This window comes from Phodopus roborovskii, unplaced genomic scaffold (assembly GCF_943737965.1).
Source record: "Phodopus roborovskii unplaced genomic scaffold, PHOROB, whole genome shotgun sequence".
Classification (NCBI taxonomy): domain Eukaryota; kingdom Metazoa; phylum Chordata; class Mammalia; order Rodentia; family Cricetidae; genus Phodopus; species Phodopus roborovskii.
In genome coordinates, this window is record NW_026125902.1 from 382214 (window position 1) to 670571 (window position 288358).

The 288358-nt window shown below is 40.8% G+C and overlaps 2 protein-coding genes and 1 pseudogene across 5 annotated transcripts; all 3 read left to right on the forward strand.

Annotated features, from left to right (window-relative positions):
• Positions 1-4519: 4519 nt before the first annotated feature.
• Hdac8 (histone deacetylase 8) lies at positions 4520-214645 on the forward strand. Of its 3 annotated transcripts, none has more exons than XM_051178938.1 (11): positions 4520-4688; positions 5449-5503; positions 9690-9820; positions 10537-10678; positions 73624-73736; positions 77498-77575; positions 78124-78232; positions 102392-102564; positions 105536-105630; positions 191789-191894; positions 214083-214645. In XM_051178938.1, the coding sequence occupies exons 1-11, from the start codon at positions 4682-4684 to the stop codon at positions 214103-214105; spliced, it is 1032 nt and encodes a 343-aa protein (XP_051034895.1). In that variant the 5' UTR covers positions 4520-4681; the 3' UTR covers positions 214106-214645. The 3 variants fall into 3 exon arrangements, with proteins under 3 accessions (XP_051034895.1, XP_051034893.1, XP_051034894.1); XM_051178936.1 differs by lacking the exon at positions 4520-4688 and adding an exon at positions 4696-4955 and having other exon boundaries at positions 5451-5503; XM_051178937.1 differs by lacking the exons at positions 4520-4688; positions 191789-191894; positions 214083-214645 and adding exons at positions 4696-4955; positions 155743-155778 and having other exon boundaries at positions 5451-5503.
• Positions 214646-246055: 31410 nt separating this feature from the next.
• On the forward strand, positions 246056-250936 carry Cited1 (Cbp/p300 interacting transactivator with Glu/Asp rich carboxy-terminal domain 1). Of its 2 annotated transcripts, none has more exons than XM_051178939.1 (3): positions 246056-246223; positions 249637-249761; positions 250319-250936. In XM_051178939.1, exons 2-3 carry the CDS (start codon positions 249702-249704, stop codon positions 250862-250864), a joined length of 606 nt encoding a protein of 201 aa, XP_051034896.1. In that variant the 5' UTR covers positions 246056-246223; positions 249637-249701; the 3' UTR covers positions 250865-250936. The 2 variants fall into 2 exon arrangements, with proteins under 2 accessions (XP_051034896.1, XP_051034897.1); XM_051178940.1 differs by lacking the exon at positions 246056-246223 and adding an exon at positions 246648-246769.
• Positions 250937-286646: 35710 nt separating this feature from the next.
• Positions 286647-287306, forward strand: LOC127217944 (60S ribosomal protein L19-like; annotated as a pseudogene).
• The last annotated feature ends 1052 nt before the right edge of the window (positions 287307-288358 follow it).

The following is a 288358-nucleotide window of genomic DNA, read 5'->3' on the forward strand; positions in this document are numbered from 1 at the left end:
TGTTCATCTTAAGAGAGTTAATATGAAGATAAAAACAGGCTGAAACGTTTTCAAAGCACATAATGCTTTGAAGTTAGAAGAAAGAACAAGAATTTCCTATGTCTGGTGTCACTGCACAAAACCTTATGTATGTTTTTGTGATTGCAGCTGATTCATGACTTTCACATAATATGTTTGGTTATGTAGTATATGCAGAGCTCATTAACTGGGTCAAATTAGAATAACATTTATATACTATACATTTTATACCTCACATATATAAAAATACAGGTTTGTTGCTTTAGACAGCTAATTAAAATATAAGATGGATTTTTTTACTCTATTTCAACTCTCTAAGTGGTGTTTCTAAACTACTGGAAAGAACTGTTCTGAATATCATCAGTGTTTCACATAATATTGTTTAAAACACAGACTGGCCATTTCTATAACAAAAGAGTACTTAATCCAGCAACAACAGTGTCTCTACATCCCCTGCCTACATAGTTTAGTTTTCCTACATTCTGGGAATTTGATGCAACTGGTGTGCCCAAAGTTGTCACCTTTAGCCATGGTTCACAGAAGTGTGTATGTGTGTGTGTGTGTGCATGCACACATGCATTCGAAAGTAGTCAGGTGTGTGTGTGTCATGCCTGATGCATACGCATGAGGAGGCCAGGGTTCAACTCAAGGTATTCCTCCTCAGACACTCTCTCCACTTTTATCTGTTTGGAGTGGAGTCCCTGACTGGATCTGAAACTTACCAGTTAGACTGGGCTGACTGGTCAGTGAGCCTTAAGGATCATTCTGCCTGGGTCCCCAGCACCAAGACAGGTAACAAGCATATTCCAGCACCCTGTCCTGCTTGTTCTATGGGGATCAAACTCAGGTCCTCATGCCTACATGACAAGCAGTTTACTCACCATGCCAGCTCCCTAGCCCCTTAGTCTTTACTTTTTGTCCAACTGCAGATCTTGGTTCACTCAGTAGAGTCCTTATTTATACTTCTTTTCCTAGCATAATTATTAATATCACTTTCTGTCACTCTCATGAGTGTTCGAGGGTCAATGATATGACCACCTTGTATCTAGTAGAAGACTGATTTCTTTTAAGGCTGTGCCTCAAAGCCGAGAATCTGACCTCAAATCACAAGAAGTACTTTACATCAGTGAATTTCATTTAACCGTTAAACTTGGCACACATATTAAAGTGATTGGCATAAAAATCCTTAAAACAAATAGTATGTGAGTGTTTTCCAAATAGATAAACCATCTTCCCTTCACAGTCAACATTGAAGGTAGGTAGTGTTGACACCCTGTCTTACTATTGTTAAGGGAACTGCAGCACTGATAATTGAGGAATATTGCACAAGGCAAATTAGCTAATAAGTCGATGTTCTGGGATTTGAACCCTTCTACTGACTTTAAAGTTGTCATTCATAACAATTGTATTCTTCATGGAAGATAACATTAGGAAAGGATGGGAAGTCAAGGGTCAGTGTGTTGAAGCATAAGTGAAAAGGCTGTGAACTGAGTAAACCATCCAATGGGGAAGTGCTAGCTTAATCTATTTAGTTTTCCTCTTCTGCCTCTGCCAGCAAAGGGGTGCAAGGAATGCCCACAAAAGAAGCTGCCCTTGCATGTTCAGACAGTACCTCTTGAAACAGCAGGAGAAAGCCAGTCAAATAATTGTGTAGGGTCATCACCCAGGAATCTCACAGCGAGGCTTCAACCTCCTGTCTCTTCCCTTGAGTCCTCTGACTCCAAATCCAGTGTCTTGAGTAAGTCTCCTTCCCAGGACAGTGTAGGGAATAAACAATTAGACTTGTAGAATGATTTTTGAAGTGTATTAATCATAAGCATGCATCCATTCACTCTGTGAGACCACTGCAGGAATCATCAATTCTAAAGCATTAAGCAACAACTCACCATAATCCACAGTTGAATCATTTGTTGCTTGTTTACTGTACTAGGATGCTGTTTCCAGGTTAGAAGAGCTTGTGTGCTGGAGTGCTCAGCTGCTGCTTGTCTGACAACATAAAACAAACCATTTCTGTGCCATCTGAGTAGAGCTTAGAATGTAGGGCTTCAGTCAGTCAGTCAATCCCTTCCATTGCCTATTCCCGAAGGCCCAGAACAAGAGTAATTTCCTCCAGACAATACCAGACTATAACAATTTAACCTTTAGTCCACTACAGCCTCAGACTCCTCCCATTCTGTGTGTAAACATGTGTGTTGTCTCTCTTTCCCCCCCAAAAAAAAACAATTATGGACTTGAAGATCCTCACAATGGTACTGGGACAGGTCTTAATGGCATCCAGTTTGTGCAAACACACACTCTCTCCTCTCTTCTTTCTCCCTCTCCTTTCCCAATAGGGATGTGTTTGCATAGTACACATGTGCAGGTATGGAAGCCAGAGGTCAACATCACATGTCTGCCTCACTCACTCTTCTGCTCCTTTTAGAGACAAGCTCTCATGCTCTCAAGGAGATCTGCCTGTGTCTGCCTTCCTAGCATGGAGTGTCAGACTTTTATGTGGATGCTGAGGATCTGAACTCAGGTCATCATGATTGTACAGTAAACCCCTTACTGACTGAGCCATCTCCCAGCCCCAATTTACTTTTTAATTTTTTAAAAAGAAATTCCATCTGATGCTGCATTGAATGGGTTACAGGGCAGTAAGAATGGGAGGACAGGTCTAAGAAGACTCCTCAGTTGGTAAAATGCTTCTCATGCTTGTATTCAACCCTCAGAACCCACATTTTAAAGAATACAGCATGGTGACAAATACAGTTCCAATGCTGGGGATGTGGATGTGGACCCTTGGGGGCTTGCTACCCAACCAGCATAGACTACTCAGCAAGTTCCAGGCCACTGAGACTATGTCTCAAAAAGAAAAGAAAAGACACAACACACAGTCTACTCATTCCAGATAGAGAGCCAACAACAAACCAAACCACTGGAGGAGGAGGAGCAGCAGCTGCTCCTAACTGCGGATCCAGTTCTCCAGCCCCAGTCCTTTGTATTTTTATGTAAGCTGCTCCTTCCAGTCAGCATACCCCCTCATCCTCACCAAGCACACTATTGAATATCCTCTAGGATATTCTCAAATGCTACTAAGAATCCTACTTTGAATACTCATTATTTAAGTACTTAATGCTTATTTTATTTGCCAAGTTAAGCACCTTATATTCATTATTTGGTTCTGTACTGATAGGTTTCTATTACAATAATTGACAAATGAAGCATAACTGGTCCTATTCTAATTGGAGAACACATGCACACACTATAATATTTCAAGAATATTAAGTATTAAGGAGCTAATAAAGGGAATATTGACCGCATGTGTAGCACAAAGTCAACCTGGGAGAATCAAATTCATAGAGTAAAAGTAATATTTCGATTTTTGCTATAGGTAGACCTGATTTTGGATTATTTTTCTACTTCAGTGTGTGACTGAGAATGATTTTTCTCTTCAAAGTACATCTGTAAAGTGGGAATATTATAGCTTCCTTCACGGAACTGTTGAAAGGATTCATTAAGGTAATAACCAAAGTGCCTATTACAAAACAAAAGAAATGTTTAAAGCAGGCTAGAATTTTAAAGAAGTTACATATGTGGACTTGTTTCAGAGACTTCAGTAGGTCAGTTCAGGATGGTGAGAGTGTTGGGAGTGTGGGAACAGACCAGCTAGGTTCAGATCATGCAGGTATCCAGAAACCTAAAACATTCAGTGTTAATAATAACACTAAACCAGGCGTTGGTGGCACACGCCTTTAATCCCAGCACTCAGGAGGCACAGGCAGGCAGATCTCTGTGAGTTTGAGGCCAGCCTGGTCTACAGAGCTTGTTCCAGGACAGCCTCCAAAGCCACAGAGAGACCCTGTCTCAAAAAACCAAAATATTAATAACACTAACATCCTGCACACCAAATCTAAAACATTCTCCCTAACCATTGCTTATCTGCAGGAGCAAATGAAAGGAAATATGGTAGGGAGAGGAGGGAGCTGCATTTTCCAACTACTGGGGAGACATCTCACACTTACCATCACCTGAAAGCTCCAGGAGGAGCTGACTTTTTTTTTTTTTTTTTGGTTAGATTTTACCCTGCGATGTCTGCAATCTCAGCCTGTTTCAGGAAGGTGATTGCAGATTTGTCTGAGTGGATTTTTGGTGAGATTGTTAGCTCTTAACGGACAGTGATGAAAAGTAGTGAACTGAACTGAAGTTGCAGCACGAAATTTGCTGTGTAAGTTTTCCAAACCATTTGGTCCATTAATCTGTAGCCCCTCAAAGCCCATTCTTAGTATAGTCAGCTGATGTAACTGGGTGGTGGTGGGTACTACGTGTACCTCTATTTTAAACATTTAAATGGTGATATTTGCATATTGATAACTTGAAGAGTTGAGGCTCCCTTTTAACGCCAAAACTTGAAATCGTGGCTTTTAGTGTTTAGCTGTGACTTTTACACTACTTCACGCCCTTAAAACTACATCTCCCAGCATGCTCAGGAGCTTGTCTGACCTCATTTTAAATAGCCCCGTAGGGCAACAAGGCTGGTTAGTTTTGGCCGTGCTGCTTGTGCCATGAAAAAACCGATCTCAATTGGCAGCCATTTGGGCTTTTATATCTGTCAAGCCCCCTTTTTAAACTGTGATCATTAAATGAAGGGATCTGGTCTGGGAGGGCCCATCCATTCCCTCAAATGAAAAAGGGACTAGGCAAACTGTCTCCAGCGATCTAAATGAGAGGGAATGTTGACCAGGGAACACCGCTGGGGCCGATCAGAGGAGCAGGAACCTGAGCCCACGCTGAGTCCGAAAACTGTCGGATCGAGACTTTGGCTCGGGGACGGTTGGAAGTGGGAGATGGAGATGGCAGAGGAGCCCGCCAATAGTGGGCATTCGCTACCCCCGGTTTATATTTATAGTCCCGAGTATGTCAGCATTTGCGATTCTCTCACCAAGGTCCCCAAACGGGTAAGAGAGATCTGGATGAAAGACCATCTTTTGGGGGGATGGGGGTTGGAGGGTGTGAAAAGGAGTACATTAGGAAGCCGGGGAAACTGGGCTTAGAGATACCTTTAGCAAAAATTTAACTAGCAGTTTGAGACGCACCAAGCTGAAGTAGAAGGAAGTGGTTCGTTACCTTTGGGGGGAGCGCAGTGGGGCATCCAACGCTGGTTGTGGGTGGGGGAGGGAAGGAATGGTGAAGTGGTGAGTAGAGTTGCTAATAGGAGGGGTTCATTGAAGTCCTCAACCACAAGCCGTTGAGAGAGAGTTGTAAGTAAGGCTGGGTAGCTTCCGTCTTGGCGATTTTGATACTGTTTTGTCTTAAGGTTATCCCAACTGTTAAAGTGAAAAAGGAAGAAGAGATATAGTTAATTCTTCATGTTGGATGTTGTTAATGGGATTTCAGTAAATTGAACCTTGAAGAGACTATTTTGCCTTTTTTCTTTTATGCTGATATTTCAGGCCAGTATGGTCCACTCTCTGATCGAAGCATATGCCCTGCATAAACAAATGAGGTAAGTATGTTGACCTCTTTGAACATAGTCACCCATGAAGCCAGGTATATTCATAGCCTTAAGGGACTGACCAGGGAGTGTTCATTATATGTCTGTAACTCAGGAAAAGCTCTTGAAAACGTGAGAACACTTGGGAAAGGCACACAAGCAGCCAAGATACATTAGAAGGGATTTTGTTGCTAGATAAGCACTTGTCAGATGCTGAGATCTCTCGGATGGGTAGGAGTTAAGCAGGGAAGTGTTCATTTTTTGTTTTATATTTGGTTTGTGTTTTGTTTTATTTGTTTTCGAAAACGGGATTTGATGATGTGGGTTCAACTTGAGACTTTTAGATATGCTACCCCACCATCACCAACAAACTTTAACCCAAGCAATCTGTTGAGACCAAACCAGAACTTAAGACCTAAAAAACAAACAAACCAAAATTAAGCTTTCTGTTGGTTGCCAAATCTGTATTGAATGCCATAAATGCAACTATTTGGACAAGGCACATGACAAATCAGGTTTTTTTTTTTTTATGACTAACCAACTGGGTGAGTGGCTATATCATCTAATGCTTCATCTCCCTCCTAGAAAATAATGTCATAGGTTTTCGGATTTTATCCTTAGTATTAACTCATTTTTAGTGTGTACATTCATTTTTTGTTTGTTTGTTTTTCAAGACAGGGTTTCTTTATGTAACAGCCCTAGCTGTCCTGGAACTTACTCTGTAATCCAGGCTGGCCTCACACTCACAGAGATCCTCCTGCCTCTGCCTCCCAAGTGCCAGAATTAAAGGTGTTCACTGCCACCGCCCTAGAGTGTGTACATTATTTAGGAGTGTTTTGTTGTTGTTTTGAGACAAGTTCTCTGCTGTAGCACTGCCTGCCTAGGAACTGTTAGGTTGACCAGGCTGTCCTTGAACTTACTAAGATCCACTCAGCCCTATCACACCTGGCTAGCAATGTTGTTCTACCATTGCCAACTCATGTTTGTCAAGATAACTACTCACCTTTCCTTAAAGGACTTTAACACTGTTCTGAGCCAGGTGGTGCAGAAACATCACAATTTCAAAGCCAGGCTTTGTTCACTTAGCCAGATTCTGTTTCAAAAATAAAAATTTTAAAGGGGTTTAGGATGTTGTTCAGTGTGTAGAACACTTGTCTACATACATGAGGCCTTGATTCCCACACACAAAATTAACATTTAGAAATATTTTTATTGCAGACAAGATGTTAAAGCAAGACTTGTTAGATTGCTGATAAGGAGAGGCTGTCAGTATTCTTTAGTTTTAGGATTCACGGAAATAAATGGGGAGGTGCTGTAAGAGGGAACATTTAGAGAGGCTGGGGAACATAGGATTGAGATTGTGAAAAAAAATGAGACTGGGTCTCTACATAGTTCAGGCTGTCCTGGAACGCACTCTGTAAGCCAGACTGGCCTCAAACTCAGAGATCTACCTGCTTCTGCCTGCTGGGCTTCTTGATATTTTTATTGTAAACATTTTATTTCAATGCATTTATTTATTTTGATGAGGTGTTGGGTCGGTGAGGGAGTGGTCAAACAAGTGCACATGTTGAGATCAGAAAACAACTTATCAGGAGTTGGTTCTCTCCTTCCACCATGTGGGTTCTGGGATTGAATTCAGGTCATCAAATGTGATACCAAGTCCTTCACCTGCAGAGCCATCTTTCTGGCCCTGAGATTTTTGTTTTAATGGACAACTTTTTCCATCTCTCATGGTACTTGAAGAAAAAGCAAGAATCTTTGATTTTGACTGTATATTTGACTTTTGAAGTTGAACCACAGGATTTTAAACACCTTGGTTTTACTAGTTGTCTAAATATTCTACCTGTATTTATTCACAATAGCCTCACAGCTCTATTTCCATTTGGAAAATACACATGGCTACCTCTCTGTGGCTAGACTAGTGCTCCTTCAGTTTGAGTGGGCATTCATCTTGTTAAGATTGATACTAAGCTGAACAGTGGTGGCACACACCTTTAGTTCCAGCACTTTGGAAGGCAGAGGCAGGTGGATCTCTGTGAGTTCGAGGTCAGCCTGGTCTGCAAAGTGAGTTCCAGGACAGCTAGGGCTATTACACAGAGAAACTCTTGTCAAAAAAACAAACAAACAAAAACAAAAACAGTATGTGTGTGTATTCTTGTTAGAATACAATTTGTTCATTAGGCCTAGAGTAAGAAAGATGTGACCTCTGCTTTCCTAAGAAAGAAACTCCATGCTGCTAGTGTTTTGACTGCCCGTTCAGTGGCAAGAGCTAGAGAACATAACTGCAACAGAATCTAGAAGAGAAAATGGGAACTCAGCAAGTTCGAGGCCAAAAATTTCATGTAACTTGCTTCCTTTATTTTCTCATTCACTCCATTTCTCACTCACTGTAAGGAGCAGATTGGGAGGTTCTAGCCATTTGCTCCTTCTATCCTTCCCCTGGGAGACAGAAGGAAGAGACCACATAATAGAAACTTTATGATTGAGGATACTGGAGAGATGCTGAAGCAGAAAGTAAGAACACTTGCTATGCAAGCACTAGGACCCAAGTTCAAACCCTCAGAATCCACAGAAAAAGCTGGGTTGTGTCACACATACATGTAACCCCAGTGTTTTAGCGGGGTAGCAAGAGTCAGAAAAATTGCTGGGGCTCACTGATCACCCATCTAACTCCAGGTTCAGATTCAGTGAGAGATTTTTTCTCAAGTGAATAGGGGTGAGAGTTATAGAGCTAGGTATAAGACATCCTTTTCTGGCCTCTGTGCATATACAGGCTTGCAAAACTACATGCACATTTGCCCATACAACACTCCCCGCCCCAAATAAATACTTTTTACATTTGACTTCTCTTTTTTTTTTTTTTTTTTTTTTTTTTTTAGACAGGGTTGTATAGAGCCCAGTTTGGTGTGGAACTTGTTGTGTGGGCTAGGCTAGCCTCACACTTACGATCTTCCTGTCTTTATATGCTGTGCTTAAAAACATTTGCTTCCATAGCTAATGTGGTACCTTTGTATGACCTTTTTCTGCAGTGTTGGGGATCAATCACAAGCCTTCCACTAGTTAGGCAGATGTTGTATAACTGCCCTCCATTCCCAGTCCAGTTTCCCTCGTTTTTATTCTAATATTGATGATAATTGTCCAAGAAGTTTTGTATATGTTGTCATTTTCTGTACACATAAGTCCACTAAGTTGACCCATTTTACAAATGAGAAAGCTGAGTTATAGAAGAGGCGACTCACCTGAAGTTAACAGAACCAGGAAGTACTGAGTTAGGAAAGGAATCCAGTTCTCTGGCAGGTGTGTCTGATAACCCAGGTGCCTGTTAAAACAAAGACACACAAGGATGGGGAACAAGACTCAGCACCAAAACTAGCACAAGTGACTACACATCTATCTGAAAGGGTTACCTAGTCCAAGTAGAAACCAATTCAAATGTAAATAGCCTTGCTATTTTGTCATGAGATGTAACTCACAGAGTGAAGTTTATATTTCAGTCTTTTAAATACACAGTTTTATGATTACTTATTTTATGTGTATGAGTGCTTTGCTGGCATGTATGTGTGCATGAGTGCTGGCACCTACGGAGGGCAGATATGGGTGTCAGATCTGGAAATGGAGTTGTAACTGGTTGTAAGTTACCACATAGGGGCTTGGAACTAAACCCCAGTCCTCTGCAAAAGCAGCAACTTCTCTTAACCCCTGAGCCATCTCTCCAGCTTCAGAGTTCTTTTTAATGTTTTAAAAATTATAGATATTTGTTTAGGAAGATATGTGTGCCACAGAGCATACATGGAGGTCAGAGGGCAACTTGCCAGGGCAATTGGTTCTCCCCTCCACAGGGGCTTAATTCAGGTTGACAGGCTTAATGGCAGGTGCCTTTACCTACTGTGCCATCCTGCGGGTCCTGGGTTAATGAGTTCTATGTGGCTAAACCTTGTTCTGTGACCTTGTTATGTGATCATCTATTTGAGTTAAATATAATTTTTCAGTTATGTTCTCCTACCTAAAAACTCAAAGGGAAAACTGTCTTCTTGCCTCTTATTGTGGGGTCAATGTCATAGATGGAGGAAGTGAAGACTGAACAGTACAGTGGAGGGAACCAGAAGCTGGGAGTTGTCTTTTCTGTTCAGAGTGTTGGCTGCTCTTTTCAGCACTATGGGTCTGACTCACTTCTCTATGTTCACCCTGTTATTATTAGGATAGTGAAGCCCAAAGTGGCCTCCATGGAGGAGATGGCCACATTCCACACTGATGCCTACCTACAACATCTCCAGAAGGTCAGCCAAGAAGGTGATGAGGACCATCCAGATTCCATAGAATATGGACTAGGTAAGGTTCTCTCAGGCAACAATGGAAGATCAATAGACCCCCCACCTGTCCATTGGTACTTAATTTGTCTCTGTATGTTTATGTATGTTATAAGTATGTATGCCTGTATGTGGTGGTGTGCATGTGTCTGCTGATACACACGTAGAACCAAAGGTCAACACTGGGTGTCTTCTTTTTTGTTTGTTTGTCTTTTGAGACAGGGCTTCTCTGTGCAGCCCTGGCTGTCCTGGAACTCAGTCTGTACCCCAGGATGGACTCCAACCCAAAGAGATCCTCCTGCCTCTACCTCTGCCTCCTGAGTGCTGGGATTAAAGCTGTGCACCACCATCTTTGTAGGTGACTGCAGTATAGTGTGATGTCAAAGTTTAGGCTAGGCACCGCTGTTCTAGAGGAACTACATGAGTTAATAGAAAGACACTAGATTGGCAATCAAAAGACCTGTTCCAAGACCTGGCTGTCTGTGACTACTGGCCAAATACATCAACTCTCAGGCCTCAGTTGACTGCTGGTGGGATATGAGAAGTTCATCTTGTAGGCTTTATCTTTTTCTAGCTCTAATGTTTTAACAGCCTTCCTTGCCTAACAATGGAGATGTATCTGTCTCCATTGGAGCTGATTTTAGTCTGGAAGCTTCTTAGACCCTGCTGTTGTCACAGCTTAACCTAGTCTCCCTTCCCCAGATGATCTTTAACAGACTTTCCTGGTTCTGCCCCCAGGTTATGACTGCCCAGCCACGGAAGGGATATTTGACTATGCAGCAGCTGTAGGAGGAGCTACAATCACAGCTGCCCAGTGTCTGATTGACGGGAAGTGTAAAATAGCAATTAACTGGTCTGGAGGGTGGCATCACGCAAAGAAGTAAGGAAATGGTCTTTCTGCTTTCTAATTATTTCCTTGGTCAATCTCTCAGTTAGTTAAAAGTGTACACTTGTTATACTGACCCTTCAGGGAAGCATGTATGTGTCTAGCATTTTTATATGGTGTTCTGAAAACATGCGATTAAGATAGATGACCTAATATAGTGGAAAGCACACAATTGAAAGTTAAGAAAGGAAGGAAGGAAGGAAGGAAGGAAGGAAGGAAGGAAGGAAGGAAGGAAGGAAGGCAGGCAGGCAGGCAGGCATCTGGGCTGTATGTCTTGTTTTCCTGCAAACTTGGCTAGAACTCCCTAGGCTCCAGTTTCTTCATCAGTGAAGGGACAGGGAAATGGATGTAATTAGCCAACCTACACATACCTTGGAAGTTCTCTGTCTCTGGGACTTGACTCTAGAAACAGGAACAGAATTGGAGTAGTTAGAAGATAATATAAATTATGATACTAAGGGAATATTGTAGTATATAATATGAGTAGATTGGCAGTAGAGAGAATTTAATCATGGAAGTCTTGGGAGAGGTGCATTTCAGAGCTAATACTTGACAGAAGAAATGGGTTTTTTGAATAAGTAGATAATTGATGAGAATCCACATAGAACAAAATGCTTCAAAATAATGAAGGAGTCTTATACTACCATGTTCAAGGAAAGTACTCTTCTTAGGTGCTGCTTGCTTAGAGGAAAAAAAATAAAAGGCCTTTTTGAATTTTGTGTTTTGTGTGAAACTTCCTACTCTGACAAGAACTACAAGGCCTTGTCCCACATCTGGCATCACGTTTGCTGCGTTAGTAGTACTTTATACTTGCTAGGGAGGGGGGATTTCACAACTGAACTTACCAGTATGCCGTCTGGGTGAAGGAAAGCAGCCATCTTAGTAACTGCCAGTGTATCATTCACAAATCAGCAGCCAACCAAGACCTTGATCTTCAGTAAAAAGGGACCAGTATTTGATTCTTTCAGATTGAAAGACACCGCAATTTTAGTGTGTGCAAATTTACATAATAGTATGGTGTTCTTTTCCAAACAGATTTCTTGCCAAAGAAGTTCTTGTAAAACTGAAGAACTACCATTTACTACCTAGACAGTAGAAAACAGATGTTTAAGTAATGATTTCATACGGTCTTAGACAAAGAGATTTGGTAGCTTTTTTTTTTTTTTTTTTTTTTTTTTTTTTTTTAGTTCAAAATTGAAACAAGATCTTTTCTTGTTAAAGCTGAAGAATCTCAGAAAGGAGCAAGATTCTCTGCACCCAGGACATCTCTGTACTTTAGGCTTAGGGGGTAAAGCCCTGTGTTTTCACCAAGAATGTTTGCTGCGGCAAGTGTGCTGGCATTTCCCATGTTTCTGTTTGCTACAGGAGGCCTGCCTGCTAGGGCTTGGGTCAGTTTACACCTTGCCACTTCTTACCACTGTATTTCTGCCAAAGGCTGTGCATTCTAATGGAGTCAGCCGTGGCTGGCTGGCTACATATAGGTGTGAAGATACTCACATGTCATTGGCTGTTTAAGGTACCTTTCAGCTGATCCTGTCTGTACAGTTTCTGGGCTTTGACACCCTAGAATCCCTCTGAAGTGGGGCTCCTAGACACTACCTATTATTGTTACTGGAAGTTTGGGGGAGCCTAACCTGGGTTATCACGTGTTACTGGGCAAATTAATTAATTTAATTCTTTAATTAAAGAATTTAAGAAGAGACTCAGGCTAGGCATAGTGGCACATGCTTTTAATCCCAGTGCTCAGGAGACATAGGTGGGCAGACCTTGTAGTTATACTCCTGCTAGGGCTGTGTAGTGAGGAGTCTATCTTTTAAAAAAGGTAGACTCAGCAGGAAACTCAATGACAATGGCAATTTTATTGGTCTTTAAAAAGAAAACCCTTAGGGCAAGCCAATCTCCAGTAGCTGCCAGGGAGCATGAAAAAAAAAAGGGAGAGAGAAAAATCATGCCTTTTGTAAGCCACATGGCAGAAATGAGGGGTTGGGAGTCAGGAGTAGGAATAACTTCAGAGAAAAAAAAATGAGAAAGCTGGGAGTAAAAACAGGAAAAGTTACTCTTTTCTAAGTGATTTGGAAAAGCAAGCAGACTTAACTATACCCAAGGGGGTGGGAGGGTAGGGTTTCTGAAAGGAAAAGAAAAAGTACCTCCTCTCATTAAGGGTGTAAATTGTTTCTCCCATTTATTTAGCATGCCTTTAGGTGGGCTTTTGGCTTTGCTTAATTAACTCTTTTGTTCTGGTAGTCTGGACTGTTAAATCTCCAGCCAGAGCCTGGGGATACAATTTAGATCCTGGTTTCTTATCTCCACCACATACCCTAACCCTGACATCATTTAACAGATAGGCTGAAATTGGGGACTGGGTAGACCCTGTTTCCATCATGAAAACTCAGAGGCCCAGTTGTAGCTGTCTACCAGAAGCTCCTGAGTGTCTGGACTGGAGTTCTGCTCACATGCACGTGTAGGCAAGAGCCCTCATTTGAGATGAGATAAGAAACCAGAGCTCCCCTCTAGCATTTGGACATTCCATTCCTGGAACTGCCGCTTTGGGGGTCCCTACCCTAAGCTGCCTGTCAGGATTCCATGTCCTTTTCTCTTTATTACAATCACACTATCTGTTTAAACCTTCCAGATACACACACAGATTCATCTATCCCATTTATTCCTTAAATCAAGCACTGATTAAACACTGTATGGCAAGCACTTCTTTTTTTTTTTTTTAAATCCCCAGTAACTGAAGAAAGAGAAAGACATCTTTGATTCGAAATTATTCAGTTGCTAACAGGGTTCTGTTGGAACTGGCTTCTTAAAAACTTTGGTAGTGTTGAAAGTGGGAAATACGTTGACCCAGTAACAATATTCTTAGAATTCTATTTTGAAGAAATAAGCTGATCCTGTCATCAAAAAATTAATATCTTGGGGATGATACAGTAAATCACTACATTTGAAAGCTAAATAAGAGTGATTTTAGAAAAATCCCACAAAAGAGTAATGCAAAAGGACTAGTGCTACTAAATATTAGGTGTACAGAGCTTGAATACTGAAAACTCTGCCAAAAGATAGTATAGCCATCAAAGAGACCAATTCTGTCTACGTTTAATGGATTGTAAAAGGTGCATTGGGAAAGTCCACACTAGCGGCCTGGTTAGGCTGAACTGCGACTAAACTTCTCTGTCCTATTTTTCATTTTCTCTCATTGCCAACATAGGCAAGCTGGCCAAGTCCAGTGAGTCAGTTGGTACACAAGACCCAGGCCTTTTACCAACAGGTTAAAGCACATAGCAACAGTATCTTGGAGGAAGAGAGGGACTCCAAGGCATTTTTATTACTTGCCATGCATTTTCTCCCTTTAGCCCCTGTCATGTCTCCACCGTCCTCTCAGAAACTCCTTATTCAGTAGCTCAGAATGCAACGTAATCTTCAGTCATCTGGGCTGCTTCAGTCTCATTAAGAATAAGGTTCTGATGTATATATGAAAATGAATAAAATTATTTTTCTCTGGTTAATCAATTTTTATGCTAACTCATACCTCATCCAAGAACCTAGAAGGGGTAGGGGAGGGACGTTATTCCTTTCCCACCCCAGACAGCTGAAGAAACTATCATTGGAGCTGATGTCTCACATCAGTGCCTTAAAATATCAACAGTTACAGCTTTCTGTGTGAAGGACACTTTTACTGATAGTATCCTGGGAGTTTAGTAGCATTTCTTTGATACTTGTTTCTCTTCCATACTTTGCTGTAGGTCAAGTGCCACCTGCTGGCAGTCAACTGTTATGGTCTCTCTCTCTCTCTTTTTTTTTTCCTTTTCTTTTTTTTTTTTTTAAATATTCCCTTCTCTGTATATCACTGGCTGTCCTGGCACTCTGTAGACCAGACATGTTGGCCTCTTGAATTTGGAGATCCACCTGCCTCTACCTCTCAAGTGCTGGGCTTAAAGGTATGCATGCCCCCCCCCAACCTGGCAAAATATATCTTATGTTCATTTTATATTTTCTGGCCTCAAGCTCTCTTTGTAGCCAAGAATGACCGTGAACTACTGATCCTCATGCCTCTTCCTCAGTGCAGGTGTCACAGGGATGTACCAGCATGTCTGGTTTCTGCAATGCAGAGGATCAAACCCAGAGCTTCATGCATGCTATATAAACACTCTACCAACTGAACTCTAAAAACTTCAGTGCTGGGAATTGAACCTAGGACCTCATGCATGCTAAGCAAGTGGTTCCATTCCTGACCTGGCATTTCTTCTTTATATGCCCTAAAGCCTGTATGTACATTTAAGGTGATCAGTCTTGTCTGGACACACCGTTTAGTATTTTATGCATTTGTTTGATGATGTACTTTACTTTTATTTCAAAGAGGCATTTCTACTGGAATCTCCTTACTAGTTAGTACATCTATCTATACTGATATTTTCCTTTACTACTTTCAAATTATAGTCTGTAAAGTATGCCTCCATAATTTTTTAAAAGGTCATTTTTAAGGGTTATTCTTCACTCTTTCTTCCCATTTCCTCACAGTCAGATATGGACATAATTTCTCCGTGATTTGGAGGAGAAAGAAGCTTTAAGAACTTTGAGATTGTGGTCTATTTTGAATAAAGCCTGGACATGGTAGTAATGTAAAGCTAAGACGCAGTATGGAGGTCACAGAAGGAAAACTGAGGATGGAAAGGAAGCCTGGACAGAGAGCTCAGCAGGTAAAGAGCTTGCTGTGCAAGCATGAGAACAGTTCAGATCCACAGTACTCCAGGAAAAGTTGGGCAGCTGTGGTGGCGTCTGGTAATCCCAGTGCTAAAGAGGCAGAGATGCTGGATTGGATTCCCAGAGTAAGCTGGGTAGTTTAGACTGGCCAGAATCAATGAGCCCTGGGTTTGAGAGACCCTGCCTCGATAAATGAAAGTAGAGAGTAATCAGAGCTGTGCAGAATGTGGCTGTTTCCACTTTGTCCTTGTGCTCATGATCAATGCTTAATCATATGTGGAAGAATGAAGAATGTTAAGACAAAATATTCAATTATTACTTAAGACTCCATATGTAGGACAGGAGTTTTAATGAGGATCAATGCCTACTGATAAATGTACTTGTATTACTGGTATGACTCAAAACAGTTCTTTGTTTTTGACATGGGATCCCACCGTATAGCAAAAGCTGCTCTAAAACTTATGATTCCCCTGCCTCAGCCTCCTGAGAGCCAAGATTACAAGTGAATACACCATGACTGGAGCAATAATTTCTTGATCTAATTTGCAGTGGAGAGTGTGATTTAAAAAAATAATACATGGTAAGAATAGAAAGGGCTGTTCGTTGAATCATGTTGTGACATCTTGTAATATTTATAGTCTCATCTCCTGTGATAAACTAAAAGGTTGCATTTGGATTGAAGAGTTAAATGTAAAAGAAGCAAGTTATAAAACTGTGATGGAGATCAAGCTTATCTAGGGCTAGGTTTCTGCGTTTAGGGAATGATAGGAAATATTCCCAAGGGAAAAGATCAAATCTGACAGAAAAAAATAAAACCAATATAACAAAAAGTTTTTAAGTCACTTTAAGAATAAAAGATAAACACAAACTGACAATGTCCATGTGACATAAATATGACAAAGTGTGGTGACTTTATATTATTTAAGGCACACGTGGTATAAAAAGAAATATGGTAAAAACATGAACAGACAATTAATACAAGAGTTTGAGTGCAATTAGAAGATGTGAGAAAATGTTTTTTACTAATCAAAAAATGCAAATTAAAACAAATTGATGCTGGGGATATAGGTCAGTGACAGAGCATGCAAGCACAATTCCATGTCTCCTGTCCCCAGTACTACAGACAAACAGACCTGATGTAGAAAGCCTTTTTAAGCCTGTATTTAAAAGAATGTAAAAAATTGAACATATAGCAGTATGGGAATAAAGGAATGGTGAATTTACTCCATGAAATATTATGTATGCTATGAGTTTTTACTTTGTTTCTATGTATGTATTCTTCTCTAGAGACTGGATTACATCCATCATAATACTGTACCACTGAGCTATATATATCCTAAGCCCTTCTGCTATTATCTTTAATGGTGATTATGAAAATTGTAGGGCATTTCAAAAATAATTATATATATGTATATATACAATATATATATTTTTAAAAGGCAGGATTTAAAATTGTATATATATTTTAATTACCTTATTCCACACATGAGGAAAACAGTGGGAATGAGTTCACTGATCATCTTACAGCAGCATAGTTACTCCTGAGTTTGGTTGGTTTTGAGACATCATCTCACTTTGTGGCCCTGGCTGGCATCAGGCTCACTGTGAAGATAGCTTCAACCTGACCATGATCCTCCTGCTTCTGCTTTTCAAGCACCATAATGACAAGCATGCACAGGCATGCCTAGCTCATGATGTGTGTGTGTGTGTGTGTGTGTGTGTGTTTCTCTAGTTCAAGAAACTTTTGTAGTGAGATGATAACCACAGTTATAGCTGAAATTTACCAAAATAAAAAGAGGCAAAAATACTTAACCAGGAGTTAAACTCTTTATTCTAATTAGTTTAACACTGATATGCTCTTAAATAGATAAAAAGTCATAATCACACAACAAATGGTAAAAAAAAAAAAAAAAAAAAAAAAAACACTTAGCACCACATAGAGAAACTAAAATATGTATGTTTCCTTCCCGCCAAATTTGAGATGACTCTTGATAATCTATTTTAAGGAAATTAACTAATCCAAATATGGTAACTGTGTTGTTGGTGATGATACTTTCTCAATTATTTATACCACTCCCCAAAGTCAATGGGAAGGATATCTAAACATTCAACAATAGCAAAATGGTGTTAGGTAGCATCTTCTCTCTCTGGGATGTTATATAACCATGAAAAATGGTGATTAGGGCTGGATGTGGTGGGGCATGACTTTAATCCCAGTACAGAGTAGGTGGAGCTCTGTGAGTTTGAGGCTAGCCTAGTCTACACAGTGAGTTCCAGGACAGCCAGGAGTACAAATGAGACCCTTTGTGAGAAAAGAAAATAAGCCCTTTGTCAGAAAAGAAAATAAATGGTTAGTAGATGACTGCATAACTAGGAAAAGAATGCCCTTCATATAATGTTGGTTTTATTTTTAAAAGGCAGGTAGTTATAACATACATTCACTTAGATTAGATTTGTGGAAAAATTTTGTACACCTGAAAAAAAACTTAAAATATAACAAAAAGCTAACTTTGTAAATATGATATGGATATATATTTTATATGCATGAGATAAATTTTAAAAGCAATATACAAATTTTTCAGCTACTTTAAAATTTGTGTTAATATACACTTACTCCCATGTGGTTTTCAGTTTCCCCTGTTATCTCTGATGTACCGTCGTTTCTTATGAATGAGAGGCAGCACTAATGTGGTGCGTGTGTGTGCTTGTAACCCTGTACAAGGTGGTAGAGAACGAGAAAAGAGTCAGAGTTTCTCAGTTGGTAGGGATGGAAATTGCCAAGCAAAATAGCAGCAGAAAAGTATGGTGCATCTGTAGAGCCATAAGTACTGAAGTGGTCAGGGTATGAAGACAAGACACCATCACAAAGTTTTTGTGATTCATATTAAAGAGTAGGGCATTTTTCCAGGTTTTGGTGAGGTTTCATTGAATGTTGGTAGTACTTTAATATGCTGAAGATATGATTGCAATCATTCACTTAGCAAACAGTAAGTTCTTGCTATATGTCATATTCTAAGGAAGCAAGCATATAGGAGGTTCTTATTCTTCAAGGGTAGTAAGATTATACAAATGGTCATTTAGTGAATCAATTTTAAAGGGGCACTAAAATATGACATGGCAGTACATACTTGTAATGCCAGAAAGTTTGAGACCAGCCTGAGCTACATAGTGAGACGGTAGCTTTAAAAAGGGGGAGGTGTGTCTGGAAAGATGGCTCAACACTTAAGAGTACTTGCTGTTTTTGCAGAGGACCCAACTTCAGTTCCTAACATCTACATGGTGGCTCAAAACTGTCCGTAATTCCAGTTATAGGGGATATGATGACTTCTTCTGACCTTCACTGGCACCAGGCACATGCATATATACACATGCAGGAAAAAACACACACATACATAAAATAAAAACAAATCTTTTTAGAGTACATACTGAAGCTTAGGATGGTAGGATGAATAATGAGAAACCATTATTATTTTGTCTTGTTTCATAAAATTAATTGAGTGTGGAGTAAAACTATGCACTAGTTCCCCCAACAAACAAACAAACATGTCAAGGATTGGTGTTCTTTGCTTAAAGTCTATTTTTTAAAACAAAATTGAATGGCATTTCAAGGCAATCTGTTGACTCCTGTGAGATTCTTACAGCATGGGTATTAAGAGCTGACTTTGGCCAGTGTATTCAAGAATTTCCCATTTTCTGTAAGCTTCTCCTTAATCAACTTAGTATTCACAACAGCCTGTTCTGTTGTGAGTTTACTACAACATTTACGACTCATGATCCTTATTCCTTTTCTTTTTCAATTGTGAAGTAGCTTACCATACTGGTGTTTTCAATTTTATGTGCTCACTTCCTGATAGCCTGCATTTTACACACAATTTATAGCTTTACTTGGTGATAAATTAGTATTGAATTGCTAGGTGTTGCACTTGATGACCCAGGAGAGTCAAAATGAACAGATGGAAGGGCTGGGTTTTACTGTGTAACTAAGAGTGTTGCTTAAGTCAAGACTGATAGTAAGTGGTCAGTTCTCTAGTATGCACACACATAGCTTTTGCATCCCTAGGAAATCCTGAAGCCTTTCTACTGCTGGGGCTAAGATAATAGCTGCTCAGAAATGAGAACTCCCTGTTCTAGCACTAGCAAAAGACTAGTGCAGTATTTTTAATACTGATGGCAGTAACTCATTAATAGAGTATTATAACTTAGCAGACTGCAACAGTGATATATATTATCATATCTATAATACATGTGTGAGATCTACATATGAGAATTGCAAGAAACCTGTTGTGGGTGGAAGTCTGGTGTACTTGTGAATACTAAGTCATAATGCAACAGTCATGCCACTATAACATGGAATGATTGTGAACTCTGAAGTAAGACCTGGATGTAAATCCAGGCTCTACCTCTTAGTAGGTGTGTGGAACCTTGGGGTTATTTCAGGAAGCATGTGCACAGAAGCATAGAGATGGAAAAGTCGTGGGGACTGCCGAGTCTGTCATTAGGCCTGGAAGCATTGGCTCCTGTAGACAGGTGACCAGAGAAAGGGACACTGGGAGGGTCTTTATATGTCAAACTAAACAGCTTGGACTTTGTCAAGCTTGCTCCATTTTTCAGTGGTTCCTAATTTGTCTTTGTCCTTGAACCCCTCAGAACATCTAATAAAAGCTGTTTCTTTGTCCGTAGAAAATATACACAACACAAAATTGTCCTTATAGTTTAGAAAGTTTCCTAAAACCTGTTCTGAATGCCAGGCTAAGAATCCTCACTTCAGACACTGAAGAGTCATTGAAAGGAATTTAGGCAAGAGTTACATTCTGTCAGACTTGTATCTTAGAAATACTACTCTAACTGTAGTTGGCAGATAAATTCAGGGGAGAGATGCTGTGAGTCAGGAAATCTGTTAGGGCTTGCTTTAATAATCTACCTAAGAGTAGATGAAAGCAATAGCGATAAGTATAGAAGAGGAATTCAGTCAAGAGCCATCTGGTAGTAGAACAGATAGGAATGTGACCAGTTAGACGTAAATGACATAGGAGAGGTGGGTGGCATGGACTTTGGTGTGTAGATGACTCATCTGTTGAGGTACATGAGAATTAATGTGCTTCTATCTTATTGATAGTATCTGTCAGATTGCTGGTAATAGGACACAGCCCTGGGCTTTCCTTATCTTTAGTATGCATACAGAGTATCTTGGGAGCTTGTTAAAATTGTCTGGTTCAAGAGGTCTGGGACTGAACCTAGGAATCTACATTGACAGAAACTCCCAGTGATGCTGCCCACTACCAGTCTGTAGACCATACTAATAACAGCAAGAGACTGGAGCTAAAGGGAAATGTCTTCAGTGAAATGATAGTCTCAGACTTAATAGCATCATAGGTGGTTATTAAAAGTAAGGAAACAGACCAAGTCTCCTGGAAAGAATGCATTGAATTGCAGGAGATAAAACATATTGAGCCTTGTGGAATGGCAGTTATTAAAGGGAATGTGGAAACTGAGGTACACACACACACACACACACACACACACACACACACACACAGAGAGAGAGAGAGAGAGAGAGAGAGAGAGAAAGAGAGAGAGAGAGAGAGAGAGAGAGTGTGTAGAGGGGTAAAAGACTATGGTGGGATTTTGAGAAGGAATGGTAAACTGGGCATGGCAGCACACACCTTTAATCCCAGCATTTGGGGTGGATCTCTGTGAATTTGAGGCCATCTTAGTCCACAGAGGGAGTTTCAGGATTGGGGGGGGGGGGAAATGAGAATATTTGACCCTGTTTTGCATACATTCAATGCATGGTTGGGTGATGGTGTCTCAGAGGAGCAAAAATTCATTACTGAAGAAGGTGAAATAACTTCAATGTTATAGTAATTTATAGTCCCCCAAAGGGACTCAATACATAAACAGTTGTACAGTGTATCTATGATATTAAAATTTCATGGCAGGAGGAGGTGATTAAGAAAAGCTATCTTAAAGGGCTGCTTGAGTCAGGGCCAGGAACAATATGAGAAAATGGTGGAGAAGCAGTACTGTAGAGAAGTAAATATCTGTGAGGTTAGATGAAGCTTCAGAGAGTGAAAAGGGCTAGGCCAGGCACCCAGAGAGGGAGGGGAAGGTATGTCAGAAAGCCACAACAGCATTAACAGAGGCAGAGCAGCATAAAATAAGATGTGAAAGTCAATATAAAATAAAATTTTAAGCAACCAGCACTTAAAAAGCAGGGAGGACCCAGGAACCACTTATAGGTCCATATTTCTGTGGGGGAGGGGCTGTGGCATAAAATGGGCAATGACAGATGAAGTAGAAATATAGGAAAGTGGTCATAAAGGACTTCATGTGATCAGAATCACACAATTGAACAGTATCAATTTTGCCATGGAGAGTCACCCCTGGTGACCCAAACCAGTAATCTCAGCTGTTTGGGAGGCTGGGGCAGGAAGTCTGCAAGTTCTAGACCTACCTGGGCTGTCATCACAAATGAGTTTGGCAGGACTGTGGGGGAGAGGCCTGCCAGGCTCCCTGCTTCTGTGTGAAATGACTCGCTTTTCTATTTTATTTGCTCATGAACCTCTTTGAGTCATTGGATTCTTTTGAAGTCAGTCCACTAGGAAGTCTCTTCATCCCATCCAGGTTTTCTAAAAATGGAACTCAACCTACCCTTGTAAACAATGCTAGTGGGTTATTAGAACCTGCCACAGGACAGTGGCTCAACTTCCTAGATTTGTCTAGATAACATTGGGATGGTCCCTTTAGCTAGTCCTCATCCCTTCACCTCTTTGGTGTGTCTTTCTCTGTTTGGTTCTAAATTTCAGCTCACAATGTCTTGGCTCACCTTGCTCTGACAATGCACTTAATATAAGACCCACATCTTCAACTCAACTACATTTTTCTTTGGCCCTCAATTCTGTCTTCTTCCTCTCACTGCTTGAAATTGCAGCCTTCCACCTGGCCACATAGAGCATCATTGTCCAGCTGATTTGCGCTGATGTTATTTCCACATGCTCCACCTGGAGGCAGTGAATGAAAAGAGATAGAAGGCTCAGCCGTGTGTGGCGTGGCAAGCTATACAGGGGTGTGCAGAGTGGGACTTCTAGCTCATACTTACTATCTAGTTAAGTTCAAACTGCAAGAGTTGGAATCCCAGTAGCCCCATCTTTTTTTTTTTTTTTTTTTACGCATCAGATGGAATGACTCAATGTGACTGTACTACTACAGTTCCAGTTCCCAGAAGAGCTCTGTACGTAGCAGAACTTGTTACCACAGCAGCCAAACATCCTCCTCCACTCACCTGTCCTCAGCTCTAGTCTTACCAACATGTAGATAACTGCATGAGAAAGAGACCTGGATCCCAAAGCAACCATGTAATCTCATCACCAAGGCAGACACCCCATGTCATCTGTGGATGGCTTGTCCTTGTCCCTTGCCACTCAGTTCTTTCCCATGCTGGCACCTGCAGAACTAGCACATTACCAGGGAAATCAATGGGCAGCCTGGACTGTTGTGTTGATATATGTCCAACTGATAAAGGACCAGTTTCTCTATAACAAAACTGTTACCTGGCCACAGAACAATAACCAACTGAGACATGCTTTGTCTCTGTGGCATCTCCCCTATCCTCCAGTGGATGAGGTATGTTCCTGTAGTCCCTATAGAACTGGGACAGACACTATATCATAGTGAATCCAAGGTCCATCAATCCTGAACTCAGCACCTAAGAATGCTCAGCTATCCTGAGCTTCACTAATTCTTAGATCATCAATTACTACTTCTCTGGGCCTCCATGTCCTCATAAATTGCAGGTAGTGATAATACCCACTTCATAGTTATAAAGATTAAATATGATCATCACATTAAAGAACATATCAAAAATCATGTCATATAATAAGTGTTTGATAAAAGTCTTTTATCCCAAAGTCCATTCATGGGATAAACACTGGTTCTACTGCCAGAGGCCCCACAACTGCCCCAACATCCTAATAAACACTCATGTTGAGGGGGCCTGGTTGGGCCCTATGCTGGTTCCCCAGCTGTCAGATTGGGGTCCATGAGCTTGGAGGGATACTCTTTCAGCTTAGATACTCGGGAAGGGCCTAGACCCTGCCCCAAATGATGTGGCAGACTTTGATGAAGGCCTCACCCTCCCTGTGGAGTTTATGGGGGTGGAATGGGGGGTTTTGGGGAGCATGGGAGGGAGAGGGAACTGGGATAGATATGTAAAATAAGACCATTTCTAATTTAGATAAAAAAGAAAAAAGAAAACAAAAAAATTTCTAGCATATGGGTCTATTGCTACTTTTAGGTTATCCAGTATCAGAGAACCTTGGGTAACTGTTATTATCTTTTTACTTTTCTCTAATAAAATACTTAAAATATATTTTTTAAAAAGTCTTTTATCATACTCATACTGTATTCTACTCAGGCATCTCAGATAACCTCTCTGACAAAATCTGTGGTCCAGTAGCTCCAACTGCTTGTGCAACTGAAATCAAGCTTGCTACACTTGCATTTTCCCTTTGTGTTTATACCACTTCTGGCTGAAATTAGAATATTATACTACCTGCATCAGAGTTTTATTTCAGGGTTTGGCTACCAGCAACTCTACCCTCCTATTCCATGCCTACTATTACAAAGAATCTCCTTCTTTCTCTTTTTCCTTACTTCTCTCTCTCTCTCTCTCTCTCTCTCTCTCTCTCTCTTCTCTCTCTCTCTCTCTTTATCTCTCTCTCTCTTGTTTTTTTTTGTTTGTTTTGTTTTGTTTTTGGTTTTTTTGAGACAGGGTTTCTCTGTGGCTTTGGAGCCTGTCCTGGAACTAGCTCTGTAGACCAGGCTGGTCTCAAACTCACAAAAATCCACTTGCCGCTGCCTCCCAAGTGCTGGGATTAAAGGTGTGCGACACCAACACCTGGCAAGAATCTCCTTTTCAGCCAACCTCTCACTCTACGACATTACAACTTATACCTTTGAAGCAAATGAAGATATTACCTACCAGTATACTAAGAGGCATCCTATAACTGACAACAGTGATGATTTAGAAACCTTGGTATTCAAGATTTGCCAGCAAAGGAGCTCTCTGAGCTTCATATCAAGGCATTCTATAAAGCCAAAATTTGGCCATTATCTTGGAGCAGGTTCCATCAGATCCTCTATATCTTCACCTTGGCCTTGAACTGCTTTCCAAAAAGAAAAAGTGTGTGTGTGGGGGTCTTTCTGTTGCTATAATCCTCTCAGTGTAATTACTGTCCAGAAAATCCTTTCCATTGATCTGGAACCTTCTAATCAATTCATAAGTTTATAGCCTTCAATCTAGATCAAGAAAGGGAATGAATAGAAAATCCTTATATGGTACTCCTGCCCTCCCTCCAGCAAATGAGATGTTGAACCCCTCTAAGAGTAGGTGTAATTCCCTTGGCAGTATTTTTATAAATTCACTTAATGTGATGCTAGGCTCTTTAAGCTAGGTGCTAATGCAATGATTACAGTGGCACTTTTTCCAGGCGCAGTTCAAAGAAATGAACATAGTGCCTCTGAATTACATTTTTTGTGTATGTGCCAGAATTTTTGTGAGCTGAGTGTTAACCTTTGTAAAATGACGTTTTCTAAGTGAGTGAAAACATCAGCAGCTCCTCTGCATCTTTATCACCCTAATATCCATCTTCTTAAGATAAAATTATTTAGTTCTCAAGCGTGTGCATGTGCACGTGCACGCGCGCGCGCAGGCACACACACACACACACACACACACACACACACACACACATACACACACACACAGAGAGAGAGAGCACTTCTAGTAACTTAAGGTCTCCATTTACTTCTACTCAAGCTTTGGCTTGAGTTTGAATGATAATGGCCCCCATAGGCTCATATATTTGAATACTTAGCCCTCAGTTAGTAGAACTATTTAGGAAGGACTGAAAAGTGTGGTCTTGTTGGAAGAGATATGTGATTTGGGGACAGGCTTTGAGATTTCAAAAGCCCCATTCCTAGGTTTTTGTCTCATGCCTGTGTATCAGCTGTAAGCTCTCAGCTACTGCTCCAGTGCCATACCTGCTTACTGCCATCCTCTCTGACATGATAGCCATAGACTAACCCTCTAGAACTCTGTGCCCACATTAGTAAGTTGCCTTGGTAATGGTGGCTTACCATGGAAATTGAAAAGTAGCCAAGACAGCCTGTAATCTTGACTAATGCCATCAACTTGCAGGAATAGGGATAATGTCCTGTCCTAGAGGGACCAGGGTAATTTGATCTCTACCCTTGTACCAATTCTTTGGGAAACTGGTCCCAATCAAGGTCTATGGCTCCAGATAATAACCAGAGCTCTTAGTGATCAGGACCCTTGAATGAGGGAGGTGCTTCCTTAAAGGTAAAGAGGAAGCTTGTTATTAGGAGTTCAAATCATTACATTCTGGAGCAGTCAGAGTAGACTTGGAGACTATAAATTATCAGGAGGCAATGGAAATTTTTTCAGCCCAATGTTTTAACTATTCACCTCTAGCAACAGCATAGACAGCAGGCAGGTGTTATAGTACTCAAAGATTCAAGTCTATCATGGTACAACCAAAAAGGTGTATATTCCTAGATGCACTATGCCCAATGGTTCCTCTTCCAACAGGCCCACATGGTCTATTCACACTTTGCATATAATCTGATGAAGTATCAGCAAACTACTTGCACGTTAGTCCTAAAGTGAAGATTCCAAAATCAGAACTTCTAGGACTGTAGCATTAACATATTCATTTCAAACCAGTTTCTCTTCAGGTTCTTTTGTGGCTCAACCCACTTTGAGAACTCTGGGCCCAGAAGATCTTTTATCTGCCTAACACCTGGCCTCACCTCTTCCAGGCCTCTGACCCTTTCAGTTGAGATAAAGCAGACTGAGGTAGCCTCCGGGTCCTTGGAACATTGTTAGAATGAACCTCATTGAAGATTTTTTTTTTCTCCCCAATCTGTAAATTCTTTACTTTTTGCCCAGAACATACTAGGTGCTGATGCCTTCTTCACCTAAGAGGTCTTTCCCTTTGACCAGTGCCAGAGCACTGCTCTGCAGCTACAGCCACATGAGTTAGCAAGTATATTTGACGACTCACTCCAGTATACTCTCATGCCTGCTGCAAGCGTCAACAACCCAGAGTTTGTAAGTTCCTAGACAACTCGTGTGTGTAATTCCCAAGGACACATTCATTTGGTTTTCACCAACAAGGCATAAGCCTTAAAAATAGGGACTCTGAAGTCACACTGTCTAGGTTTAAAACCCAGCCCTGTGACCTTAGACAGTCTTTCCTCACATATAAACGGTGATGAGAATAGTACCTATGCCATGAAATGGCTGTATTATAAGGAATGATATGCATAGCATATAAAGAACAGAAGCACCTGATGCATGCTAAATACCACAAAGTGTGTGCTGTTAAGTTATACATGAATTTTCCTAGCTGGAGTTTTTAGCTGGGTGATGCCACTTAGATCACCTTTTGGCACAGATCCATTCCCCCAAGCTCAAGCTTGAAGGACTCTTGCCTAGAAATCTTTGAGATGAATTTTAGTTATCTACCCACTGCCCTCCTACATCAGAAAAACTCCTTTAACTTTGTACCCTTCCTCCTCCATGGTCATTCCTCTTCTCTCTCACTAGTCCATGGTGGTGTTCAGTTACTTCCAATAACTGAAATCTGAGAGAGAACAGTTCTTTTATTTTCTTATTCATTTGTTTGTTTATTTTAATAGAATATTGAGAGGATAGTTGTACCATTAAAGAGAGCCAGATTTCTAGTAGTTTCACAGTTGGCCTACTGCCTGATTCACTGGCAGAGTTGTTGACCAAGAAATAGTTTGGTGGCCCCCAGGGGACACTGTTCTGATAATCCTATTACAGCTATGCTCACCCCAATCAACTTTAGCACTCTCAAATGTGAAGTCTGGTATTCATTGTATTTAAGGCCCAAGTGCCAGGACTGGGAGGGAATTATACTCTTGCTTGGGCCCCGTCCCTTCCTCCACCCCTAGTTACTGACCCTGGAACAGTTGGACTACTCTGTCCATTCCTACTGATGAAGGCAAAAACATCACAGTGTTCTGCTCAGTGGCCAGCTCAGAGGTCATGAAAGCAGGAACAAGGATAGCAACAACAGATGTGTAAAAGAAAGAGCTGGAGATCAGTCTTCTAGGCATCACCAATGGATTCTGTAATGGCACATGCCTGTCATCACAGTATCTGCAGATAGAGGCAGGGAGAGCACTTGAAGTGTGATACCAGCCTGGGATATGTAGCAAATAAATAAATAACCCTTGGTGGTCATTGGCTGTTGAGGGTTAAAAGAAGGGGAATGTCAATAATATCCAGTTCTTTGTCTAAGTAGATGGGAAATGTTTTCAGCTCAAACTGGAAACAGTGATCAAAAAGCACATAGAAATAGTGGATAAAGCACTTGGAACCAAAACATGAAGACAAAGGTTCAGATCCTCATAATCCATGTAGATGCCAGGTGGTGGGCAGCCTGCCTGTAGTTCTAGAGCTCAGAAGGTAGAGATAGGATCCCCAGAGCAAGTTGGCTAGCCTGAATCAGTGAGCTCTTAGTTCAATTAAGAAACCACACCTCAATGAATACGGTGGAGAACAATGATGTCAACCTTGGATCTCCATACATGTTGTCTACACACATGCTTACACACATACATCCAAATAGAGGGGTATTGTAATGGTTGATGTTTTGACATTATATCATTTTGATGGAAACTAAAATCATGTGGGAGCTGTGCCTCTGGCATGCATTTATGGGGTTATCTTGATTACATTAATTGCTGTAGGAAGACCTATCTTAATTGTGAATGGGATAGATTGTATACATGGAGAACATAAACTAGGAAGCAGCCTGTATTTATTCTTCTGATGGGGTGTAAGATGTCTGGCTGCTTCAAGCTCCTGATGCCTTGGCTTTCTTTCCCATCATGATGAACTGTAAACTGGAATTGTAAACTAAAATAAACCACCTTTCCTTTTTGTTGCTTTTGTCAGAGTATCTTATCACAGCATCAGGAAAAGAAACTAAGACAGAAATTGGTACCAGGAGATGGTTTGTTGGTGGGATAAATCTGACTGCTTGGTTCTTGGACCTTTGGAACTGTTTGTGGCTGGAATGTGGACAAGTTTGGTGCTTAGGGCTTAGAAAGGGCATTAAATGACAGAAGTAGAATGGGAACTTGGAAGACAAGAATGGCAAGAAAAATGTGTACTGTGAAGGCCTGGTTCATGAAGTTTCAGAGGGGAACAAAGACTATCTGTAACCCAGATAGAGTCCATTTTGTGATATTTTGGCCAAGTATCTGGCTTCATTCTGTCTGTGTCCTGAAAGCTGTGGCGAATCTGAATTTAAAGACAATGTGCTAATTAATTTGCTTGACAGGTTGTTGCTGAGAAGGCAGCAGTAGTTATTAAATAGAACTAGATCAGCACTACTGAAGAGAAACATCCTGTACTGTACTGAGACAATAGGAAAGGTATTCCAAGGAGACCCTAAGCTGCAGGAGACCCCTGATCCTCAAACATGACTGCCTACGAAAGTATTTCCACAGAAAAAGGACTTAGGATAGAGAATGGTCATGTAAATTGATTATTGGCTATGGGGTTGACATCCTGAATTCAGTACTCCAAAATAAAACCACCCCATCCTTGAGGTCGTTGAAGCCAAATATGTTGGGATCATTGACTCTTTCTGTTCAGTATTCCTGTTCAGTTCCTTAGATATTTTTTAAAATAGAGCAATTCTGTGTTCAGATGTCTAGAGTCTGTCATGTCCTTCCACCTCCTGCCTGACACACCTCATGCAAGCTACTAACATGTCTTGGTTTATTGCAGCAGCTCACCAGGTAGTGTTCTTGTTCTAGCCTTGTCCCTTTGGTCTGTTCTTCTCAGAACAGCCACAGAGACCCCTTTACAAAATGAGTTAGATCCCATCACTCCTCTGCTTGAGATGCTACATTGGTCTATTCATCCCTACCAAATACTCCTGTGTCCTCTCCCTTGGTAAAGCTATCAATCTCTTCTTTCCATCGGTGTTGTCTAACCACTGGACTCCTTGTATTCACCCTTTGCCCTTACTGTCCCCACTCTCTCCTCACTCAAAGACTGCCACCTCACCCCCTTCAGGTCCTCACATACCACATTCTCTGTGGGGCCTTTCCTATTCATGCCTGTAGCTTCACTGCCTAGAACTGTACCTAGCACATAGCAAATCCCCAGTAAAAATGTTCGGAGGGACGAATGAGCATGAAAGTTGCAACAGATGGCAGAAAGACAAACGTAGGAAATACTGACTTCCAGCCATTGGTATGAGTGTTCCTCATGGTTCTTCCAAACAACTTATTGGTTGTCAAATGTTTAGGAAATAGAAAATAAAGTAATTAAACTGGTAAGATTAATAAATGCCTTATCAAGGTAGGCTCTCAGTATGTGTTGACGGAATCAATGGCAATCTCTTAACAGACTAAATGAAATTATCAGAACAGAGAGAGTGGGGAGGGGAGGAAAGAGAGAGGCTAAAGGTGGGAAGAGGAGAGGAGGGGATAAAGAGAGATCAGTGTAATCCCAAAGTGAGATAAGCAGCCTGAATGTAGTTGAGTTTATCAAACATTAACTGAACTATTACATAAGCATTGCATTTTAATCAAGAAACCACTAGAGGGAGCGCAAGGCTAGGGAAGAATCTTCTCAATGAAATTATCCTACAGTCATTCGCTTTCCTATTTATGATCCAGTCTTCATCTAAACTCTTTCATCAGTTTAGTGTTCTCCTGAACCGATTTCTTTCATGTGTCTGTAATAAATATTTTGATTTTAATGGAGGAATGAGTGTTTAGGATCAACATATTGTCATCTTAATCTGTTTTACTAAGTATCTGTGGTCAGTTTAATGAATTCCCTTGAAAATTCATCCTTCAGAGTTCTTAAACTACTGATAAATACAATATTCGTGGTACTGTGTTCTTAAAGAATAATTAGGCTACAAGAGTAATAGTCATGGATAGGCTAGAAGAGCAATAGTCATACAGTTTGTTTTACTTGTGTAAATGACGGTGTCAGACCACAGGGTAAGTTGGGTACTTGGCCTGAGAACCTTTAAAGCTGGGCTGACCTGGGCACCCCTCCCCCTCCCTGAGGGCTGATGGCTGATGGCTGATAAAGGCCCTGACTCTCTGAGCTTGTTTGATTCCATGGAAATTATTAGCTCTACTCCTGCAATCACACAGAGATTGCAATGCTTGAGAAGCCTGCTGTCTACAATGTTTTAGGGCTAGAGAATTGTTTGGGATGAGCAAAGTTTAACAGCCTGCTTCATTGTCTTCATAATCATTGATCCCATTGAAACTCTCTAAAGGGATTTCGGTTCCTGGATTTGTGACTATCTGAGCGGGATCTCTGAAGAATGTGGAGTCCTTGGCCTGTTGGCATCTCATGGTTGAAGTCTTTTACTGCCTTTAATCTAGGCCCATGAGTTAAGCCCTCACTATTGTGGATTTTCCATTAATAGAATAATTTCAATTGGGCTAAGAAATAGAACCTTTCAATAAATTCTACTTCCTAGAAAAGCTATTGTTTTAAAAATGAATGATTAGCACAGCGTCCCCACGCACACCAAAGTTTCCTCTGCTCTTCATATCACATACAAGCATGCACATTTCGTACAGCCAAGGAACACTACTAATGAATCACTCACTGGTACCTGCACTCCAGGGTCTATTCAGACCAGCTCATTTTTCCTTGTGTCCTGTTTCTTTCAGTCCTGGGAACTGAACCCATCCAGGCTCCTCTTGGCTGTCAACGCTTCTCAGACTTTGTTTTCATGACTGTCACTTTTCAGAAATACTGGTCATAATCTTCAATATGGCATAGTTGTTTTTAGTTTATTTTATCTATTTTCAGTCTGTTTAATGGAATATTTTCATGGAGACTGAGAAATACTCATTTTTTTAATTTGAACTTTCTCCTCCAGCATCTATTTTGATTTTAACTCCGAACAGTTCCTGGGCTGCTCCTTGCAAGAGGAGGGTGAATATTCTTATATTTGTGATTTTTAATAATCTCGTATTCACTCTAGAGAAAGCCTTTCCATTATCCATAGACTACAAGCTCATGCTATTACCTTGTCCCGGCAAAGTTAAACAGAAATTGTAGATACATATTCAAAAATGTGTATCTGTAATTTCTTGTTCTTTTACTTTTTTTCTAATGGCATAATAGTAAGAACCCTCATTTTCTTTCTTTTTTGGCAGGGGAAGAGGGATTCAGATAGGGTTTCTTTGTGTAGCCCTGTCCTGAAACTTCCTCTGTAGAACAGGCTAGACTCGAACTCAGCGATACATACATCTCTGCCTTCTGAATGTTGGTATTAAAGGCATGCACCACCACCACTGGGCTTTTTTATTATTTTATGCGTATGCATATTTTGCCTGTGTGTTTTTGTACACCACATACATGCAGTACCTGCAATGGCCAGAAGAGGGCATCAGATTCCCACACCCTCACAACAGGACTGGAGTTACAAACAATTGCGAGCTGCCATGTAGGTGCTGGGAATTGAACCTGAGTCTTCTGGAAGAGCAGCAAGAGCTCTTAAACTTTGTGCCATGTCTCCCGCTCCCCACAAAGCTGAGTTTTATTGTATTGAAGACAAGTTGAAGCAGGATATTACATTAAGGAAAGCTGTGGCTCTATCCAACATATTCTTCTTTTTAGAGATTATGACAGTTTCATCTAAGTCAGTGCTTCTCAACATGGGGGGGGTCAATGGACCGTTTTACAGGGGTCTCGTATCAGATATCTACATTATAATTCATAACAGTAGGAAAATTACAGTTATGGAGTAGTAGTGAAATAATGTTATGGTTGGGGGTCATCACAATGTGAGGAACTATATTAAAGGGTTACAGCATTGGGAAGGTTGAGAACCACTGATCAAGGCAATATCATGGAGGTTCCTAAATGCTTATTATTAATGTCCTGAGCAGGACTCCTTTTCAGTAAATTTACAAGATGTATTTATATCCATAAAGAAAGTAATGTCAATTAACTTCAAAGACTGTTCGCCCTCAAAAGCAAAGAAATTTTATAATATGCAATAGCAAAATTTAGGAAAACCTTCTAAGAAATTCATGCTAATTATGAGTTTTGACATAAATCATTGGGATTCAACTCCCAAGAAGTAAAATTATTGAGAGCAGTGGTGTAAATTATGGACATTTCTGAATATACAAATAAATAAAGGATCTTTGCCTCTTACTGGACACAACTTGGAATAGGCTCAATATTTAAGACAGGTCACTGAGACTGAATGATTTCTCTGTGGTATGTCCCCAATTGAATTTTTTTTTCTGATTAAAAAATGGTTTTCTTCAAGGCGTTGTTGTAACTAATTAACTCAGGCAGTTACAATATATTGCAAATAAGGCCCAAATCATGATTTTTGTCCTTGTATAAACCCATTAGTTTTCATATGCTTGAATGGTACTACTGGCCACACCATTTCCCTTGGCTAGCCATCTCTCCAAAACCATGTCCTCAGTCTCAAGGAAGGCCAGGCTGGTGGATGCAGATCGATAAATGTAAGACTGTCGTAAAATAGTTGGGGAAAAAAACAAATCAGCTGAAAGCCCTCTTTCTGCAGGTGCTGAGCCAATTGTGTCCTTTCCACTGCATTGCCGCTGTGTTGTTGAGTACCCGGAAATGCAGAACTATGTCCATTGCCTCCTCGGTTTTATATTCTATTAGCTCAGGGAAGATTTTCATTCCATTGAGCACCAGACTGTGGGGTATATTTTTGGAAGCAAGTGTAGGTGTACCAGAGCCAAAAAAGGTTGGGAACAACTGTAGACAAACTGATCTCACTGTTCCTAGAGCTGCCAATTCTAGGCACGGAGCCCTTAAAGTGGACTATAAATGTCGAGTGGGTGGTTAAAAGAAAATCCATTATGTGGGCCTAATTTCTGATTTCCCATAATCAGGTGCATGTGTTTTGTGTACATGCATATTTTGTGTGGTGAGAACCAGGTGTGCATATAACTGATTTATGTAGCTATATTAAAACAGAATTGGGGTCTTACTGAAAGAAAAATATGAAGTATATAATTAGAATAGCTAATATGTTTATTTGTATAAATGCCTTTTAAATATATTCTGCTAACACTCCTGTTGAAGGTAGTAGGTTAGATAGGGAATTTTGTGGTAGAAAAGAAACTGAAGCAAAGAGACCCAGGTTTCTTGGTTCCTATCCCAGTTTCTATCTTACATTTGTAGAACATGTACATTTTTAAGGCTTGCTGGACATAAATGTGAAATAAAGTAACAGGAGTTCTGGTTTTTCATTCGCCTTTGGTAGAGGAAACAATCCGTTGTAAATACTAAAACCTGATCTGTAAAAGCCATTGAGTCAGTTCCCACAAGTGCTATGTGGTTGACAGCCATGTGAACTGGGTTGCAGGGGTAGTGAAGAGAGGTCAGGAAAGAGCCCGTAGAAAATAGCATAGCAAGGTTTGGAATTAGCTATGGAAACAATTGAATATATAATAAATTAACCATTCTTACCTTACAATCATACAGTCACTTATTTTTTCCTTCCATACATCTTGGGTAGGGGCGTGTGAGGCAGGGTCTCACTACGTAGTCTTGGCTGTCCTGGAACTCGCTCTGTAGACCAGGCTGGCCTTACACTCACAGAGGTCCACCTGCCTCTGCCTCCTGAGTGCTGGATTTAGAGGTGTGACACCATACACAAGACATGTACAGGTTTAAACCAGACAAAGTTCCAGCCCTGACAAGGAAAAGTGGACATAAAGTCCCACCAATTGATACCTTCTGGGAAAGAGAAAATTGTTTTCCCCAATGAAGCTTCATTGGACATACCAAGCACACTCCAGGGCAGGCCCAGGAATGTTGGCCAACCCAAAATGGACTCCATGGTTTTTGTGCATATTTTGGTATGGTTTTTTTTCTTACTGGGGTGTTTGTTTTGAATTTCATTTTTGTTTTGATGGCTGTCATGCCTTACCTCAGGGAAAGTATTATGCATAAAACAGGGATCACTCTCAGTTCATAGAACAAAAACAGTGAGGGTAGAGAGCTTATATGGCATAGATATTTCAAGAGACAAGACTAACAATGTGAGATATGAGTAGAGAGCAGAGGAAGAGCTGGGAGGAGTTGGGGGAGGGAACGAATATGATCAAAATATATTGTATGGAAAAATTAATAAAGAATTTTCAAGACATGCACTACTACACCCAGCCCCTTTCTCTAAATCCTCATACCCAGTAGATAGGATAGCAAGCAAGTAAGTTGCAATGGTGATTTTTGACACTGTCTTAAAGATCAAGTACAGGTGTACTTCAACTTGAGAAAACTCTGGAAATAACCTGATGTGCTACTTGCCAAATGATAGATGTAAACATATGGTGGAAAGCATTCATTTTCTAGAGGGACTCTTCATTATGACTGCATTCCCCTACTCGGTGCCTTAAATTAACTTCCCTGGCAAATTCAAGATTTCATAGACAGCATCAGCTATCACAGGATTCTTTAGGAACACATCTATGGCAAAGCATACCTTAGTGTTACTACTTGAAGAATGCAGATATTTAATAACTAGTCTATATACTGTAAGTTAAGATAGGATTTCAGTTAATCTTGCTTTTCCTGTTTTGTATATGAGCTGTGTAAATTTACATGTAGGACAACTCATAAAGGCAGGACACTAAGTGCTATCTAGAGAGGAGAGCAAGGCACTACATATTAGAATTATATGGGCAAAGGACTTTTTTAAAAAAGGAAATAACAGTGAAAAATTGGCCATTGCTAATTTCTGGGAAAGCCATCTTACTTTCCATCTCTGGTACGCCTCACCCCTGACCAATCAGTTGAATTTTCCCCGCTGCTGAGCTCCTGTAACCATCCCTGCTCTCAAACAGAAATTACCTATAATGGCACAGATGGCATCATTTAATGAAGCAACAATAGAAGTACCAATACCACATTCCCAGAAAAGCTGAAGAGGTTTGATCAGCTGCTACTGGAAGTAAACGGAAAAAAATGTACCTTGTTTGAAAATACGAGTGCACCGTATTAAGTACAACCTTGAATCGGGGTAGGGGTGCTCGTCAATGCCACAGCAACAGCTAGGAAAGTGGCTTTATCCTGACCTTCTAACGACATTGGAAATTCACAGAAGGTTCAACAATTGCAGTTCTGGAGAAAAGAAGTACAAAAAGGCATGACAGCGCTTCTAGCTAATTGCACTTAAACACCCCAAATGTATGACGTGAATACATTTCTAAAGGGCATCTTCCACACCAGAAAAAGTGTCAGCTATTTTCTTTGGGACAATCTCCCCCCCCCAAACTGCAGTTCTCCTGAGAATGTGCATTCAAGAATTATAACTTTCCTCCATTTATTTTTATTATAGTTTCAACATTTTGTAATTTTCATATTATATAATTTCCTTTTTTAAAATGTATATTCCTGTATTTTATTCTTTGGCACCATTGTAAATAGGATTTTCTGATTTTGCTTTTGCTACTGTACAGAAATACTATGAACTTTTGGGTTTTAATCTTTTACATTTATTCTTGGGGGGGTTTATGCTACCACATTCATGTGGAAGCTAGAAGACAGCTTGTGGGAGTTGGTCTTCTTCTACTTAGTGGGATCCAGAGATTGAACTCAGGTCATCAGGCCTGTCAACACATGTCTGTACCTGCTAAGCCATCCTTCTGGCCCTGGTTTTCTTTTTCTTGTCTAATTACCCTGGCTAAATCCACCAGGACAGTCTTGAGTAGAAGTGGTAAGTATGGGCATCCTTGGTCTGTTCTATCCTATGAATAAAGTATCCAGTCTTCCAACATTTAAGTACAATGCTAGATGTGAGTTTTGTGGGTTCCTCTTATCTGGCTAAAGATGTATCCTATTACTAATTAGTGTTTGTGGCATGGTTTGGATTGGATTTTGTCAAATGTTTTTTCTGGATCTATTGAAATGATGATTTGGTTGTAATCCTTGATGCTATTGAAATAGTATACTATGTTGATTGGCAGATGTTAAACCGAACACTTTCCTGGATTAAGTCCCACTATAATCATCTCACTATACTTGTTGAGGGTTTTTATGACTATAAGGGACATCAGTCTGTGCTTTTCTTGTGATGTCTTTGTGTTATCAGAATAATAATACTGACCTCATGAAATGAGCTGGGATGTGTTTCCTTTACTTCCTCTACCTTGTGGAAAACATTCTAAATTACTGGTATTATCTTCTCTTTAACTATTTGGTAGAATTCATCAGTCAATCCTAGTATTCCAAAAATTGGCAAGATCTTAAAATTCATGTGGGAATGCAGGGGATGCAGAATACCTAAAACAGTACTGAAAAAGGACAAAATTAAAGGACTACACATTATAGTAGTTAAGAATAGCCTGCTACTGGCATATGATTGGAGGAGAAAGAGTCACATCGACCTTAACTAGGTGTGTTGGCACACTCCTCTAATTCCAGTGCTCAGGAGGCTGAGGCAGGAAGATTAGACTTAAGAAGTGCCTGGGTTACACAGTTCCTAGCTAGCCTAGGCTATATAGCAAATTGCAATCCAGCCTGAGCTACTTACCAAGACCCTATCTCAAAACAATAAAAGACGCCTATACAGGGCTAGGCAAACAGGTCAGATCTAGAGTACTTAAATAACATGCAGAAGACTCTGAGTTCAGTCTCTACCAAAAAAGCAAAAAGTAAAAAAGCAAAAACAAAAAATCCTTACATATCCATAGTCATTTGATATTCATCATGGCACTGAGACCATTGAATGAGGAAAATCAACTTGTCTTGAACATACAGTGCAAGAATAACTAGATATCACATGAAAAAGAATGATATTGAATATTAATTTATACTTTATATTAAAGTTAACTGAAAAGAAATCAAAGATCTCAGACTAAATCCCTAACATAAGACTCTCTGCAGATAATTTAGGAGTAAATCTTCATGACCTTGGGATAGAAAGTTGTTTTTTAGAACACTAAAACAAACAAACAAAAAACACCCTACAACTAGTAAAACAATAAATAAATTTGCCATGCATAGTGGCACAGACTTGTAATTCAAGCTACAATTTAGCAAGACACTGCCTCAGAAATTCTATGGGACCTCTGACAGTGGAACCAGTATTTATCCCTAGTGCACAGATAGACTTTGGGATCCCATTCCCCATGGAGGGTTATTCTCTCAGCCTAGACACACAAGGGAGGGCCTAGGCCCTGCCCCAAATGATGTGAAAGACTTTGATGATCCCCCATAGACGGCCTCACCCTCCTTGAGTAGTGGATGGGGGCAATAGGGGGGAATGGGTGGGAGAGGGAACTGGGAATGATATATAAAATAAGATGTTTCTAATTTAAATAAAAATTTATAAATGAAAAAAATAAAAGATTGAGTTATATATAGCTTGGTGGGAGAGCACTTTTTCCCCAGCATATGCAAGGCCCTAGTTTCAACCTCCATTATCATAAATAAATAACAAACTTTGATGGCCTTGGTACTATGGGCCTGTAGTCCTAGTCCTGGGGATGCTGAGGCAGGAGGATTTCTAGTTCAGGACCTGCCTGTACTACAGGATGATACCCCATTATAAGAGTAGAAGAAAAACTTGTAGTGTACAAATGATATCTTTAAATAAGTAGAAAGATAATCCATATAGTGGGAGAAAGTATTTACAAGTTCTTATATCCAAGAAAATTATATATAATTGATACAACTTAACAATAAAAACAATAGTTGAAACATATACAAATGATTTGAATAGATGTTTCTCCAAAGATGAGATAAAAGTCACCAATAGTGGCATATTTTATGTTTGACAGAGTAAGTCATTAGAGAAATGCAAATCAAATCCACAAGATGTACAACTTCATACCCATTAGGCTAGTTGTGAAAAAAAAAAAAGATAAATACCAACAGGCATTCAAGGTGGACATGGACAAATTGGAACCTTCATGTATGTTTGGTGTGGGTCTAAAATAGTATAGACACTTGGAAAACAGTTTGGTAGTTCTGCAAAAGTTAAATATAGATTTATCAGCAAGGTAGTGGTGGTACTCGCCTTTAATCCCAGCACTCAGGCAGGTGAATCTCTTGAGAGTACGAGGCCAGCCTGGTCTATAAAGTGTGTTTCAGGACAGCCGAGGCTGTTACACAGAGAAACCCTGTCTCAGAAAAAAAATAAAGACTTAAATATAGATTTATCATATGACCCAGAAATTATATTCATAGAGGGATCTGTTCTCCCTCCCCAACTCTCACTATAAAAGCACTAATGATATATGCCCATGCAGTTTATATACCACTGTTCACTGCAATAGTATTTATTGTGGCCAAAATGTGGAAACAACTCAAATGTGTATGAACTAACAAATGCATGAGCATAATGAGCTATATTCACACAACAGAGTATTTGTTTCATAGTCAAGGATTGAGGGGCAAGGGCCATCACTCAGTGGCAGAAAACACTATTTTAAGAAGAAGCTAGTCATAAAGACCACAAATTACGTGTTCTGTTTTTATGAACTTTCCACAAGAGGTACATCTGTCCTGGCACCCAGGGCAGGGTTGGATCCTGCAAGAGACAGAGAGTAATGACTGCCGAGGAACGGAGGGTGTCTCTGTGTGATGGTAAGAATGTTCTCAAATTGGTTGTGTGGATAAGCAGTAAAGCTGTTTTCTAAAAAGAACTGCTCTCATAGTGGACCCACTATGTACTTGACCAGGAACGATAATGACTTATTTCCTGAATAATCAGCATTTGCTTTTTTTCTAGTCAATGGGAGATGAGAATAGGAAAACAGAGAGTTGGCGCTGCAATTTGTCAAATCACTTATTTTACTCCTTTAGATGTATTATATGTATGTGAGAGTTCTGCCTGCGTGTATCTATTTGTACAATGTACATGCCTGGTGCCCTCAGAAGTCTGGAGAGGGCATTGAATCCCTTGGAACTGAAGTTACAGGTGGTCATCGGACACCATGTGGGTGCTAGAATTGAACTGAGGTCCTTTGCACAAGCAACAAGTGCTCCTAACCACAGAATCATCTGTCCAACACCCAATTCGCATTTCTCATAAAACTAATTTTATTTGTTATCATCATCAACCACATTATTATTTGTGTCTCGGAGACAGCATTTCACTGTGGTTCAGGGTGTCCCCCAATCCCCAATGTGCAGTACTTACTCTTCCTGCCTTAGTCTCCTAAGTGTTAGGATGTGTACTATCACACTGGGCTATTCAACTGGGTGTTTTTTTTTTCTTGTTCCTTTTAATTTATTTACAATATAATTACATGCCATGTGGTGGCGCACGCCTTTGGTTCTGGCACTTGGGAGGCAGAGGCAGGCAGATCTCTGTGAGTTTGAGATCAGCCTGTTCTACAAAGTGAGTTCCAGGACAGCCAAGGCTACATACTCAGAGAAACCGTGTCTTGAAAATCCAAACCAAAACTCTGTGTGCATGTGTATACCTATATTTTTTTTTACACCATCCCTTCCAAACTAATGTTGATCACTGTTTTTTTTTTAGTTCTTTAGACAGTATAAGCCTTGTATAATAATTCCATAACTAACATATCCTCTTTGCGTTGTAGATTTTCAATGTGGAGGTTACTTCACATGTATTATAAATTAGGTATATCAGTTACCTTTCACATATAGCGAACAAGTCCAGACACTCCTGGGTTCAGTCTCACAGCCCTTCTCTGCCCTCCCTCCCTCATTCTTTTTTACAACCCCTGAGCTTTGCCGTGCTTTTTTAGAATACCCTCCATACCTGTTCTTCTGGAAAGCTGCTTCCCTTTTGGGGGCACAGTTTAACTGTAACTTTCATGTTGTTCTTGGTATTCTTCTTACTCTGTAGGCAGAACAAGTTGTTTTTGCTTCCTTTTCCCCAGTGCTGAGGTTGAAACCCACATTCCAGGCCACTGAGCTACACCCTAAGCCTCTAACACTGTCTGAATGTATTTTTGTTTATGTGTGTGTGCACACATACATGTTTAGTATATGTTTTTTACTATATCTTTTCTTAAATTTTTTTTTAGTATTCTTTGGCCATTGAAGGTAGAATGTAGAAAGCACATATTCTCTGTTCTATATTAATTAACTATATCAATTATGAGCATGACCCATGGTAATAGCCCACCCAGTCAGTGATTGCCAGAGCTAGACAGACAGACAGACAGACAGACAGACAGATTCAATTAGCTGTTTGTGGTCTGGAAGAGGAAGCACAAGAAAACACTCTTTTCCTCCCCCACCCACCCAGCTGTTTGATTTTTGTTTGATTCTTTGTTTGTCAAGACAGGCTTTCTCTGTGTAACAGTCCTAGCTGTCCTAGAACTCACTCTGTAGATCAGGCTGGCTTTGAACTCAGAGATCTACCTGCCTCTGCCTCCAGAGTGCTGGGATTAAAGGCATGCACAACTACTGCCTGGCTTGGGTGTTTGATTTTTGAGCAAAGATTTCCTGAACTCCTTTGGGAATGTCTACTATCTTGAAATATTCAGAGACATAATGTCACTTCTATTAAGGATTCTAAGAGATTAGGTTGAAGACTCCAATATACGCTGCAATTATAAAAGATTACAAAGCAATATATAGTAAAGGACTACAGTTTAAAGCAGCTTGTAATTGCTGTCAGAATTCTGTGAAGAGACCCTCTATCCTCCTGCGTCACAAGCAGCAGGGTTCCATGAAACTGCACTTCAGCAATTGACAGCCCTGGATGTGCCCCCCACATAGAGTTCCAGTGTGGCAACAGGAGACTAACAGCTTTCAGCACTCGGTGGACAAGCAGTAAATGGCACCGCCACTCCCCTAGGTGGCCTAGTCAGGGAGAAAGTGAACCAAGGGGAAAATGAGCCAGGCTTCTTGGAGCATTTTCAGGGCTTTTAGGCATTTTCCACTCAGTAGGGAATTTCTGTGTCTTTATCTCTTTTATGGAACTTTAAAAAAAAACACATATTTTAAAATGTTTCTTTAATATTAGTTTCCCATTACTGCTCTAACAAATGACCACAGAAACTTATTGTCACCTAATTTTGGAGTCCAGTATCTGAAAAAATACAGGCTGGGCTCCTTTCCTCTTTGAGCTCTAGGGAAGAGTCTGCTCCCTGCCTGTGCTAGGTACCAGAGCTCTTTTCTTTTTCTGAGCCTCTTCCTCCATCACCGATGCTGACAATGTAGCCTTTTTGCTTAGTTCTCTTGCTCTGCCTCCGTTCTTTGTTGAATCCCCCTCTGCCTTTCTCCTTAAGAACACTTTTGATTAAATTTAGGGCCCACCTAGATATACAGAATAATCTCCCCATCTCAAGATCATTAACATAATCACACACACAGAGTTCTTGCCACATATGTAATACTAAAATAGACTCCAGACGAAGATATGGACACCTGGGCTAGGGGGTATAGTGGTAGAGGGAGCACTTACCTACCACATGCTAACCCTATCTCTAGACCATACATAATGCACACATGAAGATAACGACATTTATGTGGGGGCACTATTTAGCCCTCCACAGGTACTTACAGGCATCATGCTAGACCTGTGCTATCCTTTTTTTTTTGTATTCACAGTTTCACTGTCCTGCTACACTGTAAATTCCTGGAACACAAGGCCCATATTGGTTTTCCTTTCTAAGTGCCTTGTATGTGGCCTTGCCTATTGTATATGAGAGATACTACATAAATCGTTGAAGAATAGTATAAGCCAAACCCTGCCAATGGTAGAATTTAAAGTAACGTCAGTGAACATGAGGGAATAGGTTTGGTATCTGAATAGTCAGATTCCCATTAGCAGACAGCCACTGTGCTCCTGCTGTGTGCCATGCATCTTGTTATTCAAGAGAATGTTGTGAAGAAGGAGCAATCAAGTGAGCCTAGGCTGGCTGGAATGGTGGTAGATGGCAAAGCAGTTTCCAGTGCACAGGTACCACTGGGTGGATTGATGGCTGTGCTATTTAGAAGGGACCCCACAGGTCCCTAGTATCACCATGACTACTCCAACCATAACCCTATCTGCTGTTGAAACACCCCCCTTTATGTCACTGCCAAAGTACTCCTCCAAGTTCTTCTTGCTTACCTCATTACCAGGAGCTTGCTCCTCCTCCACCCCTCTCCCACAGCAGCCTATTCGATGCTCAAATCATTTTAAAAGTTAAAAATAAATATCTTCCATTGAACTAAAATGATGCCACTGGTCTCCCTAGTTCTGCCTTCAGCAAAAGTGTTATCCATGTGTTTCTAGAGACCCCCATAAGACTCCTTATTCATTCATTTATTCATTCAGTGAATGCTTCTTGAACTTCCTTTGCATAGTGGGCACTGTGGTAGTGATTTTAAATAGAGTTGAGAAAACTTCCATCATCAAGGACATCCCAGTCTAGAAGAGAGATAGTCATGTACATAATCTAATGTACCAATATTCTAGGAGAAGGAGAGATGTCCAGTGGTAGGCAGCAGTAAAGCTAAGCAGCTCTAACCGAGGCTAAGAGGCCAGGAAGAAAATGCCTCTACTTGGCGTCAGTCACTCATTCACTATTTATTGAGTACCTACAATGTGTTGGGCAATACATTGGTGACTTGGATTTTTCCAGGCATAGGATGCTAGGCAGAGATCAACATTTGTCAAGTCAAAAAGATATACACTTACATTATAATAAAGTGAAGTTGCTGGGTTTGTGTTATGTTCCAGACAGTGATGCTAGGTACTAGACTACGTATAGGACATGCTGATTAGGCTATCTTTCACTTTAAGAAGCTCATGTTTGGCTGGCAAAGACTCATAAAACTAACATGCTATCATAATGTGATGGCTGGTCACCATGGGTAGAAGGTCCCAGGGAAGTACATACATGAAGGCACTCAAATCACAGCTGCAGCTGTGAGTTCTGCACAGATTTGGGGAAATTCTACCAGTGTCATGGTGCTTGGGCTGAGATTTAAGGGGCAAAGAGGCCTTTTTCAGGCAGATGAAAAAAAAAGGGTTTTTTTTGTTTGTTTGTTTTTGGTTTTTTGGTTTTTTTAAATTTATTTTATATAACAAAGTCCATTTAAATGAAAAAAAAACATTTATAGACAATATTTGGGAATTTGGGCATTGCTCAAGAAAGGGTTTTTTTTTTTTAAGGCCAGTAGACATGCAAAGGTAGGAAGATACAAGCAAACAGGACCCGCATCAAGAGTGTAGTATGTCTGGGTCAGTGGCAAGAGATACAGCTGGAAGCCCAGGGGAGAGCTGGATCCTCAAGGACCTTGTGTACTGCATTAAAGTGTTTGCACTCATCCTGAAGGCAGTGGGAAGCCAGAAAAGATCATTAAGTGGGGAAGTGACACAGTCAGATTTTTCTCTGACAAAAATAACTCTGGCAAGAGTGTGGAGGATGAAATCCAGGGGCGGTGAGCCCAGAGGCAGGAGGACTGCTACAGTCAGCCAGGGGGCAGTAATGAGGAAACAGGGAGGAGAGGCTAGAAGGAGTATGGATGCAGCAGACTCAGGAAGACAGACAATACAATCAAACCAGACACTAAGGTTGCTGGTTTGAAAAGTGGTGATAAGAATACAGGAGGGAAACAAAGCATGTTACAAAGGGGACAACGATGGCAGTGTCTGTTACCCATGTTAATCAAACATTTTGTTGCTATGTCAAAAGAAAAAAGTGACTAAACAACTTAAAAGAAAGAGTTATTTTGCCTCACAGTTTCAGAGTATTCAGTTCACAGTCCTCAGCTTTGTTAATCCTGGACTTGTGGTGAGGCAATGGAAATGTGGGAGAGTCTACTCAACTCATAGAAGACCAGAAGTGGAGAGGGGCCCTGGACAAGGTACAACACCAAGGAAATTCCCCTAGTGCTGATTTTACTTCCTCCAGCTAGACCCACCCCCTTAAAAATTTTTAAAACCTCTCCAAATGGCACAGCACATGAGGAACACGCATTCATTGAGCCTTTGGAGGGAAAAACTTCTTATCCAAACCATAATGCACCAGAGAGGAGGTACATTATGACTCAGAGTGCAGAGCAGTTGTGCACGAGAAGGAATGGTATGTGAAAGCAGCGACTATAATCCAGCTGATATTACTGAGTGCTTAGTATGTGTTGTCCACTGGTTGAAGTTTCTGAGGTCCTCAGTTATAAAGATGCAATGGACTGTGTTTGTCCTTCAAGAACAAAGGCTGCAAAGGTAATGCTGGAATGCCATAAGAGATATGTGCAGACTGGGGAAGCAGCCTTGCCAAGGGGTGCAGAGATGGAGGCTTCCCAAACAAGGGCAGCCTCACTAGAATCTTCAAGAAACAGGAGCTCACTATGGACAGAGCAGATAAGGCAGGGCTTTCTACACAAAGGGACAGCAAACACCACATCAGAGAGGAAGGGCAAAAACACAGTGGAGGCCTTTCAGTATTACTTCTTCCCACGGGACTGAAAGTGAAACCTGACAGGTTGTCCCAAAGAGGCCTTTGATGCCATACATATTCTGGTGGTTTGGACTGGTAGATTAATAGATTCTGGTAGTAGATGTGGAGATAGTGCTAGTGAGTTTTAAAGAGTGACATAGGGCTAGGTAGACATATGGGATTGTTTCTCCCTCCTACAACATACATAAGATCTGGGAAAACAGAGATTTAGTTACAGAGCTTAGAACATAGTGAACCTTCAAAAGATATTTGTTGAAAGTGTAAACTAAAGTCAGGGATAATATGACAAGCCAAGGTCAGACTCAAGAAGTTTGTGACAGTAATGCACAAGGCAAATGATGGAACTCTGGTCCGGCACTGGCAGTAGAAGGTACAGAGAAGGTGTTCAAGTCAAGAATATGCCAAGTCTTTGTCTGGGTCAAGGATGATAACTGCAATAAATGTAGTGTTTTCATTTATGAGAGTGACAATCAGCTGTCCTGGATACTTATGGACAGCAGTGGTACAAAGAGAAATAAGACATGCAGCCTGTTTCTAAGAAGGTCTCACCTAATGGGGCAGACAGGCCTACCTATGAAAAGATAAATTTAGAAGTGTGAGAGTATAGAACCAGCAGGCCACATGTAGGAAACAGCTACTTCACATGGAGGTGTGGGGAAAAGCTTTATGGTAGTGACATTTGAGCTGTTGTCGGACATGCAAAGTGGGGCTGGTAGGCAGAAGAGGGTGCGTATGGTATTCTAGGATGCAGACACACACAAAGGAATGTGGGGCTTTGAAACGGCTTGGTGAAAAGTTCAGTGTGGCCCAGCTACAGGAATGAGAAATAGATTGTGTGTCATGTGGATATCTGTGTGGCTGGTAGTAGCTGACTGCAGGTGTCTCTAACCTGATGAAATGTAGACACACAGGCCTCCATTCTCTCCACATTCTGCTCATCATATCTCCTAGACAGTCCTTGACTCTAGCTCCATAGCATCTTCTCCTGCCAGTGTCAGGCAAGGCCTTCAAAAAGGCGGTATTATGAAAAAGTTCAAGGCCTCGTCTGGGCTTACTGGGAAAAAGTAATGATATCTGCCATGGGTGGGGATGTGAGGGCTGATAGCCTGCATGCTGTATTGCAAGGCTAGAACATAGGGTGCAAGATAAAGAATGACAGGAGCTGCTGTCCTCTTTTGAGTGTACTTAGATGAAAAAAGTGGAGCCAGGGATGCAGGTCAGTGATGGAACATTCAGCTGCCATGTGCATGATCCTCACTCTAAGCCAAACAGATCTGGCTGGAAATACTTATTCAATAAATAGAGGATTTAAATAATAAATCAGTGCTACAGATGTAGCTTTTGGAAATAATCTATATACACATCAGAGGTAGACGAATTTCTATAATGCCCCAGCTTTATAGACTTTAAGACAGCTGTATTCTAATAAAATGTGTGCAGACTTGGGCATGGTGACACACACCTTAATTCTCAGCACTTGGGAGGCAGAGGCCGATGGATCTAAGGAATTGTAGGCAAGATTGGTGTATAACAAGCACCAGGCCAGGCAGAGCCACATAGTGAGACCCCATCTCAAAAAAAAATTTTAATGGCATTTGCAGAAATACATGATAGGCTGGATTTGGCCTGTGATCCATGTTTTGCTGACTATGGGAGAGATGGCATGCAGTCATGGGATCTAGAGTTTGAATCTGAGCTCTTACACACTAACTTCATGACCTTGAGTGAGTTGTTCCAATCTTCCTGACACCTTTTCCTTGTGTATAAGGAAGAGGTTCATGATAACACCTCTTTGTGGGGTGACTGTAAGGAACAACTGGCCTGTTTCACATAACCCTGACATAGCGAATGCTCAGACTACTAACGCTGTTATAGGTTTAATTTTGATTAGGATCAGAAGAGTGGACAAGCTCACTAAGGAAAGTGAGTCATACAGCTAAGGGGCAAGCAGGTGACAAAGCTGTGGAAGGCTGAGCATGGCCTACAACACTACAGAGTGTCAGGATGTAGCTAGCAGTGTAGGGGATCTAAGGGGGAAAAACTGACAAAAGGGTAAGAGACTAAGGTCTTCCATATTACAAAGCAGGCCAAGGACACGAAGAAAAGGCAGCTATTCAAAGACCTACACATGGCCTGTAAATACAGAAAGAGGTGCAGTTTCCCCAACAATCAAGCAAAGACAAGAAAATCAAGCCACATGTTTGGCATGCCACAGTGTTATGTCATCAGTGCAGATGGGAATGTAAATTCTTTGGACTTCCCAGAGGACAGTTTAGCAATATGAATTAAAATGAAAAATAAGAGATTTTATTAGATTTCAGTCTTCTGAGAATTAATAAACCTAAAAAATATAGAAAATTATACAAATACGTTTTTAGAGGTATGTAACCACATTGTCTTCAGCACCATGACAGCCAAAGCAATCTAAAGTATTCAACAATAGAATTGTTTACAGCTGATACAACAGAGTACTATATAGCCATTAACATGATGACACCACTCTGAACTTACAGATGGTCTGTCTGGAACATATTGTGCAAAGGTTATAAAATAGCTTCCTAGCAAACATTTTTTGCTTGTTTGTCATCTGGGTGGTGGGATTGCAGATAACTGCATTTCTTGTTAAAAGTGTGAATGGCTGAGTATTTTTTCTCCCGAGCATGTGTTGCTTTACAGAAACAGTAACAAGTACTATGATGACAAAGCAGCTTTCAGAAACATATAAAGCTCCAATTTATAATAGTTGCCAATTTGGGTGTTTTAAATACTCCCAAGGGCTCACAGAAATTCTTTAATATTCAAAGACTGGCCATCAGCCAGTGCTGGCACATCACTGGCATTAACTCTATTTCAAAGAAGAGAAAGAATCCGTATATGTTTGCTAGGGTCAAATGTTAATCAAGTGAAGTGAAGATAAAACTGCTGGATACTGGTGAGTTTAAGAACTGGAGGCCCAGCAGGACATTTGCAGGAGTCCTCAGAATCAAGCAAGTGGAATGCAAGGTATTGTGTAGCGAACAGAAGGGAGAAAATGGGGAGTTGCTTGTGGGCAACCACCCCCAAATCAAGAGTAGTTTAATTTGATTGGGGGGGAAGAAATTTACCAAACAGAAGCTGGTTGGGATAATACATGCCTGAATCTGGGAAAAGAACCTGGGAGACAGAGGTAGATGGACAAGAGTTCAAGGCCATCCACTGCACATGAAACTGTCCCCAAAAATATATAAAACAAGTAAATAAATACCAAATTGATATATGAAAAAAATCTTTTTCTTTTTTAACTCTCAAGTAAGATTTATAGTTCACAGTATATATACACAGAATATTGCTTTTTAATTTACATTTATTTTGTGTGTTTATGTAGTGTGAACATGCAAGTCAGTTCTTTACTTCTACTGTATGGGCTTTGGAATTTAACTCAGGTTATCAGTCTTACTATAAATCCATTTGGATATATCTGACAACTGAGGCTCTAAAGAATGTAATGGCTTTCTGTAGGTGCCACAGAGCATAAGTCACATCTCTGTGTACCTATTGGTCCCCACCCACTAAGCTCCAAGACCCACTAACACACACACACACACACACACACACACACACACACACACACACACACACACACACTAGCCATTCTCCAAGTCAGGTTCCCCTCTCCTATTAGCTTTTGGTTCTTTTCCTGTTTGACTTTATAGTGAAGCTAAGTGTAGACTCACCTCTGATCAGATGAGTAGAGAGGAAAGCCTAACACTGGAATGGAAGTGGTTATGAGTGACAGGGAATGAGGCTTAGTGTGTTGAGGACTGGGAGTGGTCTATTAGGTTTGGTAGTCTGAAGATTTCTAACATATTTTTAGGAGTATACAAAGAACAGACAGAGGTGAGAATGAATGATGTGGAAGCAAAAGGAGGTTGACAGAAAACAGGAGAAGAAAGAGGAGAAGAAGAACCTAAAAACAAATGAGGCACATTCAGAGCACTATTCAAAGTGTGACAAATTTGACCAATGAGAGCCCCATCAAACCAGATCTTAGGTTTTTGACACCACCTGTTGCTTTTGTGTTTGTTTTTGCATCTTTGCCTCAAGTAAGTAAGGTTGCCAGTGGATGCTAAAACCATTGTTCAAAATGTTCTTCAGGAACAGGAGATTCACACAGTCTCAAATTACTACCCCACAGATTCCATAATAATTACAGAGGGGAAATGCACATTTACAAGGAGAAAAGCTATCACTAGCTATACAAGCGATTCAACCCAGTGTTGTCAGTAGCACACCATCTGACATAATGCCTCCTGGTATGATGTAACAGGAAGCACACAACAGCACCACCTATAAAATATACTTTCCCATTTTTTCCCTGAATCTAAGTATGAAGAAACAAGTAAAGAAAGTGCAAGTTTGAGACATATAACATGCAGTTGGCATGCACTACACAAAGCTACTGTCATGAAAGGTAAAAGAAGGTTGAGGAAAGGTTCTGGATTTTTGTGTAGAGTTTTGTCTGTGCATATATATATATATATATATATATATATATATATATATATATATATATATATATATATCAGGTGTGTACCTGATGCCCTTGGATGTTAGAAGAGACCATCAGATCCATTGGAACTGGAGTTACAGATGGTAGTAATATGCTATGTGGGTGCTGGGAACTAAACCAAGGTCCTCTGCAAAGGCAACTGTTACTCTTAGCTGCTGAGCTGTCTCTGTAACCCAGAGGTTTTAGACTTTAGAAACAGTGAGTTCTAATTAAATACAGCTGTCAACTTGAATCAATTCCAAATTGTGCAGAAAATCATAGACCACTAATAAAGAAAATACCTTAGAATAACTGAAAGAGTTTAGATCCTAAAAATATAGTATTATCTAATTAATATTTATTTTCTTAGGTGTGGTAATCTTTTTTCCAAGGAGGTATATGATAAGGTGTACTGTATTTGTGGATTTCAAATAATTCTGTAAAACCAGGGAGCATGTCTAGGACTTAGTAGCAATTAGTGAATATAAGAAAATGTACATGGTTGCTTGTGGTTCTTTTCTCTTACCTCTTTTCTAGATTTGGTCATTTAAAACATAAAACTATTTTTTAAATAGTTCTTGTAAAAGTCCAGGGAAATGTGTAGTAAGAGCTTACAAATGGTACTGAGAGAAATATGAAAAAGATGGAATTAGACCTTTACCTCAAATCACATTAAAAAATGAGCAAAACTAAACACAAGAACTAAGCCTATAAAACTTTGTATTTTTTGAGACACATTTTCTCTATATTGCTTTGGAGTCTGTTGTGGACCTTGCTATGTAGACCAGGTTGGCCTTGAACTCACAGAGATCCACCAGCCTCTGCCTCCCTAGTGCTAAGATTAAAGGTTTATGCTAAACTTTAAAACTTTTAGAAGCATAGGAAACAACCACTGAGACATTAGTTAGGCAGATCTCTAAGACCTAACAACAAAAGCATGATCTATAAAAACTGATAAATTGAACTTCATCAGAATTAAAATCTTGTACTTCAAAATGCACCATTCTGGGGATAAAAAGATAAGCCATGGATTATGAGAAAATATCTACCAACTGTATAACCAGTAAAGCTCTCATGCCTAGAATGATCAGAACTCAGTTACCAAAAGACAACCTAATTTAAAAATGAGAGAAATATTTGAGCAGGGATTATAGCAAAGAAAATACATGATTGGTTAATAAAATGCATGAGAAGATCTTCCATGTCATTAACATTTAGGAAAATACAGATCAAATCCAACATGGTATACCACTTCCTATTCACTAAAATGGCTGTAATAAAAAGATATAACATAGAAGTTGGTGAGGATGCTAGGCAACATTTAGTATCATTCGTTGCTGGTAGGAATATAGAATGGTATAGACATTTTGGAAAATAGTTTGTTTTCTTTTCCTTTTTTTCCTCTGTTACTTCCCTATTAGGATTTTTTCCATTTATTTATTTATTTTTATCTTTTGATTTCATTTTACATTCCAATCACAGTTCTCCCTCCCACCTCTCCTCCACTCACCCTCATTAGTAAGGGCTAACATGAGGAGTCAACACTGTGCTGCATAATAGGGCAGGGCCAGGCCCCTCTCCCATGCATTAGGACTGAGCATGGCATCCCACCATAGGGAATGGGCTCCAACAAGCTAGCTCATGTACCAGGTGGTTCTACTGCCAGGGGCCCCTCAGATAGTCCAAGCTTCACAATTGTCTCCCACATATGGAGGGCCTACTTCAGTCCCCTGGAATCTCACAATTGTAGGCTTAGAGTTTATGAGTTTCCACAAGCTTGGTTCAGCTGTCTCTATAGATTTCTGCATCATGATCTTGACCTCCCTTGCTCATATGTTCCCTCCTCCCTCTCTTCAACTGGATTCCTGGAACTTGGACTGGTTCTTGGTTGTAGGTCTCTAATTCTGGTTCCATTTGGTTGAGGGCTCATGTTTGTTTTTGTGAGTCTGGGTTACCTTACTCAGGATGTTTTTTCTAGTTACATCCATTTGCATGAGAATTTCATGAGGTCATCCATTTTTACAGCTGAGTAGTACTCCATTGTACTTATCCCTTCTTTGGTTGAAGGGCATCTAGGTTGTTTCCAAGTTCTGGCTATTATGAATAATGCTGCTATGAACATTGTTGAGCAAATGTCCTCCTGGAAGGTACCAAGAGTGGTACCACTGGGACTTGCTCTTGGATAGGTAGGATCAACCTAATAAAAATGGGAATCCTACCTAAAGTAATCTACAGATTCAATGTAACCCCCATCAAAATCCCAACATAATTCTTCACAGACCTCGAAAGAACAATACTCAACTTCATATGGGAAAAACAAAATACCCGAATAGCTAAAACAATCCTGTATAATAAAGGAACTTCCAGAGGCATCACCATCCCTAACTTCAAACTCTACTATAGAGCTATAGTAATTTTTAAAAAAGTTATAGGCATAAAAACAGGCAGGTGGATCAATGCAGTCGAATCATAGATTCTGATACTAATCCACACACCTATGAACACCTGATTTTTGACAATGAAGACAAAATAGTACATTTGAAAAAGGAAAGCATCTTTAACATATGGTGCTGGCATTACTGGATGTTAACATGCAGAAGACTTCACACAGATCCACATCTATCACTATGCACAGAACTCAGATTCAAGTGGATTAAGGGCCTTAACATGAATCCAGCTACATCGAACCTGATAGAAGAAGTGGGAAGGAGCCTGGAACACATTGGCACAGGAGACTGCTTCCTAAATATAACACCAATAGCACAGACACCAAAAGCATCAATAAATGGGACCTCCTGAAACTGAAAAGCCTCTGTAAGGCAAAGGATACTGTCAATAAGACAAAATGATAGCCTACAGAACAGGAAAAGATCTTCACCAACCCCACATCTGACAGAGGGCTGATCTCCAAAATGTATAAAGAACTCAAGAAACAAGACATCAAAATACAAAATAACCCAATTGAAAAATGGGATTCACCAGTTGCAGAAAGGCAAGAGTAATAGATAAGCAAAGGAGTCATGACCAGGATGGAGAAACACAGAAACAGCTGATCTGAACAAGGGGGAGCTCATCGCCCCCAGGCTGATAGCTGAGAAACCAGCATAGGACTGACCCAGACCCGCTGAACCAGCATAGGACCTACCCAGACCCCCTGAACATGGGTCTCAGTTAGGAGGACTGGGCAGTCTATGGGGCCTCTGGTAGTGGATCAGTATTTATCCCTAGTATACGAATGGACTTTGGGAGCCCATTCCTCATAGAGGGATACTCTCCCAGCCTGGACACGGGATGGGCCTAGGCCCTGTTCCAAATGATATGACAGACTGTGAAGATCCCCCATGGAAGGCCTCGCCTTCCCTGGGTAGCAGAAAGAGAATTGGGATAGGTGTTTGGTTGGGGATAGGGGAGGAAGAGAGGGAGAGGGAACTGGGATTGACATGTAAAACAAGCTTGATTCTAATTTAAATAGAAAAATGGGATTCAGAGCTAAACAGAGAATTCTCACCCGAAGTATCTCAAATGGCTAAAAGACATTTAAGGAAGTGCTCAACATCCTTAATCATCAGGGAAATGCAAATCATAATGACTCTGAGATACCATCTTACCACTGTCAGAATGGCTAATATCAAAAATACTGAGGATAGCTTATTTTGGACAGGATGTGGAGTCACTGCTGCTGGGGGTACAAACTTATACAGCCATTTTGGCAATCAGTATGGTGGTTTCTAAGAAAGTTTTGTTTTCTAAGAGGGTACTATAAATGTATCATCTGTTCCAGCTTTCCTCTACTAGGAAATTCTCTCCATAGAAATAAAAATGTACATGTTCACAAAGGTTTGCATACAAATATTCATAGCAGTTCTCTTCATTACAATCAGTAAGTTGAAGAAGTCATGTCTATTAACTAGCTAGCACGTAAACAAGGGGTAGTTTGTACAATGCAGTGACTCTTAAATGATGATGAAACCCTGATATAGGCACAGGAATAAAGTGTCAACATCATTGAGATGAGCAGACACACTCTTGGGTGTTTACAAATGTGTTGACAACATGCATCTGTACAAAACCTACCTCAAAATAGTAGAGCAGATGTAATTATAATCACCTAAATCCAGGAGCTGTAGAGGTGGTCAAGAGCACTAGCACTTGCAGAAGACCTGGGTTTCATTTCCAGCACTAGCATGGCAGTTTACGACCATCTGCCACTTCAGTTTCAGGAAACCTCACAACATCGTATGGCCTCTTTGGGTACCAGATACATACATGGTGTTCATACAGACATGCAGACAAAATATTCATACACAGAAAATAAAAATAAATGAATCTTACCCAGGCTTGGTGGCACACACCCGTAATCCTAGCAGTTACGAGGTAGAGGCAATCCAATCACTGTGAGTTGAAGGCCCATCAGTAGCTGAGTAGGTAAACATACTGTATTTATTATGTCTATCCAATAGGAAATTATTCAGCAATTTAAAATGAACTGTTAAACCATGAAAAAACACAGCAAAATCTTAAATACACACGGTTAAGTAAATGAACAGTACCTGAAAAGGCTATATTTGGTATGATTCCCACTCTCTGACATTCTAGGAAAGGCAAAACTATAAAGACTGTTAAAAAGATTAGTGGTTGCCAAGGACTCAGAGGAGAAGGTGGGAGAGGAGAGAAGGGGTGAGCAGATGGCACACAAAGGCTTTTTAGAGCAGTGCAACTATTCTATATGACTCTGTGTCAGTAAACATATGGCATCGTATATTTGTGAAAAATTAAAGAATGTGTGATAATAGGCGTGAACCCTAATGTAAACTATGGACTTTAGTTAGTAATAGTGTCAATATTGCATAAATGCACCATGTTAATGAAAGATGTCAGTAATACTATAGTCTCACAGTGAAGGGAGGCATATATGGAAATTCTGTTCTATCTGATTGGGGTTTGGGGTTTTGTTTATTTGCTTTCTCCTATTTTGTAAGTCTAAAACTATTCTATAAAATACTCATAATTAAAAAAAAATATGTGCCAGGCAGTGGTGGTGCATGTCTTTAATCCCAGCACTCAGGAGGCAGAGACAGGTGGATCTCTGAGTTCGAGGTCAGCCTGGTCTACAGAGTGAGTTCTAGATCAGCTAGGGCTACACAGAGAAACCCTGTCTCAAAAAAATTATTCTAAGTAAAAGAACCCGATTAGGAAAGATCAGACAATCTATAATTGTATTTATAGAATATGTACAGAAAACCAAATCTGTAGAAAAAGAAAGTAGATTGGGGATTTCCCAAGTCTGGGAATAAGAACAAGGATTAGTTGTTAATAGGCATGAGGGATCTTACTAGAGAGATGAAATGTTCTAAATCTAGTTTATAATAATGATTGCATAGCTTAGTAAATTTATCTAAAATCATTATGCACTTCATATTACTGAATATTATGGTCCTCAATAGTATTTCTCCAGTTCAGCATGAATTCTATCACAATTTCAGCTCCCTTTTTTTTTTTTTTTTTTTTTTTTTTTGACAAGCCCTCATGTTGCCCAGTCTAGCCTTGAACTCACTGTATAAATAATCCTCTGGCCTCTGAGTGCTGGATGTATGGGGATTTGTCAGCATACATGACCAGCTGGCTTTTTGAACAAATTGACAAACTGATTTTAAAATTCATATTAAGTGTCAGATACCTACAACAGTAAGGGACTCTTGGAAAACAACATGTTTGAAATCTTGATACTGCCCTACAAAACAGAAATACAATTCTAGTGGCTAGAATTTAGAATTAAGAGTCCAGAAATAAGTTGCCTAACATGTGTGAGGCCCTAGATTCAATCCCCAGTACTGGAGAAAAAGAGAATCCAGAAATGTACCTTTATAATAATTAATTTTCTACAATAAATGATAACATTTTGATTAAAAGACCAAAAAAAAAAAAAAACCTACAAAACCCCATACAATTGGTCCAAGCCAAGTACAGTTCATGGTAAACATTAGCAATTCCAGCACTTGGGATGCAAGCAAGAGGATTACTAATTCAAGGACAGTCTCCAAAAAATAAAAATAAAATAAAAGGCAAGGATTTGAATAAACCTTTTTTTTTTTTTCAAGGAAAAGACATGAACAGCCAATAAACACTCGAAAAGATATTCAACATCATTAGTCATTAAAGAAATGCAAATTAAAACGACAGTGAGATCCCTTTTCACACACACTGGGATGTTAGATTCAAAGAGTTACAAGTGTAAGTGAGGATGTAGAGAAACTGGAACAACCGTGAACTGCTGGTGGGACTGTAAAATGGTACAGTCACTTCAGAAAGTGCTTGAGAATTCCTCAAAAGCAAATGTGTAAGTGCAGATGCACACCATCATCCGCTTAACATTTATAAAACCAAAAAGTAGGCCGGTGTGGCTGGAGTAAGTGTCAGGGACAATGGTACTAGGGGCTAGATAAATTGCTAGGAGTCATAGCATGCAAGGGTCATGGCCATGCTTTGAATTTTATTCTAGATGGAAGTTTGAGCAGGGGGCCTTGGATCTTGGTAAGCTTATAATAGGCACTGTACAGAATGAGAAAGGCAATTTGAGAGAAGTCACAGCATCTTTGAAGGCATACCCAGATGGCAGCCCTAACTGTTTGATGGTGTGCCTACGGTTAAGTATGTGTTTTCTTTCCAGTGTCACTTGGTCATTTTAGCTTTGGAACTGGGGAAAATGGGCAGCTGCATTTTAAGATTGTGGTTTGAGAACACTGACTAGGGTTGCTTACCGTGCCAAGTACTCATAAGTATACAGGTGGGCTTTCGCACTGAAAACCGGAGGCACTCCTGTGGAAAGGAAGTGATCCTTCCTGCCTTTTGCCATCTCTTCCTGTGAGCAATTAGAAGTACTTAATTGAGTGAAAAGGACCGTCAGTCAGGAGACTCAGTGTGAGCTCTCAGTAACTGTGACAGCAGGGTAAACTGTCAAAGCTGGCAACTGCAGGGAACCTGGACAAACCCTCCTTCTGGCAGTTTCTTTTGCTTTATATCCTCAGGAAAACTCCTCATCCTTTCTCAGCAACAGTTCTTCCCAAATTCTCTGCCCCCTAGTTCTTCCTGGCTTTTTTTCAGTCCATTCTGCCCTATACTGAAAACTTACACAATAACCCTGTGTAAGATCAGCTTCCTTCAGAGCCCACCCTTCCTCTGCCCAAAGCCCTCCAGGACCTTTCCATCTCCCTGGGAAGTCCAAACTCCTTGTCTGCGAGTCCCATTGATTCGATCCTGTACACACACCTCTTGCACCACTCTGCTCACCCCCCTTTCCTGAGCCACACTGGCTGCCTTCAACTGCCTCCGCAGACCAGGAAGGTTACAGGGCCTCGGAGCTCCTGCAGCCCCAGTTCCTCCTGACTGAGAGCCTTTTCCATCTCAAAGTGGCTAGTTTCTTTCACTTTTCATGTCTTGGTTCTGGTGCCCTCTTCAGAGGCTTTCCCTGACCAAGCTGCCTAAACCGTAATTCACCCCATTCTTTTGTCATGTTTCTGCATTATTTTCTAATCAATGTCCTATTATATTGTTATTTTTATAACCTGTTTACCATCTGTTCCACAGATCTCCTATATATGATGAGATCCTTGAGAAGAGGGTATTAATGTGTCTTGTTCATCATTATTCTCAGTACATGGCAGAGTGTACTCAATACAGCCGAGGAAGGAAGCAAGGGGAGCATTTCTTTTATTCCCCAGGCCCTACTGTGAACTAAGCCCAGTTTGCCCACAAAATTACTCGTCAATTTTGTATATATACAATGCAATATGAGTAAGCCATAAAAAGAGGGAAATTCTGCTATTTGCAACAAACATGGGTGGATTTACAACATTAGCCAGTCACAGAAAGACAAAAGACAAATATCACATGATCTAGCTTAAATCTAAGAATCTGGGCTAGTGAAACTCACTGATAGTGTGCTTGCCTAGTACCCATAAAGTTCTGAACTCAGTCCCCATCACCACCAAAAAACTCCATATAGAATCTAAGTCAAGCTGGCAGAAACTGAGAGTAGAATGTGGTTGCCAAGGGCTTAGGCAGGGAGGTGCTGGATAAGAGACAAGTTTGTGTAAGTTGAGTAAGTTCTGAGATCTAATGCATAGCACATTGACTATAATTAATAATTTATTGAATATCTAACTTTCTTAGAGTACATCTTAATTGTTCTCATCACACAAAGTGATAATTACTTCAAGTGATGGGCATGTTAATTAAATTAATTGTGATGATTATGTCACAATGTGTAAGATTTTTCAAGCCATCAAATTGTATATGATTAAGAAAATATTCCCCAACCCTTCTACAGGTGGAATAAGATCCTGAGTTTTCAGACTGGTCATAATGAAGGAGGACTGTCTTATTTCAGAGTCAAAAATAGCTTCAAGTCACCTGTTCTACCCTGTCCCATGAATCAAATCCTTTCCCACCGTACCTTGAAGCACCCCCAAAGCAGTTGTAGAAAGTAAGGGATGGCTGAATAAATAGGGCTCTGGACCCCCAAACGTCCCCTGACTTCTCACCTGTCTTACTTTAACTACAGCACTGCTGATGTTGTTGTCTTTCTGTTTTGTGTGCATATGTGTTCATTGTGTGTACACAAATGTACTATGTGTATGGAGGCCAGAAGCCTCTGCTCTCTGAGACCTTATTGTTTGTGGGGTCTCTAGCTAAACCTGGAGCTCGTTGACTGGGATTATAGTCACAGACTGTGTTGTACTAGCTATTTACGTGGACACGTAACGGATACAAACTTAAGTCCTCCTGTTTACACAGCATAGTGCTTTAGTAACTGAGCCATGAGCCTTATTCCTGGCAGCTAGTTGGTTTTGTTTTCTGTGATGGAATTCCATATAAATTTTCTTTTGAAATGTTTCTGTTTATTTACTGTTTTTTAAGATTTGTTTTTTAATTTTAATTATATGTATACATGTGTATGTCAGTGTGTGGGTACATGCACTAGTGCAGGTGCCCCCTGAAGCCAGAGATGGCAGATCTCTGGAGTTGGAATACAGACGGTTGAATCACCCAACATTTATGCTAGGAATTGGAGCCATCTCTCCATCCTTGGGGGATACACTATTGATTGATTGATTGATTGATTGATTGATTGATTGATTGATATGAGGCAGCAACTTGCTCTGTGGTTTAGGCTAGCCTTGAACTTGCCCTATAGCTGTGGTTGACCTGGAGCAAAGGTTCCTCCTGCTTCAGCTTCCTTAGTGCTGGAAGAATAGGTATGTACCACCACACCTGACTTTGTGCTACTTTTTTGTATCTTCATCATCAACACAGGAGGATGATGTGACTAATAGCAGTAGCCTGTCATACCGAGGCCTGTCACTGCAGACACTAATGTACCAGGAAGTGGTACTTTCTGAGTTGAAAGCCTGTCCATGGGTTTCAAGTAGTAGTGCTAAGTTGAAACAGTCCATGATTTTGTAGATCTCGCTTGATACCATACAATAAGCTGTTATGTTCAGGTGTCTAGAAGTTCATGCTGTGCTGTGGGACAAGGAAGCCCTTTCAAAATGACTTTCCAACAAAGCACCCGCCTGCCTGAGTTGTTTCACATTTATGAATTGCCTTTTGGGTATCAGCCTTAAGTTTCACCAGAGTGACATCTACTTGTTTTACAGGTAACTTTAAGTCACTTTAATTTTAAGTGCGTCTACCAAATAACACAGGTATAACTAACTTATTTTTAGTCATATTTGATTAAACACATTCTATTCTTTCATATTTTTTTATTTTAAGGGCTTATGACATTACTCTGCAGACCCAAGGCCAGCTTCTACAAAATCTATGCTTTGTCTCTGTTTGTTATAGGGAGTGAACATTTGGGCAGTGAATCAAAGCCCCTTAAAATTTCCTGATTTGGGTACTGACTAGTTCATTTATTAATGATCTGTCCCAGCATTGTCCTGGTTGATCACATTTATAAAGCTGGAGGCTTTTTCCCCCTCCTTTATTCAAAGAAGACAAATACTTTTTATTTCTAAAAATTTTCATTTTGATACATTCTTTGAAAATAAGAACCATTTGTTTTAGAATCTACCAAGTGCCCAAGTACTGTTCTAGGTGATGATACAGTCCTTCGAAACAATATATGGTCCAGTGGGGGAGATGGGTGCCGGAAGTAGTTGTCATGATCAGTTTTGAGAAGTACTGTGATAGATGGTCTATTAAATTACATAGACCATGTACACAGAATGGGGGAAGTCAAGTTCTTCTACTTGGGAAAAAATGTGGAACTTCTGGAATGTCATCCAAGCCAGGTTTTAAAGGATGAGAAGGGGGTTGTCAGAGAATATAGAAGTTGTTCTTCAGGGCCAAGACTATGTGTGTACAGAAAAACAGAGAAAATTTTGGTGTGGTTAAAGTTTGGAATAGTGAGATCACAAACCTTCTTGAAAAGTAAACCTAAGCAAAATTATGAAAGGCTTTGTACTATAGGACCCACCATGGGGCTTTTAAGCAGGGAAGTCACATTGTCAGACTCATGCTTAAGAAGTTTTAACAGGCAGTTGTATAATGTGTGAGCAGAGAGCAGAGAGGAAAGAGGGCTGCTTGAGGCTTTGCAACCTTAGGCCAATTCTTTACATACCCAGGGGCATAAATCATCTTGTTTTTCAATTGTAGAAGAGGAATAGCTGTTTCCTCCCTTACTTCAGTTGGAGCTAATGAGAATACATGAGACCACAAGTCCATAGGGACTCTTAGAAGGGAGTTCCCAGTTAGGGCTGGATGCTGGGAGGGTGAGAAAGCATAGTCTATTCCATATAGCTGAGCACTTATTAAATACACACACACACACACACACACACACACACACACACACACACACACACACACACATACATAGTTTTTCAGCTCAATTCAACTCAATTATAAACACTTTAAGGTCAAGGTCCAGGACATTGTGTGTTGTTTACAAGCCCAGAACATGGAATAAGTCCTAAGCACCTATCTGTAGGTTGATTGCACAACCTGCCCCCTCTAAGGCCAACTGCCTGAGACTGACACCATGACAGAGCTATCATACTGCTGGGGACTAGTGGTCCATTCTCTAGGAGTAGCCAAAAAAAAAAAAAAATCCAAGCCTTGTTCCATCAGGTCTTTGAGTGCCAGGCAAAGCCCTTGCCTTTTTGTCTTTAGCATGATGCCTCTCTTTAAATATGAGGCTACTCAAGAAAATTCCTTAACTGTTAAATTGAACTACTTGCCATTTTTCCTAGGAAATCACTATCTGTATATGAAAGATGGTGAGTAGAATTTAGGTACAATGTTATGAATATTCTTCTGGAATATAGTTCTTATTTTCAGAAAACTTACAGAAAGAGTATTCATAAGCTTTAGGTTGGGCTTAGAAAATACATATTCAGTGGTGGTGTGTTTACCTAGGATATGTGAAGACCCAACTCAATATCACAAAAAAGAAAGTTACAGCATTCAAAGCATTTTTGGATTTGAGATTTTTAGGATTAGGGATTTTTAAAATATCCCCAAATCTGAAAATCTTTTAAATCTGAACCACTTCTGGTCCAGGCATTTTGGATAAGGGATGTTCAACCTGTGTTCCATCTAGCTAGTATTATACTCAATGTAGCTATAACAAGAACCTACATTTTTTTTTAAATCCGAGTTTTGAACAACTTTGGTGATCCATGGCCAAACTCTGAGGAAGAGAATAGTCCTTGGAGCAAAAGGATATTTGAGGAGCATCCATATGTTTTTCTTGTGTGTCAGAAATTACCCTAGATTTGCATCAACCAAAGCCAGAAAGTCTGAAAGTCTTCACTGTATTTTTAAAGCAAGCGCTTTCTTTCTCCCCCGACTCGGCAGAGGTTGCGATCAGTTCAGGGAACACAATGGCATTTCCTCCTATCCACACCTAATATAAACTCCAGTCAATTTAATTGGGTCTCTTACGTAGGTTGGGGATGCAAGCACATAAAGTCTTTGGCTCTTGAGACACCCATCTTGTGTGCCAGGACCAGGTGCAGAAACACAAACACATATGCATTTCGCCGGGGACAGCTGCTTTGCCGGCGCTTTTGGGTTTTCTCTAACTAGAGAGGTTAACAGGCACAATTTCCATCACTTCCACTAAAACTGTTGTTTAATTCCTCCATCCTGTGTTCATAGCCAAGCCACTGAGTTTTTGAGTTCAGTAAATGAGTTTAAAATAAAAACTGATGGTTAGTGAGATGGCTTAGTGAGTTACGGCACGTGCTATGAAGCCTGACTACCTGAGTTCAATCCCTGGGACCCACATGGGAGAAAGCTTACTTCCAAAAGTTGTTCCGTGACCTCCACACATAAGCCTCTCCCCCAAGCAAATAAGTAAATGTAATACAATGTAAAAGCCATTAAAAGAATGAGGTAAAATTAAAATTGAGAGCTGGAGAGAGGGCTTCAGTTAGTACTCACTTCACATTTGTGCTTTAGTAAGCACAGGAGAGAGGATCAGAAGTAATCTCGCTACTTCTCTCACTGAGAGTTAGTTGTATGGGCTTTTAGCCTCCTGGACTCCATTGGAGCATTAGAGGCAGCCACTGTTGACTGAACCTGAATAAACTTGAGGTACATACTAGGAAATTGCTTTGGAACCTGTGGGGGTTCTACTTTGCTTCTTTTTCTTAAAAAAAAAAAAAAAAAAAAAAAAAAAGCCAAATACATAAAAGAAAAATTCACCAGCTAAGTAAAGACTTTGGATCTGCTAGTCTACATTTTATGAATAAAAACATGTTTTAGAGCAGGAAAATTCTATTTACCATCTGAGGAAAATGTCCAAAAGAAGCTTAGAGCCAGAAAAATAAGACCTTCTGTGTCCAATGAAAACAACTAGTGAATTTAGTTCATGATGACCCGTCTACTTAATTCATTCCCCAGCCCAATTAATTTTAGGACAGTTTTCAAGGACCCACTCACCACTGTGACTCTTCTGTTTATGAGCTCTCTAAGCTCCTGGGTAGGAACTAGAACTCTTCATACCTTTTCACCCATTTGGATTGGGTTGTATAATTATTCCAAGGGAAATATGGTCCAATTCTAAAATGGAACTTCTGGTACTTCTCACTATAATGGATTCAGAGTCAGTTTTCTTGATATATTTAAGGCAAATATCACCCCCTTTCTACTCACCCAAGCCTTCATCTGTTTTCAGTAGTGACTGCCTATCATACCAAATGGTACAGAAGGGGAAAACTGCAGAGAATTATGTTGCTGTCACATTGATTTTATTTTGTGTGTCACATTTTCGGTACTTTTCTCATACATTTAATGAATTTGTTTGTATCCACAATTAGGACATTCTTGACCTAATCATTTGTCACACATATTCCTGTATAAATTTTAAATGTGAAGATTCTAGATTGGTTTCTCAATTTAGTTTATAGAGGAAAAAAAAATCACATGGAAGTTTATGCAAATCTGGCCCTGGATCATTTACCTGCCTTTGGGAAGAATTTCAACAACTCGTTAATCTCAAATCCAAGTAACCTTATTGAAGGCTAAAGTGATTAAACCTTGGTGAGAGGAATAGGACAAACATTGAGGTGTAAGTTGCTGCTAAAAAATCAGTAGTTGCCCATTTCAATAGTCTAAAATCTCTACATCCAAACATGCAGAAAATGGCCAAGGGCACAGAGACAAACACACACACACACACACACACACACACACACACACAGAGAGAGAGAGAGAGAGAGAGAGAGAGAGAGAGAGAGAGAGAGAGAGAGAGAAGTTAGCCAAGTATTCATGGGAAAGACAAGCCAAGTCTTGGAAAATCTTAAGAAGTAGATGAACATTAACAAGACTGAAATGGTTGAAACGGGAGCAGACATGAAGCAAAACTGTAAGAATCACAAGGAAGGAAATGAGCAAGAGCCGAGATAGAATGATACCAAAACTATTTATCATGATGACTATACATGTAGGCTAAAGATCCAGACAACCGAAATGCAAGTTCAAGCATTTCCGCATTGCCTCTTCACCTAGCTCCTGGCAGCCACCATTCTACTCTGCTGCTAAGACTTTGGCCATATGCTTTTCCTGATATAAATGGTATCATATAGTAGTTTCCTTGGATGTCTGGTTTATTTTACTAAGTATAATGCTCTACAAGTCCATCCATGTTGTTGCAAATGCTAGGATTTCCTTTATTAAAGCCTGAATAACAGTCTGTTCTTATATGTCTACTGAATTGTCTTTAAACATTTATCCATTGATAGACATTTAGAAATGTAGTATCCCACAAAACACTAGAGTTAACAACAACATACTGTATACTTGGACAGTTTGCTATGAAGGAGATCTTAAGTGTTCTTATCATAGATAATAATAAAGACAAAGGTAAGAGATTTTAGAGACTTATGTCATGAATTCTAATTATTTTTGAAATGTATGCTTATATCCAAACTCAACAGATGTATGTAATGAAACATATGTAGGAAAGCTCTTTATATGTCAATCACATCTTTGTACAGTGCTTTCACACAGTTCCAGTTTGAGCTCAGCCACTTCCTAGCTGTGTGGCCTTGGACAAGTTACTTAATTTCTCTGTGTTTTGTCTTCTTCATTTGTGAAATAGAAATAATAATAGTGCCTACCTCACATGACTGTTGTGAGAACTGGTTGAGTCAACCCCACTGAAAGCATTTAGTACAGTTCCTGGCACAGGCTAACACTCAATAAATGTTGGCTGCTATTTTTGTTGTATACCAACAGAGCCAAACTGTATTTTCAGATGATTCCAAAATAGATATAATGAAAGCAAAGAATGTTAAGCTGTATGCTAACACTAAAAGAGAAAACAGACATATGACTAAGTCTTTTTAAAAGGCCCAAATGAGAAAACATAATTAGAAGTCTATAATGCTAACTTTTCTCCATTTTCCCATTTATTAGATTATTAAATGCATAAAAGTTTGCTAACATAGTATTCACAATTATAGACTGCATGCAAGGCAATTTTGGCAATTTTAATTAAATTACAAATGAAATCTTTTGCTTCAGGGATTACTCATCTAATAATAGTCTTTCATATATATTTATACGTATTCAAAAATGGCATATTTGAGTCTCTGTTGTAGAATACTTGTAAAAGGGAACATTGTTGGCATGTGCCTTTGCCAGAGAGAGATAGCACCTGATGTTTTACCTAAAAGTCTTCATTTCATGACCCAAGTGTCCCTGACATTGTTTATTTTATTTTTGAGACATAGTATCCCTGGTTGTGCTAGAATTCACTCTGTAGAGAAGGCTGGCCTTGAACTCAGAGATCTACCTGCCTCTGCCTCCTGAGTGCTAGGATTAAAAGTATGAGGCACTGTACCTGGGTGTATCTGACCTTTAATGAACATAAAAACCAGTAAATGCAATTGATTGAGCATTATGCTTTTTTGTTAAACATTGACTTTGTGAGTCACAGCTCATCAAGGCATTTAAGAAGGTAGGTGTAGCTTTGTATTTTTGAATGTATGTGTGTTTTTTTTTTTTTTTTTTTAAGCGACTGCCTGATCCCAAAGCGGCATGCTCATTCCCCCAAAGTGTTCAGAAATGTATATGTTGAATCGGGTCTCTCTCCTGAACATATGTGTTGGGGATGACATGACACCAAAAATATGCAGTGGACAACTAAGGGAATTATTCAGCTATTGCTATGGGGAGGACATTCATAAATGAGAACCATCTCAAAGGACAGGAAAGAGGCAGACAAACAAGTGTCTATACTAAGTGTCTATACTATAAGAAGGATAGAGATGGATTTTATCTTAGAAAAATGGGCCAAGGGAGGAGGGTGAACCCCATGGTTAATTTTTTTTTCTTTTGGAAAAGAAAAGGTGAGAGAGATTTCTTAGCCATCTCAGCTTTCTAGAGTAAACAGGGCTCAATAAACTTCAATTCCATCATTCCTCCCCTTTGTTTAATTCAATATCACTTATTCCTAAGTACTTTAGGCAATCATAATCCTCCTGAGTGGACCAAACCAAACATGTATGAAAAAGTTTCTCCAGTACTGTTGTTCCTGTAAACTAAGTGAGCTGTTACTCGGTAATACTAAAGGCCCTTTTAGCATCCAGTAATTGAGGCATCTTTAGACACAGATGATTAAGTGACCAAATGAACTAGTTATAGTGAAAACCTATAATCCCAGGACTTTTGGTGGTGGTGCTAAGAGGGAGTTTGCTTTTGTTTTGTTTTTTGTTTGTTTGTTTTTGGTTTTAAGACCAGACCTTTTACTATGTAGTCTTGGCTGGCTTCCAACTCATTATGTAGACAAGTCTGGCCTTGAACTCATAGGGATACACCCACCTCTATCTCTATCTCCTAAATTCTGGAATTAAAAAATTAAAAGTGTACACCACCATGGTTTGCTATAATCCCAGGATTTCAGAGGCAAAGGCAAGAAGATCACAAATTCAAATTGAAGCTGGAGTCAAGCATAGTGGTGAACACCTTTATCCCCACACTCCTCAAGCAGAGATAGCTGGATCTTTGAGAGTTCGAGACCAGCCTGATCAATGCAGTGAGTTCCAGGACAGTTAGGGCTACACAGTGAGACTGTCTCAAAAATCCAAATTATTAGTATTATTATTATTATTGCTAATAATAATAATAATAATAAATCTAAGGGGTATATAATGATACCACATGTCAAACAAATAAGCCAGATGTGGTTTAAACTTGTAACCCTACCCACTTGGAGACAAACATATTAAAAGAAAAAAGAGATAAACTTGCATTGATCAAACTTAAGATCATTTAAAGTGTGTGTGTGTGCGCGTGCACATGTGTGTGCACGTGCATGCGCACACATGCATAATGTGTGTGAGTATGTGTGCCATAGTACACATGTAAAGGGGCTATAGGACAGCATTGTGGAGTCAGATCTCTTCTTCCATATTTACATAGGTTCTGTGGATCAAAACTGGCTTATATGAGAAATGTCTTTATACACTGAGCCATGTCACTGGCCTCAAATTAAAAACTTTTATGTATCAAAGGACATTAAGGAGAATGAATAGACAACCTACATGATGGGGAAATATTTGCCAGTCATTTATCTGATAAGGACCTACTATGCAGAAAATATGAGTAATCCTTACTACTCAACAGCAAAAAGACAAATTTCAGACTAGACTGAGGACTTGAATGTGCATCTTTCAAACACACACACACACACGCATACACACGTGCACGCACGCACACACACACACATGCACATACACACATGCACACACACATGCATGTACATGTACGCACACACACCTACAAGCATGCACTCATGTACATGTACACACACACACACACACAGGGCCACCAATATCTGTAAAGATGTCTGGTATCAGTCATCAGGGAAACACAAATCAAATTCACAATGAGATACCACCATGAATATAATAATATGGCTAGGATATAACAAACCCTGGAAACTACCAAGTGGTAAGCAAGGTGCAGTGGCTCATGCTTGTAATTCCCAGCACTTAGGAGGAAGAGGTGGAAAGACCATCACAAATTCAAGGCCAGCCTATTCTATATAGTGAGTTGCAGGCCCTATCTCAAAAACAAAGATATTCCTAACCGAACTCCTGATCATCCCTCATCAGAGCCTTGGGGGGGGGTATATTATTAATAGTTATGCCCTTCAGGCTTGAGTTAGGAGTATTACTAACGCACCTGCTTTTCCACTAGTTTTTAAATTTTTAACTTAGTTTACTGTTCTCTAGTGTGGCTTCAAACTTGTTCAATCAGAACTAGTGGTGTTTCTCAGACCTAATGTGTTTGTCTCACATATGTGAGGCTGTAGGTTCTGTCCATGGGGCTGCAAAAAGACTAACAAAGAAGAAAAGGAAGAGAGGGAAGGAGGGAGGGAACAAAGGAGGGAGGGAGGGAAAACTAAACCAGGGCTCGGGCTATAGCTAGCTCAGTGGTATAACATCTGCCTAGCATGCACACGGCCCGAAAGTCCAATCCTCAGGGCCACATAATAAAAGAAAGTAAACTATCTGACAGAAGCTTGTACACAAAAGCACCCAGCACCCGTGAGGCTGTCAGAGCTCTCAGAGGGTATTTTGTTGAGATGGAAGCCTCCAGCTTATAGCTGGTGGTAGGTATTTTCAGGGAAGCATTGAAAGAAAACATATAAAGCAATCCGTAGATGACAAAAGACTTACAATAGCTGTGGTTACCTTATTACTGCTCATTTTCAAAAGGGAAAAGCTGATGAGAGTTCATTACAAGAATAATAATGCAGCTGACAAGGAGATGTAGTTGTTTCTGTGCCATGCAAAACAAGATAAAAGCCAATCCAAAAATTGTCAACAAAATATCTGTAAACAGAATGATTAACTCTTTTCAACGGAGACAGGGTGTTGTGTCTAATTTATAAAAATGTATGAACATTATCTTTATAGAGAAATGACTCAGAAATAACATATAAAAATCTGGGTCTAGTGTAAAATGAATGTACCAAGCATTTAGTTAGATTATACCCAGAATCTATTAGGGAAAGCAAATAAAGAGATTCAGTAATTTAGACTACATTTTAAACTTTGTATTAGGTAAATGATATGAATCTCAGTTGAAAACTAGTGACTAGGAAGATCCAAGATTCAAACTATAGAAGCACAGTTAAGATCAAGTTAACATTGAACAAAAAAACTCCTGAAATTTTGAGTGAAAACATTGTGCATTAGGGCCCTGTGCTGGCTAGTGTTAGTCACCTAGACACAACCTAGAAGGAGCTACAGTTGAAAAAAATGCCCCTACCAGATTAGCTTGTGGAGGGCCCAGCCAAGTCCATTGTAAGTAGTGCCACCCCTGGGCAGGTGGTCCTGGGTTCTATAAGAAAACAGGCCGTGCAAGCCAGTAAACAGCACTCCCCCATGACCTCCTGTCTCCAGGTTCCTGCCCTGACTTCCCTGATGATGGACTACAAGCTGTAAGATGTAATAAACCCTTTCCTCCCCAAGTTGTTTTTGGTTATGATGTTTTATCACAGCAATAGAAACCCTAACTAAAACAACCCCATCCATGATTTCACATTGGTCAGTTTTAGTTCCTCATGATGACCCATGATCAGTCCAGGACATTAATACATTTGGAGAGGGATTGGAGAGATGGCTCAGGGGTTAAGAGCACTATGTGCTCTTCCAGAGGATCCAGGTTCAATTCCATTACCCCAATGCCCTTATCTGGCCTCCATATGCAGTGGGTGATAGGCCATGCAAGAAAAGTACCTGTATAGGTAAAATAAGTGCATTTTTATCAATGTCCCATTTTGATATTATTATTAATTTTTTTATTGTGCCTCATTTGTAATTTGGATTTTATCATTGCAATGTATCACACACATGCGGTGTGTGTACGAATGCATACATACATACATATATACATACATAAAAACATTATATATGAAGTGTGTTTTACTTTCCAGGGTTTCAGGGACCCACTAGGATTGTTGGCATGTAGTCCTCACAGATGGGTAAGGCTTATGATCCTCTCCTTGTCTAACATTTGACAAAGCAGCAAGATGAACTCTGACAAATAGAAACATATCATGGCTAGGGGAGACATGGATGATCTCATACAGCATACAATTTCTGAAATATTTATATTGCTAACATTTTGACATTTTAACCTAAGAGAGGCAAATCACCACTTCTGACTTGATGGCTCTCTACCTGTGTGATGCTGCAATAATAACACCACACAAAGCTAACAGTCTTGGTGCCTCTCTTTTTATGAGGTCAGACAAAAATCCTTTGTGGTTTTTTCCTATTGGCCCTCTGAGACTTGATTAAGATAGGATGAAGGGTTGTTAAAAATAATGTTTGGCTGTCTGTTCTACCCAAGTAACAGTGAAACATTTTCCATATAAGTATAGAAGCAAAGTAGTGGTAAAACCTAAAGCCCTTAGTTGTTTCATAAGTGAGAAGACTTTGCTCTCTTAATAGAGAAATATGGGAACATAATCCAAGAAGAGGGTTTGGTTACCATATATGAGGTCAGTGGGAGGGGAAGGTAGGAGACCATGGAAGATAATTGTGAGAAGACACAGAATCTTTGTTATCTAAGATTTTCCAGAAGGTAAGGCAAGCCATTCCCAGCTTGCTGTTAAGAACAGATTAAGAATCCAAAATTCTTTGTCTTTTAAACACAGAAATAACAATGTTAGTTTTTTTTATCAGTACGCTTGAAATTAAAGATCTTGTCAGAAATTTTATAAACCACACGCTAAAATAGAGCCAGCTTTGATCTAAACAAATAAAACTCTCTTTTGTGAACCCTCCATAACTTTCTGTGTCCTTTATAATGCATGCATTATCATCTATAGTACAACATCTCTCTATGGTGGCAAAAAGAACACATCATTTAACTTACTTAAATATAGCTTTCTGTAACTTATAAAAATAAAAGCAGATCTAGGGAGATGGCTCCGTGGATGAAATGCTTACTGCCTAAGCATAAGGACCAGAGTTTGGATCACCAGCCCACATAAAAGCCAGGTAGGCTTGGTGGGAGGTGGTAACAGAAGAGCCCTAGGGCAACCTGGCTAGCCAGACTTGCTGTATCTATGAGCTCCAAACTATGCAAGAGGCCCTTCTTTAGTAAAAAGAGAGAGACTGAGACACCCAGCATCAACCTTTGACCTCCACATGCACATGATTACACATAAACACATGAATGTACCATAAACTCAAATGCACATGCACAAATAAGAAGCCAATGCATATAAGCCCAAGGTTCTAAGCTAATGCTTCAACATTTCCTTAGAAATAATTAAATTAGGCATCAGCCAGAGTTTTCAGTTACCTTAAGACCTTACAAATTATCTTAAGCTGATAGAATACAAAACACAATTACTGTTGAAATAAAGTTTTCCATAATAATGGCTCAATTTGGTTAAACAAATGCACATTTTGCGTACTATTACACATTTGGTAAAAGTAATGTTAGCTTGTTCAGTCAATAAACCTGTAAAATGTTTAGGAAGAACATATCTAAGTAAACTAAAAATACTCCGGTATATTATACCTATACCTGATAAATAAGATATAGCTGATTTTAGTAAGTAAATTATTAAATTATCCTTAATTATTAAAGATTTACATAAATTATGTGATCTTGAATTCTTAAAATAGTTGTCTCTCTTTTTTAAGATAGCATCCCACTGTATCCCCTCGCCCTTCAGCCCTCACTACCTGTAGCAGATGAGGGAGCTGACCCTCCTGTGAGAGTGGGATAGTTGCCCATGCCCCCCTCATCTGCCATGTGGTGGGGCAAGAGAAAGATGTCTCCACCCTCATCCCTGCACCTCAGCTGGGAAGCACAGTAGAGCTGACACTGTTGACAGGGTACAGGTGAACCAGCCTGAGAATGTGAGCCTGGGAGATCTGGCCCCACCTCTTACCTGTCATAAGGTGACAAGGGAGAGCCCCACCCCCACCCCTGCCCTGCCTTTCACCAGCTACAGCACTCAGGAGAGTGGCCCTGGTGGTGTAGATGTTAGTGAGCCAGCCCAGAGGGCATAAAAGCAGAGCCTGTCCCTGTCCCTTGCTCATTGCCACATAGGATGAACTACCTGGAACAGTGCTGGAGAGATCACCCTGGTGATGAGGATGAGAGAAACCTGGCAGGCTGACCAGCCCTGCAATGGTTCAGGCCCAGAACCAGAGTTATGAGTTGGCCCACCCCAACATCCACCCAATCTATGATATGCAAGGGAACATGAAGGGGCTGGTCCTGCAGACCCAAAGCTGCAAGACCTCCACAACACCAGGCAAAAATAGGATCTCCAAGAAGAGCCTCAGTGAGGATCCAGTAACTATGGTGTGGCAGAAACCAGAGGTCTCAAAGCAGACCAATGACCCTTTGCAATGAACATTTGCAAGTAAAGATGTATGGACTAAAAGGTATACTGTGTGACACACTACAGCTTCCATGATGGGATTTTTCTTTTTTCCCCTTTTCTCTTAAGTTTTATTTTATTTTGTCTTGGGGAGGGGGAGATTGTAAGGGCAGAAGGCAGATACAAAAGGATGGGGAGATGAATGGGATCAAGATGCATGATGTGAAAGCCACAGAGAATAAATAAAAAAGAAGTTAAAACAAGATAGTCTAACTATGTAGTCCTGGGTAGCCTGGAACTTGCTGTGTAGACCAGGCTGGCCTTGAATTCACAAAGATCTGCCTGCTGGAGATATTGCACCACCACACCTGGCCCTAGGATAGGCTTTTAAAGATCACTTTTTAGCACCTTGGAAGTTTTGAAAGTTCAGTTTCCTCATTTTGTGGGAATTTTAGCAATCTTATCTAAATATGTATTTATTTCTATAAGCCAATGAGAATAAAAATGAGCAGCACCCTTCACCCCATGGCCTCTGCATCAGCTCCTGCCTCCAGGTTCCTGTCTTGTTTGAGTTTCTGTCCTGACTTCCTTCAATGATGGACTATGATGAGGAAGTGTAAACCAAATAACTCCTCCAAACAATACAAAACAAAGGTCCCTTAATCTAAGAGCTTGCTTGTTTGTTGTTGTTTTAATAATGGGAATCCAAGTCAGAGCTTTGTATATGCTAGTCATTGCTCTACCTCTAAGTTTTATCTCCAGGCCTTGGTTGTATGAGACAAGTTTTTGCTATGTAACCCATGCTGGCCATGCCTACTGACTGCTGGGATTATATGTGTATACCACCATACCCTGTTTTATGAGATTTTGATGATCTGATTGGCAAGGTAGGAAAAATTTACACATTCCCACAGAAAACAAAGAACTTCAGAATTGTCAGTATTAAGGGCCTCACCATTCATGCCCATTGTCTCTTTTCTCCTTTTGCCTAGCACTTACTATTCTAGCTCAAAAGTGTTTGTTGTTCATTAACTCTTTTTATGTATTAAGACAGAAGATTTATAAGATGTAAACTTTCAGAACTAGAAAATAACAAGAACACTGAGACCTACACGTTTAATTGAATTCGTGGTTGAACTCATCCTTTCCTTGGTTTCTTTGCTGTTGTATACATAAGGGCAATCTATTTAGCTAGGAAAATTGCTGTGTTCCCTCAGTGAAGCACAAGCAGTATCCAGTGATTTTTTTTTTTTTACTTGCTTGCTGCTCATCATTGTACCTATCTTCATCAATTCAGCATGTGAACCATAACAGAACATGGTGGAATCTAGAATGCGGAATCTCACTGGAAAGAGATTTCATGAAGTTTTTTACATTAGGTAGATAGATACTAGAAAGGTTTCTCACAGTAGCAATGGTAACATTTCAAATGTTCATGCCTAGAATTCTGTTTCAAATAAAATATCATGGGAGACAGAATGTTGGTGGACATTTGAAGTCTCTATGGAAGCAAAAGAAATTGTGGCACTTGGAATGATGCTTTAAAATAAGTTCTAATACAACCTTGATAGTGTTCTTTTATATCTAATCAGCAAGGCTCAATAAAAGACTAATAAAGAGCAAGTGGATGTTGATAAGAGGATAAAGTGACAGCACAAATACAAAAAATTACAGGGTTCCAGTAAAGTCAGTGATAATGATTTTTGTGAAGCAAAATACCTTTAGCAAAGGTATCTTCACTACTCATTATAAAATTACATTCATGGAAAGGCGACCACATTAATGTGCTGAAATAGTTATGCATTTGTTTTTTCTACACTCGGTTTTCATGAGTAACTAGAGCCAAGGCATATTAAAATAAAAAATAATAACCAGCTTGTGGGGTATATCATACAGTCTGTACAAAGAACTCAATCTCCATCTTTTGTAAAAATTGTCTTTAAGGCTCCACCTAGGTCTCAGCTTCCTTAGTGTGCTACAAGTGAAAAATCAGTATTTATCGTTATGACCTCAGGGGACTACAAGGTCGTTTTTGTTTTTTTGTTTTTATGATCCCCTAATTGTCAGAGAAATGTCTTTATTCAATATAGTTATAATAATCTAATGCTTTTGAAATCACTGGGATTGTGAGTAGGAAAACATTACCATCATTCTGAATATTTACTTTATTGAAATATTTCATTTTCTGATCATTCTAAGCAATTTACTATATAATCCTTATAGGTGAATTTTTGTTTTTCTTAAAAGAAGGGGGACTTTGTGGGACTAGATCTCAAAGGTTAGATGGTTGGCTGGAAAGAATCCCTTGGACTGGTTTTCAGTTGTTGGCTGTAGCAACTTGTTTTCTTGCAGAGATGAAGCATCTGGTTTTTGTTATCTCAATGATGCTGTCCTGGGAATATTAAGATTGCGACGGAAATTTGAGCGTATTCTCTATGTGGATTTGGATCTGCACCATGGAGATGGTAAGCCCTTCAGTTTCAAAAGATACTTCCCTACTAGGACAGTAGGTTTTGATCACTAAAGCTACTTTTAGGCAAATAATAAAAGGAGAAATGCTTCATGCAATTGAAATTTTCCTAATTGTCATTTCTGGAGTAGGTGGTGCATAGATTCCTCTGACTAAGGCAGTTCCTTTCTGCTTCCTAAGCCGGACAGGCTCCTGTCATTTCCTCTCGCCTGTCTCCTGAAGCTAAACTTTATAATAGAGGATGGAAGAATGGGGAAATCTTGCTCGTGTTTACTCCAATGTCCAGGAACCACTTTGGGACCTTTGAATGGGTTCTAGGGGAACTCGTGGGTTAGAGGTAATGGTCTTCTCTCTTCTCACCAGTTTCACTCAAGGTAAAATGGCTATATGGAGGACAACATTTTGGAATTTCTACCAATAGGCTACTAGTTCATGGAGTGATTTTTTTTTGTGTGTGTGTGTGTGTGTGTTACCAACATATATAATCTTGGGATAGGAGTACATTGCTAGAAAAGGGTTAAAACCAACATCATACACATTGAGAACCATGCTCTTTGAATTTCTCACTACTTGCCAGGGTGAAACACAACCTTGATTTAAAATGTTGGTAGCCTCTTCATTGCCCATTACAAGGGTCAACATGTCACAATGGCTTATTTTTATATGACCAGTGATCTAAGAATGGATTTTCATTTTTAGGTTTGGTTTTTTTTTTTTTTTTTTTTGAGACAGGGTTTCATTATGTAGTTCTAGAACCCACTCTGTAGACCAGGCTGGCCTTGAACTCAGAGATCTGCCTGCCTTTGAGTATTGGGATTAAAGGCATGTGCCACCACCACCTCCCTGGTGCATTTTTACTTTTAACAAGGTTGTACAATACATATCCATATTTGGATGTGTATATAAATGTACGCAGGGGCCATAAGTAGTTTAGGGTACCTAGGATGTTTACTGTCTAACTCCATGTACTTCAATAACTCCTAGCCTAGAGAAATGGTTCCCATAGATGACTGTGCGTCTAGGTGACCTGGGGGAGTTTAAGTGCAGATTACTATGCCACAGGTGTCAGATTCTCAGACTAAGTAGTCAGTCTCCACTGTAAAAACACTTTAGTTTTGAAACCACATTCTTATGGAAAAGTAGATCCACCCCTCTCCTCTCCCTCCCTCCCTCCCTCTCTTATTTTATTTTTTGAGACAAGGTTTTCCTGTGTAGTCCTGGCTGTCCTGGAACTTGCTATGTGGACCAGGCTAGGTTCAAACTCACAGAGATCTGACTGCCTCAGCCTCCCCAGTGGTGGGATTAAAGGTGTGAGCCACCACCACCAGACTTGAAAAAGTAGAATTTCTTTAGTTCACCTTTTAAGATCTCAAATAAGCCTGACTTCGTCTTTCTAACCATCTCTCACTATTTTTTTTTTAACTTGATGAGCATGTCTCACTGTTCTGGACATGTTTCTCTAATGCTACCTCCTTGACTTTGCTTCCCTTTTCCCTAGTTTAACCACCTTCTTCCTCACTGCAGCCCTACATTCTACCTATTCATTCAGGTTCCATCATTGGTGGCTTATCCTGACCACTCCAGGCTAAGAGCACTCTTGTGTGGCTGAATCCCTGAATGTTTATATTACCAATCACTGTTTTTGTTGTATTGTTTTGTACTATTCATTTAAAGATATTTCTGTATGTTTTCTACCCCCCAGACACTGTTAAGTTCTCCCAGAGCAGAGATCAATTGCTTACTCCTTTCTGTCAGTACTGTACATCTGTAGCAACTTAGTAAACTACTTGTTTTATGATTTAACAAATGCTTATGGAATTCAGAGTATTAGTACCAGAGTTCAACAGTAGAACTAACTCTGCCGAACCATGTAAGAAAGAATTAAGACTGTCACCTGAAAACATTCTTTCCATTTGCAGTGTTATTTCTACACCATTTAGAGTTTCCTGTTTCAGCCAACTTTTATGGTGTGTTTCATTTCACTTTATTTCCCCTCTTCAGCATCTCCCTTCCAGTAACCTTTGCCCTACCCCTTACACATTTGCTTTATTTTAAATCTCCCATGATTCTATCACTAGCATCCTGTGGTGGCTTCACTAGCCACTCCTACCCACCCTCACCTTTCCTTCCCGAACCTCTCTCTCATACTAACTCCACATCTCCTGCCTCAATATGTTCTTTTTAAAGTATGATTTAAAAAAAAAAAAAACCTATGCCTGATAGCATTTACTGTGAGACAAGATGCAAATGACCACTGAACAAAAGAAATGATGCTCAGTGTCCTAATACTAAGAGAAATGCAACTTAGAGCCATTCTTTTGCTTAAGAGTTAAAAGAAATAACTGCTAGCATTAGTCATCACAGGAGAAAGCAGGCATTTGCATACAGGATTGGTAGAAATGTAAATTGCTACATTTCTGTGTGGATAAATCATTAGCATTTTCATAAAGTGCCCTTGTTTAGTACTTCTACCTCTGTTGAAATGGTGTTTTCATTTATTTTATTTTGTTTACTTAATGCTTTCTGCCTGCAGTCTTTAACTGGTTTTAACTACCTCCCTAGGGCAAAACACAAGGCTTGGGAAATTCAAACATACCTGTTATATACAAATAGAGTTCATATTTTTTTAAGGTCTCTGTTGGCCTCTAATAAAGACTCAAATACATTTAAGTCAACACAGAGACAATATCTTTGTTTGTAATATAAAAGAGCACAGGGCCTGGATTTGCTAATAGTCCTTCCATTTCAGAGTGTCTGAGTATGATTGAGATTCTGGGAGGAAAGGGGCAGCATTGGGCAGCATGGCCAACCCATAAGTAGTGGCTTTTGAGGGTTACTTTGAATCTAAGCTTTTATCTCCCAGGCATCCTCATTTTCTGTTTAAGAGGAAAGGAGACATCTGTCTACAAAAGCTCCCCCCTCCATCTTCCTCCAGGCTTTAAAATGGTTTTAAAGCGGCTATTAACAACTGAAGGTGCCCCCTACTCTGGGCACACACCAAACCAGTTTGAAGTGGGCGAACAGCAAGCTCCTTTAAAGTTTTATTACTATCCTGGTTTTCAAGCATTTAATTGTATATTTCTATCACTCCTTTAAGCAGTTTCAAAATACAAACATTTGTTTTAGTAAATAAATAAACAGAATGCAACATCTTCCTATACAGGAGCTGTTAGGGACAGGGCCATGACTATTTTTTCAATAGAAATATGTAAGTTCCTTAGTGCTTATGGGACTTTGGGTTACCCACTTTTATAACCAAATCTGTATTATAAAGAGGCACCTCATCATTAAGTTTTAACTAAATAAAATCTAATCACCAACTTACTGATAACGTTTTAAAGGATTACCATACTATAGTTCTTTGAAAAAAAAAATCCCAATAATTTATCTAGAAACATACAGACCATGAACCTGCCTGGCTGGGTCCACTTTTCTATACTCAGTACTGTGGACAGAGCCTCAGTTCTGGGTTCTTGATCTTTCATACCATTTAGAATAGAAATTAGGGTGAACTTGGATGTCCTGTTGTTTGGAAAGGAGAAGCTCACTTACAGTTTGCCTTGGATTGGGGCTATGTTCTACCTCATCTGTAATTACTGAAATCAGAAACCAGCAGTTCGGGTTCTTTTATTTTTCCACTCATTATCTATTACAGCTGCCTTCTCACACCTTCCGGTAGCTACTTGTTAGACTTTCAGGTGTTGAAAACAGGAGTTGCATATCTGCAGTGATCCTTCTGACTTTTCTCTCTGGTAGGTGTACAAGATGCCTTCAGTTTTACATCCAAAGTAATGACTGTGTCCCTGCACAAATTCTCCCCAGGATTTTTCCCAGGCAAGTCAACTGCATGCTCCCCATTACATTACATGTCTAATACTACAATTATTTTACATGTTTCTTATATCTTATTTTTATGTATTTCTTACTGTTAACACCTTATTTGTGCCATTCTATGCAAAATTTTAACTCATACCACCTTAAGTGACAATGACAAAGGGAATGACAATGAATAGTTTAAATAAATTCCAGGTAATTTTTATGGCCTGTCAACAGACAGACCCTATTGTTTTATCACACACCACATGTAATTCTGATAACTACAAATGACATGTGATATTAGCTCTTATTATTTTATTTCATCCAGGAAGATATAAATTAATATTTCTCAGTTTCCTTATTGTTTTCGTGCCTCCCACAACATTGTTGAAATTAGTATTTCTCTGGATTATTTTCATAGTTTCATCTCCTCAGGAACATCCAAGAATTTAGAATTGTTGTCTTAATTGCCCATTTTCCTATTCTAAATTGCTTTTGGACAGTCCTTTGTGTTTTCTAGTGCTTGTATTCCTGATGACTGATCATACTGTTCTTGTCTTTTACAGGAACAGGTGACATGTCTGATGTTGGCCTGGGGAAGGGACGGTACTACAGTGTCAATGTGCCCATTCAGGATGGCATACAGGATGAGAAGTATTATCACATCTGTGAAAGGTATGGCAGTAACACTGAGCTAGCTTCAGGTATATTGGATCTTTGAAAGGTCTCACAATTCTTGTTTTCAAGGAACAATTGGAAAATGAAACCATTGTATTTTCACATACCTTTTACTTTTTCTTTTTTCTTTCTTTTTTGTTTTATTTAGAGACAGTGTGTCTATGTAGTCCTGGTGTCCTAGAACCCTCTATATAGACCATACTGGCCTTGAACTCACAGAGATCTGTCTGCCGCTGACTCCAAAGAGCTGGGACTAAAGGACGGTGCCACCATGCCTGGCTCACATAGCTTTTAGATACTACTTACTATGCTTCTTTAATCTGATAACCATCCCCTGTTGGAGAGCACTAAACAGTTGGACCAGAGACAAGAGGTTTGACCTAACCTGCTACACAGTATGATAAATACCATCCCAGAATACAAGCTTCTAGGCTGTCCTGGGGAATGCCTTCACTGGTATTTTCTTGCATGTATGTTGTTTCATTAGCCTGATAGGGTTTGTTTCAGTTTTTTCTCATAGAGATGTGCTTTTCTCTACTGGCATGAATATTAGAGTTGATGTTAATTATTTACCATTCATTATTGTGTTCTACCTATGCACACTACCAAAACTGTAGTCAGGAAGCTGAGAAAGAGCAAGGGAGGATTAGAGGGGAGAAAATGTTTCTGTGCTGGAGATAGAATCCAGGGCCTTGTATATACTAAGCTACATTCCTCCCCAGCCCAAATTTCTTTTTAACCTATAGTTAAGAATAAAATTACCAGCATACACACATATAGGCAGACAGTTTGGTTTGTAGACCATTGATTGGGGTTGAGAGTCCTACAGAATGGAGAGAGGTTAAACTCATATTCATAAAAATTAAGGTTGGTGAGGTACGCTTTTATTGCTGATGGTTGCAATGGCCAAGGTAAATCTGATTAGAAGTCCACTAGTTAAGCCCACTGAAAGTGAGCAGTTCAGGTGGAAACACTTTTAGTCCCTACCCCCACCCAGCTCACATTTCTCCCAATTGCTGGTGGAAATCAGGGACTTCCCAGAGGAGCCTGCTTGCACTGGCCACCATCACTGGCAGTTGTGTAAACAGAGTAGAACTATGAGGAATAAAAACTTCAAAGGTGCCTCTTAGCTCAAGAAACCTAGTAAAGCAAGCCATCCTGCAGTCATTCAGCCTCTTCACAATCTTCAGTGTATCCCACGGATAACTCTGTTTTGTCAGGCTGGAAAAAATTGTTGAGCCTGTCACTGATGATTTAATTGGCCTTCTTTGTTCCCCTTAGGCTTTGTTCTGTCCTTGAGATGTGCAGATCAGAACTGCTTATGTAACATTACCAATGAAGATGTCCTGTGGTTCTCTGTAAAACGAAAATTATTTTGTTTGTCTTTTAATCTCCTTCTTGATAGTGCCCAACATTTTGTTGGCCTTTTTTTCCCCTCATTGCTGGACACTAAGTTATTCTCTTCAGGGGACTGTCCACCAGGTTTCTTAGAGCGCTTTCCTGGGTCTTAATTGAAAGATCATAATTTACCAGCCTACAAGTACACTTTGGAATATCTGGCCCTCTCTAGTGGATCACCTTACATGTGCCCCTATTGAATCATCTGCCAATCATAAAACCTCCTGAGATTTTCCTTTATATCCCCCAGCAGCTTGGCATTTCACTGCCTTGGAAAAAAACTGAATATTATGTGCAGATCTGAGGATTTCCCAGCATCTACTTCCCTGAAGGAAGGCTACAGTTTATCCTTCAGTCATTAAAAATGTCTCTTTTCTTCTCTATATTTTCTTTTCTTATGTGCACCAGTTCCTTATAAATGATTTTTCAAAAAGTTAATGCCGTGGCAATTCATGTTTAATATAAGCTTGGTATTAAACATAATTAGAAGCATTTTAAAAGTAAATATAGCCCCAAGGTTACATATGATTTCCTTTCTCAGAATCCATTCTGCCATAGGCATCTTGGTACACTGAAGGCTTTGAGTGTGGCAGGCTAGCATTCAATAAAGAGTCTTCTAGCTTGTCGACTAAAGAACTTGACACTCATCCGTTTATAGAGCTGAGGATTGCCTGGTGAGCCTCATGAGTAACATAGATATTGATCACCCAGAATAGCAGGCTCCAGGTTTTCATATGAACCATAGTGATTATTTCTTTTGCCTTTCTTCAGAAGTCAAGTCTGTTAAGGGCACCATGTCAAGGCACCTTACACTCCAGGGGTACCAGGAAGATTTCCTGTGCTAAATATTGCCCCTCCATTGTTGACCTGACATTCCTATAACAGGAAAGATACTTCATTGTATAATAATAATAATAATAATAATAATAATAATAGCCCCTAAATGAGATGTTGGCACAATCTCCTCCCCAAACCCACTTAGGAATAGATGTTTCATTTGATTGATGGACAGCAGACTTGGTAATAGCTTGAGTGTTGGCCCTCTAGCTGTCAGGTGGTCAGATAGTAGAGTACAAGGGGGAAAACAGTACAGAGAAGACAAAACAATTTTTGACGTCTATAGCTTTGCATAGTTTTATAAGTCCTAGTAAACATGCCTCTCAGTCCCAGCAATTATCCTCTGAGTACTTCTGCTTAGCATGCTGGGAACTAGAGTGCCTTACTATTGCCAGTGTGACAGCTGACCCATTACCTACCTCAAAAGAAACTTCAAAGGGGAATGGCTGATCTTTTGGGAAAGTCATGCCACCTGTCCACTTAGGCCTTTGGACCTGTTTTGTTCCATAAGCCTACTGATTCTCTGGCTCAGCACTCACTATGGAGATGGAAGCTCCTTAGCAGCTAACATGGATAATGTTGGATTCTGAGTTGTCTCTCAATTGCTAGTTTGTTCCTGGGCTGCTTTTTCTCTGTGGGATTCACTGCAACTCATTTCATTCTTTCCCCATCTCTCTTTTCTTTCCTCTTTTCTCATTCCTTTCTCTCTTCTCTCTCCCCTCTCTCTCTTTCTCTCCCTCTCTTCCCTTTTAAAAAGGTTGCCTTTTCCTTGCTTGTGACTTTTCATTCTTTGCCAACTAGTCAGGCAGGGACTTAATAGTTTCATCAAAAAACTGAACCTCCCACATTTAAAATTTCTTCTTATATAGATTGGATATGGAAATATTACATGAATATTTTCTAATACCATCAAAAGATCTGGAGTTTTTTGTTTTGGGGGTAATTTTTTGGAAATGACAATTTCATATTAGATACCCCTGGGTCATTTGATGTTAGTGGCAGAGGTTGATGATTTTCATAAGCTTCCTGTATGTTTTAAGGGAGTTAGTAGAGTTGGCATTGTAAGTAAAGCCCTTTATCGACCAACATAAAGGAATAGTAGTAGCATTAATATTGTCAGTATGACTGTTCTGTCAAATAGAAGCTTATGGCACCAGTATAGAGATTTTATGAACCAAGATAATAATAATACCACTCAAGTTATTATGCCTAACTCAGAAAACCCTCCATAGCATACTCACAATGTTTGGAGAAAAGAAATATTAAGCATTGTCACCTGAAAGTGCACATAGAGCCGGGGGTGTGGCTTTGTAGTAGGACACTTACCAAGCATATGTGTAACCCTAGTGTGTGTGTGTGTGTGTGTGTGTGTGTGTGTGTGTGTGTGTCCATACATCTATACATAAACAAGGAGGTACTGCTCTCCTCATATTTAACCTGCTTGCTCTTTGACTGTATGTGCATATGGTATAAGATTGTCTTAATAATGTTTTACTTATTGCCTAAAATTCTACATATGTTAATGACTTTGGGAGCAGTCACAGTCAAGAAGTATTCAAGACAAGGACAAAACTAACTGCTTCTTTGCTGTTGGTTCAAGGGAGGTTTTGATAAATAGTAATAGCAGGATAAACCAACTTGCCTACTCTGAACTGCCATGCCATATGCTGACATATGCATGAATAAATTCAGGCATGCTAGTATTTCTTAGTTTGTATCCTATCATTTTACATCTCTAACAACTAGTGATTTCTATTTACTAGATATCTACTTGTATAATAGGTTAACTGTATATAAGGTGCTTATGATGTCTGTGGGTACCTGTATTGAAGTTGACAGTAAAATATTTTGAAAAAGAAAGAAGTCACAGTTTTAGGACTATAGATAAAGGTCAGTTGACTGGCTGTGCTTACCCACCTGCATCCATGAAGCCTTGTATTTCATCCCCAGCAATGCATAAAGTAGGCATGGTGGCACAAGTCTGTGATCCTAGCACTTGAGAGGTAGGCATGGGAGGATAAGGAATTCAAGTTATCTTTCACTACATTGGGAGTTCAAGGCATCCTGAACTACATGAAACCCTGTCTGAAAGGGAAAAAAAAAGTTGATTTATTAAGAATATTCAACTGTGGGGCTGGAGAGATGGCTCAGAGAGAGGTTAAGAGTCTGTTCTTCCAGAGGTCCTAAGTTCGATTCCCAGCAACAACATGGTGGTTTACAACCATCTGTAATGAGATCCGGTGCTTTCCTCTGGCATGCAAGTGTGCATGCAGACAGAAACACTATATATAAAATAAATAAATAAATCTTTAAAAAAAAGAATATTCAACTCTCAGCTTTGAGATAATGAAGATACTGCATAAATAAATTATACAAAGGAGACATTGTTGAACAAATTCTCCAGCAAGAGGACTTAGGAAATATTCTGTTAAACTGGAGCTCTCACTCAGTAGCACTCTATATACATATATGAGGATTTTGCTAAGAAATATCAACCTATCTTAAGAAACATTCTTATTCTAGTGAACTATGGTTTTATGCTATTCATTAAAATAAAAATCTACCTATAGTTGGTCTTTGGGCTATTATTCACCTATGTCCTGTGGCTTATATTATGTAGCTCAAAACTGAATTAACCCCTTGGTCTCAATCAAAGACAAATGATCTACAGAAAGATTCAACCACTTAAAGACTAAATGAATTTTTAAACTCTTACTCTCTTTTAAAGATTTATTTTTATTTCTTAATTATTCATATGCATGTGTGTGGACATGTTCATATGACTGTGGGTGCCCATGGAGGCCCAAAGATGTTGAATTGCCTGGAGCTGGAGTTACAGGTAGTTAGGATATGTTTGACATGGGTGCCGTCTTTCCAACTTACCCCAATTTAATGTTTTTGCCTCTTTCTATTTATAAAGAACACCAGATTTTTCTACTTGAATTTAAACTGGTTTGCAATGTTGGGGAATCAGATTATTCTTTAAAGTTTATCACCTGCTTTTCAAGAACATTTGTGGTCCTATTACTAGGCTGGACAGAATAGCTAAGCTAGAGAGTACTTGTTCTTTATGACAACAGCAGGGTCGTTAAAAGAATATAGTATTTATTTAATTGGTATGTAATTCTAAGTTTTTATTCCTGGGTGGAATGTTTTTGCATATCTATACTCAGCATCACTTACATCTAACAAAGAATGGGAAACACACACACACACAATTGATTCTTAATATAGTGTCTTTACAGTATGTGTTTATAGCATTAAAAACTGTCCTCTGACTTGAACATCACCTCAAAACTAGAAGGTCTTGGTATTTTTAAGTGCAGCATTAGTTCCTGTGAGTCTGGGACCAAAATTTACCTCTCCAAAGCCTCTGTGACCTTCTTTCAAAAAAACTGAGCAGTTCCTCATTTTATATTATTTGTGAAACATTAGTTAACATGGAAGAGAAGGATGGAAGTGAGGAGAGAAGCTACCTCTATATGCAGGTGCTGTGCTAAACATCTGACATGTATTTCTATTCTGGGTATGTGCACATGTTTAAATATGAAGAAAGTATTTTATTCATTCCTTCTATAAAAATGTTTCATCTACTGTATAACAGACACTACACTAGGCACTGGGACAGAAACCTTGCAATGTGTAGTTTGGTTTCTAGATGCCTACTTATAAGAGTATCTCTAAAAGTATGCATTATGTCATTTGATCTTTGTGACATTCTATACTCTATAAAAGCAGGTATGATTATTCTCATTTCATAAGAAGAAAACTAGATAATGTATTGAGTTCTCCAAGGTCAGTAAGTGATGAAACTAGACTTTGAACCTAGTCTTTCCCTAGCCATTGACTATGTTGTCTCTAAAGTATCTCATGGAAGTGTGAAATTTAATTGTTACAAGCATTGAAAAGATACCATCCCTAAGATTTCTTGGAAAACTTTATTGTAGGAGATTGCAGAAAACATTTAAAAAATAAACCAGTTGGCTTTATGCAAATGAATCACATGATGCCTTCAATGCACAATCTATTGTGTGTATGAACGTGCAGCTGAGATTTTTGCCAGAAAAGAATCTTCAAGATTTCATTTGTGATATTATGGAGAGAAAACAAGAATAAATGTTCCCAAATTTACATCTTAGATATGGAATTCTTGATTAAAATTTGAACATGGAGACTCTGTGAGTTCTCCTTTCCCTTCATTTTCTGACTTCCTACTGTAGATGGTGAATGGAGTCATCTGTCATTTTATAGCGCTCTTTCTAGGGAAGGACATTCTTTTCATGCCTTTTTAAGACTAGTATTGTGAAAAATTGTTTATTTCTTTGCAGTTTGTATGACAAAACTTCTGGCACCTCATGCTCCTGGCAGGAGGCCATATGCATATAGGGTAGAGATTCTGGATCTACACTCCAAGCTAGTCGATCAGTAAGCTACTGAATAAAATGAGAGAATCAAAAGATATCTCTAAGGGAGATTTAACAGAAGCGTTTCCTTTTGATGTTGACTTTTAATGTTAATATTTAAAGAAGTGATGTTTTAACGATGATGGGTTTTTCTAGAAATTACCTTCCGCTTGGTTTTGGATCTGGCACTTGGCCCTCTGTATCACTGAAATTTAGAAACAGGTAGATCCTCAGTGAAAGCAAGCCCAGCAATTATAATTTACCCCTTTGGGCTTCATGATACGGCAACAACAGTACATCACACACATATTCACACATGAATATTTTAAACAGTACGGATTTTTAAAATTCTCTTTAGTTTGATGAAAAGGGATGAACTCTCTGGAATTTGTATTTGAGTACAAATAATTACATAGACTTACTTCCATCTTCATCTCCATTTTCATTACAATTGGAGAACTGGCAGAAACTCATCATACCATTATCCTATCTCTCTCGTCATTTGGGTCACAGCTACACTGCCTGGATAATCACTAGTCACTCTGGTCCTGTGATAAAGGTAACAAAAGCTGCCAATTCTTTCTGTAAGCTGTGCATCTGGAACTTGGCCCTCTGTAAGTAAGGTATTTTTATTACATGCTTTTGTTCGATTTGATAAACTTCTATCCTGCCTCTCTGTAATGTAGCAGATGTAAAATTGCCTATTGTTTCTGGAAAATAGATGAGTCAGACACTAATTAAATTCGCTGATAATGTTAGCCACAGGTGGAAATGAGGCCAAAGTGGGCTGTTCATTTATTCTTTCTGGTTTGATTTGTCTTTTAAGATATTAAATTCAAAAGGCTTTAAGAGTCTCACAATGTAGGATAATTTGGAGGGAGGGATACTGTGCTTCATTATCTGAGTTGTCCTGAGCCAATGAGCTAACCATGCATGTCTGGAAGATTTGTCTGAGGCTGTAGTGAGAACTGGTATTTTCCTTCACCTTGTCCTTAGGGCCTGAAATGTGTGTGATGAGAGGAGCAATGAAATTTCACTTCCTTCTCCTCTCATCTGAACTTCACCAAGTAGCCTACCTCACTGTATGAAGCAAAGAAGTCTTCATAGGTGCTTTTTTCCATCTAAGTCAAGGGGGACGTGCTTCTGGGATTCTGTGGAGGGTCATGGTGCTACTCTGGTGTGCGTTTTCCCTGTTCTTTTCTTAGTGACGACTGATCCCTGCCCCTGGAGAAAGTGATGCGATTCTTTGGCAACAGTTTAATAGGTTCAGATGCTAGAACATATTCTGAAGTTACCCAGAGGCAGGAAGACCTTGTCCTAAATGGAATCTTGATAATCATACCCTTTAACGCAGGGCTTCTCTGAAAAGGATCCCAAACATGACTATATCTGTGCTCAATGGAATGTTCTAACGTCAAAATTCACACTGCTTTTATTCCACTCCTCTCTCCGCCATGTGCCTCCTACTTCCATTGTAATTCTACCCTCCCCTTAGTCTTTAGCTGCTGCCCTGCCCCTTCAGTCCTGCCTTGGAAAACTTTTTAGGCTGTATATCAGTGATATAGCTTGAATGACTACAACTAATACTTCCCTACACCTAGCAGCTACTTCCATGCATTAACTGGCTTATGTTGACCTGGACCATACAGAGGTTCAGTTAAAGCTAGATTGCACTACCTGATGAAGAAGCCTCGTGCTGAGTTTAGGTGAACCTTCATCTGCGTGCCCTGTTGCCTATTATACTATCAGGAAAGAGCCATATCCATATCCACTGATACTTAACAAAAAGCCCTATCAACTAACCAGCTAAGTTAGTAAGTGATTGGGGGTGGGGGGTTAGGGGCGTAGCAGAGAAAAGGGGCAGTGTTTGCCTGGAGATGCTGTGAGAGTAGTTCTGTGGGAGCTTGGGGTGACGGAGTTTGTGAGTACCAGCTCCACACAGGAAAATCCTGAGGAGAGGGGGAAATGGGGAGGGAATGGGGGCATCTTAAATGTATGAAGGGTAAAGTAGAAAAAATATCTATCCTATTTAAATATAGGCAAGCCTCACTAACTCAGCCTAATTAGAGGAAAGCCAGTCTGAATCATGGAATATTTTAAATGCATTTTTATTACTTTCAAGCATTGGACATGCTAGTAATTCAAAATAGACTAACAGCATAGAACAGCACCTCAGGGAAGGGGCTTTAAGAATCATTTGTAATTAGCATATCAATTATTTGTATGTAAGTGGATGTGCACAAAGTGCATAAAAAGTTTATTCTCCTAAGTAGGACAAACATTCCCCAGTGCAATCCTGTTTACACTATTAATTTGCTTAGCCAGCCCTTTTTGTGCCAAGATAGATGTATGTAAGAAATGCTTATTTCCTCAGGGAAGAATGAATCGCTTCCCTGTGTTTAGTCCAGTAACTAAGAAGCTGAGCGCCACTTGATTGGTTTGGGATTTCCAGGATATGGAGTTTTGAATTTGCATACAGACCAGAGAGATTTCATATGGAGAAGATCTGGCAGCCATTGCCAGAGACCCAGTTTCCCCATCTGGATTTCATTGAAGTGATCTGGATTTCATCAAGCAACAGGACACTGATCCTAAATGATCCACCAGACACTCTAACATAGACATGTTTAAAATACATCCTGCCCGAGAAAAATAACTGCCAAAATATGATAAGTTGGAGTTACTCTATGTGCAGTACTTAAAAGTAATAAAAATGCATTTCTTTTTAAGTCCTGCAAAAACCATGCAATATCAAGTTAATGATGAAAATCAATCCCCAAACTTTTTCTTGCACACCTCATTGTGTGACAGCATTGCACAGATTTCTAATCATCTGGGAGAAGATATTATATTGTGACGAGCTGTACCAGGTGCTAACTATATGGCAGGATTTCAGCTTTGAATCTTAGTGAGGCCCTCCCGAGTAAAGAAGGGGTAAGGGAAGGGCTAGGGGCATGTTTATTGTTAACAAGTCATTATTGTCCACGTAAGTTTGAAATGCTGTGCAGTTGCATTGAAAAAGAGGTTTTATAGGGCAGAAAGAAATATGATTAGGAAATGAGAAGCAGAGATATCTGCCTATATTTTACCCTACACAAATTAAACTATGCTCTGGGTAAATGGTGAATTCTTCAAGGCTTAGCTAGAGAGTAGAAACAAGTGTGGAGACCATAAGCATGAGCAGTAGATATACACACCGATATTGCAACTACAGTTTGGAATGGTTCCAGTTCTCCCTTTCCCCCAAGGGCATCACTATCCAGGGTCTGCAAAGGCCAAATAGCTCTTTGGCTTCCAATCTGATTTTTTGCCTAAGAAATCAGAGAAGTTGGTTTCAATTTTAATAATATATTCTTCCAACCTCTACGTAACAGAAAGGCACTTGTGTTTCTGCCCCCTCTTAAAGTGAATTTTGTGTTTGGTGAAAGCTAATAGATTGGCAGCACTGGAAAATGAATTACTGTATTCCCAGAACAGGTCTAGCCAGGCAGTGACACTATGAAATTTCTCTCTGCCTTTGGGGACCATTAGAGTACTACTCAGGAAGTCACTGCTACGGTGTGCTGTGCTGAACTCGACAGTATCCTAGTGGGCTTTAAGAATTAACATAGCACTTGAAGGGCCTGACTTAAGGCCATTCATTTATTCATTCAGCATTCTGCAGTGCTTACTATGTGCCTGGTGCTGGGAGAAGGCATTCACAAATGTTATATCATTTAATCTCTACAATAACCAGTGAGAGGGAGAATATTATTCTTGTTTTATAGAGAAGGAAAATAAGGTTCAAAAAGTGAAGCGATCTGTACTGGACGCCATGCACACAGTGGACCCAGGCTGTTCTCCCTGAACTACAAGCTGTGGAGATTACAAAGAGGGACTGAGGAGACATGCTCAAACAATATGATGCAAAGCCGAATGTAATTTGTACTGTGAGCACTCCTGGTGGTTTCAGAGCAGTGAAATGACCTATCCCAGATCACATAAAGGGCTATTAACACAGTGAGCCTTAGGATTCATATCCTTTTAGCCTTCTAGACCTGCCTCTCTGCCCAGCCCACCACCTGCCCAGATAATGTATACCCTGCTTGCTGGTGGGTCTAGCCTTTCAGAATGAAAAAAGCCTTAGAGCCATGAGATTTAGTGACGATACCATTGGATAGAAATTGGAATTTGTACACTAATTCTAGATCTGACGATTCACTCCAGGCCACTGGTAGGTCCTTTAATTCTGTATGACTCACTTTTTCTTGTGTGAATGAGAGTGGTTTACTTCCAAGAGGTACAGCAAGAGATAAGTAATACTACACTAAAAATAGTGCACAGCCCTTTCTGTTGCCAAGGTGAAATATATTTTATGAGTAGAAGGCCAGCTAGAAAGAGCTACCAATTAGAATCTATGTTTTTTTATGTAATGGTTCAGAAATGAGAGAAAAGATACCCATTTAAAGTGCTACAAAGCTACATCATGAAAATTAAAAGAACAAAAGTTATATGAGGTTATTTGTGGTGGGTGGGCTTAGGGGGTTTCAGATTTGGTTTCTCTTTTACAGGTTTGGGTTTTTTAGATGTCTGAGGGACCAGTACAGCTTGTCTGGTGCTCAACGCAGAGAAAAAAAAGCATAGGAAATTGAATGCCTTCTGGATGTGTCCAAGAAGCACCCATGGCCCCCAATGAAATGACACATCATCGTCACTGCAGGGAGCCCCACACTAATTCCTTCCTCCCACAACTATTTGTAATAGATCTGAAGTCACTGAGGCATTTGCCATATGCTGAGTCCCCTGACAGCTTGAGTCTTTGCAGAATGAGTCAGCAGTACCTGAGCTGAGACAGGATTAAAAGAATGGGGAAAACAAATATACATATGGAAAGTTGACTGGCCTGCCTTTGGGGAGTGATTCTTTCAGTCCTTCCCACAGCCCTCTTCTGAATCCCATTAAATGCAGTGAGTTAGTGTTTATATCTTAAAGAGGAGCTTGGTTGTTGGCAAGAACTTTTCCCAGGCTGACTGAGGAAGCTTAAAGCATTAGTAATACTCTCCCTCTGTGGCCACCTAAGCTTTGTCAATTCTTAAGTTTCTCATTTTTTTCCACTTCTAGTGAGGGAGTCTCTAGATCAGAGGTCCTCAACCTTCCTAATTCTTCAACCCTTTAATACAGTTCGTCATGTTGTGATGACCCTCAACCATGAAATTCTTTTCATTGCTACTTCATAACTGCAATTTTGCTACTTATAAGTCATAATGTAAATATCTGATATGTAACCCCTAGGAAAAGGTCCTTTGTTGTGATATGCAGGTTGAGAACTGCTGCTCTAGAGGGTGTTGATTGTACTTGATAGAAAGCATGACAGATGCTTGCCTGGCCAAGCTGAGATACAGGCTAAAAAGTCAGGAGATGGGACCTGCTCACAGCCTGTCTCTATCACAGGCCTGCCGAGGCAGACAGCTTAGGGCCACCGTGTTGTGTCAGCAGCCATGATCATGACTGTAACAGTCAGTCTGGCATCCCACTGCCTGGAAATGAGAATTTAAATTCGTAATTCCTTAACATACCAATAATAAATACATGCTGTCCACCCACTCCCCCACAACACCACCAACACCGCTCATCTCATGTCCCCACTCCACTGCTGGAGGGAAAATGGCACCAGTGAATATGTCACGTGTGCTGAGCAGAAACTGGGTGAATGTCTCAAAGCTCTGGGGGCTTTTCTTTTACCTCCAAGTTTCATGCCTGCCATCAACCCTAGCTTTTTTTCCTCCTCAGGCTCCAACACCCTCCCCCAGATTAAGGCCTGCGGAAGTTTCTGTGCCTGCTTCTCCTCCTCATTTGCATAGCCCCCTCTGAAAAACCAGACTGAAGACTGGGGGATCAGGTTTCTCATCAAGAAAACTGCATTTCAAATGAATGTCTTGTGTGTTTATAAGGAAGTTACTAATGTAGCGTAATGAGATGCCTGTCTCCCCCTCCTTTCTAGGGAAGAGATTTTATACTTTCATAAGAACCTAAAATTAATGATTTACAGTGTAGGAAGTAGCACTGTTACAGCCGTTAGAAAAGGTTTCCCAAAAGCTATCTGGGGTGGCATTTCATTCACTTATTCATTTAATGACTATTTATTGAATGCCTACTATGTCTAAAGTATTGATTCCACGTTCAAGGAAGTTAGGGGAAATTTTAAAATGTTAGATAGAGATTGATTTTCGTATTCACACACATTTGAATAAAATAAAACATGGAAAGTTGCAAGAACCATAAATTTTAGGATGCTGTGGGCATTCAGATGAAATAAATCCTTCAGAAAAGGGCTTAATTAAGGAGGTAACATTTGATCTGGGTTCTAAAGGGTCCCTAATTACTCTGTCTTTACAAAGTGTGCAAATGTGTATGCATATTTATAAAATCTAGGTCAAGTTTGAATATACAGAAATTGTAAGGAAAGACGTTCTGTAGAGAGGGAGCCGTAAGATCAGAGTTGGAAGAAGCCGTGTTGTGTATGGAGAATAGCAGTGGTTTAGTTTGGCTGGACTGTAAAGTGACTGAGAGACAGAAGTTACAAAGACCAGAAAAGAGGGTGGGAACTGCAACATGGAGGAGCTGGAATTCATAGCTATACAAATTTGTGTCGTATTTTGGTAATCATTAAGCAAACTAGTAAAGGTATTAAAATGAGGAAATAATAAAATCAGAGTTTACTTGAGAAAATTAGTACTCAATAAGAATATTGTGATGTGGCATTCCTGTTATGTGAAACCAAGTGGGTGACATAGCTGGCCCATGACCTACTATACTACATAGTTCAGGAAGTCATGGAAGTAGGTAGATTGTAATAATTCAGAGGCTCCTCTTGACAGATGTATGATATTGCATGGACTCCTAAACTTCACTGTGCTGTAGTTGCCCCATCTAGAAAATAAGATTCATGATATGCCTGCCTTATAATTGTTATGAGGGTTAACTGTGCTAATACATATCAAGTGCATAGCACCGTACTCTGCTCTCAGTAAAGTCTTCAAAAAATGTTAACTGCTAGTATTGCCTCCATTCATGAAGAGATGGAATTTGGGATATCCTTTAAAGGATAACTATGCCTATAATGTAGACACGAAGAAAGGTGACTTTTAGCCACAAGGCAGCATGTGACAAAAGGCGTACTTGTATGAAGACGCAAAATGAATGAGGTAATCAGTTTGCCTGTGGGAATGACATATCATAGGCCAAGGGGTTATTGAGTAATAGGATTTTAAAAGGAAGCCATAGGTAGATCAGGAGGGACTTTGAATCATAACCTAAAGTGGAGGGACATTGAAGGATTTGGGGAGAGGGCAAGTGACTTGATCAAAAATTTTCCTAAGGAAAATTAACTATTTGGTAGTTTGTGTGAAGGATTGGACAGGAAAGAGACAGGGGTTATAAGGCTATATTCAAGTGTGCAACGAGAGAGATACTAATGATGAATAATAGGAGAGGAACGGGGTGGGGGATTTCACAGAGGCTTCATAATTTTTGCATGAGAGGCTGAAGGTGTGGCCATCATTAATAGATACAGAAAATGCAAGAAATAAGATGACAGGTTCAACGTGGTGCAAATGGAGCTGTAAATCACAGCTCCTCTGTACAAGCTGACAGACTGGTTCCAAAATTTATATGCAAATCCAACTGGGAATAGGCGAGACAATCTTGAAAAGAAAGGACAAAGTTGGGAAAATCATAGTTTCTAATCTTCAAATGTAACTATGAAGTTACAATAATCAAGAAATGTGATGGTGGCTTATGGGAAGTTGTATAGATGAATGGAACTGAGTTCAGAGATGAGAAGTCACTCTCCATATTTATAGTTATATGATTTTATGTAGTGGGTCAAGATCACTGAGTGGGATACCTGGATAACAACATGATGAAGTTGTATATATAAAACAGTTGACTTAAATCCAATATAAATGTAAATTCTAAATATTACAAAGCTGTTACACTAAAACATAGATTATGACCTTGGATTAAGGGATAGTTTCTTAGATATGACACCAAAAACAGAAGCAATGACAGCAAAAATGGGTAAAATAGACTGTTAAAAGTTGAAACTTTTTTTTTCATTTTTGAGATTATAATATAATGACAACAATACTCCTTTCCCTTTCCTCCCCTTGCTCTGTTTCAAATTCATGGCCTCTTTTTTCACTAATTGTTATAACATGCATGTATGTCCAAGTATATACATATATATTCCTAAATATAACCCGTTCGGTCTGTATAATTTACTTGTATGTATGCTTTCAGGTCAAATTTGTACTTCAAGTGACACTATCAAAAAAGTGCAAAGGTAACCCACAGAATGGGAGTGAATACTTGGAGTCATGGACTGGTGCCTGGGATATAATGAGAATTATTACAAAACATTGGTAAAAAGTCAACTCAGTGTAATAATTTTTTGATTTTTTGAGACAGGATTTCTCTCTGTAGCTTCGTAAACCAGGCTGGCCTCAAACTCAAAGAGATCAGCCTGTCTCTACTTCCTGAGTGCTAGGATTAAAGTTGTGCCCCACCACCGCCAGCCTCTCAACTCAGTTTAAATATGGGCAAAGGAAAGGAATGGAATGCTTTAAAGATGTCCACATGGCTAATAAACACATAAATACATACTCAACTTCATTAGTCATCAAGGAATTGATGACAAATGAAGGCCACAGTGAAAGGCAGGTCTGTAGCTCCGTGGCAGAGCTTAGGCAGGAGGCCCGAGGCCTGTGCAGTTGATAAAATGACATAGTATATCTTATGCACTAAGGTTGTATTTATGTATTTAAGAATATATATATATATGTATATATATATATATATATGAATGTAACAACAATTAGTGAAAAAAGAAGCCATGAATTTGAAAGAGAGCAAGGAGAGCTTGGAGACAGAAAAGAGAAGAGGAAAATGATGTAATTATATTGTAATCTCAATAAATAGTAAAAAAATTAAAAGAAAAATGTAAGTTTTGACAGATAATTTACAGCAAATATGATAAAACAAAGCGTAAAAACAATGTACATGAAAAAATGAATATTTTTAAGTATTCGCTTTTTCTTAAAAATTTTAATTCTTGAAAAACATAATAGCTATTTTATTTTAAAATAAACCAAGATAGAAAATAAGTGTTGACAAAAGGACTTTGGGGGCGCAGGCCCCATGGAGGGATGTTTCCTTGACCTGGAGACAGGAGAGAGGGCCTGGTCCCTGCTCCAAATGGCTTGACAGATTTGGATGACCCCACCTGGAGGGCATCGCCCTACATGTAGATTGGGGAGGTATGGGAGGGGAGGGTGGGAGGGGGTATGAGAAGGTGGGATGGAGAGGGAGCTGGGATCGATATGTAAAATAAAAATAATAATAAAATGAAAATTTTACATATTTTGAGCACAGTATGTTAATTCAAATAATACATAAGAATTGAATTAAAGTGATTGTCATTTGAAAAGAAAAGAAAAGAAGTGTTGATGTCAGAGAAACTAGGATACAAGGAGGACCCTCAAGAAGGGGAAAGGAACAAGATCTCCTGAGCATATTGGGAGTGGGGAGGAGCACTGAGTGGAGAGGGAGCTAGGAGAAAGAGAAGGGGAGGAGAGAATAACATGTGGGGCTAGAGAGATTGAATCGGGAACTAATAGAGTAGAGCAAGAGAGAGAGAGAAAACATAATAGAGGGAGCCATTATAGGTTTGAAGAGAAAACCGACTCTAGAGAAATGTCCAACGACCAACAAAGGTGACCCCCAACTAACAGAGCAACAGAGGAGAGGCTACCTTAAATGCCCTTCCCTGATAATGAGATTATTACTAACCTATATACAATCATAGAGCCCTCGTCTAGTAGCTGCTAGAAACAGAAGCAGACACTCACAGCTAAAACACTGAGCTGAACTGGAATCCAGTTGCAGAGAGGGAGGGGTGATAAGAAAAGGGGTCAAGACCAGGCTACAGAAACCCACAGAGACAGCTGACCTGAACAAGGAAGGGGCAGCTAATGGACCCCCCAGACTGATAGCTGGGAAACCAGCATTGGACCAACTCAGACCCCCTGAACATGGGTCTCAGTTAGAAGGCCTGGGCAGTCTGAGGGACCTCTGACAGTGGAACCAGGATGTATTCCTTGTGCACGAAAGGACTTTGGGAGCACGTTCCCCATGGAGGGATACTTCTATAGCCTAGAGGCAGGAGGGAGGGCCTAGTCCTTACTCCAAATGACTTGACAGATTTTGATGATCTCTCCTGGAAGGCATCACCTGTGGAGTGGGGGGGATGGGAGGGGGCCAGGGGGCATGGGAGGGAAGGAGGGAGAGGGAACTGGGATCAATATGTAAAATATGAAAAAATACTATATATGTGCATAAAGAAAATAAGTGTTGACAAGAATATAAAGATATTTGAACACTCAAACACTGCTAGTGGAAATGTATAATGATTGCAGCCACTATGGAAAAAAAGCTTGGCATTTCTCAAATGCTTAAACATAGAGTTATCACATGACCAACACACACATGCACACATACACACACACACACATATCCAGGAGAATTAAAAATGTGTCTACACAAAAACCTATGCATGAATGCCCACAGTTGCATTATTCATATTAATCAAATAGTAGAAATTATCCACATAGCTATGAATTTATGGATAGAGAAGCACACAATGAAATGTTTGTACATAAAAAGGAATGAAGAACCAGGTGTGATGTTGCATTCCTGTAATCTCAACCCTTGGGAAGTAGAGGCAGGATCAGGAGGTGTTCAGGGCCATCCTTGGCTACATAGTGAGTTTTAGTCCAGCCTGAACTACCTAAGACTCTATGTCAATAATCCCCACTAAAGAGAATAATATACTAGTTCATGTGATAACACTATGCTAAGTGAAAGAATCTGGACACAAGAGAGCACATATTTTATGATTCTACTTATATAAGGACAAAATTAGATAAATGTATAAAAATAGAAAGTAGAGCAATGCTTTCCAGGGTTTGTAGTTGGGAGAATGGTAGAATGAGTAGCGACTATTTGTGGTCACAAGGTTTCATCTGGGCACAATGAAAAAGTCCTAAAATGCTTTGTAGTTATGGCTACACGATTCTGTGGCTACAATTAAAAAACAAAACAAAATTGTACACTTTAAATGGAGGAATTATATGATATGAAAATATCAATTGTTTTAAATATGTGTTTGTGTGTGTGTGTGTGTCTGTGTGTATACACTTGTGCTAAAAGTCATCCTTTAGTATCTCATGAGCTCTTGTGTTTTTGAGACAAGGTCTTCGTGAACCTGTAGAGCAAATGAGGCTAGGCTAGCTGGTGAGCAAGTTGCACTGATCCTACTGTTTCTTGCTCCCCAGCACTAGATTACAAGTACTTGCCACCACACCTGGCCTTTTCATGAGTTCTGGGGAATCTTTCACCCTCAACCAACTAAACTATTTCCTTAGCCCCTGTTTTACGTATACTTTCAAAATATCTATTACTGGAGTAGTACGCACTGGAGCAACTGGACATCTTTGAGTAGAACCAGCTGCCAGATGCTTCTAAGAACTTTCAAAGGCTAACAGAGAAAAGGCTTCTGGTTAGGTGACTCAGTCAGCTCTCTCCCTGAGAACAGAAAGTAGACAGCAAGAGATATAGGGTTCTGTGCAGACAAGGAGGAAGAAATACAGGCTGTTTGTTACTCAAAGGAAGTAAATCCTTTGAGGTGCAGGAATAGAAGAAGAGAGAAAGAGCTCATGGTTGCTACATAGTCCTTAAAGCAACAGGGAAGAGAATCCAGAGAAGGTAGCCTCACGGAGAAGGAATCAATTGGAAGACATTTTCAGGTAGAGACAAGTACAGGAATGAACTCACTACACAGAGCCTCAACCACTTACCTTAAGCATGAGAGAGAAAAGAGTTGAGCTTGAAAGATTCACCTCAAACTTTTTATCAGCAGTTACGTTATCCATGGGGAGGAAATGGAGTTGAGGGGGATCTCTCATTTAATAACTTTTGTGTTTGGTATTTGTGGATGGGTAGTTTTCCTTTCAGACAGGGCCTTCCTGTATGGCTCTGTCCAGGTGCTCCCTGTGTGACCTGACCTCTCACACTTGTGTAGCTCATCCTGCCTCTGCTTCCCAAGTGCTAGGATTACAAGTATGCACTACCACACCCATCTTATTTTGAATTTTTGTTAATATATCAAGAATGTACTTTCATCTTAGTTTTTCTTTTAAGGCAGGCTCTTACCATGCAGCCCACTATCCTGCTCAGAGTTTTATTAGAATAGACACTGTAAGAAATGCAATTGTTTATCAGTTGGAAATACAATAAAGGATTGCCCAAAGTTACAGTAGCTAAGTGGTCTTTAGTAATCTATAAATGTTGATGAAATTTGATGATCTGGAGTTGTAAACATACATTGTAGTGAAAAAAAATTCTTTTGAATTCTCAGCTTATTATAATAGAAAAGGACAGAAAATGTGGATAGCGTGGTTTATTCAAAGACAAGGCAAAAATGACCATTTGTGAGGAAATTAATAATGCTTGTCAGAGTTTCTGAAATCATTAACCGTATTCTCTTTAAGAAAACGGGTGGGCTGGTGGCTTGAAAACAGGAAGTGATCAGACAATCAGAGTTTTAACAACAATAAAGGGCAAACACAAGCCAGACAGTGTGGCACACCTTTAATCCCGGCATTGGGGAAGAAGAGGCAGGCAGGTCTCTATGAGTTCAAGGCCAGCCTGGTCTACAGAGAAAATTCCAGGACAGCCAAGGCTGTTACACAGAGAAACCCTATCTGAAAAAAAGAAGCACACACACACACACACACACACACACACACACACACACACACACACACACACGGAGGGAGTGGAGAGGCGTGGAAAGCGCAATAAGGACATGGGAAGACAGGAAACTGTACCGGAGAAAATAGTTCAGAGTTTAGTGTCTTAGATGTAAAATGGTTCCAAGTATTGCTTTGCTTATCAAACCACCAAAAGTGGCCATGCTTAGGAAAACTAAAGTAGGGTACAGACAGACACTGCTGTTGTTGAAATCAGAAAGAAAGATAATGTCAGAGAATTAGGACAGTCCTTGGAGAAAAAGTGAGGTCATTTTTGTTTTGTTTTGTTTGATTCTGTAAACTCATTGTCAACTTTGTACCTACCTGGCATATAGTAGGCATTCAATTTCTATTCGTTTGTTGGACGGATGGACATATGGATGGATGGGTGGGTGGATGGATGGACAAACAAACAAAGCACAGAACAGTATTTTGGACTTCTCTGTTTTCTATGCCTACTGAGCCATCAACACCATCAGGTCTTTGCCTCTGGCTTCTTTTTTCCCCTCTTTGGTTTTGTTGAGACAGGGTCTCACTATGTATTTGCAGCTAATCTGCTAATTCACTACTAACCCAGGCTGCCTGAAATCCTCTTACTTCAATCTCCTGTGTACTAGGGTTATAAATATATGTTATCACCACTAGTTTAAGAAATAATAGGTACTTAACTCTGGGTTTAAGTGAGTGAACAAATACTGAACCACAGAGAATAATTACAAGGGAAGAGAAAGGTTAAAAATTGAATTTTAATATTTGTTTAATATAAGCAAATGATGCTGACTTCAAAGTGGAAATATGAAGCCAGGTTTACTGGCACAGGTCTATAATTTCAACACTCAGAAAGCTAAAGCAGGGTGTTTTCATGAGTTCTAGACTAGCCTGAGCTACATAATGAGACCATTATCTCAAAAACCAAAAAACAATGAGAGAAGGGTATATGAACTAGGAAATGGTAATTTCACTACATACCACCCATTCATAGCCCCCTACCCCTAACAATCTGCCTACCCTTCTCACATTTTTCCTTAAGTTTTTCCAGACTTACCTGGCCTTGCTTCATTCCCCTATTGTCCTAGAGAGCTTCTATGTCCCTTGTGTCATTTCCTTTGCTGCTCGGCTTTGTGATTTTGTTCTTACACACATCTACAGTCAGAGCTCTTAAGTATAATTTTTAGCAAGATCAGTACTTATAGATGTCCAGGTGCGCCAATTTGACTGTCAAATCAAATGAAAACCTGAGTAGTTTTCCATGCCCACTATCCAGCTTTCTGTAGACTGAGGTATATTCAGTGTACAAAATGCCTTACCTTTTTCAAAGCTTCTGATTACTGTTTTCTCTACCCATCCAGAGCCCGTTTCATCAGAACTCCCTGAAGACTCATTTTCCCTACAGCTCTAATGAAGACAACTGTTCCAGAAACACATCCCTTCCTTTCCTTCCTCTCTCCTAATTACCAGTCATGAACATTATAGGTATCTTCTTTTCTTGGGTATCGCTCCATGTTACTCTATTAATTCTGTCATGGAATTTCCTCTCAAGTCCCTGTCTTTCTTATGTCAGCAGCCTGTAGATGGTTGTAAAATCAGCCTTCAGGTTATTCAACACTTGCGTTCACTTATCCCCAATACACACAGTATACACATTGTGCATGTACTTGCACACACACTGTTTTAGACGTTTCACAAATTTTATATAAAAAGCCATATTCATTTATTTCTGTCGTTATATACCTCCACTTGCAGTTTCTAGCCTGCATGTTACCTGTACTCTCTTCTCTGAACCTCCTCTCCTCTTAGTACTCTCCATAACCATCCTTGCCAGTTCCCCTAACTTTATTCCACAAGCCTTCAACTTCTTTTTCTGCTGTGCTTTTTGTTTTAACATTTCTGGTGATCAAATTCAGGTCTTAACACCTGCTACTTTCTATGCTTTAAAAAGGCTTTAAAATTTTTAATTGAATTTATTTTATGGGGGGGGGACACATTGCCATTGCTGCTTGTGAAGGTCAGAGGACAACTTCCAGGAGTTGGTTCTCTCCTACTATGTGGATACTGGAGAATGAACTTGGGTCATCAGGCTTGGCTGCAAATGTCTACCCACTGGGTTACCCCACTGGCTTTAACACACTTTTATTTCACAATAAGCACACATTCACAGGAGATTACAAGGGAAGTCCTGTGCACTCTACCAAGTGTAACAACTTGCACAATTACAGTACATCACCAAAACTGAAGAGATTAATTTGGTATAGTTTATTGACTTCATTCATGTTCCACCAATTTTGCATACATTCATGTATGTGTATGTATATGAAATTTTATCATATCTGAAGCCTCACATGACAACTATATTCAAAACACAGACCTATACCATCACATGGTTGTTTCATACTACCCCTGTCCTATCATAGCCATCTAGAACTACTGACAATGACTAATCTCTTCCCTCTGTAGTTATGACTTTACAATGTTATATGAATGGAATCACACACACAGTATGTATATTTTTGAGATTGACCTTATGTACTCAGCATACTGTCCTTGTAATCTTTCCAAATTCTTTGCATATAATAACGGTTTGTTTCTTCATGTTGATGAATAGTATTCCACTGCTGTGGATGCTGGTTTGTTTACCCATTTACCTATTAAAGTATGTTTGGATTTTTTTCCAGTTAAAGCTATTTTGTGTAAAGATGCTACACACAGTCATGTACAAGTTCCTACATGAAAATAAGCCTTAACTTTCTGGAATAAATTGCCCAAGAGTGCAATTGCTAGCTCATATGGCAAGTCTATTTTTAGTTTTGACAGGAACTGCTAAATTATTTTCCAGAGTGGCTATACCATTTTACATTCCCACTAACAAGATATGTGTGATCTAGTCTCCACATCTTCACCAGGAATTATTATCACTGTTTCCTCCTAGCCATCTTGAGAGTTGGCTCGTATATGGTGCTTCTCATCTTTCAGGACCTAAAGAGCCATTATAGCCTCAGTAGAGTCTTTCCTAACCTCACCTGGAGAAGTCTCTCCCTTGTGCCATCTCTGATACTTCATTTATCATTGCATTTTAATTATTTACTGTCAGGGTCCGTGTAGTCCCCTCTATTCTGAGCTACATGATAATACAATCCGTGCCAGATTCATCTTGATTCCTGGAGTATCTGGTCCAGTTCCATTCTGGGCACATAGTGGGTGCTCAGTAAGTGTATGATCAGTGAAAGGAAGAATGGGTGGAAAGAATGGTAGCCCCCCAACTAGAAACCTTCTTAAAATAGACATGACGCCTTCCTCTGTATCTCCCAGCAGCAGTTAATAGGGAGTGCTGTTTGTGTAGGTGCTCAATAAATGTCGCCTAAACTGTTCAGGTGGCTTATCTTCCCTCTGCACCCATGAGATAAGCACATGAAAGAGAGAATAGACCTATGAATCCTTGCATTAGGGATCATATGTCATAAATTTTGTAATATTCTTATAATCTTTACAATCACTCAGCTTTCGTCTGTGTGTTGAAAAATCAAAACAATATAGTCCTTTAAGCCAAAGAATGCCTCTGTGACCATCATTTCATACCATGGTTACATATGAATTGGGGAGGGCAGTGTTTTGCGTTCCTGAATTCCTTTTGTCATCTCAGAAGGATCTGGGATTTTTCTGTTTTTCTGCACTGGTGTAATTTGACATGTTGATTATGAAAGGGTCATTAACTTCAACATTTTTGATCACTTTTTGACTCTGTATTTTCTCAACTCTGAAGTCTGTTAATTTGCACTTGTTTATATGTCTCTGTAAGACTTACTCTGGCTCTTGAGGACTGGGATATGTTTTGTCTGGAAAGTAGATTGTAAGCCCCTTGAGAGCAAGGACCTTATAATTCCTAGGAATGCATTCTGGACATTGTCAGTGTTCAATTAATGATAATATTTGAAGCCTGAGTAAGGTTACCTGTCACATGGACATTTCCCTTTTCATCTATAAGGCTCTATGCCCTCTGCAAATAGCAGGCTGATTTGATAGCATTGATTCTACCCAAAATTACACTATTGGCCATTGCAACTTGTTCTTTTAGATACTTTCAATTGTAATTCTTGATCAGTTGATACTGTTCTCCTTATAATACCATGGTTGCATATGCACTGGGGAGGACTGTATTTCAGAACCCTCAAGTCCTTTGCATAATGAAAAGTAAGCTGATACCATTTAGGCTTTTCAAGGCTTATGCTCCTTGCCCCCACTGATAATTAGGTGATAAACTCAAGGTGTGATTGCTATCTAAAATTATCAGAAGGAAACCTTCATAACTATTCAGTGTATATGCTTTATTGGGGTTCTAAAATGGAATAAATGTGTATACTATGCTTCATGGTTATGAAAGTTACTACATAGATATGAAGTGTTCAGTGAAGTCAAGGTTCTGAAATAAAAAGGGTGAATTTGTTCGTTGGTAATGGTGGAAGTAGGGGAATTGTTATTGTAAGTCAGGTTTATTGAAGTATAATACACATACAGCCAGGTTTACCCTTTAAGCTGGACAATGTGATGTGATGGACAGGTTACATTTCAATTACTAGATAATTCAGCTATCCCTCCAACACACTTTACCTCACTGCAAAGCCCTAACTAAAACTCATCTTTTTCTGATAATTTATTTGTGTTCTTCCTCTTTCCAGTGTACTAAAGGAAGTGTACCAGGCCTTCAATCCTAAAGCAGTGGTTTTACAGCTGGGTGCAGATACCATGGCTGGGGATCCAATGTGTTCCTTTAACATGACACCGGTGGGGATCGGCAAGTGTCTGAAGTATGTCCTTCAGTGGCAATTGGCCACTCTGATTTTAGGAGGAGGTGAGTACAAAGTAAAGTCACCAAGAGAACTTGTCAATCTTTCTCCACATTTTCTTGGTAGAGGAGATACGCTGATTTTCTTGGATTGGGTAGTACTAAGCTGCCTATGGCCCAGAAGCCCAAGTCTATAAACTAAATCACCTGTAGAGTTCAGCATAGACTCTGGCTCATTCCCAGTCACCTTGACATGGACTTTAACACCTAGGTACTCTATAGTTTGTTTTAAATCTGAAATAAAGGTTAAAAGTAGAACACTTGCCTAGCATACACAAGACTCTGTGTTCAAACCTGAGCGAAAAACAAGAAGTGGGGCGTCAGTGGCTCACACTTTAGTCCAAGCACTCAGGAAGCAGAGGCAGGCAGATATCTGTGAGTTCGAGGCCAGCCTGGTCTACAGAGTGAGTGCCAGGATAGCCAGGGCTATCTTGAAAAAGCAAAAACCAAACCAAAACAACAACAACAAAACACAAAACAAAAAGGAAGAAGAAATTATCTCAGATTATAATAGAGGATGTCAGCCCCCAAAGACTGAGGCCTTTTCTGTCAGAGTAGTCATTAATTTTCTTCTCACAATAATGTTTTGGAAACACACCAATGAAATTTTATCTCTACTCATATATGAATAGTAAATATATAAATTAATTAAATATCTAAGATGAATTCAAGAACTACTTGTTCCCCCTAAAGCATGATTTTGTTATAATGAAGCAAACTTGAGACATCTATAGTCTCTTGAGCATTCTTGCTTCCCTCATAGCGGTACTTACATTATTCAACTAACAATGCTATGTCTGTTTGATAGAAGCATTTATGTGTCTGGAACCTTGCCCAACCTCAGTCTCCTTTATAGGTGACTTAGGATCTTCTGTCTCTTTACCACCTACAATCTTTATTTCATTGGATCAGTATATTGGTGTATTAAAGTATGGTCAAGTGGAATGAGATTGAAATGCACATATATGTCACAAGGCATGGCAGCACATGTTTATAATCCTAGTATTTGGGAAATAGAATCAAGAAGCTTGGGAGTTAATGGTTATCATGAGCTACACAAGACCTTGTCTCAAAAATGTACAAATGGACTAAGGTTCAGTTCCAAACCCTCACATGGCAGCTCAACCCTTTGTAACTCCCTCTTCTGGCCTCTGTGGGCACCCAGCATGTACATGGTATACATTCATACATGGTGGCAAAATACTCATACACATAAAATATTTGTAAAGAAATTAAATGCATATATGTTGAACAAGCTAATAGTTTTATCACCCTCTAGTTAAATCCAAGTTCAGGTAAATTCTTGGAAGGCCTTATGTAAACAAGTGTGCTTGCAGCTCAAATACACCAACCTAGTCCTTTGGCATCTTCAAACCCCAGAGGGATCAAAATTAAAACTGATTACAAGAGACACTCTCTTATAAAAAGCTGGCAAGAAATTTATTAAGTTCATCTCCAGATAAAAGATAAAATTGATAAGCACTGCATGTCATATTGCTTTCCTTAACAACACTAAGGATGGTAATTATGGTACAGGTCCAGCTGGGGTGGGGGGAAGACCTTTCTACAATAGACATCTGTGAGAATTTAACATTTGTCTGAGACTACAGCCTTCTCTTGAAGAGTTTATTAGCATTAGCTCAAGTCCTTTCGCCTTTTTAACCTAAAGTATGGCCCTTGAATATGTAAGTATAAATATTTTATGAAGTATATGCGTTCCTGAAAATGCCTGTGCATAAGTGAAATTTTGCAAATCAAGTAATATGATGTATATACTAGAGATAGCATACTCCTTAAATAAAAACTATAGTGATTCTTTTTTGAATTAATAACTATGCCAAATAAGTCTGTCCTACAGACTAATTTTTCATGCCAGGAATGTTTAAAGAGAATACTCAACTGTATAGCTGAAATTCTCTGCTCTCATTAACACATAGACAATTAGTAGAGACAGCTACATTCCCAAGCTTTTTCAGATCAGTCCCACTAAGGCCTGAAAGACACACTCCAGAAACCCCAGCCTCCCTGACCTTTCAAATAGTAAGAAAGCTTAAGAAAAAGGTAATGGCAGGTCCCAGTTTATATATGTTTGCCCAGTGTAATAAGGAATAGTGTCTCCTATTGTTCTTCAAAGTATATCATTTTGGATGCTAATGTATATGGTCACCCTACCTAAATAGAGCTGGTTTTATTTCCTTTGGTCTGCTGTGAGGTTAGGAAATCATTCCATTTTACCCTTATACTCTTGGAATTTAGCTAAAGGCCAATGTTCTAATGCTTGCATGGCAAAGCACATCCATTCAGCACAAAAATATGCTGATTATTAACCAGTGTAATATGGCTGCTGGGTGACTGTGACAGGACCTGATGTGATGGGTCAGTGTGTCAATCATCAGTCCTTTCCTCATCTCACTTTCTTTGATCTCTGCCACCAGGCTTGCATTTTGTGGTGGAAAGGAATGCTGATATTAAAAGAAGGAAGTCTGTTTCTGTCAGCACTTTCCTTTTCTTTTTCCTGGATGCCTTTAGGGCTAGATATGCCAATAGCTTTAAAATACAAATCACAGCCAGCAGTCACTTTATAGAATTGTTACAAAATTCATCTGAGAAACCATCACATCAGGTAGGTCACCTCCAGACATCTGGGTTCCAGGGTTCCCCGACTCACTAATGTCTCTTGGTGGAACTGAGGTACTTTGTTTGCTTGGGTGCATATTTGCTAAGGAGATGAGAGCCTCTTTAATCGATATTGCCCTTGAAATTCCAAGTCCCACTCTGCATGATCTGACTGGTCCCCCAAAAGTCTACCCACTAAGTGATTTACAAATACCATCAAGTAATGTTTAAGTAAGATTCTGCAAGTTGGATTTGTCTTTGTAGACCTTTTATTAAAACCATTTTCTCTCCTTCCTTATTCCTTTCCCTCTCCTGTTTTGTGACTATTCTTTCCTAACTTCACAATTCTTGACGGAGACAGGAGGCTATAACCTTGCCAACACGGCTCGTTGCTGGACATACTTGACCGGGGTCATCCTAGGGAAAACACTATCCTCTGAGATCCCAGATCATGAGGTAAGTAAGGCTCTGACAAGTCCTCTCTTCTTTAAGGGGAAGAGCTGAGTCATTCTACCTAATCAAAATCACGTCCTCACCACTCAATACCGTTTTGTTGAGAGACACTTCAATAACAATAACACACTGTTTTGGCAGAATAGTGGACTCTTGTTCCAAAATAGTCAAGACCTTCTGCTTTTTTTTTTTTTATAAAAGCTCTCAAAGGCCAACCAACTTTAATTTCTCAATTAATTACAGAGACTGTGGGAAGGGGTCACCTGTTCACACAAAGAACTCTTTGGAATATGTACATTATTTTCAGCCCCTAGCCTCAAAAGGGAAGGGGTTCAATTTTAAATACATACGCTAGGTTTTGGTCTGTTTTCACGGGTGCCATAGGGGAGATGTGACACATATCCTTTGGTTGTCATCCTGTTCTCAGTTGTCTTCTACTAACATAAAGTTCAGGAACCATAATCACTAAGAAATTCAGGTCTGGTGGATTTCCAGCAATTAGAGGTACAGATATTGGGGCTGGACCATCCAAACTGGGAAACCTGTCGTCTGAACCGTTGCCATTTTTTCTGATATGAGATAGTCTTTACAAAGAGATGTCTGTTTTAGTTTTCCCAAAACAAGTACTAAAAGCTGTCTGGGACTTGTGAATGTTACGATAATCACTAATTCAAAGGTGTACCCCATTTTTCCCCACCTACTTCTACCCCTGGCAGGGAGCATATTATCACTGATGAGGCTAGAGCCACAAACCTTAGACCATGTAACTTAAAATAACAAAGGAGTCTGTGAAGCCCTCTTTCTTCAGCTATTTCCAAAAGATGAGGGATAGTGCTTTACTTGTAATGTTGTGATTTCTGCCAAACGTATTGCTGTATACTTGAGAGCATTATGCTTTATGAAGTCACTATTATTTTTTTTTTTAAATTAGAAGTAACTTAAACTAATTTGCTTCCATTTTTCCTCTAACCATAGGTGAGGTATAATATGTAACTCAGAGAAACCACTCAATATGTCTAGAATACAAATAGAAGGCAAGCTGTAATTTGAGACAATTTGCTAGTGTCAGGGTTAATGGAAGTCTCTTTTCTTGACTTGACTTACCTTTATTCAGTATTTGGAAGCTTAATGAAATATAAAGGTAAGTGCTGTGAACAAATGTAATTGCTGTTATTGCTGTGGGAATATCTCAGATTGCATTGTAATTTAGAGAACTGGGAACTCTAAAAACTGATCAAGTTATGTCAGAAAGCAGCCATAAGCTGTAGAAGTCTGAATTGAGAGTGAGTGTTGTGTTCCTCAGAAACAAAAGCAAATCCAATGATTCATCTGTATTAAAAGAGTGATAAAATTTCAATAAACACGAATATTGCCTTTGGTACCTGGAGAAGCTATGTGCAGGAACAGATGTAGGTTTAGCCTTATGGATTGAGATGCTGTGTTTTTATATAGATTCATTCTACAAGATTAAATGAGATGTAAAATGTGTCAAGTGCCTGAGACACAATTCATGGCACCTAATAGACATTTCAGAAATGCAACTTCTTACTTTCCCTTTTCATGTTCCATACTTCCTATACCCAGACGTTTATGACTCTGTCATTCATGAATTTGTCTAAACCCTTTGTGAATCCCGTCTGTCATATTCTTCTGGTATAAGAGATATGAGTCATCCAAAAAGGAACAAAGAAGAAAATTGAAATGACAGTATTCAAGTACAATGAGATATCATTTTAATGAAAATTGCCAAAAATAAACCACACAGTATGAAGTTTGTTGTCACAATACACAATTGTGCACAAATATCCTTGTGCTCTTCTGCAATCAAATCAACAAATGGTAGATAAAAAGATTTTCTGTGTATCCAGTATTTGGTGGGAACTGTAGTACTTTGGGTGTCTTAAAGGATGCAAAGGTCAGGAAGACCTTTTCCCTATCTCACGTGGCTGAAGAGGGAGAGTGTGCCTGGGGAGCTGTGCTGGTACACAGATAATGATAGTGAAGAGGAGAGCAGGGGCTCTAAGGCTAGACAGGCATGCTCACGCAGACCAGCAATCTCAGCATTCTGGCCACTAAAGCAGGAGGACTGTGAGTTTGAAGCCAGCTTGGGCTACACAAGCTGGGCCACTAAAGAGACCTCATCTCAGTTTTAAAACATCAAAAAGATGGGGGCTGGAGAGATGGCTCAGTGGTCTCAATGACTGAAGACCCAGGTTTGAAGGCACTCATGTGGTAGCTTAAAAACTGTCTATAACTCCAGTTTCGGGGGATCTGACACATTTTTCTGGCCTCCACGGACACCAGCCATATCACTGGTGCATAGACACACATGCAAGCAAAACACCTTACACATAATTTGTTCAGAGTAACCAGAAGATGGTAGACACAATTTGTTCAGAGTAACCAGAAGATGGTAGACACAGTGACTATGGAGATGTACACCAACTATGAAGGGAGTACAAAGGAGAGCACAAAATACCCTGCCCTCTGAGAGCCAAAAAGGGACTTGAGAGACACAGTCAGCACAGTCACAAGGACAAGCTATTGCAACAGTTAGCTATGGCTCGGCTGACCTTCTCACTATCTCTGCTCTCATTCTTGGACTTTGTTCTTCCATCTCCTATGATAATACTCCTCCTCCTCCCAGTGCCCTTTCCCCACTTCTGTGCTGTCTTCCTAGGTCCAGCTGCAATCCCCGTGACTGTAAAAAAAAAAAACCCCTTTAGCCTTATTCATTTAACAACCATTCATGGGACCCCCTACTACTGGCCAGGACGTTTTCAGATCTGAATTCAGATACACAAACAAGGTAACCCCGGTGTCCTCAAAAAAATACTGCCCTCTAATTGAGGCAACAAAACAGTGTGTTCAAATCCAGGACAGGCAGGGAGCAAAAGGGACAGAGCGTTGAACTGAGAGTGCTGGTGCACAGCTGTAGTCTAGCATTCAGCAGGCTGAGGCAGGAGGATCACAAAGTTCAAGGATAGCATGTTCCAGCACCAACCAGTGAAACACTGAACCTTTGAACTGGATATTCAAAATTGATTGAGTTTGCTAAGTGAGGAAGAGGAAGGTCTGTACGGTACAGAAAGGGAACAGAAATGGTAAAAGAACAGTAAGAAATGTACTATGTAACATGGACTATATGAGAGAATAAGAACACTTGGGGCTTTAGTGGTAACTGTGACCGGATATGAAGAGCCTTAAACTCTTCACAGGTGAACTTGGCTTTTATAAAACTAACATGGGGCTGGAGAGATGGTTCAGTGGTTTTGAAAAGCAACATAAAGCCAGCAATCAGGGAGTTGACATCAGCCTAGAAATTGGGAAGCCATGTTGGACAGGCAAGTATGAAGTCAAGAGACATTACATCTGGGAAAGGTTAAGAGAAATGGAGCATGTGTGGGCCCTGAAACTCTACCATGGGAAGCCCAAATATGACATGAACCCATAAAAAGGCCAGTACATGGATAAGTAGCACTATTACACGGAAAGGTGGCCAGTACATGGATAAGTAGCACTCTTACACGGAAAGGTAGTCTATAATCTAGCTTTGCTATTTAGATCCCATGATCTATGTTTGAGTAAAGCAGTTTCATGGACAGATTGAACATTTATAATCCAAAAATCTGAAATCAGAAGTAACTTTTTGAGCACCAACTTATAATTATCAGTTTTACTAAGAAAAAAATACTTTACCAGACTGCTTTTGATAAAATGGTTAGGAAACTATACATGTAGCCACTAAAGTAAATGAAATTGATGTATATAAAATTGATGTTACTAATGTAAAGGTCTTTTGTTATAGTCCACTGAATTTATATGTATTTTTATGTCTTAATAGCTATTCTAATCTGTGAACCCATTTACTTATATAGTCTCAAATTTCAAATTTTAATTTAAACTCTACAACAGGCCTTACACAAATTTTGTTAAATTTATTCTTAAGTTATTTCATAGTACTGATTTTTTTTGTGCATGGAATATCCTAAATGATTTCTAAGTGTTTGTTGCCAAAATGTAGATCTTAAGTAGAATATTGATCTTGAATAATATAAGCATGTATCTTGCTTTTTCTGTAATTGCTTAGCATGTTCCTTGTATGTGAGCATTCCATATATGAATTTAGAATTTTAAGTTGCCTTAGACAGTCTTTATGCCTTTTCTTTCTTTTTTTCTTGTCTTACTGCACTGGTTGTAACTGTGGGTTAAGAGCACCAATACAGTGTTGAGTGAGAAAACTGTGAACATCCTTACCTTTGCTTGTTCCTATTCAACAAGAGAAAGTACTTAAAATTTCCCTGTAAAGTGTGATGTTAACCATAACATATTTTCCCAAGTACATTTATTAAGAAAAGAATGTTCTCTTTTATTTCTAATTAAAGATGTCTTCTCATAAATGAATATGGGATTTTGTTAAATACTTCTTCATCTACTAAAATAGTCTAGCATCCATTATTGCATTAGAATAGTGGCTTACACTGAATTTTTTTCATGTAAAATAACTGCATTCCTGGGATAAGACCTACGTGGTAGTGATGTATTATCTTGTTTATTTAGTTTGCTGAAACTTGGTCAAGAGTTATTGTGTCTTGATGAGGAACGTTGACCTGTTGTTTCTTGCAATGTATTTATCTGGTTTTGATATCAGAACAATAGTTATCTTATAAACATTACTTGGAAAAAATGTCACCTCCTCTTTTGCTTTCCGAAAGAATTTGTGTAGGATGGATATGATGGTTTCTAAATTGTTTAATAGAATTCACTGGTTTTGAAACTCTTTGAGCCTAGACTTTTCTTTATGGGAAAGTTTTGATTTGTAATGTTTTGTGGCTGTTAAGTTTGATGATTGGACTGGAGAGATGGCTCAGCAATAAAAGGCTAGGCTCACAACCAAAAATATAAGATTGAGGATCATTTATTGATTCCACATTACTAGTTTGTCTTTCAAGAAATGTTTTCCTTTACTCATTATTATTGTCTTAAATGTCTACAGATCTATAGGGATGCCCCTTCTCTCATGTGAGGTATTGATAACCTCTATTTATTATTATTGTTATTTTAACTCATGGTCTATCAAGTTTCCTGAAGTGTAGTTTTTTTTTCTTTTTCTTTTATGTATGTGTACATGTTTGTGTGTGTGGCTATGAGAGTGGATGCACATGAATGTTTACATATACATGTGTGAAAGTGAGAGTTTGAATTGTCTTTCTAATTCACTTCCCACCATATTGGTTTTTGTTTTTTTGTTTTTGTTTGTTTGTTTGTTTGTTTTTTGAGACAGGGTCTCTCTCTCAACCTGGAACTAACAGAGATCTTATTGTCTCTGCCTCCCCAACACTGACATGTCATATAATGGCTTTTACATGGGTACTGGAAATCAAACATAGGTCTTCATGCTTGCCTGACAAGCAAGTTACCAATTGAATCATTCACCAGCTCCTGCTTTTGTGTGTGTGAGAAACAAGGCTGCACAGAGCCTAAATAACCTGCTATGTAGCTGAGGATGACCCTTCCTGAGTGGTGAAATTACAAGTGTGTGTCAAGATGTCAAGCTTGTAGTGCTTTTTGCTTTTTCAGAGAACTTCATAGACTTGATTTTTCTTTTCAATTTCCTTATTTATGTTATTCTTCTCTCTTGTCCCTTTTTGTGTTGTTTTTAGTTCTTTTTAGTTTCATATCATAGAAACATAGCTCATTGGGCCAGATAAGATGGTGCATGCCTTTAATCCCAGGGCAAATGGATTTCTGTGAGTTTAAGGTCAGCTTGGTCAACACAGCAAGTTTCAGGTTAGGCTAGATAGTGAGAACCTATCTCAAAACAAAACTTAGCTCATTGATTGTTTTTATGCTTTTGTCTAATATGAGCATTTTGAGCTATAGATTTCTATGTAAGCACCAATTTAGATGCTTCTTGCAGATTTTGGTAATTTTTAAAATATTCATATGATGCAAAATATTTTCTCCTTTAACATATGACTTAGTTTAAAATATAGAGGCTTTATCTTTAATTGATTTTTAAATAATTAAGCTTTTCTTATGGTTATTTTTGAGATTATAATTACATCATTTCCCCCTTCCACTTTTTACCCCCAAATTCTCCCATATACCCCTTTCTTTTCTTTTCAATTCATTAACCTCTATTTTTCATTAATTCTTATTACATATATATATATATATATATATATATATATGCATATATTCCCCAATATAACCTGTTCAGTCTGTATAATGTCACTTGTATGTATATTTTCAGGGCTGACCATTTGGTAGTCTTCTCTGGGGAAGACTATCTCTCCTGCTCTCAGCTTTCCTTAGTTACCTGTAATTCTTTGTGTAGGTTTGAGGCTTTGTGGGCTTTCCACCATCCACATTAGCATGTCTGCTGGTGTCATCTTGTTCAGCTCACACTTTGCTAGTCATGTTAGTGAGACTTTATGGGTACAGCTTCTGACATTCCTACTAGTCACATTCTCACAGCAAATCCTTCATCCTCTGGCTCTTACAATCTGGAGTTTCAGTGGTTGTGAACCACCATGTGGGTGCTAGTATCTGAACCCAGGTCCTCTACAAAAACAAGTGCTGTTAGTCACTGAGCCATTTCTCTAGCCCCTATATCTTATTTTTATTTAATTTTGTTGTTACCGGAGAACAAATTCAGCATATTTTCAATTCTTTTGTGTTTACTGAAAATTTTATGGGTCATATATGATTTATCTTAGAAAATGTTTACTATATAATCTGTAAAGAATATGTGGTCTGCTGTTGTTGAATGACATTTCTGGCATTATCAACTAAGTTACATTGACTGAGAATGTGGCTTACATCTTCTATATCACTACTGAATTTTTATTGTTTGTTCTGTCAATTGCTGAGAGACCTGAAATCTCCAAAATAATTTAACTATTTTTAAGTTCTATTAACTTGGACTTCATATACTTTTGAAAGCTTGCTATTAGATGCATAAGCACTGAGGGTTGTTATGTCTTCTTGGTGAATTAACTCCTTTGTTATTATGAGATCACCCTCTTTATCAATCTGGTTATCTTCATTATTTTGAATTCCACTTCATCCAATTTACATATTGCTACACATTTCTTTATTATTGCTTGCATGATAAATCTTTTTCTCTCCTTTTACTTTTAACATATCAACACCTTCATATATGTAGTAGATTTATATTAACAGCATATAGTGATGCTATCATAATCCAGTATGATAATTTCTGCCTATTAGTTGCTATATTTGAATCAGTTTATATATTTAGCTTTATATCTACCTGTTTGTTTTCTGTTTGTCTCATCTGCTTTTTGTCCCTCCCTCTTCCCCTCCCTCCCTTCCTTTCTTTCTTCTTTTTAATAGGGTCTCTACATGTAGCCTTGGCTGTCCAGGGACTCACTGTAGACCAAGCTTGCCTCAACCTCACAGACAGACTCCTTTCTCTGTCTCCTTTGATCCTCATGCCTTTTAATTAAAGGCATACACCAACACACCTGGCTCTGTCCCTTTCTTTTGAATCAAATGATTTTAGAGTTTTAGTTTGTTTTGTGGTGCTAGAGTTGGAACCTAGGACCTTGTGCATGCTAATATTAATTCAAAAGAAAGAGACAAAGAATGGATGAAACAAGTAGAAAACAAGTAGGAAGATAGATATAAAACTAAACATATTTTTACGATTTTGTTTTTATCCCATTACTTGCCTACTAACTATAATTAGGTTTGACTTTTTTATAGTTGATTTGGCTTTTACACCATAATTTTATTATATTTTGTTGAGAGAGAGAGTACGTGTGTGTGTGTATTTATGTGGATGTGCACATGTCAGGATGCATGCACTTGTGGAAGCCAGGAGACAAGTTAGGAAAAGTCTATTCTCCTCCTTCTGCTGTGTGAATCCCAGGGATTGAACTGAAGTCATCAGATTTGGTGGCAAGCACCTTTACTGTTTGAGCCATCTTACCGGCCCAAGCATGAACTTTGAATTTAGAGTTTATTTTCAAATACTGTTACTTAACTTAACATACAGCAATGTTCTTCAATTTCTCCTTTTCCTTTCTAGTATTATAGTCAGATACTTCTTTTTAACATTGTAAACTCTTTAATGCATTGTTACCTGTTTTGCTTTAAATGGTCAGTTATTTTTTTATTTTAAAATATTTGCTAATTTACTTAAAATAAGAATAATAAATTCAATTTGTCCTACTGCAAATAACATGTTATGATGAAAAGGAACTATCTTCCAAGACTTAAAGAAATCCCATGAGAGGGGCTGGAGAGATGGCTCAGTGGTTAAGAGCACTTGATGCTCTTGCAAAGGATCTGGGTTTAATTCCCAGCACCCACATGGCAACTCACACTCATCTGAAACTCCAGTTTCAGGGGATATGTCCTGTCCTGGTGTCTGTGGGTTCCATGTATATGTGTGATGTACAGATATACATGCAGGGAAACAGTAATACACATAAATTAAAAAATAAATCTTAAGAAATCCCATGAGAAGAAATGCTATTGTTATAGACTTCCACCCGTTTCTTTACTATCTGACTTAGTAGGTAACAGTTAATTCCCCATAGGTGCTTCTCCTTTTAATCTACATTAACATTGTTCTAGTTAAAGTATATGTCAAAACTGCAGCTTTGCAGATGAAAAGGAAGGAAAGCTTAACTGGAAAAGTAAGGAATGCTTTAATAATCTTTTCTGATAATTATGTGAATTCTTTGAATGCACCAAAAGTCTACAGATGGTAGTTTCTTTAAAGTTAAATGCAGTATGGAACCTGAAGGCATCTCAATACATTTTTACATACTATTGGGTTAAATCTGTATTTTGAATGGATATTTGACCCCTCTTATATATAGTATTTGAAAAAATATCAGTTCACTGAGTTAAAAAAAACATTCAAAATGTTCACACATTTTATGCAGCTTAAAAAACATTGATATCATCACCAAATTCACTGGGGGAAGCTTAAGTTTTGAATGCTGTCAAGCTCACAGTGGCAGAATCAAGTTCTCAGAAATCATAGTTTCACTAAAAACCATGTTATCATTGGCAACAAACACATCAGTTGTGTACCAGAAAATTATAGGCTCACTTTATTTTTCAGAAAACATTTGCCAGATACCCAAATATTTAATCATAATATTGAATCATAATAATCCATCAGTTGTTCTTTTGGGCAAAAATAGTATTCTATGAAGACTTAACCGCAGATGATCTTCATTAAGACAACCATTGCACTACAGACTATACCAAAAGCACCTTATCATACTGCCTATTTTGTCACATAGAATACCAAATCCCACAAGACTTAATAAAATTAACAATTTTAGTTCTTCAACAAAGACATTCTCAAGTAAAGTTAGATTTTTTTTTTAGTATGAGTTTATGAGGATAAAGAATACAGTTCCCAGTGGTATGCTTGCTGCTACTGCCTTAATCTGTACATGGTGCCAACAGTTTTCCTCAGCACTGCTTTTGAACTGCCAAGCGAGTATAAACAACATTGTTCCAACATAAACCATGAGCTTCAAACAAGTTATTGAGCACTTTGAATATTGTAGCACCACTTCTATTTGTTTCCAATCATTCACATAAAAGAAATTCTTCTGCTAGGATTATTTAGTACTGATAGCATGTGATATAAGCAAAACAGCAGATCAAGCCACATTGACATGGGTCTGTGGGTAAGAATACAGTTCAGAAAATGGGTTGCTATCTAAATGTCGATGTTCTCAGTTAAATGTTTCAATCAACAAGCTACTGAGCCATTGAGAAAAGACAGTGTCTTGAGTATTTTCACTAACTTTTCATCCAGTAGGCAGTGAGCAATGTCAACTGTTCAAGGCTTTATTGGCTTCTGAGCTTGGGGCCTGAAGTTCTCCGATCAATAAATGACTTATTTATAAGATGCTTCAGTGGCCTTTTCAGTTCTAGTTCAAAAGGTGGTAACAATGTTTAGTGTTTGTTTATTTAATTCGTTATTGGTTTGTTTTGTTTTGTTTTGTTTTCTAATAAGTCAGGGTTGCACTACATAGACCTCACTGGTCTGGAACTTGCTGTGTAGACCAGGATGGCCTCAAATCTTTAACAGTCTCTCTTGTCTTTGTCACTTGAGCTACCATGCCTGGCAAGTTTTAGCTTTAATGAGCTTATGATATCCATGCTTAAAATACTCAACTCCTTACCAGGAATGGTAGCTCACACCTAGAATTCAAGCACTCAAGAGTCTGAGGCAGGAGGATTATTTCAAGTTCAGGTTCAGCCTGGGCTATACAACCAGTTCTAGGCTATCCTAGGCCAACAGCTTAGACTCTGTTTCAAATATATATGTATACACACACACACACACACACACACACACACATTCCTTTTACTTTATGAATGGTCTGAAAATGCTATAACTTAAATGATGAATTATAGATATTCAAAAAATGTTTCACATGAAATTGTATGGTAAATAAGTAACAAAAATAACTATCATCATATTTCCATTTCTTATTTATAATGTTGCCCAGTTTCTTTGAAGTAAATCCCTTCTTTCCGTGAGTCAGACCCCTCACTGATGCTTCAGCCTAATCATTTCCGGCTTCTATAAAAAGAGATGTTGCAGCATTGGTTTGAAAAAGCAATGCTTTTCATCTCCCTTTGTTCAGCCAACAACAGCACAGTAGGGTGACTTCAGTTCACAACAATTTATTATATATTTCTAAAGAACTAGAAAAGAGGAATTGGAGTGCTCTCACTACAAAGAAATGATGAATGTTGAAGGAGATGAAAATGCTAATTACCCTTATTTTATCATTACACATTGCGTACATGTATTATATACACTGCAGTGCTTATAAGTACATACTACTATTATCTGTCAATTAAAATTTTAAATTAACATTTTTAAAATACAATATGTAAATAGTAATCAAGGGATATATTAATATCTGTCCCTTTAAAAAACAACTTTTTAAGAACCATATAATCTAGCAATTACATCTCTGGGCATTGTTCCCAGAGAAATTAAAACTTACATCCACAAAAACTATAAATAAATAACCCAAATTGGAAGCAACCCAAATGTCTTGCAATATATACGTGGTTAAATAGATTATGATCCATCTATGCTGTGGAATACTATTTAGCAATAAAAACCAGTGAACTATTGATGTATGGAATAATTTGGATGGACCTAAAGGGTCCATCACAAATAGTCACTCTGACCTGAAATTGTACTACAGCATCATAGTAACAAGTACAGCATGACATTAAAACACACAAAACCAATAATATAGATAAACAGGCCCATAAATAAACTCACACAACTACAGCCACATAATCTTTGGCCAACTGTCAAAAAACACGTTTTTTTTTTTTTTTTTAATGACAGTCTACTTAGTAAGTAGTATTTGCTAAATTTTATATAACCACATATAAAAGAAGGAAATTAGATCAATATTGCTCATCCTGTACAAAAATCAATTAGAAATGGATCAAAGACCTTAATTTTAAACCTGAAACTCTTAAACTATCAGAGGAAAACATTAAGTAAAACCTTTCAAAATATAGCCATTGTTAAGAACTTTCTTAAAAGGACTCCAGTAGCATGAGAAATAGCCCCAAGAACTGAAAAATGGGATTATATGAAAGTATGAATCCTCTCCACAACAAAGTAATAATCACCAGAGTGAAGCAGCAGCATATGGGATGAGATAAAAATTTTTCTCAACTCCATATCAGACAGGGGCTTAATATCTACAATCTAGAAAGAGCACTAAAAGTTAAATACATAGAGACAAAAGCAAATAATCCAACCAATAAACAAGCTGTCTCAAAAAAAAGTGCAGAAGTAAGAGACAGCTCAGTTGACAAAGTACTTGCCATGCAAGCATGAGGACCTGAGTTTTATCCCCAGTGCCCACATAAAAAGCCAAGTATTATGGCACACACATGTAATTCCAGCAATACAAATCCCTGGGCCTCACTCACTGGCAAAATCAATGCATCCCAAGTGCCAGTGAGAGACTCTCAAAACTACCGGGTGCACAGCTACAAAGGAATGATACCCAAGGCTGACGTCCAGCCTACACACACACACACACAGACACACACACACACACACACACACACACACACACACACACACACACACACCTATACATGCACACCAAAAGAAATGCCAATGTCCAATATATATTTTGAAATGATTTGATATCTTTAGGCAGCAGGAAAATGGAAATGAAAACTTTTTGTGAATCCATCTCTCTCCACTCAAAATGGCTCCCATCAAGAAAACAAATAAGAGCAAGTGCTGGTAAAGGATATGGGTGATGGGAATGTAAACTGGTGTAATCAATGCAGAGATTAGTATGGAATTTCCTTTTAAAGCTTGAAATGGCCGAGATAGATATACCACTCTTGCATGTACAGCTAAAGGACCCTAAATCAACATACCATAGCAATACTTGCACACCCATGTTTGTAGGTGGTCTGTTCACAAGATCAAAATACTTATCAATAGATGGATAAAGAAAATGTGGTGTATGTATATAAAGAGTTGTATTCAACTGTAAAAGAGAATGAAATGATAACACTTGCAGGAAAGAGCATGGAACTAGTGATCTTTATGTGAAATAAAATTAACCAGACCCAAATATGTTTTCTCTCATGCATAATTTAAACTTAAATTGAAATATGCATGTATATACACATGTACTTATATGCATGTATATACATATATGTAGGAGCAGGGTTCTGTAAAGTAGAGCGATCTAAAGTGAGTAGGAAAAAGAAAAGTTAATGGAATATACCTGACATGAAAGCAGAAGGAGGGAAGAGGGTGGAGAAATGGCTCAGTGACTAAGAGCACTGACTGCTTTTCCAGAGGACCCGGGTTCAATTCCCAGCACCCACATGGCAGCTCACAACTGTCTGTAACTCCAAGATCTGACACCCTCACAACAATGAGCATTAAAAAGAAAACAACTTTAAAAAAAAACACAGAAGGAGGGACTACTTGGCAGAGGAAGAAGAAAGAAGAGAAAAGGGCATAGCAAGGAGAGCAAATAAGAACAAAGTATAGCTGGGCAGTGGTGGCGCTCGCCTTTAAACCCAGCACTCAGGAGGCAGAGGCAGGTGGATGCTTGTGAGTTCAAGGCCAGCCTGTTACAGGAACAGCCAATGCTACACAGAGAAACCATCTTAAAAAACCAGTACCAAAACAAAACAAAAAAGAACAAAGAATAATGATATATATGTGTAAAAATAGCACACTGTAATCCACTGTTTATATACATAATAAAATAAAAATGCCATATACTGCATGATTCTATTTATATCATGTCTAAATGGTAAAAAAAAAAACATACTAATAACATACTAATGATTTCATGGATGAGAGATGAAGTGGGACAGAGAATGTAGAACCTATGGTAAGCAATGTAACATAAAGGAGATTTCTGTGGAGGTGGATGGATGCAGGATGCAATATTCTGACTGTGTGATGGTATACACATAGGAGTAAATGTGATGTTTATCTTTCAATCTTCCTATGTCATTATATTTAAAGGTTTTTTGTTGTTTTTTGTTTTTTGGGTTTTGTTTTTTGTTTTGTTTTGCTACAAATGGAACCCAGTGCCTCTGAATACCACTGAGTTGTCACTATAGTTGATTCAAGTTTTTTTTATTTCTGAATATAATTTTATTTGAATGTAGTATCCCAATCTCTATTCCTTAGTTTAAATAATTAGACCATTTTTTAGAGTTGCAAGGAAGTGGTTTTCTAATTTTGTTTTTATCACTGTGTATGTGTTTATATGTGTGTGCATGTATGTGGAGATCAGAGAAGTTGATTCTCTTCTTTCACCTTTATTATTATGGGTTCCAGGGGTTGAGTTTTGGTCACCAGGCTTGCATGACAAGCATATTTATCTACTGAGCCATATTGCCAGACTTCAAATTTGTTTTATTGGTACAGAACTCTCTAACTTATTAGTTGCCTGATTTCCCCCTCTCTTCCCCGCCCCCACACACAGACACACACACACACACACACACACACACACACTTTTTTTGCGACAGGGTTTCTCTGTCTGTTCTAGAACTCACTCTGTAGACCAGGCTGGCCTCAAACTCAGTCACCTGCCTCTACTGGGATTAAAGACTTGTGCTACCACACCTGGCATACCTGTTGTTTTCTAGACCTTTTTTGTAGGTTTATTTTCATTTAAAAAGTTACTGCCTCAAGACAAATACAAATCAGAAAATAGTACAACTGGGAATTATTTTTAATTGTAGTTGTTGATATGTCAGACCTTACCTCTGCCATTTTAGTTTGTTTTATTTTGTTCTATTGCTTCTTCCTGTCTTCACATTGTTTTTTGTTTATGAGCCAGGGTTTCTCTGTGTAATTCTTACTGCCCTGGAATGCTCTCTGTAGACCTCTGCCTACTGAGTTCTGGGATTAAAGGCATGCTCTACCACACCCAAGTTCATGTATGCTATTTTTAAAGAATATTATTTTGCCTATTAGTCAATTTGTGTAGATTTTGTAGCATTTAGTTCGGTTACAAAGTTATATACACATAACAACACTGTCTCCTTATATGGCACACGCCTTTAGTCCCAGCACTCGGGAGGCAGAGGCAGGTGATCTCTGTGAGTTCCAGACCAGCCTGAACTACAAGAGCTAGTTGCAGAACAGCCTCCAAAACCACAGAGAAGCCCTGTCTCGAAAAACAAAAACAAGCAAACAAACAAAAAGAAGAAGACAATTTACCTTCTTCCATGTTCTTTTACCCTCCTCCTTTTCTCCTTTTATAACATAAAATACTTTTCCTGAATCTAATGAGAACAATATCATATAGTACTATAATTTTTATTTCAACCATTAAGCATAAATTTCATTCTTTTTGTTTTCCTTTCTTCCTTCCACATGCTCAACTATTTCTCCTTTTGCATTTCCCCCATTCTTTCAGAGCAGGTCAGTCAACAAATTCTCTTTAATTTTTTTTTCACCCAAGAGTGTCTTAATTTCCTGTTTGCTCTTAAAGGATATTTTCACTGGGTATAGAACCATATATTGGAAATCCTTTTATTTCAGCAAATGTGTCTCTTCTTGTATCCATAGCTTTGGCTGAGAAATACCCTGTCATTCAAGCTGTTGTTCCCATATAAGTAGTACATGATTTCCCTCTAACTGCTTTCAAGATTTTTTTTCTTTACGTTTTTATAATGCTACCTTCTTTCTTTCTCCTCTGGAACTCTGATGTTCTCATTCCACTAACCTGAGACATTTTTCCCAGTCTATATTCTCTGTTGTTCAGACTGCACACAATCTTGCTTTCAAGTTCACTAATTATTTTTTCTGTCATCTCAGTTATTCTATTTGGATCATCTAGTATGTTTATTTGGATTGTTATATTTTTTGGTTCTAAAATTTCCATTTGTTTATTATTTTCTTTTATTGCTAATTGATTTTTTCTTTTTGTTTCTAGTGTGTTTATAAATGCTAGCTGTAACAATTTTTGTGATGAGTACCTTAAAATTCTCATTAAATAACTCTGCCATCATGTTCACTATCTTGGTATTGACATTCTCACTAAAGTCAAAAATTCCTGATTATCTTTATAACTAATGAAGTTGCCTTGAGACTTTTTAGGTTTTGAATCTCATTTTATAAAATGATGTCAACACACTAGGCAATGGTGGCACATGCATTTAATCCCAGCACTCAGGAGGCAGAGGCTAACAGATCTCTGTGAGTTCAAGACCAGCCTGGTCTACAAGGGCTAGTTCCAGGACAGCCTTGAAAGCCACAGAGAAACCCTATCTTGAAAATTTAAAAAATAAATCATAGCAACAATGAACTCTACTGTGATGGATGGCAGTTTTGTACCTGAGCACATACCAAATGCCTAAAACATGACTCTTCAGTGTGAATCTCTCATTTCAATAGTAGAATTATCTCTATTTCTTCCTGGTTTTGAATGGTTTCTTAAACTTTCAAAAATTTTATTAGAAGGATTAGTCTTCTGGAAGCTAATTCCATCATTAACAGAAGCCAGTAGTCCAGTTTTATTGTTCATTGTATACTTTCTAATATCTTTTGAAGTCTCCTCATACATATAGGACATTTTAAAAAGGTAATTATTTGTAATTACATAACCCACTGAAAACTATCTGATAGGTTTCATTGGAAGGAATTGTAGAACCAAGATGTACTAGACAGTTAACAAATTATTTAACCAACATTTGCCTAAATTTTTTCATCCATAAAATGGAAGTTAATATGCCTAGTAAACATATTGCTGAGAGTAAAGTGCTTTGGAAAGATAGCTGAAATATATTAAGCATTCAACAAAGTTTAGAAAGCCTGGGAAGATATTTCACTCAGGAAAGTATTTGCCATATAATGATGAGTTCTTGAGTTCAAGCCCAGAATCATGCAAAAAGCCCTGTGTTACCAGCAGTAAACACTTGGAAGGTGGAGACGGACAAATCTCTGGGAATCACTGGCCAGTCACGCTAGCCTACTAAGTAAGCCTCAGGTCCCAGTGAGAAATCCTGTTTCAACAAGTAGATGGCTCCTGAGGAAAGACACCCAAGGTTGATTTCTGGCCTGTACACACAAACATCTGTACATGTATGCACCTACACAAAAGTAAATAAATTTTAGATATTAATATTGCTAATAAAGCTGACAAGCTATCCATGGTGGCACTTCCCTGTATCCTCAGCATTTAGGGAGCTGAGTGAGGCAGATGGACTGGGATTATGCAGCCAACCTGAGGTTATAAGGAGAGTTCCAGGACACTCTATATTACATAGTGAGGCCCTGTCAGAAAACAAAGAAACGAAAATACATTAATAAAATTCCTCTCAACGAAGAACCTGTTTCATCCTTAGCCTCAATGCTGATTCTCTGGTACCAAGTGAATAACCCTGAACATGGTGCTATGAGTGTGTTATGAATTTAACCAAATTCCCTTAGTAAAACTCATAGCTCAAGCTGGACGGTGGAGGCATACACCTTTAATCCCAGCTTTGTGAGGCTGATTCTTTCCTTCTGCCTTCATTTAAGTTCCAGGGATCAAACTGGAGTCATCAGGCTTGCACTGCAAGGGCTTTTAGTGATTAAGCCACCTTGATGGCCCCTTTAACATTCATTAAGCACCAATCATGTATGTATATGCTAGGTTCTTCACATATATTCATGCTTGTCTTTTCATGCATGTGTCATAGCAACCCTGGCAGGTAGGCATTACATCTTTTACCAAGAGGAAAAGTAACTTGCCAAGGATCAGCCAGTAAAATAGCAGTGCCACAACTGAAACCCAAAGCTGTTACATTTCTAGGTTTATCCTCTTTTCTCTTATTTCAGTGAGAGGACCCAGGTTTTGGTGTGAAGAATACATGGCAGAAAAATAAAACATCTGTTGAACATGTACTAATGGCCAGACAGTGTGCATTACTTTTCAGTTCTTTAGTCTAGCTCACAATAATCCTAGGAGAAGAAATAGAATGTTCATTTTATATCTAGTATGTGCCTGATGCTACATCGGAGCTTATGTAAATTACCTCTCATGGTCTCCTCACAATCCAGAGAAATGTGTTGTCCAGACAGCTATGAAGAAGCTGATATTAGCCTTCGCCACACTTGCCTGCTACTTCACGAAGCTCTACAGGATACTTTTCTTAGCACATTTTATAGAATAGGCATTTCATAAAACATGATTTGTTTTTAGGTACAGATTAGAAATACAAAGTCTTTCCATGTCAGTGTTTGGCCTTTTGGGTGGTCCTGGACCCCTTCCACAATCTCATGGCTCCCCTCCCCAGATAAGCACTTAAATACATAGAGATTTGGTACAATTTCTTAAAAGCACATCAATGGAATCTTTGTTTAAAATGAGCAGAAACCTGTTTGGAAGAACAGAGTAAGTCTTACTAAACAAGAACACATGTTAATGCTTCATTATTGAGCTAGAAGAACACTGACACCCCTCACTGGTCATTCTATTCTTTTTTTTTTTTTTTTTTTTTTTTTTTTTTTTTTTTTTTTTTGGCTTTTTTTTTTCCTTTCCAGCCAGTACTATTGGCATTTCTGGTGGTGATGATACTGAACAGTGTCCTTGGCATCTACACACTAAAAGGCTAGTAGCACATTCTCTGCTTTTTCCTTTCTGATTTGCCAGTTATTCAGAGGCAGAGAAAGTTGGCCTCTGTTGAGAACTGCTGGCTTATCATTCTTGAGTTACTCATGAGCCTAAATACCAGACTTTCTTAAACTCTCTTTTTCTTGACTGACTATGTCTTCCCAAAAGTTCAGCTACACTGAGCATGGTAGGAAAAGTCACAATTAAATTACAAGTGTGGATACCAGGTGGGAGGTTGGTACCAATTGACAAATAATGTGGATGACAGTGAAAATGGGAAGAGTGATATAACTTAGTCATAGAATCAACATATATGTTGATGAATTATGTAGATATTGAGGGAGGAGTTTCTACCTTAATCAGTTCAAAGGAAAGTGGCGTGATTTGTTGAAGTGGGAGAAAAGACTAGGTTACTAAAAAGGAAAGAGAGGTCCAATGAACCACAATTATGGCTACCCAATGAAATAGGAAGCCATTCAGTTCATCAGACTGATTAAGCATGTGCCATATACAGAGCCTATGGTACATACTGAGGATACAAAGGATTAAAAGACCCATCATTTACTCAAAGAGCTTGCAGCCCAGCAGGAAAGACAAACATATAAACAGACAGCTTCAATTGGCTGTGTTAAACACTCGGAAGCACGCACAAAGTCTGTAAAGTCACAGAAGAGAGCCAATTAGTCTGACTTGGGCTGGAGAGTGGGTTAGAGGTCAGAAAAGATGTTGTAAACATGATGTCTGAGCTGAAGACTGAAATGAGTATTAACCAGGAAAATGTGTGAAAACAAAGGAAATGAAGGAAACTAAGATCGAAAGTCTCAGAACTGTGAAACATGCTGATGCATTTAGAAACTACAAACAACACACTATTCCTTGAACACAGATGTGAAGATAGAAAATAATAGGAAATAAGACTACACACATGATATTGGCAACAGCTGACAATTAGCAAGCACTTAAATGTCAGACACCATGTTAGGTGTCTTACATAGCTCTCTTAATCCTCACAATTATAATACAAGTAGAAAATGGAGACAGGGATACTGGATACTTGGCCCAGAGTTTCACAGTATCAAAGTTGAGATTCAATGCAAGCAGTCTAGCTCTTAACCACAGTAAAACTCAAATGGCATGTTAAAGAACTGCGACTGTACCTGTTAGCAAGGCTGAGTCATAGAAGGGCAGTGACGTGGTCAAATCTGTGTTTAAGTGAGATGACTCAGGATGATTTAAAGAGGTCCCGCTGGCTGGAGACAGTTGCAATATATCAGGAAAGTGGGGGAAAGAACTTGAAGTAGGGATGGAGATGAGGAAAAGATTTAAGAAATGTTTAGGAGGTTTCATTAGCACAACTTAGTGATTAATTGAATTCAAGGGGCAAAGGAGAGGGAGAAATCTAGACTGTCACCATGTTTTCTGGTTTGGGTAACTGGATGATGTGACTACATAATGAATGGAAGGAAGAGCACTTAAAAGCAAAGCATTTTTTCATGCCAAGTACTAGTGCCAGTAAGACGCCCAGAGGAATCCATTCAGGATAGGTCATGACTGGATGTAGACCCGAATAGTGAGAGTGTGTGAGAGGTAGTTACAATCATGAGGGGGGATAATTGTCCATAGATACAGTGAGAAAGGGTGACCATAGGGCCAATGAGAATTGTGGAGAAGTTCATTAAGAAACCATTAAAAATAAACTCACAAGGGAAATTTTGAAAAAATAGAATCACAAAGGTAAATACCATATCACAGTGAGACTCTGTGCTGTGGGCTCTGCTGCTTACCTCTGCTTGAGGTTTAAATAGAAATCTAATGCATATAAATCGCTTGATAAACAATATTAGACAAATAACTGATGAGAATGAGAGAGAGAGAGGTGAACAGAGCCAAGCAAGGGAGTCAGAAGAACTCTGGATAATGGGTCTCAAGTTGGATCCATACCTGAGTGTAGTTTTTTTTAATGGAGGCAGAAGAATTGGAAGGATGTGCTGTGGGAAGGGCCCGGAACTCTGGTAGGAACAGAGCTTGGACTCAGCCAGTGGTAACAGAGACAACATGGGGAAAGGACTTGTGAAATCAGGCAGATCCGAAGTGGAGTTCTGATAGTAAATAGTTAGGCGATTCAAGGCAAGTTCTTTGAAGGCTGCAAGCTTCTGTTTCCTCATCTTGGGAGTGTACTAACAGGCGTGAAGAACAGCTGGCACATGGTCATGCTTCAAGATCTGTTGGTTCCCTTTCTTCCCACTCAGCACTTACTGAATACCTAATATGAAATTTTCTTTTCTGGGGACACTGAAATAAATGCCAGTTGGCCTCCTTTCATGAACTCATGAAACAAAAGAACACGAAAATATAAGTTAAGATGTAAAGTAAATAGATGAGTTCCCCTCACATTGCCAAGTACAATACTCGTGGTGCTTTGAGAGCCGTGAAAAAGATGGCTGACAGGAGTGAGGGAAGGCTTCGCTGTTATGCTGTTCACACCCCAGCTTTTAGTTTCTGGTGTTGCAAGAAAGTAGCAGGAAATAGGGAGATGCCATTTTTTGAGGGAAAATGGCAGACACTTCAGCTTTTATTTTCCTAGTCAGTATCCCAGGGGTGCGATGTTCAAGAAAAGGTGTTTGTCTTAAGGAAAATGACTTCTCCAGGTTTGTTAACTGAATGAAGTAAGTGGTGTTTTAGGTGGGTGAGAGGAATGGGAAGAGTCAAGAGTTCAAGGTCAGAGATGGAGGTGAGATCCAGAGCCCAGGTTAACGGTCTATAATAACTTTTTCTCTAAAATCAGGAGAAAGAGAGGATAGAAAGCCAACATGGATCATTTCTATCAGAAGGAAAAGTAATCGACTTTTCAAATTGCAATCTGTGTGCATTTTTCTTGGCTTTTATAAACCAAGAATGTTTCTTTAATATGTTTCCCCCAAATGAGTGCAGTCTGGCCAGGCAGTAGTGGTGCATGCCTTCAACCCCAGCACTCAGGAGACAAAGAGAAAGATGTCTGTGAGTTTGAGGCCAGCCTGGTCTACAGAGCAAGTTAAAGGACAAACAAGCTTAAACAGAAAAACCCTGTCCCTGGAAAAACAAAACAAAAAAGACATGAGTGCAGCCTTGAGAGGTAATTCCTCCAAATGATGATGCTGACAAATTAGCAAAATGGAAGCAGCAACAGTAACAAACCCCAGCCCCTCGGCTGGGCGGCTGGGCAGCGGAAGCACTGAGTGCTGCAGCAGGTGACCAGTGGAGCAGCAACTGTGGCATGCTTTCTTTCCTCATCACAGCTTGATTCCTAGATAAGGCCCATCCCAGTCTTCCCACTAATACCCCAGAAAGTGATTTTCCAGCCCAAATTTTACCCTCTCAGAGTAGCAGAGTTTGTAGCCCATGCTTTAAAAGACCCAAAAGGGTTTGGCAGTATCATGCTCTGTTCTGACCTTTCAGGCCAACAAGGACCTTCCCCTTTTAGGACAATAGCCAACAAATACTTCTCAGAAGCATGCACTTCCATGAAAGACACCTAAAATGAAGCTTCCTGGCCTTGGTATAGAAGAACCATCTCTTTCTCGCACTTAGTACCATAGCAGGAGACAGATTCAGACCCTGGCAGTTGCTCTCCGCTTCACATTACACCATTTAATAAAATCAGAGGAATTGGTTGGAAAACATTTTAGAGACTTTCACTTGCTTGCCAGTTAACTTCTGCTCTAAGAACATGCCAGGGAGCAAAATTTCAATACAAATTGAAACCAGACTCCTTCTCTATTGACTATTAATTAAAAAAAAATAGCCAGGTAGGCATGGTAGTACAGGCCTATAATCCCAGCCCTAGGAAAGCCGAGACAGGAGTGTGAGTTTGAAGCCAGCTGTGACTGTCATGTGACTCTTTCCTAAATCAAATGCTGGCCTTGTAAACTTTCTGTCTTCAGGGAGGAGATCCCCAGGAAGGAAGAATATCCCTTTAAGAAGACAGGATTCTTCCAAGGTGAGAAAAATGTCTCCTTAGAGAAGTACAAGAGAATAAGGACACGAGAAAATGAGGAAACCCTGTCTCTTTAAAGGGAATTAGCAGACCTCACTGGAAACGTGAGAAATAGCATTTATTGAACACCTATTATGTACATGTTACTTTACTAGATTCTTTCACAGACCTTAATTCATTTAACCTTATAGCAACCTTGAGTTCTACATCTGTAAAAGAAAAGTCCCTAAATCTCCCATGGTCCAGCAGCTACTGAGTGAGTATTAGACTGAATGGAATAAGAGAAACTCAGCAAAGCTCAGTGAAAAATACATGAGGCTTCTGTTGCACCCATTTTGCAACTAGCATGTTTATTGCATTTAATACTCATTGTATCTCTAGGCAGCCCTTTTTTATTCCAGCAGTAACTTCAGAATTCACATTTACCTCTCGCTTTAACTTCTTTCCTCATTCACTCAAATTCTGAGAGGTAATCTCCCAGACCACTCACTTCCTTAGCTAATGAACCACCAACCTTATAATTTTTTTTCTACTCATTTGTTGGTTCATTAGTTCAACCAACAATCATTCATTAAATGCTTACAATGTGTCAGCATTTTTCCTAGCACTATAAAACCACAAGTAAAAACCCAGTTCCTACACTGAAAATATTCAGAATTGGTGGGGGTTGGGGGGGAGACACAGAACTGTTAGTTTAAATCTTAACATAGAGGACAGTGACAGACCTGAGTTTTTGGCATCCTGAGTTTATGAAGTTGTACAGCCAGAGGCAGCGGAATATATAAAAATAACAAAATTATGAACATAAAATTAGGCACAAGTGGGTATTTAGGATGAGGAAAAAACCCACAATAATATGAAAGCGCTAAAAAGCTAAAAGTTACTATAAACATCACAAAATCCCAATTACATGTTTTATTAATTAAATGTGTGAAACATCTATGCTACTTTTTCCTACTGTTTTGTGCTCTAATCACATCTACAACTGACAATAATTTTCTAATCTTGTATGTATAGAGAATAGCACTTGGGAGGTGGGATGGGGGATTAGGAGTTCAAGGCTAGCCTTGGCTAAATAATTTAGTTTGAGGGCATCCTGGACTACAAGGCACCTACCATAAAACAAAACAAATCAAGAATAGATAATTTAATGGATCCTTATATCAGATGATTTTTCTGCTGCTGTAACAGAATACCATAAATGAGATCATGTATAAACAATGTAATTTGGCTTACAGTTTTGAAGGTTGAAGAGTCCAACAGCATGATTCCACAGTCTGGCAAAGGTCTTTGTTTTATGATTCATGATAATGTGGCAGAGGGACAATGAGCATAAGAAAGAAAGACAAAAGTTAGGCTGAACTCATCCATTTTATCATGAACCCACTCCAATTCTAACTAGCCCAATGATACTGTAATGTTACAATCTTTTAGCAACTAACCGCCTTCTCAATATTATTCAAATTAAAGGATATTTAAACCGTAGTAACCTCTACCATGTGGGTGCTAGTCAATTTTGTGTTGCCTTGACAAAACACCTGAGATAAGCAACTTTAAACGGGGGAAAGGTACATTTTGGCTCATCATTTTTAAAGAAAAAAGTTGTCATTCTATAGCTAACAAACACATAAAAAATTCTGTTACTGTGAAAACAGTGTATAAACGATTATCTTGTGAAAACAACACGGTTATATAGAAGTGGATGGAAATAAGCAAGAACAAAGTTGGTCTCAAAACGAGATTCTAATAAATTTAGGATGTTAAATGTAATACATATGGTACATACTAAAAATGTACAAAATTTACCAAAATGATTTTCTACAATAATCAACTATTACAACCATAATGGAAGAGATGAAAGATAAAACTAAGTAGACGGTATAGATAAAACAAATCCTTCCTAATCAACAAACAAAATAAATATAAGTAAAGTCTCTCCAATCAAAAGACAGAAATTTGAAGAATAAATTTTTGTTTAAAAATTAAATAATACTGGGTATGATGGTATACACATTTAATCCCAGCAGACAGCAGGCATGGGCAGTGGGATCTTTGTGAATTCAAGGCCAGTCTGGTCTACATAGCCATTTTAAGGCCAGCCAGGCTTTTATATCTAAAAAAAAAAAAAAGAATCTAAATTATATTTTGCTTACAAAACATCCACTTCTAGATTCAATGATGAAATTAGTTTAAAGTAACAAAGAAGAAAAAGGTATTTCATACCAATGGTAAAATAAAAGTGCTATAGTATCTAACCTAATATCATACAAATAGGATTTACATCAAAAATTGTTAGGAAAAACAAAGACAGACATTACATACTAATAAGAAGATCACTTCATTGAGAAGATGTAACAGTCTATATACTAATCAATAGTGCCTTAACATATATAAAGCAAACAGTGGTATAATTAGAGAAAAGTAGTTCTATAATACTTGAAAACTATAATCCACTATTTTAATAATGAAGAGATCATTTCCCACAGTAGATCCTGTATTAAGTCAAAAGAAAAAGTGAAAATTCTTACAAATTTCTTTAAATTAAACACCGTATTTTTAAACAACCAATGGATGAGTCTAAGCAGAAATCACCAAGGAAAGTAGAAAATATCCTGGGATGAATAAAAACAGAAGCATAATATACCAGCAGTTATGAAACTCTGCAAGAACTGTGCTCAAATCAATAATCTGCCTGATTTTGCAATATAAAAAATAGAAAAAGAAAACTAAACCCCAAGTTAACAGAAGGTAGGGGAGAGATTAGAATAGAAGTAAATGCAATATAAACTTTTTAAAAAATGAATTAGTAAAACTAAAATTTGTTTCTCTGAAAAACATCTTCTAGCTAGAGTGACATAAGAAATATGCAAATTACTAAAATCAGAAAATATTGATCTGGAGTGGGAGACATAACTCAAAGACCAGATGTCAGTTCTTAGCACCCTCATCAGAAGGCTCACAACCACCTGTAAGTACAATTTCAGGGTATATGGAATCTTCTTTCAGCCTCTGTTCATTGGCACATATCGATAATCAGACACATATACATATAAATAAATAAATAAGCAAACAAATCTTTTTTAATAATTATTAATCTTACACAGATGAACAGCATTATGATAAAATGTTACTAACAGTTGTAAGCTAGCAAATGGAATGGACAAGTATCTAGACACAAACAAATTACCTCAGGAGATATATAAGTTTTATTTCATACAAAATAAAATGCACTCCTAGCATGTATGTTTATTACTTTTCTCATAGCTGTGAGCCAGTATTTGACAAGAACCAACTTACCAGAGGAAGGATTCATTTTGGTTCACAGTTTGTAACAGGGAAGATACTCCAGGTTGGAACAGCTCATGACTGGCGGTAGGAGGATGAGGTGACAATTCAAATGGTGTGAGTAGTCAGGAAACAGTGCTCTGACAGGAACTGAGCCATTATTCACAATAGTCAAAAAGTGGAAACACCTCAAATATCTATCAAGAAATAAGCAAGTAAAGAAAATGTGATATTTGCGTGGAATTAAATTTATCTCAACACTAAAAAGGAGTAAAGTTTTGTTGTACTGTAACACAGACAAATCTTTAAAACATTACATTAAATAAAATAGAGCAGGCACAAAACTCCAAATAATGTATGACTCCATTTCTATGTTTTTATCTACAGCGGACAAATTCATGAAGATAGGATGTAGATTAGAGATTACCAGCAGCTGGGGAAAGGGAGCATTGTGGGAAAGAGTTCTTAATGTGTATGACACTTTTTGGAAGTTATGGGAAAAATCTAATAAATAAATAGTGATGATGTTTGTACAACATTATAGATGTGAAACATACTGTGAATTATACACTTAAGATGGTTACAATGACATACTTTATGTTTTATATATTTTAGCAAAATAATATAAAAACGACCACATCTTTTTAATGAAACATACCATGATACGTCAGACAAAACCCACCAACTGTAAAGAAGAAAATCAAGCACGGTATATTCTCTAGCCAAAATTAAATCAATCAGAAAATCAATGAAGAAAGAGAATAGTCTTTAAATACTAAGAAACCAAAGAATACACTTCTAAATAACCCATGGGTCTAAGAGATTTTTGAAGTACAGTAAACTGAATTAAAACGAAAATATACTGTGTCAAAATTTGTAAAGTGCAGCTAAAGCAATACTGAGCAATTTATAAAATTAGATGTTTTATTGAAAAGAGAATAGTCTCTCATTAATAATTTTAAACATCATCCTTAACAAACTGAAAAAGGAGAGCAAATAAACCTGGCACAGGTAGAAGGAAAGAAATCATACACAAGAAATAAATGAAACAGAAAACAAGAATAAGAAGACTAAACTTGGTGAAATAAAAGTTCTTCCCTGGAGAAAACCATTCAGTTGATAAATCTGTGGTGAGGCTGATGACGAAAAAAGCAGAAGACATAAATTAACCACATCAGGAATGAAAGAGGGTACCGCCACAGAGCCTGCAGACACAAGAACAATGTCAACACAGTAAACTAATCTGCATGCACACACCTGGTAACTTAGATGAAATGGACTAAATCTGCACAAAACATAAACAACCATAATTCACCAACTCAGAAACAATTTCAACATCTTTGTTGCTTAAAGAAAGAATTCGTAACTTTTTCATCCCCCAAGGAGCCAACCCTTCAAGCCTATACATTTTCACTTGAGAATGCTACCAAACATTTAAAGAATTCACACTAATTCTACGCAATCTTCCAGGAAATAAAAGAGGAAACACCTCCCAACTTTCTTTATTAAGGTGCTATTATCCTGACACCTAAACCAGACAAAGATAGCATAGAGAAAGAAAACAAGGCCAGCATCCCTTTTCCCAGCCTTGCATATCTGAAAGACACAGCAGGCCACATCTCCGGAGCACACAAAACAGAAAGAAAAAAATATAATAACTCTCTATTTGTAACTGACAGGATTGTGTACGTAGAACACCTCAAGTAATCTACAAAAACCTCCTGGAACTAATAAATGAGTTCAGCGAAGTTGCAGCTTACTTCAGTATACAAAAATCAATTCTAGCTCTGCATGATAGCACTCACTTGAAGTCCCAGCGCTTGTGAAACGGAAGCTTGAGCCCACAAGTTTATAGCCAGTGCAGGTAACACAGTGGGACCTGTTTCACAAAAAATGTTTTCCATTAGTTCTATACACTATGAGTGAGCATGTTTTTGTTTACTATCCAAGATTTAAAATAGTCTTCATTTTACACCTTCAGGAGTTCTTTTTATTTTGTTTTTAGGGTTCTATGTTTGTTTGTTTTGAAACAGGGTATCACTAGATGGGCCACAGTGGCTTAGAAATCACTATGTAGCCCCAAGCTGGTCATGAACTCACAATCCTCCTGCCTCCTAGGTTCTGGGATTGCAAGCCTGTGCTACTGCAGTACCTGTTAGCAAGGTTTGAATCTCAGCAAACAGGTGCTAGATTTGTAGGCTGAAAACTCAATCAAAATTATTAGAAGAATCAGTGAAACTCTCACGACATGGAGAGATGTGGTGGGTTCACAAATGGAACTCAGCATACCAACAAAGTTTATTCTCCAATTCTATGTATGGATTTAACACAGCTGCTGACAAATTTTTTCACGTAACTTTTTGAGGCTATAGAAAAAATTATAGTAAAACTCATTTGGAAAAACAAAGGATCTAGAGTAGCTGAAACACTTTGTAAAATAAGGATAAAGTGCGATAAATCACTCTACCAATTTTGAGACTTAATAGATAACCACAGTAATGAAGATTGTGTGGTATTCAAGGAAATAGACACATTAAAGTAACCGAATAAAGATCCAAGAAATAGACCCACAATAAGTATAACTGAACTGGATTTTGACTAAGGTCCGAAAGCAGTTCAATGAAGGAAATCTTTTCAGTACATAGCACTGGAAGAGTTAGATATCCATCAAGAAATTTGTAAAAGAAACAAAGATATTTGTTATGCTGTTTCTTCGGCTTTTCTGTAGACTTGAAGGTTTTCCAATTAAAAAAAAAATGAGGGAAAGAGACATATAAATATATTTAATTGTGTTAATTTGCAGGAGAAGATATACTTGGCAAGCAATGAATCAAACAATAGTCTTATCTCTTCCTGGGGCATTTCTTTCCCAGGATCAAGAAAACTAGAACACAAGTTATTTGATGATCATGGACTTAGAATTGAAGGAAGCAGAATGACAAAATGTATGCACAAAAGCAGATTTCTGCTTCTTAATTTAGTTTACTTGCTTAGGGACCACCATATGCATGGTTACCTGGTCTACCCGGCTCTGTTTGCTGTTGAGCTACTGGGGTGATGGAGAGAGAGAGAGAGAGAGATGTGGACTTCCCTCCCTCATCCCTGCCTGCCCTTCTGCCCAGTTATGGATAGGAGGGCCTGAACAAACAGTGACATATGTTAGCTATCTAATTATTTTTCACATCATTTGTCCACCACCATCTCTCTGAGACATGCTATTCTTTAGCAGTTTTCAGTGAGACAATTAGATTACAGCTTCTGCAAGTACACTCTAGTCCTGCAGGTCCACCTTGATCACTGTGATTACATGTGGGCATTTTCTAAGGTTCTATCATCAACACATTTACAGCCAAATCTTGCTGTTTTGTCACTCATAGTCATTCTAGGCCTATCTTCAGATTCTGAGGTCACCCTGTAGCACGGTCGACTATGACTACCTTTGTTTTCTTTGTTCTATTTTGCTATGACCCTGGCATAGACAGTTGTTTTTTTCCTAACATACTCAGAATATCACTGCTTCTTTGTGCCATTGTCACTGCTCTGCAAATGTATTTTGCAAGCAGTGTGAGCTAAAGAAGGTATAATAGATAAAATGATAAAATTAGATAATTTATATAAATGTACTTTGAAAGTTAAAAGCACGGAACAAATGTAAGGGGCTAGTTTTGCTGTACTGTAGTAAGTAAAGCCAGAAACTTCATAGGAGACCAGTGTTTGTAGGAAACCAGGCCAATCTTTATAGGAGACCAGCCCTGGAAAATCGTCAGGCTGGTCTGCTCTATGGAGTTTTGCTTCAGAGATTAGTTTTTATTAGTTTAGGGGTTTTTGTTGTTGTTGTTGTTGTTTGGAGGAGGGTGTTCATATGCATGAGTGCATGTGCCCACAGAGACTAAAGACCCAATTTCCTCTGGAGCTGGAGTTACAGGTCGCTGTGAGCCACCCTATATGGGTTCTGAGAACCAATGTCAGGTCCTCTGCAAGGCCAGAGTGAGCTCTATACCGCTGAGCCTTCTCTCCAGCTCTCTGCTCTATGGTTTTGCTGCCACACATTTCTCTCCCATTCTCAGTCTTATGAGATGAGGGTTTTCTGTGGAGTGACTCCATACTGTCACAATCTATTTTAAAGCAGAACTCCAAGTGGCTATTTATAGTTAGTGATATACTTGGCAAGAGCAAACCCTTATCACCTGCATAAGGCCTTTCTGGCTGGTGTGTCTTCCCATTCAAGTAACCAGTTACAAACTAGGAAGCTGCTTGTCGAACAAGTAATTCAAACAAAGAAATTGGATAGTTACAATCAATTTTTGAAAATCAAATGTAAATACCTGGTACATTGCCATTCTTTGTGTTAGGAACAGTTCTGTGTAAAGAGGTGTAGAACCAGCAGCTAGAAATATACAAGGATTCCCATGGCCATCCCTAGAAAGATGCTGACATGTATCCTCTCCTCCACCTAGCTCACTTCACTGCTCATCTTAAGCCTTATGTCACATTGTCCTTCCCTACACTGTAGTATGTCTTCCTCTCAGTAACAGTTTACTGTTGTCATTTCTTGACACCTTGATGTCACCACTTCCTAGTAGACATGTATGACACTGTTCACTGCTTTAAAATTCAATCAAGCCTCAGTCCATCAACATTTTTACTCACCTTCCCCGAAGTCTCATGAGTAGTTCAAGTATCTTCTAGTGCCTTTACTGGATCACCACAAGCTGCTCTGTTGTTTTCACGCAGAGGGGTGGGTGCTGCTCAAAGGCAGAGAGAAACAGCTGCAAGTCTGAACCAGCACTAGTTATTCTTGTGAACCAGAGATCTAAGCACCTCCTTTTTCAAAGGCAGGACACTAAAGCTTAGCAAGTTAAACGATTCAATAGAATCGCATATATAAAGCACTTGGCACATAGTAGGCCTGCAGCAACCATTTGTAAAAAGAGGAACAAATTGACCAAGGTCTCCTGAATAGTAAATGGCAAAGGCAAAACTCCCAAGCCTGGTTGTCTCCCCTTAAACACAGTGCCTCCAGGGTCATCTCAAATATTTTGCTTTCGTCCTTTGCTTTATGAAGTATTTTGTGAGGAAGAACAGCAGGGACTGTCTGTGCTCTTCTTTCATTGTGGACTGGAACTTGTTGACTTCAAGGTCAAAGTAAATTTCCTTGAAGCTTTTCCTAAACCCCTGCCTTGGAGGCCTTTGTTTGATTAAATTCTGCCTTTTATTATCATCTGTACATCCTTATCTCCTTTTCTGGCTTCTTGAATGCAAACTGTTGAAGTGTAAACTTGTTCATCTTTCTGCTCTCCACAGTCAGTGCCAGCATAGAGCCTAGCACACAGTAATGCTTAACAAATTAATGGGGACTTGATCTGAATTCCACTGTCCCTAACCTCTGCAGTGTTTGCATGCCCTGTGGCTACTGTGTACAATACTAAGAGTTTCTTATCCCACAAGCTCAGGGGAACTAGGCAGATGTAATGGAACTGACTCATCTTAGAACTCTGTATTACTCTACTTCCATTACTCCTTTATTTAGTCATCCAAACTTATTTGTTGATATCTGGATACTAAAAATGCCACAGTCAAAACACTGTCACTACCTTACAGAATTTGTCAATCTACAGCTAGGGAGGACCCCAAAACTAACATTAAAACCAGTGTGTAACCTGTAACCCCCGCACTCAGAAAGATCAGTAGGGATTTGTAACCCAACATGTACTAGATGAGACCCTGTCTAAAACAACAAAACAGGAACTTGTAAATCTAACAGCTTTTACAGTAAACACAGAATAAAATAGTTACACATTGCAGTAAGCGCTAAGAAGGAAATAAACAGATGATACAGAGGTTAAGAATGATCTCTGTGGGGAAGTGAAGGAGGGGCTTGAAGTATAAAAGATGTGGATAACACTAACAAAGAGCTAAATTCCAGCCAGAGGGAACAGTCTGTGAAAAGAGCTGGCCCCACTCCAAGAAAGGGAAAGGTGCCCATGCACATGTGTGTGCCATGGGTAGGATAAGCCCAAGAAGATGAGGGGTGTGGGGGGCCGCTCAACAAGTGCAGGTCACATAGGATGGAGGAATGAGCAGCTGTCCGACACCAACTACACTGGAAGCCAGGGTCTTTTTCAGCAGAGAGGTAATAGTCAGGTATCAACAATAGGGATACATTCTGAGCAGTGTGCCATTATGTAATTTCGTGACTGAAAACACTATATAGAAGGTGCTTATACAAATACCTGGTTGGTACAGGTCAAACACTCCACACGGCCTCTTAGTGCAATTGACAGATTCAAAAAACATGAGACAAATGAGGCTTCTGCTGCTACAACACAGCACACTGTGGAGTTTTTGCTGTTGTTGTTTTGATTTGATTTGATTTTGCTCCTCTGTTTTTGAAACAAGGTCTTGCTATATAACCATAGCTGGCCTGGTACTCACTATGTAGCCCAGCCTGGCCTCAAACTTCCAGCTCTATCATCCTACCTCAGCCACTGGATTTATAAATAGATGTCACCAAACCCAGCTAGGATTATGGTTTTACAGTGCCTTTAAAAATTAATTAAGTCAATTTGATTCTAAAATATAGTCACAATAAGGGTGCTTGCTGTCAAGCCTAATGACTTGAGTTCAGTCTCTGGGACCCAAAGAGTGGAAAGAGAATTGACTCCCTAAGGGTGTCCTTTGACTTCTAGGTGCACCCTGTGGCACATGATGCAAACACAGAGATGAATAAATGTAAAAAACTAATACATTATTATCATTTAAATGTAGGTATTCCTTGTAATTGTGTGTGCTCTGCTTTTATATGACTGGTAGCCCAGGGCTTCTTTGCACTAGGTCATAAATACATGAGCGATGTGTTGTCTACAACATGACAGCTATGGTATCACTAGTCAACAGGAAGTTTCCAGTTCTACTTTTTTTATTTGTCTGTGTTCGTGTGTGTGTGTGTGTGTGTGTGTGTGTGTGTGTGTATGCACATGTGGGTGTGCAGATATGTGCACATGTGGGTTTATGCATGTGGAGGGCCGAGGTCATTGTTTGGTGTCTTTGTCCATCACTCTCTACCTTATTTTGTGTGTGTGTGTGTGTGATCAGATCTCTGATTGAACCTGGAGCTCAGTGACTCAGCCAGACTGGCTTGCTAGTAAGCTCCAGGGATCTGCCTGTCCTCATTTCCCCACTGCTGGAATTATATAGGCCTGTGCTAGCCACCACACCCTACTTTAACATGGAAGTGGAGATCCAAATTCAGGTTGTTGTGCTTTTGCAAACACTTTAAAAATTGGGTCAGTCCCAGTTCCCTTAAATTTTCTTTCTTTTTTATTATGGAGTTGAACCCAGGACCCAGTGCATACTAAGCAAATGGCTAACACTTGACTACATATCTCCAGCCCAGTTCCACTGTAGTCTTAGAGCATGGCTGTTATTCATATACATGCAGAGAGAGACAAACTATGACAGACAAAGAACCATTATGCAGTACATGGGTGTAGTCAAATTGACATTTTCAAAATAATGCCAATTGTTTGTCATTCAGATTGTATGGAATACAAGTGATGCAAAATTCAGTACAGTGATCCAGGTGACAGACAGTGAGGGGCTAATTAAGCTAGGGTGATAGGAATAGAGGCAGGGAAGGCAATACAAGCAACATTTTGGTAACTGTCAGATTTGTTGATCATTTGCAAGGGTAGCATCTTTGTTTTACTGCTTAGGAAATTTGACCCTGTGGAGGCTCTCACTATGTATCTATGGTAGGCCTTGAACTCACTATGTAGACTAGGGCTAGTATGTAGCTGTTCTGCCCATTCCTCCCAAGAGAAGGGATTGCATGTGTGTACCTCCATTTCCACTGACAAAAGATAATATTTGTAATACATTTGAACCTATATTTCCAAACCAGTGGTCTTCTTGTTCTCCACATCTACTCTACTTTGGGCAACTTTGCTGATTTTGTAGCTTCTTCTGTATGGAATCACTCACTGAGTCTAGCCCCTTTATTTTTTCCTGAACTGTTTTGTCCTACCATGTCCAGCATGCTGTAGGTTATTGTAACTGCCTGCTAGCTGGCCCTCTCTCTCCTTGTAGTCTTGCAGTGTTGGTCATCTGTAGTGGCATCATTTCCACCATGCCACTACTAGCTCTCCAGCAACTACCTGCTTGTTGGAATGGGGATCCAGACTTGATGCAGTAGCTTCATAGTATGTCCTCTGATATCTTTACCTAGCCCTTCCTGTCTGCTCTTGTTTCTCGTTTTAATAGAGGCCATACCTTTAGGGTCTTAGCTTCTTTGCAGCTCTCCACCCACTAGACCAGCCATCCTGTACAGGAAATTCTTTCATTTCATAGAAGTTTTTAAATTATGAAAAACTTAATAAATCCCAGAAACGTTGATCAAGAAAAGGGTAAGACCAAAAACACTTCACTAAAATGGAAGGAAATTGCTGTAGGTATAGTAGATGCAAATTTAATAAGAGAAAGCAAATAAACTTTAGAATGGGGCTGAGGAGATGGCTCAGTAGGTAAGGTGCTGGCCACACAAGCATGAAGGCACAAATCCAATCTCCTGCACCCACATAAAAGCTGAGCACCCATAATCCCAGTGTGCACTAGGGGAGCCAAGCTTCCTGGGCTTGCTGGTCTGTTTAGTCCTAGCAGTAAGCTGGGGGTTCAGTAAGAGACCTTGTCTCAAAAAGCAACATGGGGAACCATTGAGGAAGACATCAATGCCAGTCCTAGTCCTTCACATATTCATACACATCTGTGTAAGTGCATAAGCATATACAAATGTAACCCAAACGAACACATTTCTAGAAACAGCAACTAGCAAAATGGCTCAAGAGGAAGTAGAAAACATAGATACTTACATGACCACCAAAATTCAGTCAGAAGCAGCACATGGTGCCACATGCCCAGAGTCCCAACACTTAGGAGACAGAGACAGGAGGATCAGGTGTTCAAGGTCAGCCTCAGTTATTAGCAGTCTTGAAGCCTGGGCTTTTTTTCCACTCAAAAATAGAAAGAAGTTCAGTCAGTAATTTAAAATATTTTTTACAAGGAAAGAACAGTATGCTTGGATAGTTTAACCAAACAGTCAAAGATGAACTAATTCCAGTCTTACAAAAGTTCTTCCAAATAGTAAGAAAAAATGGAGCACCTCCCAGCTCATTCAATGGAATTAATATAATCTTAATAGTCAAACCACACAAAGACATTGTTGGAGTGTGCCTACCTTGAGGGAAAGAGAATGAGGAGAGTGTATGGTGCAGAATGAATGTCAGGAAGAATAGTATATGATGGGGTTTGACTGAGTCAGAAGCATAGGGCCTTTAAGGAAACTGAATGAATTCGACAGGATTGGAGATGATACCGTGCTCACTCTGGCTGTTGTTTCAGAATGGTCATTGGAAGAGCAGAAGTGAAAGGAGGGAGACTAGTTAAGGGGCTGTTTCAAGCTCTGTTTGCCACATCTACTGTGAAAATGAAGCCCATTCTCAGCAGCCAGACTGCCCACATTGCAGGAAATGTTGACAGAAGTCTAAAGGGGCATAAGGTTATTATGAAGGCCCCCAAAGGAACCCTCCAGAGGGACTTCAGTCATATCAATGGAAATCTGAGTTTCTTTGGAAAGAAAAAAGAGGCTGTTGGTTGACAGATGATGGGAAAACATACAGAAACTGGCTACTATATAAATCACCTGCAGTCATGTTCAGAACATGATCAAGGGTGTCACACTGAGCTTCTGTTACAACAAGATGAAGCCTCTCTGTGCCCACTTCCCCCATCAGCGTTATTATTCAGGGGAATGGGTTTCTGATTAAAGTGAAAATTTCTTGGCTGAACAAATTCATTGGAAGGCTGGAGAAATGGCTCAGAGCACTTATTTCTCTTCCAGAGGATCCAGGTTCAACTCCCAGTACCCACATGGTGGCTTACAATCATCCATAACTCCAGTTCCAGGAGATCTGACATCGGCGCCAGGCACATATGTAGTACACATACATACATGAAGGAAAAACATTCATGCCCATTACATAAAATAAATATAAATTTAATTTTAAGAAATAAAACTGCTAGGCTATAGAGAAAATGCATCTGCAGGATTCAGATGAGGACAGGTGTTGCTTGTTCTGTTTCTCAAGCACAGAAGGACGAGGTAGTCTTTGAAGGAAATGATATTGAACTTGTTTCAAATTCAGCAAGCTACAACAGTTAAGGAGAAGATATCAGAAAGTTTTTGGATGGCATCTATGTGTTTGAAAAAGAAACTGCAGATAAATTATACCTAAATTACCAACCTCCAGAATCAGGATCCTGGATTATAACTATGATTTGGGATTTCTTTGGAGACAATGAAAGACTAATAGTAAAGGGGGGGCTGTTAGTTCAGGTTAGAGATTTTCAGAATAGAAGAGTTAGGACCCCTGAAGAACCACTCTAAAACAACAATATAACTGGTGATGACTGCTAAAAACAAGAGGATAGATAGATAGATAGATAGATAGATAGATAGATAGATAGATAGATAAAACCCAGTCATTAAAAGTCTCAAGAAATTGCCCAGTGGTGGTGGGCCATACCTTGAATCCCAGCACTTGGGAGACAGAGGCAGGTGGATCTCTGTGAGTTCAAGGTCAGCCTGGTCTACAGAGAAAGTGCCAGTACATCCAGGGCTGTTACACAGAGAAACCCTGTCTCATACAAACAGGCAAACAAAAGGTCTCCAAAAACTGTTCCAGGGGCATATAGCAATTGGCAGAATAGTGATTCAAGAAAAATCTACTGAATCTCAAAAAGGAAAATGATAGCCTGTGATATCTGAGCTAGGCTCCATTCCCCCACCACAATTCCTCCAGATCTGCTTTACAGAAGGCCTACCCTAAATATACTTCTCTAAGCAGAAACAGCCAAGAAACAGAGTCTCTGTCCCCTAGTTCCCAGACTGTACACTCAAGAGATGTACAGTCTTCTACGCAAAGAGGTGTGGGTAAGCTGCATTTCTTACCTTTCCCTATCCGTTTGCAGAGGCTAAATGACAAGAAATCATGAGGTCAAGAGGACCAGGCCTCTCCTCCTCCACCCACATTCCCCATGAAGGGCACAAGCTCTGCTCTAGGCCTGGCAGATTGAGACTATAAAAACCCTGACTTTTCTTACCTCAGCTCACTGGCACACAGCGATTGCATACACAGAAGGGCATGCCAAGGAAACTTGGAGCTGATACCGTCCAGTGCCCATGTGGATATAGGATGTCACTGATGGAGCAATGTGTTGCCATTGCCTAGCTCTGCAGCAGTAACATGGGAGTTCTGCCCATGGGATATAGGATAGCCATAAAGAGACTGAACTGCTAGATTTGTTTGAGGGCTAGACATTTGGAATGAGGACTGAGAAGTTCCATACCTAAGGACAGGATTTTCAAAAATGCAAAGTTTGATAGAGAAATTTTAAGAGCAGAGCAGACAGACCGGTAGTTCTATGACACAAATAAAACGGCACAACAGCCCTTTTAGTAGACAGAACAGGGTTTGGAAAAGACAAGGAGACCTCCTGGTATCACAACCAACTTTTAAGAGTTGAGAGATTTCACTTGTGTGTTAGGCTACGCCCACTCAGCAGCAATCAGCTCAGGCCTTCGGGCAGACTTGAGCATTCCCTGTACTGCACACTGACCTATCAACACAGGGAAATGTATCATGGGCACAAGAGGTATGATGATGCAGTTCTGGCTAAACATTGACTGAATAATAACCTGCTATAGCCCAAGGGTATTCCTGGGAAACCAAGCTTAAAATAAAAATCAGGCTCACCCCTAATAGTCTAGAGGACTACACTCAAGCCCCAAGGCTTTCATCCTTCAAGCCTATCAAAGAGGAACCTGCCAAACACCTAATCCCTGGATGAACAGGGAGAAAAAATATAAACTCCTGAACTGTGGTAGTAAACACCAAACCAAAACCATCAGTGGTAAAACTTAAAACTCTAACTGGCTTTGGTGTCTTAAACACAGCTTCTGTCAGTGGCTCGTACAACCCAAGAGTTAAAAGGGTAAGAATGGGGTGGACCTCAGCAGCACATCAGTGACTTCGCACTACAGGGAGGGTAGACTTTGTAGAATAAATTCATTCAAATCAGTAAACAAATAAATGATCAAGAAGTTAATGACAATGATTTCTGGTGGAAGGTGGATAAATCACTAACCAAAGATCCAATACCATATTTTATTTACTTTTTGATAGAACTATTCTTCATTAATTTTTAAATTTTTTTCTATTTTACATACCGACCAGTTTCCCCTCCCTGCTCTCCTCCCATTCCATCACCCACCTTCCTTTTATTTCCCCCCCATCCACTCCTCCTCCTCTCCATTCAGAAAGGGAAAGGCCTCCAATGAGAGTCAACACAGCATGGCGCATCTAGTTGAGGCAAGACCAAGTTCCTCCCCTTGCATCAAGGTTGGGCATGGCAACCCAGCTTGGGGATTGGGCTCCCAAAAGCAAGCTCAAGTGCCAGGAACAGGTCCTGATCCCACTTGGTCCCATAGACCAAGCTACACAGCTGTCACACACATGAAGAAGGTCTAGGTCCCAATACCATATTTTAAATATATAGGTTTCAACAAAAATTATGGCATACAAAAAAGTAGGAAAGTATTCCTTATACATAGAAAACAGGACATTCAATAAAATCTTTGAAGGGGCTCAGACAGTGAACTAACATTTCATAGCATTTACTATAAATACATCAAAGAACTAAAGGTTGAAATACTTAAAGAAATAAGGCAGAACACAGGCTTTTCTCACAGATGTGATTTTATAAACCATTAATCCCTGCATTGAGTAGGCTGAGGCAGGCGGGACCATGAGTTAAAGGTTAGCCTGCACTACATGGTAACACATATTGTAGAAAAAATAGGAATTAGGAAAGACAGGATGTCAATGATAGAAACTATAAAGAAAAAAAAAAAAGAACCACATACATTACATATTTCTTTTTGTTTTCCTGTCTTTTTGGGGGGGGGTGGGAATAGGATATAGCTTTGTGGCCTTTTCTTGGTGTCCTAAGTACTGTGGTGGCAGGTATGTGCCACCTGTCTCCAAACAGATACTCTTGACTTGAAAAGTTCAATAATTAAAATGCAAAAATTGCTAGGTAGGGGTTGACAGTAGATTGGACTTGGCAAGGGACTAAATCAAACAATGCGAAGATACATCAATAGCGATTGTGCAATCTGAAGACAGTGAAAAGAATGAAGATAAACAAGCTCAGAGAAACGTGGGATATAATGAAGTACATCAGTGTGCGTAAGTGGAGGACTGGAAAGAACGTAAAAAGGACAAAACGACATAGTCAAAGAAGTAATTGCTGAAGCCCTTTCACATTTGGTGAAGATACTTATCTGCATGCCCATGTTCGGTTAATTCCAAGTAAGGTAAATAAAGGACGTGTAGTAAAATACTAAAAACAAAAGACAATCTCAAAAGCAACAAAAGACAAAAGGCTCATCACACAAAAGGAAACCAAAAATCATTAGCAGTTGACTTCTCATCAGATACAATGCAGGCTTTTTTTTTTCCCTGAAAGCACCTGGGGTTAGAGACATGGCTCAGCAGTTAAGATCATGTGCTGCTGATGGAGAGGAAACAGGTTCTGTTCCCAGCACCCAAGACCTTCTGTAACTCCAGTCCCACGGATGGATCTGACACAGTTTTCTGACTTCTGAGGTCTTCTGCATGCATGTGGTGCATATATATATACACACTTAGGCACACACATACACATAAATACACATAAAATAAATATTTTCAAATGTAAAAGGTGCTAAGAATTATCTAGTAAAAATATCTTTACAAAATAAAAGTGTGAGCCATACCAATTATGCAAGAAAAAAAGATTAGCAAATAAAAAGTCTTCTTTCTAGAATCCACACCACTCCCTAAAGCCCCTAAATTCTGTTTTAAAGTCATGTTTATCTATGAGAGGCTAAGCCTGAAATTAATCGTTAGCTATCATGGCTCTTATTGTTAATTACAAGTCCTATAGAAAAATAAGAACCACAACAGGTTTGAAATTTCAACGTGTGTGTGTGTGTGTGCGCGCGCGTGCGCGCGCACGTGTGTGTGAAATTGTGGTGTATGGTGTCAAGATTCTGGAAATTTTGACTTTAACCTGGTTATGAAATTCCCATAATAAATTTTTAAAAATATCTTCTTTCAAGCAAGATGTGGTACTGCATACCTTTTATCCTAGCATTGGGGAAGCAGAGGCAGGCAGATGGATCTCTGAGATGGAAGCCAGCCTGGTCTTCCAGTATAACCAAGGCTACACAGAAAAAGCAGTATCACTTTTGTTCACCAATAACAAACTTGCTAAGAAAAAAAAAAAACATAAAAGCAATACCATTCATAATAGTTACAAAAAATACCTAGGAATAAATTTCACCAAGGAAGTGAAAAACCTCTAAATTGAGATTAAATATACTGATTAAAAAGACAAACTAATTGAAGAAAGCATATGAAAAATGAAAAACTTTAGTACTCTTGGATGAAATGAATCAGTAATATTAAAAAATGTCCTTGGACAGGTGAAATGGCACTTGCCACCAACCCTAACAAACTGAGTTCAATACTTGGAACCCATAAGGTAGAGCAAACAACTCCAGTATGTTGTTCTCTGGCCTCCACACATGTGCCACTGCATACCTGTGCCCACGCATATACAAACACAAATAATTAAATGGAATAAAATGATAATGCCTGAACAATTTATAGATATTGTGTATTCCCCATCAAACAACTTATCACACTCTTTACAGAAATACGCCCCCCCTAAAAAAAAAAGTCATAAACAGCCAAAGTAATCTTGAATACAAAGTTCTCCAGGGATACCACAAGACTGTAGTCACCAAGACTATGTATAGCAGGCATTAAAAACATAACAAATAAAATCGTAGAACAGACTAGAAATCCAAGAAAGAAACCTATCTATCTATAGACAACTGATTCTTGACAAGGGCACCAAAATGTGCGCTGGAGAATGGGTGGCCCTTCAGTAAATGGTGCTAACAAAAACTGGATATCCACTGCAAAAGACTGAAAGTTGACCCCTGTTGCTCACCCTCCACAAATAAATGAACTCAATATGGCTTAAAGACAGACTGTAAAACCTGAAACTGCAGGGAAACTACTAGAAGAAAACATGAAAGGAACACGTAAAAGACATTGATATGAGGAAATAATGGGGGAGGAACCCAAAAGCACAAGCAATGAAAACAAAAATAGACAAATGAGATTATATTAAACTAAGAAGCTTCTGCACAGCAAAGGACACACTCAGGATAGTGAAGAGACAAAGAAGGTAGCTGCAAACCAATTCATATGACAGAAGATTAACATCTAGGCTATTTATGAAATTCATCAATTAAAACCCCAAATAATCCGATTCTAAAGTAGGCAAGTGACCAGAAGAGTTATTTCTCAAAAGAAAAAACACTAATAGCCAAGAAGTATTTGAAAAATATTCAGCATCCTTTGCCATCAAGAAAATACAAATCAAAGCTGCAATGCAGTGGGCTGGAGAGACAGTTGAGTGGTTAAGAGCATGTACTGCTGTTGCAGACATACCCAAGTTCAGTTTCCAGCACCCATGTCAGAAGGCTCACACCCACCTGTTAATTCCAGCCCCAAAGGACCGCATCTCTTTGCCCTTCGGGGACACCTGCACTCACAAGCACAGATAGACACAGAGATACACACACATATTCACGTGATTAAAAAATTAAATATTAAAGAAAATGAGATATGACTTTATCCCAGTCAGGATGACTAATATCAAAAAAGCAAATATGACAAATGCTAACAAGGAGAAAATGACTCATTTTCTCATGCACTGTTGGTGAAAATGGGAATTAATACAACCCTTAGAGGGAATAGTATGGACATTTACCATTCCAAAAAGAAAACCCTAAAAGCAAACCTAGTAAATAAATGACCTCAGTATCCCATTTCTGCACATGTATCCAAAGAAAATGACATCAGCACATCAAAGATACATTCAGCATATATTGTGTTTTACATGCATAACCAAACATTCAGCTATGAGAGTAATTAAATTCTATAATTTGCAGCAAAATGAGGTGGAATTGTAAGACATTAAGTGAAATGCACCAGACACAAAGACAAATACTACATGTTCTCTCCTATATGTGGGATTTTTAGAAGTTGGTCTCCTCATTCTGGACTCAAATACGTGATTCTACTGCCTCTGCCTTGTCAACATTTGCTTGCCATCATTCAGCAAGCGGAAGGAAGAATATGAAGGGCAAAAGTATAAGATGGGTAGGGGGACAAGGGGTTGAGGCAGAGTAAAGAGGGGAGAATCAATCAAAATGAAATATGTATGAAAATCCCATATCAAACCTGTTATGTTGTGAAGTAAGTTTTAAACATTAAAATAAAATATTAAAAATTCTAAAACTGGAAAAGATGACGGGAGATAGACAGAGGTTAGGTAATGGGTACCAAAACATAGTTAGATGATGGTAAATTGCAATGTTCTATAGCATTATGATGTAATCACATTTAACAATAACTTATTGTATATTTTAATAAGAACTAGTGGACAGCAATGTGAAGGTGTTAAACATAAAAACATAAATAGATGAGCATGTTAGTAACTTTAATCTTATCAGTATAGGGTGTATATGTGTTTTGAAATATTACACTGTATTCCCCATAAACAAGCATAATTTTTACATTAATTAAAAGACAAAGAAAAAAATCAAACAACAAAATGTAAAAGTGATAAAGACGATCCCGGTTTAAAAGAAAACAGAATTCACTGATAGGATACCTTCTTTTATTTAAAAGTATTAAATGAAGTTCTTCAGAATGCAAGCAAGTAACTCTAGGCAGTAATATGAATCCGTATGAAAAATATAGAATACTAGTAAAGGTAATTATGTGGTTAATATGAAAAGATAATAAAATTGCATATTTCGTCCCCTTTCCTTTCTTGACTTATTTAAAAATTAATTGCATAAAACAATTATATTGTTAGGATTGTAAACAGAAATATAATATAATTAATAATAATATAGTACCAAGGAAGGGAATAAGAACAAAGCTCTATTGCAGTAAGGAAATGACACCAGATGGTAACTCAAATCCAGAAGAAGAAATGAAAACAAGCCGAAGAGAAAATAAGAATATTAGTATAATGCACACTAAAAATACATATTCAATCTCTTTCTTCTCCCAGACTTTTAAAAAAGCATAAAATCCTGTAAAGTAATAAAGAAGTAATGTTTTGTTAGGCTCAAAATTTACATAAGAATGTGAATGCATATATAGTAATAATACCAAAAAGAAGAGGGTGCAATAAAGTTATGCACAGTTATATACAGTGCCTATATGTCAGTGAAGCTAAGGCAGCATAAATCTAAAGTTCATTCTAGTAAATTAAAATATTAAGTGTGAGCCCGAAAGAAGCCACTAAGTAACTCAAAATGAGCCTTTAAATTATGAAAATAAATTTCAAATCATATAGGAAGTACCTAATAGAAAAAAATAGTCAAAACTCAGAACAGACAATTATGGTATATACAAAACAAAAATCAAAGTTCATAGAACAGTATGTAGCATTGGAGAAACAATTCACTCTGTACTTGCCATGTAATCATGAGGACCCGAGTTCAATCCCCAGGACAAATGTTTTTTTTTTTGTTTGTTTGTTTGTTTTTTTGTTTTTTGTTTTTTAATAAAAGCCTGGCATGGCTATTATCAATCAGGGAGGCAGAAACAGGAGGATCCCTAGGACTCACTAGACAGCCACCCACTCAGGAAGCTCCAGGCCAGTGAGAGACCATGTCTCAAAAACAAAAACAAAACAAACAAACAAAAAAAAAAAACAAAGAACAAGGTTGATGACGCCTAACAAATAATACCTGAGTTTGCCCTCTAGCCTCCACATGCATGGGCACCCACATGCACCCATGCACTCACATAAACAAAATGGCAGTGAAACGAATAACAGTGGATGAACTATCTGATCCAAAAGCAGATATTGTCATGCTGCTGTTTTACAAAGTGGGATCCAACACTTCCCCAAAAGATACAAATATACTGAAAGCGAAAGGAAGAGGAAAATGGTGTGATATCTAAGCAACAACTATAAAAACACATCAAATACACACACAAAAAAATAGGCTTTATAAGAAAAGTATTACTGGAACTATAAACAAACATTTCATGATAATAAAAGGGTAAAGCTATCTCCAAAAAAATCAAAACAAAACAAGCAAACAGACAAAAATAACAACAAAAACCATGTAGGTACCTGACAGTGGACCCTCAAAATAACCTAATAAAATAACTCACAGAATGGACAGGGAAGAATGAAGAAAGAGACAAACAATAATGTAAGAATTCAGTACTCTACTAATGGGTATCAAGTAAATAATAAATAGAGAGGTAGATATGGGAATAAAACACTGGGCAACACTATAAACTAATCAAACCTGAGACATCTATGGACACTACTAGGAAACAGAATAAACAGTTTTAAATTTTCATGGAACACTCTCCAGAATGCACCGTAGGACTAAGCCATAATGATAATAAAGCAGAAAAGAATGAGAAAGCCAATGAGATGCCTTAGCAAGTAACTTGCTGCCAAGACCTTTTGAGATTTATCTATTTTACTTTAACTTATTTATGAGTGTTTGCCCGCATATATGAATGGATATGCATACATGTATGTATACTACTTGCATGCCTGGTACCCAAGGAAGCCAGAAGGTGTTGGCACTTCTGGAACTGGAGATACAAAGTGCTGTAGGCTGAACCCAGGTTCTCGGGGGAGCAACAAGTGTTCTTAACCTCTGAGCCATCTCTCCAGCCCTACTTGATGCCAAGTTTAATCCCGCATATTTACATGATGTGATGTTAGTAGAAACCTGACTACATTAAATTGTCCTCTGACATCCACATATGTGCCATAGTATGGAAGTGCACAAATACGCATAAATAAATAGATACATAGCGGTAGTTTTTTAATTAAACCAATGAAATTATACAAACTATGTTAAAAATAGTAACAAAGAAATCTGGGGAAATTGAAAATATTTGAAAATTAAACTACAAATTCCTTCACAATGTGTTAAAGAACAAATCATGAAAGGAATTTTAAAGCTATTGTTAGGGAAATGAAAATGAAAACACACCACATCATATTTATGAGATGCAGCTAAAGCAGAGTCAGATATTTGAATCTATACTATAAATACTTATGTTAAATGGGAGAATGGAGTGTTGTCTCCGCAATTAAGAGCACTGATTGCTCTTGCAAAGGACCTGGGTTTGATTTCCAGCATCTAAATGGCAGCTCACAAGAACCTGTAACTACAGTCCCAAAGGATACAGTGCCCTGTTCTACCCTCCACAGGCACTGAATATACAAAAGTCTCTACAAAGAAGAACAAACTAAACTCAAAGAAAATAAATATTACCACAAAAGATTGTTAGTAGAACATTTTCCTAATATGCACAAGGCCTTGGGTTTGATCCCCAGAATTACAAAAAAAAAAAAAAAAAAAAAAAAAAAAAAACCTAACTTTAAAAAAAAGAGTAGAAATACATTTAAACTAGAAAAAAAAACTATAAAAAAACAACAACAAAAGCTCATTATTTTATAAAGTTAGAAGATTGAGTAATGAAAAGACCAAAATCAGAAGTGAAAATAAAGGTATTACTTCTGAGTTTACATAAATAACAGGTGCTAAAGAATGTTATAAACAATTATAAGTGTACACCTTCTATTACCTAGATAAAATGAACAAATTTCCCAAAGGACATGAACTAACAAAGCTGCTCAGAACCCAAGAAGAAATAGAAAATCTGATTAGGTCTATTCAAGGCTGACTATTAAAAAAAAAAGCCTCCCTCCAGAGAGAGGCCCAACCTTTCTTTACAAAGAAAACCTCCCACCAAAGAAAGGCCATCCCTGCTGAAATCTAACCCGTTTAAAGAAGAATAAGAAACAGTCTTTCCAAAATGCTAAGAAAGAGGGATTATTTCCTGATGGATTTATGATGCCATTGTTACATATAGAATTCAAAACTTTTTATAGTGCTACAGTAACCAGAACAGTATGGGTATGTCATAAGGGTAGTCCTAAAATCAATACAAAGAAGTGACATCCCAGAAATAAAGTCATATTTATGGTCAGTTGGATTTTATTTAATAGTACTCATGTGAAAAATGAAGATTGAGCTTGACTTCACATTGTATTTTACAAATAACATAATACATATCAAACTATAAGTGTAAAAGTTAGAAGTAGCTATGGATGTCAATCTTCATTGCTTTATATTACACTGTAGTTTTAGGTGCAATACCAAAATCTTAAGCTCTAATAAAAGACAAAACAAATCAAACTGCACCAGAATTAAAAGCATTCTGCTTGAGCCAGGTGGGGGTGGTAGTGCACACATTTAGTTCCAGCACTCAGGAGGCAGGGGCAGGTGGATCTCTGTGAGTTTGAGGCCAGCCTGGACTACAGAGCAAGTCCCAGGACCACTTAAGGCTGTTACCCAGAGAAACATTGTCTCAAAAAACAAATAAAAAACCCAAAAACATTCTGGTTGCAAGTACTATCGTTAGGTAAATAGAAATTCAACCTATAAATTAGGTGGAAACATTTAGAAATAATGTATCTGTTGTGGAATTTGTGTCTTTGATATGTAAAGAACTGCAGCAGGTGAAAGCACTTCCCAGCAAGCCTTACAACCTGAGCTAACTTTCAGGACCCACATGCTGCAAAGCAAGAACCACCTCCCACAACTTGTCTTTCATCTCCATACATGCAACAAGGCACACTTGCACATGCACACGCACACGCACACACACACACGAGAGAGAGAGAGAGAGAGAAAGAGGGAGGGAGGGAGAGAGGGGAGGGAGAAGATGAATGAATGAATAAACAAATTTAATAAAATTGAATCTATTCAAATGGCGAAGAACATGAAAAGATGTTAATGTCAAACCCATATGAGAAATCATTTCACATCCACTAGGATGGCTACAACAAAAATGACAAATAGTGACTAATAAGAGCTACTGTATGGGAAAATGGAACCCCCATCTGCTGCCAATGGTAACATCCTATCACAGCTGCTTCAGAACAGTCTGGCAGTTCTTTCAAAGATTAAACCTGTGACTCAGCAATTCCACTCCTAGATATTTACCCAACGAAAACATGAGGACACCAGGAAAACAAGACCCTCTAAATCAACATGAGCAAAGCTCACATGAACTCACAGACTGAAACAGCAAACACGGGGCCTTCATGGGTCTACACCAGCTCTTCTGTGTATTTATTATTGCTTCCAATTTTTTGGCTTTTTGAGACAAGGTTTCCTTGTATAGCCTTGGCTGTGCTTGAACTAGACCAGGGTGGCCTGGAACATGCCACCACCACCAGGCTCAAGTTAGTGTTTTTATTGGATTCCCGAGTGAACAAAGAAATGGGTCTCTGATTCTTTTGCCTTCTCTAATGTTCTTTTCCTTCTGTTAGTTTCTTGTCCAACTCCGAAGTGCTAGTGTTTGTTTTATTTTATTATATTTTATTTTGCTATATATTACAAAAAGAATGAATGAATGACACTAGGGTAAGGGTTAACAACTACCCCTCACATTCAGGAGTAGTTGACCAACATATAATGGACTCCACAGGTTTTTAGTTTGTTCATTTTTTTTGTTTTGTTTGTGTGTGTGTGTGTGTGTGTGTGTGTGTGTGTGTGTGTACATGCACTCGTGCACATGCCTTTATTTGGTTACAGTTTATTGGATTGTACTTTTGTTGGTGGTGCTGATTTTCTTTTGCGGCATGCTTTTCTTGGGGTTTGTTGTTTGTTTGAGAAGGAACTTGAGTGAATAGGGAAGGGGAGAGGATCTGGAAGGACTTAGTGGAGAAGAAGAATATTGTAAAAATGTATTGAAGTTTAAGAACTGTCTTAACGTATAATAGAAAAGAAAGAAAACATTTGTACACAAATGTTCACAGCAGTACTCGTCATGTTAGTTTAAAAGTGGAAGTAATCCAAATGTCACAGATGATCAACATATCAGTAAAATGTGGTGTTTTGTATTCATATGATGGAATATTATGAAATGGCCATAGAGAGTAATGTAGCACTGCACGTAAAGACCACATTCTTTAGCAACAGTAGATTAAGTTTTGCCTAAAGCCATTGGGTGTGGAGGGAGGACCAATGAAGAGTGACTGCTAATAAATTCTGCTTTTCTTTAGAGGAAACCAAAGTATTCTCTAATTAGATTGTGGTGACTTTCATACAGCTCTGTAAATATCCTAAGAGGTTAAATGAATAAGTTTTATAGTGTATAGATTATATCTTAATAAACCCACTTAAAAATATGATGTCTTGAACTAGGATAATGTAAGTACATTGTGAGAAGTGATAGGAATCCATATATATTTCAAAGGTAGAATGAGTAGGATTTTCTGACATATTGTATGTGGGCTGAGGGAATGCAAGGACTCAAAGATTTTCCTGAGCAACTGGAATTATGGAGCAAGGAACTGAGATAGAGAAGACTGTGGGAGTCACAATTTCAAATGATAAGTTAAAGAGTTCAGTTTGGACATGCTGAGTTGGAGATGTCAAGTTGTTAGAAGGGAAAAATACAGCTATCTAGCTATTTGCTGACAGTGAGTTGGACTAGCATTATAAAATTAGCAGTTAACATATGGGTAAATTTTAAAACTACGAGATGAGTGAGATCACCAAAGGGGTATGAATAGCTACAGAGAAGGAAATGTCTAGTGACTGAGCTCTGAGATAGTCCCAAGTCAGAATGTTGGAGGAGAAATGAGAACCAGCAAATCAGACAGAAAGAAGAAAAATAGAAGGAGAGGGAAAATCCAGAGTGTACAGTTCTGGAAGCCCAGTGACCAAAGTGTTTCAGAGAGGAGGTATCGTCAGCTGTGTCACATGCTGCTGAGAAAACAAGCAAGATAAGAACTGACAATTTACTATTGCACTAAGCAACAGAGTAGTCACAGGGGGGCTGGATGGAAAAGTCTGATTGATATACATTTCAGAGAGAATGTAAGGAGATCAGTGTCATGTCTATACAGCAGCAACAAGCATCAAAAATGCAATTAAAACGACAACAGCAGTAAAAATAGAAGGTGTCAAGAATAAATCAAACAAAACATGTGCCGAAGATCCTTTGTGGAGGAAATTATAAAACTTTATCAAGATAAAGAGCTGTGTCCTGTTCAGAGATAGAGAGACTCCATATTGTAAAGCTATCCTTTACAATCAATGGATAGTCTAAAGCAATCAATATAGCTATTGTAATTCCTATCAAAAATCTTACAGAGCCTTTCATGGAATTTGATGAGCTGGTTCTAAATTTTGTATAGGTATGCAAAGAAAAGCCAAGACATTCTTCAAGAGCAGTAAAATAGGACTTCCTCTATCAGATATTACATGTTCCATACAGTGTGATGGCGTGAGGGTAGTTTGTGGAGAAGGGAGTGTTTCAGTGTAGCTGGTCATATTCAGTTGATTGTAAAGGGCAATGGTTGGTTTATAGGTGCTTATTCTATTGTTAGGCTCCATTGTTTACATATATATTAAGTGTTTAAGTGTAGAAATTATATACAAATATGATTTATGTATATTAAACATTTATGCATATCAATTATATCGTATTTTAAAATGAGAACTAAAGAGGAATTCTTTACTTCTAAGATTTTCAGGTTGAAACCTGCAGAAAAATTACGATGAAAACATTTCAAATCTGTTCTCTGGCAATTTCCATGTACACAGCAAGTTAGTGTTATTAGTTATGGTGTTTCTTCCTCCTACCTGACATGTATATCCTTTGACCAGTGTCTCTCTACTCTCTCCTAGCCCAGAGGATATATATGTTTCATCACTCTGCAATGTGTATATATGAAAACACGACCTCATATACTAAAAATATATACAGTTTCACAGGGCAGTGGTGGTGGGGGGGGTTGCTGAAGATAGTACCTAGGCCTCCATGAATGCTATGCTAGCCAGTTTACCGCCACTGAGCCATACCTGCAGCCATTATACTTGTATTGAAATTAAGTTTGTATAAAACACGATTTTTCAGTAGCTGTTTACCTTCACAGCAGCTACGTTGGCCTAGATACATGGTCCTCCCTATTTCCCTACCATATCCCGTAGAGCCAAGGACAAACTACAGACTCTGTGGGAAGCTCAGTAGTACATGAGTAATCATGCCCTCTCCAGTGGTCCAGGGTGTGCTCAGGCACTGAGCTTCCCAACATTGTCCTAGGATAGCAGTTGAAATGGACAGGAGAAAACAGACAGACCATGACATTGTAGCTACCTTTGGAGGTCTCTAAAAGTACATATAGGGTTGGAGTATGGACAGAAACCATTAGTCTAAAGCACCAGAGACCTAAGGTTTTTTTTTTTTTTTCTAATGTAATTTTCCACCAGCTCATGTGACCCGAGACAACATCCAATTCTTTCAGAGTCCTCTTCAAGGTTTAACTAGAATACACTTTGTAGTCACTCCCAGCCTAAACAGACAAGAATTCCAAGTCCACCTGAGGGGAAAACAGCTTGCACATTTACCCTCCTAGGCTCCAGGTTGGTGAGTAATTAACCTCCTCTCTATTGATTAGAGCTCTTCAAAGTATTGCTGAGTCGGCTCTCCAGAAGTGTAGAAAAACAAACCCACGTGCATCTACAACTGACCACTCTTTAATGTGGCGCTCCCATTTACACATTCAGCTTTGAGACTATAAATGGAAGTGTGAGTGAGGCTGTCCTGCAAGCCAGAGCATCCTGTCCTCCCTCTCCATGCTGCCTGTGACAAAGTGGCTTCTGGGTGCTGTGCAGAGGCCTCCTGTGTGTTATTCCTCATGTGTACATTTCCAGAAAGGAACATCTGCAAACATCTTTACAGATGTGTGTGCCCACCTGACTTCCCTTATCTTCACATTTTTCCTGTGCCTCATGGCAACCACAGCAATGACCGGGAAAAAAGCTCTGTGTGTGCAAAATGAGCTTGGCCATTGAGGGATGGACTAATGGTGAAGAGAAAGGACAGCTGGCTACGTGAGTAGTGGGCTAGGCATCATTTGTACCAGCCGCTTCTCACTTTTTTCCTTCCCAACTTGGGACTGCCTTCCCTCTGCTGGGAATGCTGAGCTGCATAACTGCTTGGAGCCCTTGAATTGCCAGACAGTGAGCAGGGATGAGATGAACTGCCTTCTTCATGTCAAAACTTCCCTTGGACATAAGAAGCTCAAGCCTCCAATTTGGAACTGGAGAGGAAATCTGAAAAGTACAAACCACTTTCATCGCTTACAGTCACATCTTCATCCTCTCCTTGGAAATTGGCTAGTGTTGTCTAAAGCAGCTTTTGCTTTTCACCCTTGAACTATATTTGCTTTGTTTCCCCGGCAGCACTTTTGAGGAACTGATTTATGAAGGTGACAGGGGCTGTATGTTACTGTGGGTGAGTCACTGGCCTATAGTCAATGCTGGGGAGAATCGCCTCGATGAACAAACACTGACAAGGGTGGCTTCAATCCAGTACCCAAATGTTCACATCACCCCCCTTTCCATTTTAGGGTGAAAGTAATCAGGGACAAGAGGGGGAAGGGATTTATGGGAATAAATAAGATACTGTCTCACAGCCAAAGCAACATTGAGATTCTCAGCTGGCAGAGGAATTCTTGAGCCTGATCTGTAGTGAAAGCATGAGCAAACTGCTAAATGGAATGCAAAGAGAACCCAACTTAATCTCCAATCCAGACCATCTACAAGGAGCCTCTCTCAGGCAGCCAGTACTATTCCTGGAAGGCACAGAGCTCGCCTCAGTGGCCCCGCCCTGGTGTGAGAAATTCAGGGCTCTGTCAGTGCCAACTCTGGCTCTTATTTCTGCCGTCCAGTTGCTTTGGTGAAATAGGAGTGAACGTTGCCTATCCATGAAAGGGCAACTCTGAAAGCGATTTATAAACTGTAAAGTACTAGGGAACGTCAGGTGGCCCTGTCACTCATCCATTTCTGTTTTACACTGCACTCCTTCAGTTGTCTTTTCTCATTATAGGACAAAAACCACAGAATTTTGTGGTGAGAGGTCAAGCCCTGCATATAATCAATCATGCACAAGTTCCACAGCATAGAAGCATAAATCGGCCTTAATTCTGGATTTCCCCGTCGACACATGGAGAGCATTTGCCAGTCAGCGACCTCCCAAAGACGTCACAGAATGGTCAAGAAATGACCCCAGAAAAGCTCTTGTTGGGGGAAAGCCGTAAAGCCTTTTGAAGGCAAAACTTTCCATTCCAAAGGGCGATTATTATTTCTGCATTGAAGTAAAAGCCCACGTGTTTATACAGCCTTTGATTCTGATGTCAAATGTCCGATGACTCCTCAAACTCTGCTCCAAAAGAAAGCAAGAGCAGTCATGCTGGGGTCGCTATAGCTAGTGGTGGGCTCTGCCCAGAGAGACTAGCCGGTGAGATCAAAGAGCTGAGCCTTAGCACTTTGTAGGGTGGGTCGCCCTGGGGCTGTATGAAAGAGCTTCCATCTCTGGCTAGCACCTCACCCAGACTTTACATTTAGTAAATGAAGTAAGTTGAAGTTTATGATAAATAAAAAATTAAGATCATCATTTTACTCATCCCTTTGCCCATTATTTATTTTGAATGTATACTTAATAGCACTTTCCAGAAGCAAGTAAGCCCTCTTAGAGACAAAGAGGGCTCTAATACCAAGCCTGGCAGGGAGGGAGTAGGCATTGCATTCCTTCCCTCCCCATCCTTCTTTTCCCAGAGCCCATCCAGCTGACAGGTGCCAGAAGGGAAGAAATGTTAGTAAATGTTAGTTTCCAGCCCCAAAGAAGCTGTCACAAAAGGGAGACAGAACAAGGGAGCTCATAAAATCCTTCAACTGAGGGATGTAGCGAGACCTATCTAATTACACAAGATTAGAAACGGTTTAACTTGTTGAGAGTGTGCTACATGTGGAATGAAAGAAAATGACACCTCCAGCGCCCTGTAATGATACTGTATTGGGAGGAAAGCACAAAGGGTTTGTTCACGCTATCAGTAACACCAGTTTTTCTCATCCAACAGTTTAGCCACATCTGGTTTTAATATGGTGGTCTAAGCGAAGTCAGTTAACTTTTCACCCACTGTTCTGGCCCTCCTTTTGCTTCCTCCGCATATAGTTCCATTTGTATTGGCATTGTCCTTCTCTCGCCCATGCCTCTGCAAGCTGACTGAGACAGGAGGGGATTACACTGAGAAACCGTGCTTATCTCTGGACTCTGGAGGGTTTTACTGTTCAAATAACATGTTGTTTTGAAAGCAAGGCCTAGTCTTTGTTTTAGCTAAACTCAACAGAATTTAGATGTGTCCTTCTACCTAAGTCATTAAACCACCAACACTAAACAAGAACTACCTCTGTTGTCCGAGAATTGTGAAACATCCTGGTTTTTTAACAGAAAGTCAAAGAGCATTCTGAATGCTTTTTTTCCCCCTGTGTGTGTGTGTGTCAGGGATCAAACCTGGGGCTTGTACTTGCTGAGTAAGCACACTACCACTGAGCTGTATCCTAGTACCTCATCTCAGCCACATCTAAGTAGAATGCTTTGGGAAGTCTGGCACCCATCTAATGGGTTTCTGGCAAATAGAAGATCAATTAGTCATTTTTTGTGCCTGTGTTGGAGGAAAAGGATCTTTGGTGACTATATACTAAAGACACTACAAGATAAGCATATTTCTTATAAAAGAAGGACTTACAAACTACAAAACAAGTTCTTGTATACATCAATTTTTGAAGAGGAAAAGGAGGTTTACTCTCCCACATTCAGAAAACAGGATTTTGCAAATGGCTGTGATTAAAGGCCATGTTTCAAAAATTGTTTAGTCTTTTTATATTAAATAATATTTAATAATTTTTGCCTTCTTTACATAGTGTCTTCATGAATAGCAAATTTATAATACTGAGCTGTTAAGGACTGTCCACTGTGATTACAAGGTACAATTTAAATTGTATTCAATCTTGGTTCTTTTTAGGACCTTTTGCTACGTTCTGAGTCTCACTGGAATACAGATCATGATTACAACAAAAGTGTAAGAATGATCACTGGGTCCTCTGAAAGTTGTCAATTCTTTCAGGTAGCTTCTCAAATATTTTTCTCTCATCTGAACGTAATAGACAAGGAATATTTTATGCCCTCTGGTAGAGCAGCAGAGGTGATATTTTCAGGTACATGTAATGGTCTGTGCCTGGAACATTACAAGATACTCATGTAGGGCTGATGCTTGCTGTCATGGCACTGTAGAAGGACCAGCCCGAATTCCCGTGTGTAGCCTTGACCTAAGAAAAATGCCATATTTACTACATTCACAGTCAGCAAACCTTTTCTAGGCATATACTATGTGCAAGACCTTGTTAGGTTATTCTGACATGCTCTGTAACATATTAATAGACATCCTTTTCTCGTGTTGGCTGGACAGCTTCAGCAATCATTTACAGACTACTGCTGTGTACAGACATTGTACTGGGGATACCAAGATGAATCAAGTTTGTCATTACTTATAGAGCTTGGAGTAAAGAGTAAGAAATCACAAATAGAGTATGTGAGTTGAGAATCCTCACAAACAGTGAGTGTTTAAAGGAGAATGATTAAGTTGCTCATGGGGTATCAGAAGGGTTCACAAACGAGATGTTATTTGAACTGTATCTGAAAGGGTAGGTAGGATTTCAAGAGGCAGATGGGGGAAAGGGAAGGGAATTCCAAGCCAGTGGAACAGTGTGTGTAAAGCTCATTAACACATACACTTCTTTTTATCATCGCCAGGAGACGGCAAATATAAGTTGCAGTGGTGTTGAGTATGGATTTGCTTGTCATGACTACATTGTCATTTTAAAATACAGACATGATATTTTAAGGCAACGACAAGAAAAGGCCTGGTGGACTTGAAAGTTCTCCTTATTAAGCTATGATGCTTATCTAGTGTCTTGCACATAGCAGGCCCTCAATAAATGCTTGCTGAATGATGAGACCCATATCTCTTTCCATTTATAAATTACTGCCCTGTCAAGGATCAGCTTACAAAGCCAAACTTCCGCCTGGGAGTTAGGAACGGGTGTTCACAGTTCTGCTCTCTGTCACCCCTGCCTTCCCTGCTCTCAAGTAGAGTGGCTGCCACTGGACCTTAACTGTGCCTGTGAGAAGCAGGGGAAGCTGCCTTTGCTTTCAGTCCTCACTGACACTTTCTATTTGGAGGGCCTGTTGTTGGTTGGCTTCCAAAAACAAAATGCCATTTGCATGGACCAGTCCTGAGACTGGTGTCCTGAGAATGTCAATCATTTTAGCTAATATAGGTAGAGCTCACATTTTAAATTTTATAGTAGAACCTAAATATGATTGATCAAACATTTTATATGGCAATAATAAAGATCTGAGTTGTCTGCATTGAACAGCCTTGACAGTGAAATGCAGTAATGCTTAGCCTCTTTTTAAGAAGAGGAAGATAAATTTTTATTATTTTTATAAATTATGCAATAACCTTTAGAGAAGTAATAAATTTTTTGCCTTGAAAATCACCAGGGAATAGATGACAGAGAATGTAGTTCAACATAAACCATTTGCAAATTATATGCAGGTCCACTTGTAACCCTTTTATTGGGTGTCTGAATCAAGTCTTTGGGAAAATTCCTATCAGGGAATCTTACTTCACTGTAGACTCTGAAATGTAACAAAAATGTACTTCTTTGGTTCCAAACCTTATCAGCTACATAACTGGTGCTTTCAGTCCTAATCTCAATAGCCACACCTTTCTAGTGGCCACAATACCAAGCCACAGAATATAAGATTGTTCAGCCCCTGAGCTGCCCTTGGTAAATTCATCCCACAAAGCTATTGAGTGCCTCCTGGAGCTGGGCACAGTGCAGGGTGCTAGGAATGTCACAGTAAATGATGCTACTATATCCCTGCTCTCTGCGGTGCCCTTCGCCCTGTGAAATAGTGTGTTATTTCTTGGGTCCCTTCTAAAATGCTGATTCTAACCAGCCTTGTATTACTTAAGCACTAAGGCATTAGCTTCCTGTTTTTCCAAAGAAAGGCAAGAACTTTTGTCCCTCATGCATGGAGTCCCGTTACGTCTCATATAGGAAGTTAATCTTTCTAGATCAGTGCTTCTCAACCTTCCTAATGCTATGACCCTTTAATACAATTCCTCATGTTGTGCTGACCCATGACCATAAAATTATTTTTATTCCTACTTCGTAACTGTAATTTTGCTACTGTTATGAATCATAATGTAAATATTTGGAGATAGAGGTTTTTCAAAGGGATCATGACCCATAGGTTGAGAACTACTGTTCTAGATGCTAAGCTTTATCCTCTTTGGGGGCCCGTGGTATGGAATAAAGAACATGGGCTTTTGCTGTTGCTTGAACTAGCAGTATGACCCCGCTCACTTTCTTCCCTCTAAAATCAATATTCCTCAGAACTACTTTGCAGGGTGGCTGTAATGGAGTATACTGTGGGTAGAAAGCACCTCATGCCAGGTCAGTGATGGCAACCAGGGTTAGGAAATACAACATCTAGACTTTGAGCCCAGGTTCTTCTCCATCAAAAAGTTCAGATAGGTTCTCTGCTTCATCACAAAGGCTCTGAAACTACCGGATTCCATTTTATCCCAGCTGAAACTCTGTAAGGAGGAAGAAACAACACAGTGAAGAAACAACTGGATAGAAAGGAAGAAATAGACTAATTTGTTTGGAGACCCGGAACATCTGTAACAGCTAACACCAGCTCTAGGCCCAGTAACTTTTCACTATGAACACTCAGCATATTTCCTGTGAGGCTGCATCTAGTTTTCCTGGAAGCATTCACTGACCACCACTATGACCCCAACTTGGGTGTAGGTGTTGCCTATTAGTTAAAATGCATGATCCAAGCCAGGCAGTGGTGGTGTATACCTTTAATCCCAACACTTGGGAGGCAGAGGCAGGCAGATCTCTGAGTTCAAGGCTAGCCTGCTGTAATAGTTCCAGGACAGGCAGGACTACACAAAGAAACCTTCTCTCTCACAAAAAAAAAAAAGCATGATCCATGACTTTGAGGAGCTTATGGCCTAATAGAAAGGCAGAAGCTGCACCAGACAACCAATTAGGGAAAATGGTACAACATAGTGCATAAAACCAAGTGTACTACTATCTCTGGCTGCCATAACAAAATGCCATAAGATTCAATGCCATAAACAACAGGAATTTGTTTTTGTACAGTTCTGAGGGCTGGGAGTCCAAGATCAGGGTGCCAGCATAGTCAGCTTGCTCTCTAGCTTACAAACAGCTGCCTTCCCTATGCATGTTCCTATGGCCTTTCCTCCATGCTATGTGACAGAGTTTAAAAGTCCTCTCTGGTCTCTCTTCTTATAGGGACACATATTTGTTTTTTAAGGCTGAGTATTATTATGCAAACCAGGCAGGCATTGATCTCACAAATCCACCTGCCTCTGCCTCTGCCTCCTGAATTGTGGGGTGAAAGGTATATGACATTCTCAGATCACACACCCATTATTAACCTCATTAGCCATCCTCACTTCCATATTCTAAGTACAAATCCACAAAGAAATAGGGCATGTGAATTCAGCAACCAGGTACATGGGGATATAAATCAAGTCCATAGCAGTGTATGTGTGTATGTGTGTGTGCTCCCTTTGCGTTTTTATAGAGAAAGGATCAGAGGGCAATACCACTGAAACTAGGCTTTTATGAGCATTTAGATTGCTGATGTATTTTGGAGATAGAAGCAACAAAGCTTGATAACAGTAGTAAATACCATAATGAAAGAGTAAGAAGTATCACCAAGGATCCCAATCATCCAATTGGGCAATGGGATGAACAAATGAATAATGGAGGTTGTGAGGTGAGGGGGTGGCAGGGAGATCAGGGCAACTTGATTGGCTTCCTTTCACTTTCTAATATATAACCCATCCTTTTTATCATTTGCTTTTGAGCAACACGGCGTTAAACATGTTCCCCTGCCTCAAATACCAATGTTTATACATACACACATGTACACATTCCCAAAGCTCACAGGTTCGTAAATACTTATATATTTGGACCCTCGTCTGTTCTTCCCACTATACTAGCCCAATGTCTGCCCTGAACCATAGTTCCAGCCATGTCTTTGACCAAGAAAATCCTTTCTGGGAACAGTCTTACTTGCATTTTTGTTGTTCAGTGAAATTCTACTCTTCCCTTCAGGCTCCAACTCCCATATCCTTTGTAAAATTCTTCCTAGACCCCCAGCCCCTCAATAGTTTATCGTTCTTTTCTCAGAGATCATCCAGTTACTGGCACAAAAAGAGAGCTTGTTGCACTGCAGTGTTACCCACAGCTAGCCTAGATTGAAAGACAAAAATTGTCTGGTACTTCCCTCCACCTTCACACCATTCATACTACAATGCCTGAAAGCAGGGAGGTTCTCCAGAAGCAGTCATGGAGGGATTGTTGTATGCCTGACACTTTTCAGGACATTTTAAATGTATTTACTCATCAGGATTCTCACAGCAACTCTATTACTATCCCCATTTCACAGATGGCTTGCCCAAGTTGACAGAATGAATAAGTAGCACAGTCAGGATTCAGTCTGGAAGAGCAGCCAGTGTCCTGAACTGCTGAGCCATCTCTCTTGTCTCTGATGTTGTTTTTGAGATCTGTCCATATAGATCTAGTTCTGTTTGCTCAACAGCTTGGTAGTATCTCATTGTAAGACTAGTCTGTGTTTTATTTTTCTCTCGCATCTTTGGGGACCTGTAGAGTGGTCCTGATTTTTTTTTTTTTTTTTTTTGCCACCCCAGTCCATCCCAGTGAGTATTCGCTTTTATGTTTCTCTTCGTGCATTTCTGAAGACCACATATTTGCTAATGAGTTGCAGAGGATCTGTGCCTTTTCTGTTTTCCTAGAGTAAGAAAGTTGGCAGAAGCAAGGGAGTACAGTGCATAAGAGCAGGATTTGATATATCCCATTCAAATCCCTAGGGTGTAGGTCTCTGAAAATTTGTTTTACCTTGTTTTCCCCACTTGTAAAATAAGTCTATTGTGAGCTAAGTGGGGTCAAACATTTCACACAGGTTAGTAGCCCAAGTATGTTAACTTATTTTTTTGAGGGAGGGTCTCACTATGTAGCCTTGGTTAACCTACAACTCACTATGTAGACCAGGCTGGCCTCAAACTCAAAGAGATCCACTTGCCTCTGCCTCTTAGGTACTGGGATTAAAGGTGTGGGCCACCACTGCCTGTCCTATTCCTTTTTACTTTTTTATTGCACAGTTCTCCTAGAAATTTGAAAATAGGCTTTTGGCAAAATGTAGATATATAAATAAAAAAAAGTACTATGAACACATTCACCAAACTGCTAACCATTGTTTGAAATGTGAATCATCTTTTTTGTTTGTGCTTTTAAAATACTTGCCCGGTTCTGTACCAATGGAATGTATTACTTTTATAATTAGAAAACAAGAATAATAAGTACAATTTTTAATAAGAAGAAAATAAAGGAACAGAATTTTTTAAAAAACAAAAAATAATGAATTTTCCTTCAGGAACACTGCAATAATAGTGAAGGGTTTATTAAAGCAGCATTATAGAATTTTAAAAACAGCCTACATGTTTGTCCACCAGTAGAGGATTGATTAAATCTAATACATTGTGAAAGGATCTCCAAGATAATACGGTGAAATGAAAAAGGCAAATACAGGCATAGAATATGTTATAACATTGTGTTAAAGTGTTATCCTTTTGCTTACTTATATAGGCTGTCTCTCCAGATGGGGTGGGGAGAGACTTGTTAAAAAGAATTGGGTGTCTAGGACATAGAATCATATTCATTTACTAAATATCTTTTTCTTCTGTTGGAAATTTTTACTTACATGACTATTTAAATGAAGTAATTTTAAAGAATCGTATCCTAAAAAATAATGGCCTTTTTATAATGACTGTTGATGTCCTAACAGTAATTAATCTGGCTTCTGAAGCCAGGGGAGGCAGGCTAACTCAGGGCCCTGACTCCCCCTGGCATCTAGCCCCTGAGCCTGTGCTTGTCTCAGTTCTGCTGACCCCAGTCCCAATGCAAGAATGACTCATATGGACCAGGTTAGAACAGTGGAAAGTGATTCTAGCAGAGTCTAATAACCCAAGCAGAGAAGTACATGTGGGTGTATTTCTATGCAACTGAAAACAATCGATCATCTGAAGACAGGAAGGTGGAGGGTGAGGAGGTACCGCTAGAAAGTGTGTGGAAGCCTGTCTGTGAAACCAGCCTAGTATGACTCATGCTAAGGAGCTTAAACCCTGCTGTCAAAGATGTGCTGTCACTAAGAGGTTTACTGTAGGAGAATGACAAGCGCTTATATGTATTTGTGAGAGTTTACTCTGCTGCTGCATAAAGGACAAATTGGAGAGGGAGGTAACTAAAGACAGGAAAAGTGGCTCTGACACTGTTAAGAGACAGATGATGGCCTGAATCAAAATATGAGCTGGGATTTGAGGCCAAGCCTGACTAGCCCAAAGATCAAATGTTATTTCTCTGTCCAACACACTGTCTGAAGAAATGAACAATAAATCTCCTGTGTACAGCTTTCCCCACAGTAATATCAGAATTACCCACAGAGATGTGTCTTCATCTGCACTGAGACAAAAATGTCACCTCCTGTGGATTCATAAAAGTGATGCCATTTTAAGGAGGAAATCCCATTGTATAGGCTGTTACCTTTCTGCTTTGGTTATTTTTGTCAAGAATTCTTGTTTCCAACATCTTGGGGAAACAGGAGATTTACATCTTTAAATATTTATTGGTAGTATAAATTACGCAGTAGACTTCTTACTTTGAATATTCAAACATTTAGAAAACTCTATAATCTGTGAACTCCCATTTTCAAAAAAAAAAAAAAAGAATTGGAATATGAGTAATACAAACATTGTAATTCCTACCTTTCAACCTGGGAGGAGGATCCAGCAGGCAATTCATGTATCAAGAATGTCTCAGAGTCAATGTTAAGAACATTATTATCACAAGCTTCTAGAACAGAAAGTGTAGTTTACTCATGCTGCAATGCTGCGGTAGCTGTCCACGAATAGATGAACAGATAGAGGGCAAAGAACTGCTGTAGTATTCCAACTAGAATCTTCTGGTCCTGTGACAATCCTCATACCAACTTGCATTCTGTCTATCCCTTCCTCCTCCTATAGAAACATACAGAATACCAAAGCTGAGAAGATTGTTTAGGGAAAAAGTTAAAAATGAATCACGTAGTGACCCTTTAATTATTTGGCCATATTGGAAAGAGTGAAGTGCTTGGATTGGAGCCTTGTGCTTGTTAGGCAAGCACATTATCACTGACCTACACCTTAGTAAACAGTGTTATTAGGATACTATTCTTATATCATACCAGCAACTCAGCCCTGCATGCTGGTGCACACCTCTAGTTCCAGCATTCAAGAGGCTAAGGTAAGAGAATTGTGAGGCTACCTCGGGTTACATTGGTCAAGACTAGACTAGGCTATGTAATGAAACAATATATTGGGGTTGAGAGGATAAAGAAACAAAGAGTGTTGTACATAAAGTTTTACAACCATTACCACTACCTAGTTTCAATACATTATCCCCTAAAAGAAATTCCAGCCCCTCTCGAAGTTAAGCTCCTCCCATAACTAGTCTACTTTCTTCCTCCCCAAACTTGTCTATCCCAGACATTTCCTATAAATGGAGCTTCATAATGTTCTTTTATTGCTGCTCACTTTCACTTAACATGTTTTTTTTGGGGTGGGGTAATCCATGTCCCTTCTTTTTATTATTGTAGAGGAGATTTCTGAGCCAGTAGTTTGTGGTTTGGGTTATCACAATGTTTCGTATATTTTGGACAACTGAAGGAATTCATCTGAAACTGAAGAGAAGCCAACATGAATACAGCCTAGAATGAATGAGATTGTAGCCATCCTCATCGTTGGCATTCACACAGTTATGCTGAGCCAAATATCTGTCTTAATAGGATGCAGGCCCAAGTTGTGTTTTGTGACCTTCTGTTGGCACTAGTCTCATCAAGAAGTTCTCGTGGGTGCCGGTACAGCTGGGTGAGGCAAGTGTCTCTGGCTTAGGCAGAGCTTGGGTGCAATTCCTCATATTCAGACATCTGAGAAAAGTATGTCGGGGATCTCCTGGTTCCATTTGTTCTGTTTGCCAGTGAGCAGAGCACACCACACTGTGCAGACAGGTTAGACAGTTTATTGTAGGCTGGTGAAAGCAGATTAAAAAACCATCAGCTTGGTGGGAACCTTGCTAAGAATCCAATCCAAATGTCAGATGAAATATTTACACAGCCAGGAGATAAACCAAGGGAAACAGTGTGCCCTTTGTGTGTGCTTCTGAGTGTTGCAGGCACACACAGAGCCACTGACCATTTGTCAACTTCCAAGATTTATTCTGCTGCTTCTGGCAAGGGACAGCCTAATGATTTAATAGCTTGTCAACACCTACACAGAGAAACAAGGACTGGCACTTCCTCATTTCTTATTTTCTTTGCTTTAAATAGGAATTCCTATTCTAAGTCATTGGAACCTGGAAATCAGACTGTCAGGTTTCCCTTGACTTGAGTGCACAGTTCCTGAATCTGAGCATGATGAATGTTATAACTTTCCTGTTATACAAACACAGGGTTGGTACCCTTTTAGAAGAGCCATTGAGTTCATGTCCTAAAAGCTTGAGTGTTTGCTTCAGAGCGTTGCCATGAGCCAGTTTTAAATGGAGTACAACTGTTTTGTTTCTGTCCCATGAACCTCTTGAGTTGAATGCTGCATGATCAATCTAGCGCCTGGTTGCCACATTTGCATCTGAGAGGGACCACTATATAAAGGATGTTAGTGGAGAAGGAGACTAGACTTCTTCTTCAGGGTAGTGTTCTTCAGGAATCCTTGAAGAAATGAGCATTCCCTGAAATTAGGGACCTTGTACCTCTTTAGCTCAGCAGATCTCACAGTCTCTCTCTCTCTCTCTCTCTCTCTCTCTCTCTCTCTCTCTCTCTCTATCTATCTATCTATCTATCTATCTATCTCTCTCTTTCTTTCTTTCTTCCCTCCCTCCCTCTCTCTCCATTAACTTATTTAATACAAATTCTGATTCAGTACATCTAAGATGGAGTCTAAAATAGTATGCTTCTGGATGATATGACGCCATCCACTGACTTTTTGAGTATTTTGAATAGCAAGGGTCTAGGGATTTTGCTATTCAATAGTCTCACTATTAGGCATTTGTTGATATTAAACATCTGATATATGCCTTAGTAAAAACATCAAATACTCTATCATTTTAGATTCATTGTATGTTAAATTCACAATATTTTGAGGCTGGGTGGTGGTGGTGTACACCTTCATTCTCAGCACTCGGGAGGCAGAAGCAGGCAGATCTCTGTGAGTTCAAGGCCAGCCTGTTCTATTGAGTGAGCTCCAGGACAGCCTGCAAAGTTACAGATGAACTTGTCTCAAAAAAAAAAAAAACAGAAAATAAAAGCAAAATGATATATTCTTGGTCAGTTTAGCTAGCCACTAACCAAGCTGCATTAAACTATCCAAGCAAAGACTTAAGTGAACATACAAGAATGTATATCCAATACACAGGAAAGGGGGGGGGATCCATTCAAACTGTCCCTGCAAACATACAAACATTTAACTTAGTGGATCAAAACTTTAAATTGAATATTTAAAGATTTAGTCTTATTATCTTGTACTTAAACGTGTGTGTGTGTGTGTGTGTGTGTGTGCCTGCATATCTGTATGTTCTACACATGCATGCAGATTCCTCTGGAAGCCGGAAGAGGGTGTCAGATTCCATGGTACTGGAGTTACAGGGAATTGTGGGTACTATAAACTGAACCCAGGTCCTCTGCAAGAACGGCAAGTACACTTAACTTCTGAGCCATCTCTTCATTCCATAAATTAGGTACTTAAATATGTCCAAGAGAATTAAAAGAAAAGTAAGTATAAGAAACATGTCTAACTAAATAAAGACTGGGGCAGAAATTCTACAATCAAAAAGTACACTACTTAAAATCAAAACTCACTAGAGTGACTCACAGAAAATTTGATCAAGCAGAAGACAGAATCAGCAAACTTGGACAGGTCAAATTCTATTATTCAGTCTAAGTCACATAAAGAAAAATAAAGCTGTAGGGATGCGTAGGACAATATGAAGTGCTCTAAAAAATACACAATGAGAATCTTGCAAGAAAGGGAGAAATGGGTGTGTTGGGGGGAATATTTGAAGACATAGTAGCCCAGAACTCTCCAAATTTAGTAAAAGATGTATATGCCTAATAAGCCCAACAAACTCCAAGTGTGGTCATCTCAAAGATATCCACATTGAAATATATCATAAAGTGCCAAAGCCAGAGAACTTGAAAGAGTAAAACTCAGCATGTGCAGGCAGCTCTTAGTGAGATAGACTTCTAATAACAAACTATGGATGCCAGAAGACTATGATACGACTTATTTAAAGTACCAAAAGGGAACAAAAACTATTATGCAAAAACTCTTTATCTGGTAAAACTACTCAACAAAAATAAAGAGAAATTAAAGGATTAATAGATCAACACTTGTAATAGAAATATTGGTAATAGAACTATCAAACTTAAGCAGGCATTGGTGGTGCATGCCTTTAGTCCCAGCACTCGGGAGGCAGAGGCAGGTGGATCTCTGTGAGGCCTAGTCAGCAGAGTGAGTTCTAGGACTGGCTCCATAGCTACAGAGAAACCCTGTCTTGAAAAACAAAACAAAACAAAACAAACCTGCTCAATAAGAAAATACCAGGAGATTGGGCTGTAGTTTAGGGGTAGAATGGATGTGGCATGTATTAGATCCTGGGTTCCATCCCCAGGACCAAAGGGGAGTAAAGAGATTTCTTAGTGCTAAAATGAAAGAATACTATGCAGTCATTTGAATCCACATAAGGAAATAAAAACCACCAGGAAGCATGACTACATAAGTGAATATAAATGTAAAAATGTAAGCTAGGCATGGTGGAGTTGTGAATTCAAGACTGGACTACTTAGTGAGACCCTGACTCAAAGAAGGAAGAAAAAGAAAAATATGCTTTTCTTTGTAATATTCTTGCTGTATAATTTAAAAGACAGATGCACAAAATAAGAATTAAAATATGCTTTGATATGTATACAGGAAATAAAGATATGGTTTGTATGTCAATAGCAACACGAAGGCGGGGTGAGGAAATGGAGCTACCTAGGAGCAAAGTGTATGTATGCTATTGAAGTTAAACAACTGTTATGAATCCAGATGGCATTATTAAAAGTTAAAGTAAGCCAGAGCTACACAGTGAGACCCTGCCTCAAAACACCAAAGGGAAGGAGATAAAGTTCTAATTGTAAGCCCTAGGCAATCACTAGAAAAATTAAGTGTGTGTATGCATATCCAAATACACATTTACATATGTTTAACACATATATTTAAATTAACAAGAAAGCTTAAATGGCACACTAGAAGACACCTAATTAAAGTGTAGGCAGAAATGGGGGAAGTGGAGGAATTAACAACTCTAAAACACAGAAAATGGATTTTAACATGGCACATATAGACTATGTCTTATCAATAGTTAATATTAAGTGTAAATGAATAAGCATTGCAATTCAAGTTAGAGATTGACAAGGCTAAGGATGTAGCTCAGTTGGTGGGTGCTTATGCAGCACTCATTAAATCGTGGGTCCAATGCCCAACACCTTATAGAGTGGGTATGGTGGTTCGTGTCTGTAATTCAAAGCACTTGCGAGATACAGAAAGGAGGATCAGAAGTTCAAGGTAATCAACTATACATAGTGATTTTAAGGCTAACTTGGCTACATATGACCCTATCTCAAAAGAAAAATCAGAGATTGGCAAAATGGATTTTTTTAAGTGATCCAACTATATACTGTTCATAAGAAAGATGCTTTAAACTCAAAGACACACCTTTAATCTCAGTATTTGGAGGCAGAGGTAGGAGGATCTCTGAGTTCTAGGCCAGCCTGGTCTACAGCATGAGTTCCTGATACGCTATCTAGGGCTACAAAATGAGACCCAGTCAAAAAATAAACAAAAGATGAAATAAAATGGAAAATAATGAAATTGGAAATCAATAGAAGGACATCGGAGAAATTCATTCACAAATATGTAGATATTAACCACCATCCTTCTGAACAATACATAGAATTAATTAGGAAGTTGTATTTGTTAGGGTCCTCCAGAGACAAAAAAACATATGTATGTGTATGTGTGGGTATATAATCCAGTCTGAGGACAGAAGAGGACTAATTTCACAGTTCAGTAGGCATGCCATAGAGGAACCATCAGAGGTGGTTAAAGAAGAAATATCATGAAAATTTGTTCAATAATTTTTGATTGAAAATAATATGTTAAAACTTAGACAATATGTCATATGCACACATAATACATGCATATTTATGCATAAAGAATTTGTATAATGCAATGATAGCAATAAATTGAGGGAAATTCGTAGCTGCAAATGCCTGTTTAACAACAACAACAACAAAAAGGTATGTCACAATTTGAAACCTAACCTTCCATCTTAAGGAAATAGAATGTTGGGGTGCATCAAAAAGAAGACAAAGGAATGCTAACTAAACCCAAAGCAAGAAGAATAAAAGAAACAATAAAATTTTGATTCAAAATAAATAAAATAGGGGACAGAAGAGATGGCTCATTGTTGAAGAGCACTGGTTTGTCTTCCAGAGAACCCAGGTTCAATTCCCAGCACTGATATGGCAGCTCACAACCATCTGTCTTCCAGAGAACCCAGGTTCAATTCCCAGCACTGATATGGCAGCTCACATCCCCAGTCCCAGGGGATCTAAAATGGTTGGTTGGTTGGTTGGTTGGTTGGTTGGTTGGTTGGTTGGTTGGTTGGTTGGTTTTCTAAGGGCACCGGGTACACATATGGTATGCAGACAAAACATTCATACATAAAAATAAACACAAAACAGAAAAATATGACCACAGTTAGAGACAAGGTCCAGGAACTCATTAATAGAACAGGCTGGCCTCAAACTAACAGAGATCTGTCTGCCTCTGCCTCCCAAGTGCTGGTATTAAAGGTGTGCGCCACTACACACAACTTCACAAAAAAAAACATGTTTTAAATAATGTATTTATATTTATTTTATGTGCCTGCATGTGTGTCTGTATGGCGATGTCAGATCACTGGAAATGGAGTTAGAGACAGTTGTGAGCTGCCATATGGGTGCTGGGAATTGAACCTGGGTTCTCTAGAACAGCAGCCAGTGTTCTTAACTGTGGAGCCATCTCTCCATTGCCCAGAAAAATAATTTTTAATCAATGAAACCAAAAGTTAGTTCTTTAAAAATTTCATCAAAATTGTCTGAATTTCAAATCCACGAAGGAAAAGAGAAAAAGTGACTCAAATGATGTGACTAGGCCACAGAAATTCCCAGGAATTTTGTTAAACATTTCTGGTTGTGTCTGAAAGCATTTTTCTGGAAGAGATTAGCTTTTGGGTCAGTAGACCAAGGAAAGGAGATTGCCCTATGCACAGTAAGTAGACATTATCCAGTCCATTGAGGGACTGAATGGAAGAAAAATGCAAAGGAAGAATTCTCTTTCTACATCTCTGCCTCTCCCATTCTAGCCTGACTGCTCAGCTATGGCATTAGTCTTCTTCTGCCCTCAGACTGCATATGCATGCCTACTTTTTTCTTTCTCTGGAGAACCCTAACAAATAAAACTGCCCAACTCATTCTGAGTTGAGTATTACCCTGATACTAGACCCAGCTATGAACAACAGCAACAACAAGTACAGAATGAATGTAACTTAATTTTAGAACATCTGCTTAACATGCATATGCCCCTGAATTTGATTCCTAGCACCACAAAAGAAGAAAAAGAAAAATTCAGAGCTGACTGTGGTGGTATGTAATTGTAATCCCAGCGCTCTGGAGGTACACCCATATGTCCATATGAACACACACATGTGTACACATACTTGATATCTAATAGCAAATGTTCACTGTAAGCATGCAGGGAAAATTGAAACCTGCATGTATTGTTAGTGGGAACCTAAAATATTGCTACCAATTTAGAAAACAGTAAGTTAAAGTTACCAACTAACCTAGGAATTCTTCTCTAAGGTATATGACTACAAAAGTTCCCAGGAAAACTATATACAGATCTTCATAGCAGCATTATTCATAATAACTTAAAGTAAAAAAATAACCCCAAATACACATCAATGGTGTATGGATAAACAAAAAGTATATCTAAACATGCATGCACACACACTTGGTATCGTCAGTAGATTGGTTCCAAGACCCTCAGAATACCAAAATCTTAGGATGTTTAAGTCACTTATATAAAATGGCTGAGTATTTAGATATAGCCTTATGTACATCCTCCTGTATAGTTTAAATAGTATCTATTTTACAGTACCTAACAAAATGTAAGCACTAGGCAAATAGTTGTTATACTGTGTTTTATAGACAATAGTAATGAAAAGCTATATATGTTCAGTGCAGATTTGTTTTTTCTGAATATTTCCAATCTATTTTGTTAAAACTGCAGATGTAAAACTATGGATGGATGGATGGATGGATGGATGGATGGATGGATGGATGGATGGCTCTGGATGATATCAAGAGAGAACTCTTGTCTCTTCCTCGTTCTGTGTGTGTGTGTGTGTGTGTGTGTGTGTGTGTGTGTGTGTGTGTGTGTGGTGTAGGTATAGATTTTATGTTATTTGACTGTTTCCTCTTTGGGCTCTGTGATCAGAAACATAGTCTTAACATAATAAAGTACTGATACAACATAGGTAAACCTTAAAAAACGTACACCAAATGAGGAAAAGATACAAAAGGTATTCATATGAATTGTCCAGAATCTGCACATCCATGGAAACAAAAAGCAGATTCGTGGTTTCCAGGAGATGGAAGAAGGGGAAGTGAGTGCCTAATGAGCATGGAACTTTATTGTGGAGTCAAGAAAATGATCTAGAATTAGATATTGGTTGCACAGCCATGTAAATATACTTCTTGTAAACATATTAAGTCACATACTGTAAAAGAGTGAATTTCATTTCAACAAAAAGGAAGGACAGAGGGACAGATTTGACTCATGGACTATTGTTATTTGCTGACACTGGGTATAAAACAATGGCTTTTGAATCACACAGAGCAGATTGGCAACTAATTTTCAACCTAGAAGCTCTTTGGCCTTGGAGAAGTTACTTAATAGCTTTAAGCCTTACTTCTTTATATAATGGGGCCATGTCTAGTATCTCCCTCTTATTGTGTGAGGATAAAGTTGAGTCAAATATAAACTCTGTGAAGTTACTCTTATCTCCAAGGCCTTGAGCTGGTCAGCTTTCAGAGCACATGAATGAATAAAGGACTTAGCTCTGTCACTGATTCAGGGTAACAAATAACAGCAGCAAGGCCTTTTTATATACACTTATTATATATCAGATACTAGTCTAATTCCTTTTCAGAAATGTATCATATTCAACACATATGAAATGTCATCAACCTCATTTTCCATATGGAAAACTGAAGCATAAAAAATATAAGTAAATTATTCCAAATCACATAAATAGCAAAAGGTAGACCCAAAATTAAAACCCAGGCAGTCAGGATCCAAGTGTGTGCAATAACTGTTGACTGTAAACCATCATCATCGAGTTTAAAATAAATTCAGGGATATTGGTTCCATTTTTCCCTTTGGTATTTAAGTACACATTAACAACTCTGCTTCCCAGTACTTCATTGATGGTACATCCTAAGTCTCTAATGATGCTCTGCTAGAAAGCATATTCATCCTTCCATCTATCATCGGTCCATTCACTCATGTATTCATCAGCATCTATAAGATCCCCACCATGTTCTAGGCCTTGTGTATAGATAAAAAGACACATTATATCTGCCAAGAACTCCATCTATCAAGAAGTGAATTATAGTCCACAATGTTCTACACTTTAGTAGGGACTGTATGTAAGGGTGCAATGGAACATGAGAAGACCCCCCAGATGGCATGGAGTTAGGAGGGGAGAAGGGCCTGTCATCACTCCCTGGAGGAAGCAGCAGCTGGAGATTTCAGAAGAGCCATGTGAATTACTGAGATGGAAGAGGTCAGGATGAAATCAAGAATGAGGTTAAAATATATACAGGCTAAAAGGCTCAGGGTCCCTTGGTAAAATGTAGGGAACATGGCTAAAAGCCTGGTTGCGGGAAGCGGGGGGGGGGGGCATACCTAAAACAGCTCATAAAGGCCCAAGCGCCATGCAAGTTTAGTCCTGAACAACTAATTCTACAGCGCTACCTATCCCCCATATCCTACTTTATTTCCCACTGCAATACTTTCCACCATCTGCCATATTCTACACCTGTTTGTAATTTGCTACATGTCTCCTCCCACTAGATCAGTGTTTCTCAACTTGTGGATTGCAATCCCTTTGGGGTTCACATATCAGGTATCCTGCATATCAGATATTTACATTATGATTCATAATAGTAACAAAATTACAGTTATGAAGTAGCAACAAAAATAATTGTATGGTTGGAGGTCACCACAAAATGAGGAATTGTATTAAAGGACCACAGCTCTAGGATTGCTGAGGCCGCTGGATTAGAACGTGAGCTCCCTAAGGACTTTGCTCAGAGCTTGTATCCTTATGCTTACCACAGGTATTCATTGGCCTTGCCAAGCTATAGACACTCAATACTTATTGTTTAGTAAATTAATGTGTGAAATAATTGCACAAATTCATGTCCTAGGAACTCTCAGGAAGACAAAGACAATTAACAAACAGTGCCCAACATCTGAGAGCTTACAAGGCCAGCAAGAGACTAGTATACGGACATAAACACCCATTCCATGCTCGCTCACTCTCTCCTTGTTGACTTTCTGACTTCTCTTCCAGAACTTTCATACTCTTTTGTTACCATTCCAAATTCCCTATCACTTACACATATTTCTCTATGCCAGGCAGGACTTCTGCTTTCCAAAAGTGTCTCATGTCCCAACATACACCTTCCACTGAAGTCTCTCCAAGCAAAAATCCATTCTCAGAGGCTCCTGTGTGTGCTAGATGGTAGTAACATGACCACATTAATTACTATGTGTGAATCCATGCCAGAGCAGTCTATGATACATAACTCTTAATTTTTATTATGGAAACTTTTAAAGCATATATGAAGGAGAGAAAAAACTGGACAGCGGACCACCATGTACCCACCTCCTGCTGGTTTCAACATCTACCACTTTTATTCTGTCCTCCATTTTTTCTGCAAAGGACCAGTAAATATGCATTTCTAGTAGATAAGGGGCTAGGGTGTGCTAGGAATTGAACCCATGGCTTTAAGAGTGTTAAGCATGCACTCTACCACCAAGCTACATTCCCATCCTAATAATGACCTTTACTTAATATAATCACAATACAATTATCAAACAGTAGTATTAATATCATCACCTAATGTTAGTGTCTGTCACATTTTCTCAATGTATAGGAAAAAACATTTTAATATTGATTTGTTCAAGTTGGAATCTAAACAAGACCAAGAAATGTTAGGTTCAAGGCTGGTTGGTAGAATTTCAGACCTTGTGGAAAAATGAAACTATTCATCTTGAAGCCTCTGTGAACATTCCAGATTCTCTAACCCCAGGGGACAGCCACCCCTTGGCCAGAGAAAACAGCCATTCAAGATCCACACTCCTGTTCAAATATATCTTCTATTCCCTAATAAGGGGTAAAGGAACAGAATGAGGAGAGAAAGGGGAGCCAGAGGAACACCATGCCTCCTGCCCACCTAGTCTCAGTCCTGACCCCCAATTAGCTGACTCCCATCTCTGGTTTAGTTTATAAAAATAAATCATAATCACGCATTCCTGGAGGTTGCTTGCCATTGCGCCTAATTGCACTACAGCACAATAATCATTATGCATATCATTAAATATGTGTCAGATTGACTTTGTCATGAGTTTTATTTGATTTCAATACTAAACAGCTCTGGAAAGCACAAATTTCAGAATGGTAGCTCCTGGTCCCTCTTGGGAAGCAGGAGACCAGTTGTTGTCCAGCCCACACCTAAGCATCCCTTTCTGTACTTTTCAGTCGAGTCGCCTGCCATGTGTGTTCACTTTGGGCAGCCTGGTTCAGAGAGGTGCTGGTCTGCCCTTCCTCCCCAGGGACCAAGGAGGCGGAGTGAGTCACACAGACAGAAATGACCAGGGTAGCAAAAGCCTACAGATTTCACCAATACTACTCTTCCCCCTATCCACAGGGATGTAAGTCAAGTTTATTGACTCATCTCATGCAATATTTTTATTATTCTTCCCATTTTGGAATGTGAAATTAGCTGATAGCCAAAGCCATTGAATTCACTGTTAGCAGAGCCAGATGAAGGATCCAAAGTTGTAGATGATGAGCCAGAGCTGTTCGAACCACAGCCCTATCAGACTCCACCCACAAGGCATTTCTCTGGGATAATGGATGCATTTTAAATTTTCAAACCTATTCAGTTATGCTATTGGGCAACTTGTAAGAAGCAAGCACAGGAGAGTTTAGTTGAGGGCTGGAGTAGGAAGCTGTACTTTCCAGTTCACATTTGTTAACTTGGAAAACTAAGTTAAGGCCTGCACCAGGAAGCTGTCTCCTTGCATATTTTCTGGCCACTCTGGCAGAAAAGTTTTCATCATTTGCTGGCACCAAGGTCGTCACTAATCAGGTACACCCAGCGTTGAAGCAGGAATAATATAGCTAGAGGCCTAATGGGTCTTCCCCCTGGTTCTTGTGCAAACCCAGTAAGTGAGTTCAGGCCATCTCTTTGTCCTGAAGTGTGCTAAGAGAGTATCTTTGTGCCATGTGGTTCTGGCTCCTAAGAGCTGCACTCATGGCCTATTGGGGAAGAAATGATGATAAATAGTAAGACAGTGAACCAGAGGGCTGCAAAGGGCCTTGTGGGGTCTCAGATGAGTAAACAGGGAATTCTGCCTTTGGGGACTCAGTGAAGACTTCAAGGAGGTTACATTTGAGCTGAATCTTGACAAATGAGTCAAAATGGTTTAGGTTGAAAAGGGAGGTCTGGGCATTTTTTGTAAAGGAGATGGATAGCCAAAACGCAGGGAGGTATGACAAAGCATAAAGAATCCCAGGATCCTTTTTCATAGATGTAAAAAAGTGGTCATTAGTGTACCCAGTGGCCTTAATAGTTTAAAGTCAGACTTCAAGGTGGACCATCCCTCCTGTTTACTGGTTCTCTATGACCTTTGCTTCTTTACCTTGCTTTTGTAACTGTCTGTTGTCCTTCTCTCGGTAAACTTAACTCCAAAAGCTGATCTAAAAGATACCATTTCCTTTTGACGTCACACTGGCCTGCTGAATGGCTTAACTCTGTACCGTTCCTGTTTCTTGGGATAGCAAAAGAACTTTTCCCCCTTAGAATCAAACCCAAGAAAGCTTAACCTACTGTAGAAAAGAAAGGCACAAAATCTCTGCAGCCTCTGGACTCTGTGTTTGACTTTGGCTGCCTGTGTCTGTTGACCAAATGCTGTATTTGTTTAGCAGCTAACTGTCATCTTCATTTGAGGGACATTAAAACTCTGAGTGTGGCAAGGTGATGCATCATCCTTGTGTGGACTCTTAAATAAACCTAGGGGACAAGACTAAGTGTACCTTTGCTAATCAGTTGATGAGCAATGCTATAGAACCTTGAAGGGACCCGACAGCCAGACCTGCCTTAGAGGCTTTGTCATGGAAGCCAAAGTCCTCCACTAAGCTAACCCCTGGGGATTTTCTCCAGATTTCTTCCTTTGATCCTTAGAAACAATTCTTGATGGATGATGGGGTAGAGATTCATGTCCCCATTATCAGTGAGGTGAATGAACCTTGAAGGATAAAGTGATAGCAACCGGCTCCCATGTTGGAAACCAAGTTCTTGGTGGCAGTGCTGAGGAGCCTTCCTGTAGTGGGTGGGCCAAGGCAGTAGGACAGCCAGCTGCATGAAGGCAACATGTGTGGACCGGATTCTGCATGCTCTTCCCAGTGAGCTCTCCTTAAGTGGTACCTCCGGATGTTTGCCATGTTTGTCCCTAACCAATGCAGCAAGGAGATAAAGAGTGATAAATAAAAAAAAAAGCAGCCTTGGCAAGCAAATCCCCCTCTAAGACATAAGCCACTCACTCCCTTCTCACCAGCATGATCAAGTTCAACCTGTATAAATCTATTTTAGTGTATTTTAATTGCTTGTAAACTGAGTGTTTCCTGGATATGCCACTGACCATGAATAATTAGAGTCATGTCAATGACTGGGTTTTCGAAAGTGAATGGGCAAGCAGACAAAAAGGGCTGCTCAGAAGTGAGAGTCATTTGTTAAAGCCTGAGTGGGAGCGTTTGTCTCAGCCTTCTCCGGTTTTGTTTTGTTTTTGTCATGATGTCACTAGAGCCGCCTGTTTTTCAGCTACTCTGGCTGCCCTTCATTTTTTATGCAACTCTCATGTTAAGTAATGCCAGCTGTTGACAACAACCAGGCCCAACTGGCCACATGTCAGAGTCATTCATTCACCCAGAAAAACTGTATGGAGTGCCTACTGGCCAGGCTAGTGCAGACATCAGGAAAGCAAAAAAGGCTAGGGCCTAGTCCCCACTGTTGGGAGGACACTGTCTAGTAATGGAAAGATACACACAAACAAGCTGTTGCACTTAAATGTGATAAGTGAAGAACACTGGCCAATGAGCTAGCTGTGAGATGATGGGAGGAACTTCATCTATCTTGGGACCGGGAACCATGTAGCAGAGAGCTCGCCTTCAGCGAAGGCTCATGGGAGATGGTGGAGTTGACCAGATAAAAGAGTGGGAGAGACACTACAACTCAATGGGTCCACAGAGAAAGGGCCTCAGACAAGCCTTGGTATTAGATAAGGCTGGAACAGACTGAAGGCCTTTGTGAGTCTTGCTTTTGCATTGGACTTAGCCTTGAAGTCTGTAGTGGAGTCTATGATAGTTCTTAAGCAAGAGGAATGACATGATCAGATCTGCATTTCTGACAGAAAACTCAAAACTTGTGGGAAAATACAGAGGCTGACTCCAAGTGCGTGACTTTTTTTGGCTCCATCTTCCCTAAGGCTTACAGGAGCCCTTTCCCTGTACCTTTGTGGTGGCACTTCTTAGATCACAATTGATCATTTGCAGACCAGGTTCTCGAGTCCTTTGTGAGGGTGAGACCTGACTCTCAAGGCCATGTTTGGCATACAAGCATGCTTAGGAATCAGTAAGCAAATGGATCAATAGGTTCTAGAAAGTGCACACCCAATTTATGCTGAAGCAATCTATCTGACAGATATGTCAGTGAGACGTTCCACCATGATGGAGTGTCTTGTCCATCTATGGCTTTCCCTCTTTCTGCCATATCAATGAATCTGTCAGCAGTCAGCACATAAGGAATATGTATTACTTGTAGAAGAAAGTTGCCCAGAGGTCTGTGCTGGTACTGATTTTGACCCAATCATCTGTCCTTACTCTATAATATTTTTGGAGATGGGATCTTACCCAGGCAGACACTGAATCCATGATCCACTCACTATCTTCCTATTGTAGCCTCCTGGGTCTGTAAATTAATTTTTGGTGACATGTTTAACTATGTCTTCATTGTCATCATTCTATTTCTTCTTCCTTTCTTACCTTCTGTTTAGACAGCTCTATTGCTTCCCATCTCCTCATGAAGCCTTACCTATTGTCCAGTTCTCACAATCTCCAATTCCCACTTGAGAATTCCCATCATACTAGACAGGCAAGTGCCCTCTGAAATTCCCTTAATGTAGATATTCCTGCCCATGTCTACATTCCCTTCTAGATGGTAAGCCCTTCAATATAATAGGCCTTCCCCATTGTGTCCCAGCACCTAACACACTGCATCTGCCAGGAGATAAGCATCCAGTGTTTTTAAAGTCTACAAAGTACTTCAAGAGAGAATGGCAGTCCTGGGAGTGCCCCAGGCTCATTCTACCTCTTTGCACATAGTTAGCAGAAGGGATTTATTTCATTTGTTTTTTGAAAAAAAAATACCATTGCTCATCAAACAATGAGAAGATCACAGTGAGGGCTCTTTTAAGCCAGAGTATTGAAAATATTTTCAAAGCAGAAAGCCTACTGCCTCTAAACAAAGCACAAGGACACTAACCTGGTCAGGGTCATAAATTCAAATCTTTGTTAAGGGGCCTGGGGGGACTCGCCCATGGTGCTGAGTGAACAAAGAAAGGTGAACATTCTTTATGAAGGGAGTTAAACTGGATTAGGTCTACTTGGAACACATTAAGCTTTGAAGGCCAAGAATTCAAGTTTTCCAGGTGGAAATGTTCCACAGATGATTTTAAATGCAAGTCAGAGAAGGGGGCAAATTTCATCTGGGCCCAGATGTGCAAGGGCCCTGCAGAGATTTAATCAAAATGGCAGCAGAAAATGTGTGCACTTGCAGAGGAAAAGATGCTGAAGGTATGACACGGAAGTGTACTTCAGATCCAGATGAAGGAAGAGGGTCTAGCCTAAGAAGGATGGAGAAGCAATGATGAGCTGTAATGAAGAGGATACAAAGTGGAAGGGAGCTTGACATGTTATGATAGGAGATCAAGTATGATGAATGATAACTAAAAAGAAAACATTCCATTGGACAATTAGGAGGTCACTATTGGTCCTTGATCTCTTCCTGAACCCTGCCCCACCCCAGCACAAGAATTAGAGACCATGCTCAGGAAAGCACTTTACTACTGAGCTATATTCCCTGTACTTTTTAACTTAATTTTAATATAGAATGTTACTAAGTTGTCCAGTCCAGCCTGGGACTCATTGTGTAGCCCAGGAAGATCCTGACCTTGCAGTCCTCTTGCCTCAGCATCCTGAAGTTATAAGCTTGCCATACCATGCCTGGCTAACTCTCAGTCTCCTAATACAATAATAGCAAATATAGATAGGAGCAACCGACTTAAGCACCACTTTCCCCACCATACAGCCCCTTTGTGTACTGAAAATTGAGTATGGCATATTTTCCTACAGAACCTAGACACAGCCTCAGAATCCTCCTTAACACAGTGACCCCAGCAGCTACCAGTTAATGAGAGCTGCCACTAAAATGAAAGTCTCATGATATGGAGAAGCAAGACTGCAATGTGATGCAGTATCTAAGAAATGAAGGGATCAAGGTTTGAGGAAAACGTATCAGGTAGCTTAGGAACATTGCTTGCTTAGGGACACAGCTTAGGGTTGTTGCTTGTCATAGTGTAAGGATCCAACCAAGGTAATGGCTACTTATCCTTCAGCAGACTAAGTTCCCAAAGTCATCTTAGTGTTTGTCTAGCAAATAAGCCAGATAAAACAATATCCCTATGTATTCCCCATCCTTTATCCCCATCCTTGGCCAAAGGAAAGCTGGATTTAAAAAAAAAAAAAAGTCATGTGTAGGCTTGTTTCCAAACTACTCATTTGATCAGCAGAGACATATGCTATAACCAGAGTTGGCCCAGCATCTATTTATGAAGGAGGAATTCTCTCTAATAGTAGAAACTTGAGGATTCACAGTGATTTGGGGAAGGTATTAGTTTTGGCCAGGGTTCTCCCCCCAAAACCATGCCCCTAAAGAAAAGTTTTGGCTCTCAGGGAAAACCCTAGAGAGGTGAAAACTCCTACCTTTGTCTCTTCTGCCTCTTCCTCTCAGATACTGAGGATTTCCTATAAGCCAGACACTGTTCATGCTTTTTATGAAGTAACTCAATTTCTGTCACCTTGTCTTCTTTTCTTCCCACCAGTTCCAATTTCTCATCTCGCCTGTCCATTTTTCTTAGTCACCTTTTCTTGATCCTTCTCTTGATCTCACTGCCCATCTTTCTGACTTCTTGGAGACGGGCTGGACTCTTCTAAACTTACCCACTTTGGTCAGAGTAGACACTTGTAGAGAAATTGATTTTACTCACTGTCCATTATGTTCAGAGTTCTATTTCTTTGTGGACTATATAAGGCCAAAGAAGAGGGAAGACTATCCTGAACTAAATAATAATGTTTGTTGAGAATTTACTGTAAGACAGGTACTACCCCAAGTACTTTCGATAAGCCATCTCATTTTCATTGCTGCAACAACCCTATAAACTGGGTTCTGCTATTTTCCCCACTCAAGAAAGCCAAGAGATCTAATAGGTGAAGAACTTTTCTAAGGTCACAACTGAGGTTCAAGTCCATCACACATAACTCCAGAAGCTCCTGTCTTTAGCAAATTCATGACTTAGTGAAAAAACCACTGGGTGGAAAGTCTGAAGCCATAGGTTCAAATTCACAGTTGTGATGGTGTTTAGTATTATTAGGATCTTGAACAAGCCACCTAACTGGTCCAGTGCCCCACACATTGAACCAATACATTTATTACCAATATATTTATTACATTTTTATATTTATTCCTATTTCTCCTGTTATTATATCATTCTCTAGATTTACATCTTGAAAACTGTTACTGGGCCTTATTTTTTTCATTTACTTCAGCTTTTCTAGGGGTCAGGAATGATGCTTAGCACCTGACAGAATGCATGCTTATATGTGTATACACAGTGCTGTCCATTGGCTAGTTCAGGAACCTCACTAGATAGGTTAATTGCACAAACAGGCTATAGCTATGTGCACAAGTCTTCTAAGTTCATTGGCTAATGAAATAAGGCTCATTAATATTGGGCATATTCTGTGATTAAGTGTAATTGGAACTCAAATTAGATAACATTTCTGAGGTTACCTGATTATTTTGCTTAATAAAGTTTTTCAATAGAAAAGTTTTTAAAGTTATAATAAACAAGAAAAATGGCTTATACCATTGAAATAAGGGCTGGGGCACAGGTCAGTGGTAGAGACATATTTTGCATGGGCATGGTCCTGGATTATATCCTCCACACCATAAGAAAAACTATTAGAATAGTAAAATTATTTCCATAACCTATTCATTCACTCCATCATTCATTCATTCATCCACAGTTTTTGGATATAAGCCTCACTATTAAGTAGTTCATATATACTGGCTCTGGCCAAGAAGTAAGGTAAAGAGTACAAGTGGGATGTACCTGAAGTTGAGATGGAAGCCAGGTTTCCATTCTAGTAACTAACAATCTGGCTTTTCTTCCATCCTCATGTCCAGCTAACATCTTCTCTACAATAGCACATATCACCCTGACCTCTGGGGCATGCTCTGGATAGTCCTACCTTCCATCCTCTGCCTGCTAGCAATTGCCTTTGATGTTCTGCTTCCTGCTGGTTCACTTTAGCAACTAATGGAGTTATTATTTTTGTTTGTTTGTGTTGTAAAGCCATGGCAATAAAATTTACTCCCAATAATACCACTGCAATTTTATGTCCTTAAAATGTACCATCAATGACATATGTAGTAACCGAATTTCCTGTAAACAGAGCTACTTTTTCTGGGAAAAAGGAGCGCTTTCTTTGTTTCCATCATGGTTGGACCTTGGTTCTTTGATGGAGTAATTGGAAATATAGCAAAGTTTGAGATGCCTCATATGAGACCATGTTAGAGTTCAAAGTGTTGGTATTGTGTTGTTCTGATTATGATGAATTCTGCTCATCAGGTAATGCAGGACAAGAAGTACGCTTCCTGGCCAGGGCCTAGGTTACAGGCAGAGGTACAATGTTCCCAAATAGAGGCAGACAGAGTAAAGCTTCAGGTCTGTAAAGAAGATTGGCACCAACCTTGGACTTGTCTTGATAGAATTAAAGAATTCTTTTAAATGATGGAATTTGAGTTAACAATTAGAAATTTGAGAGTCACTCAGAACATTTCAGGGAGAGGGCTGGACAGAGCAATACCATTATATTTCCAACTGGCTGCTCTGGCCCCAGGGATGAATTGGCAGCATGAGAAGCTGTAGCCCTTTAAGCATCTTATTTACTGCTTCTCATGTGAGATTACAGGAGTCTTCTGTTCAGTGCCCTTTCTCTCTGCTGTTTTGTTTTTTTTTTTGTTTTTTTTTTTTTTTTTTGTCCTACTGTTCATGACTCGTCTTATCCCCCAAATATCCTATCCTTCTCAATATCAACCTTCTTCCAACTGTGTACCTTGGTCCTCTGTCATGACTTCACTTGCACTCACTGTTGTCACATCTCTAGCCACCTGCCAAACATCATGACCCACATGATGTTCCGTTGTCATGTCAAATGCAGCTGACACAAAGCCCATCTTCCCTTGGCCAGTCTTGCAATGCCTACTAATTTACCTCAGTAACTCTGTTTCTAACCATTGCACTGTGATTCACCCACTCATCCTGACTCAAAAATCCAGGAGTCAGCTCCATTCCTTGCCAAACTCCCTTCCTCCACAGCCAACAAACTGCCAAATCCTGTTGAGCTTCCCTTCAGGGTATCCTGTCTACTCCACCCCACAGCAAATGTATGGTCCAAGTCCCTGTTGCCTCTCCTCAAATACCACTGTGTTCATTTCCACACTAGTCTAGTCACTAGCCTTTCTGTGCTTCAGTCTGTCCCAGTGCCTATCATAGAAAGGGTTGTCTCCTCAACCTGAAGTCAAGGCCCTCTTTTTCCAACACTGGTGAGCTCATGGGCACTTGGCAGTCCCCACAAACATCTTGATTCCATTTAACTAACCCCCACAACATATTCCTCGCCACTGCCTATCTGCCATCACCCCCATCTTTCAAGGCCCTAATTCTCCCACTGGGTGTGAAACACTGTGAAATCTCAATCACACTTTATCTTATTCATGCAACAAATATGAATTGAGCACCTGTTTTCCGGGCCTTGTGCTAAGAGGCGTGGGTAATATAAAGATGCATAAAACAGTACTTTCCCCCTGTGATTCTTTTGTCTAATGGACCACAAAAAAACAGATATAACTAAATATGAATCTCTCTCAGGCTGTTCATGCCTCCATGTTATAGGCCCTTTCCCCAGTGTCTGTAAACATACTCAAGATGCTCCCATCTTAAATAACCCCCACCAGTCCCAAACCAGATTAAACTCCTTTAAAATAAGTGAAGTCATCTTAACTGTTCTCTCCACTTCCTCCTGTCCAAATCCTTACCCTTCTCTGAGCAAGCCTCTGCCCACATCTTCTTTCCTGTGGACAAAAGAGGAAGATAATATCTCAGCCCTCGTCTCATTTAAACTCTCCGGGAGTAGCTAGAGAAATGGTTCATCGGTTAAGAGCACTGGCTGCTCTTGCAGAAGGACCCAGGTTTAATTTCCAGCACCCACAAGGTGGCTCACAACCATCTGTAACTCTAGTTCCGGGGGTTCCAATGCCCTCACCTGGCCTCCAAAGCACTAGGCATGCATACACACATGCAGGCAAAATGCTCTTGCACATGAGATAAAAATGAAATCTTTAAACTCTGAGAGATTTCAACTTATTGCCATATCTGTTTCCACTCCCTCTGCCCACCCCATGATTTTTTCCTTCACTCTCTTCTCACGATGTCGAAGGCCCTCCACCCTGCTGGCCAAGGCAATCGTATCTACTTCCTTAGCTTTGTTGTCACTATGAATTCCCAAATCTCTAACACATGTGGTGTCAGAGGTCTAGCCTCCCCTTCCACTAGGCCCTGCTCTCCCACATAAGCACTGTCACTGGGACCCTGACCCTGTATGTGCTCCCACTAGAATCACCCTTCACACCCCGAGACCTTCTTCTGGGTCCATACGCTGGATCCTCTTACTGTCCCTTCCTTGAGACCAGAGATCTTTCACTCTCCTCTTTTCCTTATTCTCCAAATCCAAGTTACTGTTTCACCCTGCTGATAACTATGTTTCAAGTTTTTCCTTTGCCGTTCATCCCACAAGTGTCCCTGTCCCAGTTCTATGAGCAACCCTCAGGGCTGTAGCACCAGCTTCCTAACTTGTGGCCCTACTCACATTCATCCCTCAAATTCCAAGAGCCCCCATCCACATGGGAGCCAGTGAGCCCTCTCATGTGCACAGATATCCCATTCACTTCCTGTATCTCCTCCAAGCTAATATTCATTACCACACAAGTATTTATTCACCACCTATGAAGGTCAAGTATTGTTTTGAGAACTGGCAATATGGCAGAGAACAAAACAATGTTCTGCCTTTATGGAGCTACTAGTCTGAGGTAAAGCCATGGCTTGGCAGGGCCTACCACCAAGTTCTTGCTGGCTTCCTAGTTCTTCTGCTTCAGGTTCCCTACCTTTGCCTGGGCTCTGCTGGGACTATCTTCTACCCACCTCTGTCCTCCTTGGCCAGAACCCCACATTCAGTTCATCTGGTGTACTTTACAGAGGTGATCTCCAGGATAACCTAGTCCCAAATCTTAGCGCTGTGCATACTGTCTTGCTTCAGAGCTCATCTTAAAATGGAAATAGTGTGCCGGGTGGTGGTGCACGCCTTTAATCCCAGCACTCAGGAGGCAGAGGTAGGTGAATCTCTGTGAGTTCGAGACCAGCCTGCTCTACAAGAGCTAGTTCCAGGACAGCCTCCAAAACCACAGAAAAACATGCCTATAAATAAATAAATAAATAAATAAATAAATAAATAAATAAACGGAAACAGTGATGCATACCATATAGTTTGGTTGTGAAAATTAAGCTCAGTCCATAAAAAATGCTTAGCTACTAGGTGCATGACAAATGGTAAGGAAGCCTATAATAAATGGTAACTGTCTTTACTTTTATTTTAGCTTTGTTATTGTTACATTGTTATTGTAGCACTCATCTCACTGTTTTGCAATTACCTACCCTATTAAGCATACCTTAGTTTTTGTACCTTAGTGACTAACCTAGCTCAGCACGTAGTAGGGAGTTACTAAGTAAGTGTTGAGGGAAAGACACAAAAATCAGCTGATTTGGGCCTGTGGCTTGGGTTTCCCATGACAAGCAGAGTTATGGAGGAATAACAGCCTCAAAGACTCCCACTGCTATCTTTTTGACCAAGTATCTAATTGTGTACTGTTCTCATTGTGTGCACAAGAGCTGCAAAGGATTGAGCAAGAATGGAGAATTAAGTTGGGTTGAACTGAACTGGAGGCCAACTATTTACATTCCTTTATTCATTGACTCGTGGGGTCAAGACTCACAGCCTGCAATGACTACCCTAAAGCAGCCATTACCTTCAACCCCCCAGCCCTTTGGCCCACTGCATACCTTCCATTTGCCCTGGCTCCACACTACCATGTTCCCCTCAAAAAATGTTTCAGCTGAAGCCCAGGAAGCAAAGGAGTGCTTCAGGAAAAGGGGAAGGGGTGGAGAGGGGTTAGCACCTCCCTTCTTCCTTTGCTGAGATCAAAGCCAGTGTGTTCCCTTGAAGGTCGGCTAGCCCCTTTCATCTCCTGCCCCACCTGCCTGGATGGGACTACAGTGTGCCCATTTCCTTTTCTCCTGGAGCTGGAGGACAGTTCCAGGGTGGGGCCATGAGCTATTTCTAGTGTTAGCCAGATCCCTCTACCTCAACATCTTTTCTGCGTACCATGATTATGCCCCCCCCCAAACAATCAGAAACAGAAACTATGAGAAGTCAGTTTCTCAGCAGGCCCTAGGCTAACCCAATGGCTGAAGCAAGTGGGGAGGCCAGAAGGCTTGGTCTGGAAGATGAAACAGGCTCTTCTTTCTACATCTCAGCCCTGAGCGCTTTGCCCTGCATTCCTCAGAAAATAGAGGGGACATGGTTAAGCAAGGGCTTCTTGCCCCCAGGAGAGAAGAATTAACATTTATCAGAGCCCTACTATACCCAGGCTCCAAGTTAGGGACTTTGATAGATACTATCTCCTAACAGCCCAAACAGGTCAGCATTTATCATCCCTGGGGTGGAAATGATGAAACAGAGATTAACAAGCTTACCCCAGGCACACAGCTAAATCCAGGCGCCAAATTCCAGCTGTCCCTGACCCCAACACCAGTACTCTTTCCACCCTGCCACGTTGCCTCCAAAGCCCAGGGAAGCTGTTTGTGCTAAGATGACTGAATTATTCCACATAATTAACGAGACAGCTAGCTAAACCTTTAGCAAGTTAACTTAATTCAACATACATTTAAACAAAAACTGGGATGACTTGAATTTGACTCTGTGGGCTCTGCAAAGAGAACATGATAGAGTTTGTAGTCTAGCAGGGAGTATATAACAAGTGCAAACTTAGAACACAGGAACAGGAACTTTAAATTCAGCCTATCGTCTCACTTGGCCTCACCCAAGCTAAGCCTCCAAGACTGGAAGCAGCCAGCTGCCATGCATAACTGGCTTCTAACACAGGGACTTTCTTCAACCATCTGAGTCCCCCCAGGCCAAGAATAGTGCAATTTAGCAGGACCTGAGAAAAAGCGTATTTGATTGGCAAAGGTAGAGAGAAGTTTGGGAACCCAGTCTTGGCTGTTACCTGTAGTCAGTCTGCTTCAGCAAAGAATGGATTTTTTGATGACTTTGTCCAATGTGTGGCTGAATCAGTTAAAGCCAGGTGCAAATGAAGCCAGGATAAGAGGCTTAATCCTAGTAGAGCTGTTTTGTCACGTGGCAGGCAGTTTTGGCCCCAGCTGACCAAGTAGTTAGCAGCCCTGTGCTCTTTGCCAAAGGGGACTAAAGTAGCAAAGTGTGGGCAATCACATCAATCACATAGTAGGCATTCAAGTGAGAACGTGCTGTTCCAAACCCTTGGCTCCAGACAAACAGCTTACAGCATGCCTTGATGACCAAGGGTCTTTAGTATCATGTCGGCTTTGCACGTGGAGACAGCAGTAACTTCCTTTATATCTCAGCTAGGCACCCTGACTCATATTTTTATAGTACTGTGATGCCAAGGGTGTGGGTCTCCCCCAAAGAGCTGCTTTGATGCAGCTGCCTGTATTCTGTGGCTCTAAGCCTGTGTTTCCATTCCCATGAGATGAGCACATCACTTGACACTTCTCAGGAGACGAGGCCACCACACCTGTTTGAAGCCTTCTCTTCTACAACTTGAACTGAGGGGCCCTCCTTAGCTAAAAATAAAGGCTTCTCAAGTTTCTTTAGCCATGGTGTGTGTGGGGGGATGGTTTCTGCATGACTCCCCCAACTCCAGGTAACCCTGTTTTCCTATTTCATATAGGAATTTGATAGAGACTATCTCTACTCAAGGTAGCTTCCATCTCCATAATTTAGGGTGTCCGGAATTGTAGGGAATCACAGAGTAATACCTCTGGCAAGGACTAAGTGCCTGTCACTTTGTGAGTCAATTTGCATGCATGGCATGAGAAGCACTGGCAAAATCTTGGGAATTTTCCTTTAAATGAAACGTGTAAGATATCCTTTCATAGTATGCAAAAGCTATCTCCCCATGAAATTAATCTCATGGATTCCACAAAGACACTGTTACAGTCTCAAGATTGTTCCACAACATCTCCTGTGGTGCCAGATGTACATCCAGACTCCTAACAAGGATAATGTAAATGACAGTAGCAATAACTTTGGGTTCTTTGAGTGGCATCAAAGTCACTGCATAGCAAGATCCCTGTTTTCATGCCTGCTATACTGTTTGAGGTTTTGTTTTATTTTGTTTTCAGGGAGTTTGGATTCCCTAGTTTACTTACAACCTAACAATGTCACTATTGAAACACATCGTGTTAAGGCCCATATGCTCTCTCTCCAGAGAGTGCACACAAATACTATTTCTGTTTAAACAGAAAAAAACAGAAATCATAGCTTTGCATATTTCCCATTCAAAGACTGATCCCATTTGAATGATTCTCTTTGTCACACAGTGTTTTCCCCCAAGTGGGCCTTAACAGAAGCTAAAGCAGATATCGTGGCTTACCAGAGGTCACAAGGAGTCATCTGTGAACTAGAAATAGAATCCACAAGCCTTTTATTTTGATTCCTTGAATTTAAAAACATAAATTTCACTACAGAGAAAGGAAAACTTATGTAGAGTCTTAGTAGACCTATTTGCCATTCCTGGAACAGGGAATCCAAGGCAACAGAAGCTAATGGGCTATAAGGCCAAGAGATTAATAAAACCCAGGGACTGCCTGCCTTCAGAGAGCTCCTGTCCAGTGCAGAGAAGAGAGGATAGTCACTGCTGATAAGTATCTGTCCAGAGCTTATGAATACCTAGAGGTCCCTCCGTGCAGCTGGTACTGTGACCTGCAAGTGACATGCAAGCAAGCACTGTCTATCTGATCGGAGGCCATAAGAGAGGCACCAGCAGAATGCTATGGAGGTTGGCAGAGAACGAAGGACAGCTTTGTGAAGGAGGTGACATTTGAGCTGTGCCTGGAAGATGGGGAGGTTTTTCCACAGGCAGCATGGATTGGGGGTGCAGGAAAGCAATGAATTCTAAATAAGAGTAAAGCCTGGAGATAGCTTGCTAGAGTACAGGGAGAGTGAAGGAGCTATGGTCAGAGCAAAAAAGCTAAAGCCCAAGCAGAGGGACCCTTGACATCAAACTCCCAAATTTCACAGTGACTGTCACTGAAGGTCTGAATGAGTGAGCATAGTGATGTCACCAGGGCAGAGCTTCCTGCCACATCATGCCCCGCTGCCCTTGGAGGCTGCCCTAGCCCTTGTCAGGAATGGTGAGTTTCTTTTGATTGTCCTGTTTGTATGTGGTTTGGTTTGGAAGTTTTATATGGTTTTGTTTGTTTTTTGGCCTTTCTCTTTTCCTTACAGTTTTTCACAGCATATGGTCCTGATTATGTGCTGGAAATCACGCCAAGCTGCCGGCCAGACCGCAATGAGCCCCACCGAATCCAGCAAATCCTCAACTACATCAAAGGTGAGCGCCACCCTCCAGTCCTGCCCTCCTTATTCCACCCAGTGTGTGGTGGCCTGCCGCTGGGGGCTTCCTCAAATACCATTTGTCTTTTGGCAGCTAATCATTCCACTGACTTGGAAAGGAAACCTCTTTCTGGCCTGACATCTTGTAGCCAGAATTCTATACAAGCCATTCTGGTTGAGATTGTCACTTGGCTGACTAATGTCACCTTCAGAAGAACAAAAGGTTCAGCTTTAAGCCACTTCCAGAGGAAAATCAGTTCTACAATATTCCGAGAGCCTTTTTCTTTGAAAAGGCCAACAGTAAAACCATCTTTAAGGGGTAGGGTGTGTGGCTCAGTGGTACAGCATTTGCCTATCACTCCATCTCCAACACTGTGAAAAAGCAAAGCAAAACACAAACTCTTTTTAAGTTTAGGGATGTTCAAGTGAATTTAGACTTGCGGGGTTGGGACATGCTCTTTGCAGCATGGTCTAAGGGAGCACTGCAAGTCTGTGGAAGTTCAGTGATTACCAGGGATTTTGATCTTCTTCCATCCCAGGATAGAGAAGAATGGCAGTCATGGCTATAAAGTCCACTCACTCTTTGGGGCTCCTTTCCTCAAGCTTCCCATTAGAGCTCCCCTCACAGCCTCCCTGTTACTTCTTTAAGAGTTGCTTCTCATCTATCATTTAAGTATTTAGAGCAATAATTTTTCTGTTAACAGAGAGAGAGAGAGAGAGAGAGAGAGAGAGAGAGAGAGAGAGAGTTTGGATCCCTTATTTGCAGACTTAAGAAGCCAAAAGTTATCATATTGCCTGTCCCAAATAGTGCAATTCTCTTGTTTATTCATGAAATCACAAAATAGTGCCAGATCGCCCACTTTCGACTCCTCCCTGGGGTGTAATCCTGTCTGAAAAGAGGGCTGCTCAAGGCTGTGGTTTGTCTAAGGGAGTATGTAGTATTCTGAGGGTCTTTACACAGTGCACTTGATGACAACACAAATCCTGTAGTAAGGACTATATTTCCTGGGCTCCTTTGACCTGAGAACATTTACTATGCTAGGTATACTCACAGCTCATTGCCCCTTGTAAGGTCCTGTAACCCAACCTTCTTCTGCCTCTAATGTTTCAAATCACCTTCCTCTGATCTCCCAAGGACTACCAACTCTACAAATCCTCACTTTCTATCAAATCTCCCTCCCTTCTGCAGTCATTAAAACCTCTAAATTCCTTCTGTTGCTGGCTCTTCTCACTGTGCTACAATCTGGATGGAGATTGGAGATCTACACCTTTATCCTGTCTCCTGTCTGGTCCAGAAAACAGTCCCCATTTCCCCTGAGATGGAATCTGGACCTTTTTTTTTCTTATCATTCTTTCTCCTACCTTACCATTTTCCCAGCCAAGCTCCAAATTCTGGGGGCACCAGACAAAGCACTAAAAACAGAAAGCACACACACACCTCTACAGTGCCTGCTCCTACCTCATGTCTGCACGCGTGTCTGCCCTTGCCTCCCAGCACACATTCCCAGGCACATCTCAGAAAGTGGTGACATTTGCTGTTGGGGGAATGAAATGGCAAAAAGAGACGATGTGAGAAAGGTAATGCAGAGGGAAATGAGCTAGGGGAAAAAAAACTGAGTGAAGAATAAGTGAGGGTAACTCAAGATGAAAAGTGATACTGAGGGTTAGTTAAAACAAAAATAATATAATACACCCCAGAGTATGTGGAAGTCAAGTTTTTGAAGTGTATTAGCAAATAAAAGCAATATTGGGATAGTAACACGATGAATTTCAGCGGGAAGAAAACATCGGATCCAGGAACTGGGTCCTCAAAAGGGGCTGCATGCAAGCAAAATGAGATGTGGCTTAACAGCATTTTGTCTAAAAGAAAATTAGAGACAGTAGTTGACACAGAGTTCAGTATGAGTCACCGGGTCAAGGTGGCCTCCAGAGATGCTAATGCAGTATCGACCTCACTTTAAAAGGGCTCTAGACAAATAGGAACATGTTGCAGGAGGTCAGCCAGTCTGGGGAAGCACTGGAGCCCAAGCTCCAAGAGGTCTGCTTAAAGGAGCTGAGCCTTTGTGAGGAAGAGAAAACTCAGGGGAAATGAGCCCTGCCTCATTTCTCTGTGGGGCTATCACAGAACAGGACAAGGATCTATCTGGCTGTAGGGTACAGGGGTGGACCCATGAATGGGTGTCATAAAAAGGGCGGGTTTTCCTTCAGTAGGAGGAGTTTATAAAAATTAGACCTGTCCAAAGAGGAACAGGTGGCCAGCAGAGAATGAGAACCGTAATTACAGGTGGGGGAGGGGTGTAGAGGATCATTTGGCTGGAAAGGACTGTTTCCAGTGCTAAGATCTAGAACACGCTATACTGCAATGAGAGCCTAGAGAGAATGAAAAGGATCTAGTGAGGGCTTCGTTTGCCTGATGAGTCACCTTTGGAGTTGGGAGGGAATGCTGAGTGTAGGAAAGAACTGACATGGAGAAAAAGAGGAGGGAAGTCAGTAAGAATAGGTGACAAGGAGCCAGAGGGTGGGCAACAAGGACAGTGAATAGAGAATACTAGAAATGCTCAGATTTTTCCATTCACTATCCCTTTTAACGGAGTCTTTGTGTCCCTAGCCATTCCAATTAACAAAGCACATGAGTCCAGAACTGAAAAAAAAAAAAAAAACTCAGCTCAACCTAGAAGAATTGAGGCTAGAAAGAAGTCCAAATGCTGTTCGAAATGGCCAAGCTAACCTGCTGTTCTGATACTGTGCCCTCAGCCTAGTGACGCAGGCTGCCATCAGATAGTGTGTTGCCATGACAATGGTCAGTGTGGAAAGGCTTTTGAATTTTCTGTATTCTGAAAGATTTCCTTAACCTATCTTCCAAGACTGTCATTTCTTCTCGCATATAAAAAACTCCACGATGCTGGCTAATCGTCCCCACCTCATTAAAAACCAAGAGCAGGGTGCAGGTCACAGGTTGTGTAGGGAAGGTGAGAGAGCATGGCGGGGGTAGACTGATTCAGCCCCTTTACAACGGAGTTTATCCCCAGCATGTCTATCTAGTCAAATTAGTTCAGCCTGGGATTGTTTGTTTGTTTGTTTTGGCTTTAGTTTGGTGTTTTGTTTCTGTTTTCTCACTACATCCCTCAGAATCATAAATAGTGAGATTTTCGCCTATTGAAAATCGAACCCCAGAAAATTCCTTTTCCAGGTTGCATGCATTCTACATGCCACAGGAAAACTAAAAGCAGAGGCAAATATGTATTGCACCTATCCTAGCTTTCTTTTCTGCCCATCAGTTTTAATGAAAGAAAGGGGGGGGAAAGGATAAAATAAAAACACAGAGAGGCAATTTAAGCTACTTACTTTAGACACAAAAAAGGTTTGTTTTCTGGTCCTCCTTGTGTCAGTGAACTATCCTAAAGGTACATTTCATTGCTCGCAAGAAAGCGCACGTTAGAGGATGCATGGCTGAATACAGTTCATGACTGCTAGTGCGAAATCATCCTTGCCCCATCCCCACATGCTTGGAGTTGTTTGCCTTTCCTCTGGTTAACATACTCCAGAGGAATTAGCTCATAGTGAACCTTCCAGAGTTGGAACAGTGCTGATGTGATCAATCCCCAGAGGGGCCCAGCTAGCTCTGCATGGGGAAATGGGGTAGAGGTAGGAGGTTGGCTGTGCTGTAGTACCAATGCTATTTGAAGCAAGTAGGGGCCACCTGGGGCTCTGAGCTTGGGCATGTCAGCCAGACTCAACCCTCTGCAAAGAGGGGAGGGTGCACTTGTATGTGCTGGAATTAAAACTGGAGGTTTCAACACATGCTTAGGGTTCCCAGAACTTGTCCTGGGATCCAGAAAAAAAAGTGAGTGGGATCAAGAGAAAGGGAGGAAGAAGGGGAAAGGAGGAGTGTACAAGAGGGGAGAACAAGGCCTTGGTGCACCTGCCCTTTCCAGTCCTTGCTAAAGAAAGCTGGCAGTACAGCAGCCTCTGCAGGGCAGGCTGGGGAGGGACCAACAGACTGCTTAAGTGTGGGGAGAGACACAGGTGAGATAATAAGACAATGGCTACTATGTCTCTTCTAGATGAAGAAACTAAGGTTCAGAGAGAATGAGTGGCTTAGCCAAGATCCCCATCCTTCATTCAGCAAGTTCGTACTTCCAGTGGGGGTGGGGGGCACACTGTGCTATGAGGGCTATTGCGGACATTTGAACCTGCCTCTGTCTCAGTGGGAACTTAGGAGTCAGTCTCTGACCTTCTTGGTTCCCCTGTCAAATCTACTCACCATCCCTCGGTGCTTTATCCAATGGCCCACCCCCAGTAAACCCTTCTCACCCCACGCTGCTCACCCTGCTGCTTCCACGTAGCTCTGATCCAAAGCACCCGAAATCTCGTGTCTCCCTGAAAACAAGAGGAAAATATTCGTGAGCAACCCCTAAAGTTCCGGTTCCCAAGCCATGCCTTTTAATGCCCCCTCCCACACCATACTTTCAACAGCCCCGCCAAACTGAAATCTGGAGCTTTGAACTCCATTCTGAACTAGGTAGAGAAGTGGGAGGAAGGGCTAGAAGGAGCTAGTTCCTCAGCTCCTGCCACCTCCAGTGTGCTATGGCCACCAGCTCTAGTCTGCTATTTACAGTTCCGCAGCCCCATGCTGAGACCCTTTGCACATCTGCTGCTAATATTCTTGGGAGAACTATTGTGTGGGGGATGGAGAAAAAACGCACCCCCTATTGCAGCCTGAAGTCTGGAGGTAGCATCCTTCTATGGGTTAGCAATGAGGCTCAGACTTCTAGAACTGCTGGAGCCTTAAGCCCAAAGGTGTGCTCTGCCAGAAAAAAACACTACCCCATGGAAACGAGGCTTCCCCACACAACCATTCTTGGTGTCTTGAGAAGCATGAAAAGGACTTGGGAGGCAGAGTTGGCCCCAAGGACAGACTGACCAGTTACTTTCCAGTTTCTTGGAAGGACTTTGGAGCAGGATTGTGGTGAAAATCCTGAGCCAGTTTGCAGGGCTTTGAGCAAAGATCTCTGAGACATCTAAGCCTTATCTCCCCTTCCTGTTCCCTGCCCTCTGAGTTCCCCTCCCCCATTCCACCCCCCACTGTTCTTCTCCAGAAGCTGGTCACCTGCTTGCACTTTCCCACTGAGCAGACTCCTTTCCTTACTTTACTAAAGAATTTAAGAAATGGAAAGGTTTGTTGTCATTGTTGCAAAACAAGTTACAAAAATGTCAGGCTAAAATTTTCAATTCTAAGAAAAAGCCTATTCCCCAAAGTTACAGTAAATTGGCAGCTTAAATTTAATATGCCATGAAATCTTCATGTGCAGATTACTTACGAAAACTAGGGATTTCTACCTAAAACCATGAGGGAAGAACTAACTGCAAGTATACCACACACTTGTGCTGAGTACTTCACATTATACTATCTCATGTATTTCCTTATGGGGTAGAAGACTGGTAACTACCAGCACAGTATACCATACTTGTGGTTCTATAACACAAAGTCGTGAACCCCAGATTTGAATCCAGGCCTGAAGACTGGCCTCCACTTTGGTAATAGTGCCTTGTTGTGCCTACTAATCATCTCCCACCTGCCTTTTCCCATCACTCTTTATAATCCCTCCCTACCCTTCATGGGTTCCCAAAATGTATTCTGAACCAGTTAAATTTTAAAGCTCACTTTAAAGCTCAACTCAGTCAAGTTCTTTTTGAACTCCCCACATGTTTGGTGTCATGAGCTCTAGGAGTGGCTGAAGACATGGTCTCTGCTTCCAGAGAATAATTGAAAAGTCTGGATGAAGGCACAAAACTGAACCCCCTTGGATGGATGAGAAGATTGTGGGGCTGACACTGTATAGAAGCAACTGGAGGGGCTGGAGAGATGGCTCAGCTGTTAAAGGCTAGGCTCACAACCGAAAATATAAGAAGCAACTGGAGGATTGACTAGAGCAGTGTCCAGGTGTGGATGGTCTGCAAGGGAATCTCAGAACCGTGAAGGCAGAGCTGACTTGACTGAATTTCAGGTTGAAGAGTCTAGATCACATACAAAAAAAAAAAAAAAAAAAAAAGAAAAGAAAAGAAAAAAACAAAAAACAAAAAAGTGGAAGTCATTCTAGGTTCTGGGATTGGAATACAACATGATATAGTGATATTTGAAATGGATTGTGATGGTGTGTAGTCTAAAGGTGAACACCTGTATGAACCTGGACTAAAAATGAGACATGCTGTGTAAATAATGTCACCAGCCCTTGGAGGTAGATCCTTTATAGAGAGAGGATCAAGGATAAGAGAAGAAAGAAGATGGCTCTGGGATTTCCTAAGTAGATACAAACTAGGACTTGGAAGCTGCCAGTGGAATGGGGCCTACACACACCCATGCTTAAAATACTTTATTCTGTTCATAACATATTCTGTTTCAATATACTGAATTTGAGGCATAATGTTAATTCCACCTAGCATTTTTATGTGGAAATTGTTACAGCCAACTACAAAGAAATTTTTTGGAAATAATTCGGTGATACAAGTATTACAAGTAAAAAAACATATCACAAAACAGTTAATGCTACAGAGTCTCAATTTTACAAATATATATAATGAATGTGTAAGTATGTGCCTATGCACAGAAAACATTCAAAAATGATAGTAGTAGTTATCTTCATTGATAACATTTTTTGAGACAGTGCTTCACTATGTAGCCCAGGCTGACCTCAAACCCATGGTCCGCCTGCCTCAACCTCCCCAGTACTAGGATTACAAACAAGTGCCACAATATCCAACTTCATCTTCAATGATATTTTGCCAAAAAGTATTTTAACAGCATTTACCAAGGATTAAAATTATGGGTAATTTTTCTTTCCTCTTTATTGCTTTTCTATATTTTTCAAAGTTTCTACCATGAATATATATATTTTTTGCAGTCAGAAAAAAGTAACATATTTTTGTTTAAAGAAAAAGATAGTGAAGAAAAGGAGGGAGGTAGCTCAGTGGCAGAGCAGTTCTGTGACCTGTCCAAAAAGTCCACAAAAACTTCAAACCTTAGTTTTAGATCTTATTTTCTAATTCCAGATTATAAAATATGGCTACCACACCTACAGACCCTTTCAAAAATGGGTTAGGGGTGAGTATTTTAAATGTTTCAGGTGCCATTTTCTCTAGGCGCCTTTAGGAATTCTAGGGCGTTCCATTTATCTTGAAAGCCAGATCATCCTTTGTCTTACTGTGTAAAGTCTCTTTTATCCTGCAAAAGGGTAGAAAACCCAAATGTTTCCTTTTCCAAAATGACCGTACCCTCTAAAGCAGCTATTCTAGATCTCTGACTTTTATCCTCTCTTCCACTGATTTGTGAGTCTGTTTCTCCGTGGTCATGAGTACCATAGCTATATAATAAGTCCTAGAATCAAATAGAATGATTCCTCTTAGTTTCTTCTTTTCAAGATCATTTTAGGTAAAAGTCAGATGTTGTGGTGTACACCTGAAATCCCAGCACTCCTGAGGCCGAGGCAGGAGTATTGATGATACAGTGCCATCATTCGCTACGTAGTGAGACCACGACGGAATCTGTTAGGGTTGGTCAAATGTCTCAGTAGGTTAAGATTCTTGCCATTGAGCCTGATGACCTGAATTCATCTGTGCAACCCACATGTCTACCCAAAGGGAGGACTGACTCCTGCAAGTAATCCTGGCCTCCATGCACACATATGTATGCACACTAGATGAAGAAATATAAACAAAAGTTAAGCTAAAGCAGTTCTTTTGCTTTTACATGTGAACTTTAGAATGACCTTGTCTAATTCTATAAAGTAATTTTGATAAGATTTAGAAAGGACTTGTGGTAAGCCTGTACTTCTTTTGGATATAATTGACATCTTTACTATGCTGAGTCTTCCAACCTATAAATATAGCATGTCTCAACTTTTAGATTTAGATTTTCTCCCCCTTTTGTTAATTTGGCAGTGCTGAAGATTGAACTTTATGCATGCTTTATACATGCTAGAGTAGCCACTATATCACCGAACTACAGCTTCAGCCATTTCCACTTTTTTTTTTTATTTTGAAACACAATATTTCTAGGTTGCCCAAGCAGACCTTAGCTTCAATCCTCCTGCCTCAGCCTCCCACATAGGTGGAATTACAGGTGTGATCCACCGTATGTAGCTATTTTTATTTTCTTCATTAACATTTTGTAACATGTAATAAAAGTATCAACCTACCAAGATATAGCAATCCAAAATGTGTATGCTTCAAACATCAGTGTCTTGAAATACATGAAGAAAAACTGATATGATTGTACAGGGAAATAGAAGATCCATCACTAAGGCTGGGAAAATAGCCCAGCAGTAGAGTGCTTGCCTAGCATGTGTAAAGTCTTGGTTCAGCCCTTATTTCAGCAAAGAAAAAAAAAACACAATTAAAGTTAGAAACTTCAGCATCTCTTTCTCATCAACCAGTTTAGTAGACAAAAAAGAGCTAAGATATAGAAGAGCTCAACAGTACTACCAATTAATAGACTTTAACTGACATTTATAGGCTACTCCAAACAGCAACAGAATACACACATTTATAAGTACTAAAGGAACATATACCAAGATATGATCATATGCTCAGCCATAAAACTAATATGAACCAATTGAAAATAATTGAAATTACATAGAATGTGTTTTCTAACCATAATAGTATCAACATAGAAAGTATAAGCCTCTTGCAAAAGAAAACTCCAGGCCCACATAACTTCACTGGATAATTCTAATTCTAGTGAAATGAAGACTTAACACCAATTCTATATTGTCCTTTGCAGAAATTAGAAAAGAAAATGTTTGTTGTTGCTATTGGTGGTGTTCATGCTTTTTGAGGACAGTGCTCACTGTCTTGGTCTGTATGCATGTGTCTATGTGTGAGAGAGACTGAGACATGTGTCTACATGGCCATGTGTGTGTCAGTGCAGGCACATGTGCCACAGCACACATATGAAGGTCAGAGGACACCTTATTTGAGACAGGATCTCTGTTCATGGCTGCATATGCCAGGCTAGCTGGCCTTTGAGTTTCCAGAGATCCTGTCTCTGCCTCCCACCTCACAGCAGGAGCCCTGGGATTATAGATGTATGCTATGTAGATTCTGGGGAGCCAAACTGGAGTTCTCAAGACAGTGATAAGTAAGTGCCTTCTATCCAGCCCAAGCTCAGGCTTTACTATGTAGTCCTGGCTGTCCTAGAACTCTCTATGTAGACTAGACTGATCTAGAATTTGTGGTAGTCCTCTTGCCTGTGCCTCATGAGTGTTTGTTTACATTACAGGTATATGCCACTGTATATCCCTGCCTCAACTTAACAGGTGAAAAAGATTTTTTAAAAAAAATGTTTGGCTATGTGATACTGAATGATGAAATGGACTGTTTTCCCTCAAAGCTCCAGGGCAAGGCAAGGATGTCTAATCTTGCCACTCTTATTCAAGATAGTACTGGAGTTCCTAGACAGTACAATAAGACAAGAAAAGGAAATTTAAAAATATATATATAGATCAGAAATGGAAAAATAACATTTCTATTCTATTATGAAATGGCTCATATCAAAAATCTAAAGGAATTTATCAACAAAATACCTAGAACTATTAAAAAATATATATAACTCTATTGAGTCATTTAAAAAAAAGAAGTACTGACCCAACCATAGTGGCTCTCCTTGTCATCCCAGATATGGAAGCAGAAGAATTCCAAGTTTGAGTCAAATGATCTACCACTGAGTAGAGATTTTTTTTTTCACTCTTTATTTTGAGATAGGACCTGTGTTAGTCAGAACACTCTAAAGGAACAGAACTTATAGAATGACTGTATGTACACACACAACACACACACACACATATGTATGAATGTATGTATGTATGAAGGGGGTTTATTAGAGTGGCTGTGGTACAACTGGTACCTCAGTGGCTGTCTAGCAATGGAAGGTTGAAGAACCCAGTAGTTGTTGAGTCCACGAGGCTGGATGTCTTGGCTGGTATTAAGTGTTCTCCAGACTCCTGAAGAAGTAGGCTCTACTGCCAGTGAAGGAATGGACTTGATAGGGAGAGAGAGCAAGCAGGCAAAGAGAGGACAACCTTCCTTCTTCCGTGTCCTGTATATAGGCTGCCAGCAGAAGGTGTGGCCCAGATTAAAGGTGGAATCTTTGCACCGCAATTTATCTGGATTAAAAGTATATCTTCCCACCTTAAAAGATACAAACTAGAAGTGGATATTCCCACTTCAAATGATTTAATTAAGAAAAAATCCCTCACAAGTGTGCCCATCCACTTGGGTTTTCATTATTTTCAGGTGTAGTTGACAATGAAGACTAGCAATCACAGGTTCATATTAAATTGCCCAAGCTAAACTTGAACTTCCTATGTAGCCCAAGTAAACCTTGAATTTACAGTCCTCCTGTCTTGGCCTACACCAGTGCTGGGATTATAGACTAGTCTGACCTGGAGTTTATGGTAAAATAAAAACTTTGCCTATCATAGGGCTTCTATTCTACGGAAACAGATACATTATGAACAAACAAACAAATATCTAATGTTGATTACTGCTTAATTCAAAGGAGCACCATTTTAGATAGTGCTCACTAAAAGCCTTTTCTGAGGAAATGGTGTTTGAGAATCTCAGAGTTTAATAAAGTGAGGGAAATTATACAAAACGAGGTGAAGAATATTCTAGGTGAAAGGAAAAGCAGATCTATGGAAGGGATGGTTTTAGTGTGTTTATGTATATGTTTTAATATTTATTAGAAGTACTGATATCATATGAAACCACCTTAGGTTAAAAACATTTTATTATGGCCGGGAGGTAGTGGCACACCTTTAATCTCAGAACTTGGCAGGCAGAGGCAAGAGGATCTCTGTGAGTTCAAGGTCAGCCTAGTTCCAGAACAGCTAAGGCTACACAGAAAAACCCTGTCTCAAATATGAGTGTGTGTGTGTGTGTGTGTGTGTTTATTTAATGTGTGTGTTGAGAGGATCATTTTTGGGAATTAGTTCTCTCTATCATATGGGTCCTGGAGATTAAAATCAGGTTGTCAGTCTTGGAGACAGATACCTTTACTTGCTGTATGAGCCATCTCACCAACTTGACGCTTTTGAATTTCATAGGTATTATTCCTTATGATGAAGCTGTTTTAAACTAAGTTTATATAAGAATGGTTTTTGTTGTGGTTTGTAAATAGGGTAAAACTCCTGGCGGTGTCAAAGTTTGAGAAAAACAACTGTGTCTGAAGTATTTATTTGTTCCATTTAGTAGGTGAGAAAACCAAGGCTTTCGGGGGTTAATTGCCTTGTACAAGGCCACACAAGAGGAAAGTAGGGGGATAGGATTCCACCTGGAAAGGTGAGGATTATGCTCAAAGTTAGAGGAGGAAATACACATTATTTTTTTCTCTTCTGCCTGGTGAAACTGATTATCGCACAAAACAAATAAAAACATTTTCAAGAGCAGCTGGCAGCCCCAATATGTTTAAACATTTTTGTGTTTGTTTTCCCAAAGCACATGCCTAAAGCAATGATATTGCACTCATCTTCCTCCAGCTCCTAATGCTAAAATGATCAAGGGGCAAAAGGAAGGTAGACAGTTATTAGAGAAAATAAGGTAAGCCTCTCAGGGTTCCCGAATATCTAACTGTTGACAACTTTTGGACTACAGGGCTCTTTAACCATCTGAGGTTGGGAGCTGTCTAGAGCTCCGCACCAAGTCTAGCTGCACTGAGGGTCATTTGATTGCAGAGTTAGGAGGCCCTGCTCCTGGCCTGGCTGCCCAGGCGCATCTGCTCCAGGATTCTCTCTGCAAAGTTGCAGCAGACCCTACAGACATACAGCTCCACACACTCCTCCTCTTCACCTGGATGAGGACATTCCCACAACACACTCACTAAAATGTCACAACCTTTTGGCAAGGGGAAGCAATTTTATGGCTCCTGGTTTGCCCACATCCTTCTGCCCCTTTGCAGCTCCAAGCATATTTTGGAGGGGGATTTCATAAAGATTTCTAAATTGAGTTAGAATTTCAAGCCTATTGTGACATGCAAATTAGTCCTGCTTGCCCGTTGGCAGCAAAGCAGCTGAAGTGCCTAGAGACGGGCCATAAAATGAAAACATCAAAGTGATTAAATGTGCCCGAAGAGCATAATTGAGTGCATGAATAAGAGAAAATAAAACAAATTGATTTTCTCCAGTGCCAGAAAAACAGAATAATTGAGAACAAAATAATAGACTTTGAAGTAATCAAAGTGAGGAATGCACCATAGTGACACAGAAACAGCCAGTTGTGGGAGAGATTTATTGTGTTTCTGTTATCATTTTTACAACTTTAATTTCATTAGCTAATAAATACAAATCAATTGAAGAATCAGTCAACCAGAGAGGAAGCAGTCCCAGGCCAGGATTTTTATTCACATCTCTAAAACAGACTGAGGCGGAGATCCTTAATCCACTTTGTTACGTGTGTGCACATGCACAGACGTACATACAAACACACACACACTGCAAGCAGAACAAGTTCTGGTAAGCCTCATCTGGAGGTGATGACCAGCTGCCTCTTCTGCCTGCCACTCACCACATATACTTTATAGATTCAGCCATCAAAGGGGTAACTTTTATGCTCCATGAAGGTCTCCATCAGAAAGGATGGCCTGAGGGTAAGCATCTTGGTTTACAAAGATGACATGTTCATGACACTGACCACACCTGTGATTTTTGCCTCGTATCCTATGACTTCATTTGGTGGTGATGGTGGTGGTAGCAGCTATGAATCACAACAGCAGGAGTACCTGTCACTCTTGCAGTACTGCTGGGAGTATGTGGCTTGCTGCCTCCTTCCTCCCTCCCCCCCCCCGGAAAAAAAACATAGTGGCACTGAAATCTAATCTAAAAGTGAGAGGACCATGCAAGACTGTGGCACCCCTTTGGAAACCAGCTTGGTGGCTATGATGCTGGGCAAGACCAAGGGAGCCTGACAGTAGAGCATCAGGGACAGCAAGCCATGCTGGGACCAGGTGCTCGAAGATCACAGAGTAAACATGAGACTGCTTAGAAACTATTTTTATGGCTCCTCCCAGAAAAGAATCCCTCCACCCCACTCCTCAGCTGTTCAGAGCTCAGTGGCCCTTCCGTTCAAGATCCACAGCATGGCTGATGTGACCTGAATTGTGGATTTTCCTTTCTAGGCCTTTAAGCTACTCTGGCAGTGGGTGGGACTTCCAGATGTTCGTGACACACCCTATCTTCAAGGCTCCATAGTTAGTGTCCATGCCTTTGGCTCTAGTAAACGTCTTGGGACCACTGGGGCTGTTAGCCATGGTGTGCAAAAGGAGCTGGCAGTGCTGAGGCTGGCGCTGCTTGCTGGCGACCATGGGATGGCATGGATAAGAGACTGTGCCTGCCAGACCATTTCATCCCCTTGAATACATCTTCTAGGAAGCACCACGATACTGAAGAGGGCCTCCTAGTAGCATGCAAGGCCTAACTGGGATATGCCTTGGACTGAGTAGTAGATATTAATATTTTGTGCAAGACAGCAAGAGTTTGTCTCCACTTCAAGCTGAAAATCCCAGCCTCCATTTCCTACTGGTGTTTGGGTGGAGCAAATCATTTTGAAACTGAAGCATTATACAGATGTAAAGCTAAATTATCCTTCCTGCTTCTGTTATTCCCATTATCCTTGATTTCCCAGCACAGAATTTTTGTCTGGAAAAAAATGTGGAGAAGGAACATTGACAAAAAGAACCTGGGAGCTGTGACTCCCAAATGCCTGGGAGGCAATCACCCAGCCCAATAGATGGACAACCGCTAAGGCCAGCTCCACTAGCTGCCGGGCAGGCACGCAGCCCACTCCTGTGATGTCACCTCTACAGTTACTTGTGCCCATCCCTCCGCATGGAGCCAGCAGATTTAGGCACAGGAGGGGAGAAAAAATGAATCATAGGCTATTTTAGAAATTGCTTCGATTCCATTTGAGCCTGCAGTGGGGCCTTGCAAGCTGAGCAGAGCGCCCTAAGCCACAGGGTAATGTGCTTTAAGTGCTGATAGCCTGGAAGTGCCAGAAGCCTGGTGGGATTAATCTACAACCCCAGGTTCTAATTCAGCTAGGAGAAAGACAAACGGTAATTCGTGATTCTACAGAATTGTCATTGAAAGGCTTTTTGATGACAGGAAAGATTGACATTCCAAGGCAAGCAATACAGTTGACAATCACCAGCTAAAAATTAAATCAGCCATCCATGTCAGCAACATGCTCAAGACTGGGTAGAATTCCTTTGGACTGAGCTAGGTGTGGTGTTTCTCATCCTAGTACTCACGAGGCTGAGACAAGAAGATTGCTCAAAGTTCAAGGCCAGTCTCAGCTCTCTCAGCTACTCAGGGCATCTTGAGCTACAAACTTATGCCATCTCAAAAGAGGACTGAAGAGATGACTCAGCAGTAATAATTTTCTTTTAAGAAAAGAGAAGTAAGAACTGTTAGACTGCCATTGCCCCCAGTTAAAAGCAAGGCCCTCACAACTGTCATCAACTAGAAAGCACTTTCTAGATCATACAAGCACCCTTCTCCTTCCTAAAATCCTAACCACTTGCCCTTCATCCTGAGCTCTGCACACAAAAACCTTGGGGTTGTCTTTATTCTTACTACTATGTTCCTGATACCTGCAACATTTTTCCCTTCTGCCCCTCCCAATGCCATCTGCTGTGAGACCTTCTGTGCCCTTTCTACCCTGAGCACTATACATATGCTTATCAGGTAGCCCTGCTGCTGTAGATGGTGGTGTCCTACACATCACTGCACTGAGAGCTCCTAAACGGCAAGAAATGTGCTTTGCTCTTCTCTGTGACCCTAGAACTGAGCACAGAGGACACCATTGGCCAAGTAAAGGTGCACAGAAGAGAATACCACAATGAACTGAGGAAGCCAAGTAGGTAAGGGTAGGAGATTCCTGATGGCTGCACAAAAGCCTGGATAGCAACTCCCCAGGAACCATGCCTACGATTATTTCTCACTTGTGCCTTGTGTCCCTCTCTAGGAGAGATGACTGCCAAAAACTTTTTCATTGTAATCGTTTTTTAATGTATGTCCAAGATGTAAAAAGTACAACATGTCTGTTGGTAAAGTTTACCCCTTAGAATAGATAACACCAAAATAGCTATTAAAGTTCAAAAGTAATAGAGATACAGAAAAATATTAGGTATTTGGTGAAGAGGTTAAGTGGAGAGCTGAATGTGGCGGTACCTCCAGGTTCCAGCATATAGGAGGGCTGAAGCAGGAGAAGCATAGGTTTGAGAACCTGCTGGCATTACACAACTAGACCCTGCCTCAGAATAAAAGAGATGTTAAGTAGATATGGCAGCCTTCCTGAAAGCACTACTTCTAAGACAGTACTTTGAGAAGTGTTTTGTTTTGTTGTTGTTGGTTTTTTGTTTGTTGGTTGGTTTGTTTTGGTTTTTCGAAACAGGGTTTCTTTGTGTAGCTTTGGAGCCTGGCCTGGATCTCACTTTCTAGCCCAGGCTGGCCCCGGACTCACAAAGATGTGCTTGCCTCTGCCTCCCGAGTGCTGGGACTAAAGGCATGTACCACCACCCAGCTGAAACCCATTGTTTTGTTTGTTCGTTTGTTTGTTTGTTTTACTTTTTAATTATTTTTTTCTTATTTTACATATCTATCCTAGTTCCCTCTCCCTCCCACCCTCCCAGGTCCCCCCACCCCCTCCCATCCCATTCCCCACCCACTCCACAGGGAGGGTGATGCCTTCCAGGAGGGATCATCAAAATCTGTCAAGTCATTTGGAGTAGGGACTAGGCCCTCCCTCCAGCCTCTAGGCTAAGGGAGTATCCCTCCATGGGGAATGTGCTCCTACAATCCTTTCGTGCACGAAGGAAACATCCTGTTTCCATTGTCAGAGAGCCCTTAGACTGCCCAGGCCTTCTAACTGAGACCCACGTTCACGGGGTCTGGGTCAGTCTTATGCTGGTTTCCCAGCTATCAGTATGGGGTCCATGAGCTCCCCCTTGTTTAGGTCAGCTGTCTCTGTGGGTTTCTGTAGTCTGGTCTTGCCCCCATTTTCTCATCACTTCTCTCTCTCTGCAACTGGATTCCAGGAGTTCGGTGCTCAGTGTTTAGCTGTGGGTGTCTGCTTCTGTTTCCATCAGCTACTGGATAAGGGCCCTATGATGGCATATAAGGTAGTTATCAATCTCATTATCACGGAAGGACATTTAAGATAGCCTCTCCACTATTGCTCTGATTGTTAGTTGAAACCCATTGTTTTATACAATTAATGTGTGCTAATTAAAAAGAAGGGGGCTAAAATCTCATTTGCCACCCCAGCCCAAAGTGCTGAGTCTCCATTTATTGCCATGTATTTGCTCGCCTCAACCATGTGTGTACTAAAGTTCTGAGTTGAGAGAGAAAGTAGTCAGTCAGTTGCTCTGCAGTTCTACAGACATTAGTTTCTACAGTGACTGAATATTGAGCCCCTGCTGTGTGCCAAGCTCTATAAATGATGCTGATGACAGAGCAGTAAGCTTGATGGACATAGCTCCTACCCACACAGAACCTGGGAGGAGACACCGGCTGACAGCAAGAATCACAGATGCTTCTAGTATGCTGAGTGCATCAATGAAAATAAAACAGGACCACATGGTAGAAAGTGACTGGGGTGGCTGTTTAATGTGGATGTATCTAAAGCCTCTCAGAGGTGACTTTGGGGTTGAAACCTGTAGACTCAAGGTAACAGAAGTGATGAGATGGGTCCAAAATTAGACTATCCAAGGACAGCATCCAGAGAGAATGAATTGCAAGTTTGAAGGAGGGGGATGACTTACAAGGGGAGACTCATGTTCAAACCACAGAAAGAAGCCTATGTGGCTAGAACCAATAAGGTCCAACGTGAGCATTAATAAAAATACCCTGGCTGATACGTAGTTGAGTATAGGGAACAGGAAAAGAATCAGAAGAGCTCTCCATGCAAACGGTAGTAGAGGTTCAGAGATGTAACAGTAATGAAGGAGAGGAAGTGCATAGATTTGTTATCTTTTGGAATTGGATAATGGCTTGAAGAGGAAGGCTGTAAACAAAGGAAGAAATAAAACCTCTATTCAGGGGTCAAGACCAGGCTACAGAAACCCACAGAGACAGCTGACCTGGTCAAGGGGGAGCTCATGGACCCCATACTGATAGCTGGGAAACCAGCATTGGACTGTCTCAGACTCCCTGAATGTGGATCTCAGTTAGAAGGCCTGGACAGTCTAAGGGACCTCTGACAGTAGAACCAGGCTAGAGAAATATATACACTATATGAACCAACTTAACAATAAGAAAACAAAGAACCCAACTTAGAAATGGCAAAAATGTGAAAGGAAACTCATGAAAGATATGCAGATAGCAAGAAACTGTATGGGTGGATGTCCAACATTGTGTGCCACAAAGGAACTGCAAATAAAGGCAACAAGATATCACTGCACCCCAACACGTGGGAGGCAGAGGCAGGCATATCTCTATGAGTTCAAGGCCAGCCTGGTTCCAGGACAGGCTCCAAAATAATACAGAGGACCCCTGTCTCAAAAAAACAAAAACAAACAAACAAGACATCACTGCACACTATTAGAGCAGATGCTGCCAACACCAAGTTCTGGAGGGGACATGGAGTAATAGGACCCCTCAGTATTTGTTAGGGCTAAAATAGTGCAGATACTTGGGAAGACAGTTTACCAGTTTGTGCTAAAGCTAAGTAAGCACTCTTTACTATACAATCCAGCAATTGCTTCCTTGGTATCTACCCAAAGAACTTAAAGCCCATGTCCATGAAAAAAACTTGCCCATGAATGTTTATAGCAGCTTTATTCATAATCATCCAGATATAGAAGTAACCCAGATGACATTCTGTAGATGAGTGTATCAATCTAAATCTATCAACTGAAAAAAGAAAGACTAATAAAAAGGCTTCCTAGCACCTAGCAAGAGACATAGCACAAGGGAACCACTACATAAATGTTCACTGAAAAACTAGATTGCAAATGAGTCTGTCAATGGTAGTATACCCTGTAATCCCAGGACTTGGGAGGCTGAGGCAGGAGAATCTTCATTTTGAGGCCAGACTGAGCTACATAGCAAGACTTTGTCTCAGAAAACCAAAAGGAATCAACCAATGAATCAGAAGTCCTCCTGAGTGCTGGTTCAGAAGGTCTTCTTGTATATCAGAGGTGAAGTCTTAGTATAATTAATTATCCAGACATGAATATCGAGAAGGAAGTGGAGCATCCTGAGTATAAACTAGAAATTATAAACAGGCCACAAGCTACATTTTGCTTTCAAAGGTGATTTGACTATTCATATTCTTTAAAAGTTTCAGTCACCCACATTTAACACTGTGGAAACTTTGCATTAAAATGTATATTTCTGACTTCACTTGGGAAATGAAAAATATAGACACATGGGGCCTATATGGCAGCCTGGTAATGAATGGCTAGATCCACTTGGCAAGCATGTGCATCTTGTTTGCCTCAAACCCTATCCCTCCCATTTTATGTCTTACTCTAGGCCAAGCATGGGTTTCCACTCACACTGTTTTAGTTTTCTTTATTTTTATAGTAGTTGAGAAAAAGGGAAACTGCTTTTGAGATGAGGCCTAACTATATATCACGAGTTTGCCCTAGAGTTCACTATTCAGACCAGGTTGGCCTCGAATGGACAGATCTGCCTGCTTCTGAGCCCAAGTGTTGGAATGAAAGGAAAGCAGGAAACTACTTATTATTCTGGTCATGAGTCAAGGTAGCAAAATGATAAAAGCATCATAGCAACTCCATGTGTTGCCCTAGTTGGATTTTGCTCACATGCAATAGATTCTCTGGCTCTCTTGGCATTTAGGTTTACCCCTCTCTGATCTGAATCCTAATCTCAAAATGTCTCTGAGTTAGTGCTATTTTCAACTTTCTCTTGCACTGTCTTCCAGGTTTCAAACTGTGTTGGCCTTTAGAATGTTCTCAGACTATCACCCAATGCTAGAAAAGCTGGACATTAGGAGAAAAACAATGGGTATTATTTTAGCTTACATGTTTTTTGTTACCCAAATTCAATGTTGCTCCTCATCAACTTTTGGTGGAAATTATTTCTGCTGTTTTACTTAATTACCTCCAAATGTAATGACAGAGCAAGTCAGGCATAATAGAATACAGCACCCACCTTTCCTTTCTGTGTCTTCTGTTACTAAATCACATGACAGAGTCTTATTCTTTCATGTATCTATTTATTCCCCAAGCACTAGCTATGCTTACAGATAAAGGGATCCTTACTTCACCAGTAGGGTCCCTTGTGGGCTGCCCTCAGCAGAGGCCCACATGTATGTACAGGACCTATGTATGGAGTCCAGTCTAGGATAAGGCTTTAGGCTTTACTCCCAGATAGTCAGGAAATACTGAAGTTTCTTGGCTCAAGAAAGGGTGTGGACCACAGTTTGCATTGATCAAGAAGCAGCCCTACAATCAAGAGCATCAGTGAAGAGTCTGAGGCAGTGACCTGAATAAAGGCATGTGACAAAGGTTAAGATAGTATAGTGCAAGAGAAAGGAGACAGCACTGAGACACATCTTGAAGTTAGGTTTGGCAATCCCCAAGACAAAGGAACATAAAGAATCAGGCACAGTCCAAGGATTTTTGAGTTACTTTCAAACACCAAAAACATGATCCAAAAAAAAAAAAAAAACTGCTGAACTTGGCCTCATCAAAATTAACTTTAGCTTTACAAAAGACTTGCTACTAGAATGAAGAGATAACAAATGTACTGAGATAAAAATATTTGCAAATCATACCCAACAACAGATGTGTATCTAAAACATACAAAGAGCTCTCCAAACTCAACAGTAGAAAAAATACAAATTAAAAACTGAGCATAAGACATAAAAAGGGATATACAAATAGCAAATTAACACATAAAAGATGTTTAACATCATTAGCTATTAGGAGACATCAAAGTGAAATCATAATGAAATAGTACTATGCACCCATCAGAACAGGCAAAACAAACAATTCTACATATTGTAGGGAAACCTGCTCCCTACCAGATCCCTGCTAAGAATATCAATGGGGTTAAACGTGTGCACCACCACAAGCTTTTGTTGGTATTGTTGTTTTCGAGACAGGGTTTCCTGTGTAACAACCCTAGCTGTCCTAGAACTAGCTCTGTAGACCAGTGATCTTCCTGAGTGCTGGGATTAAAGGTGTGCACCACCACCACCTGGCTTATAGAATTTTCTTGTACAAATAAGTGTACTTAAGAAGCAGAAGCAGGTAGATGTCTGAGTTCAAGGCCAGCCTGTTCTACAGAGAAAGTTCCAAGACATCCAGGGCTATATACAGAGAAACCCTGTCTTAAAAAGGACAATAAGTATACATTATGTTCACATAAAACCTGTATGTGAATGTTCATAGAAGCTTCATTCACAACAGCCAAAAGGCTCTATTGTCACTTCAGTGGGTGGTGGTTATACAGACTCTGCCACACACACTGGTATTTTCATGCACACAGCAACATGGATGGGGTTTTTTACATTTATTAGTTACACAAAATAATGTTTCACTGGCATTTTCATACATGTGTATCATATACATCAATCATACTCAGCCTTCTCACCTCTCTATCCACCCCCCCCCTTTGGATAGATCTGAAGAGCAGTACAATGATCGAAAATGCTAGTATAGAATTGTATACTTATTAACACACAAGTAAATGTCAGACTCATTAAATACAAATAATATCTATGAAATATGCGAATGTCAACTTCCTAGTTTTGATATGAACAATTGTCATGTAAGATGCTAATTGGAAAAACCCTGGTGAAGGTTACATGGGCTCTCTCCATACTGTGAGTTTTGTTGTTGCTGTTATTTGCAACTTCATATGGAGCTGTACTTTTTGATTCCATTTATATGGCATTATTTGGGGTGGGGTGGGGGTGGGGGTTCGAGACAGGGTTTCTCTGTGTAACAGCCCTGGCTGTCCTGGAACTCTCTCTGTAAACCAGGCTTGTACTCACAGAGATCCACCTGCCTCTGCCTCCCAAGTTCTGAGATTAAAGGCGTGTGCCACCACCATCTAGCTCTTATATGGCATTCTTGAATAGGCAACACTATAGTGACAGAGAGCACATCAGTGGCTGTCAGGTAGGCAGGAGGATGTGACTGCAAAAGAATGGCACTGAAGGCTTTAGGGGTATCAAGAACGTGTGTGTGTGTGTGTGTGTGTGTGTGTGTGTGTGTGTGTGTGTTCATGGAAGAAAGTCAATTTTATTATAGATTAATTTTAAACTTACACATGTAGAACTCAATCATTGAACACTTACCTAGTATGCACAGGAATCAGGATTTGATCCCCAGCACCAAAACCTAAGATTTTCTTAAGTAGAAAAGCAACTGTTTTTTTTTTTTTTTCTTCTTCTTCTTCTGAGTACCTCTTTCCCTCTTCCACTCATCCATCATTCTCCATCTACTATATACCTCCTGGTGTGAGGCACTGTACTAGATTTTGGAACTTAAATAGAACAGTATTCTTCCTGTTTCAAAAAAGACAAGCAGGCAGTAGAACTTGGACTCTGGTGTTTCTACACAAGGAAATGGAGCAAAGAGAAGACTGACCAAGGACCAAGTGGACAAACTGATCTCTTTTAGAGCCCCGTCCTGTATAGAGCTTTTCCAACAGAACTCTTGGCCTGAAGGAAAGGGAAGACCCCCATTACTCCATACTGCATGGGAAATGCCAGAAGGGTTGTGCCCTGCTAAGAGGGACAGAAAGGTTGGGGTAAAGGAAGATTTGATGCAGTTACCTGGGACCTCTGAAAATTATTACCTGGATGTGCACACGTGTGTGTGTGTGTGTGTGTGTGTGTGTAACAACCATTTGTTTGGTTCATAAATCTGAAGTGGTGATGGACCTGGGATCAGCCACGTGGTTGTTCTGCTTGACCTAGACGGTGGTCAAAAATCTTGCTGATTTGTGTATTGCTTTCTAGGATGACAAGGGTATCTAAGCCCTTTGTCCCTCATCATTTAAGGCTTACTCACATAAAAGAGGGTCACCAAATTCCCATTCTCAGCAGGAGAACTGGCCCCAAAATATAAATACATATTTTCTTCTTCTCAGCTCTATTGTGGTATATAAGGCATATGTTACCTGAACCTGAATTCTGTTTTCTGTCCTGTTTGCAGGGAATCTGAAGCATGTGGTCTAGTTGACAAAAAGAGACCTGCTTCCCAGCACAGGGAAGCGGTGCCCATAATGAAGAATGTGTGTTGATACAAGCAGTTTGTGGAATCTGTGACTTCAGGGGAAATTTGGAAGGAATTACTTCCTGAACATTTCCAAGGGGCACCAAGTGGTATCTGTCCTCCTGGGGTGGGTGAGGAGGCAGACACCCCAGAGCCAGGCCTAGGGGGAAGAGCAAGACACTCAGCATTTTAAGTGTTTATTTTAAAACACACACACACACACATACACACACACACATACACACACATTCAGCTTTTAATCTTTTAAAAATATTTTTAACCAAGTTGGGGAGGGGAGTATTTTTATCTTTTTAAAGGGGACAAGTCAGAAGCTGCAGGAAAGTGGGATTGGGTGGGGGTAGCAGACAGGCAGGTTTGGGCCCCTGGGGTCATCTAGGTAGAGCCCTGTGGGGGAGGGATATCAGCAGACTGGGAGGGAAAGAGGAGTTGACCACTTTTGTTTTAGTATTCTGCACTCGTGTTGTTTTTAATAAAAATCTTCAAAACCCTAGCTGTGCCTCGCTGTTCTCACTATAAACTGCTACGGACAGCACACACAGTTCTGAACTTTTCCTGTCACCAAATGTCAGAAGTGACCCTCTTCCACATTCTGCCCTGGCCAGCCTAGGACTCTCACCCTAAAATTTGGACCCTCATAGGGAACTAGTGTGTCCCCTGCCCAGATGACAAGTTCTGTCATGTGCTGGGGCCTGTCGATGAAAAAGAAGATTCAGGAGTTATAGGCTCTGCATCCATGAAAAGGGGTCTGTTGCACTCTGAGGAGGAGCTTGCCCTGCCAAGGATTCAAGAGTGCCAGGTCTCGGGGGCATTTCCATGAGTGGACAGGACTCTTCCAACTCAAGTGTAGATAGTTGATACACATGACTGTTGGTGGGCTGGTGTAACTTGTGAAGATGGTACAATGGCAATGAAAAGACAACCATTCAGCATGATTTTATAACTGGATTGACCAAATATTTATTAAGTTCTTTCAGCCACTGTGACAAGTCTAAGAGACACAAGCACGGCCCAGTCCTGGCCTTGGGCAAGGGGAAGAAAAAGCAAATACATGCACAAAGCTGGGCTCACTAAATTGAGAGCAACTGGCACAGCCCGACAGGCCCCCGGCAGCATGTCTGAAGGGCTATTTAACTTGAATTTCCTCAAGCAAGCAAGAGCATTCCACAGAAGGGAGTGAGAAAGCTTTGAGTGTGTCCTGAGCTGGGAATAGCCATGCTTTTATTAAACAGTGAGGGGGTCTTGTGAACTACAAGTACCAGTCACTTCAAATGTCCGCTTTTCTAATTATACACTGGGCTTAAGGCAGTTTGGCTTACACTGAAAAGAACGGGAATTTCAAAGAATTGAAGAGTGAGGTGGTGCTGGATGGGCAGGTGGCACGGTTTGTCCTCTCAGAGGTTTGCTTATCCCACTTCCAGGTCCCCACTCTAGTCCTTCCAAGGGGACCTATCTCCAAAGTCCCTGGGAAGGCCTTAGTCCTGAGAGGCAACCAGCTTAAAAACAACGGCTAGCTAGTACCCTGTAGCCTTTTCAGTGGAGATGGACCTAGTCAAGGATAAGAGCCTGAGAACAAAAGAATAAGAGAAGGTTCTTGGGGTACTAGGGGAGCCTTTTGCCTTGGGAGCCCTTCTCCTGGCTAGGCGGGCTCTGCCTCAGTTCTGGCCCAACAGGATCCAAAGAAGCTACCGAGCTGATGACCTTCTGCCAAACCTAGAGGACACTAGTGCAGGGGCCTCCAGGCTGTCATTCATTGCATTCCTATAGGATATGCTGGCCTGGAGTGCTGTTCAGTGTAGGGCATTTGCTCAGCGTGTGCAAGGACCTGGGTTCTGTCCCTTAACACATCAAAAATAGGAGAGGCAAGAAAGGACAAAGGAGAGGGAAGAAGAGAAATAAAAGACAGGAAAACATTAGGCAAAAAGGAACAACAGGTAAAACCAGGAATCACATAAATTTTACAAAATAAAACCAACACAGCAGGTTAAGAACTGCTCTGTCCAGAATTGTAAAGGCATGGAGGCAGTAATGGCTATGAGGGAAAGCACCAAAATGTAAGTTGAGATGGCCTTTTGTGGACTAGGAAATTGTAAGATGATTTGTTTTGCTTTTGGGGTTTTTTTTCATATTTTTTCACATTTCCTCTAGTGAATTACATTTTATTTTTGCAATATAAGAATAGGCTTGGGTATAGCTCAGTGGTAGAGTTCCTGCCTACTCCCCATGAGGCTCTGAGTTCCACCCCTAGTCCACTAAATAAAATAATAAGCTAAAATGAATTGCCTGTTCAAGCAGTACTAATTAAACTCAGTCACCAAAAGAAAAGACATGAGGGTAGGAAGAGACTTGTTTGTTAGAAGGGGTTCAGCTGGAGGAGATGTGGAATAGGGGTAATGGGGATGAATGAGATCAAAATTCATTATGTACATGTATGAAAATGTCAGAATAATTTTTTTAAATTTTGTAAATGGTCTTTATCTCATCCTCTGTGATAAAGATCAAAGTCAGTTAGAACCTCCCACTGTGCAGACTTGTGCTCAGCCTCAGGGCTGTTCTTACTGCGCAGGAGGCTCTGAGCACAGCCCCAGGAGAAATGAGCTCCAGGGCAAGGCAAGTGTATACTGATGTGAGCTTAGGCTCTCATCAGGCGAAGGCTGATGTCCACCCATCTGCTGTAATACTAAGATCAAGCCCAGTGACTCTAATGACAACCGTGAGGCAAACATTAGAATGCACCCTGTCTTATAGGTCATTTCTTCTTAAAGTATGTCGTTTGCTTTCCTGCTCGATAGGTATTGTCATACCTACTTTAGAGATGAAGAAACGGAGGCTACGAATTGATGAGACTTGCCCCATAGTGAGTGGGAGAGGACCCTAGTCCGAACTGCAAGCTCCCTTACTTTTTCCACAGCCCCACACCCCACACTAGTAACACTAAATATTTTTTTAACTGTGACTTTGGAGTAAGCAACTTTCTTATTGCTTCCAAAGTCAGTGCTGGATCAAGCCACACACTACTCGTGGGCCCTCACCCTACAACACATACGTGAACGGGTCCTATGCTTTTCAGCAAGGTGCTTGGCCTTGCTGGGTCTGTTTCCTCACATAGAACGTAGAGAAAATTATTTCTGTATGTCATGGGTTCTTGTGAGGAGTTACTGACTTTTCAAAGATAGGCGCATGTGACAAGAGCCTCAAAAACTGTGTGTGGTGCCACATGCCTATAATTGTAGCACTTAAGAGGTTAAAAGCAGTGGTTCAAGGCCAGCCAGGGCTATATGAGAGCCTGTCTCAAAAAAAAAGGCCCAAATATTGTGCATATGAGGGCTTCCACTGGGCCCCAGACATACACCAGGGCCAGAGAGACTATAAGACAATTTTAGGCTGTGTCTACAACTTGAGGGTTAAAAGTAGCCATCTTAAAAAAGATATATGTGTGTGTGAAGCCCTGAAGTCAATTCCCACCACTGAAGAAAAAAACATTTATATATATATATATATATATTGTATATGCATGCATTTGCATAAAACATCTTTGGAAAAATACACAAGAAACTGGGACACTTCAGTTGCCTCCAGGCAGTGGAACCAGGTGGCAAGTGGCTGCAGAAGTGAGGTAGACTTGCAGTGTTTCTTTTTGTACCTTCTGATTTTTTAACCATGTGAATGTATTACCTGGTCCCTGAAAAAGTAAATAAGTAAAATTTAAAAATAAGGGGAAAAAAAGCAACGGAAAATTCCCAAGCCAGCTTACCTTTGGGAGAGTGGCTGTACCTCGCCTGCATTCATTGTGAGCTGTCTCAGAGAGAGCAGTATATTTCCAACTCTATATTTCCAAAACTTGTTCTTGGGCAGAAAGATTTCTTTATTATAGAATCAAATATTGCCAATCAACCGAAAAAGGAAGAAAGACAAAGGGGAAGATGAAGAGAAAGGAGGAAAAGAAATGGAAGCAGTCAGGCTGAAACCCTTCCCAAAGAGTTCCTACAGCCATCCCCTTGCTGTATTTGCCAGGGGCGGGGCCTACACCCCATGCTCAGTGCTGGGCCTGGAGCCACATGCTCGGTAGAGCCTTGGCAAACAACACCCCTCATACTGCCTAAATTTGAGCCTCTCTCTTGACATTCATTAGCTCTGGGACCTTGTCCAAGTAACCCACTCTCTTGGAGCCTTAGTTTTGTTATCTACCAAGCATACTCCCTGGCCTTCCCTCCAGGGAGGGAACTGCCTGTGATGGTCACACACACTAATAATAAATACCAGTAACAGAGAGATACGGTGGTACATAGTCCCACTTACTGAAGGGGCTGAGGCAGGAGAATCACTTTGAGTTTGGGAGTTCCGTCAGTCTAGGCAATACCACAAGACTGTCTCTCATTAAAGAAAACAGAAAGGGAAACGCACTGGGGAAGTAACTGAGACGATCGATCGAGTGCTTGCCTAGCATGTGTGCAGCACTGGGTTTAACCCCCAGCACTGCAGAGACACTGCACAGTGGAACACTCCTGTAATCCCAGCAGGAATTCAAAGTCACCCTTAGGGATATCGCGAACTTGAGGCCAGTCTGAACTAGATACTCTATCTCAAAAAGAAAAAAGGCAAGAAAAAAAAATGAGAATGGGAAAGAAAAGGAATAGAAGGAAGTAGGAGAGAGGAAAGAAAAGTATGTCAACAATCTGTAAAGCACAGTAACAACATGATTTAGATGCTTTTTAGTCTCATCTGCCATAGATATAAAGAAAAGTGTTCGCAGGTGAAATAATACATATTGGGTTCAGTTTTAAATACTCGGAAGGAGAAAATGTAGAGTGGAGATAGATGAAACAAAATATGAAGAATGCTTATCACTGTTGAAATAGGTTGCATTATACTACACTCTCCTCTTTTTTAAATTTTAATAATGTGAGGTCAGAGAACGGGCATAAAAGATTGAGTTGCTGGATATGGTGGTACATATCTGTAATCCCAACACTGGAAGGCAAAGACAGGAGGATCCTGGAGACTCACTCACTAGACAGTAAGCATAGTTAAAATGGCAAGCTTCTGGCTCAGTAGAAGACCCTGCCTTGCCGGGCAGTGTTGTGCACACACCCTTAATCAGCATGAGGGAGGCAGAGGAAGGTGGAGGTCTGTGAGTTCGAGGCCAGCCTGGTCTACAGAGTGAGTTCAAGGACAGCCAGGAATGTCACACAGAGAAACCCTGTCTTGAAAAAACAAACAAAAACAAAACAAAACAACAACAAAATGACCCTGTTTCAAAAAAATTAGAGAAGTGGTAAAAGCATTCCAACAAGAGCCTCTAGCCTCCATGTGTGTACATGTGATAAGCAAAGCCACACACAACCATGCATGCACACAAAGAGATACACATACACCACAAAAAAGGAACATATAACACCACACTTGTTATTGTGCTTAGTGGATTATTGGTGATTTTTCCTACCCCCTCTTCAAGTTTTATGGCAAAGCAACTTGTCTTTCCAAGAACAGCCAATGCAATCTTTTTTTTTAGATATAATTCTAATTCTGTTGGCCTACTAGTGTTACTTATCGGCTAGCTCTGTCTTAAATATGTTTTTATTTTTATATATAGATCCCAGTTCCCTCTCCCTCCCTTCCTCCCTCCCTCCCTCTCTCTTTCCCTCTCTTCCCCCTCTCATGCACCCCGACCACCCTCTCCTCCCATTCCCCCCCCCCACTCCACATGTAGGGCAATGCCATCCAGGTGGGGTCATGTAGATCTGACAGGTCATTTGAAGTAGGTACTAGGACTTCTCTCCTGTCTCTAGGTTAAGGGAGTATCCCTCCATGGGGGATGTGCCTGCAAGGTCCTTTTGTGCACCAGGGATACATCCTGGTTCCACTGTCTGAGGTCCCTTAGACTGCTCAGGCCTTCTAGCTGAGACCCATATTCAAGGGGCCTGAGTCAGTCCCATGCTGGATTCCCAGCTATCAGTCTGGAGGGCTCGTTAGCTCCTCCTTGTTCAGGTCAGCTGTCTCTATGTGTTTCTGAGGTGTGGTCTTGTCCTCCCTCTCTGCATCTGGATTCTAGTTCGGCTCAGTGTTTATTCTGGTTCGGATCAGTGTGAAATTCGCAGGCAAGTGGATGGAACTTGAAGAAACCATCCTGAATGAGATAACCCAGTCACAAAAAATAGGAACATGGTATGTACTGGCTCATATATGGATTTTAGACCTAGAGCAAAGGATTGCCAGCCTATAATTCGCACCGCCAGAGGAACTAAAATACCAGGTGGACTCTAAGAGATTCATATAAGGTCCCTCACAGAAGGGGGAAGGGACAAGTCCCCCAGAGCACATGGGACATGGGGGGCAGTGAATGGAGAGAGAAGTAGGAGAAAGAGAAGGGGAGGAGAGGAAAGCACGTGGGACTAGAAAGATTGAGTCAGGGTAGGAAAAGAAGACAGAAGAGAGAGAGAGAGAGAGAGAGAGAGAGAGAGAGAGAGAGAACATAAAAGAGGGAGCCATTATAGGACTGAAGAGAAAACTGAACCTAAAGAAATGTCCAGAGACCTACAAGACTGATCCCAACTAACAATTTGAACAACAGTGGAAAGGCTACCATAAATGCCCTTCTGTGATAATGACATCAACGACTAACTTATCCCCCATCATGGAGACAATGCAATCTTAAGCAAAAAGAATAGTGCTAGAGGTATCACCATATCTCTGATTTCAACTTATACCACACAAACAGCATGTACTGGCACACACACACACACACACACACACACACACACACACACACAAACAAACACAAACAAAAACCAGAAGATCCAGAGAAGACTCATATAACTGACTTTTTTTTTTTTTTTACAAAAATACGTATTTTGATTTTGCCAAAAATATTCATTGCCAGGAAGAATGCCTTATCTTAGTTACTTTCCTGTTGCTGTCATAAGATAGTTTGACAAAAAGAAACATGAGGAAGGAAGGGTTTATTTTGACTCACAGTTCAAGATTATAGTCCGTCATTTGGAGAAAATCACAGTAGCAGGAGTTTGGGACAGCTGGTCACATTACCTGCCCAGAGGCCTATCTCCAGGTGGCTCTAAATCTCATCCAGTTGACAATTAAGATTAACCATCCCAATCCTTTCCAACAAACTGCTGGCAAAACTGAATATTTACAGTTAGAAGGTTGAAACCATATCCCCATCCTCATTTTTTAGAAAAAGCAACTCAAAACAGACCTTAATATAAGACCTAAAACTTTAAAACCAATAAAGAAAAGGATAGAGAAACTGCTTCAAGATATCATCATAAGCAAGGACTTTCTGAATAGGATTCCAGTCACTCAGGAAATATGAGCAACAGCTGACAAATAGGACCTCATGAAATTAAAAATCTTCGGCACAGCAAAGGAAATAATCGAGTGAAGAGATAACTTAGAGGACAGGAGAGAAATCTTTGTTAGCTATACATCCAACAAAAGATTAATATCTACGTTATACAAAGAACATGCAGAATTAAATGACAAGAAATCAAACAATGCAAATAATAAATGGCTAATGAAATGAGCAAACAGTTCTGAAAAGATCAAGTACCGGGGCTGGAGAAATGGGTCGGGGTAAAGCGTGTGCTATGTATGAGGATCCGACTTTGCATCCCTAGGACCCACATAAAAGTGAGCATGCTAGGACAAGTCCATAATCTCAGTTTTCCTACTAAAAGATTAGAGGCAGAGACAAGAGAAGTTTTCAGGCCAGCTAGCCTGATGTATGCAGTGACAAACAACAAAAGGAACTCCATCTCAAGTAAAGTGGAAAGTAATAACCATGACTGATACTCAAAACTGGTGGTCCTCTGAATTCTAGACATGCATGGTGGCACATACACACACACACACACACACACACCACATGCACATGCATGCCACACATACATATATTTATACACATACACATATATAAAAAACATTTTAAAGAAGTACAAATAGCCAAAAACCATGAAAAATGTTCACCATCACTAGACATCAGAGAATTGAAACTCTGTTTAATCATGAAAACAAGTAACAACAAGTGCAGGTGAAGATGCAGACCAAAAGTAACCTTTCTACACTGCTAATGAGAATGTAACTAGTGAAGCCCCTGTGGAAGTCGGTATGGTCTACTATATGACTCAGCTCTGCTTCTCCTGGCTGTTTACCTAAAGGAGTCCAAGTCAACAGACCTCAGAGATTCTTGCACAACAATATTTATCACATCACTGATCACAATAGCTAAGCTATAGAGCCAAGCATGCTGTCCATAAACAGAGGAACAGATAAAGAAACTGGAGTTCATATACACAATGGAAAATTTTCAGCCTTAAAGAAGAATGACATTATGTCACTCGCAGGAAAATGGATATGACTGAAGACAATTATTGAGCAAATTAAATCAGTCTCAGAAAGACGAATATCACCTTTTTTTCTGTCATTTGTAGTTCTCAGATTTCATAAAGATACATGATATGGATGTGCAGATGACAGGAAAGCAGAAACAAAGGGAACTAACAGGAATAGGAGGGGTCAGAAATGAGAGTATAACAGGATATTGGGAGACAATATGCTCAAAGTGCATTTATATACTTACATGAAAATGCTCTTATGGAACCCAGCATATTAAAATCTAAATGCCATACAGTGAAGATCACATACAAAATCCTGACTTTAGAAAATTATAATAATAAATAAAAGCTAAAAAAGCAAGTTGACTTCCTGGGTGTTGTGTCTCATATCTGTTAATGCTAACAGTGTGGCAAGAAAATCACCATGTGTTTGAAGCCAACCTAAAACTATAAAGTGAAACTCTAAAAAATATAGACAACTAAAAGAAATGGTTTGATTAGATTTGAAACATGAAAAGCTTGCTTTGATGGCCATGTGAACAGAAACAAATAGCCTTCTGAAGCCCAGCTCCAAAATGTACAATTCACATATGCATGACGTTCTATCACTCACAGAAAAATGGAAATGGATATGACTGAAAACTATCATTAAGTCATAACGCCAGCCATGTGAAAATAGGGGGAGAGTTTTTTGTTTTGTTTTTTTTTTAAAGATTGTGTGGTTTTTGTGTGTCACACCATGTCTCTCACTGTGTATGTCTCATACTGTGTGTGTCACACTGTGTCTCTCATTGTGTGTGTCTCACACAGTACATGTCTCACTGTGTGTGTGTGTGTGTGTGTGTGTGTGTATGTGTAGGAGCATATATACATGAGTATAGGCGACCATAGTAACATGAGGCTTTGGTTCCCTCTGAGCCCGGAGTTCCTGGAGTTAAGGTATGAGCCACCCAACTTTGTTCTGGGTCCTCTGCAAGAGCAGTACATATTGTTAACTACTGAATCACTTCTCCAGCTACCCCCTTTTTTAAGAGTTTTGAGATGGAATCTCACTCTACAATTCAGGCTGTCCTAAAACTCATATAAATCCCCCTGCTTCAGTCTCTCAAGTGCTGGGGTATGAGCTGCAACACCTGGCTGGGACAATGACTTTGTTTTTTTACATAAATGTTGCCCTAATGCCTGGCACACTAAATGGCATATAGTTTGGTGTCCAATAATATTTATGAAGTAAATTGTACATAGATGAACTTATACTTTTCTGTGATCTGATTTTGTTTACACACACACACACACACACACACACATATTTTGTTTTGTTTTGTTTTGAGACAGGGTTTCTCTGTGTAGCCCTGGCTGTCCTGGAACTCTGTGGATCAGGCTGGCCTTGAACTCAGAAATATACACATCATATATATGGTCTCGTTTGTAGCCCTGGCTGTCCTGGAACTCTGTAGGCCAGGCTGGCTTTAGAACTCACAGAGATCAGCCTGCCTCTGCCTCCTGGGTACTGGGAACTGGGTACTGGGATTAAAAGCATGTGCCACCTCACCCAGCCCCTCATGACCTGATTTTTTTTTTTTTTTTTTGCTTAAATTACACACTCTCTGTGGCTTTTCCATACCAATGCACAAAGAGCTACTGTGCTATTCCAATAGCATAGGAAATAATTCCAAAAACAGACAAATGGGATTTTATTAAGTTTTAAGACTTCTGTAAAGCATAGGAAATAATCACCAGACTGAAGAAACAGACTGCAGAATAGGAGAAATTTTTGCTAACTTTATGTCACACAGAGAATTAATATCTAAGATATTTAAACAAAGTGGGAAAAATGAATACCAACCAGGTGTGCTTTTTTTTTTTAATCCCAGCACCTGGGAAGCAGAGACAGTCGGAGTTCTGAGTTCAAGGCCAGCCTGATCCACAGAGTTCCAGGACAGCCAGGGCTACACAGAGAAACCCTGTCTTAAAACAAAACAAAACAAAATTGATGCAGAGAAAACCTGTCTCAAAAAATTATGTGAACACATAAGTATGTGTACTATATGTGCCCATATATATGTTTATATATATTGAAGATAACTTGTTTATTAAATAGTTTAGAATGTTGGAAATAGTGCTTGTGTACTATTCTACACTTGAGAGGTAAAGACAGGAGAGTTTGAGAGATTAAAAAAAAAAAGAAAGCGTTTGAGACCAGCCTGGGCTACACAGTGAGGTCCTGTCTCAAAAAAAAAAGATCATACAGTTAATAAATGGGCTAATGAACCATACAGACAGTTCTCAAAAGAAGAAACATAAACGAACAATAAATATTTTGAAAAATGGTCAGCACTCTTATCCATTTAAGGAAATGCAAATTAAAATTAAAATTACCCCAATCTGTCATAAAGAAAACAAGTGACGACAAATTCTGGAGACAAAGGGAAAAATGAACACTTATTTTATGCTAGTGGTTGTATAAACTGGTACCTCCACTATGGAAGCAGTGTGGAGATTCCCCCAAAAAAACACAAAAATAGAACTACCGTGTCACTCAGTTACATCACTTCTGGATATAGAGCCACAGGACTCGGTCAACCCACAATGCACATCCATGTTTATTGATGCACTATTTACAAATGCCAGGAAATCAACCCATCTTAGGTGTCTATCAACACATGACTAGGTAATGAGCATATGGTACATACACACAAGGAAAATATACACAAATTTATGTAGCTAAAAATTTGAAATCATGACATTTTGCAGGAAAATTGAATGAACCAGGCAAATGTTATCAAACACAAAATGTATGTCAAACAAAATAAATTAGACTCAGAAAAATAATCACTGTATATTTCCTCTTATAGGTGAAACCTGTGTGTGTGTGTGTGTGTGTGTGTGTGTGTGTGTGTGTGTGTGTGTGTAAACTAGAAAGGGGTCATGAGAGAGGAGGAAGAGATCTTAAGGATGGGGAAGGAGAATGATGACATACATGTGACAGGAAATCAAATGAAAGAGCTAACTGGAGGAAGAAAGGCAGTCAGCTGGAGAGAGGTAAGGGGCATAGAAGAAGGCTGTGCAGGGGGGGAAACAAACTAAAAGTAGCTATAATGACACATGTATGAAAACGCTGTGATAAAGCCCAGAACTTTGTATGTTAAGTTAAAATACTAAAAAAAAAAAATGAGCTGAGTGTTTAATTAAAAAAAGAAAAAGAAAAAAGAAGTGCTGGGTGCTGGTGGCATACACATCTAATCCCCGCACTTGGGAGGCAGAGACAGGCAAAATCTCTGTAAGATCAAGGTCAGCCTGGTCTACAAAGTGAGTTCCGGGACAGGCTCAAAGGCTACAAAGAAACCCCGCCGTGAAAAACCAAAATTAATAATAATAATAAATAATAAATTACATATATATATATGGAAAAAGGAGCATATATGGAAAAATGAGCTACCTTACTCAGTTTTAATTATGACAAAGCCAACATCCCCAAATATAAGGCGTAACTTCTATATTAAAATGGTCACATTATATAGATGCTCCAATGTTTGTCTAACCCATTCCCAGCTGCTGACCATTTAAGGTTTTTTTTTTTTTTTAAACTTTCCTTACAAGCAAAAACATTGCACCACAACAAAACTGCTAGAGCCAGTAAGTAAATCCAGCAAAATTATAGGGTACAAGGTTAACAAAAGTCAATCTGTCTCTATAAATCAGTAACGAACAACAAAAGAGAAAATATAGGCTGACAAATGGCTCAGCTGGCCAAGGCACTCGCTGCCAAGCCTGAAGATCTGAGTTCAATTCCCAGAATCCACGTAGTGCAAGGAGTGAACCAACAACTTCGATTTGACCTGTAGCCTAGATGTGTGCATGTGCATGCACATAAATAAATGACAGACAGACAGAATTTTTGACAGGGTCTCACTATGTAGAGAACAAGCTGGCCTCAAACGCACAAAGACCCACCTGCCTCTGCCTCCCAGTTGCTAGGATTAAGGGCATGCACCACCTTTTCCAGAAAATAATAAATAGCTTTTAAAAGAAAGAAAAAGGGAACAATGTTAAGGACTACAATGTGGTTCATTTGGTAGAGTGCTTGGCACCCTGGGTTGGTTCCCCAACACCATATCAGTCAGGCATGATAGTGCATAACTGTAATTCCTGCACTAGGGAGGTGGAAACAGGAAGATCTAAAGTTCAAGGCCATTCATGGCTATATAGTCAGTTCCAGGCCAGCCTGGGAGACCTGAGGCCCTGTTTCAAAAAGAGAAGAAGGAAATTTACTCACAAGAGCACCCACAAAGTGAGACTCTCAAGCAAAAGGGCCTGTGTACTAAAACTATAAAATGATGCTGTCTTTCAAGTAATTAAAAGAGGCATAAATAAGTGGAGATACATCCCTGTGTTCATAGAAAGGACAATATAGGGAAGGTGCCAATAGTATCCAAAGTAAATACAATCTTTATACAAAAAAATCTGTTTTATGTAATATGACTGTTTGACATTTAAATTTCATCCTGAAATTCATATGTAATCACAGTGGACCTTAAATAGTCAAAAATATCTTGAAAAGAAAAAAAAAATAGCCAGACGGTGGTGGTACATACCTTTAATCGCAGCACTCAGGAGGCAGAGGCAGGCAGATCTCTGTGAGTTTGAGGTCAGCCTAGTCTGCAAAGCTACGCAGAGAAATCCTTTCTTGAAAATAATCAAAAAAAAAAAAGAAAAGAAAAAAGAAAGAAAGAAAGAAAGAAAAGAAAAAGAAAGAAAAAGAAAATTGGAAAACTCACACCAGCCAGTATAAAACAAACAAAAAACTTGTGTTAAAGTTAAGCATTGTGGCACATGCCTTTAACCCCAGCACTCAGGAGGCAAAGGCAGACAGTTCACTGTAAACTGGAGGCCAGCCTGCTCTACATAAACAGCTCTAGGCTAGATATGACTACATAGTTAGAGCTATGTAGTTTTAATTATTAAGAAACTGTATGGGGCTGGAGAGGTGGCTCAGAGGTTAAGAGGACTGGCTGCTTTTCCAGAGGACCTGAGTTCAATTCCCAGCACCCACATGACAGCTCACAACTGTCTATAACATGGCAATAACACCAATACACACAAAATAAAGTTTTTTAAAAAAGGAACTATAGTAACCAAAATAGTACATTACTAGGATAAGCCCAGGCATAATGGTATAATGAAATAAAACTGATAACATAGAAATAATCTAATATAACAATAGCCAATAGATTTTGAATAGAGGTACTAAATTCATTCAATGTGGGAAAAAACGATCTCATCAACAAATGATACCGAGACAACTATGTTTCCTCATGAAAAAGAATGAAATTGAACCCCTATCTCACAGGATAAGCAAAAACAAACTTGAAAGAGATCACAGTTCTGTAAGAATCCAAACTATAAAACTCTGAGAATAAAACTTGGGAGTAAATCTTCAGGACCTTGGATGTGGCAATGGATTCTTAGATATGGCACTAAAAGCATAAGCAACAAAGAAAAAATAAATTGGACCTCATCAAAACTAACTATTTTTTCCTTGCAAAGGACATTTTACCAGGAAACCAATGCTAGAGAAAAACAGAGGACGCACTTCAAGATCTAAGCATAGGCAACGACTTTCTGAATAGGACTCCGATAGCTCAAGAATTAATAGAAGAACTGACAAATGGAATCACATCAAATTAAAAAGCTTCTTATTGCAAAGGAAACAATTATTAGAGTGAAGAGACAGCCTACAAAGTGAGAGAAAATCTTTTCCAGCTATTCATCTGACAGGGGATTAATATCCAGAATGTATAAACAACTCAAAAAATTTAACATCAAAAGAACAAGTAATCCATCAATAAATGGACACATGAACTAAACGGTTATATTTTTTATTGCAAAAGTTGAAATACAAATGGCCAGTAAGTATTTTCTTTAAAGTGTTCCACATCCTTAGCCATAGGGAATACAAATCAAAACTACACTGAGAGTCCATCTCACCCCAGACAAGAACAGGCAGAACAGCCAGGCATGGGAGCAAACAGCCTTAACCCCAGCACTTGGGAGGCAAGATCTCGTGCTGTCTCTATGAGATCCAGGACAGTCAGCGCTACATAGTGAGACCCTATCTCAAATGACAAAACACACACACGCACACAAGACAAAAATGCTGGTGAGGATGTGGGGTAAAGGAACCCTTATACATTGAGGGTAGGAATATAAATTACTTCAGCCATTGTGAAAATCAGTATAAATGTTTCTCAAAAACCTAAAATTAGAACTGCTCTATGGGCAAAGAACTGCTCTGTGGGCAAGCTTGCAGACCAACTCTACACAGTTGTCCTCTGATCCCCAGATACACTTTAAGGCATTGGTGCCCATAAATATATATGATGCACACACAAATACATGATAATAATAAATATTATGTAAAGAACTACCATTTGATCCATGCATACCACTCCTGGGTATATACTCAGAGGAATTTAAACTCGCTATGCCATAGAGATACCTGGACATCCATGTTTTTGAAGCATATTCATAATACCAGCTATGGCATCAGCCTAAATATCCATCAACAGGGGAATAAAGAAAATATACACAGGGGAGTATTATTTATAAAATAAAATCCTGTGACTTGCAGAAAAAGAATAATGAAACTGGGGGTTATCATGATGAATAAGAGAAACCAAACTTATAAAGAAGTATCAAATGTGGAGAGTGGATTGAAGGTATAAAGGCAGAAGGGAACTATTGGGGAAGAGTGAGGGAGTTAGTGGGGAGAGGAAGTAAGACAGGGTAATGGATAGGTCAATATATACAATATGCATGCATGTACACAAAATTCACAATGAACCAGATATGGTGGCACATAAAGTAGATAAAGTAGAAGAAATGGGAGTTGAAAACCAGCTTGGACTGCATAGACCATGTCTCAAAAGAAGTTCCCATGAATAGTCTTATTCTGAATAATTTCTACATGCTAATAAAAATTGTGAGAAGGAAAATAAAATGAGGGGCTGGGCGGAGTTCAATGGGAGAGTGCTTATCTACTGTGTAGGTGCCCTTGGGGTCAATTCCCACGGGGTGGGAGCAGGGTACAAGGAGTGGTGAAGGAGGAGAAAATGTAAAAAGACAACTCCATTTTTAACATGGGCAAAGAACTTAGTGATTTCTCCAAGGAGGACATACAAATGACCAACAAATGCATGAAAGGATGTTGAACATCATTAGTCATCTGGGAATGCAAATCAAAGCCATAATGAGATGCCATTTCACACACACAAGGATGGCTATAATTAAAAAGTGAAAAAAATTACAAGAGTTGAGTATGTGGAGGACCAGAATCCCTCGTGCATTGCTAGGGGGAATGTAAAAATCCCACAGCTGCTGTGGAGAACAGTTTGGTGATTCCTCAACGAGCTAAACATAGAATTACCCTACCTTCCAGCAACTCCATTCCTAACTTCATGCCCCAAAGAACTAAAAAGAGGCTTCCCAACAAATGGCAATAGTTAAAAGGTAGCCAAATAAATATTGTAATAGTCAAATAAATACCCATACACTAAACAGTGGGAAAAATGTGGTATCTGCATACAACCGAATACTGTTGAGCCATAAAAAGCATTACGTTCTGAAACGTGCTAAGGTACCTGAAAACATATTCAGTGTAAGAAACCAGACAGAAAAGCCCACACATATTGTATGATTCCATTTACATAAAATATTCAGAATAAACTGAACCCAGTGGAACAACCTGTAATATAAGCACATGGGATACTGAAGAAGAGAGTTAGATGGGCTACAGAGTAAAACCCTCGTTCAAAACAAAACCCCAAATGATGATGATAATAAATATAAATAATATACTTTCAATTATAAATCAAATAAACACATCCATAGATACCAGTTTGTCTCTCTCCCAGAGCCTGGTTGAAGTGTGAGCAACTATTGAATGGAGGGTGGTTTTGTTTTGGAATAATGACAATGTTTTGGAACTAGATAGCAGAGGTAGTTGCACAACTTTGTGAGCATGGCCAAATGTCACTGAATTGTTCACTATAAAATGGCAGACTGTCCTGTGACTTGGCCTTAAAAAAAAAAAAAAAAAAAAACCACTGCATCGAAGATGCCCCCTATTGATTCCCTTGCTCATTTGTAGTGTCACTTCCTCAAGACAAATCTGTAGAAAGGCACCAGCTGGACCAAAGGGCATGTGCATTAAAAACAAACAAAAAGATTATGGGTTGGGAGTCTCAGAAACTTTGTCACAGTTCACACTGCAGTCTCTCTGTGTGAAGGTGACTTGCTAGGGCACCTTCTGGACTTTGTCTTCACCAGCCTAAGAGGTTAAGGTAGCCATTGTTCGAATTTTCACTTTCCATTAATAAGATTGAGCATGTTTTACATGTTTTTTGGTAATTCCTTTTTTTTTAAGTAGGCTTATTTATTATCACGGTTCCAAATAAACAAAATAATTAGAAGATAACCCCCAACTCAGTTCGCCCCACTCCCACAGCATTCGTCTCAACACAGTTTTCCCCAAACCACAAGCATAAGCTGGTTCTGGTATTCCTATAAACAGTGTGGCTAAAAAACAGTTGGAGGAAAATTTAACCGGATTCTGTCCTCTCCCAACCTCTGGTATAGGAATCCTTTTACAAAGTGGCTATTGCTTTAGAGATCTTCTTGTGCCTTCTTCTGGGTTTTCTCTTCTTGAATTATAGGGGGGTTTGTAGCTCACTGAAGATAGCTAATAAAATCACTTAATTTGACACTATCTCCACACTTTGGTTATTGAACTAGCTGTGTCTCCCAGTGTGATGCAGATCTTTCCCACCTTCCCTGGCTCAGTACTCATGGCTGCCACATAGTGGGTCATAAGTCAATGCTGGGAGGACTCAAGGGGAAGAACAGTTACTATAAACTTCTGCTGCATCTCCAAAGCTTTTCCCTACAAGGCACCTGAACGCCTTTTGCAGCCCTGTTGGAAATCACTGTGGGTGCCAGGAGACATAGGCTAGCATTTCTTGGTGGTGGCAATAAAGAACGCTGCATGAAAAGAGGTGTGCTGAGCTGTGAGGAAAAATCAGGGAGAAAACAAATGAACAAAATCCAAAACCAGTTATGTATTGGTAGGGTGGGAAGTGTCATTCTCAAAGTTAGCTAAGTACCACACACTTCTTCATTTTCTTTTCTGCCCCTGCCCTGTCCTGCCATGGCCAATCATCTCCAACCCTCTCCTCTGCCTGGATGATGGGAACTATCACTGCATTTCAGCCTTCCTTCTAGAAAGCCTAGGCTGCCTTCTTCTGAAGGTGCCTGTCTCCTGCTTATTGGTCCCAGGATAGGTATTCCCAGCAGTATAGGAAGCTGGACAGAGGGAAAACTGTCATCCTTCCATCCCTGTTCCTTCTACATGCAGTCTGAGGCTTCTCTATCAGCACCATTCAGCTTGTACTGGTATCTTTGTCTCCTCTTCAAATGCCCTTCATCTTCTCCAGAGCCGACATGGCCTGGTGGATCTCTGCACCATCCCTCTCTGATTTTCCTGCAGCTTCTCTTAGGGTGCTGAGGATGGAACCCAATGGACAGATCACTACTGACAGTCAACAATGTACCATAATCAGTGGAGGAGATAGACATGAATCAAACACAGAAATTCCCACTCTCCTAAAGGTTTCTTTTTCTTTCTTTTTTCACAGAATTGTCTACACACACACACACACACACACACATACACACACACACACACACACACACACACACACACTTTTAGAGACAGGGTCTCACTGTGTAGCCTTGGCTGGCCTCGTGCGTGCAATGCAGACCAGGCTGTCCTCAAACACATAGAGATCCACCTGCCTCAACCTCAGGCTGCTGGGAGTAAGGCACGCACTGCACCATCATGCCTAGCTGGGAGTTTCTTTCTGATTAGAGACAAAGATATGACCTGGTGGAGCTATGCTCTGTGGGAAGGAAAAAAAAAGAAGCAAGGGGATAAAGCTGCTCTTTTTAAAATAATCTTATCAAAAAAAAAAAAAAAAAGGACTTTTAGGACACTCAGGACTACACAAGAGACAATGTTTCAAAAAAACAAAAAGAAAATAGACCTGAAGAAGGTGTGTTGGAGGGATCAGTGCTGACAAGAGACCTGGCTCCAACTGTTTGAGCAGAGAGACAATAGATGTAAATAATCTAAGATAAAGGGGCTGGGAAGATAGCTGTGACTCCAGCTTCGAGACTCAAGAACTCTGGCCTCAGCAGGCACCTGCATTCCCATATGCACACCCACGTGCGCGCGCGCGCGCGCGCGCGCGCACACACACACACACACACACACCACATACTTTAAAAAATAATTTTAAAACATCTTAAAAGAAAAGAACCTAAAGACAGCCTTGGGCCTAAACTATGCGTCTTTCTAAGTGTTTATTACACATTTTTAAAGATGTAAGTAAATCACTCATTAATATTTAAATGTTTACCTTCACAATGATTTCTTCTGGAATGTCATACTTTTTTCTTAACTTGATTTTGTTGAAATTTAGGCTTAAATGCCTGGATTGCACTGGATTTGTTAAGACCTTTCCATTGTTGAGCCAGGTCTTTTGATAAACTTGTTTGTCTCAGAAAAAATAAAAGACCAGCCTTAAGGACAGGCATGCCTTAATTCTAGCACTCAGGAAGCAGAAACAGGTGAGTCCCTGTCAGTTTTAGGCCAGACTAGTCTACCAAAAGAGTTCCAGGATCGCCAGTGCTACCTAGTAAGATCCTGTTTCAAATAAAAAGATAGATGGATGGAAAATAAGGGAAGAAAGAAAGAAAAGCCTTAAGCTGGACAGATTGGTGCAAACATGTAATTCCAGCACAAGAGCTCTTGAGGAAGGCCTGGGCCTCATAAGGAGACAACGTTTGGCTAAGGGGGTGGAGGGGAAGGAATATAAGAAATAAAAGACAAGTACCATATCATATGCAAGAAATGGCAAGACCAGTGTGCCCAGAGCTAAGAGAAACAAAGGGGGAGAGGAGAAGGAAGCTTGAAGTGTGGAGAAGTATAAGGAACCAGCTCATATACAGACTTTGCCTTCCCCTCTGGACAGTATGAAGAGCTATTGAAGGTGACTAGACTAAGGATAGGATTCTTCTGTTGACTGGAGAACAGACTGAAAAGGGGCAAGGGATAGAGACCTGAGATGAATCAGTAGGTTACTGCAATGAAACAGGTAATAGACTAGAGCAGGAGAATCGGGGGCATGAACATTGTTGCAAACACCTATAACATAGTCAGTGACTGAAGCAGAACAGAAAATAAGGAGAAGCACACAGGAAAGAAAGACAGAAGGAAAGAAATACAGGAAGGAAGGAAGAAAGAAAGAAAGAAAGCACTAGTTCAAAAGCACTTGTCATGCAAATCTCATGATCTGAATTCAATCCCAAGAACCCACATAGTGGAATAATTTCTCTGACTTTCACATATACCACCATAGCATGTGCATCCCCTCTCTCTCTCTCTCTCTCTCTCTCTCTCTCTCACACACACACACACACACACACACACACACACACACACACACACACACACACATGGATTAAAAATTAAAGGTAAATGTGGTGTCACATGTCTTTAATCCCAGTACTTGGGAGGCAGAGGCAAGTGGATCTACAGAGTAAGTTCTAGAACAGCCAGGGCTACACAGAAAACCCCTGTCTAGAAAAACAAATAGACAGGGGGCAGCAGTAAGGGCTGGGATGGTGGCTCTTCAAGTGTTAAGAAGAGCCTTGGATAGGGGCTGTACTATATAGGGCCTATTATAGAACAACATGTTCTCATCAGGTGGATGCTGTCTAGGCAAGAGAGAGAATGATAATGGTGGAATTTAGGACTGAAAAGTAGGATGAACAGAAGTTCTTGTTTACTGAACTTAGGGAGATCAGAGAGGCAACAAGCCTTACATGTCTATGCTCAGGGCAGAAGGCTGGAAGCATTCCAGGAAGCCTAGAGCTCTCTTACTAGGGTTATAAGGTAGATGAAGAAGGTCAAGGCAATGATCACACTTTTCTGAGTAACCAACTGTACCAACCGCTATGGTTATCTGCCCTCATTACCTTCAATGACCACAACATCAAGGCTGGATTTCTTAATGTGGTATCCAAGCCTGGTTCCTGTAACCTCACAAAGCCACTCCAGTACTAGTCTCCTAGTTCCCATCAAGGCCTCTGACTGTGTTGTCCCTGATGCCTTGGCTCAGATGTCACATGCTTATCTTCTACTCCATTTCATCAATATCTTCTCTCCTATCTTCCCAGTATAGTTATCAGGAATTATTTGAGGACCAAGGTGATGCCTTGGTCCCCTCTGAGATCTTAGTGAGTGAAGCAGGGGTTCCGTCCACATTTGTGGCCTGAATAAAAACTGCACAACAAATCATGGCTAACCCTAAGGCCATTGCCGTGGGTCAGTAGGCCTGACTTCCCATGCAGTCCTATGTGACAAGAGGAGAACAGGGCCAAGGAGGTGAAGTCAGGCTTGGAACTGGACTCAGATTGGAAGGCTGACTCCATCCCCCAAACAGCAGGGAACAGAGGTCAGGGGAGAATAATTACTCACATGTGTACAGCACTTGAGAGTTTAGAGCCACAGACATTATCTCATCCAACCCTGGCACAGCCTCATGATGTAGATATTCTTATTTTTCCTCACCTTCCACCTAAGGAAACTGAGGCCCAAAGAGCAAGTCACTTGCCCAAAGTCAAGTAGCTAGAAGTGGAAGCCTAGAGACTTGAACCAGGGTCAGACTGTCACTATAAGACTGCACCACACATAGAGCTAAGTGGGAGGTTAGCCAATGGCTCTGGCAACTGTTCCACTCTCGACCTATCCCACTCTCCCTACGAGTTTTCCAGCTAATGGTAGCATGAAATGACATTTACTAATCCCCTCAGGCCATTCCAGGACTCATCCATATTCCAGAGAGCAAGAAATCATCCATATTCCAGGCCCCAAAGGCACCAGTTGGGAGAGACTTGAAGACAACACAAGTCCAAAGAGTGGTCAAGTTCCCTGGTCAGAGGCAAGCCTCACCAGGCTCTGAGAGAGGACAGCTTCCTCCCACAGTCCCCCAGCCAAAATCCCCCTGGAGAAGTCTCTCTCAGCCATGCTCCTTTCCGGCTGGGCACTGGGCCCGGACAGCTCTTGGCTGGCAGCAGCTGGGCCCTTGCACCTGTCCATGTAGCTCCCATGCTTCACAAACACACTCCCACCACCAAGCTCTGTGCTGCATCCAGATGGCCGCTCACTTAAGCCTTCACCTCACTTTAGGCCCTTTTCTCTATAATTTGATTTCTTTTCCTTACCTGGTTTCCTTCCCAAATGCCTATTCTCCACTGCTCCTTCTAGCCCCATCGCTATCTCTCTCTCCTCCCACTCCCTTTTGGATTTCTCCACTGAATGTACTTCTTGTCCAGTCTGTCTTTTGCCCCTAACTTCCTCCTCTGCTTGCTCCCTCCTCTGTCACAGAGAGGTTTGGACACAGTTATCCCTCCTGTCCCCATCTGCTGTAACACTGGGATTTTGTATGTTTTATATGTATGTGTTTGTATGTGGATGCAGGTATATGTGCATACATGTGGGGACCAGCAGTCAACATCAGGTATCTTCCTCAGTCTCTCTCCACCTTACTTTGGAGACAGGGTCTCTCACTGAACCTGGAGCTCACTGGTTTAGTTGGACTGTTGACCAGCAAGTCGCAGAGGTCTTCCTGTCTCTACCTCCATAACAATGGGATTACAGGAGTGCTGGGATTATAGGCCTCAAACTCACAGAAATCCACCTGCCTCTGCTTCCTGAGTGCTGGGATTAAAGGTGTTGTTGACCACTGCTTTTTTTCCACATGAGTGCTGGGATTTGAACTCAGGTTCTCATGCCGGCACTGCAAGCACTGTACTGACTGAGCCATCTCCCCAACTTACTGTTATTATTTGTTTTTTATTAACTTACATTCATTGTATAAAATGGCAGGTTTCATTATGACATTTTCACACATGCCCGTCACATACTTTGCTCATATTCTCCATTATTCTCTCTTGCTCTCTTCCCACTAGTTCCTTTCCTCCCCTCCAATACTCTCCCTTCTACCATCATTTCTCACACAGTATGAAGAAAGATAAGAACTGTCATGGAAGAAGGAAAGCAAAGAGAAATGGAGGCAGGAAGAAGTGGATTTATATCCCAGTGCTGTCACTTGCTAGCTGTGTCCTCCACAAGTCACTTCACTTCTCTGAGCTTTCTTCCTTGAATTATAAAATAGGATTGACGATAATAATGATCACTTAATGTGGAGTAAGGAGAACGTATGAGAGCTCACCCTGTATAAGGCGGGAAAGGTCTTTATGAATTAAGTGTAAGGTGGCAATGGGTGTTCTTAAGGAGGCAGAAAGGTCCAGGGGTCAGTAGCAGAGACTCTGTGCCTGGTCTGCCTGGCTTAACTTCTCAACCTCAAGCACACAAGGTGTACAGCCTTGGTAAGATGTTCCACACCTATTTCTTTCAGGAACACAGGGATGATATAATAGCAGTACTCAGCTAACACCTTAGGCTGTTGTAGGACTAGGTGAACACTACAAACAGTTAAGGGTCTGTCACCTAGTAAGTGCTCAGTGAACAGTACCATTGACATTAACTTCACACCCAGTAGGAACCTAATCCTTGTGGGATCGACCTTCAAGTCTGCTGGGCCTCAAAGTCAGCTTCACGGAGGCTGTGCACTGCGATTCAGTTTGGGCTCTTCTCACCGAGCCACTGGCCCTAGGATGAGCCATGAACAAAGCTAGGAAGAACCAGCATACAATTCTAACTACTCTTGCCAGAGGGCACACTGTAATACAAAAAGGACCTTGAGCAACCAGGCCTGTGATCCTGTATGCTTAGGTGACAGCAGAGTCTGTAGCCTGACCTCCTGAGATGCATAGACTAAAATCCTGTTCACCTCCAGCTCCAATAGCTGATCCCCAGAGGGATAAATCTCTGTGGCAGTACGGACCAGTGGAAATATTTATAATTCCCCAGGTTATGTACATGAACTGAATCACACGTCTATGTTAACCTCCTAAGTCAAAGGCCAAGAGCAACGATAGGGGTTAGTATCTCAACCTGGGATACTTATCCATAACAACAGAGGCTCTGGCAGAGGAAGATAAGTGTGAAGCCTCAACTAAGGTAGAATTGGGAGGCTAAGCAGGAAAAGACACAGGATACGAAGGAAAATGCCCCCAGCAAAAATATGAAATTGAGGGAAAGGGCCGTGATATGTCAGGTCTTAAGCACAAGGAAGTTTCATCAGCCTGATGTTGCTAGGAGCCAGATGAAAATGGCTTCAACCAGAGCTCAGAGCATTTCCACAACATAGGCTTCAGACTTCGAACCCTAGCACTATGAGATAGAAACAAAAATTTCCCCACCTTTTAAAAAAAATGAAGTAAGCTGCTGGGCAGTGGTGGTGCACACCTTTGATCCCAGCACTCTGGAGACAGAGGCAGGCGGATCTCTGTGAGTTCAAGGCCAGTGGGTTCCAGGACAGCCGGGGCTGCACAGAGACACCTTGTCTCCAAAAACAAAAAACTGAAAGAAAAAAAATACGGAAAAGAAGTAAGCTGAGAGATAGTCTTATGCTGAGAATGATGGGTAACAAAAAGGAGAGAACACACAAGACCCCAAAGGCTTGTGTTCCAGAAGCTGAAAAGAAACAAAGGAGGATCTGGCACACCTAAGGCCTAGCCTACATGTATTCAGAAAAGTGAGATGAGGCCTCTGTCAGTTCTTGGTGTGGGGAAATTTACAGACTGAGATCCCCTCGCGCTACCCTTCAGGGATTTAAAGCATGTGTCTATGATTGTGCTAGGCTACAGGGGCCAGAGAGGGGGAAGGAGGTGGGGCTGCAGGAAAGACAGAGTCTCTGGGGTCCTCAGGGAAAGCTCCTTTCTGTGTCAATAGAGGGAGGCAGGGGAAAGTTCTCCACAGTTTGGCCCAAAGTCATCCCGACGATTGCTCTTTTTGACACAACCTCACACTTTCTTTCCAGTCCTATATTCCTGGCTGTGTGCAAGCTATTTCCACTTGGATGTTCTGCCAACAGCTTAAACTAAACATGCTTAAAGCAGAGTTTTGCTTCCCCCACAAAGCCTCACACCTTCCCAAGGCCTCCAGCTTCACTGCTGAAACCCAACAGCTCAGGGCCAGGCAGCCTGGCTGCTACTCTTTTCCCTTCTCTGACACCTCACACTCCCTCCCTTTGAACCCTAGACCTTTCCCTCAGAGTCCTCTTTGCCATCCACCGGGCTGCAGCCATCTCCCATCCTGTACATGGTCTCTAGAGATGGCTACAACTACCCTTAACTGGCATCCTATGACTGCCCCTATCTGGGCTCTTCCCTCAACTGGAACCACTTATACTTTCTGCCCACATGTGTTCACCATTTACTGCAAATGGATGTGGTGAAGCATCTATTCTAGTAGAAAGAAGGAAAGCATAGACACAGACAACAGAGGAGTTGGTAGCCTAGGGCAGTTTGTCCTTAAAGGTGAGTCATTGCTTGCTGTGAATTCCAGCTCTGCCATTTAATAGCTGTGTGATCTAGTACTTATTTTACCTCTCTGAGCCTTGATGCCTTCTCTCCAAATTGGGGATGAGGGATGGGACCCTTATAGCATAGAGCGTGGAAGGCTCTGGTTTCATTTATCTTTAGCACAGCAAAAATAAATAAATAATTCAACAACATAGAGATGATAGTGTTGGTTTCCTAGAGTTCTTGGGAGGTTAAATGCTAGAAGGGAGCACAGAGGAGGGGCCTACATTGAACTATCATTCCTAAAGAATGGAGTGGGCAGAACCATCTAGAAGGATGTAGGAACCCTAATGGCCAGAATGCTTGTATATCTTTATTTTTTCTGTTATGCATAAATGATAGGAATCCAAGTAGGGAATCTGTTCAACTGAGCCTAGTTGTTGGTCCTCTCCAAACATTCCTCCACCCCTTTGTAAGTAAGAAAGCACCCCTAGAATCTACAGCCTGAGTAGGGCACCAAGAAGTTCTCTGTTATCTGCAGATTTCTATTTCTTAGTGTCCTTTCATCCTAGTAACGGATATTGTTCCATTTCTTCTTCTCCATATTTTTTTTTAATACAGGAGCGAAAGCAGCCCTGTCCAAGCTTGCTGGGCTGGCCGGGGTCAGAGGAATGCAGCCGCTCCCTCCATTGATCGGCCAGGCCAGGCCAGGCCAGGCACTGAACCAGGCTGGCAGCAGCAGGAGCAGGCCAGGCCTGGGAAGCTCCAGCACCTTGCTCAGAGGGGCTGGAAAGCACTACAGACATTAGCTCATCACTCCCTGGCAGGGGCCTACTGGTCTGCTATTCTCACTAGCATCTTCCAGATGGGGAAATGGAGGCACAGGCACATTTGGAGTGGTTGCAGATACCCAGGGTCCTAAGATGGCTTGTGGGCAGAAACCCTAGATTGATAAGAGAAGAAGAGTCACCAAGACTTCTGCTACTAGACTTCGTTTCCTGGTGTTTGGATTGTTCGGATGGATGTGATTATTAGAAAGGGGCCCAAATTTTAGCCGCTGAAGGGAACAAGGAGAGAAAATGAGGTAGATGGGATGGGTAAACCCTAAACAGCTGCAGATGCACTCCGAAATGCTAATTACTGTCACCTAGAACAGGTTTGCCACTAGCAGTGCCACTAAAGTAAGAGGTACTGAGACAGTCCACAGAACCAACACCGAAGGGTTAACAACAGCGCGCTCGAGGGTTGATTATTGTTTTCCTCTGGTACATTCTTAATCCCTCAAAATCCTGTTCTAAACAATTACAACATTTATGATCAAATAAAATGTTATTTTTAATTACTGAAAGAGACAGAGAAACTAGAGCTGAGCATTCAATTCACTGTTACAGTATGCATGAAGCACTAGTTTGATCCCCAGTAAGGCAAAATCAAAACAGAAACAAAAAATAGAGAAGGCTAGAGAGATGGCTCAGTTGTTAAGAGCACATGCTGCTCTCTCAGAAGACCCAGGTTCAGTTCCCAGCTTCTTCAAGGCAGCTCACAACCATCGAAAACTCCAATCCCAGGGAATCCAGCACCCTCTTCCGGCTCTGGGGGCACCAGGCATCATGTGCAAGGTGCACATACATAAAATGCAGGCAAAACATCCATACTCATAAAATAAATAAACTAAACCTTTAAAAAAACCTTTTCAAACAATGAAGAAAAAAGAAGATAAGCAGCAATGGCATCTGGGATGGGGATAGAGTGCTGGGCTTGGAGTGAGAAGAGAAAGTAACTCCAACTCTTTGAATCACAGCTTTCCATCTAGTGGAGATAATCATACAGTTGGCATAAAATTAAAAGAAATAGTCTTTGTGAAAGAGGCTGTTTAAGAAAAATATTCATTATAGAAATTTAAAGCATTCACAAATTTAAAGCTCCCATCTTCAACAAGTTTCTCATTGAATCTATAACCCCATCCACTCTCCTGTGCTCCACACTGAACTATTTTAAAGCAAATCCCAAAAAGGCACCCTTTTCCCATAAGCACTCCAATATTAAAACGCTTTATAGATGTTTACATTTTCATAATTAAAAATAATACATGATAGCCGTAGAAAATTTGGAAAATGAAGAAACAATTTATTAATAAAGGAAAGAATAAAAATCACTCATATGCCACCACATAGAGACAAACACATTTTGGAATAATCTATTATTTTTTTATGCACATATTAATTTTTGGCAAGAATTGAGTCATATTGTATATGCTATTTTTAGGTATCATTTTATTTTAATTATAAAAATAATAAGACCATAATACAGAAAAATGAGAAAAAATTACCCACAATCCCTTAGCAGCTAATATAAAAGCTGTTAATAGTTCAATATACTCCTTCCCATTTTTTTCAATTTGCATTCATAATTTTACTACAAGTAGAATACTACTGATTATGCACTTTTCAAGTTATGAATCTATAATAATTGTGAGAAAACAATGTAATCATACTGCAAAAACAATTTTGATGAAGGAAAAGTATTACTCATAATCCCACCACTCAATTATAATCACTGTTAAGCCGTTTTGGTATATTTTCACCTAAGTTTTTCTATGTACATAGAAGTTCAACAAAAACAGATCCCAAGTACTTAAGAGACTGAGGCCAAACAGCTGAAAGTTCAAGGCCTTCCTAGGCTACAGAGTAATATTCTGCCTCAAAAAAAGCAAAATATACTTTTTATGGAGTTTATTAACTATAAATTTATATGTACTTAAAAGAAAAATAAACCAGGTGTGGTGGTTTTAATCTCGGCACTTGAGGCAAGTGGATCTTTGTGAGTTCAAGGCCAGCCTGGTCTACATATTGATTTTCCGGGATAGCCAAAGCTACATAGAGAGACCCTATCTCAAAAAAAAAAAGAAAGAAAGAAAGAAAAGAAAGAAAGAAAGAAAGAAAAAGAAAGGAAGGAAGGAAGGAAGAAAGAAAGAAAATGACGACATTGGATTGATGAGATGATTGGGCAGGTCATGAGCCTGATGACCTGGGTTACATCTCCAGGATACACATGTAAAGCCATCCTCTCACCTCTACACATACACAGTGGCAAGTACAGAGCACACATGCACACATTCTTACACACACACACACACACACACCAAGTAAAGTACAATGGAAAAGAGTAATATACTATATAGTATAGAGAAAATAGAAAGATAATTCAGAATTTTGTCCCTTACTGACACTGTATTTTGGTGTTTTATTCACAGATTCTTACATGGTTGGAAGCATAGAAGTATTCATTTTGGAGCCTTTGTACCCTCTGCACCTTGGCATCATATTTATGCAACTTTGTACCCAGAGGTTTTATTCAGTATTTTCTCACGAATAAACATTTTTAAAACCAGGAACTTGGGAGGTAGTGGTTGAGCTACCAAGGGAAACTCTCTGGCCACGGACCTTCATGGTTGGTTTCTATTATAAACAATTTTACTCCTTATATGTATATGAAGGATAATTGTTTATATATGAGCGTATGTACGTATGTATGCTTATTTATTTATATGTATCCCAGGCTGTTCCTAAACTTGCTGTGTAGCCTAGGTTGGCCTAGACTTTGCTGTGTGACCCAGCTGTCCTGGAACTAATAATGATCCTGTCTCTGCCTCCTGATTACTGGGGTCACAGGTGTGTGCTGCCACATTGGCTCTCCTAAATATACTTGAATAAAAGTGTGTAGGGGTGGGAGGAAGAGATGCTTCAGGAGTCAAGAGCATTTACTGCTCTTGCAGAGGTCCTTGGTTCAGTTCCCAGCACCCACAGAACAGCTCACAAACCACTGTAACTCCAGTTCCAGGGCATCCAACTCCCTCTTCTGGCCTCCTGCATGTATGTGGTGCAAATGAAATCACAAAAGCACATACACATACTTTTTAATTTAAATTTGTACTTTTAAACTTTCTATACACACATCGAGTCCATTTTTGGAGTCCATTTCTACATTTACAGGCTGACCTATAAAATGTGATTATCTTTTATTGATCCCATTTTTATTCCTGTCATATAGTCCAGGCAGCTTTTGCTGTGGTGAGTGGAGTTTTTGGAAACAAATCTGCATTCTCATCTCCCTTTTCTTCCTGAGTTTTAGACCTCAGTCAGCAAGTGTTATTGGACTTGAAGAGTCTGAGAGCTGAGGCAGGGACAGGGCCAAAGGAAAAGAATCAGAAGGCACCCAATCCCAGCATGTACTAGCCATTTTACTACACAATATCCACCAGTCAAGCTAAAGCTTTCTTTCTAACCCTTACAGATTATGTGAATTTGTTGTGATATCCACTTAATAGGAAAACTGAGCACATATATACATATACCAATACAGTCTCTTACCCTAACACCACACAGCTAGCAAATGGCAGAGCAGGGATTTAATCCAGGCGACTGACCCTTGAACCTGCACCCTCGACCTCTTCTTTTTTCTCCAAGGCAGCAAGGTGTAGGGCTATAGGGTAAAGACTGCAGCCAGCCTCACAAGGATCAAAACTCCCTTCCTCTTGTCTGTGCCAACTTGGGCAGTTCTCTGAGGCTATTTCTACCTTAGGTACCTCAACCTCACAGAGCTGTCACAGGAGTTAAATGATATGATGGAAGGGAGAGAATGATCGATGCCCGGCTCATGGCTGGCATTTAGAAGGTTATTGTTGGGTGAGCATCACTTCTCTCTTGGCTTCACAAGCTTGTGGTCTAGTTGCCAAGTTGGAGAAAAGAGTTTAGCGGAGCTCCGAGGTAGCCTGGGGCGGGCTGGGAAGTCAGTGATCCAAGGCATATTTGCCTAGAAATGCAAATGTCTTCTTTGCTCCCTCTCAGCTTCTGCCACTAACCTCAACTCCCATTCCCCCCAAAAGGAAATGGGTGGTTTTTCTGCTTCAAAGCTGAGTGCTTAAAGACCCTCTCATTCCTACTCCCTGGGAGGTGGGCAGTGGCGATGACAGGAAGTCACCCGTGGGTGGGGGTCTTTCTGGAACTTGGGCAAATAGAAATGTGGTGGAGGGTGCTCCTTTTTCTGCCCTTCAGTGGTCCGGATGGGGGAGGGGGCTAGCTGTTGAGCAACTGCTCCAGAGACACTCCAGAAACAGAGATGAACATATGCCTCTTTCTAACAATTGGCCTGGGAGCCATCCAATAGACGGAGGGCGGATCCACAGGTCTGGGATCCGGAGCCTGCAGCCCAGCTGTGTCCGCAGTTTAGGAACCAGCTCCCCAAAGAGGAGGAGGGGGCAGGTCAGGGGTCCAAAATAGCACGCGTAATTAAAAAGTCTAGCCTAAGTCCGCTCCTTCTCCACCCTGGCTTTCACAAAAACTTTTCTCACCCCAGGCAAACACCAAGAAATTTTGGAGGTGTACCTCTCCTGCTACCCCAGTAGAGCCTTAGGGTCCCACAGATCGTGCCTTTTCCCTACAAGAAACTAGACACGCCCCACAACCTTCAAGCCCAGTGAGAAAATGCAGCATGGTGTGTAGAGTGTACTTGTTACCCGAGTTTGACTTGCAAAAGAGTGGGAGGGGGCAAGCAATGAGCAGCACAAGTAAGGCGGCTTGGCAGTCGAACTGGGGGAATGGGTTTCTCTGGTTATCCAGGGTACTCACCGCAGCTTCTTCGAAATACCCAAAGAAGGGCCTAGATCTGTCCCTCCATTTGCGCCCCCTGTTTGTAAGCAGGCGGGTGGTTCCATCAACAAACAGGACTCCGTCCGAAGAACAAATTCAGGACACTTGCGATCCTAAAAGAAGAAAAAAGATCTTCAGGTCTTCAACGCCAACTAAGACACAATATACACACACAGGGTGAAAATGCCTTTGCAACATCCCCCCACCCCCGTTTCCTTAACATCGTACTTAAAAAAATAAACATGTTTTATAAACAGTGTAAACTGAGTTGTTGAGAGGAGGGGTGGAAGGGGGTAAGGGTGAGAGTGGGGGGCTTGATTAAAGGGAGTAATCTTGGTGGCCTTCCTGCAAGGGGTGAGGTTGGAGTTTCCAGCCACACGGAATACCTTGAAATGAAAAACCCCAGATCTCTTTCAGTAAAGGTTTGTAAGACAACGTACCAACAAAGGGGAGATATGCTCCAAGTGCAGAATGTTGTTCTTGCTAGGTGTGAATAATTATATAATGATAATAAAATAACCTGGCATCGTGGGAAGGCGAGAGGAATCTCTGCGAACTCTGTGGCAAGCTTTTCGAACCCGCTGCCTGCTCTTGGCTTCTCCGTGAGCCATGTGAATTGCATGCATGCACCTAGCCCCACGGTCCAGTAGAACAGCATTTCTCAGCGTCGTTGCATCCTGCCAGCCTCTTTCTGCCCTGAATGACCACAGGACAGAAAGCCTTGAAACCAACCCTGGGCCTTGAGGGAAGCCACCGCTGCCATAAGATCCCTCTAAGTGGCCTTGAACAAAATGTAGGGAGTTTCGGGGAAAAGGTACCCTCCAGTCTCCGACATTCAGGAGACGATGTAGCCCGCAGAGGGCAAACGGGCTCAGAGAAAGCCCTGCAGAAAACTAAGATCATGCTTCGCCTACCCTGTCCCATGTGCAAGTCCCACCTCTGGGTCTTTTTCCCTAAGCCAACAGCTCTCCTCTCTACCCACTGAAGCTCGTCCTGGCCACCCGCTTGATTTAGGTCAGAAAACAGACACTAACAGCTCTCCCTCGCCTCAGTGAAATTACTAAGTGGAATTTATTGGGCAAGTCCATGCAGGGTGGTGGGGAGAGCCCACATCCTGGGTTAGGGCTGCCACCAGTTTTAGAAACATAGATACAGGCCAGGGCACTGGGAGAGAAGTGACCATAATCTGAGACCATCAGCCCCACCCCGGTAGCTGTGCCGTGCCCCCAGGGCTTAGGGACAGGAGGGGCCCGCACGGACTCCGTTCCCTAGCCCGCCCTTCGCTTTCACAAGATCCACAGTGACTGCACCAGCTCGAGCGCCTTTAAAGGGCCACACACGCCAGCCGCCACTATAAAATGTTCCCGGCCACACAGCTGCACAAGTGCGCTGCTGAGCTGCGGTGAGGAGACTTGCTCCTCCCGGCTGCTCCTCCCACAGCCTATCCGCGCGGGGCTGCTCCCAGCAAGGAGGACCAGACTAGAGGAAGGCACAGCACCCTCTCGGGCCCTCCGTAAGTATCCAGTTCAGATTTTGCCACCAACTCGCCCACGAGCCAGGACATGTGCTAATAATGCCCTAAGCCGGTTATAAAGACGTGAAAATTGGGGGGAGAGGGTAAAAAAGGGGGGAAAGGGGTCTGTCCTTCTTGGGATTCCTAGCCAAGACCAGCCTGCTGCCGTGTGCATGTGCGCCAGGGCTCTCCGGGCGCCCATGGGGGCTTGAGAGCTGGGTCCCCACGCAGAGAACCAAGCGTGGTGGCGGCTGCTAACGCCACCGCCCCGGAGTCCGGCGCCGGAGCTGCGGACCGGCGGGCACGAGAGCGGGCCAGGGCTGATCGGCGCTGCACGGTGCGGTAAGGCGGCACCGCGCGGCTGTGCAGGCTTTGCCCAGGCGCCTTGAGGTCGGGTGGCCTCCCGTGCGGCCGGCCGGGGGTTCTGAAAGCCAGCGGCTGGCGGCGGTGGTGGCTTGAGTACCAAGAGGCTGGGGGCTCGGCCGCTTCGGCCGCGCCGCTGTCCCCGCAAGGTTCCCTCTCTCGGGGCAAGCAGCTTGGCTGGAGGTAAGCAGGGCCGCCGGGCTGGGTGCTGGGCTGGGGCAGCGGGAGCCGAAGGTACGGCCGGCGGTCAGGCAATCCGAGGGTCCTGGGGACTTGTTTGCGGCTGGAGGTGCAGGGCCAGAGGGGGGGACGGCGGCCGGCGGGACTCGGCGGCCACTTGTCTGGAGGAATCCGCAGCACCAGCAGCACCAGCAACACCGGGAGCTCCACTCCCCGCGCCCGCGCTTTCTCGGGCTCTGCTTTCCCCGACTTTGCCAGTCGCCCGGACTGCATCAGGCCGATCCGGGGCTGCACAAAGCTGTTGTTTCCTTGGGGGCTGGAGGCTACAGGGGCTGTGGGCCGCGTCCCGCCAAACCCAGGGCTGCAAGTTGGAGCCTTCGGGTAACTTGCTTTCCCCCACGCAGCGGGCACCGCTCCTGTCCCCGCGCACACACCCCTCTCAAGGGGAAGCAGGCACCAGCCCTTGCCTCCCGGGACGCCTGACCTAGGGTGGGACAGCTAGGCAGGGTCACCCCACTTTTGAGCACTGTGACCTTGGGCAAGTTCTTGCACCTCTGGGAACCTCGAACGTTCTCTTAGCGGGGCCAGGAGCAGCGGCGGCTCCGGACACTCCGAGGACACTCGGAAGTGTTGGCGAAGCGCGCGAGCCGCCACCACTGGCGCCAAAGTGCGCCCCCGCGCGCGGAGACGCTGCGGGTCCCCAAAGTCTTGCTGACGCGGAGACCCCGTGTCTAGTCGCCTGTCTGCTTCTGAGCACCTGAGGTAATAGAAGCTTGGAGCCCTTGGGCACTGCTGCTCGCGCCTGGCGTCCGGGGCTGCATCCAACCAACCCCAGCGCCAGTGGCTCTCTCCGGGCGGGCAGGCGGGCAGGCGCGTCGAGGAGGCCTGGATAGCTGTCGGTAAACAACGGGCCTTTAGTTCTCAGGTGGCGAGGCTCGCTGGACTGCTTGGAGCGCGGGCAAGCCAAGCTGCAGTGCTGTTGGGATATTTTAGATTTCCCAGTAGCAATGGAGATGGAGTCTACCGGTTGGTGCCATTTTTAACTTTTGCTCCCCGGACAGGTTCAAGCCCCCCCCCCCACCTGCAGCTCCCTTTTCTCCCCTACCCCTTTTCATCCTCCCTGAGCTCGAGCGAGGACCGACCGACACGAAGGGTGGCCGGGCTGGGCCGGGCGGCTGGAGGCGCGAGCCGCGGAGCCGGCACTTGTTGCGTTGCGCTGCTTTTTCGCAGCAGCTCCGCGGCTTCGCAGTGGTCACTTCATGGCTTACCCAGACATTCGGAAGTCAAGTTTGTTTTTCCCCCTCAAATGTGCCGAGGGGTGATGGGGTGGGGGATAGAAAATGCGGCCGTGATGGAAAGGAAATATAAGATCACCCCTTAGACGGGCTCAGTGCTTTCTAGGCTGGTGCGCCTAGAGGGGCATGTTACAAGGGCCTGCCGGGCGATCCGACACCAGAGCACAAGCACTTGCCTCGTATTTTCTTCCCCCTGTTAGTGTTGCTCTGGGTGGGTGGGGGTTGTCTTTTGTACATTCGGTTATGAGTGGCGTACAAGGAGACAGAAGATGGATTCGAAGCTGAAGCGATGAAGAACTTGAATAGTGACGCTGCTGGCCCTCCTGATGATGACGCGCGCGGTAGCGCCCTTGTCTGGAGATAGATGGCTGAAAAATCCTAGGGTTACCTCAGAGCACTGTTTGCACTTCAGTCAAGCAGTGGTGCGGGAGCCAGCAAGTGCTCCCTCCATGTTTTCTCTCTTTTTCTTTTTTTCCTTTTGCTTCCCTACCCCACCCTCCGCCCCACCATAGGGGGCTGTTGAAAGGGGGAAAGGATAGTGGTACCTTTAGAAGCCAGCACATTAACAACCACCGGGGATAACAAGGAGAGTAGAGTCCCAGCAAATTCTAACCTCCTCAGGAAAATGACTCCTGGGTTCCTTAAGATGATCATGCTAAAATATATGAAGGTTTAAAAATACGCTTCCGGGAAAATAAGAATTTTTAATTTTCTGAGTTGGAGGTGGTTGTTTGTTACTTTTTGCTTTTTCCCTCATTCTCTTATCTTGACACTTGAGCAAGAGAATCGCTTCTTTAGAAGCCATCTGAGTAATTTCAGGTATGAGGACTTGGCCTATGGTCAGGACAGACATGTGGCAAAGGACTGCTAGATGCTGCTCTCCAAACTGCTGCTTCCAGGCTGAAAATCATCGGATTTTTCCCTCCAGGAAGAATCCTTTCTGTCATCGACACATGGGTGTGGCCTGGCTCTGGGCTCTGGGCCAGTTGTCCTAGGAAAGCCCAATCTAGGGACTGTCTTGTAAGGGCTTGAGACACGGAGGAACTGAGCTATTTCCAGCTAGTCTGTGGCTCCTGCTGTCTCAGAGCATCCAGAGCACCCTGATCTGCTGTCTTCTTCTAGGCATACCCCAAGACAGGGCTCTGGAGACTATAGGTCATCCTCCTGAAATCTCACTTTACCCCAGTCCCATTGGAGACCTGGGTGCTAGTGGTCCATTGACATGGTGTGCTGCTTCCTCGGGGACTTGTCTGCTCTGAGAATCAAGAACAGTGCCACCACCCCCCCACCCCCCGCCTCTGGACTCTGAAATAACCTGTATGAGTAAATGTTCATGTGCTCTCTCTTAGCATTGGGAGTGGTTGTTAGCCCCTGGCTGAATAGAGCATACTTCTGGCCTCAGGTCAGAGTTCCATGTCTGGCTCTGCTCCCTGCCCAGGTGCTCTCTGTTTTGAGTTTAACCCCACCAGCATATCTTTGCGTAGCTGAAGGGATTCACCCTGACTTGGAATTTTCTAGTGATTCCTTTGTCAAGAAAGCCTTTCGCCTTTATTGTTTCTTCTCTTTTACTTACAGACCAACAGCTCCAGCTGGAGGCATCAACTCGAACCAATTTATCTGACTTCTGCCCAGACCCTGAAATGCCAACTATGTCAAGGCCTGCACTCGATGTCAAGGGTGGTAGCAGCTCTGTGAAGGAGGTGGGTTTTGCCACTTTACAGATGGAGATGCTATGGCATGGAAAGATGGACTTTAGGGGAGGAGGCATGCACCAGGCCTTCCTAGGTGTAGCGTGTAGCAAGTGTGCTTGACCAGAGAAGATACAGCAGGGCTTTGGCTGGGGAAAAATGAGAATAGCTTTTGTCTAAAAGTGGTTGAACTGAACTCCCTAGGAGTATTGAAAGACAGGCAGCAGGAAGGGAGCAAAAAGGCAGAATTGGAACAAGACCACTGTGGCAAAGAGTGAGACAGAGGGAAAAGGGGGTGCCCTTTTTAGACCGGGGAGGGGGCGCACACAGTAGCAGGGGAGGAAGGCCCACTTCGGATAATGGGTTCTCCAGGACTACACCTAAGGTCTGAACTTAGGAATCAGAATCATAGTAACAAAAGAAACCTAACTGTCCTGTCCGGAGGCTCTTCCTGCCACCTGTCCACTATTCACACCAAATGCAGAGCATGCAGGAGCATTCCAGATACAGTGAATGCCAAAGAGAAAACCAGGAGGAGGGCTACTATGGTGTACCTTTCTGTCTTCTAGGATGCCAACCAGGAGGTGAACTCTCTGGCCTACTCGAACCTTGGGGTGAAGGATCGCAAAGCAGTGGCCATCCTGCACTACCCCGCGGCCACTTCAAATGGAGCCAAAACCAATGGAACTCCCACTGGCTCCCCAGGATCAGCATCTCCAACAGGCTCACCTACCACCAGCAACCCTACCAAACCCCCATCCTTCAATCTGCACCCTGCCCCTCACCTGCTGGCAAGTATGCAGCTGCAGAAGCTTAATAGCCAGTATCATGGGGCAGCAGCGGCTGCTGCTGCCACTCCAGGCCAACCAGGGGAGGCAGAGCCCCCACAAAACTGGGGTTTGGGTGCCCAGGCAGGAGGAGCGGGAGCATCGGGATCAGCGTCTCCTCCTGCTGGTGCTCAGAGCCCTGCTATCATTGATTCTGACCCAGTGGATGAGGAGGTGCTGATGTCGCTGGTGGTAGAACTGGGGCTAGACCGAGCCAATGAGCTTCCTGAGCTGTGGCTGGGGCAGAATGAGTTTGATTTCACTGCAGATTTTCCCTCTGGCTGCTGATGCCAAGTGTCCCTAAAAATCGAGGAGCAAAGCCACCAATTCTGTTGTAAATAAAAGTTACTTGCAAAGAGATAGCTGACTGGGTGTGTTTTTCATGGGGGTCTAAAGTTGTGGGGTGCACTCTGATAGTCTTGCTAATTCCGGACTGCAAGAGTCTGAGGGGGGTGGGGAGGACTGGCACAGGTGGTCTCAGAACTCTTGCTGCCACAACTGCCCTTATCTTCTGAGGGATCCAGGTACTTAGGTTCAATCCCCTAACACTCCATAAACACTGTCCTGTTGCAGTAGTCTGCAGCTTCCTTGCCATTGGCACACCCTTGGCTACATGGCATATGCTCCCAGAAACTCAGGGTTGAATGGATGGCACAATAGTCAAAGGCACTGCTTTTGCAGAGGACTGGGACTCAGTTCCCACAACCCACCTGGCAGCTCACAGCCATCCAGTTCCAGGGGATCTGACACCCTCTTCTGACCTCCAGCATCAAGTATATATGTGGTATACATATATACAGGCAATGCATACACATACATTTTTAAGTCACCAATCTAACTGGTCCATTCCTTTACCCATTTGCCTTTATGCAACAGATTAGGCCAAATATTCTATAACTAAGCATTCAGATACTGTCATTAATGCAAGATTCCAGATGCCTTCTTCAAGCCCCTCAGCCAACTCTTTGTTCCTCCTCTTCAAGCCTAGAAGAGTGAGCTAGTCTGTTTGTCCCCTAATTCCTACCTTCTTGGGCTACCTGTGTAAGGATGTCCTATTTGGACTGGCCTCTCCAACCTAAAAAGTACAAATGAGGCCCAGGCTTGACAAGTTCAATGTTTACAAATCTCTTGAGGCAATGTCTTCAAAAGAATGCCAAGCAACAAGATAATGACTCTCCCGCAGATCCTGGGTCATAATGCAACGCTGGCCTCATGTAAGGGCTGGCAGCTGCTGCCTACATTTCAGATTCCTGAAGATGTTCTTTCTTGACCATTGAACATTGCTAATTAGCCTCTGGGGGAACAACATGAGGCCTATCCCATGGTGAGCACATTCAAGAAGTCTACTACTAAAGGCACTCACCAAATGCAACCCTCCCTGAGAACCTGCTCAGGGTGGAGCACTTCACTAGGCACTGAGAACAAGAATTGGATAAAGTTTGTACCTTTGAGGGTGTTTCCCGTATCAGAGAAAGAAGGGCAGAAACATCGCAATAAACCTGTATTCTCCAGATCACAAGGAACAGTATTATTGGATTCCAGAAAAAGAAATAGCTCTATTTACCTGGGATGTTTAGAGAAGGTATTGTAGTATTGAACTGGTCCCTTTATTTATTTTCGTATCTCACAAGTAATAAATACATGGTAGACTCTTGTAAAAAGTAGAGGGTTTAGTGAATGTGGCTTCAATGAACGCTTGCCTCACATGCATGAGTTCCTGGATTCCATTCCCAGCACTGCAAAAATCAAAGCATTACTTAAGAAGAAATTTGGGTTGGACATAAATAGTCCTATCTCTGTGAGTTTGAGGCCAGCCTGGTATGCATAGCAAGTTACAGGCTACCCAAGACTACAGAGTGAGACCCTATCTCAAAAAAAATATTTTTTTTCAAGAAAGTAAGTCCAGATACAGTTAAAGAATCCTTTGTCTTACTCTCTCCTTTAATCCTGATTGCCTCTGGTCCTCCACAGAAATGACTGTTTATCTGTTCCTGGAGCGTCCTTGCCAACCCTGCTTTGGGCATTCCTATGAAGATATATCTATCCCTAGGGGGGAAAACCTGTTCTTTTAAGTCTAACAGCTGGCTCTAGAGGGCTCTAGAGGGGTGGCTCGGAGGTCGAAAGGTCTTTGAGAAGACCCAGGTTTGATTCCCAGTATCCACATGGCAGTTCAAACCAACTGTAGCTCCAGTCCCAGATCTGACACCCTCTTCTGGCTTCCACAAGCATGCAGGCAAAACAGCCATCCACATAAAATAAGTCATTTTAAAAATCAGCCACTACTGACGCAGGTGCCGCAGGTGGGTAGAGGGGCAGGGTGTGGTGCAGTGATAAGATGCATTAGTTAGGAACCTAAACACCTGGAGGGCCCCAGGGCCACTCTCTGCAGGAGCCTTCAAAAAAGAAATGAGTCTGGCCAGATTTTGTACCTGTTCCCTAGCTTATTCCCCCGACTGCTGAGCTTTGGGTCCCCCAGGACGGCAGAAGTAGTTGGTGTGAAGAGAGGCCTGAGTAAGGGGTCAGTACCTGGAAATCTGAAAATTGTGGAGGTGACAAGGATACAGTGGGGTGGGGGCAGAGAACAGCCTGGGTGGTGTTAGTGTATTAAGATTCTTCAAAGAAATGAAAACCATATATGTACGTATGTATATTATGACACATATAATGACATAGTACACATGAATAGATGAGATTGTAGAGCTCAAAAGAGTCCCTCAACCTGCTGTCTGCAAGTCAGAGATGCAAGAAAACCAGTGGGACAACTCAGTCTGAATGAGAAGGCCTAAGACAGTCAGAGGGCAGTCATAGCCCCAAGATCTGCAAACCAAAGTTTCAGGAGTGCTGAATAAAGTCCAAGGACAGAAGATGGACGACTCAGCTCACATTCACCGTTCCTCTCCCATTAGTTCTATTCAAGCCCTCAACAGATTAGATGATGCTTATCCACACATTCATTACTCAATCTACTGATTATTTCAAATACCAGTATCTCACAGCCACATCCAGAGATGAAATTGTACTGGCTGTACAGGACATCCTTAGCCCCACTGAAGTTACCACCACACCTAGAGAAGGTGTTTTTGTGAGGAAGAGAGCAACCCTGCCTCCTGGTGTCAGCAGCCAAGAAGTGTGGTCACCTGAGCACGCTCTAGGCAGAGCTAAAGGGGGAAGGGAGGCAAAGTGAGGCTTCTAGAGAGAGTCAGGTCTACTGGGGGAGGGTAGGGGCAGTGAGGATAGGGAAGGACACGGTGGAGGACGGTTGTGCAAATCTCTATTCCTGTGCCACGGTTTCACAGTCAGCCTTCTTCACAGCCGGATACCTTCATTTATTAGGTTACCGTGGAGTTCCAGAAGGCAAATTCCAGGTTCTCCTAGCTTAGGCCCTACTGCGCACAGATTAGCAGCACTGAGTGCTGGCAAGCCGCTCCCCCCAGCCTGGAACAGATGAGGACAGGTAGCAATGTCTCCCAGAGCCTAGTGACTATCCTGTTTCCGGTGGATAAGGTAGAGAGACCCTGTCTGTCCCTGCTTAAAAGAAACTCACAGTTCCAAGGCAGTCATGGCCTTGAAGGATGAATTGGACTTGCACATGGCAGCAAAACGGGTGAGGGTGGGAGCACAGCCTCCAATCAGAGGAACAAATGGAACATTACCAAGAAGATAGAACGGGGCCTGCTGGAAACCAGAACAAAGCACCAGAAAAACAACAATCTTGACATGAGGAGGCTTTTTCAAGGACACAAAGCCCAGAAGCTAGGAAAACATTGATATATTTAACTATGTTATTTAGCTGCATTTTGTGGGAGGTTGGTTTTGGCTTGCAGTGCAGCATCTCACTCTACAGATCTACCTGGCCTTGAGCTAACTGTGTAGTCCAGGCTGGCCTTGGATTCATGGCAAACCTCCTGCCTTACCCTCCAAAGGCTTGAAATTGCAGGCATGCACCACCACTCCAAAGTTTCGGTGCGTTTTAAAAACTGCTTGGCTTCTACACTCTTGCCTCTACTAATCCCAGTACTGCAGAGGTAGAAACAGGAGGATCACAAGTTCAAGTCCAGCCTGAGCTACATAAAAAAGACCAAGTATTGAAAACAACATCCATAGTAAAACACACACACACACACACGTACACACACACACACACACACACACACACACACACGTGCACACACACATACATGCGCCATAAAAGTCAGGCATGGTAGTGAACACCTTTAAATTCCAGTCCTCCTGAGGCAGAGGCAGGTAGATTTCTGTGACTTCAAGGCCCGATAGAGCTGCACAAGGGGACCCTGTTTTTAAAAACAGCATCACACAGATATGGTGGTGCACACCTTGGATCCTGGCACTTGGGTAGTAGAGGCAGTCAGATCTCTGTGTTCTACATGCCAGTCTACTCTACAGAGCAAGTTCTAGGCCAGCCATGGCTACCCACTGAAACCCAGTATCAAAAAAATATACATCATAAATAAAGCCAAAGACAAAAAGTAACCAACAAGGGGCTGGAGAAATGGTTCAGTGGTTAAGAGCACTTACTGTTCTTGCAAAAGACCAAGATTCAGCTCCCAACACCCACATCAGGCAGCTCACAACTACCTGTAATTCCAGTTTTGGGGGATCTAACACTATCTGGATTCCAAAGGCACCTGTACACACATGGTGCACAAAAAAAAAATCATGCAAGCACACACATACACATAAATAAAAATAATAAACATCTTAAAAGATAACCAATATACTAGAAAGTAACTACAATTTATAGGAACTATGAAAGTAATTCCTAGGCATGAATAAGTATAGACTCACTAGATCACTGGTCCAGTATAAAAATAGGTAAATAATATCAACAGATAGTTCACAGAAAATGAAACTCAGAAAAAGAGGTTTGGAGTTTTGAGGGGAGGAAAAACATACATTTGTTTTTAGTGCTAAGGATCAAACCCAGGGCCTCATACTTGCTGCACGTGTCCCATGTACTACCTCTGAGCCATACGCTCAGCACTTAAAATACTCAATAACTAATTTTTCATTGACATTCTTATTATATATTTTTTCGTTGACGTTTTTGTATTTTTTTCCTTCTGTACCAGATCCCCCATCCAATTTCATGCTTTTCTCTAAGAAACAAAACTGGGCATTGGTGACACACACCTTTAGACCCAGCACTCGGGAGGCAGAAGCAGGTGAATCTCTGTGAGTTCAAACCCAGCCTGGTCTACAGATCAAGTTCCAGGACAGCCAGAACTGTTACACAGAGAAACCTTGTCTCAAAAAAGCAAATAAACACACATACACACAAACCATATAGAATCCATTTAGTGTTGTCAAGTGACTCCTGAGCATAAGCCTGTCCCGATGTGTGGTTTGATGCACCCAGTGTTAACCCATGGGGAGGGTGATTTTCCCTCTCCTAACAGCAATTGATTCCAAATAGTTTCTTGGTTGGGGAAGGTGTCTTTCTCTGTCTTAGTATTTTATCTGGTGTGAATCTGTGCAGGTCTCATGCTGTCACAGTCTCTATGAGGTCATATGTGCACCAGCCCTGTTGTGTCTGGAAAATGCTGTTTCCTTGAAGCCAGCCATCACCTCTGGCTCCTGAAATCTTTCTGCCTCCTCTTCTACATAGATCCCTGAGCCTTGAGTGGAGGAGTTTGATGAAGACATCCCAGTTAGGAGTGGGTGCTCCCAAGTCTCTCATTCCCTCCTGTTGTGGATTTGTGCTAATTACCATCTCCTACAAGAAGAAGATGCTCTGATGAGGGCTGAGCAATGCACTGGTCTGGGTTCCCACAAAATGTTGTGGGGTCCCAAGAAGAGAGTGGGAATTCACAAAAGAATCTATATTTTAGAAAGAGGCTCACTTTGTAGCCCTGGCTGTCCTGGAATTTGCAATGTAGACCAGGCTGGCCTTGAACTCAGAGAGACCCACCTGTCTCTGCCTACCCAGCACCACACCCAGCTCTAAAACACTTTTTGCTTGCTTGCTTGGTTGAGACAGGGTCTCACTATGTATCCCTAGCTGGCCTGAAACTCACTAAGTAAAACAGGCAAGCCTTGAACTCAATGATCCTCCTGCGTCTGCCTCCCAAGTGCTGAGATTAAAGGTGTGCACCACCATACCTGACTAAAAGGTTTGGAAGACTTTTGTTATATATAAATATAGGTGTTTTGCTCATATGTCTCCATGTGTACCATGTGCTCACCTAGTATCCCCTAGGAACCAGAAAAGGATCCCTTTGAGCTGGAGTTGGTGTTGAAAACTAAACCTAGGTCCTCTGCAAGAGCAGCTAGTGCTCTTAGCCAATAACCCATCTCACCAGCCCCTCTAAAAGTTTTAATACTTAGCAAGAGGTGCTCATTCAAGTTAAGTGCAATTTTAAATTAACACAGGAACTTCTGGCTCAAGAAAAGAGATTATATAGACTCACTTTTCCCTGCTTCTCTCAATGAAGTGCAGTTATATACCGTAGACAGAAAGCACAAAAGAAAAAAAAGAGCAACAATGTTAACCTTCCACAGACTGGAAGATACATCTAGACTGAGTGACAAGGAGGACAGAAAAACTGAGGGATACTGGGAAATGGGTATGTTTTCTCTAAACAAGAGACTGGGAAAAGAGCACTCCAACAGGTGTCTAGCAGGAAGACTTAAGCCGTGCTCCATAGCTGAAGTTCCAAACAGTGGTTGTGGGCTTTGCCTCATCTGAATTCTAAGCTGTCTTTAGCTCTGTCTAGAGCTAAGGCTCCATCGGGGAGCCACATTATACTATAGCAGTACCAACAAAGCCTTGTGTTCCCCAGCCTTGCACTCAGCAGCATAAGAAGACCCTAATGCAGTTGCTTGCTCACCCAGGAACATCACCCAGCAGAATCAGACAGCTCAGAGCTTGGAAGGCCTTCTGTTCCTGTATATAGGACCATCGAAGTCTAGAACAGGAGCCCCAGGAAAAGCCAAATAAAATAACACTGCAAAGCCCAGAAAATGAAACTGGGGGACCAAAGCCCAAACTGCTGAACTATCTCTCTAGCCCTAACATAAAAGATTTAAGTGGGATCCAGAGTCACCAAACATTCGACAGAGAGATGGCTCAGCAGTTAAGAGCACTGACTGCTGCTGGGTGGTAGTAGTGAACACCTTTAATCCCAGCACTCAGGAGGCAGAGGTAGGTGGATGTCTGTGAGTTTGAGGTCAGCCTGGTCTACAAAGCAAGTTCCAGGACAGGCTCCAAAGCTACACAGGAAAACCCTGTCTTGAGGAAAAGAAAAAAGAAAAGAAAGGAAGGAAGAGAAAAGACTGCTTGCTCCTCCAAAGGACCTGAATTCAATTCCCAGAGTCCACAAAATATGGAACTACAGCTCCAGGGAGAGCCAACACCTCTGACCTCTAAGGACAAATACACTCACATGATCATACTTCCCCCTGCCACATACATACACATAATTAAATGTAATTTTAAAACGTTTTACTAAAGAGCCATTTAACATAACTGAAATGTCCAGGATGCTAGTTGAAACTCACTCATCTCAATGAGCCATGCAAACCACAACTGGGACAAAGTAAACCAGTCAACTGACATCAACATGAAGACAAGTCCAACAATGCAGCAATTGGACAAAGACATTAAAACTTCTCAATTAATTACAAAAGCACAAAATAATAAATCTGCCTAGAACGTGGCTCAGCAGTAGAGTGCTTGCCTTGCATACATGATGCCCTGTATTCAAACCATAATACTGACATTTAAAAAATAAGTACGTCTACCTGATAATACAGACTGTTATTCCAGCTCCTGGGGTTAGTGGAGGTTAGAGAGGAAGATTGAAAGTTTAAGGCCTGCCAGACTATGGAGTAACTTCAAGCCTAGACAACTCAGTGAGACATTATTTAAAAATAAAAAAGTTTTTTTTTTTTTTTTTTTAAAGGTCAAAGCTGCAGCTTGGTGGTAAAGCACTTGCCTCAAATTCCCAATACTGCAAAAGCAGACTAATAAATAAATAGATGGAAAAGTCTCAGCAAAGAAATATGTTATGAAAAAACAACTAAGCAGAGACCATAGTATTTTTAAAAGCTGAAATTTCAAAGATCATTTGACAGAGTCAATAGTAGATGTGAGGGCCAGGTGTGGTGCCATACCTCTTTAATCTGAGCACTCAGTGGGCAGAGGCAGGCAGAGCTTTGCAAGTTTAATGCCAGTTAAGTTGACATAGTGACTTCCGGACAAGCCAGAGCTATAACAGTGAAATTCTGTCTCAAAAAATATATATATAGAGAGAGAGGTGACAGAGAATGAAATCAGTGAACCTGGGGACATACAAATAAAATTTATTCAATATGAACTCGCTTGAAAAGTGGCAAGGTATGAGAAATTATATTAAGAACATTATTTGAAAATACTGATGACAACCACTAAGAATGCTACACATACTAATATAGTCAAAATCATTATCAATAAATATGTGTGGATGTAAAAAAAAAAAAAAAAAAAAAACCTTGAGCACAGCAAAGGAGTCAACACAATGAAGTGACAGCCTACAGAAAGGGAGAAAACCATTGCCACATACTCATCCAACATGGGATCACCATCCAGAATACAAAGAGTTAAAAAATGAAATACCAAGCTACATGTTGTAGTGTACACTGTAATCCTGGCCCTTAGGAGATATAGGCAGTAGGATCAGGAATTGAAGGCTTAATGAGTTAGCTCTAGGCCAGCCTAAGCTACATAGTGAGACCTTTTCTCAAAACAAGCAAAGAAACAATACACAAGGAGCTGGAGAGATGGCTAAGCAGAGGATCCTTGTGTAATTCCCAGAACCTACATGGTAGCTTGCAACCATCTATAACTCCAGTGGCTCTAATATAATACCCTCTTCTGATCTCTTCCTACACAAGGCACACACATGATGCACAGACAGACATACATGCAGGCAAAACACCCATGCACATAAAATTCTAAAATATATAAATAAAACACATAAAATTTTTAAATGCACAAATAAATATAAATAAACTTTAAAAACACATAGAGCAACAAATGTTGGTAAATATTAGTGCAGCCACTATAGAACTCAGTAGTGGAAATCTTCAGAAAACCAAAAGTATGGCTGGGAGTATAGTTCAGGTGGTACACTGATTGCCTAGCATCCCCAAGATACTGGTTCCGTCTCCATTGCTACATAAAACTAGATGTGGTGACATGCTCCAGTATTCCTAGAGCTCAGTACTTAGAGACCAGCAGATAAAGAGTTCAAGGTCACCCTTGCCTGAATCTCAACTTCAAGGCTAGCCTGGGCTACAAGAAACTCTTCCTCAAAAGAAACAGGCAAACGAGTCAAACAGAGCTGGGGATGCATGTACAGGAGACCACTTCCTGAACATAACTCCAGGAGCACAGACACTGAGATCAACAATTAATAAATGGGACCTCCTCAAACTTAGAAGCTTCTGTAAGTCAAAGGACACTGTGGACAAGACCAAACGGCAGCCCACAGACTGGGAAAAGATTTTCACCAGTCCTATATCCAACAAAGGGCTGATCTCCAAAATATACAAAGAACTCAAGAAACTAGTCAACAAAACACCCAATAGCCCTATTAAAAATGGGGTACAGAACTGAAAAGAGAATTCTCAATAGAGGAAATCAAAAAGGCTGAAAGACACTTAAGAAAGTGCTCAACATCCTTAGCTATCAGGGAATGCAAATCAAAACAACTTTGAGATACCATCTTACTCCTGCCAGAATGGCTAAAATTAGAAACACCAATGACGACATATGCTGGAGAGGATGTGGAGAAAGGGGAACACTACTTCACTGCTGGTGGGAGTGCAAACTCGTACAGCCATTTTGGAGATCAGTATGGCAGTTCCTCAGGAAAATGGAAATTAGTTTACCACAGGACCCGGCAATCACCCTCTTAGGCATATACCCAAATGATCCATATCCATGCAACAAAGATATGTGCTCAACTATGTTCATAGCAGCATTATTTGTAATAGCAAGAACCTGGAAGCAACCTAGATGCCCCTCAACTGAAGAATGGATAAAGAAGATGTGGCACATCTACCCAATGGAATACTACTCTGCAGAAAAAAAAAAAATAATGGAATCTTGAAATTCTCAGGCAAGTGAATGGAACTTGAAGAAACCATCCTGAATGTGGTAACCCAGTCACAAAAAGAGGAACATAGTATGTACTCACTCATATATGGGTTTTAGACATAGAGCGAAGGATTACCAGCCTATAATTCACACCACCAGAGGAACTAGGATACAAGGTGTATTCGCTCACAGAAGGAGGAAGGGACAAGTCTCCCAGAGCACAGGGGAAGTGGGGGGGCAGTGAATGGAGAGAGAAGTAGGAGAAAACGAAGGGGAGGAGAGGAAAACAGGTGCGACTAGGAAGATTGAGTCCGGTTAGGAATAGAAGACAGGAGAGAGAGAGAGAGAGAGAGAGAGAGAGAGAGAGAGAGAGAGAGAGAGAGAGAGAGAGAGAGAGAACATAAAAGAGGGAGCCATTATTGGTTTGAAGAGAAAACTGAATCTAAAGAAAGGTCTAGAGATCTACAAGACTGACTCCAACTAACCATTTGAGCAACGCGGAAAGGCTACCATAAATGCCCTTCCCGGATATTGAGATCAACAACTAACTTACCCATGAAGCCCTCATCTAATACCTGTTGGAAACAGAAGCAAACACCCATACATAAACACTGAGTCAAACTAGAATCCAGATGCAGAAGGAGAGGACAAGACCAGGTTGCAGAAACACATAGAGACAGCTGACCTGAACAAAGAGGAGCTAACGACCCCCCAGACTGTTAGCTGGGAATCCAGCATGGGACTGACTCAGGCCCCCCTGAATATGGGTCTCAGCTAGAAGGACTAAGAAATCTAAGGGACCTCAGACAGTGGAACCAGGATATATTCCTGGTGCACAAAAGGACCTTGCGGACACATCCCCCATGGAGGGATACTCCCTTAACCTAGAGACAGGAGAGAAGTCCTAGTACCTACTTCAAATGACTTGACAGATTTACATGACCCCACCTGGATGGCATTGCTCTACATGTGGAATTGGGGTGGGGGGAATGGGAGGGGAGGATGGTCAGGGTGCATGTGAGGGGGAAGAGAAGGTAAGAGGGAAGGAGGAAGGGAGGGAGGGAGAGGGAACTGGGATGGACATGTAAAATAAAAAAAGAGAGAATAATGGGAGTGAATATAATCTCTATATTCTCTATATGTTGTTTCCATAAATGAGATTTGTAAAATGAAAAATTAATTTAAAAAAACACTAGAAAGATGGAAAAAAAGACCAATACAGCAGCACCTAAAAAGAACCTTACAGTACGACCAAGTGACATTTATTTTGATATGCACTGTGCAGTTGGCTCTACATTCAAGGTTCATAAATGTGCTGTGAATAGCAGTACAGCCTGGAATCTCAGCAGCCAGGAGGCTGAGGCATCTGACAGTCTAGGCCAGGCTGAGCTACATAACAGTACCTTCTTTCTCAAAAAAAAAAAAAAAATCTCACTCAAAACTACACATGTAGGTTAGCCCAACAAAGTGGGGGCAGAAGAATCACTTGATTCCAGTTCATACTAAACCTGGGCAACATTGTGAGGCCTTGCCTCAAAAAAGTCAGATCAAAATAACACCTGATAAACTGGATATATGAGGGCATGTTTCCATATGCCTTTGATCCCAGCACTAGGGAGGCAGAGGCAAATGGAGCTCTGTGAATTTGAGGCCAGCCTGATCTACATAAGGAATTTTAAAAGAGTTAGGGATACAAAGTGATACCTATTTCAAAAGCAAAAAAAAAAAAAAAAAAAAAAGGAAAGGAAAGGAAAGGGCTGGAGAAATGGCTCAGTGGTTAAGAGCACTTAATGTTCTTGCAGAGGACTCAGGTTCAGTTCCCAGCACCCACGCGTTGACTAATAATCATTTATAACTTCAGTTCCAGGGGATCTGACACCTTCTTCTGGCCTCCAAGGCAACAGGCACACACATAGTACACATACATATGAGCAGGCAAACACATGCATAAAATAAAAATAAATAAGTACCTTTTTTGAAGGAAGGAAGAAGAAAAGAGGAAAGAAAAAAGGTAGAAAGGAAGGGAGGTAAAACAGTAGAGCCAAACATGTGGCCTCAGCTGTGGATTACTTGTCTAGCTGGCATTGGCATAGCCCTGGATCCCATACCTATTATCTTAGACAAACAAACAAACCCTGAGTGCATCATCCTTAATGAACACAAATTAAATGATTTCCCTTGAAGCTGAGAAAAAGACAAGGACGTATATTCTTGCCATGCTAATTTGTTTACCTGTCAGTTTGAGGCAGAGTTTTGCTTTGCAACACTGGCTGGCCTGGAACTCACTGTCTAGTCCAGGTTCCTCCAGCTTGCAGCAATCCTGCCTCAATACCCCAAGTGCTGGGATTCCAGGTATACCCTAGCACATTCGGCTTTTTTATTGTTTGTGTGTGTTTGTTTGAGACAGGGTCTTGCTATATAGCTCAGACTTACCTGGAATTCATAGCAATCCTCCTGCCTCAGCATCCCAAGTATAAGTTTATAGGAATGAGCCACTAACAATTCTGTTTTAATTTCTTATTTATTTATATGTATGCATATGTGTACATGTATGTAGGCATCTGCACAGGCTAGGAGAAGGCTTATGATCCCCAGAAGCTGGAATTACAGGTGGGCATGAGCCACTTGATTTGGTTGGTGGGAACCAAACTCCAATTCTCTGCAAGAGCAGTACAGGCTTATAACAGGTGAGCCAACTCTCCTATACCCATCATTTACCTTTCTTACACAAGATAGCACTATAAAAGCCATGTGTGGGCTGAACATTTGGTGGCACAGACCTTTAATCCGAGCATTTGGGAGGCAGAAGCAAGCAGATTGCTCTGAGGTCCAGACCAGCCTGGTCTACATACAGAGTGAGTTCCAGGACCACAAGGGCTGCACAGAGAAACCCTTTCTTGAAAAAGCAACGGAAAAAATATTACATGGAAAAAGAAAGAAATAAAAATAAAAATTACATGGACCAATAAATAAATGGCTAAAATTATTTGTTAAAGAAGAATAAAATAGGAGGAATTGTTATGATGGACAGTAAAGCTTCCTACAGCCAAAATATCACAACAGCTTCTAGGCTGGTTATTAATATTTTCCCCTCTGAAACTTCTTGAGCTGGGACCCCCACAGTTCAAACTGCCCTCAGTACTATTTTCCATGTGTCTACTAGGAGGGCCCATTAAGCCCGGCTTAAAGAATCCAACAACTTTTCTAATCCAAAGTCCCAGTCTTCCATATTCTTCTGACAAACGGTGTGGTCAGACCTATCACAGCAATACCCCAGTCTCTGGTATCAACTTCTATCTTAGTCTCTGTTTGAGGCCAGCCTAGGCCACACAAAACTCTGTCTTAAAAAAAAAAAAAGAAAGAAAAAGAAAAAGAAAAAACAGAGATGGAGGAATGGAGGGGAGACAATACATGTATGAAAAAAAAATGTTCAAGATCAATTACCCATCAGGGAAGTGTAAAAGAGCAATCTTATTCATGGGATCAGCCTTGAAGTTTATAAACAACGGAAAGGTGTGCCATGTATATATAGTGGAGATTTATTCAATCTTAAATAAAAAGAAATCATATTGTTTGCAGAAAAATGGATAGATAGAAATAATTGTATTAAGCAAAATAAACCAGACTCAGAAAAGACAATGTTCAATGTTTTCTTCCATATGTGGATTCTAGAGTTAAAAAAAAAAAAAGATGTGGTTTGGGGATGCTGCTCAGTGAAAGCTTGTATACCATATGTAATACCCTAGATTGATTAAATAGCCTCTCCCCACAACACAGGGAGCACACTTAGAATCACCTGGAAAGAAAGCCTCAAGGAAGGACTGTGGCGGCTATTCTGTTTACCAACTTGACTACACCTGGAATTAACTAAAATGCAAATGGGTGGGCACACCTGTGAGGCTGTTTTGTTTTTGTTTTGGTTTCTTCTTCTTCTCCTTCTTCTTCTTCTTCTTCTTCTTCTTCTTCTTCTTCTTCTTCTTCTTCTTCTTCTTCTTCTTCTTCTTCATTAAAACATTTGAAGTGGCAAGAGACACTTCTAATCTGGATTTTGTTTGTTTCTTTGTTTGTTTGTTTGTTTGTTTTGAGACAGTGTTTCTCTGTGTAACAGCCCTGACTGTCCTGGAACTCACTATGTAGACCATGCTGGCCTCAAACTCACAGAGATCCGCCTATCTCTACCTCCTGAGTGCTGGGATTAAAGGCATGCACCATCACCGCCCAGCTAATCTGGATTATTAAAATGGGAAGATAAACCTTTTATCTGGACCATACCTTATGTTGGTAACCTATTTAAAGGACATGGAAGAAGGAAGCTTTTGCTCTGTTTGTCTGCTTGCTGTCACTATCACTAGCAAGTCCGTTCCTTCACTGGCATTACGCCTACTTCTTTGGGATTCTGGCAAATACTAAAGACCAGCTTTCAATATTCAGCCTTGTGGACTGAACTACTGGATTCCTGGACCTTCCATTCATAGGCACCCATTGTTGGACTAGCTAAACCACAACCCATACATATGAAATATACACATATTTTTGTTCTATAAATTCTGTTTCTCTAGAGAACCCTGACTAATAGAGAGACTGTGTTCATTGGGCTGGCCTGAGACATATCTGTTGGGGATTGTCTGAAGTTAATTGAGGGCTGGAGAGATGGCTCAACTGTTAAATGCTAGTCTGACCTTCCTTCAGAAATAGACCGTGACTTAGAATTGTGAGCTAAGTAAACCTTTATATTAGTTCAAGACTAACCTGGTCTACATAGAAAGTTCAAGCCAGCCTAGCTACATAGTAAGGCCCAATCTCTCTCTCTACACACACACACACACACACACACACACACATACACACACACACACACAAAGCCACCATACCCAGCCCTTGTAAGTTCACTTTTGTCAGGGTATTTTATCACAGCAACAGGAATGAAACTAGGACACACACAAAACCAAATGAAAGCAGAAGAAACATTGTTTGGAAAGAGGACAGGAACCAGTGCAAAGAGGGGGAGGAAAGAGAATAATGGAAATGAATATGATGATGGTGTATTTTATACTGTATGAAAACATGATGAGAGCTAGGGAAATCACTCAGTGATTGACAGCTCTTATGGAGGACCCTAGTTTAATCCCCAGCACCCACATTAGGAGGCTTACAGCCTCCTATAAGTCTAGTTCCAGGAGATCTGACAGCCTTCTGGATTCTGCAGGCTCCTACATGCACATGATACACATAAACTCATGTAGGCACATATATACACACATAAACAAAAATAAACAGATCTTTAGAAAATATCATAATGAAACTCACTATTTTTGTATGCTCAATTGATCTCAGTAAAAGTATTGAAAGAAAATATGTTTACATAATGTAATACTCAGTCATTAAAAAGTGTGGTACTGTGTATTGTGGCTGTATTGGCATGTTCTCAAGAAGAACAGACGAACAGAATGCATATGTATTATGAAAGGGGATTTACTAGAATGGTTTACATGACAGGGCCTGGCTATCCCAATGATGGCCAGCTGTATAGTGGAGATGTGGAAGAACCCAGTGGATGCTGAGTCCGTGAAGTCATGCTGGATGACTAGAAGAATTAGCTGCTGGTATTGAGTCCACATGGGTGGGATGAAGAAGCTGGAGACTGAAGCTGGGAGGATGGAGGTAGAACCAAGGGGAGTGCTTGGTGCGGCGCCTACAGCTCGGAGTGCAGGAGAACACAGCCAGGTGTTATGTGGCAGCTTCCTCCAAAAAGACTCTACCTTAAAGGGAAGCTCTTTATGACAGGAGATAAAGATGCAAACTAGCTTCAAGAAGTCTCTAAAACTGACCAGATTTCACTAGGCCCCTCCCTCTTCAAGAGTATATAAGCAATAAAGATTGTTAAGAGTCTCTCCAACAAGAAGCAGAAACCAGTCAAACCGACTATCTAGAAGAAATGAAGACCAGCTGAGCTTCCTAGAAAGGACACTTTGTTACCTGTTGAGCTGCCTGTAGGCTGTGCAGTGTGCTCCATGTTCCCAGCATTAGTGAGCTGTCACCCATGCTGAGGTGCACATGGGCGATGCAGCTGTCTTTGAGTCATCTCTGCTGTAACTCCTCATCCCTTCATCCACATTCCTGTAAGAGCCCTAATACAACTCATTGCTTCACCAGGTTGGACATTAGTGCAATCCTTACTTTGCTCTGCAGTGGATTCCCTTTCTGGCTAAGTAGGTGTGTGTGTGTGTGTGTGTGTGTGTGTGTGTGTGTGTGTGTGTGTGTTTATGTATGTTGCATCTCCCCATGAAGTTTATTACACAACACCAGGGAGCACTGCTCCTCAGACTCCTTTAAGGACAAGTTTTCCATACACAAACACACACACACACACACACACACACACACACACACAGAGAGAGAGAGAGAGAGAGAGAGAGAGAGAGAGAGAGAGAGAGAGAATCTTCTGGAGAAGCCCTCAAAAACACCCCCAGAGTTATGTCTCCTAGTTGACTCTAAACCTCTGAGGTTGACAGGATTGATGGTGAAAGTAGTGCATATCTGTGATCCAGTAAGCAAAGGTGCTAGCAGAAGAGTCAGCAGTTCATCCTCAGCTACATAGGTTCAAGACCAGTCTGGACTACACAAGATTTGTCTAGGAAAAGAAAAGAAAAGAAAAGAAAGCTGTCATTTGCAGCAAAAATAGATGAACTAGAAATCATCATTTTAAGTGAAAAGCATTAGATTAGGAAAGAGAAAGAGAGGGAGGGAGGAAGGGGAAGGGAGGGAAGCTGGCCTAGGGGAAAAGAGATTACTAAAACTGGAAAAAGGGTAAGAGAGTGAATAGAGAAATGGTCAATCTACAATGTGTGTGTATTTTAAACACCACAGTGAGTCTCATTAGTCTGTACAGTGAAAAACTAACTAGAGGCTGACAAGATGGCTCAGTGGGGAGAGGCACTTGCTGCCAAGTCTGACAGCGTGAGTTTAATCTCTAGGACCAACATAATGGAGAGAGCCAATTCTCATAACTTTTTCTGACTGCTACACATATGTCATGGCATTTACACTCTCAAACACATGCAAATAAATGTTAAAAAAAATTGTAACTAGGCTGGGTGGTGATTGAGCACACCTTTAATCCCAACACCTGGGAGTCAGAGGCAAGTGTATCTCTGTGAGTTGGAGGCCAGACTGAACCATAAAGTAAGTTTCAGGACAGCCAGGACTGTTACACAGGGAAACCCTGTCGCGAAATTAAAAAAGGAAAAAAAATTAACTAGATACATAGTTGCTAAAAGTTTACATTTTCATGATGTAATTAAAGTCACATAAAAGTAAGCCAGGAAATATCTTCTGATTTATCTAGATATGACATTGAGCAAGTGTTATTACTGTGCTATGTTATACAAAGGATAACACCAATAATAGTACTGGTAATGTCTAAATGTGTATTTTTTCTCATAGACCTTTACCTGTTGTTTCTTTTATTAATTATAAATGTTAAATATTTTATTATGTTTTGAATTATGTATGTATGGAGGGTGTGTGCCCAAAGAGGCCAGAAGAGGGTATCCGATCCCTTGGAGCTGGGGTTACAGTGGTTGTGACATTCACCCTCCAACATGGGTGCTGGGAACTGAATTCCTGTCTGCTGGAGGGAGGATTACATGCTCTTAACTGCCAAGCCATTTCTCCAGCCCCAATGACAAAGTATTTTTAAAAGTTCTTTTGTTATGTATGTGTGTGCCTGTGGGTGGGTATGTGTGCCTGAGTGTGTGGCCAGAAGAGGGCTTCAACCCTCCTGGAGTGAAACTTAGCAGTCTATCAACATGGGTCCTAGGAGCCACCTCCTGCTTCTCTGGAAGAGAACCTTAATCACCAAGTCATCTGGACAGCCTCTAATAAAATATTTTAAAATTAGAAAAAAAAAAGGCTAGGTCATTCATACATGATGACAGTGGCCAGGCAGTGACAATCCAATCCAGTGCCTGCACTCTTAGACTTTGGCCTGAGACAAAGGAGAACGTAATGTCCACTTGAACCTATAGAAACATGTTCCTAGCGTCTTTGTTCCTAGGAGTCACAAACTAGAAACCATATTGCGTCAGTGGCACAGTAGCACATTCATAGTGTGGAAAGCGCATGAAAGAAGGCTAAATTGTTAGTACAGACAAGTCCCAAAATTCATTTACTCCTAAATGGAGCCCTATCACACAGCACTGTGTATTTGCCTAAGTTGCTAAATTTCTCGACAACCTTGATTGACTCATGTATAAAGTGCCTTTTATTCACTTTCCAAGGGGTCAATCAACAAACCTTAATTCCAAGTATGGAGGGTGACAGTGAAGAAGATGAACCACTTCTACCTTCAAAGAAGTGAAATTCTATCGGGAGACAGAGGCAAAGGAATCACCATACATTTGGTCAGATTGAGATGCTTACCAAGAAGACCCCATTTGAAAAGCCAAATAAAATAATAAGATGAAGTAGATCGGAATTCCTAGTGGGTAAGAGAGGCAATATAAACACAGAAACAAGTGTATGCTGCCAAAGACTACTCTGAGTGAAGCAGACAAGGAGAGGAAGCCAGAAGTGTGGTCCGCGTTGTGGGAGAGGGCTGCAAATGTCGCAGGCCTATTAGTGTTGTTATGCACTCATTGTCATCAAAACACTATTGTTTAATGTTCAAGTATTGGTAAGGGTGAAAGGAAATGACTATGCTCACACTGCTGATGAAAGTGCCAATTTACTTTTTCTTTCTTCATTTTTCATTTATTATTTTTTCTTATTTTACACATCAATCCCAGTTCCCTCTCCCTCCCTCCCATGCCCCCTGATCCCTCCCATCCCACCCCCCCACTCCATATGTAGGGTGATGCCATCCAGGAGGGGTCATCTAAATCTGTCAAGTCATTTGGAGTAGGGACTAGGCCCTACCTCCTGCCTCTAGGTTAAGGGAGTATCCCTCCATGGGGAATGTGTTCCCGAAGTCCTTTTGTGCACCAGGAATATATCCTGGTTCCACTGTCAGAGGTCCCTTAGACTGCTCAGGCCTTCTAGCTGAGACCCACATTCAGCGGCTCTGAGTCGGTACAATGTTCATTTCCCAGCTATCATTCTGGGGTCCATAACCTCTTGTTCAGGTCAGCTGTCTATGTGGGTTACTGTAGCCTGGTCTTGACCCCTTTTCTTATCACTCCTCCCTGTCTGACATTGGATTCCAGGAATTCAGCTCAGTGTTTAGCTGTGGGTGTCTACTTCTGTTTCCAACGGCTACTAGATGAGGGCTCTATGATGGCTTATAAGGTAGTCATTAGTCTCATTATCAGGGAAGGGCATTTGAGGTAGCTTCTCCACTGTTGCTCAGACTGTTAGTTGTGGTCATCCTTGTAGGTCTCTGAACATTTCTCTAAAGTCAATTTTCTCTTCAAACCTATAATGGCTCCCTCTATTATGGTATCTCTTTTCTTTACTCTCCTGTACTCCTCCCCTGACTCAATCTTCTTCTTTCGAAGACAAATTGGCACTCGTTCTGTTTCTCACAGAGTAGTACTGGGTCTACAATCCCGTGCAACTATAAGTAGAGTGGCAAGTCTTTTAAAATTGTGTCTGCATCATAAATGGCCCAGTGCCTTGAACTCTGGAGCCTGTCTGGGTGGCCCCACCTTTGACTTAATCATGTTACCTTTCAGGACTTGCTTAACCTTTGTGCCTCGGTTCTTTTGCAAAGGATAAAAACTATGAGGTTTGCTGGGCAGTGTTGGAGGTGCACTTCTTTAATCATATCACTCTGGAGGCAGAGGCAAGAAAATCTCTGTGAGTTCGAGACCAGCCTGGTCTACAGTGTGAGTTCCAGGACAGCAAGGGCTACACAGAAAAACTCTGTCTGGAAAACAAAGAAGCAAACAAACAAACAAAAAAAAAACACCAAAATGAACAAACAAGCAAACCTATGGGGTTCAAAATTAGAACAAAGGGTTATAAAAATGGCTCAGGGGTCAAGAGCACATATTGCTCTTCTAGAGGACCCTAGATTCACAACCACCTGACCTCTGTGGGACTAGGCACACATGATGTGCACATGCAGGCTAAACACACATACACATAAAATTAAAAAAAAATCTTTAAAAAGATAGTTTGTTATAAGGGTTGCTTTTCCTTGATTTTTTTAAGGGTGTAGAGTGGGGATGAGACAGGGTTTTTATGTGGCCTATGTCATTTTGAAATCACTATCTAGCTGAGATTAGTCTTGAATTCGTCCTCCTCTTCCCTCAACGACCCAAATGTGGGATTACCAGCCTATGCTCACACCTGGCTGCCTTCTATTTTCTTTTGTTTTGTGGGTGTTTTGTTGTTTTGGTTTGGTTTTTTTGAGACAGTTTCTCTGTGTAGCCCTAGTTGTCCTGGAATTCACTCTGTAGACCAGGCTTGGCCTGCCTCTGCCTCCACAGTGCTGTGCAGGGATTAAAGGTGTACTTGTGCTACTACTGCCTAGCTACCTTTTGTGTTTTGAAGGAGAGTCTCACTATGTAGTGCAATCCAGCCTTGAACTGCTAATCCTCTGGGCTCAGTGTCTTGAGTCCTGTAATACTGGGACCTCAGTCACAGGCCAGCATGCTTGGCTTTGTGATGATGATCCAGTTAATCAACATACGGAAAGCCCTAGTGTGTGTTTATTACATAAAATCCACTTCTCATATGCACCTATGCCTAGCATTACTTTTAACACTAGAAAAAAAAATGGAGCCAACCTAGATATCCATTAAGAAGATGGCTAGGCAATTTCCCTGAGCCCCCTGAACATGGATGTCAGTTGTGGGGGCCTGGACAGTCTATGGGGCCTCTGACAGTAGAACCAGTGTTTAACCCTAGTGCATGAAAGGACTTTGGGAGGCCATTCCCTATGGAGGGATACTCTCTCAGCCTAGATACAGGGGGGAGGGCCTAGCTCCTGCCCCAAATGATGAGACAGACTTTGGTGATCCCCCCATGGGAGACTATACCCTCTCTGAGGAGTATATGGGGTGGAATGGGGGAGGTCAGTGGGAGGCATAGGAGGATGGGAGGGAGAGGGAACAGGGATTGATATGTCAAATTAGATTGTTTCTAATTTAAATAAAAATTGTTTTAAAAAAATGGTGGCTGGACCAAAAAAAAAATCCCTGAGAGTTCAAGGTCTGAACTATGTATCAAGTTCCAGGCTAGCTAGGGCAACCTTGGAAGACTGTCAAAAAAAAAAAAAAATGACTGAGTGGGGCTATGGAACACTATGACACAGCTAAACAGAATGGAGCAGATCTCTATGTTCTATGTGGGAAAGTCTCTGAGAAGTGTCCCTATCTAATAAAAATGCTAGTCTCAGCACACTGCCTACAGAATAAGCCTGCCTAAGCAATACAAAAGCTACAATATTATATCTATGCCTATCCCTCATGGACATGTGAAAAAGTCTAGAAGGAATCCCCTTGAATCAGCGCTGTATAAAGGGAAATAGGTGTGAAAGTAGTAAAAACTGATTTTATACTTTACAGTAGTATCTTCATTTGTGACTTAAACCATCTTAAATATTTTTAGATCTCACTATGTACCCAGGCTGGCCTTGAATTTGTGTTCTCCAACTCTGCCTCCCAAGTTGTTCTAGAGCTCCTGAGTTCAAGCAATCTTCTGCCTCAGTTTCTTGTAGCCGAGACTACAGGCACATGCCACTGTGCCCCTCAAATTGTTTTTGTGTTTGTTTGTTTATTTACTTAATAGGAGGACTGAACACATGGCTTATCAGTTAAAACTGCTTACTACTCTGGCAGAAGACTTAGGTTTCATTCCCAACACCCATATGGGGAAGGTTACTATGGCCTGTATGATCAGTTTCAAGGGATCGGATGCCCTCTTCTGGCATTCTTGGGCACTGCATCTATGTGGCTGCACACACATACACATAAAATGCATCCTTTATAAATACCCGCTAATAAGATTAGAGATGTAGCTAAGTAGTACAGAGGTACAGAACATACAAGGGCTTGTGCTCTGTTGCCAACATTCCAAACACCTAGGAAAGAAAGAACAGAAAGGAAGGAGGGGTCCGAGAGGAAAGGAATATGGAGACAAGGGAGTATTAGCTAGGAATGAAACAGTTCTTTCAACAGCTCATTTTGGAACAATGTGTTATTCCTAAGCTATAACATCAATCTCTATCTGTAGTTTGAATTGTATAAAAGAGTTAACACAAAAAAGAATTATAGACCTACCGGTAAAATCTAAAGGTATTGTCGGTCTGGCAGAAATTAAGAAAAAAAATCTGTGTCCTTAATTTAGACAGTTTTTTCAGAAACCAAACGTATATCCCACACAAGAACAATTGGAGGGCTAGAGATACAGCTCAGTAGTTAAGAGCACGGGCTGCTCTTCAGAGAATCAGCACCCACAGGGTGGCTCACAACAGTCCCTGACTTCAGTTCCAGGAGACTCGATGCCCTCTCCTGGACGCCACAGGCACTGCATGCCTGGGATGTACAACCACACATGTAAGAAAAAGACCCTTAAAACATATAATAAAAATAAATAAATCTTCAAAGAAAGAAAAATTAGAGACAGAACTTAATAGCCCATTCTTGAAATCCCATCAGTAAGGAGAGTGGAGCAGGAGGATCTCCATGAATCCAAAGCCATCCTGAACTACATAACAAGACCCTGTCTTTAAAAAGGATAAAGTTAGTGGGCAGTGGTGGTGCACACCTTTAATCCCAGAACTTAGGAGGTAAAAGCAGGTGGATCTCTGTGAGTTCAAGGCCAGCCTAGTCTACAGAGCTAGTTCCGGGACAGCCAAGGCTATGCAGAGAAAGCCTATCTTGAAAAACAAAAAAATGGATAAAGTTGACTTTATCGTTATTAAGTACTTCTGCTCACTGAAAGATACATTAGAGTTGGGCGTGCTGAAGCATTCCTTTAATTCCAGCACCTGGGAGGCAGAGGCCATCAGATCTCTGTGAGTTCAAGGCCAGCCTGGCCTACAGAGTGAGTTCCAGAACATCTAGAGCTGTTACACAGAAAAATCCTGTCTCATAACACCAGAGAGGGAGAGAGACATAGCACCATTAAAAAGTGAAAAGAAGCTGGGTGTTGGTGGTAGCAGCAGCAGTGGTGGCACACGCCTTTAATCCCCGGGAGGCACAGGCTGGCAGATCTCTGAGATTGATGTCAGCCTGGTCTATAGAGTGAGCTCCAGGACGGCTAGAAAGATGATGACACATACTGCTCTTACAGATGATTGAAGTTAGGCCCTCTTCTTGCTCCCAGAAGTAACTGTGATCACATGCACAAACCCACACTCAGACATATGTATACACATAACTTGAAATTTTAAAGTAATAAATCTTGTTGACTGAAAAGATGGCCTAATGGTTAAGAGCATTTGCTGCTCTTGCAAAGGATCTGAGTTCAGATACCAGCAACCACATGGAAGCTCACAACAGTCTGGAACACAAGCTCCAGAGGATCCAATGTCCTTTCCCCACCTCACAGATACCAGGTGGGAAAGTAGTTCACTTACATACATGTAGACAAAACACTCATACACATGCATATTAGGGCTGGATAGATGGCTCGGTGGTTAAGAACCCAAAGAACCCAAGAGGATCTGTCACCCTCTTGTGGCGTCTTCAAGTAGTGCAAGAATGTGGTGCACAGACATAACTGTAGACAAAATACCCATTCATATAAGACAATAAAATGAAAAAAATGAATTCTTAAAAACATAGTAAATCTAATTTTTAAACAAAAAGTCATGCATGTGTTTAATCCCAGCACTGTGGAGGCAGAGACAGGTAGATCTCTGTGAGTTTGAAGCTATCTGAATTCTGATCTAAACAGTGAGTTCCAGCTCAGCCAATGCTATGTAGTGAGAGCCTATCAAGAAGAGGAAGAAAAGAAGGGGAAAGTATGATGAGAAGGAAAAGAAGAAATGAAAGAGAGAGAGAGAGAGGAAATACAAGAAATAGATCAGTTTTTAAAAAATAGGCAAACATGTTTGATCAGATTTAAAAAAAAAAAAAACAACTGAGTTTCTCTGGATAGTCCTGGCTGTCTTGGAGCTCACTTTGTAGAACTGGCTGGTCATGAATTCAAAGGATCTGCCTGCCTCTGCCTCCCAAGGCTGTTTTTAAAAGCCTTGGGATATATATATATATATATTGTCCAAATAATACATGGGTATTTCCCCCCCAAAAAAAACCATAAATATGGGGAGTGTGGTGGTTTGGAGGAAAGTGGCCCCTAAAGGGAGTGGCACTATTGGGAGGTGTGGCTTTGATGGAATAGATATGGCTTTGTTGGAGAAAATGTGTCACTGTGGAGACAAGCTTTGAGGTCTCTTTTCCTTGAGCTTCATTCAGTGTCACAAGACACTGTTGCCTTCAAGATATAGAACTCTTGGCACCACGTGAGCCTGCATGCCACCATCCTCCCCACCATGATGAAGATGGACTGAACCTCTGAAACTGTAAGCAAGTCACCCCAATTAAATGTGTTCAGTTATAAGACTTACCATGGTTATGATATGATGTCTCTTCACAATAATAGAAACCCTAAGACAGGGCGCTAGAGAGATTGCCCAGTGGTTAAGAGAATTTGTTGTTGTTATAGAAAATCTGAGTTTGGTTCCCAACACTCACATGGTGGCCCACAATCATCTGTAACTTCAATTCCGGGGGACCTAACACCCTCTGCTGACTGAGGACACCAGGCATACACAAGGTGCACATATATGCATGCAGGCAAAACACTGGTATACATAACAAATAAAAATAAATAAATCTTTAAAAATAAAACATAAATATATTGAGCATCATTAGTTACAAGAGAAATATAAGACACAATGAGTGCAGAACATGGTGACTGTCCTAGTTTGCTGTCTATTGCTGTGATCAACACCATGACCAAAAGCAACTTGGGAAGGAGTTTCTTTCATCGTACAGCTCACCATCTACTGTGAAGAGAAGTCAGGACAGGACCTCAAGGCAGGAACCCAGAAGCAGAGAGCCTGGAGGAATGCTGCTTACTGCCTTGTTCTCCAGGCTCACATTTAGCTACCTTTCCTAGAATTACCTGTCCAGAGGTGGTACCACCCACATCAATCATAAAAAAGTGCCCCCACTTCAATCATAAAGAAGTGTCCCCACCGACTCTTCTACCAGCCAATTTGATGCATTTTCTCAATTGATGTTCCCTCTTCCCAGATGACTTCAGCTTGTATTAGGTTGACAAAAACATAATTTTCTGTGGCATACACCTGTGATCTCAGCACTTGGAATACAGAGACAGAAATAGCATGTGTTCTAAGCTAGCCTGGACTACAAAGCAAGAAGCAAGACTCTCTCTCTCTCTCTCTCTCTCTCTCTCTCTCTCTCTCTCTCTCTCTTCTCTCTCTCCCTTCACACACACAGAAATGAGAGAGAGAGAGAAAGGGAGAGAGAATACCACCATGAATCATCTTATTAGAGAAGGTAAAAAACAAAAGACTGACTTTTTCAGACAACAAAAGAAAAAAAATAAATTGTGTGTCATTAAAATTTAACTTTGGTGTAATAAAGAAGAAAGACTCCACTGAATGGGAGAAGTATTTGCAAATCATGTATCATGTTTGATACTGGGCAAATATCCAGAATCTATTAATAATTCCTGAAACCCAAGAGAAACAACAAACAACTAAGTTTGAATATGGCTAGAGCATCTCAGGGCATGTTGCACCTTCAGCAGAAGCAGGGGAATGGCTAAGTTCCAGGCCAGCCTCAGCTACACAATGTGTTCCAGTCTATCCAGGTCTACATTGCCACAGTATGTCTCAAACAACAAAGAGTAAACATAGCAACGGACATGGTATTTCATCAGATAAGATATAATATAACTGGCTGATGGACACAGAAAAGGATTCTCAAAAATCACTCATTTGAGAAATGCAAATCAAAACTACAAATAGGAACTGGAAAAGGTGAGAAAAAAATGCCACAGATGCCATTTTACACCCATTATTGTAACAATGATTAAAAACAGGAGCCAGGACTGCGACTCAGTCACATAGTGCTCCCATAGCATGGGAAAGACTCGAGGTTTGAGCCTCAGCACTGGGAGGCAAAACTCTCATTGCCTGACATGTAGCTTGGTGGTAGAGCACTTCCCTAGTATGTGTAAGGCTCTGGACTTCATCTCTTGTACTACAAAAGAATAGAAAAATGAGTGTTAGTGAGGCTGTGAGGAAATATGGACCTTGGTGCATTATTGGTGGAAATGGCAGTTGCTCAAAGGTTAAGCATAATATCATCATAAGTTAATAGTTCTACTTTTAGCAATATACCCCCAAAGCATTGGAAGCAGGATCTCAACCAGATAGTTGCGCACCAAAGTCCATAGCGCCATTCTCCACCAAACCAAAACATGGAAAGAACTTAAATATTCACCAGCAGAAACCATGGCCTGTACATATGATGGAATATTATTCAGCCCTAACAAGGAATGAAATCCTGACATACTACAACATGAATAAACCCCAAAAGCATTCGTTGCCCAAAAGGAAATGAAGTAGACAGAACAGGACAAATCTTGTATAATTCTACCTATTTGAGATATTTTAGAACAGGAAGAAGTGACAGGGACAGAAAGTAAAATCTAGGCCTGGTGGCACACTTCTGTAAGCTCAGCATCCAGAAGGTTGAGGCAAGTGAAGGCTCTTAAGTTCAAAGCCAAATACATAGTAAAGGACTATATTTTAGAAAGAAAAGGAAAGGAAGGGAGTTGAGAGCAAGATATCAAGGGAGAGGAAGAGGTGGGGATAGGTTAAGTAAAATTAAGGATGCTTGAAAAATCCATATGAAAACATTACTTTTTATTTTAAAAAAAGATTTACATATTTTTATGTGTGGGGTGTTTCGCCAGTATGGATTTCTGGATACCCCATGCACAGAGTGTCTGTGGAAGCCAGACAAGTATGCCAGAGCCCCTGGAGCTAGAGTTACATACTGGGAAGCGAACCTGGGTCCCCAGTGCTCTTGACCACTGAGTCATCTCTCTAGCTTCAATTTTTTTTCTTAAAGATTTATGAGTGATTATCTTTAATTGTGTGTATATGTGTGTGCCTCTGTGTGGGTATGTGCATGTTAGTGCACGTGCCCAAAGAGGCCAGAGGTGCCTGATTCCCTGGAGCTGGAGTTACAGACATTTGTGAGCTGCCTCACATAGGTGCTAGAAACTAAACTCAGGGATGCTCTTGTAACTCCCCCAAACCCGATACTTTGTAAGCTACTTAAAAATACAAGTTATCCAGGTGTTGGTGGCACACGCCTTTAATCCCAGCACTTGAGAGGTAGAGGCAGGTGGATCTCTGTGCCTTTGAGCCCAGCCTGGTCTACAGAGCGAGTTCCAGGACAGTCAGGGTTGTTACACAGAGAAACCCTATCTTGAAAAAACAAACAAAAGTACAATTTAGATGCTGGGAGAAGTGGTGCAGTCCTTTAATCCAAAAACTTGGGAGGCTAAGACAGGTGGATCTCTATGAATTAGAGGCCAGCCTGGTCTACATGTCCAGTTCTAGGGTTTCACAGAGAGACCTAGACTCAAAAAATAATAGATGCTTAGATGGATGGATGGATGGATGGATGGATGGATGGATGGATGGATGGATAGGTGGGTGGGTGGATGGATAGACAGACAGACAGACAGACAGACAGACAGACATATAATTTAGGAATTGAAGAAATTGCTCAGTGGTCAAGAGTCCTTACTAGTGTTACAGAGGACCCAACTTCAGTTCCCAGCATCAGACAGCTTAGCTCACACCTGTCTGTGAGTCCAGTTCCAGAGACTCAGACACCACTTCTGACCTCCACTCACACACACACACACACACACACACACACACACACACGCACGCACGCACGCACGCACGCACGCACACGCACGCACATGCATGCATACACATTAGCATAAACACATAAATAAAAGCTTTCATTAAAAAATATACACTGAGTCAGGCAGTAGTAGTGCACACCTTTAATCCTAGCACTCAGGAGGCAGAGGCGGGTGGATGTCTGTGAGTTTGAGGCCAGCCTGGTCTACAGAGTGAGTTCCAGGACAGCTTTGGCTCCACAGAGAAACCCTGTCTCACCCCCAGCCCTGTTGAGTCTGGGGCCAGAAGCCTTCCACCTGAGTCACTGTTCTGTCACTATGTGTGCACAACAAAGCTTTCCCTCTACAGGTTACAAACAAGATTCTTGGGAAAGTATGACGAGCCAGCCTGTCTGTCTCTGCTTATTAAACTAAGAGCTATGTAGCCAATGAAGGGGTCATCGCCTATGACTTGATCTACAGTTGGGAAAACATGGGAAGAAACAGGCAAGCAAGAGGCCCACCCTGCAAGCAGAAGCCTCTTTGCAACTAACATGCAAATGGGTCAGCAAAGACTTTTTGAAGTGAAAAATAAAGTAAAATATATACAAATACAGACCAGTGGGCACACCAGATTGGGACTCGGGTAGGGGATTTTCTCTCTCTTTTCTGTCTTCTATCACTGCCAAGCCTTGGTGCCAGACCAGCTTTCTTCCTTCCTGTGAACCCTCTCAGCACTCCCTTCGAGCCCACTCCCATTATTTTATGTCAGCCATCAACAGCTAGAAGCACACTCTACCTGGGACCCCCAGCGGCCACACTGGGCTGAAACTCAGGTAGGCAATTTTACTCTCCTTCCTGACGCCCGTTATTGTAGCTCCCGTCTCGCCCCAAGCCTTCTAGCAGTCTGCTCTCAAGTGTCTCTCTTCCTACTCTACCTCCATTCCTGGTGAGACTCCATCAGACCTTGGTGGGGTGCCAGCTTTCCTCCTTCCTTCGGACCCGCTCATCACCCCATTCTAGCCTAACCCCATTTCTTAGCATCACCCCCATAGTAACACTTTCTACCCAGGACCCCCAGTGGCCACACCTGGCAGGGACTCAAGTAGGTGATTCCCACTCTCCTTCCCGTCTTTCCTTACTATCTCTCCATTCTCTCCCTCAACCCTGTAACAACCCTGCTTACAGGTGCCCCACCTCCTACCTCAACTTCATTCACTGGAGACACCAACATTTGGTCTAGACCTAGGGTCTCTCTAGCCCATTCATTGCTGTCTCTCTAAATTATTCTTTGCCTTACTGCAACCGACTTGCAAGAGCCCCTTTTTCCCACCACACCTCCGACTCCCTGGGAACTCCACCTCTTAATGTGGACAGGATCCCCTTAGCTCTTTCCTACAATACCTCTCAGCTTTTTCTTCTAGCCCACCTCTATTCCTCTCTGCCACCCACCAATTCGCAGACGCACTCTCTAATAGGCAACCCATAGTCACCACAGTTCCCTAAGATCCAAAGAGGGCAACAAAAAACAAGGATGTAGTGATAGCTTGTTTATACTCTAACAAAGCTTGCCTGAAGGTCAGAGGGTGGAGTTAGCCACTAGCTAGCCTGTACAGACTAGAGGTCTGTACAGGCAGACAGGAAGGGAGATGGTTGGGTAGAGAGAGGAATACAGGTAGGAAGAGAGAGGAACTCAGTCTCTTTTCAGTCTGAGGATTTCATAGAGGTAAGAGCTCTAGTGGCTGGCTGCTCCGCTTCTCTGATATTTAGCTTTCACCCCCCCCCCCAATATCTGACTCCAGGCTTTTATTATTAAAAACTTGGGTTATAGAATGGAACACCCACCCAACAAAGACAAGACCAGATATCAACAACTAGAATCACCTCAATCATTCTCCCAAATGCTCAGACACAATCACAAAACATAAACATTAGCAGCCAAGACATCTCCACCAAAACACAGTAACACTATTACAATAGGCTCTGAGAAATGCAAGCACAAGACAAGGACTTCAAAATAGCTTTTATGAATATGTTCAAGGACCTTAAAGAGGATATGAATAAATCTCTTAGTGAAATGTGCAAAAACACATACAGTGGAATGCTGTGGAATAATCCTCCTATACACTGTGAAGAGGGTGTCACTGTCATTGTTAATAAAAAGCTGTTTGGCTGACAGGTAGACAAGATTTTAAAGGCAGAGAGAATGCTGGGAAGAAGAAGGACAGAGAAGTCTCCAGTCAGATGCACAAGAAGCAACATGAGAAGTTCATAGGTGAGGTAAATGAGCCTTGGGGCAACAATAGATTAATAGAAATGGGTTGATTTAAATTATAAGAGCTGCCTGGAAACAAGTCTAAGTTATTGGCCAAGCATGTATAGGCAAAAGAAATGTATAACTCAGTCAAAGAAAATGTTAAACTTAAAAATATGCAGACACACAAAAAGATCTGGTACACTATGAAAAGACCAACTCTATAAATAATAGGAATAGAGAAGAAAAAACCCAGGTCAAAACATAACAAAATATTTTCAACAACATCATAGAAGAAAATTTCCCCAACCTAAAAACGGGGTATCCTTTACGGTATGAGAAGCATGTAGAACACCAAATAGCTAGAGAAGAAATTCCCTTCACCACATATAATCAAAACACTAAATATACAGAACAATGAAAGCATATTAAAAGCTGCAAGGGAGAGACTGAAAAGATGGCTCAGTGGTTAAGAGCATTGGCTGCTCTTCCAGAGGAACCAGGTTCAATTTCCAGCACCCACATGGCAGCACATGGCAGCTCACAACTCTCTGTTAACTCCAAGATGTGACACCCTCACACAGACAAACACGCAGGCAAATCACCAATGTACATAAAGAAAAGAATAAATATATTATGTTGAAAAAGCTGCAAGGGAAAAAGACCAAGTAACATGTAAAAGCAGACCCAATGGACTAACAATTGACGTTTTATGGAGACTCTAAAAGCCAGAAGGGCCTAGATGGATCTTCTACAGACTCTGAGAGACCAGGATCCAGACTCATAGACAGCAAAACTTTCAGTATTGATATACAGAGAAAGAAAAGCATTTTGCCATAAAAATAAATGTAAGCAGTACTGACTAATCCAGCCCTACAGAAGTCACTAGAAGAAAAACTTCAATCTGAAGAGGTTAACCACACCTAAGAAAACACACACAAAAAAATGACAATCCCAGGCCAATAAATCAAAATGGTGGAGGGGAACACCACACAATAACAACAGAATAAGAAAAATCAATAAACCGGCAGTGGAGTCACACACCTTTAATCTCAGCACTCAGGAGGCAGAGGCAGACCTCGTCTACAGAGTGAGTTCCAGGACAGCCAGGACCGTTTCACAGAGAAAACCTGTCTCAAAACACACACACACACACACACACACACACACACAGAGAGAGAGAGAGAGAGAGAGAGAGAGAGAGAGAGAGAGAGAGAAGTTGGAGAGAGAGAGGAGAATGGGGGGGAGAGGATAACATGAGGGATCAGGAAGGTCGAGTTGGGAGAATAACAGACAAGGAGAGCAAGAAAAGAGAAATCTGGCACTAGGGAAATCCTCAGAAATCCACAAGGATGAACCCAACTAACAATCTAAGCAATAGTGCAGAGGCTACCTTAAATGCCCTTCCCTGATAATAAAATTGATGACTACCCTATATGCCATCATAGAGCCTTCATCCAGTAGCTGATGGAAGCAGAAGCAGCGAACCACAATTAAGCACTGAGCTGAACTTCTGAAGTCCAATTGTAGAGAGGGAGGAGGGGTCAAGACCATGCTGGGGAAACCCACAGAAACAGCTGGCCTGAACAAGTGGGAACTCATGGACTCTATCTAGACTGACAGCTGGGGAACCAGCATAGGACCGAACAAGGCCCCCTGAACATGGGTGTCAGTTGAGGAGCGTGGGCAGTCTGAGGGGCCTCTGGCAGTGGAACTGGATTTTTTTGAGCCCATTCCCTATGGAGGGATACTCTCTCAGCCTAGATGCACGGGGGAGGTCCTAGGTACTGCCCCAAATGATGTGACAGACTTTGGTGATCCCCCATGGGAGGCTTCACCCTCCCTGAGGAGTGGATGGGGATGGGATGAGGGATGGTGAAGGAAATGGGAGGATGGGAGGAGAAGGATCTGAGATTGGTATGTACCATTCCTGGGGCTTCTTAAAATATATACACATATGAAAGACATTCAAACAGAGTTACTAAATAATGGGGAAGACATCTTTTAACACCATTTGAAACTTCAGCCCCAGGAATGGTACAATATTGGAGCAACCACTCACTCTCTGCTTGGACTTAAGGCCCACTCCATGAGATGGGACACCCAATACTGTTCAGGTGGCCAAGAACTTGAGACTACACGGGCCATGTGTCAAGGGGAAAACCAATTACTATTGTTCTGCTAAGGGAACATAGCAATAACATGACTCCTAGTGACATTTTGCTGTGCTCATAGAGCAGTGTCTTGCTCAGCTATCAAAGGAGAAACTTTCTCTTGAAGTAGATAGGAACTAACACAGAGACCCGACCCATGACTCGACAATGTACAGAGAGTGAGTGACTTTAAAAGGGTCAGTTCTCAATGGCATGTCTCCATCAAACCCCTGCCCTCAAGTTTCAGGGAGGTATGTAGAAGAGGAGGTGGAAAGATTTTAAGAGACAGAGGGGTTAGATGATACCAAGGAAACAGTGTCTTCCAGAAACAACAGGACTGATGCACATATAAACACACAGTGTTCATACAATCTGTGCAACAGGTTAGGGGTCTGCACAGGGTCAAGTCAGACAGGGTTGTAGTGCTGAGAGGGGGGAGTGGAAATGGGCTCTCATCCTTTAACTGATACCCATTTGCAAAGAATAATTGGTTTTCTCCAATGGAGTTTCACTAGGCGTATCAGTGTGTTAAGTCACTACACACTTCAAGGTAAGCCCCACGCTCAGCAGCAGATGGCCAAGGCTAAATGAACTCGATAGTGTTTTTATAGACTTCCTGTCTCATATTGTTTTGTTTGGAATTTTTTATATTGCTGGTTTTTACTTGTATATTATAGTTTTATTTTATATTTTTATAGGTTTGGTGTGTGTATGTGTGTTTCTTATGCTTCCTCTTTGTTATTTCATTAATTTTTTTGTTTGCTTGTTTGTTTTCCAAAGAGAGAGAGAGAAAGAAGTTGTGGAGCTGGGAGGGGAACAAGGTAGGGAGGATGGGGAAGGGGAAACTGATCAGACTATATTGCATGGAAAATATTTTCAATAAAACTAAAATTTTAAAGCTACACATATAATTTTCTTTCTTTATGTATTTGCTTTTTTGAGACACGGTTTATCTATGTACTTTTGACTGTCAGAATTCACTCTGTAGATCAGGCTGGCCTCGAACTTACAGAGATCCACCTGCCTCTTCCTCTTGAGTGATGGGATTATACCTGTGTGCCACCACTGCCCGGAGTGTATAATTTTCTAAAGGAGTTTGCACACAGGTACTCTGCATGGATGGACAATGCTTTCCCAGAAGACATAGGCTATTAAATGAAAACCTTAGTGCCAGCTGTACAATACTGTCTTCTTAGTTATTGGTCATGGAGGGCGCCAAAAACATCAAAGGTTTTGCCATGTGTTGTATGACACCATTCCTGGGACTGTCTATTCACCTCAGATAGGTTGTCTTCATTGGGGTGTTTATTGCTGTGATGAAACACCATTACAAAAACAACTTGGGGAGGAAAGAGCTTAGTCAGCTGACACTTTCACATCAGAGCTCATCATCAAAGGAAGTCAGGACAGGAACTTAAGCAGGACAGAAACCTAGAGGCAGGAGCTGATACAGAGGCCATGGAAGGGTGCTGCTTACTGGGTTGCTTTCCCATAGCTTGCTCAGCCCGTTTTCTTAGAGAACCCAGAACCACCAGCCAATGGATGACACCCCCATCATGGACTGGGCCCTCCCCCATCAGTCACTAACAAAGAAAATGACCTACAGGATTGCCTATAGCCCAAACATTTTCTCTCTCCCTCCCCTTTTTTTCCCAATCATTTTCTCAACTGAGGCTGTCTCCTCTCTGAAGACTCTAGCTTGTATCAGGCTGGCATAAAACTAGCCAGCACAGGAACTAATGACAGACCAAACTAAGGAGACCACCAACGTCCTGTTTGGTGAACCAATGAGTTTGTTAGGGTTCTAGGCACGTGGGTGAAGGGTTACTTACAGGAACAAGAATAACTCAAAGGCAGCTGCATCACCAAAAGCCCAACTCATCCTGAGTGACAGACAGCTCAGGAAAGCTGGAAGCCTAGAACAAACTAGAACTTACAGGCAGCTAGACTGATCACTGTGTCTTCTACGCAGCTCTGCTAGTCTACCTCTTTCAGACACCTTGGCTGATCTGATCTCCTCTACAGTCCGTATTGCTCATGCAGCCTTGGAGAGGAAGGAGCTTAGTGCATCTGCTCAGATTCAGGGATCCTTTCTGAGGATTCTGAGTTGTTCCTTCCTTAGTCTTAAGGAGTATCCCTTTAGAACTTTGATTAAGATGTAAAATAAATGAAAAAAATTAATTAAAAAAAATCAATCTGGAACTAACCTGAAAAATCCCTCCCTGTTAGCTAGATTCCACAGAAGCAAACTGCAGTCATCAGTGGTCTTACCCATTGGTGAATCCTGAATACTGTAATACAAACATGCCAGGCAAGATGTTAGCATTTGATGCAACAGAGGCATGAGGTATTTGGGGGCAACCAACTACTTTCTGATTGGATCTGAGACCTGCATCACAGGAACGGATGCATGCCTGGTACTGTAATCTTGGCCAAAACCAATGGCAATAGATGTAGAAGTGTATGCCTTTAATCCCAGTGCCTGGAAGCAGACACTGGTGAATTTTTGTGAGTTTGAGACCAACCTGGTCTGTATAGTGAGTTACAGGCCAATCAGGGATACACAGCAAAAGAAAAGTAAGGCCAATGGCTCAGGATGCCAGAAGCCCTAGAGAGTTGTTGCCTTCTAATCATTTATGTTCACACCTTTAGATTAGTGCTGCTTTCAGACCTTGGCCAAAGAACCTTCTTCTGCAGTGGGTATCAGTTAATTCAGGGACTCCAAACTGAGCCAATGTACTTAAAATAAGTGAATGCTGAGTGCTTGGCTCTGAATGGGACATCTATGTCAATCCCCACCCAAGGTTAAGGGGACAACATGGGGGAGGAGACAGAAAGAATGTAGGAGCCAGAGGATAGGGGAAAGTACTGTGAGTGCATGTGTATGACATGGCTGTTGTTCCCATAGACTCACAGAACTTAAGTTTGCCTGCACAAGAGCAAGCCAACAAGATATACCAAAATTCCAGTAGACAGTACTAACATGACTCAGTCAATCAGTGGTTTAAACAACAAAAACAAAATCAAAGAAAAGGACTTGAAGGTGGTAGGGGGTGTGGTGAGTGTGGAAGGTGATGGGAGGGGGAGCTGGAGGGCGATGTGATCAAGATACATTGTGTACACAAGCAAACTTGTCAGAAAATAAAAGATACAAAAAAGAAAGGAAGTGTAGGCAGAGTTTCTCTGTGTTGCGGGAGAACTTACTGGATACATTTTCTGTTTAAGAAGATGAAAGAATTCCGGAATTAGACAGTGGTGATGATTGCACAAAATTGTGAATGGATTTAATGCCACTGAATGCTACAATTAAGAATGGACAAATGGGCCGGGGTGCACGCCTTTAATTCCAGCACTCAGGAGGCAGAGGCAGATGGATCTCAACAACTAGGGCTACAGAGAGACCCTGTCTTGAAAAACGAGAAAAGTGGGGGAGGGAGGGAAGGGGGGAGGGAGGATAAATGGGCAGGGGGCTGGGGAGATGGCTCATTAGGAAAAGGCTTTCTGTGCAAGCATGAGGGCCTATGTAAAAGCTTAGATGTGGTCCACATCTATAATCCCAGCAGTGAGGAGGCAGAGACAGAAGGCTCCAGGCAGTGTTTACCAGCTAGCTAGTCTACCTAAAACAGATTCTGTGGTGTTTGCTTGTCTAAAAAAAAAAAAAAAAAAAAAAAAGAGGGACTGAAGCTCTTTCCTTTCACTGCTACATCCGCAGCCATGAGTATACTCAGGCTAGAGAAGAGGCTTGCCTCTAGGGTCCTCCGCTGTGGTAAAAAGGTCTGGTTGAACCCCAATGAGACCAATGAAATCGCCAATGCCAACACCCATCAGCAGATCCAGAAGCTGATCAAAGATGGGCTGATTTTCCGGAAGCCCATGACTGCATTCCCCGGGCCGATGCAGGAAAAACACTGTGGCTCCACGGAAGGGCAGGCATATGGGCATAAGGAAGGGAAGGGTACTGCCAATGCGAGAATGCCCGAGAAGGTGACCTGGTTGAGAAGGATGCAGATCCTGTGTCTACTTCTCAGGAAACACCATGAATCCAAGAAGATTGACCGCCATATGTACCACAGCCTGTACCTGAAGGTCAAAGGGAACGTCTTCAAAATCAAGAAGATTTTCATGGAGCGCATTCAAAAGCTGAAGACAGACAAAGCCCGCAAGAAGCTCCTGGCTGACAAGGCTGAGGCTCACAGGTCTAAGACCAAGGAAGCACAAGAGCGCCGGGAGGAACGTCTCCAGGCCAAGAAGGAGGAGATCATCAAGACTCTGTCCAAGGAGGAAGAGACCAAGAAATAACGCTTCCCTAGTGTCTGTACATAGTGGGCTGCCTGTGGCCTCAGGTGGATCAGTCATTAAAACAAAACAAGCCTTTGGAGGGAAAAAAAGAGGAACTGGAGAGATGGCGAGATTGCTCTGTTAAAGAAAACTTGCTGCACCCCCAGAGGACCTGGGTTCGATTCCCAGCACCCACAGTTCACAACTGTTTGTAACTCAAGTTCTGGGGAATCTGACACCTTTTTCTGTCCTCTAATGGGCATCAGGTGCACCTATGGTGCACAGATATTTATACAGCAAAGTATTTGTACATATAAAAACAAATAAATTATTTTTTATTTGTTTTTCGAGACAGGAATTCTTTGTGTAACAGCTCTGGCTGTCTTGGAACTATCTCTGTAGACCAGGATGGGTTTGAGTTCACAGAGATTCACTTTGCCTCTGCCTTCCAAGTGCTGGGATTAAAGGTGTGCACCACCCAGCAAGTAAATTATTTTTTAAAATTTAGATGAAGTATTAACTTTGTTATACATACTTCACACACAAAATATGATACAAAAATATTCTTTGGGGCTGGAGAGACAGGTCAGTGCTTAAGAGCACTGACTGTTCTTCCAGGGGACCTGGGTTCAATTCCCAGCACCCATATGGCAGCTTACAACTGTCTGTAATTCCAGTCTCAAGCAATCAGACACTTTTACACAGACATATATGTGAACAAAACACCAATGAACATAAAACAAAAAGAAATAAATTATTTTAAAAATACTCTTTGTCAACCCTAAATTGATAAAGGCTTTAAATATGTTTTTTTGGTTTTGGTTTGTTTCTTGTGGGGGGGGGGGGAGGAGTTGAGACAGTTTCTCTGTGTAGCTTTGTAGACCACGCTGGCCTCGAACTCACTGAGATCCTCCTTCCTCTGACTCACTAGTGCTGGGTTTAAAGGCATGCACCACCACTACCCACAGCTTAAATATATTTTTAAGATAGAACTGCAAGTGGTATTTAACCCCAGAACCCAGGAGAAAGAGGCAGGCAAATCTGTGAACTCAAGACCAGCCAGGACTACACAGTAAGACTGAAAGCAAAAGCCTAAGAAAGAGAATCCTCTATATAGTAGATATTTGAGCTAAGCTTGAAAGCTGACA

Coding starts and splice junctions, on each gene's coding strand:
- Hdac8 (XM_051178936.1), top strand. CDS start 4,731: ATGTTGACCAGGGAACACCGCTGGGGCCGATCAGAGGAGCAGGAACCT. Junction 10,679..73,623: donor GGGTGGCATCACGCAAAGAA/GTAAGGAAATGG, acceptor GTTTTCTTGCAG/AGATGAAGCATCTGGTTTTT. Junction 191,895..214,082: donor AATCCTCAACTACATCAAAG/GTGAGCGCCACC, acceptor TCCTGTTTGCAG/GGAATCTGAAGCATGTGGTC.
- Cited1 (XM_051178939.1), top strand. CDS start 249,702: ATGCCAACTATGTCAAGGCCTGCACTCGATGTCAAGGGTGGTAGCAGC. Junction 249,762..250,318: donor GTAGCAGCTCTGTGAAGGAG/GTGGGTTTTGCC, acceptor TCTGTCTTCTAG/GATGCCAACCAGGAGGTGAA.